Source organism: Homo sapiens, chromosome 5 (genome assembly GCF_000001405.40).
Source record: "Homo sapiens chromosome 5, GRCh38.p14 Primary Assembly".
Classification (NCBI taxonomy): Eukaryota; Metazoa; Chordata; class Mammalia; order Primates; family Hominidae; genus Homo; species Homo sapiens.
In genome coordinates this window covers 56056814-56292966 of record NC_000005.10, presented here as the reverse complement: position 1 = coordinate 56292966, position 236153 = coordinate 56056814, and the positions used below count along the sequence as shown (strand labels likewise).

General features: G+C 42.1%; 1 protein-coding gene, 2 long non-coding RNA genes and 6 pseudogenes across 4 annotated transcripts, besides 16 other annotated features; 4 read left to right on the top strand and 5 right to left on the bottom strand.

Moving 5' to 3' along the window:
• Positions 12890-13493: an enhancer, noted in NCBI's record as "H3K27ac hESC enhancer chr5:55575301-55575904 (GRCh37/hg19 assembly coordinates)". NCBI's record gives its function as "activates a minimal SCP1, AML or CMV promoter by ChIP-STARR-seq in primed H9 embryonic stem cells {active_cell/tissue: H9 hESC(primed)}" and the evidence as "EXISTENCE:reporter gene assay evidence [ECO:0000049][PMID:30033119]".
• PSMC1P4 (proteasome 26S subunit, ATPase 1 pseudogene 4) lies at positions 16341-17892 on the top strand (annotated as a pseudogene).
• Positions 32521-32634, top strand: RNA5SP185 (RNA, 5S ribosomal pseudogene 185; annotated as a pseudogene).
• Positions 34841-35348: an enhancer, noted in NCBI's record as "NANOG hESC enhancer chr5:55553446-55553953 (GRCh37/hg19 assembly coordinates)". NCBI's record gives its function as "activates a minimal SCP1, AML or CMV promoter by ChIP-STARR-seq in primed H9 embryonic stem cells {active_cell/tissue: H9 hESC(primed)}" and the evidence as "EXISTENCE:reporter gene assay evidence [ECO:0000049][PMID:30033119]".
• Positions 51612-52811: an enhancer, noted in NCBI's record as "MED14-independent group 3 enhancer chr5:55535983-55537182 (GRCh37/hg19 assembly coordinates)". NCBI's record gives its function as "activates an origin of replication core promoter dependent on BRD2, BRD4, P300/CBP and CDK7 cofactors, and independent of MED14, by STARR-seq in HCT116 cells {active_cell/tissue: HCT116}" and the evidence as "EXISTENCE:reporter gene assay evidence [ECO:0000049][PMID:35650434]".
• On the top strand, positions 59637-193287 carry ANKRD55 (ankyrin repeat domain 55). Of its 2 annotated transcripts, NM_024669.3 has the most exons (12): positions 59637-59726; positions 60021-60111; positions 109333-109455; positions 116685-116815; positions 122164-122273; positions 133074-133134; positions 149038-149166; positions 165861-166045; positions 176185-176352; positions 181185-181849; positions 190381-190473; positions 192663-193287. In NM_024669.3, exons 2-12 carry the CDS (start codon positions 60054-60056, stop codon positions 192782-192784), a joined length of 1845 nt encoding a protein of 614 aa, NP_078945.2. In that variant the 5' UTR covers positions 59637-59726; positions 60021-60053; the 3' UTR covers positions 192785-193287. The 2 variants fall into 2 exon arrangements, with proteins under 2 accessions (NP_078945.2, XP_047273666.1); XM_047417710.1 differs by lacking the exons at positions 59637-59726; positions 60021-60111; positions 109333-109455; positions 116685-116815; positions 122164-122273 and adding an exon at positions 132037-132179.
• C1GALT1P2 (C1GALT1 pseudogene 2) lies at positions 99132-100599 on the bottom strand (annotated as a pseudogene).
• Positions 113211-113505: a silencer, noted in NCBI's record as "tiled region #5241; HepG2 Repressive non-DNase unmatched - State 24:Quies, and K562 Repressive DNase matched - State 9:DNaseU". NCBI's record gives its function as "represses a minimal TATA promoter and a strong SV40 promoter by Sharpr-MPRA in HepG2 and K562 cells {active_cell/tissue: HepG2 | K562}" and the evidence as "EXISTENCE:reporter gene assay evidence [ECO:0000049][PMID:27701403]".
• Positions 132108-132903: an enhancer, noted in NCBI's record as "H3K27ac-H3K4me1 hESC enhancer chr5:55455891-55456686 (GRCh37/hg19 assembly coordinates)". NCBI's record gives its function as "activates a minimal SCP1, AML or CMV promoter by ChIP-STARR-seq in primed H9 embryonic stem cells {active_cell/tissue: H9 hESC(primed)}" and the evidence as "EXISTENCE:reporter gene assay evidence [ECO:0000049][PMID:30033119]".
• Positions 135294-136089: an enhancer, noted in NCBI's record as "OCT4-NANOG-H3K27ac-H3K4me1 hESC enhancer chr5:55452705-55453500 (GRCh37/hg19 assembly coordinates)". NCBI's record gives its function as "activates a minimal SCP1, AML or CMV promoter by ChIP-STARR-seq in naive H9 embryonic stem cells {active_cell/tissue: H9 hESC(naive)}" and the evidence as "EXISTENCE:reporter gene assay evidence [ECO:0000049][PMID:30033119]".
• Positions 136080-136249: a silencer, noted in NCBI's record as "silent region_16019". NCBI's record gives its function as "represses an Ori minimal core promoter by ATAC-STARR-seq in GM12878 lymphoblastoid cells {active_cell/tissue: GM12878}" and the evidence as "EXISTENCE:reporter gene assay evidence [ECO:0000049][PMID:35858748]".
• Positions 143997-144497: a transcriptional cis regulatory region, noted in NCBI's record as "chr5:55444297-55444797 region (GRCh37/hg19 assembly coordinates) targeted for CRISPR interference". NCBI's record gives its function as "positively regulates IL6ST gene expression in Jurkat T cells {active_cell/tissue: Jurkat}" and the evidence as "EXISTENCE:mutant phenotype evidence [ECO:0000015][PMID:33828297]".
• Positions 146121-146228, top strand: RNA5SP184 (RNA, 5S ribosomal pseudogene 184; annotated as a pseudogene).
• Positions 155398-156008, bottom strand: RPL17P22 (ribosomal protein L17 pseudogene 22; annotated as a pseudogene).
• Positions 161511-168866, bottom strand: LOC101928419 (uncharacterized). The gene is made up of 2 exons (XR_241794.2): positions 168709-168866; positions 161511-166536 (listed from the first exon to the last, which is right to left on the bottom strand). It is a non-coding gene; the product is annotated as an uncharacterized LOC101928419 (long non-coding RNA).
• RNU6-299P (RNA, U6 small nuclear 299, pseudogene) lies at positions 167197-167296 on the bottom strand (annotated as a pseudogene).
• Positions 170523-170695: a silencer, noted in NCBI's record as "fragment chr5:55418099-55418271 (GRCh37/hg19 assembly coordinates)". NCBI's record gives its function as "represses an EF-1alpha promoter that drives an FKBP-Casp9 reporter gene in an ReSE screen in HepG2 liver carcinoma cells {active_cell/tissue: HepG2}" and the evidence as "EXISTENCE:reporter gene assay evidence [ECO:0000049][PMID:32094911]".
• Positions 175791-176085: a silencer, noted in NCBI's record as "tiled region #6268; HepG2 Repressive non-DNase unmatched - State 5:Enh". NCBI's record gives its function as "represses a minimal TATA promoter and a strong SV40 promoter by Sharpr-MPRA in HepG2 cells {active_cell/tissue: HepG2}" and the evidence as "EXISTENCE:reporter gene assay evidence [ECO:0000049][PMID:27701403]".
• Positions 202429-202929: an enhancer, noted in NCBI's record as "H3K27ac hESC enhancer chr5:55385865-55386365 (GRCh37/hg19 assembly coordinates)". NCBI's record gives its function as "activates a minimal SCP1, AML or CMV promoter by ChIP-STARR-seq in primed H9 embryonic stem cells {active_cell/tissue: H9 hESC(primed)}" and the evidence as "EXISTENCE:reporter gene assay evidence [ECO:0000049][PMID:30033119]".
• Positions 203574-203643: an enhancer, noted in NCBI's record as "active region_22563". NCBI's record gives its function as "activates an Ori minimal core promoter by ATAC-STARR-seq in GM12878 lymphoblastoid cells {active_cell/tissue: GM12878}" and the evidence as "EXISTENCE:reporter gene assay evidence [ECO:0000049][PMID:35858748]".
• Positions 209476-210137: an enhancer, noted in NCBI's record as "H3K27ac hESC enhancer chr5:55378657-55379318 (GRCh37/hg19 assembly coordinates)". NCBI's record gives its function as "activates a minimal SCP1, AML or CMV promoter by ChIP-STARR-seq in primed H9 embryonic stem cells {active_cell/tissue: H9 hESC(primed)}" and the evidence as "EXISTENCE:reporter gene assay evidence [ECO:0000049][PMID:30033119]".
• Positions 212601-213365: an enhancer, noted in NCBI's record as "H3K27ac hESC enhancer chr5:55375429-55376193 (GRCh37/hg19 assembly coordinates)". NCBI's record gives its function as "activates a minimal SCP1, AML or CMV promoter by ChIP-STARR-seq in primed H9 embryonic stem cells {active_cell/tissue: H9 hESC(primed)}" and the evidence as "EXISTENCE:reporter gene assay evidence [ECO:0000049][PMID:30033119]".
• Positions 214675-214754: an enhancer, noted in NCBI's record as "active region_22562". NCBI's record gives its function as "activates an Ori minimal core promoter by ATAC-STARR-seq in GM12878 lymphoblastoid cells {active_cell/tissue: GM12878}" and the evidence as "EXISTENCE:reporter gene assay evidence [ECO:0000049][PMID:35858748]".
• Positions 218498-218999: an enhancer, noted in NCBI's record as "H3K4me1 hESC enhancer chr5:55369795-55370296 (GRCh37/hg19 assembly coordinates)". NCBI's record gives its function as "activates a minimal SCP1, AML or CMV promoter by ChIP-STARR-seq in primed H9 embryonic stem cells {active_cell/tissue: H9 hESC(primed)}" and the evidence as "EXISTENCE:reporter gene assay evidence [ECO:0000049][PMID:30033119]".
• On the bottom strand, positions 225595-233947 carry LOC105378976 (uncharacterized). The gene is made up of 2 exons (XR_007058777.1): positions 233871-233947; positions 225595-225952 (listed from the first exon to the last, which is right to left on the bottom strand). It is a non-coding gene; the product is annotated as an uncharacterized LOC105378976 (long non-coding RNA).
• Positions 233948-236153: the final 2206 nt, after the last annotated feature.

Genomic DNA, 236153 nt, shown 5'->3' with positions numbered 1-236153 from the left:
CATGTTCTCACTCATAGGTGGGAATTGAACAATGAGAACACCTGGACACAGGGTGGGGAACATCACACACCGGGGCCTGTCATGGGGTGGGGGGAGGGATAGCATTAGGAGATATACCTAAAGTAAATGACGAGTTAACGGGTGCAGCACACCAACATGGCGCATGTATACATATGTAACAAACCTGCACGTTGTGCACATGTACCCTAGAACTTAAAGTATAATTTTTACAAATTTTAAAAAAGAACTAAAAAAGAAACAGTCAGACAAATCCAACTGAGGATTATTTTGCCCAGTAACTGGCCCAGATGCTTTAAAAATGTTGATTTCATAAAAGATAAAAACAGCTAGGGAGTATTGTAGATTAAAGAAATCTAAAGAGACTTGATAAATACAATATTTGATTCTACATTTGTGCCTAGATTTTTTTTAAAAAGCTATAAAGGACATTTTTGAAAAGCTATGAAAGACAACTGGGAACATTTGAATATAAAATGAATAATAATATCCTTAGTTAAACATAATCCTTAAATTTTCTCAGTGCCATATTTACAATTATTTATAATATGACTTTGTATTTGAATGCCCTTGTTCATAGGGGAAATGCACACGAATGGTTAAGCATAAAATACCACAATGTCTGCAACAAACTTGAAAGCTCTCAAATGGTTCAGCAAAATAATGTTGATGATGACAATAATAAGCTCACCCCCAACACACACGTAGAGAGAGGAACTATAAGAAAATGTGTAAAATGTGAAGGCAAGTGGGAGTTCATTGCATTTGCCTAACAGCTTTTCCAAAAATGTTTGACATGTTTCCAGATAAAATAGGGTAAGAGAGAAAAGGGAATTATTATAGACTAAAAATACTTAACAAACATATCAAACAAATGTAATATGTGGGCCATATGTGAATCCTAATTACAATAAACCAACTATTAAAAACCAATATTTTTGAGGCAATCTGAGAAAACTGAACATGCATTAGGTATTAGATAAATATTAGGAATTAACAAGTTGTTAATTCTGTTGAGTGTGATAATGGTACATTGTGGTTATGGAAAGAAGGCTTTATCTGTTAAAGATGCATACCGAAGTATTGGCAAGTAAAACAATATGTCATCTGGGATTTGCACATGATTCAGAAAAGAAATGTTTTAAAATGAGAGAAATGAAACAGGAATGACAGAATGTTCACTGTTGAAGCTGGGTAACAGATATATTGGAGTTATTTACACTATTAGCATCTCAACTTTGTGTCTGAAAATTCTTCATAATAAAAAATTGTTTTAAAAAACTAAAACTCATGCACTCTGCTAGAGAATAAAAGAATTCTTTCTGAAGGTTAGGGATAAATCATTTATATAGATTTGTAAATTGCAGCCTTTATATCTTACCCTTAGGAGCTTAAGCTTTGGCATGCATGCATGTACACATACGCATGCACAAACATACACTTTTCAAAAAAGTACTCTGAGCCACTGTTGGCCAAGTCCCAGTCCCAGAGGTGATGCTGTGATGAGTAGTTACTTCCCATTTGCCAGCTTATTTAGCAGGTCAATAACCTTCCAACTTCAATATCTTAAAATTCATTTTATGTTAGAATTGCTCTCTCCCTCACCCCATTTCTTCCATCTCACCCAGCATCAATAACAAAGTATGTAAATATCACTGCCCAAAGGGCCACATCAAAGATATTTTTTGCTCCTCATTAGCTAAGGAAGAATTGCAGCATGGGGAGTGAGTTATGGACAAGCTCTCAGTGAGTCTGTGGTTGGGCTAGGACTAGGACCTTGGACCTTAGACCTCTGCTCTAACCATTAGTCAACATGTCCTCTCTTGAACATCCAGAATAAAGGCAGCTCTAGTCTCTATAGTAACCAATCTTCTTAAAATAGGAATTATGTGGAGAACAAAACATTTAAAACCAATTGGATCCATTCATGCCTAAACAATGTCAATTTAAGGGCTGTTACCCAAGTTGTTGGCTTTTTGAATGGTCTCCCACCATGTGCTCAACTAAAGGAAGTGGGGTGGCTGTATCAAATGTTCCATTCCATACAGAATCTTGCATGCTTTTATCCCCTTTCCCTTCTTCAAACATTTCTTTATGTCCCCGAGTCATAGCCCTTAAAATAAACTTTTGGTAAAGGCAGTTTTATGGCCACAAGACTCAGACAAAAGTGGACATCTGAGAAACCCTTACAGGCAAAGAAAGCTTCCCAAGATGAAATGGGACTGAGTCCAAATCCCACACAGAAACCTTGCAACTTCATGCATTATTTTCAGTTTATAAGGTAGACCTTTGAACAACTCTCCTACCCAGTTAGCTTCCCCGTGGGTTTCTGGGGAGGAAGTAGAATATCTCTTGAAACCAAAGCTAACAAGGCTCACAACTGGAAACTGAAATTATCCAGTCTCTGGTGGTGAGTACCTGCCTCGTAGGGCTTTGTAAGGCTCTGATGGGGATGCGCTTAAAATATATTGACACAAGTTCACAATAACTAATATTATTTCATTGTCACTATTTTTATTACTCTATATGTTAGCCATAACTCTTGGGTTCCACAAAAGAAAATATTCATCCACTCTGCCTCTATCATTTTTATCCCTTATTTTTGGAAATGCTTTTGATTTTCAAAATATTGCTAGGGCTGGGCGCTGTGGCTCATGCCCATAATCCTAATGCTTTGGGAGGATGATAAGAATCTCTTGAGGCCAGGAGTTTGAGACCAACTGGGAAACACAGCAAGACCCTGTTTCTACAAAAAAGAAGAAAAAATAGCTGTGCATGGTGGTGTATCCCTGCAGTCCCAGCTACTTGGGAGACTGAGGCAGGAGATCACTTGAGACCAGGAGTTTGAGGCTGCAGTGAGTTATGACTGCACCACTGTACTCCAGTCTGGGTGACAGAGTGAAACCCCATCTCTTAAAAAAAGAAAATGCTGGATATAGGGTGCACTATCACTTGGATCTTTCATGTAGCCTGACATTTTTTTTTTAATTTTTCCAAATGTAAAAAAGACAAGTAGTGACATTTATTTATCTTTTGATCTATCTCTTTTTTTCCATCTTTTTTTCTATTTGAGTAACATGTATCCCATAGGAGCTTGTAGTCTGGTTTCTCACTTGGACACAAGTGCCTTTCAGGAGTTCACAGTGAAGTGTAACAGACACATACACAGTTGAATTACAACACAGCTAGGCTTGCCAGATTTAGCAAATAAAAATTAGAATGCTCAGCTCAATCTGAAGTTTAGATACATAACAAATAATTGTTTCATATATGTTCTAAATATGGCATGAGACCTATGTGTAATACAAATTATTCATTATTTATCTGAAATTCAAAATTAATTGGGCATCCTCCATTGTACCTGACAACCTTAATTTACATGACATAGTAGCTACTATCCATGAATATAAATAGAAAGGGCTGTGGGAACACAAAGACCTGAACAAACAACGACCTGTCCCCTTCTCAGGCGAAGGAAAATAAAGAAGGCCTTCAAATAAGGAGCAATGTTGCCAGGTAATGAAACCAGGAACTGCACCTGCCAGTGATCTGAATAAACCCGATCAGAATATTTGGGAAATTGTGAAATGCTTGTGCAGTCTGGAGCATAAGGTGCCATATTGTAGGTGCCTTGAGATCAGCTAAGGAGGTTTGATACTATTCAGTAGGCCCTGGGAACCCTGAAAAAAATTTATGCAGGGGAGTGACAGGGTCAGACTTGTTTTTAGGGTAAGAACTCTGGAGTAGGGAATGAACTATAGGAAGACAGGAAGGTTAAGATGAGCAGTTAGGAGGCAGTTACAGTAATTCAAGGAAAGTTTCTGATAAGGGCTGAAACTAAGCCAATGGCTCTGGAGATAAGAGGAGAAGCCAAATTTGAGAGATGATGACTGTTAGACATGTCAGAACTGTTGACGGGCAAGGCATTTGGCAGTGACAAGCATGACTTTGAGATGTCTAGCTTGGGAGATTGGGAAAACAGTGATGCTGTATTTGGCTATGAACAGTATGCTGTAGTGTGTATATAAATTAACTCTTAGCAGCAGTTAGCAAACATTTAGCAGTAGTTAGCAAACGTTTATCAGCAGTTAGCAAACATTCAAAGTATCCTAATCAGGAATCTACCCCTACCCCTCAGGGCAGTTAATTAGCTATTAGGAATCCCAATCAGGAATCAATAACCTTCAAAGGTGGTTATTTAGCACTTCAAATAGTTTGTCAAAATCTAACCCAGAGGGTTTCTTACTTGGCATAAGGGATAGGCAGAAGGAGCACAGCTCTACCACCCTGGCCTGCAGAATCTGGCACGCCCAGCAGTTTATTACCATCTTCAGGTCTCACTTCTCGATGGTCCTGCATTTTTAACTGCATGAAGATCTGATCATTTTCCTAGGCTGGTCCATTCTGCCTTCAAAATAGTTTTGCATTTGTTTTCATGTTTATGAATAAATATTAATTTATGTGTCTGCCAAAATTCAATCCAAGCCTTACTTTCATTTTAACATGCCATACTCTCTAGTAGTCAGGTTGGGAATAAGGGGACATGTGGTCCCCCCCACACCTTTCTCTTGCCTCTGGATGCTACTATATTATTAGCAGGTATCAAACAAACATGAAATGTTTGCTGGATTGTTAGCAGTGGAATGTATCTGAGTCACATGGCACCAGGTCTGTTACCATCAGTGAATCCGTACAGGTCTGCAGAAACCTGAGTTCTTGCTTCCTTAGAAGAAAGAATTCAACTGAGGGACATAAGGCAGAAGGAGAGACAGAGGCAAGTATTAGAGCAGGAGTGAAAGTTTATTGAAAAGCTTTAGAGCAGGAAAGAAAGGAAGAAAAGTACACTTGGAAGAGGATCAAGCGGGCGACTTGAGAGATCAAGTGCATGGTTTGACCTTTTGATTTGGGGTTTTATATGTTGCCATGCTTCCAGGGTCTTCCGTTGCTTTTCCCATGACTCTTCTTTGGGGTGGGCCATCTTCATGTGCAGCAGCCTGCTAGTGATTGGGAGGGGAGCATGCACAGTGTTTACTGGAATTACATGCATGCTCACTTGAGGCTTTCTTCCTTGCCAGTAGAATGTTCCCGGAAGGTCATATACCAGTTAAACTCCGCCATTTTACCTCTCAGTCCACATGCTTGAGCCCACTCACCCAACTCCTGAGATCTTATTGAGAAGCTGCTAATCACCAGTTTCAGGGGTTTTTTGGTGTTTGTTTGTTTGTTTGTTTGTTTTGTTTGAGACGGAGTTTCACTCTTGTCACCCAGGCTGGAGTGCAATGGCTTGTTCTCAGCTCACTGCAACCTCCGCCTCCCAGGTTCAAGTGATTCTCCTGCCTCAGCCTCCCAAGTAGCTGAGATTACAAGCACGTGCCACCACACCCAGCTAATTTTTGTATTTTTAGTAGAGACGGGGTTTCACCATGTTGGCCAGGCTGGTCTTGAACTCCTGACCTCAAGTGATCCACCTGCCTCGGCCTCCCAAAGTGCTGGGATTACAAGCATGAGCCACCACGTCTGGCCCGGTTTTTTTAATCTGTTGGGAGACTGCCTTTCCCTGGCGCTGGCTACGACCAATTATTATTTTAGAGAGGCAGTTTAACAACCTCCAACCATCACCTGATGGTCGCCTGACATTCCTAGTGGGAGGCAGGGGGCCCTTTCCTGCCCTGCTCATATCTGACTAGCTACCTACTGTAACAGGATGACCAAACTGTTCAAAACAGAAGCCACTGGAAACTGACTCTAGGTAGAAATAAGGAGTTCCCTTTAAAAGTCATGGCATTCATCTGGGTGCAGTGGTGTGTCACACCTGTAATCCCAGCACTTTGGGAGGATTGTTTGAGGCCAAGAGTTCAAGACCAGCCTAGGCAACATAGTGAGACTCCATCTCTACAAAAAAAGAAAAAAAATAGCCAGGCATGGTGGCACACACCTGTAGTCCTAGTTACTCAGAAGGCTGAGGCAGGAGGATTATTTGAGCCCAGAGGTTGGAGGCTGCAGTGAGTTGTGACACTCCAGCCTGGGTGACAGAGCAAGACTCTAACTCAAAAAGAAACAAAACCTGGAACTCATACCTCTGCCCAATAGACACATCCAGAACATGCTGTTTACTTCATGCCTCCTGGGAGATTCCCCTTCCCCAACCCTCAGTGAGCCAGATTGAATTGACCACATTCAGCTGAAGAAACATGATCACACATGATGACTTTCTCAAAAGTCTGGAAAGACTTAAAAAATAAAGTAAAATAAACCCAAGCCTCCCATCGCAAATGTTGGCTCCAAATAGAAGATTTTATTGTAAACCTTCCAGACATTTAGACTCCACTGTTATTTTTGAAAAGACATTCCAATAACAGATGCCCCTTCAGTTGGGGTATGGTTTGATAGAAAGCAGCAGGCACAATTTAAAAAAATAAAATAGCACTCTTGGGATGTCAAAATAAATTAGCTGTGATGCTGAAATTATTTCCTGTTAGGTTTAATGAAGTTAACAAGATAAGTAAATATGAAAAACAGCATTAGCAACCAGGGGCTAATCTCCTCCCAAACATGGAGCACTTCCAGACATTGATAACAATGTATGTGGAATTTCTTTCATTTATTTTTATATATCACAATGCCTTCATTCCATGTCTATTTTTCAAAATCTTTGAGATTTCTTTTGAGCTGAACTTATTTGTAATTCTCTTTTGAAACATAGTTAGAAATCTGTGACTCAAGCATTTTGCTATTTTTCATGTTCTGTTTCTACATTGTTGTAGTACCTCCAACAAACAGATAAATGATAATTAAAGAAAAGGTTGAAGTTGTTATTTAAAAGGCATTTGGAGACTATATGGACTTTTCATTTAACCAAGTTTTCTTGGTCCCAATTAGCATAAATAATTAAGACTTGACAGCAAGTTAGAGACATGACCCCTTCCCGGAGGAACTTCAGATATAAAAATAAACCCCTCCAAAGATGGTTTTCTTACTGTTTCCAATCATTACTCCCTAGCTTATACATAAATTGCCTTAAAAAATGTAGGTAGGGCTGGGCACGGTGGCTCACGCCTGTAATCCCAGCACTCTGGGAGGCCAAGGCAGGTGGGTAACCTGAGGTCAGGAGTTCAAGACCAGCCTGGCCAACATGGCGAAACCCCATCTCTACTAAAAATAGAAAAATTAGCTGGGCATGGTGGCACATGCCTGTAGACCCAGCTACTTAGGAGACTGAGGTCGCTTGAACCCGGGAGGCAGATGTTGCAATGAGCTGAGATCACGCCACTGCACTCCAGCCTGGGTGACAGAAGGAGACTTCATCTCAAAAAAAAAAAATGTAGGTAGGCACACAGATCTTGAAGTCATCGGACACGTTTCTAGTCCCAACTCTTACCCTGTTATTCACTTATCTCTTCGGTCATCAGTTTCACCATCTGAAAAATGAGTGGGTAGTATCCTTGATAATAAATATTATTCATTGAATATTTAATAAGTTATAGGCCCTTTACTAAGGACTTCACATACATCATCTAATTGATGCTAACAATAACCTTTTAAGGTATTATCTCTATTTTACAAGTGTGAAACTGAGGCACAGAGAAGTTAAGTAACTTTCCAAAGGCCACTCGGCAAGCAAGTAACTAAGCCAGCATTCAAATACAGATTGACTCAAGTCCACAGGCCACACCTGCCTATAGCCACAATGCCTCCCACTGTGAGATACCACCTCTGGGATCCCTTTCAGATGAACTTCTCCAAGGTGTTATGATTCTTTTAGAGTACAGTTATTTGCAAAAAAAAAAAAAAAGAGAGAGAGAAAATACTTTGAGTGACAGGAGAACAATGGTTCCATGGATAGAAATATGAAACAGAGAGGGATAACAGGGAAAAAAAAATGCATTCTGGTTTGCAACTAGTGAATTTCCTAGTGCTGGCAGAGATGTCCAACAGGCACTTGGAAACTTCAACTAGAACAAGGGACAAAAGCCAGAGCTGAAGATAAAGAACTAAATCCCTTGCAAGGAGGTAATGACTGAAATTAAGCAACTGAAAGAGAATGCCAAGGGAGGAGCCCTGGAAAGAGGAAGGGTCCATCCTTGGGATCAACTGTCTGAGGATGCAGGAAACAGAGAAGGACATATAGGTGCTGAGTAGGAGAACCTCAAGGATGGCGCTTCTGAAGCAAAGTTAAGAAGAATCTGGGCCGGGCACGGTGGCTCGCGCCTGTAATCCCAGCACTTTGGGAGGTCGAGGCGGGCGGATCATGAGGTCAGCAGATCGAGACCGTCCTGGTTAACGCGGTGAAACCCTGTCCCTACTAAAAATACAAAAAATTAGCCGGGCGTGGTGGCGGGCGCCTGTAGTCCCAGCTACTCGGGAGGCTGAGGCAGGAGAATGGCGTGAACCCGGGAGGCGGAGCTTGCAGTGAGAGATTGCGCCACTGCACTCCAGCCTGGGAGACAGAGCAAGACTCCGTCTCAAAAAAAAAAAAAAAAGAAGAAGAAGAATCTGCAGAGGCGATGGCCCACAATGCCAAGTGCCACTCTCTCTGAAGTCAAGGAGATCAAGACCAGGTAAGAAGCCACCGGGATGGACCATTTGGAGTCACTAACAGTTCTCAATGGGCAGGTAGGTTGTGCTGGGGATGAAAGCCTGAATACGATGGGTTAAGAAGTCAGACTGGGAAGAACTGTTCTGGAGGCAGTAGGTGTCTGTAAACTGGGGCCCAGAGTGTTAAACCTGCCCAGGATCACAAGGTTAGTTAGTGACAGAGCCAGGACCATTATTTGGATATGTTAATCTTTTTTCCTTCATACCACACTCCTTGTAGATATGCAAAATTTTCTTTCAAGTTTCTTTCAAATAATAGATCCATTTAGCTTTGTGTGATATATAGAGGAAAGGATGGCTGTCTTACATATGTCTGACTTGGTGAAATTAATATTTCCCTTGGACATATGATGCTTAACAATCTCACTGAAACAACCTCAACAGGTTGTTTCACTGTCACCTGCCTCAGGCCTGAAAAACCACAGTAAAAAGCTTATTCAGTGCAAGATCTAATCAATGCAAAAATCAGTCAAGACTAAACCGATGCGAAATCAATGCAAGACTAGCTGGATGACTGGATCCATGCAATCCCTGGATCTCCTGAATACCAGGAACTCTACTGACCTTCAGCTGCCCACCCACAGGCATGGTGACACTCTGGGCTTGATCATCACCTGAAGCTTTCCCTCATGAAACCCTGACCCCCCATCTCATCTCCTCATCCCTCCATATCTGCTCTTCTACCTCAGAGACACCACAAGCCCCTGATCCTCTGTCTTCTCCTAGTCATCAGCCTGCTCCAGCCTGAACTTCATTGTTGATCACAAGTCCTCTTCTCTCACAGATTCTTCAGCTCCCTCACACCACAATCCTCCTACTGCACCTGCCCAGCAAAACATACAGGCTGGGCAGCAGCACCATAACCAGCCTCATCTGCTCCTTTCACCCTGGCTGCGAAGGCCAACACAGCATCCTGGACCTCCAGCATCAATCTATCCAATAATCCTTTGATTCATCCAGCGTGAACTCCCTCACCTTCACCAAGCCTCAGCTCAGTCTTCACAAGACCTCTCTCTCCTTCTCTTACATCACACCTGGCCTCCTAATGCACCAGGAGACACCAAGGTGATCAGGAAGGACCCGTTTCACCTTCCTGCCCCCTTCACTGTAAGTACATTTACATTCACACTCATCCATTTTTCCTTTTCCCTAGCTGCTGCAGCTTAGATCTTCCTCTTCTTGTTCAGAGTTAACCTTTGCCCTGAGCCACATTCCTTTCTTTCCAGGTGCTACACGCCCAGCCTCTTCCTCCCTCTGGGATGCTTGCCCCCAAAGCTTATAATTATGAGAGCACTTCTCCAGGTCTGAAACACCCACCCCTTGATCAGGTGCTCCTCTAGCTTCTATCAAATCCCTTTCCTCCCCTTCTCACCCAAACTTTCAAAAATGTAGCCTACACTCTTTCTTCTTCCTCATTGTCCATTCCTCAGTTGCTACAGCCTGGCTTCTGCCCTCCTTCCTCAGCTGAAACCAGTCTCCCAGGCTCCCATATGCCAGCTAATGGGCACTTCCCCTCCTTCCTCAGCTGAAACCAGTCTCCCAGGCTCCCATATGCCAGCAAATGGGCACTTCCCCTCCTTCCCTCACCAATCCCTCTGCTTTGTCTACGTTGTTAATGACTCGTTAGTACTAAAAACTCTCCTGGCTTCTATGACCCTACACTTTCATGATTCTCCTCCTCTTTCATTCATTCATTCAAACAAAAAATCACTTATTGGCACTTACTATGTGCCAGGGGTTGCAGGGATCTAGGGGTGAGGAAAACAGACATAACGCCTGTCCTTGTACACCACACTGTCTAGTGGGAGAGACAACAGTAAACAAGACAGGAAACAGTCAATTCTTGTTATTCAGCCTAGTTATGGTCTAGTCTATAAAGTCTCTGCAGACAATGAATTAGTGAACACTGAATCACTGCTCCTGGGAAGAGCCAGGCTCCTTCCAGCCTCTGGTCACAACATTTCATAAACCAAACAATACATGACCTTGTTTTATATGTGTGTCTTTTACAGACATCTTATTTAATGTATATTTATGAGTGATTAATTATATGCAGCATGTTTTAATAAAAAAAACACTAGCTGAGAAGAGTTTAACATTTTCCTGATCCTGAGTAACAAGATTTCTTCCAGGTCAGAGTCTCTCTGTTCATTATAATCACTTCCTGAGCTGCTTTCTCATCTTGCCCTAGCATTCAGGACCAGTGGCCTTAGATTGATGCTTTTATTAATTTGCTGGATTTATTCTCTCTCTCTCTCTCTCTCTCACTTTCTCTCTCTCTCTCTCACATACACACACACACATGCCCCAAAACACAAAATACACACACATTTAGCATTTTTCAACTCAAGTCATCGGAGCTTGTGTCTCATCTCATTGTCATCCTACAAATCATCTTGACACATTTATTTCTGCTTCTCCAACTTTAATTTCTAGGATGCTGATATGGTTTGGCTGTGTCCCCACCCAAATCTCAACTTGAATTGTATATCCCAGAATTCCCACATGTTGTGGGAAAGACCCAAGGGGAAGTAATTGAATCATGGGGGCTGATCTTTCCCGTGCTATTCTCCTGATAGTGAATAAGTCTCGTGAGATCTGACGGGTTTATCAGGACCTTCTGCTTTTGCTCCTTTCTCATTTTTCTCTTGCCACCACCATGTAAGAAGTGCCTTCCTCCTCCCGCCATGATCCTGAGGCCTCCCCAGCCATGTGGAACTGTAAGTCCAATTAAACCTCTTTTTGTTCCCAGTTTCTCATATGTCTTTATCAGCAGCATGGAAAGGGATTAATACAGATGCTGTGTTTAAAATTCAACCTGACACATCATATTTTCCTAAGAATCAAGATGGAATTGCATTAGCCAGAGGTGAATGTGAAGATTACTGTGGATTCAGCGAGGGGCGGAAGTGTAGAAATGAGAATGACTCCAGAGTCAGACAGACTGGGAAAAGATGATGACTGCCATTCACTAACTGAGGCCTCAGGTTAGGCACTTACCTTCTCTGAGCATCAATTTGCTCATCCACAAAGCGGTAGTAAAGGATCTCAAAAGAATGCTGTGAAGATTAGATGTATATTGCATGCAAGTTCCCTAGCAAAGAGTTAGGGCTCAATTAATGCCACTTTCTCCCCCTTTAAACTTATTCAGTTCTCAAGATGATCTCTGTGCCCACTTGCCTGGAGGAATTTTTTGGGCCCACTGGAGCAGGAGCTGGTATTAAGAGCATCTTTCGGTACTGCAGAGAAGGAAATTCTCACGGCTTAAACTTGGAGTGAGAGAGCTCGAAGAGGAGGCAGGAATCTTGGGAAAAGAAGAAAGGGGTGGTGAGACAAGAGGCAGTTTCTAGCATCATGGGGAGGGGAAGAGGAGATCATAACAAGGCATTGTGATGGGGAAGAAAGAGCTGGAGGAAAAGAAGGGAGCAGGCAGAGTGAGGCAACCAACCAAAGCAGGGAAAGCAAATGACTGTCACCACGCGGGCCACCATCTCTACACGGTGGGGGAAGCCAAGCACCTCCTCAGACTCAGCTCACAAGAAGGTGACACTGCAGGGGAAGGCTCTGGGCAGCCCTCATCAGGGTCCAGGGCCCCCAGCCAAGAAGAAGGAGCCTCTATGAAGTCCATTCCCATGGCTAGGCTGCTGAACCCCTAGTGTGGAGACATATGGGGCAAAAGAGAGTGTCAAATGAAATAGGGAACCCAACTATCAGGCCTGGCTGTCATGTGGGTCTAAACTCCAACTACTTTTAATATAAGGACACAGATTTAAGTAAAAAATGGACATACCTCCTGCATGATAGTACTTACACTTACAGCCACATGGCACACAAAAACTGCTTAGTGCAAATGGAGATATTTGAGGACTCATTTCCATTATATCACCACTCCGCAGGGATCCACAGCCATGGGATTCAGAGCAACTCCAGGAGGGAGAATGAAAACCCCAAAATTTTTCAAGGGGCTCTCTTTTCCAGGTTTACAAAGGGAGAATTGGGGTCCTTGTGCCAATTCTTCCAAGGGAAAGGACCACCTCCTCCCTTCTCCTTCTGTGCTCCAGAGCAGTAGAATCTGACCCTCCTAATTACATTCTTGCCTCACTTGGATTTATTCCCATTTATTCCCCACCCCCATTCCCCCCTTTGCCAAATTCTTCTTCCTGACGAGTCAGGGATTAAAAATGCTTGGCATCCTTGCTGAATAAATAGTATTTGTCCACAGTGACACTGGTCAGTGGCAAACTGCCTTTGTTCTGTGATGAGAAGCATGAGCACACAACTTGCGAGTTGTCTATCCAGGACTCTGGTCCTATATGGGCATCAAACTCATGCCCTTGGCCTTGTTTATGTCCTGTTCCAGCTAGCTAGGCTGGCTTGCACAGAAGGAAGGAGTGAAGGTAGAGGGAGAAAGGGAGAGAAGGGGTGGGGGGGGGAAACTTGTGCTGGTTTCATACAAATCTTCTCCAGTTTAATCATACCTGTGATGTAGACAGAATTAGTCCCATTTTATAGATCCAGAGAAATTCAGTCAGTTGCCAGATTTGCAGGGGTTAGAAAAGCTAGAATTTGAACTCTCCTATTCTGAGTGGGAGCCTGTCATTCTTTGTGCCACATCAAGCCACTGATGGAAGTGAGCAGGCAGTTGACTGAAATTGATTGCCATTCTGCCAGCCTCCAAGCCTTAGGAAATGGCCTGCCTCAGATAGAATGGAAGTTGCAGTGGGCATCAGACAGCACTTTCCTCTTTCCCCTCGGCCTCTGGCGTCAGGCTGCCCCAGAGGGAGATCTGTTGTGTTTTCAGCAGCTCTGGAAGAGACATTTCTCCTGGAGTGGTGGACACAGCAGTGTCCTGTTATTCCCCTGCAAGTCCCACTGGGGTGTGGCAGCCATAGCAGGAATTGCTTACTTCCCTTAGCAGCCCCGATCATCGCATGTGCTCACATTAGCTCAGGAAACTCTGCCATATGGGCTTCTTACGTCTCCTGCCTTCCACAGCTTCAGGCACCTCTTCAAATGCTTTTTAATTCAGCTGGCGTTGTGGCTCACAACTGTAATCCCAGCACTTTGGGAGGCTGAGGTGGGCAGATTGCTTGAGCCCAGGAATTTGAGACTAGCCTGGGCAACATGGTGAAACCCTGTCTCTAGAAAAAATACAAAAATTAGCTGGGCATGGTGGTGCACGCCTGTGGTCCAAGCTACTCAGGAGGCTGAGGTGGGAGGATCACCTGAGCCCAGGAGGTTGAGCCATGATGGTGCCACTGCACTCCAGCCTGAGCAACAGAGTGAGACCCCATTTCAAAAATAAATAAAGTAAATAAATTCAGACTGTCATGAGCCATTCATTCCCAAAGATTCCATTTGTGCTTAAGCCCAATATTTTACAGACAGGATGAACAAGACTCAGAGAAGCAAAGAGACCTCCTGAAGGTCACATGGCAAGTGAATGACAGAACTAGGGCCAGAATCAAGGTCCCTGACTATTCTTCAGTCACTCAGCAGACATTCATTGAGTGACTAGAATCTGCTAGGCACCACTCCGGGTGTTAGGTGTCCATTGCTGTCCTTAGAAGCAAGCTGCGCTGCTCTGCTGGGGCTTCCCTTCTCCCCTTTCCTGGATGCTTTTCATTCCCAGCCCCAGAGTCTAACCCCGAGACCTCCAGGGCCACTCACCACAGCATTCCTGAAGACTTAGAAGAGGTGCTTTTGTGTGCAGCCCTTTCCTCCAAGACCCTGGAATGCACGTTCGCAGGACTTGCTGATTTATAGCCATGTTGCCTTTCAAAGAATTCCCTGGCCTGCGTTAAGTCAACAGATTTGAGAAAAGGCTGGTTAAAAGTTCTGTCACGGGAGCCAGTTGTTCCTTGTGTTCGCAGGATGCTTTCTTTAACCCTGGGTCCTGCTCAGGCCAGTAACAGCACACCCTGGGCCTACAACTGCTCAGGATCTGTGTGTAAGACATGGAAACTCTGTCATATAAATGTATTTAGTGCTCCTCCCTCGAATAGCCCTAAGCCCTGTCATATAAATGTATTTACTGCCCTTCCCTCGAATAGCCCTAAGCCTCTATTCTCTCATTTATCATTCTTTGTTTTTTACTGCCTTAATGGTTTTTGTGATCATATTAGCCTATTTTCTATTTTTATCCTCTTGTCATTCTGCCCATCAACTGAGAGCAGTGGCCATATCCTGTTTGTACATGCCGACCTTTCTGAAAACAATTCATTCATTCATTCATTCATTCATCCACCCACCCATCCATTCAACAATCCTGGCCCTGTCCTGGGAACTGAGGATGCAGCAATAGAGAAATAAAGATGGCTGCTGCCTGCCAGGTGCACTGCCCAGATCCTTGTTCAGGGTCACTCTGCTCATTCCCCAGCTGCCAGGATTGTTACTGGCTGATGACCCACATTGAGTCCTCCCTATGAATTGCCCTTGGCCAAAGGGAGCTGTGTCCCCTTCCTGGGGACACTCTGCATCCAATGACTGGCTGATTTGGGGCCCGCCCCCTTTGTCTCAATTCAGGACATCCCTGAAGCACTTCCCCAGCTTCAGGGCTCCCCTGGGAATCAGTGGAGACCTCTGTTGCAACTGAATCACAGTTCAAGTCTTCTCTGTGCCCAATCTTGCTTCCTTCACACCCTGTGGCTGCTGTGCCTGAGAGCACCCACCGCCATAACCCTCCTTGCACACAAATCTCCAGCTCAGAGTTTTGTTCCCAGGGAAGTCATCCTATGACACCTGCTATCATGAAGCTTATATACTAGGAGTGATAGAAAATAAACACAAATAGTAACACAGTTATGTGAAAAATTACATTGCTGTGGGAAGAAATAGAGTGGGGTCAGGGGATCAGGAATACAGATTGGGAAGATGATTAATTTTTCATATTCAATAGAATGATTGGACTGGCATCTCTGAGAATGTGACACTTGAGCAAAGACTTGAAATTAGCAAACTGAATGTCCAAAAGCTTCTGAATCCAAAATTGAGCCTGGATCAGTCAGGATTTCCCAGAGAAACAGCACCAATAGGATGTGAATGTGTGTATGTGTGTGTGTGTGTACATATATGTGAATATGTACATGCATACACACTCAGATCTGTTTCAAGGAATTGGCTCATGGGATTGTGGAGCCTGGCAAGTCTGAAGCCTGCAGGGAAGGCCAGCAGCTGGAATAGGTGGGAGTTGATGCTTTAGTCTTAGGGCAGAATTTCTTCTTCTCTGGGAAACCTCAATTTTTGCTCTTAAGGCCTTCAAGGGATGAGGTGAGGCCCAACCACATTATGAAAGATAATCTGCTTTACTTATAGTCTACTATTTGTGAATGTTCATCACATCCCCAAATACCTTCACAGCAGCACCTAGGTTAGTATTTGATTAAGCATTGGGTACTATAGCCTAGCCAAGCTGACACAGGAACCTGACCATCACACCTACTCTGTCCCACAGGTACATATCCCAACACCTTTCCCTGCTTTACTTCTCTCCTTAACACCCATCAAGAGCTGACATTCTGTATATTTTACCCTCCCCAGTGTCTTACACCAAGCCCACTTCATTCATTTATGTAGTACCTGTTTATTCTCTTGAAAACATATAAGTTGGTAGCCTTCCAGTGTGAGTATCCCCAAGAGAAAATACGCATCAAAAATTAGGAACTTAGAAATGATAGTTGAGGTGGAGGAACTTCCAGCAGTGGCAGCTCAAGTGGCCAAGACAAGGTGGGTCAAAGTCAGGGTGATGGTCATGGTCCTAGACGTGGCAAGAAGGATGAAAAGGACAAGAAAAATAAGTACTAACCTCTTGTACCAACTAGAGTGGCGGAAAAAGAAGAAAAAACAAAGGGACAAGATGTTGCCAGTAAACTGCCACTGGTGACACTTCACACTCAGTGTCGGTTAAAATTACTGAAGTTAGAGAGAATTAAAGACTACCTTCTCATGGTGGAAGAATTCATTAGAAATCAGGAACAAATAAAACTATTAGAAGAAAAGCAAGAGGAGGGAAGATCAAAAGTGGATGATCTGAGGGGGACCCCAATGTCAGTAGGAAACTTGGAAGAGATCATCGATGACAATCATGCCATTGTGTCTACATCTGTGGGCTCAGAACACTATGACAGCATTATTTCATTTGTAGAGAAGGATCTGCTGGAACCTGGCTGCTCGATTCTGCTCAGACACAAGGTACATGCGGTGATAGGGGTGCTGATGGATGATACGGGTCCCCTGGTCACAATGATGAAGGTGGAGAAGGCCCCCCAGGAGACCTATGTCAATACTGGGGGGTTGGACAACCAAATTCAGGAAATTAAGGAATCTATGGAGCTTCCTCTCCCCCATCCTGAATATTATGAAGAGATGGGTACAAAGCCTCCTAAAGGGGTCATTCTCTGTGGTCCACCTGGCACAGGTAAAAACCTTGTTAGCCAAAGCAGTAGCAAACCAAACCTCAGCCACTTTCTTGAGAGTGGTTGGCTCTGAACTTATTCAGAAGTACCTAGGTGATGGGCCCAAACTCGTACGGCAAGTATTTCAAGTTGCTGAAGAACATGCACCATCCATCATGTTTACTGATGAAATTGAAGCCATTGGGACAAAAAGATATGACTCCAATTCTGGTGGTGAGAGAGAAATTCAGCAAACAATGTTGGAATTGGAACTGTTGAACCAATTGGGTGGATTTGATTCTAGGGAAGATGTGAAAGTTATCATGGCCACAAAACAAGTAGAAACTTTGGATCCAGTACTTATCAGACCAGGCCGCATTGACAAGAAGATCGAGTTCCACCTGCCTGATGAAAAGACTAAGAAGCACATCTTTCAGATTCACACAAGCAGGATGACACTGGCCAATGATGTAACCCTGGACGACTTGATCATGGCTAAAGATGACTTCTCTGGTGCTGACATCAAGGCAATCTGTACAGAAGCTGGTCTGATGGCCTTAAGAGAACATAGAATGAAAGCAACAAATGAAGACTTCAAAAAATCTATAGAAAGTGTTCTTTATAAGAAACACGAAGGCATCCCTGAGGGGCTTTATCTCTAGTGAACCACCGCTGCCATCAGGAAGATGGTTGGGAGATTTCCCAACCCCTGAAAGGGATGAGGTTGGGGGAGTTGCCCAGAGGAATCCCTGTTCCCATTGATTTTTATTAGCAAAGCATCCTGTGTGTATTTTGGAGTACGATGTGTGAGTGCCCAATGGGTGGCCTTCATCTGTCGGTCACTGTGCAGCACTCTGCTTCCAAATAAAGCATGCTCTTTCACAAAAAAAAAAAAAAAAAAAAAAAAAAAAAAAAAAAAGATGGTTGATGCTGAACAAGAGGTGGTCTCAGGTGGGTAACATGAAAGTGCTGGTTAATGTCCCGAGTTAATGGGTTCAGAGATTTCAAAGGAAGATGAAAATTTGACTTGAGAAGGATTTTTTACCTTTCCAAGGTTTCATCTGACAGAGCAAGCCACTTGGACACAAAATGAGTTTATAAGAGCAGCAAACAGAACCAAACCTGAAAGCATCGCCAGTCTCTGTGTTGGGTCCATTTGAGCACCTTGATGCCAACTCTTTAAGCCTGGGTGGGAGGCAAGACTACCTAGAGTTTCTTTACTTTTTAAGTATGTGCAATCTGATGACCTCTTCTCTCTCATCAGGTTCAGCTTTGTCTGACCAGTACCTAAGGCAAATGTTGGCCTCACAAACTTTTCCAAACACCAAGCATTTAATAAGAGTATCAACTCTGGCTCATGCAAAAGTGAATGACTAGTAGAAATAATGGGGACAGAAACAGAGGTGTTCTTGTCATCCGATCATCCCTTTTCCTGGAAAATTTGAATATTTTCCATAAAATTATTATACAGTTATTCACTTTAAAGCTGTTCTCAAATGTCCATAGAGGCTCAGTCATGAACGGATATTCATTGAGGCTTCACACTGTCTGGGCATGTCAGGAACCATCCATGTAATAAATAGACATGAGCACACATCTATGAAAACTTAGCTGGTTACTCAAGACAGTGTGTCCAAGCATAACCTGGAAATTCGTCCCATGAGGACTCAGAAGCAGGAAAGAAAATGTCACTGTTAACTGATGTGCACAGAAAAGGCTTCATTGATGGAAGAAGAATAGAACTCAGGCAGAGAAGAGGAAAGAAGGGCCTCTGGGTGGGAAGGCACCCAGAGCAAAGGCACCCAGGTGGGAATGCGTATGCATACTAGGATGCAGAATTCTCTCCATTATACCTAAGGGTCAAGGAGGTGGGAGCAATGTAAGAACCGAAAAATGTTTTCAGATGTAGAATTAGCATATATAAAGGAATAAGATTTTTTTCTGATTTATAAAAATATTCCTGAAGTTATTCTAAAATTAAGCAACATTTAGTTTAAGATCTAACGAATCACTCTTTTAGAGAAGAAAATAATTATATGAGAAAAGAATCCTCTCCCCTCATTGTATGAGCTGTTAATTCTCCATTGTTCTCTGCGTGTTGGTTATTTATCTATTGTCTCTTGGATCCAAGCCCACCTTTCTATACTCTGCTCTTGGATATGGTAAGCCATCTGGTTCATTTCCCCTTAGATGCTGCCGGCAGAAGCCTTAGAGTGTGACTGGAGGTTGGGAGGAAGGAAAGGGACCCTCCTTCCTGGTCTTTGCACTTTCTGGGAGTGTCTCTCCAGCAGCAGTATTGCTCCAGCAGCATAGTTGGCTCCAGCTTTCAGTAGCCCCAGAACCAGCCTCCCATTCCCCCTGGCAGGCACTAGCAACAGCCAGGCGATGCCCATCTCCAGGGGGTTGAGCTCAGTCAATGGGTCCGCCTCTGAGCCACTTGGTTCTGCTAACTCTACCTCTTGACTGTTGTTTCCCCAGGCCTAGAGTATGTAACTGATTTGTCAAATTAATTTTATTTTTTTAAAGATAAGTTCATGTAACATAAAATTCACTGTTTGAAAGTGTACAATTCAGTGATTATTAGTAAATTCATAATGTTGTGCAACCATTACCATGATCTAATTCTACTATGTCTTCATCACTCCAAAAAGAAACCCTGTATCTCCCAGTTACCACCAATTACCTTTTTTTACTTTGCAGTCAACAAGTGTTTCCTGGAGAGATACCCCTAGACTGTGTAAACATCCCATTCTTTACTCAACTTTCACCTTCCAGCTTTCAAATCTATTGATGCATTTTGCCTAAAATAATTACTATGGTTCTCAAATTGCTCTAAGTCCTTAATTTTTTCAGCATTCATTAGCTGGCATTCTACTTTAGGAAAGAGCATTCTCTTTCCATTTATGTGTTCATTTGCTTGTTATATCAGGACAGACTCATGGATATCTATTTTAATCAATGGGATATAATCTAATACTGTGGTTACTTGGACACACAAATCATCCCAGATTGGGCCAGCTGGCACCCCTTCCGGCTGTCCCATGTCCTCTATGTTGCCATCATTATTTGATTACTTTCTTACCTTCTGGCACAACAAGATATTTTAAACTTGGCATATTTTTCCTGGTCCACCTGTGAGATCGGCCATTTCTCCAAGGAATTCTGGTCCATATTCATGGAAAAATAGTATAATATTTAGAAACTAAATTCTAGGTAGGATCTTTGTTATTGGATTTCACTACTCCCAAGCTCTCTCTAGTACAAAGCTAGGAAATGTATGTATTTGTGTACATGTGTGAATGTGTATACATACGCACACATGAAGATATAAAGTGTATGCACAGACTCACAGAAATGTATATCAACGTTTTGTTTCTTTATCCAACCCCACATAGTGCAAACTCTAAATTTACACCAAAACTTCTCATCCTAATCCCATAGACCACAGCGTTCATTCTAGCTTTCTTCTTTCCTATGTTTATTACTCTTTTCTTGCAGTGAGAAACCTGGCTCCCACCGCCTCATTATAATGACTTATTTCCTCAGCCCTCCTGCCCACTGCTTTTACTCCATCTCCCAAGCCCAGAGAGCTAGCACCCCCATTTAGCCATCTTCCTTGCATGGCCAGAAACCCCATGGGGCCGATAATCTATCTGAAAACATTTCATTAATGATAAAAATATATATTGTGATCTAATGACTTAAACCTATTTCCTTTGCAGAAAGTGTTGCAAATGTTATAATACAGCAAACTCCTTGAATGTGTGTGTCTTCCAGTAATTTTGATAGACTGGCCAGGGTGAAAGTTAATCCATGAATGTGATAGAGTGTTTTCTCTGAGAAAAGCTAACTTTATGCCTTTAAATCCATGAGTTGTACATGAACATGACATGAGCAAACATGTATTGTTCAATGGTTCCTGGTGGCCACTGTTTTTATTCTGGATTTTTGCTTCATAAAAACGATAAATCTGATGTTACAAGCTTTCTAAGAAAGCTCACATTTTTCCTAAGGCTCAAAATTGAAAGGAAAAAGATGTTGCATGGCTTCATGAGCCACTTAGTACTGCAATTCAACTGTTAAAAATTACAAACAAAAATTTTATTTAATTTCTTGCTTGCCCTTAATAGGAAAGGCATCTTTAAAGGATTGTTGACTATAGTTTCTGGAATGGTTCATACTGGAAGATCCTCTCAGCTAATCAAACACTGCTCCTTTTTCTTTTCACTAGATGCATTGTGGCCTGAACATGAACATACATGAGGCTAAGTAATTTTTTTTTTTTTTTTTGAGACAGGGTCTTGCTCTGTCACTCAGGCTGGAGTGCAGTGGCACAATCATGGCTCACTGCAACCTCAAGGGCTCAAGTGATCTTCCTGCCTCAGCCTCCCTAGTAGCCGGTGTGTGCCACCACACCCAGCCAATTTTTTTGTAGAGATGGGGTCCCACTATGTTGCCCAGACTGGTCTCAAACTCCTGGGCTCAAGTGATCCTCCCACCTCACTCTCCCAAACTGTTGGGATTATAGGCATGAGCCACCAGGCCTGACCAGCAATTTATACCTTCTCTGACTCTTAAACCTGCCCTGGGGCCATTGGTGTACTCATTGTATTTAACAACCAGCTTTCTGGGGTGCTGCAGGGAGAGGGGTAGTCCTGATTTGCAGTAAATGGCCATTTTTGTAGCATAAATACTCCCACCATGGCCAACATCAAGCTACCAACATGACATCACTTAACTAGGGGCAGGGAAGAGATTACACAACTGGCTCTCATGAGCTTGTGTGAGCCACCTCCAGCCCGGATGCCCGTGTGTACCTATAAACCAACCAGAACCACCCACCCACTTAAGCATTGTCTCCAAACTGCCAGTGACTTAAAAAAAGTTCTGTACCCTAGAGAGATAAGGGTTCAGGAAACAGGCTATAGTCCTTGATTTTGGGTGTTCACATGCTTAACTCAGAGAGATGACTGTCCTGTATCCATGATCAACAGAGAGGTTTTTGCTGGGAACAAGAGAAACGGGAAGAGAATAAGTGAAAGAAAAAATAAAATCAGCAAACTGTCTTGAAGTCAAAAGTGCGCTTGTGGTAAAGCATATGAGATCAACCACCTCCTATGTTTTCACAGTTCTGCTCTGCCTGGAGGGAAGTACCAGCTCCAAAGGAGGTCCAGCTGGTCTCCTGTGCGCAGGATTTGCAGGCTGAGGGTTAAAGGCGCTCTAAGCCATGGAGCACCTCTGACCCCCACTGGCTGCTGTCATGCATTGCACCTCAGGGATGGCCAAGGCCCCTCAGTACATTGCCCTTTCCTAAACACAAGTGACCAGTTTCTCCTTTGCTGTATTGTCAGGACTTTCCACCAAGTGCCATCTATTTCTCATCCATCTCCTTTGAAATATTTTCACTCTTTATCTACTTCTCTGGGCTGGTAGATATTTCTAAGTCATTGTATAGTGCATGGATTTTATTTTCATTTTCGTTTGATCAGAAAATGAGTCGAGAAGATATGACATTGTTGCATATGTGGTTGATTTTCATTTCTCTTTTTCTCATCCTTTTGGTGACAAACACCAGGAGCTGCTTCTTTTTGTATAAGAAGTCCTTCAGCACCTATACTGGTCATCATCTGAAGCGCATACTCTCTTGCGGTCCCTTTGATAGAGCAAGAGCACCACCCACAGCAACAAAACATGCCCTGAGTCTCTGGAGGGAGCCTGGACAGTTAATGAAACCCAGGGCCAATGGACCACAAAGCCCAGTCCGTAATCAGAGTGCTGCATCAATTGCGCACACTCAAGTGTCTGATTCCATCGGTTCAGTTTGGTATCTGTATGGCGTCTGTCTATTTGTATGATACCTTGGTAATCTGACTCATGAATTAGACCAGACCAAAGCAACCTGGGGGAAAGGCGGAGTATTTGTGGGTAAGGAACATGCCTTCCAGCCTTGTTCTAAAAACCAAACATTAGTTGTACATTCCAGTTATTCCTCAAAGGAATTATTTTTTTCCAGTACCCTGTATTAAATTAATTTTGATTTTGCACCTAGTCTCACTGCTTTAGATCATAACCTGAGTGTGACTTCCCTTTGCTGAGCAGGAAAAGTCTTGCCTCTCTACATCTCTATGTATCACTTTCAAATACAAAATTCTGGGTTTCTTATTCTAAAGAACTGCTTTCTGCTCTTGTTTCTCATGGCCAGCAGAGGGACTCCAGAGAAACCCTCAGACAGAGCGTGGGATTAGGCCACTTTGTGGTGGTGAAAGTTCCCCCAGCTCTCTAGAGAAGTGACATTTAACCCTAGGGTTTCCCAGCACACATACAAAAGGTTTGAGAAATAGAGCCAGGTCTCTCAGGACCACAGGTAACAATAATCTTTACCTGAGGCTGAGAAGAGCTTTGTAATCACATCCACCCCTGGCAGAGAGAAAGAAAGCAGGTTAGCACTTAAAAAAAAAAAAAAAAAAAAAGAATTGTGAAAACTGAAGGAGAAAACAACCAGAACCGTGGACGCGAGCCATTATTCCTCGTTGACGTCACAGCCCTCCAGAGCTGCAGAGAGGGGATATTTGGGAGACTAGGGACCAACTCAATTTTATTATGTTTTGTTGGCTGATAAACTTCACAAATGTCCTAGTCATCACTGAAATTATTTAGTCACTTGTCACACTTTTCTCCTTTATTTCCCAATGTTATAGACAATGAGCAAATTGTATAGGAAATAAACTGTTTGTTTTGCAACAGATGCTGGAGAGCATGTGGAGAAATAGGAATGCTTTTACACTGTTGGTGGGAGTGTAATTTAGTTCAACCACTGTGGAAGACAGTGTGGTGATTCCTCAAGGATCTAGAACCAGAAATACCATTTGACCCAGTAATCCCGTTACTGGGTATATACCCAAAGGATTATAAATCATTCTACTATGAAGACACATGCATGCGTATGTTTATTGCAGCCCTACTCACAATAGCAAAGTCTTGGAACCAACCCAAATGCCCATCAATGATAGACTGGATAAAGAATGGATAGAATGGACATAGACACCATGGAATACTATGCAGCCATAAAAAAGGATGAGTTCATGTCCTTTGCAGGGACATGGATGAAGCTGGAAACCATCATTCTCAGGAAACTAACACAGGAACAGAAAACCAAACACTTTCATGTTCTCACTCATAAGTGGGAGTTGAACAATGAGAACACATGGACACAGGGAGGGGAACATAACATACTGGAGCCTGTTGCGGGGGGTGGGGGACTAGGGGAGGGATAGCATTAGGACAAATACCTAATGTAGATGACAGGCTGATGGGTGTAGCAAACCACCATGGCACGTGTGTACCTATGTAACAAACCTGCACATTCTACACATGTACCCCAGAACTTACAGTAAAAAAAAATAAACTTTAAAAAGGATATGAACTCTTTGTTTTAATAAAATGTATATTATAATCAGGCACAGTGGCCCACACCTATAACCTTAGCTCTTTGGGAGGCTGAGGCAGGCAAATCACTTGAGCTCAGGAGTTTGAGACCAGCCTGGACAACACGGCAAAACCCCATCTCTAAAAAGAACAATTACACAAATTAGCCAAGTGTGATGGGTGTGGTGGTGCATGCCTGTAGTCCCAGCTACATGGAAGGCTGAGGTGCAAGGGTCATTTGAGCCCAGGAGGTCGAGGCTGCAGTTAGCCGAGATCACACCACTGCACTCCAGCCTGGGCAACAACGAGACCCTGTCTCAAAAAATTAAATAAAATGTATATTACAGTCAGACAGGCTACTCTGTGAATTCTGAATGGGCCACTGTCTCTAATCAGAAAGCTTTGTAGATATTCTTGGCACATGGCAATGGCATCCTCAATCAGTGTCTATGTGGCTTTACTAAAAATTAACCAAAGATCGGTTTTATTTCTTAATACTAGACAAGACTGATCAAGCAATAAGAAGTTGTGGTGTACTTGCCATGTTCAGGGAGTATATAAGGCAATGAATGCAAGGGTTGCAGCAAAGAAACATGGGACACAGTCCCTGAATATAAGAAGCTATCTACCTAGGAAGATGAGGCCCAATCCGATACAAGCAATAAAGAAGTATCAAGTAATCTCTTTACTGATAATACTGATCAGGATAGTAATAGTGGCAGTGTATTGAGTGTTTACTCTGTTCCAACGACTGTGCTAAATGCTTTATATAAATCATGTTGTTGAATCCTCAAAACAACTTTATTAAGTAGGTACTATAATTATTGCCACTTTAGGGGTAAGGAAACCAACCCACATAAAGTTTAAATCATTTGCCAGGATTTTATTCCAGGCTGTCCGACACCAAAGACCATGCCTTTAAATATCCAGCAATCTGTAATGCCTCATAAGAGCAAAGGGAGTTCAAAGTGGGGAGATCAGCATGGGATGGATGAGACCTTCACGGAAGAGGGATCCTGGAGATGTAGATGTGGTTTGGGGTAAAGAGAGGATGGAGAAGACCTTCCAAGGAAGGAGGGAGAAGGAGAGGGAGAGCACACACAGGCTGAGAAGTGAAAATGCACAAAGCTCATTGGGGTCCCAAGAGTTACCCTGCTGCCACTGCACACCCTTTTTGCATGGATGTTAGTGGGTGGATAATGGTGGTCAGGTGACAGAAGCACATGGAAGTTAGGATTATGGAAGGGCCTCCTTGAAAAAAGCCTTCAGAAATGAGAGGGAAATAAAAACAATTGAAACCAAAACAAAGTTGATGAGTGGAACCTAATTAAACTAAAGAGCTTTTACACAGCAAAAGAAACTATCAACAGAGTAAATAGACAATCTAGGGAACGGGAGAAAATATTTGCAAACTATGCATCTGAAAAAAGTCTAATATCCAGACTCTATAAGGAAATTAAACTAATCAACAAGCAAAAACCAAATAACCTCATTAAAAAATGGGCAGAGGACCTAAACAGACACTTCTCAGAAGACATGCAAGTGGCCAACAAACATATGAAGAAATGCTCATCTGGCTGGGTGCGATGGCTCATGCCTGTCATCCCAGCACTTTGAGAGGCCTGGGCAGGAGGATCACTTGAGGTCAGGAGTTAGAGACCAGCCTAGTCAACATGGTGGAACCCCATCTCTACTAAAAATACAAAAAAAAAATTAGCAGGGTGTGGTGGCGCACTTGTAATCCCAGCTACTTGGGCGGCTAAGGTGGGAGAATCATTTGAACCCACCTACCTGGGAGGTGGAGGTTGCAGTGAGCTAAGATCGCGTCACTGCATTCCAGCTTGAGCAACAAAGCGAGACTCCATCTCAAAAAAAAAAAAAAGTTCATCATCACTAATCATCAGAGAAATGGAAATCAAAACCACCATGAGACACTATCTCACGCCATTCAGAATGACCATTACTAAAAAGTAAAAAAAAAAAAAAAAACAGATGCTGGCAAGGCTGCAGAGAAAACGGAATACCTATACACTGTTGGTGGGAATGTAAATTAGATCAGCCACTGTGGAAAGCAGTTTGGCGACTTCTCAGAGAATTTAAAACAGAGCTACCATTCGACCCAGAAATCCCATTATTGGGTATATGCCCAAAGGAAAATAAATTATTATACCAAAAAGACACATGCACTCATATGTTCATTGCCATGCTACTCACAATAGCAAAGCCATGGAATTGACTTAGGTGCCAATAAATGATGGACTGAATAAAGAAAATGTAGAACATATACACCATGGAATATTCCACAGACATAAACAAGAATGAATCATGTCCTTTGCAGCAACATGGATGGAGCTGGAGGCCATAATCCTAAGTGAGTTAATGCAGGAACAGAAAACCAAATGCTGCATGTTCTCACTTAAAAGTGGGAGCTAAATATTGAACATACATAGACATAAACATGGGAACAACAGACACTGCAGACTACTAGATGGGAGAGGGTGGGAGGGAATGAGGTGAAAAACTACCTATTGGGTACTATGCTCATGACCTGGGTGCAGTCCATTTATGTAATAAACCTGCATATGTACCCCTGTATCTAAAATAAAAGTTGAAATTTTTAAAAAATCTTTATAAATCTAGATAAGAAACTGTTAACTTTTCACCATTTAACAAAAGTAAATGTCTTACAAGAAAAATGTTTTAAAGGGATAATCTATTGTCTAGAAGAAAGATGACAAAATTATATTTAAAAAGAGAAAGAAAGGGCCGGGTGTGGTGGCTCACGCCTGTAATCCCAGCACTTTGGGACACAGAGGCAGGAGGATCACTTAAGGCCAGGAGCTCGAGACAAGCCTGGCCAACATGGCTTTCTACTAAAAATACAAAAACTCAACAGGCGTGGCGGTGGCACCTGTGGTCCCAGCTACTAGGGAGGCTGAGGCAGGAGAATCACTTGAACCCAGGAGGCAGAGGTTGCAGTGAGCCGAGATCATGCCACTGCACTCCAGCCTGGGCAACAGAGAGAGATTCTGTCTTGGAAAAAAAAAAAAAAGAATGAATGAATGAATGAATGAATGAAATTGGAGATGAAGAAGGCAACATTGAAGCCAGGACAAACAATAAGTAAATTACTTCAACAATTATCCATGTGAAGTGACAAAGGTATGTACTTTGAGAAGAGGGCAGGAAATTCCAACCAGAGATGAGGTGTCACCAGTGGGATCTGGCTAAATTCTAGCCCCAGACATTTTATATTATAATCCCAACAAGGAGGTATCAAACACTAACATATTTTACAACTTTGGTGTGGTCACCTAAAAATAATAACCATCTCTGACAAGTACTATACCAAGTCCTTTCCATATGCCTTTCATTCCCATAAAAAGTGAGCTTAGGAATTATCATCATGATTGATGTTACAGATGAGGAAACTGAGATTCAGAGAACATCTGACTTACTAAAAGCTTCCCAAATAGGAAATAACCAACTAAAAGCTGAAACCCAGATCATCTTACTCCAAGTTATTCACTAATGCTTTCTACAAACATCAACTGAGAAGTCACAAGCACCAAGCACTATGCTACATAAATAATTCATACCCACCACATTAGGAAGCTTATGGCGATTGTACAGATAAACATAATAGATGTGTTAGCTATAGGTGCCAATACATTCCCTAAGTGCGTCAACATTTGTCATTGGGATAAGTGTGTATTAAATATTTGAGGGCACGTTTCATAAGTAAAATTCCAATTCAAATGCAGTTTATTCCATCTTCTTGCATGAGGGTAGCTGAAAAGAGCCAGCTGCCCATCCTACAGAATGAGTCCAGAAAGTGATGCATCTGATGTCTACAGTTTGCCAACAAAGTCATTCTCCCCACTTTAGTCTCTTGGCAAGGAGAAGGCAAGCACTGACTGGTACAAACCTGCCACCTGCAGGAGCCAAGAGGAACAAACCCAAATTCCAGGGAAGTACGGTGACCAGAGGGGGCCATCTAACAACAGACCATCCTGGGATCTGGCTTCACCCCTCAGTGTGAGCCAACACCCTGTCACTGATCCCGCCCACCTCCATTCTTAATGGTGAAGCCTGGTGAAATTGAACACTGAGGAAGCTCTCAGGAAACGAAGGCATGAAGACTTTGCATGGAGTGAAGTCAGGCTGACCTAAGCACAAATCCCAACGTGGCCACTTACCAGCTATATCACTGTAACCATGTGCGTCAACCTCTGTAAACCTCCATTTTATTGTCTGTAAAATGAGATTACTGGCAATCAAATATATGTTGAATGAATGAGAAGAACGCACCAATACATTTTTGTTGGTAGGATTAGAAAAACATGTATATGTAAAGGACCTACTGTAGTACATGGCACAGTCAAAAAATAAATGAGTATAAAATCATTTATTTAAATAATACGAACTTTCTCTGCATTGAGCACCCTGCAGTCAGCTCAGCTCATATATGTGTAATCTAGAATGTTTTTGTGACAAAAGCAAAACAAAACTTTGTCCCGAATCCCTTTCTCGGACTTATATAAGCCACGACCAATCCAGCTTCAACTCATCCAAGACATGAAGTCAAAAAATAAAAGGTATTATCAATATGTGATCGGAGATATTATCAATAGAGGAGGAGATCTATAGAAGAGAGGCTATTCTACCAATTTGACTGTATAAACTTTGGTGAGATTTGCCATCCATTCCTACATATATGTATGTGGTACTCAAAGATTTCAAAAAGCAAGTTTTGGAGCAATTCTCCTTAATCAACTGCTTCTCATGATACTATCCAGGAGCTTAATAATAATGACAACTGAAATAATAGCTAGCATCATGTGCCTTATAGCAGATACTATTCTTACTCCATGTTGCAGATAAGGAAAATGAGGCTCAGCAAACTTAAGTGTAGCAGACATGAGCGGTTTTCTACCCAATACGCTCCCTCCTCATTGACCAATCTCAAATTTTTTTCAAATGTCCACCCCTCCCCAAGCAGCTCTGGCATGCATACAAATTAGGGAGGCCCATCACAGAAACCCACTTTCAATAGCTGGGGTTTGGCTTAGGTAGGAACAAGTGACCTAGTTTTGTTCAATAATTCATGAGATGAGGTCTGCTAGTGGAAGGGGGGAGGCTTTTGGAAAGGATTACTAGATAATAAAGAGACATATGGGAAGAAAAGTTCCTGTTTCTTCCATCAGATGTTGTGTCCAGACGTGACTCAGGGTACCAAGAAGAGTAGCTAAAGATACTACTGGTATGTTGAAGATGGCAGAGTAGAAAGATGGCAAGAACCTGAGTTCTCCCTTATCGGGCCATTGAATCAACCAACTCTAATGAAATTCTACCTCAGCCTTCATAATATATGAGAAAATACATTGTTCTTCTTGTTTAAGGCTTTCAGGCTGGGTTTTTCTGTTTTGTTTTGTTTGTTTGTTTGTTTGTTTTGGCTACTTCCAATAAAAAGCTTCTTTCTGGATTCACTAAGTAAATCGGTGAAGGTCACACACTCAGCAAACGGCAGATCCAGCTCTTAACCTTCCCACCCTCTCATCCCATCCCCAGCCCCAGCCAAAGTCCCTTGGCTCACGGCAGGCCTGAGATCACAGGAATGAAAAACCTCAGTTAAAGAAAAAATCAGAAATATGAGTTTCTCTGTCACAAAGCAAAGAGCATCTAAGTAGAAGTGTACTTACCAGCAAGATTGAAAGCTGCAGGAAAAAATATGGAAGCAAATATATTTCCCCAGAAATGATTTTCACTAAACTACAAATTTTTTAACCATTAAGACTTTCTCTACTGCCAAATAAGAATCAATAGTTATCTTTTCATGGATATTAAAAACCCCTTGTTTTTAAAAGAACAGTAAATAAATAAGTTTCACCAGAAAATTCTTGACCGGGTATTCTTAAAGTGTGGTTTGGAAACTTTAAGCCTCTTTCAGGTCAAAACTAGTTTTCATGATAACACTGAGGCATCAATCGCCTTTTTCATCTCGTCCTCTCAAGTGTGCATTAGTGCTCTCCAGAGGCTACATGATATGTGATATCAAACAGACTAGTGCAGAAACAGATATGAGAATCCAGCTGTCTTCTGATAGAAAGCATTTCTCAAAGAGAGATTTGCCAGATATCAAAGAGATTGGCAAACATTTTATAGAGACATACATCAGTGTCATTTTGATAATTTTTTGTCTCAGAAAATAAGTCATTTTCATAAATATGTGGTATTTATGTTCATTGGTATTGGGTTTATTATTGGAGTTTTTAAAATTAATAAACTTTTTTAAGTCCTCCGGGTTTTATTTCAAGTATAGTAACTATAGGTTGATATAACTCACATATACCAAAGTTCCTTATGGTCCTCTATCACTTGTAAGAGAGTGAAGGAGTCTTGAGACCCAAACACTTGAGAATCTCTGTTCTAGACCAACATATGATGATGTTTCTTCTTCTCCCACTTAGACGCTACCTCTTGAGTGGCAGGGTTTACATGCTTGAAGCATCTTTCTGCCTCCCTCTGATGAGGGATAGATTTACGGTTTCATCCACAGACTATGGGCCTGGGGCCTGTATTGTCTTCAAACTCTGCCACTTTAAACTTTGGTAGAACTTGGGTTCCCCCAAAGGAGACGTTAAGACAGGCTCTAGCCTTGGGAAATTAGTTCGCCTCCCAGCCATCCCTCCTCTCTTCCCATAGAACCCTAGAGCCAGTTTTCAATGCCAGTCTCTCAGAGACCCTCACCTCATTTTCTCTGCCGACACTTTTGCAGATAAGTCTAGCACTGACTAGAACACAGGTTGTAGAGGGTACAGCATAACGTTTTTGTGTAGAAAGATACCCATAACAGAATATTCGGGCCTTCCGCATGAACACCCAAGAACTCACCCTGGAATGGCACAGGCAGGAACATTCCGGAGCCCTTCACATCCACTTCCCAAAAGATCTCTGTAATCTGCAAAATAGGCACAAACCCTCCAGTTAGGGCAGGCCATCTGCTTTTATGCCTTGCCACCCCAAAACTCGCTCTAACCCACCCAATCCAATTCTCACCTCCGTGGCAGCAACTGTGTGACCTGAAGTTTCATCAGTGCATGCCAGCAGGTGGTCAGTAAGGGGCAATCCTCCTGCGGCTTTCGTGGAGGGACTAGAGTGGGCAGATATGGTCCCAGGTTCCTCTGCAGGCGTTGCCAGTGATAATCTCCAACCAGCAGAAAGATGGTGATGGACCTCGATGGAGAGAGACTGGGCACATTGTGTATTCACACAATAGGGTTCCCCTCACCTGGCACCCAAACAAGGAATACGCCAGCAGGGGCAATTTTCTGAAAGCTCCTTCGGGAGCTCTGTTTGTGTTTACTGGGACATGGGACAGTGTTTGAGTGATAGGCTTCTTGCCTTTATCTCTCTGCTTTGTGAGAATGAGAAGGAAGAAGGAGAGAAGGAAGAAAAGGAGATTTTGTCAGGCTCTTCACAAAATCATTCAGAAAAGAATGGGAAGAGTAAGATCCCTTTCAGCTATATATAACATTGTATAATGTTATAATTTTACTCTTTATGTTACAGGAATCTATTGTTTAAATTTAATTGAGGCCAAACCCTCAACCCAAGAACACATCCCAAACCAACCCTCCACTGAGTAAGTTCACTGATTTGAGGAATGCTGAAAGAACAGCCTTCCCCAAACTATTGCCACTGCTGGCTTCCCATGGGGCTGGAAGCTTTCCCCATGACCATCACACTGTTGGGACAAAGAAAGCATTACCTGGTGTAATCTGAAAGCCATTCACATGAATGATCCACGTACTGCAGGTACTGTCCACAAGTCTAGGAAGATTAAAGTGAAAACATCTCCAGTCTCTGTATTGGACATAAACCTTGCCCTTTTTCAAGATTCCCTCAATTGCTGTCTTCTCTCAGTTGGCGCCTCATTCCCAGTGTCACAGATGAAATGCTACATAGTGGGGCACGGCACCTGAGCAGCTGAGAAGGGGCTAGATGATGCCACCCAGAAGTGTAAGGGGCCTTAACTTTCCATGGAGTAAATCTTGACCATTGGGAAACAGGAAATGAAAGAGAATCAGAGTCTGGCCATACCACCCTGAATGAGCCCAATCTCGCCTGCTCTCGGAAGCTAAGCAGGGTGGGGCCTGGTTAGTACTCAGGTGGAAAAAAGAGAATCAGGCAGACATATGTCCTTCCTTTCATCCATTCATAGTATGGCTTCTCTTTAAAAACTCTCCAAAAAAGGCAGGGCGCGGTGGCTCAAGCCTATATTCCAGCACTTTGGGAGGCCGAGGCTGGCGGATCACCTGAGGTCGGGCACTCCAGACCAGCCTGGCCAACATGGTGAAACCCTGTCTCTACTAAAAATACAAAAATTAGCCAGGTTTGGTGGCACACACCTGTAATCCCAGCTACTTGGGAGGCTGAGGCACGAGAATTGCTTGAACCCAGGAGATGGGAGGTTGCAGTAAGCCGAGATCACACCACTGCACTCCAGCCTGGGTGATAGAGTGAGACTGTTTCAAAAAGAAAAAACACAACACACACACACACACACACACACTCCAAAAAAGTCGCATGTGCCAAATGAAGACAGATGCCCTATATCTCTTTACAGCTCATTGGGAAGTTGAAGCCAGCATCCTACATCACACCCCATAGCTTCACCTCTTTCCTTAATTAACTTCTATTTGTTTTCAACATTTTCACACCCCTGGCTTGCACCTCTTAAACCAACTGTCAGATCTTTCCCTTAGGTTTTGTTCTCTAGGAGATCAAGACTAAGACAGTCCATGTTAAGATCTTTGAGAATATCCCAACAAATAGCACCCCTCTTTTCATCTAGGTTCTAAACAAGTTGAGGAGAAGGGGGAAAAAAACATATATACAGGACAAATAGCAACTTTTTGATAGATAAAAGCAAAGTTCTAAGAGTCTACGTTGAGAATCGTATGTTCTTGCTGAATGAACTCAAGGCTTGAACACCCTGTCCCAGTGTCAGATTCAAGGAGACTTTGCCATGTGGAAGGGGACTACCCAAATTTGTCAGTATTATTACTGACAATAAGTAAATTCGTGTTTTCTGTGGGCAGTATGAGGACAGAGTTGAGCTAAACATACACCACAATTCTTCCCATATTTCTCAAACAAATGAGTCATTCCACCACCCCAGAGACACAGTGAGTAAAGAAACAGAGAGAGACCCAGAGTTGTGATAAATGGGCTCCCTTTAGAGGAAGAAACATATGAGTAGGAAAGAAAAATTCTCACTAAATAGTTCTCATTCCATGTGCACTGGCAATGCACCAGCTCTCAGTAATCTGTGCATTTCTCCCAGGCAGTATTTGCTTTTATTTTCTGCTTTTGCTGCATTTTTGTCCCCTCATATCTCATCTTCTATGACTGGTCTCTTCTGTTCACCCTGTGCCAGCCTAAACATGAAACAGTCATTTTCCTTTTAATTCCCCGAAGAAACTATGAAAAGGAAGCCATTAAGTTTAGAAGACTTACTGAAGATAACAGACAGCTCAAGGCTAGATACTTTAATACTTTAAGGCTAGATACTGAGAAGATTTAGGACTCCAGCTATGATAAAATAGCTTGCATCACCTAGCCCTTTCTTCAAAAGTAACTATAAACGCTCCCTCTCCCCCTCCCCCTCCCCCTCCCTCTCTCCCCTTTGCATGGTCTCCCTCTGATGCCAAGCGGAGGCTGGACTGTACTGCCGCCATCTCAGCTCACTGCAACCTCCCTGCCTGATTCTCCTGCCTCAGCCTGCCGAGTGCCTGGGATTGCAGGCACGCACCGCCACGCCTGACTGGTTTTCGTATTTTTTGGTGGAGACGGGGTTTCGCCGTGTTGGCCGGGCTGGTCTCCAGCTCCTGACCGCGCGTGATCTGCCAGCCTCGGCCTCCCGAGGTGCCAGGATTGCAGACGGAGTCTCGCTCGCTCAGTGCTCAATATTGCCCATGCTGGAGTGCAGTGGCGTGATCTCGGCTCGCTACAACCTCCACCTCCCAGCCGACTGCCTTGGCCTCCCAAAGTGCCGAGATTGCAGCCTCTGCCCGGCCGCCACCCTGTCTAAGAAGTGAGGAGCGTCTCTGCCCGGCTGCCCATCATCTGGGATGTGAGGAGCCCCTCTGCCTGGCCGTCCAGTCTGGGAAGTGAGGAGCACCTTTTCCCGGCCGTCATCCCGTCTAGGAAGTGAGGAGCGTTTCTGCCCGGCCGCCCATCGTCTGGGATGTGGGGAGCACCTCTGCCCGGCCGCCCCGTCTGGGAAGTGAGGAGCCCCTCTGCCCGGCAGCCACCCCGTCTGGGAGGTTTACCCAACAGCACATTGAGAACGGGCCATGATGACGATGGCGGTTTTGTCAAATAGAAAGGGGGGAAGTGTGGGGAAAAGAAAGAGAGATCGGATTGTTACTGTGTCTGCGTGGAAAGAAGTAGACATAGGAGACTCCATTTTGTTCTGTACTAAGAAAAATTCTTCTGCCTTGGGATGCTGTTAATCTATAACCTTACCCCCAACCCCGTGCTCTCTGAAACATGTGCTATGTCCACTAAGGGTTAAATGGATTAAGGTCCGTGCAAGATGTGCTTTGTTAAACAGATGCTTGAAGGCAGCATGCTCGTTAAGAGTCATCACCACTCCCTAATCTCAAGTACCCAGGGACACAAACACTGCGGAAGGCGGCAGGGCCCTCTGCCTAGGAAAACCAGAGACCTTTGTTCACATGTTTATCTGCTGACCTTCCCTCCACTATTGTCCTATGACCCTGCCAAATCCCCCTCTCCGAGAAACACCCAAGAATGATCAATAAATACTAAAAAAATTTAAAAAAAAATTATAAACGTTGCACAAAATACATAAAGCAATTGCCTGAAGGCACTGGAGACACCAAGCACAAGCGAGATTTAAAGAAAACCCTATGGCATGAGGTCCACATACATTCCAGATATTCTCTTGAGGACATGTACACACTGCAGAATAGGGATATACAAATACAACAGTCTTAGTGGGCTGAGAAAGTAGAAGTAAGAATTTGGAGCTGCCAAAGCAGGCAGGACTTAGGAAAGTCCTGAAGAAGGGAAACAACAAAGGTGCCTACAATTCTGCAAACTTATTTCCCTAAAGTTTATGGGTTCCTAAGCTGGCACACAAAATATGAAACAAGAAATAAAGAAATAGAAGGAGAGAAAGACACAAAGAAAGAGAGGGGGGAGGAAGGGAGGGAGGAGGGAGAGAGGAAAAGAAGGAAGGAAAGAAGGGAGGGAGAGAGGGAGGGGAGGAGAGAGAGAAAAGAAAGAAAGGAGAGAAAGAGAAAAGAAAGGAAAGAAAGAAGAAAGAAAGAGAAAGAAAGAAAGAAAGATAAAGAAAGAAAGAGAAAGAAAGAAAGAGAGAAGGAAGGGAAGGAGGGAGACAGGAAGGAAGGAATGAAGGAAGGGAGGCAGGGAGGGAGGGAAGGAGGATAGCTGAAGATCTGATCAGAGATTTCAGTACTAGGGAGGCAAAGGTCATAATTAAAACCTTTCCAAAATAGAAAAACCTTGGCGAATGTTCCAGGCTTTGAACCGTCCAGGCTTTGAACCAAATTATGGAAATCCAAGTAGAAATTTATTTAAAGTAAATAGATTTATAGGTGAATCAGATGTTAACAATAACTGACAGGGAGTTTAAAATAACTGTGATTAATATGGTCAAGAGAATGGAGAAAATGATAGACAAAATGGAAGAAAGGTTGGAGAATTTCATTGGGGAAATGAATCTATTTTTAAAAAGAGACAAACAATTGGTAAAATTTTTAAAGCACCAAAAACATCAATTATGTAGAATAAATCTGATAGAAGTTGTATAAGATCTCTACGATGAAAACTACAGATAGTTGCTGAGAGAAGTAAAAGAAGATCTAAGTAAATGACAGGTAATATCATGAACATGGAATTCAAAGATGCAACAGTCTTAAGATATCAAGTCATTCCAAATGGATATATAAATTCAATGCAATCCCAATAAAAATGCTATCAATTTTTTTGGTAGAAATTGATAAGCTATTTGTAAAATTGATATGGAAATAAAAAGAACTCTGAATAGCTAAGGCAATACTGAAGAAAAAAGACAAAACCTGATATCAAAGCTAGAGAAATTAAAACAGTATGGTACTGGAACAAGAAAAGACAACAGATCATGGAATAAATTAGACTTCAGAAACAGACCCACATCCATAGGATTTATGATAAATCTGATTTATGATAAAGGCATCACAGAAACTCAGTGGAGAAAGAATTATCTTTTCAATAAATGGTGGTGGTTCAAGTGTATATTCATATGGGAAAAAAAGACTCTTGTCCCTTACCTCACATTATACACAAAAATTAATTCAAGGTAGATCATATATCTAAAGACGAAAAGTAAAACAATAAAAATTCTAGAAGAAAACACAGTAAATATGTTCAGGGACCTCAGGTTAGGCCATAGTTTCTTAGACAGAACACATGGAAATACTGATAAATTGGATTTAATTAAAATAAAGAAATTCTGTTCAATGAATGACATGGTTAAGAGAATGGAAAAAGCAAACCTCAGACTGGTATAAAATATTTGTTATTCAGACATTTGCATGCACACACACATATGGCAAAGAATTTATATCTAGACTATATTCTTGTATAAAAGTTCTATAAATTGATAAGAAAAAGATATACAACACAATTTTTAATGTTGAGCCAGAATCCTGAACAAGCACTCCACAAAAGAGGATATGAAAATGATCAATATGCAAATGAGAAAGGTGTTCAGCATCATTATTCATGAGAAACAAAACACATCTTGATACCATGTGCTGCTTTGTAGTCTAGAAATGCCAATATCTCCCCTTGAAAAAGCAATTACAAAGCCACAGCTCTGAATACCAGAAAGTGAATTAGAATAAGTGTCAATTATTATAAACAGCCTTGTTTAATTTGGGGAATGGGGTTTCTGCTAAGGTTTTTCATCTTGCAGTGAACGGATTTTGATTCTCTATTGCAGTTATTTAAGTCACTCTTGCCAGCCTAGTGCAAAAAGTGAAAAGTCATAACAGAAACCTTACTCTTGGAATTAAACAGGGCTGCTCACAATTGTTGAAATCCATCTGAATTCACATTCTCATATTCAAAGCTGTGGTTTTGCAATTGCTTTCTTACAAAGAAACTGGAAAAATAAGGCTGCAGGGGTTGAGAATTGTGACCATTTTTGCAATCTAGCATAATGGCTACAAGCACAGGTTCAGGAGCCAGAAAACCTGGGTTTTAATCACTGTTCTGCCGCAGTAGCTGTGTCTTAGTTTCCTCACCAGATATGGAGGACAATGATGGCACATACCTTGTAAAGTTGTGGTAGCTTACATTCTGTCTCACTTTGGTTTTAGCCTAATTTTCTCATTACATTCTGCCTTTTGTTCTAAGCATGTTTTCTAAAATATCATATATTTGTATTTTGCTTTTTAAAAATCATTCTGGGAGTTTTTATACTTAATAGGGGAATTTAATCCATTTACATTATTTGAGAACACTATTATGTTTATTTTTATTCAGATATTCTGTTTTTGTTTTTATTTGTTTGGTTTATAGTTGTTTCTTTTTGCTGTTTCTTATTTTTCCTGGATTTTTGTTGCTTCTTTCTTTCTTATAATAATTTGGAAAATTGCTTACTATTTCTATCTAACTAGTGAATAGGTTTAATTTTTTGATTATCTGACTTTGGGGATGCAGATATTGAAAATAATGCATTCTTTCATAAAAACTACCAAAAAAATAAAAATAATATAGAAAGGCACGAAATAAAATACAAAGTAAAAGTCTTTCTATTCTCACTCTCAATTCACTTCCTCCATGTTAATATTGTGAATAATTTATCATTTTAGTACTTTTGATGGTTGCCATTATTACTTAGAATAATATATTTATCAATATATTTTTAAATTATTCTTTATACTTTTTCTTTAATGGTAACTGATGGTACTAATTATCAATTTATTGCCTCTCTGCTCCAAATTTACTTTTCAATATATGTTCTGAGATAATAGAATTCCTTTAAGCATTTCTCCTTTAAAGAAGGCACTACAGGGACATTGCAGGAGACAAGAGGCTCTCCTGAGGTTTCCGACTGTAGCATGAGAGCCAGTAGTGTGGGTATGAAGACGTCTGCACCAGTCTTAGGCCCAGAAAACTCAGACAACTCAAGAATCCTTATAGCCTCAGACTGCCAATAACATTTCTGTGACCCTCTTGACATGGAAACGAACATCTCGAAGGCCTTCTGAACATGCTGACACCTGGATACCCTATGCAGGCCCCTGTGCTGCCCCGCTGCAGCCTAAAGCACTTTCCTACCCCTGCATGTTCATACCACTGGTTACTGATGACGTTATCCCACCTGCACTCTGAAAAGTGGCTTCATAGTGACTGCTGACCGGCACCAGTCTGAGCATACCAGCAATGAACTTCTCTGCTATCCAGTGGGTTGAACTAAACTTTCTCCATTGAGGTCTGAACCTCTTTCCGAGTTTGTCTTTCCCTGGGTACTCTCCTCTAGTTCTAGGGCATCACAGAGAGTTTCCTTATCTCTTATAGTTACTCTTTTATGATAGTTAATAGTTATTTATATTAAACTTCCTTATTCAATCTACTGCTTGGTTTCTATCTCCTCATTAGACTCAGACTGATATACTAATATAGGCTAGTTTGAGAGGCAAAATATAATTATTGTTTGAAATTTTAATGTTTTATTGCTACCAATATTGAACCCTTTTTCTTTAGTAATGAATTTCTTCATTTATTCAATAAATACTTATTGAATAGCTACCATGTACTAGACTAAAAAAAATGCATCTTTTCATTTCCTTATTGATGACTTATTTTTCCTTCTCTATAAACTATTCACTTGTACCTATTTTTCTGTTATGTTGATGTTTTTCTTATTGAAACATATTATATTTAAATATGAAAGATATTAATTCTTTGGCATATTTGTGGCAAATAGTTTCCCAAGTGTATAGCTTACTATTTATTTTATCTCACTGTTGGTGTATTTTTTTAATTAGCCATATATATTGAGAATTGGATTTTGAAAAACGAGAAGTATACTATATAGTCAGCTATTCCTGTCAGAGAAAAAGAGATTCTACATGTTTATCTTTGTTCCAGCCAAAAACAATTTTGGCAAAGGTTTGGGGAATTGAGAGTGCATCAGATCTGAGCTGGGCTGCTCATTTATGAAGCATTTTGGAATAACAAATAATGACACTCAGCATCGGGCCAGGCACTTAATGAGTGTTCAATACCTACTTCTTAATCAATGGCTGATGGATGAGTTGTTCTAATACACCATTCTAACTCAGCTGTTGGGTTTTTTACTAAGAGAAAAATAAGAATTCTGATTTGGATTCCTATTTGTGCATGGTAGCCATGAAATTTCATACACAGGAGCCCATTGCATGCAGACAGAACTACACGAACATTTCTTCAAGCATTTAAACAGGCTGATATCCTGGTGTAGACTTTATCACTGACAAAAAGGAATTCAGAGATCACCATAACAACCTTTATTCCCATCAAATATTATTAATAGCCTGATGTTGAAAATCACTTCTGACATATCTTAGTTTATCGAGCAAATAGCCAAAACCTTTCCTAGTATGTTATTTTTATCTTGAATTATAACAGAGAAAATATTATAACAAAAGAACAATTATGTGTGTAGGTATGCCCATAGAATTTTAGTTTGTTTGTTTAACTGGATGAAGGAAAGCATAAACCTGTTTGATTAGAGATGTAGAGATTAATTCAGATTTAGCTCTTCAAACTTGTCTTTTGTCTCCCTAAGCCTAGTCATGCCAAAAATTTCCTGCTGCAAATTGAGATCTCATTTTTTTCTCCATTTTTCAATTTGGATTTTAATAGAATTTCTTTCCCTGAGGGAGAAAGAGGGAAATGTCAGAATATAAACTCCTGGAAGCTTAAATCCTACACATAGCTGAAATATTTCATCTAAACTTGCCTAAAGGCTGCCATATTGCTACACGTATAACTCATACATCAGATCTCTCACAGGCAAATAGGACATATTAGGCCAAAGAAAGATTCAGTCACCATTTCACCAAGAAACATACAGGCTGGGTCTATAACATACCAAAAAATGGTCACTTTTAGGGGCCCAAAGTGACTAAAACCAATTGTTTAGCATAATGTAGACCAAATAATACATACCATGGTTTTGCAAAAATTTTAATTTTCTGCTTCATAAGCTTAATGTAAATCTGCTTGCTCTATTTCCAGCGGGAAGGAAATAGATTTTTTTTTAATTCTGTCTTACAAAAAGATTGTGAAATCAAATAGAAAATGTGCTGGGTGTCACTCAACATTTCAAAACTGTTATCTGAAAGAACCACATGTGAAAACATCCTTTGGGAGAGCGTGTAAAGGAAACCTCCCATCTCTTGATGTCATTAAATTGTTGACACTGCATTCATGCAATGGGAGTGTCGCCTTAACCAGCCAAATGATAATTCAAACCTCCTTAATTTTCTTCTTACAAATAAAAGAAAATTACTTTCTCTGATGATGATTGGGTTAATTAGCAGCTCTCTAGGTCTCTGTGTAAACTGAAGATGATTAAGATAACTTCTTGCTCTAATATAGTTTATGACTCTCTGAATATTGGGACTTTTTCTCAAGACACATAACAAGAGGAATTCAGAGGTTAAAATTATCTTGAAATAAAAAAGAAACTGGAGGCAGAACTAGATAGAGAAAAGCTAGATAGATGATACCAGAGAAATACCAAGCTGGCTTAAAGCAGGAGAGGATTTTGCTTGAGCCCCACTTCTCTGTCTAAAGGGTCAGATCTGGGTCCAGCAGCCAACATCATCAACCCTGCATCTCCCTGTCTCAATCTCCCTTCAGAGAGAAACCCCTTTCCAAGCCCCTGGGCTTACTAACTCCTGCCTGTGGACACCTAGGTTATAGGCCCAGATGCCTAACCTCCATTTAGGCTCTCTCAGTGTTTGACCCAACCTGGATAGCAGATGCATTAGCATAAAACTAAGTAGGCAAGAGTCCTGGGTGGTTTGCTGGGCAAATAATTATTTCAGTTAAACGAGTGTTGATTGAGCATCTAACATGTGCAAAGAAGAATGAGAACTTGAGCCCACTTCTTGTGACACCAAGTTCACGATTCTTCCCACCATTCTATACCACCTGGGCTAAAGTGCCAAGGCCCCATTCCCACCGCCAAAATAACAGTGAATGCTTAGATATTGGGAACCCTGAGATTTGCAGGAAATATTATTTAAGTCTGTATGTTTTTCACAGCAGGTGCTGTCAATCAATTCCTCCAACCATTAAAAACTTCAGTGTGGCCCTAGGTGACCTGGATCCTAACTTCCATCAGAACAGTTGTCCATCAGAGCATCTGCACAGTAGTACTTGCCCTCAGCAGCTAGGGAGCTAAAGCCAGATTACATTGGATCAAGCAGAGATTGGGTGGTCTGGAAAGGAAATAGCAAATGTAGCCTTTTTATTCCCAAAATCATGTCAAGAAACAAAGAATAAATCTGTTTGAAGAAACATCACATCATCACAGTTTTGTTTCATTTTTATTTTTTTAAGGCCTGAAGAAGGATATATGTGTAGGCTAAGGAAAAGTTTCTTGAGGAGGGAAAAAGATGAAGTTGCAAAAGAGATGGAATAACTTGGCCAGGCGCAGTGGCTCATGCCTATAATCCCATCACTTTGGGAGGCCAAGGCGGGTGGATCACCTGAGGTCAGGAGTTCGAGACCAGCCTGACCAATGTGGCATGGTGAAACCCCACCTCTACTAAATACAAAAATTAGCCAGGTGTGGTGGTGAGTGCCTGTAATCCCAGCTACTCAGGAGGCTGAGGCAGGAGAATTGCTTGAATCCGGGAGGCGCACGTTGCAGTGAGCCAAGATCACGCCACTGCACTCCAGCCTGGGCAACAGAACAAGACTTCATCTCAATAAAAACAAACGACAACAACAAAGAGATAGAATAACTGATGGAAATCTTAAAGGTAAATGTCTATCAGAATTACGATGTAAGGCATTGCCCTAAGAACTTGACATATTTAAGTCAATTTACTTCACTCAAAAACTTTATGAAGAAGGCACTAAGATATTCTCATCTTACAGATGAGGGAAATAAGGCGTAACTGAGATAGCATCACGTTATAAAACTGGGATTAGAATTTAGCCAGTCAAGCTCCAACGCCCATGTGCTTAGTGGACTGTAGGTTGTAAATCTACCTCTCTGGGGAAAGTTTTTGTGTCAAAGGAGGCACACTAATTGCAGCCTAGCATTCTCAAAAAAGAAAAGACACTTCTTTCTTTTCACCAGAAGGCATTGAAGAGGAGTCAGGGGAGGAAACAGAGAAATGTAGAGGAATAGAAAAGAACAGTTAAAGAAGAATGAAAGATCTATTGGTGTTGGAATGGCTAGGCTGATTGTTAATGTCCCTTACGTTCAGAATAGTAAACCCATGTTTTCAGCACAAATGCACCAGAGGGAAATTACCCCCCTACTTGCTACGGGAGCTGCCATCTTCCAATTAATCTACCAGCTACGATTATTTAGAAAAATGTATGAAAGCTGTAACTGGGTCACAGGCTCATTTTATATTACCTATATACGTACATTGTGTTCCTCCCCATGCTAATTTTGGCATATTCATTATAGTACAAACTTTGGAGAGACAATAATATCTTGGGATCCATCCTTAAACTGTACAGCTTGGAGTCCTGCTTCTTGTGATGGAGATCAAAACGGATGGAGCAATGAACTCCCAAAACTCTGAAATTACACTCAGTGGTTTCCTTGGCAAGGTGAAAGAGCCAAGCATTGACCAATCATGGGATAATGACAGAATATGGTCATACCTCATGTAGCATCCAGTTTGAGAGACCCCAATTTACCATTTCTTGAGAAAAACCCAATTACAACATTTTTTGATAAGAAAGTTCTCTAGACAGCTCTAGACAGTGCTAGTGAGAGGTAAAGCAGGCTAGGCTTCTGGGTCGGGTGGGGACTTGGAGAATTTTTCTGTCTAGCTAAAGGATTGTAAATGCACCAATCAGCACTCTGTGTCTACCTAAAGGCTTGTAAACGCACCAATCAGCACTCTGTCAAAAGAGACCAATCAGCACTCTGTCAAACGGACCAATCAGCACTCTGTAAAATGGACCAATCAGCTCTCTGTAAAATGGACCAATCAGCAGGATGTGGGTGGGGCCAAATAAGGGAATAAAGCAGGTCACCTGATCCAGCAGCTGCAATGCTGTTGGGTTCGCTTCCAAGGTGTGGCAGTCTTGTTCTTTGTTTCTTCCCAGTAAATCTTGCTGCTGTTCACACTTTGGGTCCACACTGGCTTTTCGGGCTGTAACACTCACCTGGAAGGTCTGCAGCTTCACTCATGAAGCCAGTGAGACCACAAACCCAGCGGGAGGAATGAATCTGTAACACTCACTGCGTAGGTCTGTGGCTTCACTCCTGAAGTCAGCGAGACCACAAAGCCGCCAGAAGGAAGAAACTCTGGACACGTCTGAACATCTGAAGGAACAAACTCTGGACACAACATCTTTAAGACCTTTAACACTCACCATGAGGGTCCGCGGCTTCATTCTTGAAGTCAGCGAGACCAAGAACCCAGAAGGAACCAATTCTGGACCCACTAGCACACCACGGCCTTGTTACCCCAGTTTATCCTCACAACAACCTTTCAGAATGGGTATCATGATTATCTCCAGTATACATACTGGAGAAATACTTAGATATGTTCTGTAATTTTTCTGTGTGTGTAGAACTAGAATGGGGCAGAATTCTGAGGAAGCTCTGACATGTATGGCCCTGATAACATCTAGCCATTAGGTGACTCCATTTTTACCTGAAAATAGACACGGGGATTCAAGGTGGTCAGAGTTGCCAGATATTAACCAGTGTCCACCTCTGGCTAACCTCTGTTAGAGATTGATTTTCTGAGGCTCTTTGGGAGCTTAGTTTATATTTATGAGTTTTTACTGTTCAGTAGTGAACCTCCATGGAGAAGCCCTTAAGTGTATTTTTTTTTTATTTAGTTATTGAGAAATATTCTAGCCCCTTGCTGCACAAAAGATGGACCAACTACCAACATAATCTGGTAACTTGCCAGATATCCAGAATCTCTGCCCCTACCCTGGTCTACTAAATCAGAAAGTTCATCTTCGGTTGATCCCCCAGATCACGTTTGTGCCCATTGAAATTTAAGAAGCATTGCTTTACCCTGCTCGTGATCAAAGTGGGGCTCACATATACCAAGAGTGTCACATTGTAAGTTGCTTTTCTTGCAATTGGGAGGGATTGGCGTTGCTGCAGCAACACAATCCTCCTGGACGTTTTTGGCTGGTAGGGGTACAGTCTGGTCACAAAACAGAACAACTCTACAGAGTGAGACTTTTGCCCCATTAGCAACCATTTTAAGCAAACAGCCACAGACTTCTCTTCCATTAACCTTCTTGGTAACCTCACATTTTGTTTTCCTAACTCTACAAGAAACTTTGGAGAGGCAAGTTCAGTTAGATTCCTTGCAAAGACTTCCTCTCAGAAAAATTAATGCAAAGAATAATGTTATTCTAAACCCTCCAGAGTCTGCCAGGAAGGAGCAGAGGGGAGGAGTGAGATTGCTGGAGCCAGATCTCTATGATGTGCTAACTTAATTCAAACCACAGGACTGCATCTAAACTTGGCCAATAATTCACGAGTTAAAAATAGACGGAAAGGATATGTGGTCCAACTTAGAAGTTTTCAAAAACAATTTTGAGATGCTCAGCAAATTCACCATTCACACAGACATTTAAAAGCATCGTGGGTTGTGTTTTTATCCCATTTTGTTTCTGTAATTTCCCAAATCCATTGGATTGCCGTGGAAGAGGCCACAATCCAGATATGATTGAATACAATTCCCAAGGTTTCCAGTTGAGATGGAAATCTAGTAAAGCAACAAATGCAGTTCAGAGGAAGAAACAAGTTCAAAACTATCTATTTGAGATTTTTAAAAGAAAGGCTAACATTATTCGGATCTGTGGATACCCATTGTAATAGCAATGCCCACTAGCCAGTATGAGCCTAAGTACATCGTAGTGTAACAGGATGAGGAACCTCTTTACATCTTTCATTTAGGCAAGGTAGGCTAAGAAAGTTGCCTGTAAGACAGCAGCAAGAGCAGCATTTGTTAGTGGGCTAGAGGGATGGGAGGAAGAGCCTTCTGTCTGCCCAGTTATGGGGAGGGCTATTATGTTCTTATAAAGGTAATCATTAAGAGATGTTCCCTCAGCATCTAAGGACTATGAGATGCCAAAAGACCATAGCAAGCGCCCACCTAAGTTACCTCTAAAGTAAAAGCTTCTTGTGAATAAGGACCGCACGCCTGTTCTAGTCACCACAATGTCCCTAGCACCAAGGCCGTTGCCTAGTACATAGTTAATTCTCATTAAATATTTATCGTATGATTGAATGAATGACATCATAGTTCTAGATCAACCTAAGCATGCTAGATATACCTGATAAGTATGATAAATACTCAAACAATTTTCTATCATTATATGCATAAAGTTTCATAGAAGCCTAGAAACTAAAAACAAAAGGAAAATATATAACAAAGTCATAAAGGGGAGGGTCTGCACTAACTAGGATGGGATCACACACACTGGGAAGGGGCGGGGAAGAGGAGCACGCACTGTGGAGCTAGCAGGCTTCCATCACCTTCTTCACCATTTTTGCAAAAAAAAAAATATATATATATGTATGTATATATATATATGTATATATATGATTTTTCCATTCAGGCATTTAACATTTAGCATTTAACAAACCACTATCTATTACTGGCTACTGACTCTGTTACTGCTACTTGCATAGCATTGTTTTAGCACTGTGAGAGACAGAAGACCTCTCATTCAGCTCCTGCTTTCTGAGAACTTAGAAGTTCAGAATTCAGTTGTGGATATGAAGACTAACAAGACTAGCTGGGCACGGTGGCTCACACCTGTAATCCCAGCACTTTGGGAGTCCGAAGCGGGTGAATCACCTGAGGTTGGGAGTTTGAGACCAGACTGACCAACATGGAGAAACGTCATCTCTACTAAAAATACAAAATTAGCCGGGCATCGTGGCACATGCCTGTAATCCCAGCTACTCGGGGGGCTGAAGCAGAAGATTCGCTTGAACCCGGGAGGCGGAGGTTGTGGTGGGGTCGAGATCATGCCATTGCACTCCAGCCTGGGCAACAAGAGCAAAACTCTGTCTCAAAAAAAAAAAAAAAAAAGTAGCCGGGAGTGGTGGTATGGGAGAATTGATTGGGCCCAGGAGGTTGATGCTGCAGTGAGCTGTGATCACGCCACCACGCTCCAGCCTGGGTGACAGAGCGAGGCCCTGTCTTAACAACAACAACAACAGAAAGACTAACATTACAAAACAATGAACAATATCAGTAGGAAAGGTGTCTAAATATAATTTTTGATTAAGAGCCAAATAGGGCAACAAATGTTGAAATGGTCAAAAAATCTCTATAAAGGACATATATTTTGAGCTATCAGAGTCTCTAATGCAGAGTAGGTGCCAAATGTTTGTTTGTTGAGTAAATAAGTGAATTAATATTAAAAGGTAGGAATTGTACGACCAAAGCAATATGAAAGTTGTCTTATGGGTATAACAAATATGTACATAAAGCATAAGGCATATTTTATAGGGAAAGAGTTCATAGTGTTGCTTCATGAAATGAGGTATGGGTATAGTATAAATAACAGTTGGAAATTTGAAGCGACAGATGGCATCAATATTCAGTAGTGTTCTTCCAGGATTTTATACAAGAATATGGCTCTTAGTAAAACAGTGGGACTCTTAAGTATATGGGCTATCCTTAGAAAAAGTCCAAATTAGCTCATGAACATTGCTCACAGATTTTTAAAGGAATGACCTTGGAAGTAGTTTAGAAACCCCTTGACTTCAAGGATAACAGCAAGGACTCTTTTGTCATATATCTACAGTTCTGTTTTAAATTGGTAATATTCTTGAGCAGCCACTGCTTTTTCATCCCCAACTGTGATGGTCTCATAAGAAACATCCAATCAAGGATCAGGTAGGGAAGGAGTATCAAGGTGAGAAGTGGTCTGGGATTGGAGGGGTAAGAGGTGAGCAGGAAGGCTAAGAGTGGTGAGGAGAAAAGCATGTGACCAAGAAGCGGCTCAAATTCCACAGGGACACAGACACATAAAGCAACTTATATGTTGATACACAAAGAAGGTGGGTGCTTGAATGTTGGGTGATTGGCTTGAGTTATATAGCAAGGATAACAATAATGAAAATGATGATAATGATGACCTTCCAGTTTCCCTGGGCCCTTCAGTGTTTCTTTCTACATCAACCACTGCTGAGCCACTTCTTCATGGTTCACACTTGATTGAAAGTTTCTTCTTCCTCACAAGTACCAGGAGATGGATGAATGTAGAATAATCCAGAATTTTCTTTAAACTGTGTTCTTCTACACATCATGACCTCATCCAAGCCTGTATATAAGTATGACACATTTGATTTACTAAAGGCTTGAGGCAACTAGATAGATAGATAAGACAAACAGACAAACAGAGAGGGAGAGAGAGAGAGAGACAGCTAGAGTTATTATAAAGAATTGACTTATGAAGTTATGGAGGCTGAGAAGTCCCACAATCTGCTGTCTGCAAGCTAAAGACCCAGAAAAGACAGTGATAGAATCCTGGCACAAGTCCAAAGACCTAAGAATAAAGGGCTGCTGGTATAAGTCCTAGTACAAGAACAGGAGAACACTCATGTCTTAGCTCAAGCAATCAGAGACAGAGAGAGGTTTCAGCTTTCCTCTGCCTTTTTGTTGTATTCAAGCTTTCGAGATTTTGCGTGATTCCCCCCAGCATTGGGGAGGGCAATTTTTTTCACAGTCTACTGATTCAAATGTTAATCTCATCTAGAAATGCACTCACAGACACACCCAGAATAATGTTTGGCCAAATGTGTTGGCATCCCATGGCCCAGTCAAGTTGACAGATAAAATTAATCATCACATTTCCACCCCTCATCAACTTGGCACCTATACACCTCTCCATAAACCATACTTAATCTCCAGATAGGACAATAACCACATCATATATGCACCTAACATGATACAGCCATCCCACATACAACTGAAAACACACTAACTCCTTCCCCGGAAGAACATGTAAAGTCCTTAAGTGATGCTTACTCTTCTCCTTGATGTCCTATAACTTAAATGCTATGTATAAATTAACAATATATAAGTACTATGATATAAAGTCAATACATCTCATGTTGAATAATAAAAGCGGAAAGAAAACAAAAAAATAACAAAAGCTTTGTTTTCTTTAAACACACACACACACACACACACACACACTTTTCTTTCTTCTTTATAATATATATATCACTATGTATGTGTATTAGTCCATTTTCATACTGCTATAAAGAACTGCCCAAGACTGAGTAATTTATAAAGGAAAGGAGTTTAATTGACTCAGTTCAGCATAGCTGGGGAGGCCTCAGGAAACTTACAATCATGGCAGAAGGCAAAGGGGAAGCAAGGCACCTTCTTCTTAAGGCAGCAGGAAGGAGAAGTGCTGAGCAAACAGGAAAGAACCTCTTATAAAACCATCAGGGCTGGGCATAGTGGCTCACGCCTATAATCCCAGCACTTTGGGAGTCCAAGGCAGGTAGATCACGAGGTCAGGAGATTGAGAACAGACTGACCAACGTGCTGAAACCCCATCTCTACTAGAAATACAAAAAAGAAGATTGGCTGGGCATGGTGGCACACACCTGTAATCCCAGCTACTCAGGAGGCCAAGGCAGGAGAATCACTTGAACCTGGGGGGCGGAGGTTGCAGTGAGCAGAGATTGAGCCACCGCCCTCCAGCCTGGGTGACAAAGGGACAATCCGTCTAAAAAAAAAAAAAAAAATCAGATCTTGTGAGAGCTCACTCACTATCATGAGAACAGCATGGGGGAAACTGTGCCCATGATTCAATTACCTTCCTTGACACCTGGGGATTATGGGGATTACAATTCAAGATGAGATTTGGGTGGGGGCACAAAACCTAACCATATCATTCCATCCTTGTCGCCTCCCTAATCTCATATCCCTTTAATGTTTCAAAATCAATCATGCCTTCCCAACGGTCCCCCAAAGTCTTAATCATTCCATCATTAACCCGAAAGTCCAAGTCCAAAGTCTTATCTGAGACAAGGCAAGTCCCTTTTTAGATAAAATGGGGGTTCAGGCATTGGGTAAACACACCCATTCCAAATAGGAGAAATTGGCCAAAACAAAGGGATTACAGGCCCCGTGCAAGTCTGAAATCCAGCAGGGCAGTAATTAAACCTTAAATTTCCAAAATGATCTTTGACTCCATGTCTCACATCCAGGTCATGCTGATGCAAGAGGTGGGCTCCCATGGCCATGGGCAGCTCTACCCCTGTGGCTTTACAGGTTACAGTCCCCCTCCTGCCTGCTTTCATGGACTGGCATTGAGTGTTTGTGGCTTTTCCAGGCACGTGGTGCAAGCTGGCAGTGAATCTATCATTCTGGGGTCTGGAGGATGGTGGCCATCTTCTCTCAGCTCCACTAGGCAGTGCCCCAGTGGGGACTCTGTGTGGGAGCTCTGACCCTACATTTCCCTTCTTCATTGCCCTAGCAGAGGTTCTCCATGAGAGCTCTGTCTCTGCACGCAACTTCTGCCTAGGCATCCAGATATTTCCATACATTCTTTGAAATCTAGGTGGAGGTTCCCAAACCTCAATCCTTGACTTCTGTGCACCTGCAGGTGCAACGCCACTTGGAAGCTGCCAAGGCTTGCACCCTCTGAAGCAATAGCCTGAGCTGTACATTGGCTCCTTTTAGCCATGGCTAGGACACAGGGCACAAAGCCCTGAGACTGCACAAAGCAGCAAGGCCCTGTCCTGGCCCCAAAAACCATTTTTTCCTCCTAGATCTCCAGGCCTGTGATAGGAGGGGCTGCTGTGAAGACCTCTGACATGCCCTGAAGACATTTTCCCCATTGTCTTAGCAATTAACATTTGGTTCCTCATTACTTCTGCAAATTTGGGTTTTTCTTTTTCTTTTTTTTTTTGTTTTGTTTTGTTTTGTTTTTTGTTTTTTGTTTTTGAGACAGACTCTCACTCTGTCCCCCAGGCTGTAGTGCAGTGGCATGATCTCAGCTCACTGCAACCTCTGCCTTCAGGGTTCAAGTGATTCTCCTGCCTCAGCCTCCCAAATAGCTGGCATTACAGGCATGTACCACCACACCTGGCTAATTTTTGTATTTTTAGTAGAGACAGGGTTTCACCATGTTGGTTATGCTGGTCTCGAACTCCAGACTTCAAGTGATCCATCTGCCTCGGTCTTTCAAAGCTCTAGGATTACAACCATGAGCCACCACATCTGGCTGGAAAATGGGTTTTTCTTTTCTAGTGCATCATCAGGCTGCAAATTTTCCTAACTTGTATGCTCTGCTTCCCTTTTAAACATAAGTTCCAATCCAAACCATCTCTTTTTGAATGCATAAAACTGAATGCTTTTAAAAGCACCCACATAATCTCTTGAATGCTTTGCTGCCAAAACATTTCTTCCACCAGATACCCTAAATCATCTCTCTCAAGTTTAAAGTTCCAGAGATCTCTAGGTCAAGGGCAAAATGCCATTAGTCTCTTTGCTAAAGCATAGCAAGAGTCACCTTTATTCCAGTTCCCAACAAGTTCCTCATCTCCACCTAAGATACCTCAGCCTGGACTTCATTGCCCATATCACTATCAGCATTTTGGTCAAAGCTATTCAACAAGTCTCTAGGAAGTTCCAAACTTTCCCACGTTTTCCTGTCTTCTTCTGAGCCCTTCAAACTGTTCCAACCTCCACCTATTATCCAGTTCCAAAGTCACTTCCACATTTTTTGGTATCTTTATAGCAGCTCTCCACTCTCTGCAGTACCAATTTATTGTATTAGTCCATTTTCACACTGCTGTAAAAAACTGCCTGAGACTGGGTAATTTATAAAGGAAAGGAGTTTAATTGACTCGCAGTTCAGCACAGCTGGGGTGGCCTCAGAAAACTTACAATCAAGGTAGAAGGCAAAGGGGAAGCAAGGCACCTTCTTCACAAGGTGGCAGGAAGGAGAAGTGCTGATCAAAGGAGGAAGAGCCCCTTATAAAACCATCCGATCTCGTGAGAACTCACTCTCTATCACAAGAACAGCATGGGGGAAGCCACCTCCATTATCCAATTACCTCCACCTGGTCTCTCCCTTGACCTGTAGGGATTATGAGGATTACAATTCAAGGTGAGATTTGGGTGGGTACACAAAGCCTAACCATATCAGTATGTTATTTGTACATCTACGTATGAGGGGTCTTCAAATAGTTCATAGAAAATATGTTTTATGAAAAAACTATGTATGAATTTCAAGTTTTTTACACCAAAATAAACTCATACTAACATATCTGAAATAGACTCATACTAACATGTCTGAACAAGATCTAGTTGAAAGCACTAAGAAGCTTAAGATTTCAGTTTGAAAAGAGCCTCTATCAGAGCAACATGAATTCTGCTAAAAACAAAAACAAATGTTAAATTTATAGTCAAGCTTGAGTGAAGAATGGTGAAATCATTGATCCTTTATGAAAAGTTTATGAGCTCAATCCTGCTAAAATTGAAACAAGAACAAATATTATATTTATGGGGAAGTTTGAGTGGAAGAATGGTGAAATCGTTGATCTTTTATGAAAAGTTTATGAGCTCAACGCTCCCAAAGAAATCAGTCGTTTATCAATGAATAACTCATTTTAAGAAAGGACGAGATCACTTTGGAAATGAAGCCTGAAACAGTAGATCATCCATTTCAATTTGCAAGGAAAAAATTCAACTTGTTTATACCTTAATTGAAGAGAAATGACGATTAACAGCAGAAACAATAACCAATAACATAGACATCTCAATTGGATCAGCTTACACAAATCTGACTGAAAAATTGAAATTAAGGAAACTTTCCACTTGATGGATGCATCAAATAGTAGTTCTGTTTTAATTTATTTGAGAAATCTCCAAACTACTTTCCACAGTGGCTGCATTAATTTACATTCCCACCAATAGTATATAAGTGTTCTCTTTTCTCCACAACCTCTCCAGCATCTGTTACTTTTTGACTTTTTAGTAATAGCCACTCTGACTGATGGGAGATGGGTCTAATTGTGGTTTTTGATTTGCATTTCTCTAACGATTAGTGATGTTGAGCATTTTTTCATATGCTTATTGGTTACGGGTATGTCTCTTTAAAAGTGTCTATTCATGTCCGAGCACAGTGTCTCACTCCTGTAATCCTAGCACTTTGGGAGGCTGAGGTGGGCAGATTGCTTGAGCTCAGAAGTTCAAGACCGGCCTGGCCAATATGGTGAAACCTCATCTCTACAAAACAGTACAAAAAAGTTAGCCAGACATGATGGCATGCACCCGGAGTCCCAGCTACTTTTGGGGCTGAGGCAGAAGGATTGCTTGAACCTGGGAGGTGGAGGCTATAGTAAGTTTAGATTGCACCATTGTGCTCTAGCCTGGGTGACAAAGTGAGACCTTGTCTTGGAAAAAAAAAAAATGTGTCTGTTCATGTCCTTTGCCCATTTTTTAATGGGATTTTTTCTTGTTTATAAATTTGTTTAAGTTGCTTTTAGATTCTGGATATTAGACCTTTGTCAGATGCATAATTTGCAAACATTTTCTCCCATTCTGTAGGTCGTCTGTTTACTCTGTTGATAGTTTCTTTTGCTATGCAGGAGCTCTTTCATTTAATTAGGTACCATTTGTCAATTGCTTTGGTGTCTTTGTCATGAAAGACAACATAGGCATAGGCATATTTGTCAGGGCCTATGTCCAGAATGTTATTTCCTAGGTTATCTTCCAGGATTTTTTATAGTTTTAAGTTTTACTTTTAAGTCTTTAATCCATCTTGAGTTGATTTTTGTACATGGTGTAAGGAAGGGGTCCAGTTCCAATCTTCTGCACATTGCTAGCCAGTTATCCCACCACCATTTATTGAACAGGGAGTCCTTTCTCCATTCCTTGTTTTTGTCAACTTTGTTGAAGATCAGATGGTTGTAGGTGTGCAGCATTATTTGTGGGCTCTCTATTCTGTTCCATTGGTCTATGTGTCTGTTTTGGTACCAGTACCATGCTGTTTTGGTTACTGTAACCTTGTAGTATAGTTTGAAGTTGGGTAATGTGACGCCTTCAGCTTTGTTGTTTTTGCTTAGGATTGCTTTGGCTATTCAGGCTCTTTTGGTTTCATATAAATTTTAGAATCGTTTTTTTCTAATTCTAAAAATTTTTCTAATTTTTCTCTAATTCTGTGAAAAATGTCATTGATAAGTTGATAGGCATACCATTCAATCTGTAAATTGGTTTGGGCAGTATGGCCATTTTAACAATATTGATTCCTTCTTATCCACAAGCATGGAATGTTTTTTCATTTGTTTGTATCATCTCTGATTTCTTTCAGAAAAGAATAATAAAAGAATCTGTTTGAAAGATAATTCTCATTATAGAGCTCTTTCACCTCCCTGGTTAGCTGTATTCCTAGGTATTGCGTATGTGTGTGTCTGTGTGTGTGTATATGTATGTGTGTGTGTATGTGTATGGCTGTTGTGAATGGGATTGCGTTCTTGTTTTGGCACTCAGCTTGGATGTTGTTGGTATATAGAAATGCTACTAATTTTTGTACATTGATCTTGTATCCTGAAACTTTGCTGAAGTTGTTTACCAGATGTAGGAGCTTTGGGGCAGAGAGAATATGAGGTTTTCTAGGTATAAAATCATATCATCTGCAAACATAGATAGTTTGACTTCCTCTTTTCCTGTTTGGATGCCTTTTATTTCTTTCTCTTGCCTGATTGCTCAGTCTAGGACTTCCAGTACTATGTTGAATAGGAGTGGTGAGAGTAGGAATCTTTGTCTTGTTCCAATTCTCAGAGGGAATGCTTCCAGAATTCAGTACAGTCCTGCCTATACTGGGTTGCCCATTCAGTATGTTTTTGGCTGTGAGTTTGTCATAGATGGCTCTTATTATTTTGAGATATATTCCTTCAATGCCTAGTTTGTTTAGGGTTTTAAACATGAAGGGATGTTGAATATTATTGAAATTCTTTTCTGATCTAGTAAGATGATCATGCGGCTTTTGTTTTTAGGTCTGTGTATGTGATGAATCATATTTATTGATTGGCATATGTTGAATCAACCTTGCATGCTAGGGATAAAACCCACTTGATTATGGTGGATTAACTTTTTAATGTGCTACTAGATTCAGTTTGCTAGTATTTTGTTGAGGATTTTTGGATTTATGTTCATCAAGAATGTTGTCTTGTCACCTGAAATAAACTGTTTCTGGTGGTCTTTACTAATAGGTATTGAGAGGAAAAAGCATTTGCCAGAGCAGTAACTGCATACTATGTACCAGAGAGTGTTTTAATTTGCTCAAGGAATAAAACCATATCTGAACAACAGCTGCAATTGGAGTTGCCACCTGGTTAAGCTTACTATAATCCACTGTTATTCTCGAAGATCCACCTGTCTTCTGCCAAATTGGAAAGCATATTGGAGAGTTGAATGGAGATGTGGTGGGAATCACCACCCCTGCATCCTTCAGGTCCTTTATGACCTCTACAGTTCCCCCAGAAATGTCGTATTGCTTTTGGTTTAGTATTTTCCTAGGTAGACACAGTTCTAGTGGCTTCCACTTGGCCTTTCCCACCATAATAGCCCTTACTCCACGATTCAGGGAACCAATGTAGAGATTCTGTGAGCTGCTAAGTATGTCTATTCTAATTGTGCATCCAGAACTGGGGAAATGACCACAGGATGGCATTGGGGCCCATTAGACCCACTGTGAGATGGATCTGAGCTGAAATCCCATTGACCGCATGACCTTCAAAAGTCCCTCCTCTGACTGGCAGGCCACAGTGATATTTTGAGTCTCCTGAAATTAGTGTCAGCTCAGAGCCAATGTCCAGTAAGCCCTGAGAGGTCTGATTATTTCTCTTTTCTCAATGCACAGTTACCCTAGTAAAAAGGCCATACATCTCTTTTGGGGAAAACTGAGAGAAAGATTAACAGTATAAACATTTAGTAGGGTACCAGGGCCTTTCCTCAAGGGCTCCAGCCTCCCCTTCATTTAAGGGGTTTTAGGTTTGTAAACAGGCTCAATTCTGGGAATTAATTGAGGGATCATGATTCTCTGTTTTTATGATTCGTGTTAGACTTTTGTCACTTAACCTAGAGCTTTTCTGCTTATGCAGATTAAGAATTTCATAGGCTTCCTATCTATTTTACTTTGAGAAACGCCATGATCAACTAGCCAATGCCATAGGTTTCTATGACTCAGACAACTCTGATTGCTGCTTGGACCTCTGCTGTCCATTACAGCATAAACCAAAGAGTGACTGAGGTAGATCTTAATTGACTGCAGGTTTATTTTGCCAAGGTTGAGGATGCAACCAGGAAAAAGAAACACAGGTCACAGTGGGATCTGTGACCTGGGCTTTTTCCAAAGAGAGTTTTAGGAACTTCAGTATTTAAAGAGGACAGAGCAAGCAGAAGAGGAGGGAAATAAAGGAGAGAGGATAGGCAATGAAACAAGTGGTCACCTTTTTGTGAGGCTCTGATTAGCACTCAGTGAGTCTACATATTACATGTGGAAAGAGGGAATAGAGTTGGCCGGGCGTGGTGGCTCATGCCTATAATCCCAGCACTTTGGGAGGCTGAGGTGGGCAGATCACCTGAGGTCAGGAGTTTGAGACCAGCCTGGCCAATACGGTGAAACCCTGTCTCTACTAAAAATACAAAAATTAGCCGGGTGTGGTGGTGGGGGCCTGTAATCCCAGTTACTCGGGAGGCTGAGGCAGGAGAATTGCTTGAACCTGGGAAGCAGAGATTGCAGTGAGCCGAGATCACACCACTGCACTCCAGCCTGGGCAACAGAGCAAGACTCCGTCTCAAAAAAAAAAAAAAAAAAAAAAAAAAAAGAGGGAATAGGGGAAAAAGCAATTACACATTTCTCTCATGCCCAGTAACTCTACATATGATAAAGTCAGCATGTGAAAATACAGCTATCTGTTTGGGAACGAAAGAAGACAGCTTTTTGCATGACTCAGTTCTCAAGCTTAAATTTCCCTGTGGCATAGTGAATTTGGGGTGCCATGATTCTATTTTTTTTCCACAACAGTAACTATGCCCACCTTGTCTTTGGCAGTTGAGTACCACCACTTAGCCCTACCATCCTAGGATCCAATTATTCCCACTGCATTTAGGTTTCCCAATTCAATGACTGCAGTTCTCACTGTCTGCAGAGAAGAGCAATCACAGAACTCTTCAAAGATGCTGGGGTTCCCCTCACAGATTTATTCCTATTCCTCACGGTACTGCTAAAAGTATGTCTTCTAGACCCTCCAGTGTGGGTGAGTAGTTCTTAAATGACAAATCCACTCTGACATTCCAATCTCCCTAAGCCTTTGAATCTCTTCCACATTAAACCAAGGCAAGTCCAGTATTTCCAATTTGCTCACCCTGGGCCACTTTTTGGTCCATGTTTCAACCCACTAACCTGACTGTTAGAACACTTTATAACTGCCTGAGCTGCAACAGTAAATGCAGAATTTCTGCTTAATTAGTTAATATCAATAAATTCAACCTGATCTAACTTTATGTTCCTTTCACCATTATTTCACTCCCTTAGTATCCATTCCCATGTTTCCTGGATTTTTAGGAAGTTCAAGTAATTATTTTGGAATATAATGTACTTCATGGGTCACACTTTGCACCTCACCTTTAGGGGCTGCTGGGACTTGAGTCTAGTTATAGGTCTAGAAGCAGAGGAACAATGGTGGTGGCTCCTGAAGAGAATCAGCATTGTTGTGCACGGCAGCTGCCTCAAGGAAGGCCAATACAGTTTCCTCAGGCAATTCAGAGTCAATCTTCTCAGACTGAGGTGAAAAGGCTGCTACCACTGGAGATGGGGAGGCTGCTTCTACTAGGGATTGGGAGTCCACTTCCACTGGCAAAGAAGACTCCTCAGAGTTTAGATGCTCAGTGTCCCCCAGCTTCATCAGGGTCTTCTCACATGTCTCTATCCAATTTACAGTATCCTCTACTTTCCCAATCAATGTCCTCACTTTAACAGCAGACATCCTGTGAAGCTGGGAGTTTGACTTGCGCTGTAATTCAGGAGTTCAATTTGCATTGTAATTCAGGCAGCTGCAGCATGAGAGCCTGCATTTGATTGCAGCATCCTCAGCCTCATGGCTACAGGAGGTAAGACTCTCCTTCAGGGTACACATACACACCTCCAGGTCATCTATATGGCACCTGAGCTGGGAATTAGAATCCGTGAGCTAATCCTTTTCTTTCATCACTTTGTCCAGTGACATTAGGAGCAACCAGCCATATTCATTAAGTTTCCAAAAATGTTTGAGGGTATCATCTACACAGTCACCCAACTCCTTGCCTGTTGTGTCCAGTGATTAATTAGGAATATTCAGTGCAGCTTTTTGCATATCTCTATTACCACTTCACACCATGGACTATCAATGCTCTCTTTACTCCTAGAAATAAAGCTATTAGAATCCTTAAATTTAATCAGATTTGAGAGCCAATTCCAGAAACCCTAGAACCAATCCTCAAGTACATGGTTTCTTGTTTAGACTAGAAAATTTCAAGGACTACAGAAGTTCTTGTCAGAAAGTTCTTACCCCATGAAGGATGGTTAATTGGGTTCCAATGTTACAATGTCAGTGAGCAGGTTGTCAGCTTGAGCAAGGAAAGTTCTTCAGTGAAGTTTCACTCATGCACTGAAATGTACTGAGCACCTCCTTTGTGCCCCTCTCTGTGCTAGGCTGTAAGGACATGGAGTGGACAAAGCAGACAAAGAAAGAGTAGACAAAGACCCTGCCCTTATGAAATGTACCCTCTTGTGGAGAAATATTTTAATTTGGGTTTCCGTAAAAGCAGACCCTGAGACAATGATTCCAATGCAAGTAACTTATTGAGAAGTGCAGGAAATATCAGTAGGAACGTGGGAAAGTAATACAGGGAGGGAACAGCAGCCCATAAAAAGAACGTTATTAGACCTATTCTCACAGGTGGCAGTGGAGTTTAACCCTGAAGGAGTTTAATCCTGAAAGGGAAATGGCAAACGGAGTAAAACACCATGCCTCAGAATCATCCTATCCAAGGGCAAAGGAAGCTGGTGTTTATTATTAGATTCAACAAGCATCTACTATATGGCTATTTGACTTATCCAAAAATCTGGTTGTGCCTAGAATATAGAACTTTGTTTGAATTTAGTATATCATATTTTTATTACAAATACAAGATAATAGATACTGGTTATTAACAAGCCAAAAATACAGAGATTGATACAGAACAAGTTAGAAATCTCCTACTCTAATCACAGTGGCCTGAGGGAACCAATATTAGCAGTTTAGTACGTATCTTTCTACATCTTTTTCAGTGTTCGTCTGAATATATAAAAATAATGTATACAGTGAGTGGTTTCCGGTTTTATTAAAACACGAACAAATGAAATATATAACTTGTTTATTTCATTTAACAATAGATTAGTGACATGTCACCAGATAAATACACAGATTTATTTATGTCAGATTTTTAAATCTAGAGTACGAATTTACTACCATTTACTTAGCTGCTCCCTGAATGAGGTACATTCGGGTGATTTTTCAGGTTTTACTACATGTAATGCTACAATAAACACCCTTGTGACAGCAGACTGTTTTAATTTTATCACCACAGACACTCGAGCCTTGAAATGTCACCTTTCAAATGACGCCTTTCCCCATCCTCCCTGTCAATTGGAGAACGGAGCTGAAAGGGGAGTGAAGAAGACTGCCAACATGGATAATTACTCCACACAGCACATGGCCAGCAGCCTCCTGCTACAATATTTACATCCTATTCCATTGAGATGGCACTCTCTGCTCACATGACCCAAATGCAGTTCTCACTCCGCCAAAAGCACAGCCGAATGCGAACTGCATTGGCAGCTTTGCACATGCTCTGTCTGGCCCTGTGAATCCTCACTCACCCATTCAGATTTCTGTTGGTGTAAAGCGACATTCCAGCTGCTGAAGCTCCGTGATCTGCTGTGTTTTTCCAGCCCAGATCCAAGGCAGGTGGCCCATACAATTTTACTATCTTTTTGGAGTTTGAGTAATTGTGTTTATTGATTTGGGGGTGGAGGGTGTATTATGCCCATGTACAGCTGATGAATGAGGCCATAGAGTAACTCTTTTCCTAGCAGGTATTTACAGGAATAGCATTTACCTATTTTCATCACCTTGCCTTGACAACAACCTGCAGCTCTGATGCACATTTAATCCTGAAACAGAGGTCTTGGCAAACGATGCTGCCTCTGACTGTCATGTTGACAGTAAGGTTTGAGATGGTGTTTTCTCCTCTCTAGAGACCTGGATGCTTTTTGCCATTCTGATGGTAAATGATGAGACAGGCTACCATGGATTTCAGCACCCCTTCTGTGTTTGATCAGCAAAGAGGTAAAATGCTGCTTTAACACATTCTTTGGTTGTTAGCATCCTTAGTCTCATGGTATGGATTTACAGTTGTAAGGAGAGAAAGAGAAGTGTGTGTGTGTGTGTGTGTGTGTTCATGTGCGTGGGTGTGCATGAGTATTTGCTATGTAGGATGTGGAAAGAGGATTTCACCTAGAAAACAAACCTGTTCAAAATGTTCACTTCTAGTTTGATAAGCATCTGAAACAGAAAAATAAGCTTATGATCTGTTGTATAAGCTTATGATCTTGTTGAAGTATTCCTACCTTCAAATTTTAAAAACTGGATTTCAAGCACACCAACTATTTCAGATAGTGTCATCTTTATTCTGTTTTTTCCAAATCTTTTTTAAAAATTAGGGTAAGCAATGTAAGAACACATCACATTTTTTTTGTCATTCGATTAGCCCAGTATCTCATTGCTGTATCTTCGTAAGCATTTTTTTATTCCTTTCAGGAATAGATGTTGCCTGTATTTATGTCGGGTTGATATGTTATCTCATCCAAGGTTGTGTAATGACATATCCCTATGCTATTATTTGCAATGCCAGGGTATATCTTCCTTACTTATAATTTCTGGAGTGGAGGTAATTTTCCACATCAAAATGTTGCTGTGAGATCAACTTATCCTTATAATATCACATATTTGGCCATGTGGTCTATGTGTATACATTTTGCATATGCAATGTGTTTATATACATCTTCGTGTAATACTTATGTGTAATAGTAAATCTTTTTTTAGTATAAACATGAAATTTCCATTTTATAAACATAATAAATATTTTTTAGAATCTTTTCTTAAATATCTATTATTTAAACCACTTTCTACAGTCTCTGAATATTCTTCAAGATCCTAAGTTCCTTTGGTGATTTTATCTGTTTTGGCTACAACATGAAATGGTGGTTTGAAAAAGCCTCATTAAGAAAATGTACTGCTTCATTCTTTTTTCCCTTTTCCTGCTCTAGGCCATAGCATGTTTATTACCCCTCAAGCTACATCTGGCTTTGTGGGTGAATTATTTTAGCCCAGGGGGTTTCTCCAAAAATAAATTTATATTTAGATTCCTGAGTTAGCTAATGTATATATGTGTATAGTGTGTTCTCCAGGTCTTAGCTCATTTGGAATAGTGTTTGTGTATGTGTATGTGTGTGTGTGTGTGTGTGTGTGTGTGTGTGTGTGTGTGTGTGCGCGCCTTCAGAACGTGCCGGCTCATACCGTGTTTGGATCTGAACAGCATAGAGAAAGGCGTTGTCACAGCTGTGCCCACCACCATCCTCTCCTCCTGGTACATTTTATATCACTGATGGCAGTCAGTAAAAGTGAAAATCTGCTAAGAACCAAAGAGCTCACACTGGCTGAAAAATGATGTTGCTAAGCCACGAAACATACAATGGGTTTATTTTTGAAGACTAATTGGAGGGAGCTGGGACTGACTGAAGAAGAACTAGCTCTTCATAATGAATTTACATGTTCCAGTGCTGTACCTTCTAACAGGATTGAGCCCCAAACATAGTTAAGATACAGAATTACAAGACTGATTTTCTTTTAACACCTTTCATGTGAGCAATTCACAGCAATTCCTCCACCTGGGCCGGATTCTCTCCCATGGAAGTTAACCCTCTCCCTGCCATCTTTATCTCTATTTCTCAATCCTTTCTCTCTTTCTAGAGGTTTTATCATATGATGGAAAGAGCATGGGATTTTAAATCTTATAGACGTAGATCAGAATGGCAGATCATCTACTTCTTAGCTGTGTGACCTTGGCAAGTTACCTAACCTCTCTGGGCCTTAGTTTCCCCAGGAATACAATGAAGGAAATGATGCTTACCTAGCAGGGTTGTTGTGAGGATCTAAAATAATAACATATAAAAAGCACCTGTTAGCAATGCCTGATATTCAATAAGTATTTTCCCATTTTGGCTGCAGCTGTTATTATTATTGCTGTTGTTATTATCACCTTGGACTGGGAGTTTCTGAAGTGCAAAAGACTACTCATCTCTCTACCTTCAGCCTGAATGTAGCAGTCCTCAGATCAAATGAGGGCTTAGTGCTGGATGACTAAATTACATTAATTATTTTTTTCAGAACCCTAGGATACCATTTATAGCAAGACCTAGAATAATAATTAACTAAGCCATTCCTGAATAGTTTTATTACCCATTAATCCTTCCTCTTTCTTAAAAGCATGAAAGACCATGAGGGTTGAGACCATTATACAGATTTTAAATACTATATTGTTGGACAAACCAAAGGGAGGTGACTTTCTCGGGAAAAGTTGAACATGGGGCTTTAGTTGAGGGTTTTTCATGAATCGTTACTGTCTGGATAAGTGAACCCTAGCAGTACTGTCTTTACATGCAGATGGGGACAGAAGACATTGCAGCTGGAAGAATCTTAGCAATCAAGTAACCTGTTGGTTCTCACATTGGCTGTACTTAAGAATCATCTGGGCCGGGCGCAAGGCTCACGCCTGTAATCCCAGTGCTTTGGGAGGCCGAGGTGGGCAGATCCCAAGGTCAAGAGATCGAGACCATCCTGGCCAACAGGGTGAAAGCCTGTCTCTACTGAAAATACAAAAATTAGCTGGGCATGGTGACACACGCCTGTAGTCCCAGCTACTCGGGAGGCTGAGGCAGGAAATCGCTTGAACCTGGGAGGTGGAGGTTGCGGTGAGCTGAGATCAGGCCACTGCACTCCAACCTGGCGACAGAGCAAGACTCTGTCTCAAAAAAAAGAAAAAAGAATCATCTGAAGAAATTCTGAAAATGCTGATGCTTGCATCCCACCCAGGGAGATTCCAGTTTAACTGCAGTGGTTGGCCCAACCAACACTCCTTGGGAAGTTCTCATGGACAGCAAAGATGCAGAACCAGTCATCCAACCTACCCCTCTTCCACATTTCAGATGAGGGAACTAAAGCACAGAGAGGTTCAAAGTTGGGTCCTTCCTAATAATAATAACAACACCCCACTAAATAGCAACAGAGGGGACTGAGGCCCAGGTGTTCTCCATCCATACAACAGGGCAATAGGAAGCTTCCTGCACATGGCCAATCCCTGGCCTAGCACTGACTCTGGCTCATGGCTGCCCAGAGAATGGTGGAAGAATATGATGCAGAAGGACCTTCAGGGCTCCAACGAGGTGGGTTTGGTAAGACTGAACCCCTCCACATGCATTTTCCTATATTTCTCTTTAGCTAGAGGCAACGAGGCATGCCAGGGTCTTGGTGACAGATGGTCATTTGCTCAAGTCCTGTCTCTGCCCTCTTCCTAGTTACATGAACTTGCACAAACTAGTTGATCTCCACTGGCTTCTGTCTCCTTGACTGTAAATGTGGATAATACTATATTACATATTCACAGAGCTGCTGGAAGGCCCAACGATCAGATCATTTGACTGGCCAGGGGCATGGTCTCTGGCTGGCTTTGCAAAACTGTGAGGGAGGAAGCCTGGGTCTTCAGAACTCTCGACTCTCTTTTGTGCCTTCAGCTTTCACCATAGCAACATCTCTTCTGGTCCCACGTGTTCTTTCCAGCTGTGTTCCCTCTCAAAGCCCACACACGCAGGAAGCGACCTGTAGTAAAGCCATTTACTACAGAACACAGAGGTTCCTGCTAAAGTCTACATATTATGTAACTGAAGATACTTGCATTGTAAGCTTTGTCACGACTTGTGGAAAGAAAAGTTTTGCTGCGCCTGAAAGAATCCCAAACCTGAGAGAGAAAACAGGGAAAAAAAAAAAAAAAAACAGGCGAGGGGTCGGCGGGAGGTGGGGGGATGGGTAGCCTCAGGGCCTCACCCACTCTTCTGTATTGTTGGGGGTGAGGAGGGCCTGGCCGTGCCAGGGTCTCTGAGGAAATATGCCTGACGAGGCTGAGCGGTGTGTTTGCACACACCTGTGTGGGCTGTGGTCCACCCTCTTGCACAGGTCGTTTCTCTTGTCGAGTTGCTGGAAAAAGAGAGGAAGGGCTTTGTCTTCTAGCCCAGATTAATAGAGTGTGTGATTGTCTCTGTGCTGCTGTAACCAATTATCACAAGCTGGGTAGCTTAAAACAACAGAAATTTATCCTCTCACAGTTCTGGTGCCCAAAAGTCTGAAATCAAGATGTCAGCAGCAGGCCGGGTGCAGTGGCTCATGCCTGTAATCCCAGCAGCTTGGGAAGCCAAGGTGGGCAGATCACCTAGGATCAACAGTTTGAGACCAGCCTGGCCAACATGGTGAAACCCTGTCTCTAGTAAAAATAAAAAATTAGCTGGATGTGGTGTCATGCGCCTGTAGTCCCAGCTACTTGGGAGGCTGAGGCACAAGAATTGCTTGAACTCAGGAGGCGGAGGTTGCAGTGAGCCAAGATCGCGCCACTGCACTCCAGCCTGGGTGACAGAGTAAGACTCCACCTCAAAAAAAAAAAAAAAAGTCAGCTGGGGGCCTTCTCCTAGAACCTTTAGGAAAGAATCTTCCCTGGTCCTTCCAGCCTTGGCTGCTGTGGCCTCATCACTCTGGTCTCTGCCACCATCTTCACTTGGCCTCGTCTGTGTGCATCGCTCCTCTGTGTACCTGTTTCAAAGTTCCTCTGCCTCTCCTTTAAGGATGCATGTGATTGCATTTAGGGACCACCCAGATAATCCAGGATAAACTCCTCCTCTCAAAGTCCTTGGCTTAGTCACATCCTTTCAGATATAAGGTCATAGTCACTCTCTTGCCATGTAAGGGAATAGCCACAGGTTCCAGGATTAGAGGTTAGAACATGTCTTTAGGGCCACCATTCAACCCATTGCAGGGAGTGAGAAGAGGTCAGATCCCAGAAAGCACGCAACACTGTGACTCGGTTTTTGGTAAAATCCATTCTCATTTAAGCTAGGAGAAAAATTGGCAAGTAAGAGGTGGGGGAAGCGGGGAGCATCTGTTTGGTGCAGACTCTGTGCAGGGCTTTACATGGATACATATTGACAAGAGCGAATGTTTATGGAGCATTTAGCAGATCCAGGCTCTGTCCTAAGGACTGCACACAGACTAGCTCATATAATCCTCATATCAGCTTCACATATGACCCCCTTTTATCGATGAGGAAATTCAAAAAGGTTATGACCTACCCAATGTTGTCACAAAGTAAAACAGCAAAGCTAGGATTCCAAGCTAAATCTGTTTCACTTCAAAACCGGTGTTCTTTCTACTGCAGAATGTCTTTTCCTTGGCCAGCAATAAGGTTTAATAAAAAAAAAAAAAGACATCAATGGAAAATCAAATTAATGAAACATTTATTTTCACAATCAAGCTCTTATTCCATTGTGTTGTGGATTTTTAAAGTTCCCACGCACAGATGTGCAGGGGTTTTTTTGTTTGTTTTTTGTTTTCTTTTATACTTTAAGTTCTAGGGTACATATGCACAGTGTGTAGGTTTGTTACATATGTATACATGTGCCATATTGGTATGCTGCACCCATTAACTCGTCATTTACATTAGGTATATCTCCTAATGCTATCCCTCCCCCCTCCCCCTACCCCACAACAGGCCCGGGTGTGTGGTGTTCCCCACCCTGTGTCCAAGTGTTCTCAATGTTCAGTTCTCACCTATGAGTGAGAACATGTGGTGTTTGGTTTTCTGTCCTTGCGATAGTTTGCTCAGAATGATGGCTTCCAGCTTCATCCATGTCCTTACAAAGGACATGAACTCATCCTTTTTTATGGCTGCATAGTATTCCATGGTGTATACATGCCACATTTTCTTAATCCAGTCTATCATCGATGGACATTTGGGTTGGTTCCAAGTCTTTGCTATTGTGAATAGTGCTGCAATAAACATACATGTGCATGTGTCTTTATATCAGCATGATTTATAATCCTTTGGGTATATACCCAGTAATGGGATGGCTGGGTCAAATGGTATTTCTAGTTCTAGATCCTTGACAAATCACCACACTGTCTTCCACAATGGTTGAACTAGTTTACAGTCCCACCAACAGTGTAAAAGTGTTCCTGTTTCTCCACATCCTCTCCAGCACCTGTTGTTTCCTGACTTGTTAATGATTGCCATTCTAACTGGTGTGAGATGGTATCTCATTGTGGTTTTGATTTGCATTTCTTTGATGGCCAGTGATGATGAGCATTTTTTCATGTGTCTGTTGGCTGCATAAATGTCTTCTTTTGAGAAGTGTCTGTTCACACCCTTCACCCACTTTTTGATGGGGTTGTTTGATTTTTTCTTGTAAATTTGTTTAAGTTCTTTGTAGATTATGGATATTAGCCCTTCGTCAGATGAGTAGATTGCAAAAATTTTCTCCCATTCTGCAGGTTGCCTGTTCACTCTGATGGTAGTTTTTTTTTTGCTGTGCAGAAGAAGCTCTCTAGTTTAATTAGATCCCATTTGTCAATTTTGGCTTTTGTTGCCATTGCTTTTGGTGTTTTAGACGTGAAGTCCTTGCCCATGCCTATGTCCTGAATGGTATTGCCTAGGTTTTCTTCTAGGGTTTTTATGGTTTTAGGTCTGACATTTAAGTATTTAATCCATCTTGAATTAATTTTTGTATAAGGTGTAAGGAAGGGATCCAGTGTCAGCTTTCTACATATGGCTAGCCAGTTTTCCCAGCACCATTTAATAAAGAGGGAATCCTTTCCTCATTTCTTGTTTTTGTCAGATTTCTCAAAGATCAGATGGTTTTAGATGTGTGGTATTATTTCTGAGGGCTCTGTTCTGTTCTATTGGTCTATATCTCTGTTTTGGTACCAGTACCATGCTGTTTTGGTTACCGTAGCCTTGTAGTATAGATTGAAGTCAGGTAGCGTGATGCCTCTAGCTTTGTTCTTTTTGCTTAGGATTGTCTTGGCAATGTGGGCTCTTTTTTGGTTTCATATGAACTTTAAAGTAGTTTTTTCCAATTCTGTGAAGAAAGTCATTGGTAGCTTGACGGGGATGGCATTGAATCTATAAATTACCTTGGGCAGTATGGCCATTTTCATATTTATTCTTCCTATCCATGAGCATGGAATGTTCTTCCATTTGTTTGTGTCCTCTTTTATTTTGTTGAGCAGTGGTTTGTAATTCTCCTTGAAGAGGTCCTTCACATCCCTTGTAAGTTGGTTTCCTATGTATTTTATTCTCTTTGAAGCAATTGTGAATGGGAGTTCACTCATGATTTGGCTCTCTGTTTGTCTGTTGTTGGTGTATAAGAATGCTTGTGATTTTTGCACATTGATTTTGTATCCTGAGACTTTGCTGAAGTTGCTTATCAGCTTAAGGAGATTTGGGGCTGAGACGATGGGGTTTTCTAAATATACAATCATGTCATCTGCAAACAGAGACAATTTGACTTCCTGTTTTCCTAATTGAATACTCTTTATTTATTTCTCCTGCCTGATTGCCTTGGCCGGAACTTCCAACACTATGTTGAATAGGAGTGGTGAGAGAGGGCATCCCTGTCTTGTAACAGTTTTCAAAGGGAATGCTTCCAGTTTTTGTCCATTCAGTATGATATTGGCTGTGGGTTTATCATAAATAGCTCTTATTTTTTTGAGATACGTCCCATCAATACCTAATTTATCGAGAGTTTTTAACATGAAGGGCTGTTGAATTTTGTCGAAAGCCTTTTCTGCATCTATTGAGATAATCACGTGGTTTTTGTCTTTGGTTCTGTTTATATGATGGATTACGTTTATTGATTTGTGTATGTTGAAGCAGCCTTGCATCCCAGGGATGAAGCCAACTTGATCATGGTGGATAAGCTTTTTGATGTGCTGCTGGGTTCGGTTTGCCAGTATTTTATTGAGGATTTTTGCATCAATATTCATCAAGGATATTGGTCTAAAATTCTCTTTTTTTGTTGTGTCTCTGCCAGGCTTTGGTATCAGGTTGATGCTGGCCTCATAAAATGAGTTAGGGAGGATTTCCTCTTTTTCTGTTGATTGAAATGGTTTCAGAAGGAATGGTACCAGCTCCTTTTTGTAGCTCTGGTAGAATTCGGCTGTGAATCTGTCTGGTCCTGGACTTTTTTTGGTTGGTAGGCTGTTAATTATTGCCTCAATTTCAGAGCCTATTATTGTCCTATTCAAGGATTCAACTTCTTCCTGGTTTAGTCTTGGGAGGGTGTATGTGTCCAGGAATTTATCCATTTCTTCTAGATTGTCTAGTTTATTTGCGTAGAGGTGTTTATTGTATTCTCTGATGGTAGTTTGTATCTCTGTGGGATCAGTGGTGATATCCCCTTTATCATTTTTTATTGCATCTGTTTGATTCTTCTCTCTTCTTTATTAGTCTTACTAGTGGTCTATCAATTTTGTTGATCTTTTCAAAAAAGCGGCTCCTGGATTCACTGATTTTTTGAAGGGTTTTTTGTGTCTCTATCTCCTTCAGTTCTGCTCTAATCTTAGGTATTTCTTGCCTTCTGCTAGCTTTTGAATGTGTTTGCTCTTGCTTCTCTAGTTCTTTTAGTTGTGATGTTAGGGTGTCAATTTTAGATCTTTCCTGCTTTCTGTTGTGGGCATTTAGTGCTATAAATTTCCCTCTACACACTGCCTTAAATGTGTCCCAGAGATTCTGGTATGTTGTGTCTTTGTTCTCATCAGTTTCAAAGAACATCTTTATTTCTGCCTTCATTTCATTATGTACCCAGTAGTCATTCAGGAGCAGGTTGTCCAGTTTCCATGTAGTTGAGCAGTTTTGAGTGAGTTTCTTAATCCTGAGTTCTAGTTTGATTGCACTGTGGTCTGAGAGACAGTTTGTTATAATTTCTGTTCTTTTACATTTGTTGAGGAGTGCTTTACTTCCAACTATGTGGTCAATTTTGGAATAAGTGCGGTGTGGTGCTGAGAAGAATGTATATTCTGTTGATTTGGGGTGGAGAGTTCTGTAGATGTCTATTAGGTCCGCTTGGTGCAGAGCTGAGTTCAATTCCTGGATATCCTTGTAAACTTTCTGTCTCATGGATCTGTCTAATGTTGACAGTGGGGTGTTAAAGTCTCCCATTATTATTGTGTGGGAGTCTAAGTCTCTTTGTAGTTCTCTAAGGACTTGCTTTATGAATCTAGGTGCTCCTGTATTGGGTGCATATATATTTAGGATAGCTCTTCTTGTTTAATTGATCCCTTTATCATTATGTAATGGCCTTCTTTGTCTCTTCTGATCTTTGTTGGTTTAAAGTCTGTTTTATCAGAGACTAGGATTGCAACCCCTGCCTTTTTTTGTTTTCCATTTGCTTGGTAGATCTTCTTTTGAGCCTATGTGTGTCTCTGCATGTGAGATGGGTCTCCTGAATACAGCACACTGATGGGTCTTGACTCTTTATCCAATTTGGCAGTCTGTGTATTTTAATTGGAGCATTTAGCCCATTTACATTTAAGGTTAATATTGTTATGTGTGAATTTGATCCTGTCATTATGATGTTAGCTGGTTATTTTGCTTGTTAGTTGATGCAGTTTCTTCCTAGCATCAATGGTCTTTACAATTTGTCATGTTTTTGCAGTGGCTGATACCAGTTGTTCCTTTCCATGTTTAGTGCTTCCTTCAGGAGCTCTTTTAGGGCAGGCCTGGTGGTGACAAAATCTCTCAGCATTTGCTTGTCTGCAAAGGATTTTATTTCTCCTTCACTTATGAAGCTTAGTTTGGCTGGATATGAAATTCTGGGTTGAAAATTCTTTTCTTTAAGAATGTTGAATATTGGCCCTCACTCTCTTCTGGCTTGTAGAGTTTCTGCCAAGAGATCATCTATTGGTTTGATGGGCTTCCCTTTGTGGGTAACCCGACCTTTCTCTCTGGCTGCCCTTAACATTTTTTCCTTCATTTCAACTTTGGTGAATCTGACAATTATGTGTCTTGGAGTTGGTCTTCTTGAGGAGTATCTTTGTGGCATTCTCTGTATTTCCTGAATTTGAATGTTGGCCTGCCTTCCTAGGTTGGGGACGTTCTCCTGGATAATATCCTGAAGAGTGTTTTCCAACTTGGTTCCATTCTCCCCGTCACTTTCAGGTACACCAATCAGACGTAGATTTGGTCTTTTCACATAGTCCCATATTTCTTGGAGGCTTTGTTCATTTCTTTTTACTCTTTTTTCTCTAAACTTCTCTTCTGGCTTCATTTCATTCATTTGATCTTCAATCACTGATACCCTTTCTTCCAGTTGATCGAATCAGCTACTGAAGCTTGTGCATGTGTCACATAGTTCTCGTGCCTTGGTTTTCAGCTCCATCAAGTCATTTAAGGTCTTCTCTACGCTATTTATTCAGTTAGCCATTCGTCCAATCTTTTTTCAAGGTTTTTAGCTTCTTTGTGATGGGTTCGAACATCCTCCTTTAGCTCAGAGAAGTTTGTTATTACTGATCTTCTGAAGCCTTTTTCTCTCAACTCATCAAAGTCATTCTCCGTCCAGCTTTGTTTCATTGCTGGCGAGGAGCTGCATTCCTTTGGTGGAGAAGAGGCCCTCTGATTTTTAGAATTTTCAGCTTTTCTGCTCTGGTTTCTCCCAATCTTTGTGGTTTTATCTACCTTTGGTCTTTGATGATGGTGACATACAGATGGGGTTTTGGTGTGGATGTCCTTTCTGTTTCTTAGTTTTCCTTCTAACAGTCATGACCCTCAGCTGCAGGTCTGTTGGTGTTTGCTGGAGGTCCACTCCAGACTCTGTTTGCCTGGGTATCACCAGCGGAGGCTGCAGAACCACAAATATTGCAGAACGGCGAATGTTGCTTCCTGATCCTTCCTCTGGAAGCTTAGTCTCAGAGAGGCACCTGGCTATATGAGGTGTCAGTCAGCCCCTACTGGGAGGTGCCTCCCAGTTAGGCTACTCGGGGGTCAGGGACCCACTTGAGGAGGCAGTCTATCTGTTCTCAGATCTCAAACTCCGTGCTGGGAGAACCACTACTCTCTTCAAAGCTGCCAGACAAGGACGTTTAAGTCTGCAGAAGTTTCTGCTGCCTTTTGTTCAGCTATGCCCTGCCCCCAGAGGTGGAGTCTACAGAGGCAGGCAGGCCTCCTTGAACTGCGGTGGGCTCCACCCAGTTCGAGCTTCCTGGCTGCTTTGTTTACCTACTCAAGCCTCAGCAATGGCACATGCCCTTCCCCCAGCCTCGCTGCTGCCTTGCAGTTTGATCTCAGACTGCTGTGCTAGCAGTGAGCAAGGCTCCGTGGGCATGGGACCCTCCAAGCTAGGCACGGGATATAATCTCCTGGTGTGCCATTTGCTAAGATGGTTGGAAAAGCACAGTATTAGGGTGTGAGTAACCCAATTTTCCAGGTGCCATCTGTCACTGCTTCCCTTGGCTAGGAAAGGGAATTCCCCCACCCCTTGCGCTTCCCGCGTGAGGTGATGCCTCACCCTGCTTCGGCTCATGCTCGGTGGGCTGCATCCACTGTCCTGCACCCACTGTCTGACAAGCCCCAGTGAGATGAACCTGGTACCTCAGTTGGAAATGCAGAAATCACCTGTCTTTTGCGTCACTCACGCTGGGAGCTGTAGACTGGAGCTGTTCCTATTTGGCCATCTTGGAACCTCCCTCAATGTGCAGGTTTTAAATCCAACTGCTCATCTAAAATGGGAATGCTAGACAAAAAGATCTGTGCTTTGCTGAAAAAGCAAAAGTTAAAAATCTGGCATGACAACCAGATGCCTACAAAGGAAGAATAAGCAAATTTTGAATGGTGTTTCAAACAAAGGAGTCCTCTGAAAGGAGTTTTGAAAGGCAAGCATAGGAGATGGGAAAGGAAAGGGAATGATTTGGGCTCAGTTGCTGAGTTCAGGCTCAGAGATCTTGAATGGGAGCCTGGAGTAAACCCAGGAACATTGAGGAGAATTCTGTGATTGATTTTCAGATTGAAGGTCCAGATAAATAAAGACAAGATGCAAACCAGTACTGGTTTAGAAGCAAATTATATGTTGCCTTTGAGAAAGTGCTTAGCCTTCTCCTTCTCTTGGTCAAGAAAGTGGAGAAGAGAGAAAGAGAGATGGGAGAAGAATCTTTTTTTCCTGTTCTTGACCACTCCTGAACAAGTCTAGGCAAGCATGTTTGTTTCAGTGTTTTTTTGTTTTGTTTTGTTTTGTTTTTTGAGATGGAGTCTCACTCTGTCACCCAGGCTGGAGTGCAATGGCATGGTCTTGGCTCACTGCAACCTCTGCCTCCTGGGTTCAAGCAGTTCTCCTGCCTCAGCCTCCTAAGTAGCTGGGATTACAGACGCCCACCATCATGACCATCTAATTTTCGTATTTTTGTAGAGACAGGGTTTCACCTTTTGGCCAGGCTAGTCTTGAACTCCTGACCTCAGGTGATCTGCCTTCCTCGGCCTCCCAAAGTGCTGGAAGTACAGGCGTGAGCCACTGTGCCCCGCCTCTTTCAGTTTTCTTGATCACTCCTGAATAAGTCTAAGTAAGTGTGTTTGACCCCCACCTTTCTCTGCCCCCTTCTTTGTGATGCTGCCTTCTTCCAACCAACCAACTCCTGAGAAAGTGTGTGACAGACCAATCCATTCTGGAGTGTGCTGTGGCCTCCATTTCTTACCCCCTAGGACAGGTTGTGCCCCCAATAACCTGAGCATCCCTTTCCTTCCACCCTTTATGGCTCTTCTTATGGACTCTACAGAAGGAAGCCCCTGGCTGAGCTTATCCAAATAATTACCCTTCACAGCCATCAGTATTCTTCACCACAGGACCACCCAACTGTCCTGGGGGAGGGGGCCTCTTGCCAGAGTATGCATCCCAAGAGGGAGGACCCTTGAGTGGTATCCGGAGAGAATAGAGACTCACTTGGGCAACCACATCTGAATCAACCCTGATGTTTCCCACAACTCATTGGATCAGCTTCAGGAGGCTCTCCCTCAGCTCAGCCTCCGGTGCAGCAGGCAGCTGGGCCACCATGCTGAGCTCTTCCTGTCATCTCTACTCACTAACCCCACAGTGCCAGAACTAAGTAATTGTGCTGGGTACCTGATATTCATGGATTTTCCCTTTGATACCACTATTTTGATACAAGGATATTTTAACCAAAATGGATATGGAATCTAAAAGAAACTACAATAAGCTTGTAGCTGTTTTTTTATTACAAAACAAGCATGAGACAAACATCTCACTCATCACCAAATGTGGGACAAGGTGAGAAGGTGAGGGTATGGATGCACTGAGGTCAAAGGTTCGTGCAAAAGGTGGCATATGGGTGGGGCTAAGACCACTAACCAGGAGTCACATGATTAATGCACTTGTAAATCTCTGTTGGTCATTTAATGCAGGGTCTGCTGAATTGTGTTTGAGAATTCCCTTATATCATGAATGATCTACATGTCAGATTTTCTGATATATCTTTTAAAGTCATGATGGTTTTACCCTAATATTTACCTTCAATCAGTATGTAGGTTTGTGTGCTTAATAAGGGCTCTTTGTTTTCTCTTTGTGAAACCTAAGAAGGGCACTTGCTCATTAATGAGCCTATTCTTATTTTATCAGGTATATTGAGGGAGGAAGAGAAGGGAAGTCATTCCAGTATACGTGGAAAGTACTTCCATTTCTAAGTGTGCTCTCAGAACTTAAGATACATGCATATAATATTCAATAGTATTCAAATTATTTTAAATTTTTCTTTTTTTTTTTTTTTTTTTGGAGGCAGAGTCTTGCTCTATCCCCCAGGCTGGAGTGCAGTGGCACGATCTCTGCTCACTGCAACCTCCACCTCCGGGGTTTAAGTGATTCTCCTGCCCCAGCCTCCCACATAGCTGGGATTACAGGTGCCTGCCACCATGCCTGGCTAATTTTTGTATTTTTAGTGGAGACAGGTTTTTGCCATGTTGGCCAGGCTGGTCTCGAACTCCTGACCTCAAGTGATCCGCCCGCCTCGGCCTCCCAAAGTGCTGGGATTACAGGTGTGAGTCACTGTGCCTGGCCTAAATTTTTCAAAAATAATTTCAAACTTACAGATATGTTGTAAAAATAAGAATCATATAAAAAAACACTTGTATGCCTTTTACTCAGATTCATCTAACGTTAACATTTTGCCCCGTTTGCTTTATCATTTGCTCTTTCTGTCTCTGTCTCCCTCACTCCTTCCCTCCCTCTCTCTCTCTCTCTGTGTGTGTGTCTCTCTCCCTCAACATGTGTGTGTGCTTTTTGTTAATCTAGCATCTGCATTCTAATTTTGTCTATTGACCTAATACAGGTATACCTTGGGGATACAGTGGGTTTGTTTCCAGACCACTGCAACAAAGTGAATATTGCAAAAAGTGAGTTACACAAAGTTTTGGTTTCCCAATGCATGTAAAAGTTAGGTTTATGCTGTACTGTAATCTATTAAGTATGCAACAGCATTTTGTCTAAAAATGTGCATACCTTATTTTAAAAATACTTTATTGCTAAAGAAAAGCTAACGATCATCTGAGCCTTCAGCCATCTTTTTGCTGGTAGAGGGTCTTGCCTCGATGTTGATGGCTGCCGACTGATCTGGGTGGTGGCTGCTGAAGGTTGGGGTAGCTATGGCAAGTTCTTAAAATAAGACAAAAATAAAGTTTGCTGCATCAATTGACTCCTTCTTTCATAAAAGATGTATCTGTATGTAACATGTGATATGGTTTGATAGCATTTTACCCACCGTAGAAATTCTTTCAAAACTGGAGTCAATTCTCTCCAACCCTACCACTACTTTATCAACTAAATTTATGTAATATTCTAAATCCTTTGTTGTCATTTCAACAATATTCACAGTGTCTTCACCAGGAGTAGATATGATCTCAAGAAATCACTTCCTTTACTCATCCATAAGAAGCAAATCTTCATCCATTCAAGGTTTATCATGAGATTGCAGCAATTTAATCATATCTTCAGGCTTCACTTCTAACTCTAGTTCTCTTGCTATTTCCACTACATCTGCAGTTACTTCCTCTACTGAAGTTCTGAACTCCTCTAAGACTTCTTCAAAACTCCTGTTTGGAGAGTTGAAATTAACTTCTTCCAAACCCGAATCATGAATTTTTTTTTTTTTTTTTTGAGACGGAGTCTCGCTCTGTCACCCAGGCTGGAGTGCAGTGGCACAATCTCGGCTCACTGCAAGTTCTGCCGCCTGGGTTCATGCCATTCTCCTGCCTCAGCCTCCCAAGTAGCTGGGACTACAGGTGCCCCCCACCACGCCCGGCTAATTTTTTTTGTATTTTTAGTAGAGATGGGGTTTCACCATGTTAGCCAGGACGGTCTCAATCTCCTGACTTCATGATACACCCGCCTTGGCCTCCCAAAGTGCTGGGATTACAGGCATGAGCCACGAATCATGAATGTTTTTAAGGGTATCTTGAATAGTTAATTCTTTCCAGAGTTTTTCTTATTTTTTTTTATTTTCTCTGGCAGAAACTAATAGAGCAAAGGTTTTCAATTTACTTTGCCCAGATCCATCAGAGGAATCACTATCTATGGAGGCTATAGCCTTGCAAAATGTATATCATAAATAACAAAATTTGAAAGTCAAAATTACTCCTTGATCCATGGGCTGCAGAATGGATCCTGTGTTACAGGCATGAAAACAACATTAATCTCCTTGTACATCTCTATCAGAGCTCTTGCTTAGAAAAAATGATTCATTTCAAAATATTACTGCTCATTGACAATGTATTGTCAGTATTGTTTTGAAAGGAACTTTTCTTTCTGACCAGTAGGTCTCAATAGTAGGCTTAAAATATTCAGTAAACCATGTTGTAAATAGATTTGCTATCATCCAGGCTTTGTTATTCCATTTACAGAGCAGAGGCAGAGTAGATTTAACATAATTGTTAAGAGACTTCAGGTTTTGGAATGGTAAATGAGCACTGGCTTCAACTCCAAGTCATCAGCTGCATTAGCCCCTAACAAGAGTCCTTTGAAGCATTGAAGCTGGGTAGTGACATCCCTTCTCCAGCTATGAAAGTCCTAGGTGGCATCTTCTCCCAATAGAAGGCTGTTTTATCTACATTGAAAATCTGTTGTTTACTATAGCCACGTTCATCAATGACCTTAGCTAGATCTGCTGGATAACTTGTTGCAGCTTCTCCAACAGCACTTGCTGCTTCACTTCCATTTTTGTGTTATAGAGATGGCTTCTCTCCTTAAACCTCATGAAACAACCTTTGCTAGCTTCAAACTTTTATTTTTCATCTTCCTCATTTCTCTCAGACTTCATGGACTTGGAGAAAGTTAGGGGCTTCCTCTGGATTAGGCTTTGGCTTAAGGAAATGTGGCGGCTAGATTGGTCTTTTATCCAGGCCACTAAAACTTTCTCCATATCTGCAATAAAGCTGTTTCTCTTTCTTACCATTCATGTGTTCACTGGAGTAGCACTTTTAATTTCCTTCAAGAACTTTTCTTTGCATTCACAACTTGACTAACTGACACAAGAGGACTTGTTTCTGGTCTGTTTTAGCTTTCAACATGCCTTCCTCATTGAGCTTAATCATTTCTAGCTTTTGATTTAAAGTGAGAGATTTGTGACTCTTCCTTTCACTTGAATACTCAAAGACCATTGTAGGGTTATTAGTTGGCCTAATTTCAATATTGTTGTGTCTCAAGGAATAAGGAGGCCTGAGGAGAGGGAGAGAGATGGGGGACTGGTTGGTCAGTGGAGCAGTCAGAGAACACATTTATCCATTTAAGTCCACCATCTTCTGTGGATGCGGTCCATGGGACCCAAAACAATTACAATAGTAACATCAAAGATCACTGATGACAGGTGACCATAACAGATATGATAATAATATATATTATATAGAGTATAAAATATTCACATCTATTTCCTTATACTTATTTCCTAATTATGAAATTAATACTACCTTTTTCAAAAAATTCAAGCAATACATAAATGAATACAGCATAGAAAGTGTTACACTCCTTTAACTAGCAAAGAGCTATGTTCTTCAGCATCTCTTAACCCCAGCCTATTCCCAGCTTCTCAGCCACCAAGATGTATTCATGACAATTCACCCTCCATGCCAGGGTTGGGGAATCACCTCCAAAGAGAAACAGGAGATCTGGCCAAGAATACTAGCCAGTACTCCTAATTAAAAAAAGAGCTATCACTCTGGGTTATTAAGCAGTTCCCATGTACCAGGCACTGTGCTATGCTCTTTCTTCCTATTATCTCACTTAATCCGTGCCACAGACTTTGAGACAGATTCCATTTTTAGTCCATCTGAGGTTACATAACTTGCCCAAGGACACACAGGACAAAGGACAAGGCTGTCATGTTAACTCAGGCTTCTGACCCCCAAGCCCTCCCACACTCCTCTTCATACCAAGATATACTTTCTAGATTCTGACAGTCCACCCAATCAACCCCTTTCTGACACCTAGCACGAGAAGGAAAAGGTGATGGTGGCTAGAGTCCTCAGCAGAGTGCCCGACTCCCTCTGTGATTTGCTCAAGGTGAGCTGGCAGGGACAACAGCCATCACTGTGGCTCCACTGGGCTGGGCTTCCCTTTGGAATGAGCTCTGCTAAGAGGCCTCAGCTCAGTGTGACAGCCCCACCTCTTCCAGAGAGGATTCAGTCTCCATGGCAGTCTGCCCTTGGAGCAAAGAATGGCCCCAGCATCCCAGGAGGAGGAGAAAGAGGTTAAAAGGGTGAAATATAACCGGAGGAACTGATGTGATGCGAACTAGATATTGCCAAGGCCAGGGCTTGGCTTTTATCACGGAAGCTTCTGAAGATGGGTTGTTATTTACCTACTCAGCCCATTTGTTCTATGCAGCAACAAGTGGACCTTTCTCCAAGAGAGTTCAGAAATCTCTAACCCTGTAAACAAGGTCACACAAAAACAACAGTTGATTAAAAAAAAAAAGAATTCTTTCAGCCTTGGCATCTTGCTCTTTGGTTGTGGGCCCATCGACTTTACCCTTAGACCACTCCTGGGATCTTCAATTCACCACAGTAAATCAGCACACAGTCTGCTATTTTAAAAAACTGTAAGAGGTGCACCTGAAATTCACCCAGATTGACACTTTTATCCATCTGATCACTTAATATTATTTTTAAAATGGCATCCTAGAGTTCTGGCCACAACTGGGCCGGCCCAGCAGGGACCACTGAATATACAGTGGAGTTGAGATAGGTTGGTTGGTTTCAGGTGGCCACAGCAGGAACCAATTTAAGGATGGATCCTGGAAGTGTTTCATCTTAGAATAGCAGTCCCTTTAGAATTAGAAGGAATCTTAGTGAATATATAACCCAGCACCTTCACTGTTTATATGTGAAGACTGAAACATAAAGGGATTAGCAGTGGTACAGTGGAGTAAATCCCATGGCCACTGGAGCTGATTGGACACTCAGATCCCAGTGCTGCTGCTTACTGTGTGCTCCAGCTGGTGATATATTTATCCCTTGCTTTCCTTACCTTGTAAGTTAAGATGATTATACTACAAAAGATTGTTTGAAACTGTTGGTGTGGGTTATAGGATCGTTGTAAAGATGATTACAACCATCCTCAGAGGACTGTTATAAAGATTTAATGAAGTAATGCATACAAAGTACCTGGCACCACGCCGGGCCCACAGAATCACTTAGTAAGTGCTAGTGATTATTATAAATGACTCACCTAAGGTCACATGGATGACTGGTCTCCCCAGGTCAAGTGAACATCCCACACTCCAAGCCTTCACTTCCTCTCTAATGAATTCGTGGCAGAGCACCCTGATATTGTTTGGCTGTGCCCCCACCCAAATCTCACTTTGAATTGTAATAATCCCCATGTGTCAAGAGCAGGGCCAGGTGGAGATAATTGAATCATGGGGGTGGTTTCCCCCATACTGTTCTTGTGGTAGTGAATAAGACTCACAAGATCTGATGGTCTTATAAATGGGAGTTCCCCTGCACAAGCTCTCTTGCCTGCCACCATGTAAGATGTGCCTCTGCTTCTCCTTTGCCTTTCACCATGATTGTGAGGCCTCCCTAGCCATGTGGATGAGTCCATCAAACATCTTTCCTTTATAAATTATCCAGTCTCAGATATGTCTTTATTAGCAACATGAGAACAGACTAATACATACCTCTTTTTCATTTGGAAGTTGGAAGAGACAGAATTGCCTGAGCAGGTAAACCACATCAGAAGGAAATTAATCCTTCAGGGACACTCATAGGCTTTGCAGTGCTTCTGCTTTCCCTGCCCTCTGGTCCTGGTGTTCTATCTTCCGAGACTACGACGCCTTCTGGATAAAACTCTCCCTTTGCTCGTAAGCCAGCCTATCTGTTTACTTCCATCTGCCATGCTAGTCTCAGGCAAGTTTCTGGACTCTTTGCTGCTCTAGTAATCTATCTAGTTTTGAAGCAGAATCTCACTATTTTAATTATTACAGTTTTATATGTTGTACTATTCGATAGAGGAAATCTCCCTCAATATTGTTTTTTTTTTCAATTTTATTGGATATTCTTACCTACTTTTTGTTTGTTGTTTTCTTTGTTTTTGCTTTTAGAATGGTAATATATTCACACACTTTTAAGGTATTTAAAATGTCCGATGAGTAATCCATCCCCGCTCCTACCTTCAGTGGTCCAATTCCCTTCCCTGGAAGCAAAATAATGTAACCAATGTCTTATGCATCCTTCCAGAGAGATTCAGTGTACTAATAAGCAAATACTTAAATATATTCTTTTGTTTTCTTTAAAACATAATTATCTATTTATTTTTACAAATAAAAGTTAATGTTTTCCTGACACCTCCTCCCAAACAATTGTTGGAACTTTGATTGAAATGAGAGTAAACATATTTTAATCTGGTAATAATTAAAATTGTATATACTCTTTAGTCCTCCTGTCTAGGACTATGGTATGCATTTCCATAAATCCAACTTTTCTGTTATATCCCACAATAAAGTTTTTATCCAGAAGGCATCTTAGTCTCAGAAGGTAGAACACCAGGACCACAATATAGTTTTTCTCATTTAAATTATGATATTTTGGTGAGGTTTATTCCTGGGTATTTTATATTTTCATGTAATGAATTATTTTCCCCCTTATGTTATTTAATATAGAACTATCTCGTTTTATATTTATTTTTAAATCTGACTAACTTAATTGAATCTTATTAATTCTACTTATTCTATGGATAATTCCCATGTGCTGTCTGATAGATAATTAAATCATTCAAACCCTGATGGTCAGTGCCACATAGTGGTTGAGAACCCCGGCTTCAGGCCAGATGGACTGGTTTCAAATCCTGTCATTTAATAGCTGTGCAACTCTGGGAAAGTTGTTGAACCTTTCTGTGCTTCAATTTTCTCATCTTTAAATGGAGCGGAGGGGTTAAATACTACCTACTTCATAAAGTTGCTGAAACAAATAAATGGCCTAATTCCAATAAAATTGTTAGGACAGTGCCTGAAAGAAAATTCGTCTGTAAAAGTTAGCTATTAATAAATTATTATTATTTTGCTCTTCCTTTATAATTATTACATTTCATTTCTTTTTGCTTCATATCTTACTGCATTTGTTAGAATTTGTCTTATTTCTTCCCTTCTCTATTGTTTCACTATTACGTATAATGTTTGCAACTGGTTTGAAATAGATAAGCACTTTTTATCTGTTTATCTTATAGGGGTCAAATTTCATAAATGCCTTTCTGGTGTTTGCTCATACAATCACTTATTTTTCCTTTGTTCTATTGGTATGACATATTTTATTAATAGATATCCTCCAACCAAAGTATCTTTATATTCTAGAATAAACTGTATTTGGCCATGATGCATTATTTTATTTCAATACCCAACTGAAATTGATCCAGTAGAATTTAATTTGAAACTTACAATTTTGTATTCACAAACCGAATTGGTCTATAGGTACGCGTGTGTGTGTGTGTGTGTGTGTGTGTGTGTGTGTGTGTGTCTTTACCAGTTTATGCTAATCTTAGAAAATAAATTTTAAAAATTTTACTTTTTTTCTGTGCTTCAATATGAGAACTATTTGTCCCTTGGCCATTTGATATTTATCTTAATGTTTTAAAAGAACTTGTTCAACCTCACTTTAGAATATTTGTGCTATTACCACTAGCCTTAATTCCCTCCCTGTTGTACAGCCAGCCAATTGTTCACAGGTGTGCTTCCAATTTTGGGTTAATATTTAAAGGTTATTTTTGCTACAGTGAGTATAAACTCTAGCACAATGATGTGTAAGGCAAAACACCATGCCACACAGCTTGTGCAACAGGGTGGAAAGAAGGGTACAAGCTGCCGTGAGTCAGTGAGAATGGAATGTGAAAATGTGGAATGTCCATCCAGCACCAAAAAGAGGTCACAAGTTCACTGGAATATATGAGGGCTTTGTCTCTGAGTGAAAGAGTGCTTCCAGACCACAGTGCACAGGGGTCAGAGGGCGGGATCCAAGGCCTGACAGGCTGCAGCCTTACCTGGGTTTTACCAATTGCCACCTGTGCAAGTTTGGATAAGTCACTTTGTTTCTACTCTGTACCTCAGTTTCCTCATCCATAAAATGGGAATAATTGTAGTACCTACCTCAACCTCATACAGTGAGAATCAAAAGAGTCAATTTCTAGGAAGTGCTTACACAGTGCTGGGCATACAGTGAGATACAGTGAGCTCTATGTTAAGTGCTGGCCATCATTAAGACTGTTACTCAGGCATTGAAACGGTCCTGAAAAGATCACATGAGCAATGCAGTACCAGCGGGTGCTCTTATAGAGACTCGGAGATACTGTTTTTCTGTGGAAGTAATCGTGTAGCAGTCTTCACTAACTTTAGGGTTATTCTGAGTCTTTTAATTCCTTCAGATGTGCTACCAACAATTCTAGAAGCTAAGAACTTTGACTGGGGACCTACCACAAGACTTATGGAGTGTGCCTGAAATGGCCTTTGGCTGTACCCCCAAATTCACGCACACCACTACAGAGAGGGTATATCTGGGGTCCCCGCTCCCCAAGCCACAGTTCCAGTGAACAGGCTACAGGAGGAGCCTCCTCTAAAGTGTCAATAATGATTGAGTATATATAAGGTTGCCATTACAATTAAGCAAGGAAAGGGAGAATTAACTAATAACTGACTATTTTGAAAAAAATTGATTGCAGAATACAAAAAGAAAGTTTACAAATTTATATTAAGTACAATTCAATATCAAATAAATAAGCACAAGGTTTCATAAAGTTATTTCTAATCATAAAAGCAGTGAAATCAATTTAAAAATGCAGTATCCATAGATTTTGACTATATAAATGCTGAAAAGATATTTTTTTACCAACAAAACCAAACTGAGAACTTAATTGGCAAACAGGGAAAGGTAACTGTAGCATTATAACAGATGAAGGGTTAGTGTCTTTACTGTATATAAAGCACTTTCTTTTTTTTTTTTTTTTTTTTTTTTTGAGACGTAGTCTCGCTCTGTCGCCCAGGCTGGAGGCAGTCGCGCGATCTCGGCTCACTGCAAGCTCCGCCTCCCGGGTTCACGCCTTTCTCCTGCCTCAGCCTCCTGAGTAGCTGGGACTACAGGCGCCCGCCACCGCACCCGGCTAATTTTTTGTATTTTTAGTAGAGACGGGGTTTCACCGTGGTCTCAGTCTCCTGACCTCGTGATCCGCCCGCCTCGGCCTCCCAAAGTACTGGGATTACAGGCTTGAGCCACCGCGCCCGGCCTATAAAGCACTTTCAAATAAATTGGGTAGAGACAATAGAAAGGATACCAACAGATAATTCATAAAATGGACATAAACATAAAAATACTTCTCTCTCAGGAATAAAAGAAAAAAATGACCATTTCGGGGGTGGTGGCACACTCCTGTAGTCCCAGCTACTCAGGAGGCTGAGGTGGGAAAATAGCTTGAAATCGGGAGGCGGAGGCTGCAGTGAGCTGAGATTGTGCCACGGCACTCCAGCCTGGGCGACAGAACGAGACTCCATCTCAAATTTTAAAAAAAGAAAAAAATGACCATTGAAAATAATCACTATTCTCCTTTCACATCAGCATTAATTTTTTTTAATTGTAAAGCACACTATCACTGATAATGGGGTGAAGTGTGCTCTCAAGCACTGCTTGGGAGTGTGTATTGGTCCAACCTTTCTAGAGGGCAGTTTCACAAAGAGTCAAATCCATTGACTTCCAAGTTCCTTTCTAGGAATGTGTCCAAAGGAAATAATCACAAATGCACAAAGGGATATACATGTAGCCGGGCGCGGTGGCTCACGCCTGTAATCCCAGCACTTTGGGAGGCCAAGGCGGGTGGATCACGAGGTCAGGAGATCGAGACCATCCTGGCTAACACAGTGAAACTGCGTCTCTACTAAAAATACAAAAATTAGCCAGGCGCGGTGGCGGGCGCCTGTAGTCCCAGCTAGTCGGAAGGCTGAGGCAGGAGAATGGCGTGAACCCAGGAGGCGGAGCTTGCAGTGAGCCGAGATCGCACCACTGCACTCTGGCCTGGGCCAAAGAGTGAGACTCCGTCTCAAAAAAAAAAAAAAAAAAGATATACATGTAAAAATGTTTTGGTATTATTCAGAATAGCAACAGAACTTATAATCACAAAAAGTAAGCTATTGAAATGCCCAGTAATGAGAAAATAATTATATTAGTAATGCTGAGTCCAGTCCATGGGATTTTATGTCACATTTTACAGGCAACATTTTCAAATTTTATCTTATGACATGGGTAAATGTTTATAATCTAATATTAAGTGGTCAGCAGCGATGGCTCATGCCTGTAATCCCAGCTCTTTGGGAGGCCGAGGGGGGTAGATCACTTGAGGCCAAGAGTTTGAAACCAGCCTGCCCAACATGGCATAACCCTGTCTCCACTAAAAATACAAAAATCAGCAAGATTGGTAGTGCATGCCTGTCATCGCAGCTACTCAGGAGGCTAAGGCAGGAGAATCGCTTGAACCCAGGAGGTGGACGCTGCAGTGAGCCAAGATCACACCACTGCATTCCAGCCTGGGTGACAGAGCGAGACTCTGACTCAAAAAAAAAAAGTGAAAAAGAGCAAAAAACAAAACTATACAGTCATGTACCTCATAGTGACATTTCGGTCAACAATGTACTACAAATATGATGGTGGTTCCATAAGATTATGATGGAACTGAACGTTTTCTGTCACCTATTGATATCGTAGCCATCATAATGTCATGGCACAACACATTATCCAGGTGTTTGTGATGATGCTGGTATAAACAGATCTACTGCATTGCCAGTTGTTTAAAAAAAGCACACACAGGACTGGGCGCGGTGGCTCACGCCTGTAATCCAGCACTTTGGGAGGCCAAGGCGAGCAGATCACCTGAGGTCAGGAGTTCAAGACCGGACTGGCCAACATGGCAAAACCCATGCCTTCTAAAAATACAAAAATTAGCTGGGCATGGTGGCGGGCGCCTGTAGTCCCAGCTACTCGGGAGGCTAAGCCAGGAGAATTGCTTGAACCCAGGAGGTGGAGGTTACAGTGAGCCGAGATGGTGCCACTGCACTCCAGCCTGGGTAACAGAGTGAGACTCTGTCAAAAATAAATAAATAAATAAATAAATAAATATTTTTTTTAAAAAAACACATACAATTATGTACAGTACGTTAATACTTTATAGTGATCTATGCTACTAGTTTATTTACTGTACTATAGTTTTATCATTATTTATACTCCTTTTACTTTTTTTTTTAAGCTATTTTTTAAGCGAACAAGAAGGTCCCTCAGGAGGTATTCCAAAAGAAGGCATTGTTCTCATAGGAGATGACAGTTTTTTGCATGTTACTGTCCCTGAAGAGCTTCCAGTGGGACAAGATGTGAAGGTGGAAAATAAGTTATTGAAGATCCTGACCCTGTGTAGGCCTAGGCTAATGTGTGTGTGTTTGTGTCTTAGTTTTTAATGAAAATATTTAGAAAATGAAAATAAATAAATCATTTTAAAAATAGAAAAAAACTTAAAGGATAAGGATATAAAGAAAGAAAATATTTTTGTTCAACTGTACAACGTGTTTGTTTTCAGTGTTATTACAATAGAGCCAAAAAGTTGAAACAAATTTTAAGAGTTAATAGAGTAAAAATGTTATAGTAAGCTAAGATTAATTTATTATAGAAGAAAACATTTGTTTATAAATGTAGTGTAAGCTGAGTGTGCAGTGTTTATAAAGTCTACAGTAGTGCACAGTAATGTCCTAGGCCTTCACATTCAATCACCACTCACTCATTGACTCACCCAGAGCAACATCCCGTCCTGCAAGCTCTATTTATGCTATGTGCCCTACACTAGTGTAGCACATTTTATCGTCTATACCATATTTTTGCTTTACCTTTACTATGTTTAGATACACAAATGCTGTGGTACAATTGCCTACAGTATTCAGTACAGTAACATGCTGTACAGGATGGCAGCCTAGGAGTAATAGTCTGTACCATGTAGTCTGGGTGTGTAGTGGGCTATACCATCTAGGTTTGTGTAGATACACTCTATGATGTTCTCATAACGACAAAATCACCTACTGACAGGTTTCTCAGAACTATCCCTGGCATTAAGTGACTTATGACTATACATAGTGTGATTACATTTTTGTAAATAAAAAATACATGTAACTCCAGCACTGTGCTCAGAACAGTTGGTGGTAGTTAAATGTTAAAATCTTTCTATGCCCTCAGATCAACAAGGATTTCTCCATTCTCACTGCTCTAATCATTCCTCAGGAACACACACATAAGACCAGCAAGTACAAAGTCATCTAACCTGCCTAGATGTTAGGCCTGTTTCCATCCTGTTCCAGGCCCCTGAAAAGGTAGTTGTTACATGCTCATAATATCATCCTTGACCCAGTCCATTCTCATGGAAGGGAACTTCCAAGGGGGGAAGGGGAGGAGAGGATAGAAGGGCGATTCACTTAGTAAGTGAGCAACAAAATGGCCTTAGTGTTAGCCAAACTCACACAGCATCTTCGAGACTTTCAGTCATTTCTTCAGGTTCTATCATTGTATCCCAGCCCATAGGAAGATCACACTGTGGGAGATTTAAGATTTGCACTGCTAGCCGGTCCACCAGCCCTGCCACCCCGGCAGACACTACCTGCCACTGTCCTAATCCCTGAGAGCTGTACCCACCTCAGGCAGTAGCACCTTTCAGAGCTTCGTCCTGTTCTTTGTTTTCTGGCCTTGCAGCTGTGAGGACCTTTCAACCACTTTGCCTTCTCCTCAGGAACTTGCCTTGTCCTTCTTGTGGCCTTTGGGTTAGTCACCACCCATTTTCAGCCATGCTTATTTGGAGTGCAGAATGGGGAACAAGAGACAGTTCAGATTCTGCTGGTGGGGGTTGTGGGAGGGATGGAAAGAGCAGAGGTACACAACTATGCACTATGAAACAACCAGACCCTTCAGGCTTCTGAGCTCACCTACCACTAACACTTCTCCCCACTCCTCCATTGCATGATGCAGGGGCTCCGTAAAGGAGGTGGGGTAGGATGCAAACCCATCCTGCAGCATAAGTCAAGTGTATGCAACATACCAAAATTTCAATGATCACTTTTGAGTTTATATTTTCTTCTTATCTGTGTTTTCATAATTTTTGTAATCCAGTCATTCGGGAACTACTGCCAATCTATGACTGTACGGAAAGCATACTCATACACTTTAAAGGGTCAGTAAAATTTTTAAGGCAATTTTAAGAAGGAATGTGGAAATGCATCATTGAGGCCAGAAGCGGTGGCTCATGCTTGTAATCCCAGCATTTTAGGAGGCTGAGGGAGGAAAATCACTTGAGCCCAGGAGTTTGAGACCAGCCTGGCCAACATGGTGAAGCCCCATGTCTACTAAAAATACAAAAAATTAACCAGTCGTGGTGGTGCACATCTGTAGTCCCAGCTACTCGGGAGGCTGAGGTAGGAGGGTCATCTGAGCCCAGGAAGTTGAGGCTGCGGTGAACTGTGATTGCACCACTAAACTCCAGCCTGGGCGATGGGAGTCAGACTCTGTCTCCAGGAAAAAAAAAAAAAACAAGAAAGAAAGAAAAAAAAATGCATCAGTGATGAAGAAAAAACAGAGTTCAGAAAAGGAAGGCACCCCTGGGAGACCAGCTGACAGAATGCAGCCACTACAGGGTGTCAGGGATAACTCAAAGCTCAGGGACTGCAGGGCAATAGACTTGTTCAGTCTCTGACATTTGAGCCAGCCACCCAAATTACACTTGTTTTCTTAAACTATTTTCAGGAGACCAAGGCACTAGGGGCAGTTTTATAAGTGGGCACAGTAGAGGGCCACAAGGAGGGTGCCTTTTAAAAGATCCAAGGAAGACCCCCTTCTCCAAATCTCCCCCAGCCCAAGATTCACTGTTTGGTTCTCCACAGATGCTAGCTAGACATGCAGAATATCAATCATGAAAGGAAACTTAGAGATCAACCTTCTACTCAATACAGCTGTCTCCTCAAGAACACTGCCAAGATGGGTTTGGTCAGAACCTGCTTAAACACAGATAGTGATAAGGAGCGCACTAGCTTGTGAGGTAATTGCCTCTGTATCTGAACAGCTCTAGTCATTCAAAAGTCTTATTAATTCCAACTTCTACCCACCAGAACTAGTTCTTCCCTGTGGATTTACAGAAAACAAGTCTAGCCCAGGTGCAGTGGCTCACACCTATAATCCTAGCACTTTGGGAGGCTGAGGCAGGTGGATCACTTGAGGTCAAGAGTTCAAGACCAGCCTGACCAATATGGTGAAACCCCATCTCTACTAAAAATACAAAAATTAGCTGGGCATGGTGGCAGGCACCTGTAATCCCAACTACTCAGGAGGCTGAGGCAGGAGAATGGTTCGGACCCAGGAAGCGGAGCTTGCAGTGAGCCAAGATCATGCCAATGCACTCCATCCTGGGCAACAGAGTGAGACTCTGTCTCAAAAGAAAAAAAAAGAAAGAAAAGAAAACAAGTCTAAACTCTCTTCCAGCTTTTTCAAAATTGAAAACAGCTATCATGTTCAACTGAACATGAACATTCTGCTCTGCTCCAGACTAAACAAACCAATTCCTCATTTTCCAGAGTTGGCAGTTAAAATGGCAAATGCCTGACTCCAACACCTGCCATTCCTGGAAAGTGAGAGGTAGGTGGAGTCATGTATTTGATTCAGAAGAAAGTAAGGAAGATTGGAGGAAGGATGGTTTCATAACAACACTTAACTTACTTTTCAATTTCCAAAAGCCAGCAAGGCTAGCATAATCCTTCATAAAATTAAAGATTTCTACCTACCTGTATTAGTCCATTCTCATGCTGCTACAAAAAAACTACCCAAGACTGGGTAATTTATAAAGGAAAGAGGTTTAATTGACTCACAGGTCTGCAGTGTCGGGGAGGCCTCAGGAAACTTACAATCATGGCAGAAGAAGCAGCAAATGCATCCTTCTTCACATGGCAGCAGGAAGGAGAAGTGCCAAGCAAAGGGGGAAAATCCCCTTATAAAACCTTCCTTACACCTTATACAAAAATTAATTCAAGATGGATTAAAGAATTATATGTTAGACTTAAAACTATGAAAACCCTAGAAGAAAACCTAGGCGATACCATTCAGGACATAGGCATGGGCAAGGACTTCATGTCTAAAACACCAAAAGCTATGGCAACAAAAGCCAAAATTGACAAATGGGATCTAATTAAACTAAAGAACTTCTGCACAGCAAAAGAAACTACCATCAGAGTGAACAGGCAACCTACAAAATGGGAGAAAATTTTTGCAATCTACTCATCTGACAAAGGGCTAATATCCAGAATCTACAATGAACTCAAACAAATTTACAAGAAAAAAGCAACCCCACCAAAAAGTGGGCAAAAGATATGAACAGACACTTCTCAAAAGAAGACATTTATGCAGTCAAAAAACATGAAAAAATGCTCATCATCACTGGCCATCAGAGAAATGCAAATCAAAACCACAATGAGATACCATCTCACACCAGTTAGAACAGCAATCATTAAAAAAACACAACAGGTGCTGGAGAGGATGTGGAGAAATAGGAACACTTTTACACTGTTGGTGGGACTGTAAACTAGTTCAACCATTGTGGAAGTCAGTGTGGCGATTCCTCAGGGATCTAGAACTAGAAATACCATTTGACCCAGCCATCCCATTACTGGGTATATACCCAAAGGACTATAAATCATGCTGCTATAAAGACACATGCACACATATGTTCATTGTGACAGTATTCACAATAGCAAAGACTTGGAACCAACCCAAAGGTCCAACAATAATAGACTGGATTAAGAAAATGTGGCACATATACACCATGGAATACTATGCAGCCATAAAAAATGATGAGTTCATGTCCTTTGTAGGGACATGGATGAAGCTGGAAACCATCATTCTCAGCAAACTATCGAAAGGACAAAAAACCAAACACCGCATGTTCTCACTCATAGGTGGGAATTGAACAATGAGAACACATGGACACAGGGGAAGGGGAACATCACACACCGGGGACTGTTGTGGGGAGGGATAGCATTAGGAGATATACCTAATGCTAAATGACAAGTTAATGGGTGCAGCACAACAACATGGCACATGTATACATATGTAACTAACCTGCATGTTGTGCACATGTACCCTAAAACTTAAAGTATAATAATAATAAAATTAAATTAAATTTTAAAAAAACCATCAGATCTCATGAGAACTCACTATTATGAGAACAGCAGCATGGGGGAACCACCCCTATGATCTAATCACCTCCCACGAGGTCCCTCCGCCAACATGTAGGGATTACAATTCGGATTACAATTCAAGATGAGATTTGGGTGGGAACACAGAGCCAGACCATATCACTGCCTAATTACCAAAGTATTTCTTGACATAATATTTTAACATCAGAAAAGTTTCCACAAAACCCCAGTGGGTGAGAAAGCCCATCTGAGCAGAACATGTGTACTAAATTAATCAGTAAATGTGTATATTGCCTCCATCCTAAAGGCCCCATACATAAAGATTAAGATATTTTTAAGAATTAATATTATTAAAATAAAGATGCATTCTATTAAAGTGCATTCTAAGAGGCATCTTTACTGAATTTCAACACAGAAACACTCCTTAAAACAGAAAATTCCATTCCCCAGGTCCTCTTCATGCAGGAGAGATGCTCAACATGAAATGCCATTCACAGCTCAGAAAACCTACCCCCGCAAGAGCACAGAGATGCTAACATTCAAAGAAACACAACATGTGTTGCATCACAAATTTGGTTAGGAAGAAAGATCTGATTGCAGTCAGATATTTACTCTTGAGATAATATTGTTGCAAGACTTCCTCCCCACAGAATGAAATCTCTTCTTTTCCACTCCCACGGTATGAAGGTCACTTTGCATGTTTGTTCCCTCAACTGGTACATGTGGAAAGTTCGGAGCTATTTTTCCCTTTAAAATGTTAGAAAGAAACTCTCTTCTTCTCATATGACTGACACTTTCTAAAACACTCTTATCATCTCAGGAAATACACCCTGAGGGACTGGAGAAGACATGAGAAATGGTAAAAATGTTTCTGCTCACAAAATTACTACAGCCTGCTGCACAAGGCAAAGGGTCTCGTTTAAGAGCAAGGAGACACAAGTGCCTATCAATGTCAAAGTAGTAATTTGGATAATAATAACAACAGGCACACTTTGTTTTTTTTTTTCTTTAACTTTCATTTTAAGTTCAAGGGTACATGTGTAGGATGTGCAGGTTTGTTACATAGGTAAATGTGTGCCATGGTTGTTTGCTGCACAGATAATCCCATCACCTAAATATTAAGCTCGGCATCTATTAGCTCTTCTTCCTGATGCTCCCCCTCTCCCCACACCACCCCCTCTGACAGGCTCCAGTGTGTGTTGTTCCTCTCCATGTGTCCATGTGTTCTCATCATTCAGTTCCCACTTATCAGTGAGAACACGTGGTGTTTGGTTTTCTGTTCCTGCATTAGTTTGCTGAGGATAATGGCTTCCAACTCCATCCATGTCCCTGCAAAGGACATGACCTCGTTCTTTTTTATTGCTGCATAGTATTCCATGGTGCATATGTATCACATTTTCTCTATCCAGTTTATCACTGATGGGCATTTAGGTTGATTCCATGTTTTTGCTAACAGTGAATAGTGCTGCTATTGTGATATGCATGCAAGTATCTTTATAATAGAATGATTTATATTCCTTGGGGTATATACCTAGTAATGGGATTGCTGGGTCAAATGGTATTTCTGCCTCTTGGTCTTTGAGGAATCACCCCACTAATTAACACACTTTGAATATTTACTCTGGGCCAGGCACTGCTTTAAGCACTTCATATGAATTAATTCATTTAGCTCTCAGAACAGCCCTAAGGGGGAGGCACTATTCTTATCCATTTGGCAAGTGAAGAACGGACATAGAGATGTTAAGCAACTTGCCTAAGGTCACATAGCTAGCAGGTAAGTGGCAGTGCCAGAATCAGACTCTAGAGGTGAGGCCCCAGAGCTTGTGCTCTTACCATTTTTCTATATGTATGCTTTGTGTCACCTGATATATTTGAAAAAAGTCACATGAGACTAATTTTGTTTCAATGCCAGCCAGCTGTATCAATGACCTTTAACTTGTTCTTGCATGGCCAAAGAGTTCCAGATTGACTCAGGGCCCAGGTGAAGGTCCACAGAGACTCTTTATTACCAGTGGGTGGCAATGTTGTCCCATGAAGCCATCGTGGTGCAGTGTAAGGCCTGGCATGCTCCTTAAAGGTGGAAAGACGCCACTTTGTGGATAGGTCATTCTGGGTACCCCTAAGAATGCAGTTTCTTCAAAGCATTCAGGATAATCCCGCAGGGGGAGAGAGGGAATTAGAGGAATGCCCAGGAAACTGTTCATTGAAGTGATTCTTCCCGTCCTGCCATAATATCTCCAGTATGTCTCAATCATAAATAAGACATTTGTCTTCCCACTAGGGCATGTCTTTCTTAGGGACAGAAACTCTGTAGCCTTTGTAACTACAATTTTACTAGCATATGGTAGATGAGTAAATGGATGAATGAGTTCTTCAGAGGCAATCAATTCTATTTCAAGGAACAATCTAAGAAAGAGCTTCAGAGTCCTCTGTGGTTGTCCAAAATGAATCCAGACATCATTGGTGACCCTAGGATGTGTTTAGTCACCCAAGAATCCTCAGAATAGAATAAACCAAAGAAAGCCTCCCCAAATTACCCTGGTCTGAGCTCTTGAAATTGCAATACCCAATGTGCCCTTCCACTGACCTGGCCCTTTTGCAAAAGGGTCACAGCTTAGGCAGAACAAATGTCAAGCTAACTTCTGGGTAATTTCAACAAAATGGGCCCAGTAACCGATGCAGTCAAGGGCTTTCCCAAAGAGCTCCATAATAACCCAAGGACAGAGCCACCATATGAAGCTCTAAAAAAGGAACTTTTTGTAAAACTTGAGATACTCTAAGGAAGGTCCTCTAATCTAAAACATTTTTAATAGCCTATTACGTGTCTGACATACCAGTATTAATGCTAAGCCCTTGACATTGGATAATTTATGATACATCCAGAAATCAGTTAGGTTTTTTGACCATGAAAAATGAAGGAAAGAAATGATCTTAAGGCTGTCTATTCTTCCAATTTTTAGGTAAAAATTAATAAAAATTAAAATACATACCTATGTCTTTTTTAAAAAAAAACCTACTAGAGTATTTATAAAGGTCAGAATTAGCAAAATACATACTTTTTTCTTTTTTAGGATGTTATCAAACAGCAAGGACTTGCTTTCTTAGTTATAGATATGCTAGGCTCTGTGTACCCCCTTAGTATTAGTTTATTAAAGCTAGTAAGCCTGAATTTGGTTTATTCTGACAGGTATAAAAGAACATAAATTCATTATAGAGAATTTGAAAAATATAGAAAGTTCTGAAGAATATCCAAGAGATTATCTCTATAGACTTTTTGATGCACGTTCTTCCAGGCTTTTACGGACTTTTACACATTTCATATATATACATATTACAATTAAAACACAATTGTAGAGATGCTGTGTTGCTCAGGCTGGTCTCCAACTACTGGTCTCAAGTGATCCTCTCACCTCGGCCTCTTTTTTTTTTTTTTGAGACAGAGTCTCACTCTGTCACCCAGGCTGGAGTGTAGTGGTGCGATCTCGGCTCACTGCAAGCTCCACCACCCGGGTTCATGCCATTCTCCTGCCTCAGCCTCCCAAGTAGCTGGGACTACAGGCGCCCGCCACCACGCCCAGCTAATTTTTTTGTACTTTTAGTAGAGACAGGGTTTCACCGTGTTAGCCAGGATGGTCTCGATCTCCTGACCTTGTGATCCGCCCACCTCGGCCTCCCAAAGTGCTGGGATTACAGGCGTGAGCCACCAAACCAAGCCACACCCAAGTTTTTTTTTTTTTTTAACTTTGAACATGGTAATTTATCTTATGCATTATTTAAATCAACTGTTTAAAAATGTTCAAAAGCCACTTTAAGAAACATTTAAAAATACATTTTTCTGACTTAATGGTGATCACTTAAAATAAGCAAGTCACCAGACATTTTTAAACCATTCATAACACCATTACCTTAAATAATTGTTAGATTCCAAAACACAAACATTCACTATGTAGTACAACACACTGCTCAGCAGTAAGATTAGTTTCCCTCTGATAAAATACTTCATGTAGGTTATTAATTTGCCGGGCCCTGCAAAGTTATTAAAATTTAACTAATATAAACTGAAAACTAGAGAGGTAAGGGAATTGAAATAGAGCACAATTCAACCCTAAAACTTTAGAGCTGGTTTCTCTAAAGAGAATTTGTAAAATTCCTTATTCCACCCTTTGTTAAAGTTTTTATTTCAACTCTTAGATATAAACACGTGTTTGGGTTTTTTTGGGTTTGTTTGTTTGTTTGTTTGTTTTGAGACAGAGTCTCACTCTGTCGTCCAGGCTGGAGTGCAGTGGCGCGATCTCGGCTCACTGCAAGCTCTGCCACCCGGCTTCACACCATTCTCCTGCCTCAGCCTCCTGAGTAGCTGGGACTACAGGCGCCCGCCACCACGCCCGGCTAAATTTTTTGTATTTTTAGTAGAGACGGGGTTTCACCATGTTAGCCAGGTTGGTCTTGATCTCCTGACCTCGTGATCCGCCTGCCTCGGCCTCCCAAAGTGCTGGGATTACAGGTGTGAGCCACCGCTGCCCAGCCCCTAAACACGTGTTTTTAAATCAACAGAGGTAACATTAACATTTAGCATAGGATCTATCACAGGTTGTCTCCCAGATTGCTTCAGTATGTTTCTGTCAGGCCTACTATAAAGAAGAAAAACAAAGCAAATGGGTTTTGGTTTTTTTTGTTTTTGAGAAAAGGGTGAGTGGAAGAATCCAAATAACTTTACTTCCTTTAATAATTGTAGATGTGGCTAGGCGCGGTGGCTCACGCCTATAATCCCAGCACTTTGGGAGGCTGAGGCAGGCGGATCACCTGAGGTTGGGAGTTCAAGACCAGCCTGACCAACATGGTGAAACCCCGTCTCTACTAAAACTACAAAATGAGCTGGGCGTGGTGGTGCATGCCTGTAACCCCAGCTACTCGGGAGGCTGAGGAAGGAGAATTGCTTGAACCCAGGAGGCAGAGGTTGCGGTGAGCCAAGATCACGCCTGGGTAACAAGAGCGAAACTCCGTCTCAAAAAAAGAAAAAAAAACAGTAATAATAATAATTGTAGATGCAGAATTAATTTAAAATTCTAGATTTTTAAGTAGGGCAACTATCTTGAGAGCCAGCAGGCATTATTCTTAGACTTTTACTTTCAATCTCATAGGGAAACCCAGTTCGTAGGTTTAAAATTTTCAATTAAGTAATAAAAATTTTAGTCACTATTAACAGCCAAATTAACCCTTTGAAGGCAGCATTTAAGAGTAACTAGAAAATGGGAATTAGTAATAAAACAAATAAAGAAGGGCAATAAATACAAAGCAGAAACTGTCAAAGAATAATAGTCTAATGAACTGAAAACAAATGGAGAATAAAATGCTAGATATAATTTAATCAATCAAGGGATTCTTTCAAGTACAAAAGTGCATCAGCCTGCTAATAACTATGGTTTGACAGTCTCAAAGAAGTGAAAAATTAATACTCAAGAAAACAATTGTGAAAATAACCAGTTAGCAAATTTAATGCTCAAATCCAATTCCATATTCAAATAATATTAAAAGCCGATCAGTGGTTTATTTTCGTATCTCATTACAGTAAGAAAAACTCCTCTGAAATTTATGATATTTGAAAACAAACTGCGACAAAAATTGGCTTTATCTATGAACTTTCCACTAGAAAATATAAGCATACCATCATTAGAGAACATAAGACATCAAAAGCCTTATGTTTTAAAACCATACTAAAATAATTTATCTAAATAACGAAGATCTTAATCTAAAAGATAGTGAATACATCATCATCATGAAATCTGGTTTTATGTGCTCTATGAAATACTTGGAGAATTGTTTTTGTTTTTGCTTTATTAGGTCACACAAAACAGAATGAATTGGCAGAAAAGTGCTCTGTATGTTATAAAATAGCATTTACTACTTCAATTTAAATTGTTTTTACTAACAATTGTAGACCTTTTTGATGACACTGATTTTATGTATGCTTTTAATAAATTTTGTACTTATTAGTACTTAATGAACCCTTCCTGCCTCAATATAAAATTACTAAACTTGGAGAATTACAGATTTTATCGTGGACCCTGATATTAGTCACTTTGGAGAAGCTACAAATTTGGCCAAAATGAAGGATCCAATGACCCTTTAAATTATCTTTATTTTATATTTAATATTATGTGATCCTGGACTACACTGATTTAAAACATGCTTTTTGAAAAATGTCTTAATAATGGGGCAGTAATCTTCAGTGTGCTTCAAACACTATTTGCACCAAAATCATGTAGGTATTGGCAGTGGTTCTCAAACTAGGATAACAAAGACACCTGCAGAGTTTGCTTAAACACAACTGCTGGCCCCTGCCCCTGCTCCTAGAGTATCTGATTTAGTAGATCTGAGATGGGGCCCTGAGAGAGGTTGCATTTCCAACAGGTTCCCAGGTGATGTTGATGCTGTTTGTTGGGACCACACTTTTGACAATCACTGTCCTAGGGTATTTGGTAAGAATGCATATACTCTTGGGCCCCATGCTTAAGTTAGAATTTCTGAGACTGGGGTCTGCAGATCAGCATTTTAACAACATCCTAGGCAAGTATGCTAACCACAGTTTAAGAATCACTATGATAACTTGGCTGGGTTAATTTGGGTATTACTGGCCAATGTATCAGATGTCATATATCATATAAATAAAAATGGAAATAATGCTAAATGACTAACTCCAAGCCTGATACAGTTCAAATGAACACACACGGTTTGAATATAAATCCTGCCTCTGTTACTTACTAGCCTTGTGAAAGTGGCAAAGTTACTTTAATTCTCCAGGCCTCAGTTTCCTTATCTATAACATGGGAATAACACCCAAATTTTGAGCATTAACACTATTATACACAGATTATCTAAGCACAATAGTTAGCACACAGTAGGCACTCGATAAATACTAGCTATTACTTATTAAGAAATGTATGAAATATTTCCTTCAGTATCTGGTCAAAGCAAATTTTTTATTCACTTAAATGCAATAGCTACACTCCAAGGTAATAGAATAATAATACAATCTTCTATTTATTGCTCCCTTATTCTGGGACAGACAGTGTTCTAAGAACCTTACATTTATTTAATCCTCACAAAAATCCTGTGAGGTAGGTAGTATTATCATCCCTAATTTACAGATGAGAAAATTGAGACACGGAAATATTAAATAAAATTGCTCAAGGTTACAAAAACAGTAAGTGTTGGAGCAAGAATTTAAACCCAAGCAAGTCTGACTCTAGAGCCCAGGATTCATGACAACATTCATTTCCTATGAGCAAATCTTAAGGTTTTTGGATATTTATAGTAAACCATTTATACTTCTAGTCAAGTAACACATATGAAAATTCATGTCCACACTATGGTAAAGAGTTGTTCAAAGAATAAAATGAATGCCTTGAAATTTTGGCAGATGATACTACCATGATAATAGGTAAAAATTGGTGCATGTTTTCACTATGTGGGCAGAGTAATCCATGGTTAGCCAATGAAATGAACATCCTCTCAAATAAACCATTCAAAGAGTCATGATTTTGACATGTTTTGGCACAATAAATAGAAATTATTTAGCTAGCCAGGCGCTGTGGCTCATACCTGTAATCCCAGCACTTTGGGAGGCGGAGATGGGTAGATCACCTGAGGTCAGGAGTTCAAGACCAGCCTGGCCAACATGGCAAAACCCCATCTCTACTAAAAATACAAAAATTGGCTGGGCATGGTGGCACACGCCTGTAATCCCAGCTACTCGGGAGGCTGAGGCAGGAGAATCGCTTGAACCTGGGAGGCAGAAGTTGCAGTGAGCCGAGATCGCGACACTGCACTCCAGCCTGGGGGACAGAGTGAGACTCTGTCTCCAAAAAAAGAAATTGTTTAGCTAAACAGCAGAGTAAGTGGCATGACAGCCATGTAAAATTGGCATAATGATAAACATAAGGGAAATGTAAATCTTTTGTGCCACTAAAGATAATCTCATAGAAAGTCTGTAAAATATTCTGTTATGACACACTCAGTATTGCTAAAGATAATAAAAATAAAAATGTTCTTTCCTTTCAGAAAGTCTTTAAACAGAGTCACTAAAAATAGAATGAAACATTTGTGAATGTTTTTGATGACAGCCTTGAATAGGTATTCTGCGTTGTTAGAATTATCCATTGGCAAGACAATTATCCCAAAATAGTAAGTCAGCATCAACCTTCAGATTGCTATTTATAAGTTAAGTATCTACTCTTTCAATATATCACATTTAAGCACTCTGCATTTTCTATTGTTTTTAATTAATTCTTGTCAAAATCTTGCATTCAAAATAATCTTGCCAGTGTAACTAATAGCCACCTTAGATCCTAAAAATGAATTCTAAAACTCTGCTTTAAACAAGTTATGAAAGGCACAAACACGTTCTCATCTCTCAACAGGATGAGAATGAAAGAAATCATAACTATGTAGTTAGAAAGAGTTTAAAATAATCAATTTAAAATGTCACTTAGTAATTCCTGAGAGTGGCACTGATACAAGAAAAGCATCCTCAAATAGCATTAAATTTATTATTAGTCACCCATAATTAACAATGGGTAAATTTGGGAACAAATATTATCAAATACATGTTTACAGAATGCTGTGAATACTTTGAGTAAATTAATATTAATAGTGGAGAATGGTATTCAAGGGTGGCTAAACATATTTAGAAAAGAGACAACAGAGATTCAGTAAAGGATTACTAATTAGAATCAAATATATAATATAGTCAAGGCCCATGATAATTTTAAAGTGCGGTTTTATTAAGGAACTTCAGGATAAGTGCCAGTCTTATTTTAGCTTCTTCTGGAAGAAATACTGCCAATTATAAATAATCACAGCAAAATTTCCATTAGACAAAAACTATATGTGTTGGGGGGGTTGGATCATTTATATCATCCTGCAAATATAAACTCAACTCTTGAGCTGTATTAACAACACTGAGCAACAATATTTCTTTATAAAATTTTCTTTTTTTTTTTTTTTTTGAGATGGAGTCTCACTCTGTCACCCAGGCTGGAGTGCAATGGTGCGATCTCGGCTCACTGCAAGCTCCGCCTCCCCAGTTCAAGCAGTTCTCCTGCCTCAGCCTGCCAAGTAGCTGGGACTACAGGTGCGCGCCACCACGCCCAGCTAATTTTTGTATTTTTAGTGGAGATGAGGTTTCACCATGTTGGCCAGGGTGGTCTCAATCTCCTGACCTCGTGATCCACCTGCTTTGGCCTCCCAAAGTGCTGGGATTACAGGAGTGAGCCACTGCACCCAGCCCTAAAATTTTCTTTAAGGCAGATCTGTTTATTACTAATATGGTGCAGTGTAGTTTTAGCAAATTCAATTGTTTTAGTTTCTCAGTGACAATAATACAGATGGTCAAAAATAGACAACAAAATCTCTTTTCTAGTTCCTCTACTTGGCCACCATTTTAAAAACACAAGTTCTTCTTATATATATAGATATATTTTTATATGACTGTATCAAAACACATTTTAACAGACTTCACAGCTCATTTAAAGCTTCAGTTTATAGTCATTCAAGTGAAAGATTTCTATATGGAATGTTCACTTAGAATTCCTCACTGGGATTCCAGTGCTCTATGTCAGAAATGCAGAAGTCCTTCTTCAGGGCAATGCTAGACATTTTACCTTTGTTCATTCATGATTTTCTTTCAAGGGTTTCCTGACTTCACTTTTGTGCCTTCATTTTTGTTTGCTTGACTAATTTCCTTTAGTATATTTTCAGGTAAGGTAGCTTGATATCTGTATAAATAACCATATGGATGAAGATGATAAACGAGGTATTCTAACACATACACAGTTGTAAAATCAACATAGTGAAAAGAAACTGCAAGATCGGAACAGCAACCAGGACCCTCTACAGGAGGATAATAGTTGTAATTCCAGTACCAAAAGGTTCTAGGTAGATAACCTTTATTAAATGGTGTTCTGAAACAAAGGGATGAAAAGTTTCTTTTCCAGTGGGATCTCTGGAATCTCCTGCTTCTACATTTATAATTTCCATGCATCTCCCCAGTGCTAAGTCTTCAGTGGAGGAACTATGTGACACTTGTCTGTTTTAAATGCATCAAGAAATCTTTTCAAGGCTTTCTTTGCTTAGTAAATATCCTGCTCCTCCACTCATACAGCCCTGTTTTACAAAGGGCTTAAATCTTCTCCTAAAATAAATGTGTTCTTTAGAATCATATTTTGAAAGAAGCCATCTCAAATTATCTAGTATGAAATATGTGTCATCATCTGCTTTCAAAAACCAATCAGCATCTTCTAAATGATGTTCATGAACATACTGAAAAGGTTTAATTGTTTTCCAGTATAGCTCATCTCTGCCTGCTTTGGTTTTCAATCCCACAGCACGGAAGTCTTTATTTTCTTCTGAACTCATAAAAAATACTTTTAGACAACGCTGGGCCCATGTAGCTTTGACATGTTTGGCCTTTTTCTGTAGGTTTTGAGAGCCTGTCATAACCCAGCAAAGAATTTTAACTTGCTAATAGAGGTTTTCAGCGATGTCTGTGTTCTCATCTTTACGTTGGCTAGAATCTGCATTGAAGTTCATTTGTCCTCCTAGATGATTCTGTCCATTATCATCTGAATGCCTCGCATGAGGATCATTATGAAGAACATTAGTCTGGGTGTCACCCTCTTCTCCCAACAAAATACTAAGTAGCTGAGAAAATAAAATAAACCCTATTGCCGATCCATAGAGGAAGGTTAAAAAATTCAGCCAGGATTTAGAGGCCATCTCGGAAAGTGTATTTCTGTCATCGGCCGTGGCTCCCTCTTGCCCCTCCTGGGGGGCAGAGAGGGCGACGACATGGGACCGGCGACTTTTGCTTCTCTGGGCACCCGCAGAAGTGGCTCCTGGCCGCTAGCCGAGGCCGCCAACTGCCGCCCAGATCAGTCTCCGGCAGCAGCGGCAGAGTTTTAAATAAAATATAATCTGCGTGTCTTCACATGCTTCTTTCTTCCTATTTCTTCATGTTTCTTCCATTTTCTACCCTCAGAGTCTCTCACCCTGTGTGTATTCTGGAATCTCTCTTTATGCACCCGTACAGAAGTCTATCTGTTTAAAGCAGTGAGAGAGGCAAGACCATTCAAAACATGCTCCTCATGTAAGCAGTGTGGAAAGAAACATAGATGACAAATAGATGAGAAAGAGAGAGAGAGAGAGAGGAGCAATAGGAAGGAGACAAGGAAGGACTGAGGTATTGTTTGTTTATGTAGATCTTTTAGACATCTTAATAAGTGGGTTTCTGATTGTCAGTAGAAAAAAACTTTCCTGCTCTCATTTTAGATTCCATTAGGACCATCAGTCATACTTTTCTTTGTACTTGTTATTTCTACATCATGCTTCCTCATTTCTATAGAAATTCTCTGTACAGTTTCTAAGTTTGTGCCCAATTATTTGCATTGACCGCAACTTAGATTGGCTCTTTCTAAATAACTTCTAGGGAAGCTCCTTCATTTCCTATTTCCTTGTTGTGCTGTGGTTTAGTGTACATCGCAGGGCCAGAAGGAATTCTGAAGTACATGCTATTCTGCTTCACACGTCTTCCTTTTCCCCCTACACTGTGCTTCACTTTATGTCTAAATTCCTTCTAAACAGGTTTGGTGGTCATCTAGCCAAGAGAGGTCATCTTCAGTGACAGGAAGCTCACTACTTCTTGAGGTGACTCGGTCCATTTTTATAAGCTCTAATAATAATTAGAATACCTGTCTCTCTGTCACTCTCACCCACTGCTATTTCTAACTACTGGAGTCTCACACAGCAATTTAACCATAAAATTGTTTGCATAAAAGCCCTTCGAAAAACAACTCTATTTACAATAGTATGAGAAAGAATAAAATACTTAGGAATAACCAAGGAGGTAAAAGACTGGTACACTGAAAACTACAAAGCATTGCTGAAAGAAATTAAAGAAAACACCAGTAAATGGAAAGACATTTTATGTTCCATGAATTAGAAAACTTAATATTATTAAGATGCCAGTACTACACAAAGCAATCTACAGATTCAATATAATCTCTGTCAAAATCCCAATGATGTTTTCTACAGAAATAGAAAAATCATCCTAATATACATATTGAATTTCAGGAGACCCCAAAATAGCCAAAACAATCTTCAAAAAGAACAGTTGGAGGTTTCACACTTCCTGATTTCAAAACTTACTACAAAGCTACAGTAATGAAAACAGTGTGGTACTGGCATACAGACAGACATATAGATCAGTAGAATAGAACTGAAAGTCCAGAAATAATCCCATACATTTATGGTCAACTGATTTTCCACAAGAGTGCCAAGACCATTCAATAGGGAAAGAATAGTTGCTATGACTTGAATGTTCCCACTGAAAGTTGTGTTGAAATTTAACTGTCATTGTACCAGTATTAAGAGGTAGGCTTTTTAGAGGTGATTGGAGCACGAGGGCTCTGCTCTGATGAATTGATTAATACTGTTATATTAGGAGTGAGTTAGATATCTTCTGGCATGGGTGCCTGATAGAAACAATGAGTTTGGCCTGATTTCCTCTTCTGTCTCAGATGCTCGCTTCTGCCTTTCACCCTTCTGCCATGAGATCATCCTCACCACATGTTGGCATCATGCCCTTGGACTTCCTGGCCTCAAGAACCATGAGCCAAATAAGTTTATTTATAAATTACCCAGTCTATAGTATTGTGTTATAGCAGCAGGAAACAGACTAAGACAATAGTATTTTCAATGAATGATGTTGGAAAAACAGGATAGCCATGTGGAAAAAAATGTATTTGGACCCTTACTTTACACCATATATAAAAGTTAACTCAAAATGGATCAAAGACCCAAACATAAGACCTAAAACTGTAAAACTCATAGAAAAAAGCCTAGGGAAAAGCTTCATGACACTGGATTTGGCAATGATTTCTTGGCTATGACATCAAATGCACAGACAACAGAAGAAAAAATCAACAAATTAGACTACATCAAAATTAAAAGCTTTGTCATCAAAGGACACTATCAACAGAATGAAAAGGCAACCCACAGAATGAGAGAAAATATTTGCAAATCATATACCTGATAAAGGTTTAATATTCAGAATATATAAAGAACTCCTACAACCCAGCAACAAAAAGCCAAACAACTCAATTAAAAATGGGCAAAGGATTTGAATAGACATTTCTTGAAAGATATGCCTATAGCCAATAAGCACTTGGAAAAATGCTCACTGTCACTAATATTAGAGAAATGCAAATCAAAACCACAATGAAATACCACTTCACCATCATTAGGATGGCTATTATTTTTTTTAAAACCCAAACAACAAATAATAAGTGTTAGCAAGGATATGGGGAAATTGAAACTCTTGTGCACTTTGGTGGAAATACAAAATGGTGCAGCCGTTTGGAAGACAGTATGGTGGTTCCTTCAAAAATTAAAAATGGAATTATCACATGATCTAGCAATTCCACTTCTGAGTATATACCCAAAAGAATTAAAAGCAGGAATGCAAAAAGATTTGTAGACCCATGTTCACAGCAGCATTATTCACAATAGCCAAAAGATGGGAACAACGCAAGTGTCCACTGACAGGTAATGAATAAACAAAATGTGATGCATACATACAATTAAATATTATTAAATCTTAAAAAGGGAGATAATTCTGACACATTCTACAACATGGATGAACCTTGAGGACATTATGCTAAGTGAAATAAGCCAGTCACGAAAGGACAACGGTTATTGATTCCACATACATGAGGTGCCTTTAGTAGTCAAATTCATAGACAGAAAGCAGAATGGTGGTTTCCAGGGACTGGGGATGGGAAAGAATGGGAAGTTACAGTTTAATGAGTACAGAGATTTGGAAGATGAAAAGATGAGTTTTAGTGATGGTTACACAACAGTGTGAATGGACATAATGCAATTGAACTGTAAGTACACTTAAATGGTTAAAATTTTAAATTTTATGTATCTTTTACCACATTTTTTTTTTTTTTTTTTGAGACAGAGTCTCGCTCTGTTGCCCAGGCTGGAGTGCAGTGGCGCGATGTTGGCTCACTGCAAGCTCCGCCTCCCGGATTCACACCATTCTCCTGCCTCAGCCTCCTGCACAATTTTTTTAATTAAAAAAACTCTTTAACTATCTGAAGGCTACTATCATGACCCCTGGAATAATCTTCAGAGTAGACACATTTATCTCCTTCAACCATTCTTCACGTGACATGATTAAAGTCCATTCATACCTCCAGTCACTCACCTCTGAATGTTCTCCAGCCACTATACCCCTGTTTAATTGAGACCATAGACCTCAATATGACACTGACCAGTTAAGAATGGAAAAGGCCTATCACTGCCCTCAATATGGCTACTAGATTTGGTAATTCAGCCAGACTTCCTACTAATTTATTACAACGCTGTTTATTTCTATAGAGCTAATTTTCCAGCTAAAACTCCAAGTTCTTTTTTAAAACGTTTTATCAGTCAGAACTTTTTCAGTGATTAAAAAGAAAATCCAAACGAATACACAAAATCTATGTAAATTGACTTAAGCTGGAGGCATCACATTACTTGACTTCAAATTATACTACAAGGCTATAGTAACCAAAATAGCATGATACTGGCATAAAAACAGCCACGTAGACCAATGGAACAGAATTGAGATTCCAGAAACAAGTTCACACATTTACAGTCAACTCATTTTTAACAAAGGCACCAAGACATACATTTGGGAAAGGACAGTCTCGTCAATAAAAGGTGCTGGAAGACTGGATATCTATATGCAGAAGAATAAAACTAGACCCCTATCTCTCACCATATACAAAAGTCAAATCAAAATGGATTAAAGATTTAAATGTAAGACATGAAACTACCAGAAAACATTGGGGAAATGCTTCGGGAGATTGACCTAGGCTAAGATTTCTTTTTTCTTTTTCTTTTTTTTTGGTTGTAGGGGGGTGGCGGGGTTGCGGGGGCAGGGCAGAGAAAATATCTCCACCTTTCTCTGGTAAGAGAAAGATGTCACCAGGTGGCTTCCAGGTTCATGGGTGGTAGAATAAAGCAACAGTATTGTTCTCGACAACCCCAGTCAACATATCAAACGTATCATTGCTTTTCGTGGGCTCTAATTGGGTCACATCCCTGAATCCATCTCCATGGCCAGGATAATGCTAGTGCTGAGTGGCTTAGTTCTAAGCCACATGTTCTGCCCCTGACCAGGGATATAGCCAATTCCACTGAATCAGCCTGTGGGCTAGAAGAGGAGAGGAAGTAGTCCCTAGAGAATAATCAGGTTTACCTTATCAACAGGGAGAGGGGAAGTTGAGTGCAAAAACTACATACTTAACCACCCTTCAATCAGTTCAACTGGATATTTTGTGGACCAAGATATTGTTACCGGGGGTCCTTGTTCTTAGAGCTCCGAAGATGGTGGCGGGGGGCTTCCAAGATGGTAGCCAGCCTCGTGTTATCTGACCTGGGGTTCTTGGCCTCACGTATTCCAAGAAATGGAATCTTGGGCCATGCAGTGAGTGTTATAGCTCTATTAGAAGCCGTGGGTCACGGAAGAGAACCTAGAACCCAGTGACTAGCGTTCAGCTCGATTAGGATGAACCCAGGCAGTTAGCCGTGCAGGAACAATGGCAAGCCTTTAGCCCGATTGGGAGCAGCAATGGGTGCCTCGCTGGATCAGGAGCACAGCGGTCACCCTGCTGGATCCAGAGGGATAGAAGTCAGCGGCGGGTCTGCGACAGCAGCAAACAGCAGTGGTGGACAGTGAGCGAAAGCTCAGCTCAAGCCGTAACAAACACGGACCAGAAGAGTGTGCAGTTGCAAGATTTAATAGAGTGAAAACAGAGCTCCCATACAAAGGGAGGTGACCCAGAGAGGGTAGCCGTTGCCAGCTCGAATGCCTGGGTTTAAATCCCGGTCATTGTCCCTCCCGCTGTGCTCTCAGACAATAGATGATTGGCTATTTCTTTACCTCCTGTTTTTGCCTAATGAGCGTTTTAGTGAGCTCTCTTTACTACCTGATTGGTCGGGTGTGAGCTAAGTTGCAAGCCCTGTGTTTAAAGGTGGATGCAGTCACCTTCCCAGCTAGGCTTAGGGATTCTTAGTCAGCCTAGGACATCCAGCTGGTCCTGTCTTTCAATATGTTACTCTACCTTTAGCTCTATTAAATACTATCTAATTAGATTTCTGGCAAGATATTTTGGGGATCATAATTCTATCAGGCAATGCATTCATTGTTTCTCTCAGCTGTATGTGGTCCACAGTGTGATGAATGTGCCTTGCATATTTTATTGCACTCAGTGATGAACGGATTGTGAATACATTTATGTCTGTTATATAGGCACATTATATAACATATGAACAGGCTGTTAAACACAGAGCTCCTCAGCCCACCACCAGGATCTTCCTCCTGAAGTGATACCACCAGCATCTTTGGATGTGGTCACACAACCAGATACCAGCTCCATCTTTGTCCTGTTTCTGGGCCCTATTTCTTGTGCCCAAATATACTGTGAGAAATCTTAACAAAATGTCTAGAGTCCTAGGAAGGTTCCTAATGGGGACTAATGTTCTGTGCAATGTATGGACTTTTTGTCTAATCATCATCAACAAGAGACTATTTTCTCTACATGTCCCAGATTTCTAATGCTTTCTAAACGCACCAAAAAAAAATTTTTTAAGTAGCAGTAGTCACAGCAAATATATACACTATTATATGCCAGGCCTTGTTCTAAAAGCACACAGAATTAAATATTAATTCATTTTTTTCCTCACAACAAACTTATAAGAGAGGTAGGTAGTTATCCTAATTATCATCATTATTACCTTCATTTTAAAGACAAAGAAACTGGCCAGGAACAGTGGCTTACGCCTATAAATCACAGCACTTTGGGAAGCCAACATGGGAGGATCATTAGAGACCAGCCTGGGCAACATGGCAAAACCCCATCTCTACAAAAAATACAAAAATTAGCTGGGCGTGGTGGTGCATGTCTGTAGTCCCAGCTACTCAGGAGGCTGAGATGGGTGGATCACTTGGGCCTGGGAGGTCAAGGCTGCAGTGAGCCAAGATCACGCCACTGCACTCCAGCATGGGTGACCCAACGAGACCCTGTCTCAAATAAACAAACAAACAAACAAAAACAAGGAAACTAAGGCCTGGAGAGGGGACGGTCCAAATCCACACAGCTGGTCAGTGCAAGCTGATACTGAGGTTGTCTGCCTCCATAGTCCTTGCGCTCATCACAGGAGTGGCATTTGACCTGGACACCCCTCCTCTTTCACTTCTGGCCCCCAGGCAAATGTGCAAGTGAGTCTGACTAAAACAAACAAACGAAAACAACAAAATACTACTGTGAGTAAGTTAGGGAACAACTACTCACTTTACAAAACAGTTTGTTGTCATAAGTGAATCATTTCCAATAACAAGTTCCTTTGGGGACAGACAGGTCAACCGGCACTTATGACTTCCCAAAAATACTGGGACAGAGAAACCGAGGCAAAGGGTTAGGACCACTGCCAACGAAAGATCAATTCGAACTGAAAACTAAAAAGTATCTTTGACATAATATCCACATTAGCAGAAAAACACAACTTAAAAAAACCTTTTTCTCTTTTTTTACTTTTTTTTTTTTTGAGATGGAGTTTCACTCTTGTTGCCCAGGCTGGAGTGCAATGGCGCCATCTGGGCTCACCGCAACCTCCACCTCCCGGGTTCAAGCAATTCTCCTGCCCCAGCCTCCCGAGTAGCTGGAATTACAGGCATGCACCACCAGGCCCAGCTAATTTTTTGTATTTTTAGTAGAGACGGAGTTTCTCCATGTTGGTTAGGCTGGTCTCAAACTCCTGACCTCAGGTGATCCACCCACCTCAGCCTCCCAAAGTGCTGCGATTACAGGCGTGAGCCACCACACCTGAACAGTGGCTATGCTTGAGGGGCAGAGGAGGCGTGCATGGGAGGAACGGTGTGAGTTGATCAACACAGCCTCTCCCTGGAGGCCTCCTCTTGAGCAGAACTCACCTCCCAGTCCTCCCCGTTCTCCACTTGACCCACAGTTCTTTTGTTGTTGTTGTTTTGTTTTGAGACAGAGTCTCGCTCTGTCGCCCAGGCTAGAGTGCAGTGGTGCAATCTCGGCTCACTGCACCCTCTGCCTCCCGGGTTCAAGCAATTATCCTGCCTCAGCCTCCCAAGTAGCTGGGATTACAGGCACATGCCACCACACCTGGCTTATTTTTTTGTATTTTTAGTAGAGACTGGGTTTCTCCACATTGGCCAGGCTGGTCTTGAACTCCTGACCTCAAGTGATCCGCCCGCCTCGGCCTCGCACAGTGCTGGGATTACAGGCATGAGCCACTGCACCCAGCCCCACTTGACCCATAGTTCTGTTGTCGCCTTTCTTTTTTTTTTTTTAAGACAAGGTCTCACTCTGTTGTCCAGGCTGGAGTATAGTGGCACAATCATAGCTCACTGCTTGAACTCTGGGGCTCAAGCAATCCTCCTGCCTCGGCCTCCTGAGTACCTGGGACTACAGGTACCCACCACAATGCCCAGCTAATTTTTAAATTTTTTGTAGAGAGAGGGTCTCACTGTGTTGCCCAGGCTGATCTCGAACTCCTGGGCTCAAGCCATCCTCCCACCTCAGCCTCCCAAAGTGCTGAGATTACAGATCTGAGCCATCATGCCTGGCCTGATGTTGCCTTTGACCATGCTATTAGTTGGTTCAGGCATGCACAAGGCATAATGCAGGTGGCTACCAAATTCAAAGGAGTTGCCTACAGTTCTGTTTCTTCTGGGAATGCCCTCTCATGAAATCTCAGGTGGTTGAAATGAAGAGACTTTCATGAAGGGACAGCTTGCAGAGATGACGCAGGGCTGAAAGAATGAACTAGGGATGCTGAAGCTCCACAGACTAACATCAGTGGGAAGCCAATCCCATCCTTACAGCTAAGAAGGATGGGAGGGGACCATTTTATCAGGGAACCCAGAGAGACTGACTCTGCAGAGGAAGAGACTGGCTCTGCCAAGAAAGAGCCTCCTGTTGGGAGAGAAGTGGCTCCTGCCGAACACGGCACTAGGGGAAGGCAGGAAGAAATGTCCCATCTCTCTCTTCTCCCCATCAGGCTCCTGCCCGTGCCTCTCATGGGCAAGCAAAAGGGTGAGGGAGCCTGGGTGGAGCACTCGGCAAGGGTCAGTCCTCAGGGTACAGAATAGGGTGGGAAAGGCTGCCTCACCCTCCACATCTGGAGAACGGAGAATGGAGAGCACAATGTCTCTTTGAAAGGTAGTAAACTGAGTTATTGGGAGGACAAGGAACATGTTCCAGATCAAAAAGGGCAATGCAGAACCAAGATGAGGGCCCCACTTCCCACTTTCCTCTCTGGGCTCCCTGGCTTCGAGAAGCCTGAATGCCTGGAAATAATCAGAAAATCTCAAATGACATCCAATCCCTCAGGTTCCTTTCCAATACACGGCGGTGTTACAAATGGCATGAGTGATCCACCTTTCTTCAGAAGTGGTGAGGGAGTGTGTAGCCAGGATGACCCAGACTTCTGCCTGGATTCACTTGAGAAGTTTTAATGAATCACTTGTGTGGGTGACGACTTGGGTATTGTTATTCTTTCAGTGAACTGGCTCCACACACTAACATTGTGTCTGTTTTATGCATGAAGGTGACTCATCTGAGGAAGTTGACCTGACCATGGTTTATCAAGCAGCCTCTAATGGAGATGTCAATGCTCTGACTGCAGTGATTCGGGAAGACCCTTCTATCCTAGAATGCTGTGACAGTGAAGGTGAGATATGTATGCATTTTGAATCCAGAATGTTCTGCTCTATTTTTTTAGAGATGGCCTTCAGACATGAGCAATGTTAATAAATGTATATCTGACCAGCCATTTTGATACTGTGCCTATGTGCAGGTACCACATCGCCTCTTATAATGAAGTCATCAGTTTGAGTTTGTTTTCAATATCTTTGTATGAATGACCAAAATAGATAGGTCAAGTAGTTAGGAAAAGGTACGGAAAGAGCAGGCTACTTTTGGTAGCAATGGATGTTGAGAAAATGTAACTGTAAAAGGCAAAGAGCAAGGATTTCTGCTTCTGGGAAGATGGAGTAGATGCATTTCTTTGGTATTATTTCTGCTAAATGCAACTAAAAACCCTGGACGTTATATGTAAACATAAAAAGACTCTGGAAGATGAAGATAAAATGACAGATGAGCTGAGATCTTCTGACTCAAGGAATGACATGGTGTAAGTGCCCAGGGTTTTCTTCTTGCCTTGTCTCTCCCAGAGCTGATGCTGAAGAAGCTGGCAACCCAGAAATGTCAACAGGCACAGACCAAACAGCAAGAAAAACAACAAAAGCCTTCTCTCTCTGGCAAAAGGACCAGGAAAGAAACAGCCTAGAAAGACAGAACACTTTTTAGACAATAAGTCCCTACTCCAGCCAAACACCACAAAAAGCCATGGGGCTCCAGCCCCACTCGTTCCAGCAAAGACTGAGTAGGAAACCTGGATTTCTAATGCCACCTTGCAATAATGAGGTGGCACCCCTTTACTTCCCCTTTACAGCAGTGCCCATGGAAGCCAGCTAAAATAAAAGGTTTAAGATCAGGAATCTCATAATATAATACCCCAAAAGTCCAAGTTTCAATCAAAAATCACTCGTCATACCAAGAAACAGGAAGATCCCAAACTGAATGAAAAAATAATCAACAGATGCCAATGAAAGAGATGTTAGAATTATCTCACAAAGATTTTAAAATAACCGTGACAAAAATGCTTCAATGAGCAATTGAAAACATGCTTAAAACTAAAGAAAAAAATAGAAAGTCTCAGCAAAGAAATAAAAGACATAAGGAAAAACCAAATGAGAATTTTTAAAAATCAAAAATACAATCATCACAATGGTAAAACTCAGTGAATAAGCTCAGCAGCAGAATGAGGATGCAAAGGAAAGAAGTAATGAACTTGAAAACAGAACAGTAAGAAATAGCCAATAAGAAATAGGTAATCTGAAGAGCCCTATAATTAGGAAATTGACTTCATAATTTTAAAATCCCCCCCGAAAAAGATATCTCCAGGACTAGATTATTTCACCAGAGATTTGTGATCCTCCCACCTTGGCCTCCCAAAGTGCTAAGATTATAGATATGAGCCACCTCACCTGGCAGATTTCTACAAACTTTTAAAGAATAACCAGCATCGATTCCACATAATCTCTTCCAAAAAGAAGAGATGAGAAAACACGTTTCAGTTATGTTTATGAGCTAGTATTACTTCACTATCAAAACCAAAGACGATGTAAAAAAAAAATAAGCCTATAGACCAGTGGTCTTCATGAATGTAGATTTAAAAATCCTTAACCAAATATTAGCAAATAGAATTCAGTAATATACAGAAATAGGCCGGACACGGTGGCTCACGCCTATAATCCCAACACTTCGGGAGGCCGAGGCAAGCAGATCACTTGAGATCAGGACTTGAGGTCAAGACCGGCCTGGCCAACACGGTGAAACCCCGTCTCTACTAAAAATACAAAAATTAGCTGGGTACGGTGGCATAAGCCTGTAATCCTAGCTACTGGGGAGGCTGAGGCACGAGAATTGCTTGAACCGGGAGGCGGAGGTTGCAGTGAGCCGAGATCGCACTACTGCACTTCAGCCTGGGTGACAGAGCGAGACTCTATCTCAAAACAAAAACAAAAAGAATATCATACACCATGACCAAGTAGGGTTTGTTTTAGGGATGTTAGGGCTGTAAGACTGGTTCAATATTTGAAAGTCAATGTAATCCACCGAATTAACCAACTAAGGCAGAAAAATCACATGTTCATATCAATTAATACAAAAAAAGCTTTAGACAAAATTTAACACATATTAATAATAAAAATCTCAGAAAAATAGGAATAGACGAGAGCTTCTTCAACATAAGGAAGAGTATCAACAACAACAACAACAACTCTAGAGCTAAGGTTTTACTTAACGGTGAAAGTTTGAGTGCTTTGCCCCTAAGACCTGGAACAAGGTGTGAATGTCCACTCTCACCACTCCAATTCAGCATAGTTTAATATGAGTGCAAAAGGGCAAGAAAAGGAAATAAAAAGCATACATCTTTCATTTTTTACCCAGACTGGGGTGCAGTGGTGCAATCTTGGCTCACTGCAACCTCCACCTCCCGGGTTCAAGCAATTCTGCCTCAGACTCCTGAGTAACTGGGATTACAGGTGCTCACCACTGCTCCCAGCTAATTTGTGTATTTTTAGTAGAGACAGGTTTCACCATGTTGCCCAGGCTCTTCTCAAACTTCTGACCTCTCAGGTGATCCTCCCACCTTGGCCTCCCAAAGTGCTGGGATTACAGGTGTGAGCCACTGGCCCGGCCAAAAGCATACATCTTGAAAAGGAAAAAAGAAAACTATTACTTTTTGCACAATTTGATTGTCTTCATAGGAACTCCTAAGGAACCTACCAACATACTCCTACAACTAAGTGAGTTCAGCAAGGTCACAGGGTACAAGACATAGATTTTATTTTTGTATACAAACAATGAACATGCAGACATCAAAATTTTAAACCATAATACCATTTAAAATCACTCAATAAAAAGAAACATTTAGGTGCAAATACAATAAAATATGTACAGAACTTGTATGTTGAAAACTATAAAGTGCTAATTAAATAAATCAAAGATCTTAATAAATGGAAAGGCATACCATGTTTGTGGACTAGAAGGCTCAACATAGTAAACATGCAGTGCTCTTCAAATCTGTGTACAGATTTAGCGCAAATTCTGAAGAGACATCTTGGCATGAGATGGAGACCACAATTTCTACCAAACCCCAGCAAGATTTTTTGTGTATATAGACAAGATTAGCTAAAATGTGTATAGAAATACAAAGGAACTAGGATAGTTAAAACAATTTTGAAAAAGAATAAAGTGGAAGGAATCAGTATACCCAATTTCAACTACATTCAAGCTACATGCTATAGTTCGAATGTGTTCCCTCAAATTTCATGTGTTGGGAACCTGGTCCACAATGCAGTATTGTTGAGAGGTGGAACCTTTGGGAGATTATTGGGATTAATCCACTCATGGGTCATTGTGGGAGTGGGTTAGTAATCATGGGAGTGGGTCTGTTATAAAAGCTAGTTTGGTCATCTCTCATGAGCTCCCTTGCCATGTGATACCCTGTACCACCTCAGGACTCTGCAGAGAGTTCCCACCACCAAAAAGGCCCTCACCCAATATGGCCCCTCAACCTCGGACATCCCAGCCTCCAGAACTGAAAGAAATAAAATTCTTCTCTTTATAAATTACCCAGTCTCGTGTATTCATTTACAGCAACAGAAAACAGACTAAGACAGTATAAAAATCAAAACTAGCTAGGTTAATCCATCTAGAGTATTCAAAGTTATGCCTGATACATAATAAACACTCAATAAATACAAGCTATTATTGTTGCTTTTGGAATTTCATAACCTTACTGTAATTACTTTGCACCACCCAGGACAAGACAATGAGTCTCGAAGTGGCTAAGTTTCTTAGCCAAAGTTTCATAGCTAATAAAATAGTTGGAACTGGAACCCAAATATTCTGTGTCCTTGGTTAGTGCTGTTTCTGCTCCTTATCTTGTAGTGCAGATGTCTTAAAGTTCTTGAACACTTTACCATGTGGCAAAGTGGATCATTTAAGGACGCAAGATGCTGAGGCTACCTTCCTGCACACCTTACCTAACCAAGTTGCTCCACCCTTTATTTTGCAGAATTTAACAATTTTGACAATTTGCAATCTTTTCCTTGGATTTTTTTAAAGGAAAAAAGTTACAGAGCAGTTGAAGGCCCTTTTTATTCTTTTCTGATTCCACCCCTTTTCCCTTCATTCCTCTAAAATAACTAACCGCTATTCTGAAGCTGGTGTATATCTTTCCTTTTTCTGTTTTTGTGCTTGAACTATTTTTCCTGGGTTTATAGCAATCTGTTGTTATTTTGATTTATAAAATTTACATAAATAATAGTGTGTATCTTTGCAATTGGCTTTCTTCACTCAAAATTATGTCTTTAAGATTTATTCAAGTGGATCTGGATTAATTTAACTCAGACATTTTAATTGCTCTATGACACTTCTTTGCATAAATATAATTTATGTATTTCTCTATTAATGTTCATTTATGCCATTTCTTGTTAGTTTAGTTCTTCATTATCATCTTTGATTATATCTCTTTGTTCATCAATGTGAAATTTTCGTTATGAAATAAACTTGGAAGTGGAATTACAGGGTTATAAGGTATAAGCACCTATGATTTTATTAAATGTTGCCACATTTATCCCCAAAAATGGTTGTCCCAACTTATACTTTAACCAACAGTATGTAAGAGTTTCCCAAATCCTTGACAACACCTGGCATTTCAGATGTTTTATAATTGCTAATCCGATATGTATGAAGTGGTTTTCAAGTTTCACAACAGCTTTGTTGAGTTTTTATTAGACTTGCAATGAATGTATAGATTCATTTTCAGGAAATTGATAGCTCTATTATATTGAGTCTTTTCCTTCATAAACATAGTATCTTCCCATGTTTAGTTCTTCTTTTATGTCACCCAGTAAGTTTTATACTTCTTATCCACATAAGTCTTGCTCTTCTTTGGTTAGATTTATTCCTAAGTACCGTATTTTTGTTGTTGTTGCTTTTGTTTTTTGTTACTTTTCCTATTGCTTTTGTTTAAGGAAGACCTTTTCTTTTATATATGAATTTTACATACAGGAACAATGCTGTACTGTCTTACTTGTTTTATTTTGAGGGTTTTTTTTTTTCTATTTTCTACAAGGACAAATGTACCAACTTAAAATAAATTTTGGAACCCCATTTGGAGATAAATCTGTCATTCCTCCCTAAACCTCAGTTAGAGACACCTCAGGAAAATTATTTTAAACTTAAGAAATATTTGGGCCAGATGCAGTGGCTCACGCCGGTAATCCCCGTACGTTGAGACATTGACGTGGAAGGATTGCTTGAGCCTAGAAGGTCAAGGCTGCAGGGAGCCATGATCACACCACTGCACTCCAGCCTGGGCAACAGAGCAAGATGCCGTCTCAAAAAAAAAAAAAAGAAAGAAAAGATTTGTTCAGTAATCATTTGGTTATGCATTTCAGAATTGCTGTTTAATATCTTCCCGGTACCAGGTACAGTGGTTGGTACCGAGGATTCAGTGATGAGCAGGAGAGATGTGGTTCCTTCCACTTCGAATTATAGCTTAGAAGAGACAAATTTTAAACACGTGATTATGCTCAATCAATACATAATTGTAAAATATTAAAAGAATTACTAGAGAAAAATGAAGGATGATGAAAAATTATAACATGGACATCCAGTTCACAATGGAGGGTCAGGAAGGTGTTCCCTGAAGAAATTTATATGTAAGCTAGGCTCTCAAGATAGATGTAAATTAGCCAGACATAGCATGTAATTTTATGAAAACAATATCTAGGGATTCTGTTTTTGTTTCTTTGTGTGTGTGTTTTTTTTTTGAGATGGAGTCTCACTCTGTCACCCAGGCTGGAGTGCAGTGGCACAATCTCGGCTCACTGCAACCTCCACCTCCCGGGTTCAAGCAATTCTCCTGCCTCAGCCTCCTGAGTAGCTGGGATCATAGGTGCGTGCCACCATGCCCGGCTAATTTTTTTTGAATTTTTAGACAGGGTTTCACCATGTTGGCCAGGCTGTTCTCGAACTCCTGGCCTCAAGAGATCTGCCCACCTCTGCCTCCCAAAGTGCTGGGATTACAGGCAGGAGCCACCACACCCGGCCTATCTAGGGATTCTTTAGCTTTACTTACTGAGCATTTCAGATTCACAGATTGCTTCAATAATTGCCTTTTGCAGCATGTCCTTTTTTTCTCTCAATAGTTATAATTACCACTTGTTGACAGGAAGAAAGGAAGGGAGGAAGGGAAAGGAAGGAAATTTTGCAACTATTTTAAGACATAGCACTTCATTGCTGCTTTTTCCCAGTACAGATGACTGAAAGAGTTTCAGAAGGAAAAAAATTGGAGAGAAATTGAGTTGCCGACTGCAACTCAATTTCTGGTGTCCTAGGGACTGCACTGCAAAGCTCATCACTCCCTCCAGGCAATGTTCAAATTCAAATATTAAAGAAAACTTTGGCAAAAGGGACACTTAGAAGTTAAGACTCAGCCACAACTCTGAACTCGGTGTTCTTTCAGTGAAAACAGAAATCTTGGGATTTACCCTTTCTTGGGGATTTCTCAGGGTCATAGCTTGCAGTTCATCTGGAGAAGAATCACAATCTCCAGTCCAAAGACATCTACACAAGTCTCGACTGGGCAAGGAGTGAATCTGAGGTTTGAGTTCTTCACCTGAAGGAATAAGAAGCACCTGGATCCTGCTTCATGAGGCTGGCTTGTTCCAACAGCCCTGCAAAGTTCATCAAAATGTGTAATTTCATCTCTATTTTTATTCAGAAAGAAAACACATAAAAAACTAAATGCCTTGACCTATATTGATTCTGAAAACAGAGAAGCATTTCAGTACAGGTGGCCACTTTTTCAGCAAGAGTTTGTGCAATCCAAGGCTGGGTACTGTTGCTGCCCCTTAACACCTGCCACCCCCTATAAAAGTGTGCTGAACCCATCTGCCTAGATAGAGCGGCTTTCCAAAGGCACTCCTAGATTCTACATGGTTCAAGCCAAGTCAGGATAAATCTGCCTGTTATGTCTTAAATTATGCTGATCCCTGACACAGTCATAAGCAATTTTTATCATCTACCCAAAATGTTTTACTCAGCCAATTATTGCAAAATTGCAGAAGATTGAAAAGAGCCAGTAAAAAAAATACATAGTTTATAGAGATGTAGCAACAATCAGCTTCATCTCCCTTCAGTCCCATACAAACAGCTGGGTTTGTATTGCAAATAGCAAAATAAATGAACAGGCCAATAAAGCCTGCTCATCAGTTTCATGGGTCACACATGTTTAAAGGCTGTTGAAATGTCTCATTCCAGGATGCACGCCCTTGATGCATGCGGTTTCTGGACGTCAAGCGGACACAGTGAAGCTGCTGTTGAAGATGGGAGCCAATATTAACATGCAGGATGCTTATGGCCGCACAAGTTTATGCCTGGCCACCTACCTGGTACTGACTTGTGCCTGTCACAGGGTGGAAGGAGCAGGGTAGGCGAAGGGTGTCATTATGGGGTCCCAGTTGCAAAGGAGCATTCTTGGATCTATGCAGCTGGCTAAAGGAGCTGGAACTTGAAGCTTTACTCCAATCATCTTCAACGTTTATATCCCCACTTAGAGTTGGTTTCATGAATTTGGGCCATTTTGGATCTTCCTAACAATCCTCTAAGATAGAGGTGATATGGCCATTAGGGAAACATTCTTTTCTATCTTAATGGCATCAGAATTTCTCTTGGGATATTTCTGGACACACTTGGTGCTTCTAAAAACAATCTCCCTAAATAACCCCAACAGGGTGGGAATACTGTGAAGATCCAATTAACATCTGTGGGGTAGGATTGGTTGAGTAGAAGCTTGAGGCTAAGGAATGTGGAGAACAACGAGAACTGGGGAAGGTGGTGGGAGGGACTGGAAGATAAAGAACAGGGGAGACAAAGCAGGCTCTTAAAGGGACAACGCCAAGCAGATGACTCAGCCCACAATCAGGGCTCAATTTAACAACTGTGTCATAATACTAGTCCTCACCGGTAGAGATTTCAGTTCAGCATTTCCCAACATTAGAGCAAGCCTGGTTAAGCCTTACTGAAAATCCTCAAGACCCTCTCCTCTCAAACTCTTCCTGCAATCCTTTTGGGAGGTCCTAGGGGTGCCTTGAGTCCATGTCAAACAAGTCCTAACCACCACATGGAGGTCATCCTTTTTCTTCCTCTCCAGAGAGGTACCCAGAAATCTTCACTATGACCACCATTGCTACCAGTGCAGCTTCTTGCATTTGCTATGGCTTGCATTTGCTATTGCTGCCCACTGATGGTGGTGAATTCACTCTGGACCAGCCCCATTGAGGGTGTCCTGCTGAATTAAATCACTTCCCTTTCCCAAACACCACCCCTTTCTGCCATGACCTATCATAGATTGCAATGAAGCATTGCCCAAGTCTCACAGAGATTTCCTTTAGAGCCTACTTTTTCATTTTCTATTTGTGCTCTCTCTCTAGAACTCACATGCAAATCTGGGAAGAAATTTTCAAACTGTGGTCCACAGATCTTTTGTGTCAATATCCCTTGGGGTGCTTGTTTCAAATGCAAATGCCAGGCTGGTCTGATGGTAGAGGGTTATCAGAACTTATTCACATTAGTGTCAAATGCAGGTACCAGGGGTATACCCTAGACCTTCTGAGTCAGATACTCTGGGAGCAGGACTGGGGTAGTTGGTGTTGGGGGAGTCTGCATGTTGAACAAACCTCCTTGGCAATTTTTTTTTTTTTTTTTTTTTTTGAGACAGAGTCTCACTCTGTCACCAGGCTGGAGTGCAGTGGTGCGATCTCAGCTCACTGCAGACTCTGCCTCCCAGGTTCAAGCGATTCTCCTGCCATAGCCTCCCAGGTAGCTGGGACTACAGGCATGCACCACCACACCCAGCTAATTTTTGTATTTTTAGTAGAGACAGGGTTTCACCATGTTGGCCAGGATGGTCTCGATCTCTTGACCTCATGATCTGCCCGCCTCAGCCTCCCAGGCGATTTTTAAAAACTTGCCCATCAAGTTTAAAAGCCACTGGTCTGTGCATATTAGCCGAAGTCCCATATCTCAGACAGACATATGGCTGTCCTCCTAGCCCCCTCCCTTCTAGCACATGCCTTAAGAACTGCTCTTGCTATGGACTTTTCCAGTGTCTGAGCTGAAGAAAAGAGAAAACTGGGATAAGGGGGTAGAGGAAGGGCATAGAAGGGGTTTCTAAAGTTGACTGCCACTAGCAAATAGAATGTAGTGAAAGCAAACTGTCCCCCTTTCAAAGTTCAAAAATTCAAAATTTTACATTTCTTTGACTAGAGAGCTATGCAAGGGACTGGGAAGAAGTACTCCTCTAAATCACGGTGAATAATGATGGACACCCTTGGAGCCTGGAAAGTTGACACCTTTGCAGACAACTCTTTCTAGGAATATATTCTAAGGGCTGCATGAGAAGAGTCTGCCAGCAGGACACCATGTGGTGCCACCTTTTTAACTCTGCCCCCATCTCCCTGTGGCTCCCCAAGGCAGGACCCTCCATTGTTCTGCTGGGGCTCACGGGAAGCAGTTGTCCTGGGGACTGCACTGTGAAGCTTATCCCTCCCTCCTGGCAATGTTCAAATTCAAGAATTAAAGAAAAATGTCGCAAACGGGACACTTAGAAGTTAAGTCTCAGCCACAACTCTGAACTCAGTATACAAAAAAACCTTACCACAGATGTGTCAAACTCAAATAAAATATGTAGAGTTGAGGCCAGGCACGGTGGCTCACGCCTGTAATCCCGCTACTTTGGGAGGCCAAGAGGCTAGAGGATCACCTGAGGTTGGGAGTTTGAGACCAGCCTGACCAACATGGAGAAACCCTGTCTCTACTAAAAATACAAAATTAGTCGGGCGTGGTGGCGCATGCCTGTAATTCCAGGTACTCGGGAGGCTGAGGCAGGAGAATCACCTGAACCCAGGAGGAGGCGGAAGTTGTGGTGAGCCAAGATATATATATATATATATATATATAGAGAGAGAGAGAGAGAGAGAGAGAGAGAGAGAGAGAGAGAGGCGAATCTCTACATTTAACGTATTATTTGATATATAAGAATTGGAGCCGGGCATGGTGGCTCACGCCTGTAATCCCAGCACTTTGGGAGGCCGAGGCAGGTGGATCACCTGAGGTCAGGAGTTCCTGACCAGCCTGGGCAACATGGTGAAACCCCGTCTCTACCAAAAATACAAAATGTAGCCAGGCGTGGTGGCGCATGCATGTAGTCCCAGCTACTTGGGAAGCTGAGGCAGGAGAATCACTTGAACCCAGGAGGTGGAGGCTGCAGTGAGCCGAGATCGTGCCACTGTACTCCAGCCTGGGCGACAGAGTGAGACCCTGTCTCAAAAAACAAGAAAAAAAACAATTGCAATTCAGGGCATACACACAGACCAGGTGGTCCTCGATATGTCCAAAGAATGAAGAGGAAGTTGTAGGTTTTATTAGAAGGAGAAATGTTACATATTGTTTTTCCAGAAAGTTCATTGGCACTAGTCGAGTTTTGGGGAGCTGGCAAGCTCTGACTGGTGAGTGACCATGGTGGGTAAAATTTGTCTTTGAGTTGCAGCAGGTTTTTCAGAAGCCATTAGATAAAACTAGTTACTACAGGCAGTTTCAGCAGCCAGGCTCACAGCTAATTGCATTTTGGGAGCAATGTTATGTGCCCTGCCTGCTTTTTTTCCCTGACTTCTCAACTCTGGTTTAGTAGTTGGATACAACAAGAAGGACCCAATTCAAATGATCAGATTTCACAGGTGTGTGACGTTGGTTAGGCAAATCACTGTATCTCTTTGTGCTTTCTCCTTCATTTGTAACACGTAATAAAAAAAAAATGCCCATCACAGCTGACAATTAACACTTGGGGAATCAGCCAGCACATAGTAGGTATCAAACTCATTTGTTGGTTCTTAATAGTGACTGACCAAGGGTTTCAGATAGTATATTCAATGGTTTTCTTCTTTTTATCTTCAGGAAAAAAAAAATCAGAAAACCATTGACACACACAGAGTTCCAGGAAATGTTGCAATATGATTTTTAAAAGTGTTTCAAACTTTCCCCCACCAAAAGATCTGCTTTTCGAAAACTGTAAATCTTTGGCAACTCTGAAATTTGCCCAGCATGCCTTTCTTTTGGGTCTCTGAGTCTCATTTCTTTTAATCTGAGAACTTGATGATTTAGACATTAACAACTAGAAACAGATTTAATGCATCAGTAAACTATGACTCAAGACTGGAAATGCCAGAAAAATACTTGCTTCTACTTAAGACTTAGATATTAATGGTCAATTCTACAAAATCATATTCAATATTTATACTCTGAATTTTGATGCATTTTTGTTGATTTTCCTTCCAGACTTTTCAAAACCAAAAGGTTCTTTTCTTATCATTATCTTCCTTCTTCTCCATGCATTTATTAACATTTTGATTTTTTTTTTTTTTTCTTGAGACAGAGTCTCGTTCTGTCGCCCAGGTTGGAGTGCAGTGGCGCGATCTCGGCTCACTGCCAGCTCTGCCTCCCGGGTTCACGCCATTCTCCTGCCTCAGCCTCCCGAGTAGCTGGGACTACAGGCACCCGCCACCATTCCCAGCTAATTTTTTGTATTTTTGGTAGAGATGGGGTTTCAACCTTGTTAGCCAGGATGGTCTCGATCTCCTGACCTCGTGATCCACCCACCTCAGCCTCCCAAAGTGCTGGGATTACAGGCGTGAGCCACCCTGCCCAGACAACATTTTGATTTTTATTGCTTTCAGTATAAGGAGGAAAAATCTTCAGTCATCTTTCTCATTTTACTGGATAATTTTGAGGTTTACCTAGACGCGAATGTAGGAAGGTGGGAAGCCTGCTTCTGAACAAAATAGAGGGTTATCCTATTATTCTTCATAATAATAATTTCATCTATTTTTAAGTATACTTATAATTGGGCAAATAACCCAAGCCATTCTGGATGAACGTAGGAGACATCCTCTTTAGCATGCGAGCCAAACTTGGTTATCAATAGGTATGGGTCAGTTAAAGTAGCATGGGAGGGAGGGCTAGCCTGAAGTTATACCTGCCCTTTGAAATGGGAAAGACAATGAGAAGATGACCCAGCAGTAAATGTTGACCGAGGAGGAGACAAGCATGAGATGTGGCCATATCAGGTCTCAATCTAGACAACTGTAGACAGCAGGTTTCAGCAGTTCACGTAAAGTTTCTTGAGGACTTTACAGGTGGATAAAACATAGCAATGGGAAACCTTTGGAAGGTGCTGGTGATGCCTTATATTTAGGAATTCAAGCTTTCAGCATCAGAAAGATCAGTCAACAAGGTGGCAGGGTCCCAGCCATTGCAGTGGAGCTCAGGTTAGACTGCTAGGCACTGGGAGGGGGACTGACCTGAATAAGCAAGGTGCTGTCCTTGTGGTTACTAGAAAAGGAGCTTGCAATAGAAGACCAAGGCCCATTTATCATGTGTCTGAGCTTATACATGTAATACCAGTGAGTGGCCCTAGAAATGGGGAGGGGGAGATGGAGAGATTCTAAGGTCAGTCTGCATCTAAAGGGGAAAGGTCCTCTCATAAACCTGGGAATCTGTACTTCAAGACCTTCGGCCATCTGTTGAGGCATCTAAGATGGAGTTGTGGTTCTTAACCACTTCAAGTCAAATAAAATATGTTTTTAACCAAACCAGAGAAAGGGAAAAAAATCTAGAGAAAGTTTGTTGGACCATGTTACGTGAGCTTCTGTTATATAATGATGTGGTTGCTCTTGTATTTCAGGGCTGGCTTGAAGGCTGTGTGAGTCTACTCAGAAACGGTGCCAAGCACAATATCCCAGATAAAAATGGCCGCCTGCCACTGCATGCTGCCACTGCTGAGCCCGATATGAGGTAAGTGGCCAGGTTTACATGATGCTCAAGTTGGGAGTGACTCAACTTGTATGAGAAGGTCATCTAATCCATCCCTCTGTGGCTGATAAAAAAAGAAAAAGAAAACCATCTTTTTTTTTTTTTGAAGTTGCAGCAGATAGGACCACAACAAAATATTCTAGAATAATTTCAAATTCTCTCCTCCTACTTTGATAAAAGTTTTGTCTCCTAATCTTTAAGAAGACATGCTGTTTGTCATTATCAGAATTCATATATTCATTCATTCCATTAATCAGTCAGTCAATTATGCATTCAACAACTATTTTTCGAGCACATGTTATGGACCAAGGACTGTTCTAGTCCTTTGAAATTCTACAGTAAATAAAACAGAGTCTCTGATGTCACAGAGCTTATATTCTAGTGAAGCTCTTAAGCATACCAGTTAACAAATAAATAAGATCATTTCTAATAGTGATGAGGGCTATGAAGAAAATTAAATAGGGCAAAAGAGCAGTGACTGGGCAGAAAGGTTAATGTCTAAACCCAGGGCCATGCCAGCCTCTAGGAGCTGGGAGGAGGCAAAGGAGTCAGCAGCAGGGAGATCAGGGGGTTAGAAGGAAACCAGAAGTGTGTGCTCCTAGAAGCCCTGTGAAGAAATACACTGAAGTAAATTGGATGATCAAGAAGGCCACCTTTTTGTAAGATAACTGAGCAATGAAGGAAAAGGTTTTGTCCATACCAAGGGTAGCTTCTCCATTCCTCTGTGTCTACATGGCCTCGGTCCCCATTCTTTAGAAAGCCCCTCAGAGCAGTTGCTAACAGCATTTCTACTATGGAATCAGTAACATGGTGGACCCTTTCTGCTGTGCAGAACATGCCTCTGACAGGAATTGAGCATTTCCAAGCCTAGGTCATAGGCCAGCAGCACAAGGAGTATATTCTATATACTTCACCCTCTCAACTCTGTGTCCAGAACTAAAACCTGAAGCCCTGTCTGGGTTGAGGAGCCCAAGGCCATAATCTTCCAGGCTGAGGAATAACAAGATTTCTTTACTTCAATCTCTTTTACAGTAAAATAAAAGGTCCTGGGAAATTCCAGGACTATTCCCAAGGCTTGACTCTTATTATATTGGACTATGTCCAGAAATAACAGAAAACTAGGATTTACCCAAAGCCCAACAAAACAAGGATGTTTAGAAAAGGAACAGCAAACCCAGACAGTTAACAATCAATAGACATCGTGAGGGGATGACTCCCTCTTGATGAATTAGGAAAAAAAAAAAAAAGAATGACCCCACAAAAATGCTTAGTCACAAAATCATACTGTTTTCCCAAGAGTGGTCTTTAGAAAATAACTTTAAAATGTACCTTTTCTGTTTCTTCTGTCTTAATTTACTCTACGTAATTGCTTTTACTTGCCTCACTCAGAGTGGTCATTTCAAAACCTATTAACTGATTCTGGAAGATTAAAAGAGCCCATTTAAGTTATGGTAATTATGGCTGTTGTAACACATAAAATCCAAAGCTTCAGTGTTTTAACACAATAAAAATTATTTCTGGCCAGGTGCCATGGCTCACACCTGTAATCCCAGCACTTTGGGAGGCCGAGGCAGATGGATAACCTGAGGTGAGGAGTTCAAGACCAGCCTGGTCAACATGGCAAAACCCCACCTGTACTAAAAATACAAAAATTAGCCAGATGTGGTGGTGAGTGCCTGTAAGCCCAGCTACTCAGGAGGCTGAAGCAGGAGAATCACTTGAACCCAGGAGGCGGAGGTTGCAGTGAGCTGAGTTTGCACCACTGCACTCCAGGCTGGGCGACAAAGTGAGACTTCGTCTCAAAAAAACAAAAAGTTTATCAGACATGTAACCATCCAATGTAGGGGGGTGGTAGGTGGCTCCCTGCCACATGGCAATTCAGGGACCCAAGCTTCTTCCATTCTGTAGCACCTTCATCCCCTAAGAGCACAGAATGCCCTTCATTCAGCCTGCAGATGGGGAAAGAGGAGAACAGTAGTCTCCCCTCACCCTGGAGGGGATATGTTCCAAGACCCACATCGATGTCTGAAACCTCAGATAGTACCAAAGTCCATATATGCTATGTTTTTTTCCTCTACATACATACCTATAAAATTTAGCGTACAAATTAGGCGCAGTAAGAGATTAACAACAATAATAATAAAATAGAACAATTATAACAATATGCCAGTATCACTACTCTTGCACTTTGGGGCCACTGCTAAGTAAAATAAGAGTAATGTGAACACAGTGCTGCGATACGGGGACAGCTGATTTGTTAACCGAGCTGTCTCCTAAGTGACTAATGAGAGCGGAGTGTAGTTAGCGGCAGATTTCATCATTCTACTCAGAATGCCGCACAATTTAAAACATGAATTGTTTATTTCTGGAATTTTTCATTGAATGTTTTTGAACCACAGTGAACTGTGGGTAACTGAAATAATGGAAAGCGAAACCGCAGATTAAGCAGGGACTACCCTATAGAGAAGCCACACTCAGTTCTTTAAAACCTCAGCCTGCAAATGACACAATTCATTTCTGCTCATATTCCATCAATAAGGACTAGTCATACAACCACATCTGGTTATAAGGTGCTCTGGGGAATATAGTTTCTAGCCAGGAATCTACCTCCCAACAATGCCTCCAATCCAAGAAAGGGGAACATGGATTTTGGTGAAAAGCTCTCTGTCTCTGTTCTTAACCCATTGCACCTAAGGGGTAAACTAAGCCTTGTCAGTCAAAATTACATTCAATGTCAATTGGATCAGTTGATTAGGTTCATTCTCTGAAATCACTGCAATAATAAATTGAAAATCAACCCAAGTGTACTTCCTCTTTGTGGACTTGTGTTTCTATTTCTTATTATGCTTATCAGTACTCCTCGACTCTTGAGGATCTACATTAAGTTGCTATAACTAGGAGAGCAGAGAGTTGTGGCTTCCCCTCTCTTGAAACTGTACCTAACAGCCCAGCCACCACCCTTGGATGAGTTGAAATAAGAAAAATAAACATCCTTCTGTGTGCAGATGACGTAGTTAGTTATATTGTCCAAAAAGCCCTTAACTGATTCTGAAAGATAAAATTCTGCTTTAGTTATGGCAATGCTAGCTGCTTTAACTAATAATCCCAAAAAGTTAAGATTGACTATTCCAAAACCAAAATTGTTATTTCTGGTAAATGCTCTCCAAAGATTAATTGGGTTAAGTCCTAACAACCATACAGCAAATCAAATAGAGTCACACGCTGCATAATGACATTTCAGTTAATGGCAGACTGCATGTGTAATGATGGTCCCATAAGATGATTATATCATATTTTTACTGTACCTTTTCTATGTTTAGATACATAAATACTTACCACTGTGTTACAATTGCCTACAGTGTCTAGTACAGTCACATGCTGTGCATATTTGTAGCCTAGAAGCAATAGGCTCTACCATATAGCATAGGTGTGTAGTACGCTCTACCATCTAGGTTTGTGTAATACACTCTATGATGTCCACACAATGATGAAATCGCCAAACGACACATTTCTCAGAAAGTATTCCCATCATTAAATGATGCATGACTGTAGTTTGGTTACCTACAGAATATTGGAAACTAGTCCACCCTAAAGGATTCCCTATGGAATTACATTGTTAAAATTACATATTTTATAGTTGTTTGAGAAATTTTAGGTCCATGGCAGAGTTTGATACATCTGCATTAAATGTTTAAAGTAGAAACCGAATTTATTTTAATGGCCATATTTTGACATTAAGCCCTTGGTCTCCGTTGAGAAGCCTTATAAGAAACAGTCTTACAAAACTTCCTGGCTCATGATTCATTAGCACCTCCGAAAAATTCTATATGAGAAACCACAAGAAATATTTCTACTGAAGAAGGAATTGCTATGCTGCTCCTGATAAATCATTTTTTTTAATTTTACTATACAGACACTGTGACTTCAGAGCATGTTTCTTTCTTTATATATTTAGAAAATTCAAAACTCAATTTGTGTCCCACCTCTGGCATACATGTAGGACTATAGATCATGTCTTTTTTTTTCCTGCCCGTGTTTTCTCTTTGTCTTGTTTCTTCACTCGTTATCTTATTTCACCATATTTGTCTGAAAACAATCTAAAATCCCTGAAGGGGCCAGGCATTGTGGCTCACACCTGTAATCCTAGTGCTTTGGGAGACAGAGGCAGGAGGATAACTTGAGGCCAGGAGTTCAAGACCAGCTTAGGCAACATAATGAGGCCTCATTTCTAAAAATGATTTTTTTAAAAAAGTAGCCAGGCATAGTGGTGTGCTCCTGTAGTCCTACCTATTCAGGAGGCTGAGACTGGAAGATTGCTTGAGCCCAGGAGTTCGAGGCTGCGGTGAGCTATGATCGTGCCACTGTAATCCAACCTGGGCGACAGCACAAGACCCGAAGGAAGGAAGGAAGGAAGGAAGGAAAGAAAGAGAGAAAGATAGAGAGAAAGAAAGAAAGAAAGAGAGAGAGAGAGAGAGAAGGAAGGAAGGAAGGAAGGAAGGAAGGAAGGAAGGAAGGAAAGAAGAAAGAAAGAAAGAAAGAAAGAAAGAAAGAAAGAAAGAAAGAAAGAAAGAAAGAAAGAAAGAAAGAAAAAGAAAAGAAAGATCCCTGAAGGGTGGCCAGGAGTGCCAGCTCATGAGTATGAGTCAGACTGACTGAGTTTAAATCTGGCTCCAGCTCTTATTCTCTTGGGCAAGTTAACATGTCAAGGCTCAGCTTCCCCTTGAAATAAGTACTATTTTTTTTTTTGAGACAGAGTTTCACTCTTGTTGCCCAGGCTGGAGCGTAAAGGCGTAATCTTGGCTTACCACAAACTGCGCCTCCTGGGTTCAAGCAATTCTCCTGCCTCAGCCTCCCGAGTAGCTGGGATTACAGACACGCACCACCATGCCCGGAAAATTTTGTATTTTTAGTAGAGATGGGGTTTCTCCATGTTGGTCAGGCTGGTCTCGAACTCCCAACCTCAGGTGATCCGCCCACCTCAGCCTCCCAAAGTGCTGGGATTACAAGAGTGAGCCACCACACCTGGCGAAGTAAGTACTATTAAATATATTATTCCTGCTTACTTCACAGGGAAGTAGGCAGAAGTAAAGGAGAAAATGTGTGGAAACGCTGAACTCAGCACCTAGTACATTGTCCGTGTTCAGAAAGTGAACATGGTGATGATGATGGCGTGATGATATGATAATGTTGATGGTCATCAATGATGATGATGATGGAAGATAGAAAGAAACACCATAAACATTATAAGAAGCTAAGGAATGAAACACTACTACTGCCACCCCACTGGTGCTCATCCTGGCCTTCTTCACCTCAGCACACTCAGGTCCACAAAAATGTGTGCACAGACACAGGCCCATGTAAATGCAGTCCTACATCCTACTGCCGGGCACACAGGTTTACTGCAATGGTTGTTGGGGTGTGTTGTTTGTGTGGATCTATGCACACCTTTGTAAACTGGCATATGTCTGCATTTTCCCCTAATCATAAACAGTATGTACAGGCCACATAGTGCCCTTGTGCTCAGGTTTTTATACTGATTTAAAATCTGCTAACACTTAGATTTCCAAACAGCAAGCTCCTTCTATTTGGTGCTCACTGGAGGTTATTCAGAGAGAAGCCTCAAACCGAAGCTGCTTATAAACAAGCTAAGGGACGCTTCAATTAGTCCTTTGCCTCCAGAGGGATTTTAGTGCTCAGATGGAAACAACTCCTGAACAAACCAAACAGTATGAATCTGCATCCTTAACTAAACACCCGCTCAATGGGGATGGAGGCTGATGCAGGGATAAGTGATTTATAATCATGAACGTGAAGGCACACTGGGTTTACAAAAGCAAAGATGCACAGGTTTCCTCTCATGATTCCCCTTCCTACTTTGAACCCTCTGCTTCTCAGCAGGTCCAAGTTTTCCCCCTTTCAGCTCCCCAAGGCTTTTCTTGCTTCCTTGGCTGGGACATTCAGAGGGCGCTGGTGTGAAAGAGGGGGCATGATCATTAAAACAAAGCTCCAAAGAGAACAGAGTTGTGTTTGTACAACGCTGCACATGCTAGTGTTGGAAGGCAAGCAGCAATTTTCTCTGAAAGCAGCCACGGGGCTCTCTGAAGGTCTTTTTCATGGTCTCCATGGCTACTGGCAGACTTTTTTTCCTCCCTGTCAGAGTGCCAGCCACTCTGCCTCTTTTCATCACTCTTGACTGCAGCCCAAGGGAGGAAGAAAATCATTTCCTTGGGGTCCTGTTCTCTAGTTACCAGGTGGTGTGTTCTGACCTGCAGTGTTTGTCTCACTGCAGCACACTCTAATACAGGCAGCTCCAGGGACAGGAAGGGGAGACGGCTGGTTGTGGGACCATTTTTTCCCACCTGTCACTGCGCTGGCCAGCTCCAGGGCTGGGAACATTCAGAGGGGCCAGCGAAACAGGAAAGCTCATAGGGATGAGTTGTCCCCAGGATGCTTCTAGCTGATCCTTCTCTGAGACCCACCATTCACCTAATGATAATCAGTGGAGACCCAGAAAATAGAAGGTAGGAGCTATTAAAAAATTAATCATTTTATAGAATTTTTTGTTTGTTTTTTGTTTGTTTTGAGACAGAGTCTCAAGCTCTGTTGCCCAGGCTAGAGTGCAGTGGCATAATCTCGGCTCACTGCAACCTCCACCTCCCAGATTGAAGCAATTCTCCGACCTCAGCCTCCCTAGTAGCTGGAATTACAGGTGCCCACCATCATGCCTGGCTAATTTTTCTATTTCTATTACAGACGGGGTTTCACCATGTTAGCCAGGCTGGTCTCAAACTCTTGACTTCAGGTGATCTGCCCACCTTGGTCTCCCAAAGTGCTGGGATTACAGGCAGGCGTGAGCCAGCGCACCTGGCCATATAAAACTTTATTATGGCATGTAAGGGCTATTCCAAGTGCTTTGTGTGCATGGAGTCAAAGTCATGACAGATCCTGAGGAAGTAGGTATTATTCTCTGCATTTTATGGATAAGAAAATGTAGGCACTGGGAGCTCGCCCAAGGTCACTGGCTGGTTGGTATGGAGCAGGGATTCTAACAGTGGCAGTCTGGCCCCAGCATCAGTGCTCTTATGACTCAACACACCACCTGTCTGGGACTGCTCTTGCTGGGGTCCAAGCCTGCTGTACTGGCACCTGAGATGAGATGGGTCTTACATCACTTACTCAGAGATCCGAGGACAGGAGGGAGTCTGAACTTGGCTGATGGGGGTGTAGAATGACTCCTGGGCCATGGTAACACAAAATGAGAGCTCGGGGGAAGCACAACAGAGGGCTGCAAATCATCTAGGAATTGACATAGATGCTGGACAAGTATCTCGCAGGTCACCTCCATACCACAGAACAGCAAGGAAGTCCCAGGCTGGCAATGAGACACCTGGTTTCTGGTTCAGGCTGTATCACTGAGCCACTGTATGGTGGTCTTGGCAAGCCAGGAAGGGCCTCAGGTTCTTTGTTCTCACAACATATGAGAGACAGCCAGAGCCAGAGTGAGGGCAAGAATGCAGGAGAGGGCCTTGATCTGTCTATTTGTGTCCAGCTTTGACGATCAATGGATCTCAGAGACTTCACAGTCAAGTGGAGTTGGGCCACATAGATCATCACATATCAGTCACAGCCATGACAGAGAAGACATGGGAATTAAAGGGTGGCAACTGGAGAAAGTCTAGGGAAAGACTATTTAAACTTGACCAACAAGGCTGGATAGGGTGATTCACGCCTGTAATCCCAGCACTTCGGGCGGCTGAGGATCGTTTGAGTTCAGGAGTTCAAGACCAGCCTGGGCAATATAGTGAAACCCCATCTCTACTAAAAACACTAAAAAATTAGTTGGGCGTGATGGTGCACACCTGTAGTGCAAACTACTCTGAAGACTGAGGCAGGAGGATGAATCGCTTCAGCCCAGGAAGTCCAGGTTGCAGTGAACTGTGATTGTGCCACTGCACTCCAGCCTGGGTGACAGAGTGAGAGCTTGTCTCAAAAAAAAAAAAAATTGACCAAAAATTGACCAACAAGAGATGATGGTTGATGTTCTAACCCCCTACCCCACCCCCACTTTCCCCAAAAGAGCAGGAAAATGTTATCACTTTCTAGACCTAAAGGGGCAAGGAAGGGGCTGTTACTGGAAACTTCTGAGAGCTGCAGTGGTAGCTTAGCTGTAGGAGAGGGGCCACCTGGCAAGAACTGAGGCCTTTGGTAGAGAAATACAATTATTGCCAGAAAGGGAGCTGGCTTCTCTCCCTCCTCCTGCCAGTTCCCCCATCGGCAAAACCCGATAGGAAGCCAAGGGCAAGGGAGCCTGGTTGATGCGGTCCCTAGAAGTCAGCCTCAGAGCAGGGCAGTATAAAGAAGAGAATGGCTTTGAAAGCCAAATAGAGAACTATCTAGGCACACGGTTCATCCCACAACCTTGGGAGGCCACCCAGGATATGACAAGAGGTCCTGCTCTCCCTACCCCCATTCTAATCTGGTTAGAGCCCCAGAAGATCCTGTCTGGCTACAGATAATCTCTGTCTGCTCAGGAGTAACCAAGGATAACCACACTGGACCACAGCTGACCTCCTGCCTTGCCCTTCCCTCCTCCCCCAGTCCCTCAGACCAAATGGGCCCTAGAGAGTAAACAATGGCCAATAATGAGCCAGAGAAGACAGAAAGGAAAGAAAGAAAGGAGAAGCACAGTCACAAGGTAAGCCCTGCCCCCACTCACAAAGCAGCCACAGGGAAATATATCCAGTGGTGAAATAATTGCAAAGATAAAAATTGTGTGACCCAAAATGCAATTATTTTTATATGTCTTCCTACCAAAGGCTACATCTAGAATTCAGAGAGCATAAAAGAGATGTACTGTATGCAGTCATAGCCATTGTCCCTTTAGTGTATGTGACCCAGGGTCTTTCTGCCTGTTGGATCACTCAATCCTTTACACCACTGCGTTACTACCCCTCTGATATACATGAAGATACAGAAACTCAGATCGTGCAGTAGTGAGGTCAGAATTAAACCTCAGCATTATCCTGGCTCCCCAAAAGACTATGATACAACAAGATTGAAACCACAGGCTTCCTGGTTATTTCACCTCCACCGCAAATAACCAGAAGTCCATCTCTATTTAAGCTCTCTGTGTATTACATTTACTGCTAAGGCAATATGATTAGTGGATCTTTCTTTTCTTCTATTGCAAGTAACAATTTAATACTTAGGGCTTTAGATGTCTTCCAATCTGAGAGACGATAAAGATTTGATTGGAGAAGAGACTAAACAATTTCATTTTACAAATAATTCTTCCAAAAGCAATTTCTGAATTTCCTCCATTGACTGCCCATACACTATTCTTTATCATCTTGATGAGTATCCATTGATTAATTCTTTCAGCACCTTTCTCAATTGTTTCCAAGCCTGGCTGTTTACCATAATTTCCTGAATAGCTTTTTTTAAACAGTAGAAGCTGGGCTTCTCCAGACCTACTGAGTTAGAAACCCTGAGTACAGAGTCCAGGTATTTGTGGTTTAAAAAAAAAAAAAATCTCTCCAGGCAATTCTGAGATGGAGCCAGGGTCCAAACTTCTGGGGTTAAGCACTCTAGAAATAACAGCATGTTCCAGGCATGCTCTATATGTTGTATGCATATTAACTCATTTAATCCTCACACTGAGCTGTGTGATAGGTAGTTTTTATCACTCCTATCTCACAGATGAGGAAGTTTAGGCAGGAAGAAGGTAAGTAACTTGCCTGAGGTCACAGAGCTCATCAGTGGCAGGGCTGGGATGTAAACCCAAGCCATCTGGCTGCAGAGCCCGGGCCCCTCTCCACTATGCTCGGCTGCCCCCCTCTCCCAGATGGAGCGTTGACTTCAGTCAACTGAGCAGGAGATCCAAGTCAGGTAAGAGCCTGAATCTGAGAATCATTGATAGCTGTTTTACACTGATTACTGTCATCTTGTGCTTAGGCATGTGTGTATTTTACAAAGAATGAGCAAACTTGCAAATACTGACAACCTCCTGGTATAATCTATGCATTAAAAAGGCATGACATATGCAGCTAGGAGTGAAGCAGGTCGAAAGCACTCTGTAAGTTTCTATAAAGTGAATCTTGTGCTTAGGCATGTGTGTATAAAGAATAAAGAATAAGTGGCCGGGCACGGTGGCTCACACTTGTAATCCCAGCACTTTGGGAGGCTTAGGCGGGCGGACCACGAGGTCAGGAGATCCAGACCATCCTGGCTAACACGGTGAAACCCCGTCTCTACTAAAAAATAGAAAAAATTAGCAGGGCGTGGTGCGGGGCGCCTGTAGTCCCAGCTACTCGGGAGGCTGAGGCAGGAGGATGGTGCTAATCCGGGAGGCGGAGCTTGCAGTGAGCCAAGTTCGTGCCACTGCACTCGAGCCTGGGCAACAGAGCGAGACTCCATCTCAAAGAAAAAAATCATAATAATAATTGCTACATGATTTTGGATCTTAAAGGGCATGGCTAGGAGACAGAGGCCTGGTGAACACAATGAGCCTAAAGTTTCTCCATCCCCTTGTGCCCCTCGGGAGTGCTGAGATGAAGAGAGGGTGGGAGAGGCAGACAGTAGCCCTCCACACAGGTGTCTTCTAACCTATCACACTCTTGCTTCTTTTCTGTGGATCTTTTTCCCAGAGAAACGGAAAGGGCCCTCATCTTCATTTGGAGTCTTTCAACTGACGGTTTTTCTAAGGTCATGTTTTTATACCGATTCCAAGAGCACCGTGACTGCCTGTTATTTTGAGCCATTTCTCCTATTTTTTCCTTACAGGCTCCTCACGGTCCTGTTGCAACAGTCGAACATCAGCGAGATTAATCACCAGGACAATGAGGTGAGCCACACTCTCAAGCAACAAGTGGTCATTTTGCATGTGAGGGTGAAAGGAAGGGCGTTTCTGAACCATTGTGCTTCCTCTTAAAAGCTACGGGGAGACATGAGGCATGGTTCTGTGTTCCTACCCTGAAAGGGAGACCTGTTTTCACTATTAATCCTCAGCAGAAACTTATCCCCACCATGGGTGTGTGTAGCTTCTGATAGGGAAGGACTTTATTGCATTAAGTACTTCAGCATTTATCATACGACTGAAATTTTGTAACTTCCCTCTGGACATTGAGAAATAAATATTGCTCTCTCCTGTCTTCTCAAGTCCCAGAAACTTAGTAGCAAGCGGTGGCTCAAGACGTGCTCTCTTTTTTTTTTTTTAAGATGGAGTTTCGCTCTTGTTGCCCAGGCTGGAGTGCAGTGGCACCGTCTTGGCTCACCGCAACCCCCGCCTCCCAGATTCAAGTGATTCTCCTGCCTCAACCTCCCCAGTAGCTGGGATTACAAGCAGGCGCCACCACACCCGGCTAATTTTGTACTTTTAGTAGAGATGGGGTTTCTCCGTGTTGGTCAAGCTGGTCTCAAACTCGCGACCTCAGGTGATCTGCCTGCCTCGGCCTCCCAAAGTGCTGGGATTACAGGCATGAGCCACTGCACTCAGCCTAAGACATGCTCTCTCGTGTAAGATGGCAGAGAGGTGGGTGTAGTGGCGCGTGCCAGTGGTCACAGCTACTCAGGAGGCTGAGGTGGGAGGATCACTTGAGCCCAGAAGTTTGAGAGTCCAGCCTGGCAACAAAGTGAGACCCCCCTCTCTGAAGAAAAAAAAGAAAGAAAAAGGAAAACAATGACAAGACTGGACACTGGCTCATGCCTGTAATCCCAGTGCTCTGGGAGGCCAAGGTGGGAGGCTCACTTGAACCCAGGAGTTTGAGACCAGCCTGGGCAGCAGAGCGAGACTCCATTTCTACAAAAAGTTTAAAAAGTAGCTGGGTGTGGTGGCACATGCCTATAGTCCCAGCTACTCTGGAGGCTGAGGCAGAAGGATCACTTGAGCCCAGAAGTTCAAGGTTACAGTGAGATATGATCACATCACTGCACCCTAGCCTGGGTGACAGAGTGACATCCTGTCCCCCTCCCCTCCAAAAAGAAAAGAAAAAGATGACAGAGAGATAATATTAATAATTCCGGGTTACCTGCTCCAGACATCACATTATTAATCCCAGTGATCGTAACTGCTGTTTAATTCATGTTGCAAGTAGAAGGCTTCCAAAAAGGTCGTTCAACACTCTTCAACAAAGTTCTTGAGGGAAGGTGGCTCAGACACTAAGCAGAGCTGTCCAAGAGTAGCTTAGAGTCTTGTTAGATCTGCTTAACTCTTTTAAAATGCAGTACTAATTTTCCTTAGCCAGGCTGATTTCCTTAACAAGGTTCTTAAAATCAATTTAAATACCTGGTTTTCAATGGAATTTTAAAGTAAATATGTGCTTGGTTTGGTTGCATTTCACTAAGAAAGTCTGATAACATTAAAAATGTACATACACAAAGATGCCGATTACATTATTTTCAAGGAAGCTAGGTGACCATAGGCAAGGGGGCGGGGGTAAGCCTCCTAATCACTTTCTTCTGGGGCAGATGCCCCCGCATCTGCCTTTTTTTTTTAAATAGACAGATTCTTACTCTGTCGCCCAGGCTGGAGTACAGTGGTGCAATCTCAGCTCACTACAGCCTCCGCCTCCCAGATTCAAGAAATTCTCCTACCTCAGCCTCCCAAGTAGCTGGGACTACAGGTGTGCACCACTATGCTCGGCTAATTTTTGTATTTTTAGTAGAGACGGGGTTTCACCATGTTGAGCAGGCTGGTCTCAAACTTGTGAGTGAAGGGGTGGCCTGCCCCTCCATACCTGTGAACGTTTCTCGTCAGGTGGAACGAGAGACTTGAGAAAAGAAAGAGACACAGAGACAAAGTATAGAAGAAGAAAAGTGGGCCCACGGGACTGGCGCTCAGCATAAGGAGGACGCGCGCCGGCTCCGGTCTCTGAGTTCCCTCAGTATTTATTGATCATTATCTCTACCATCTCAGAGAGGGGGATGTGGCAGGACAATAGGGTAATAGTGGGGAGAGGGTCAGCAGGAAAACATGTGAACAAATGTCTCTGTATCATAAACAAGGTTAAGAAAAAAGTGCTGTGCTTTTGATGTGCACATACATAAACATCTCAATGCCTTAAAGAGCAGTATTGCCGCCAGCGTGTCTCATCTCCAGCCCTAAGGCGGTTTTCTCCTATCTCAGTAGATGGAATATACAACTGGGTTTTACACCAAGACATTCCATTGCCCAGGGAGGAGCAGGAGACAGATGCCTTCCTCTTATCTCAACTGCAAAGAGGCCTTCCTGTTTTACTAATCCTCCTCAGCACAGACCCTTTACATGTGTCGGGCTGGTGGACGGTCAGGTCTTTCTCTTGCCATGAGGCCATATTTCAGACTATCACATGGGGAGAAACCTTGGACAATTCCTGGCTTTCCTAGGCAGAGGTCCCTGTGGCCTTCCACAGTGTTTTGTGTCCCTGGGTACTTGAGATTAGGGAGTGGTGATGACTTTTAACAAGCATGCTGCCTTCAAGCATTTGTTTAACAAAGCACATCCTGCATAGCCCTAAATCCATTAAACCTTGAGTCGACACAGCACATGTTTCTGCGAGCACAGGGATGGGGGTAGGGTTACAGATTAACAGCATCTCAAGGCAGAAGAATTTTTCTTAGTACAGAACAAAATGGAGTCTCTTATGTTTACTTCTTTCTACATAGACACAGTAACAGTCTGATTTCTCTTTCTTTTCCCCACAGTGAGTTCAGGTGATCTGCCACCCTGGCCTCCCAAAGTGCTGAGATTACAGGTGTGAACCACTGCGCCCGGTCCACCCATCTGTCTTGAGCCTTCTGATTAAAGGCCTCCCTCTGACTAGCATTAATGACCACATCAGAAAGCCCCTGCTGCTTTCACTCCCCATATCTTCAGTGGTTTAAAGCAAAACCTCAGAGGAAAGAGGGTTGCACTGTTAGAAACTTCTGCTTTAAAGATGAGAACCAGAGATGAGGTAGCACACTCTGGTCACTCTGCCCATGGTGTCGAAGCAGGGAGCTGGAGTGGCGGAGTCCATGTCAGCAGATTGTGAACCTCTAGATTTCAGGGCAAGTTGCCAACTACTTCCTCCACCTCCAACCTCTGGGGTAATCCCTAAACTAGGTCTTATTTAGAAAGATGACAAATTTGCTCATTTATACCCTAAAGCTAAATTCCACTTATAGACCTACAACTCCAGCACCCCTCAGTAGAACTAGCAACCCCCCAGCAAAGACATAGTTCCCTATTTTTCTCCACCCCAGGAGGCACCTGGCGGTGCAGACAATGAAAGCAGACATGGATCTTTCTAAGAGTGGTAATTGTAACACCTTACATAGAATATGTGGTAAATATTGGAAAAGTCCCTGGTTCCTCCTCATGCAAAGGGACTTCTGCAAAAAGATTCCTCCTGCTATTACACCAGCATATGGACCCGTTGGGTTTTAAGCCCAGAAAGCAGACCCAGCAGAGCAAGGGCCTCAACAAGGCACTTCCTACCCATGGTCACAGCTTCCTCTTTGGTCCATTCACAGCCTGCTGTCTGGAATCCATCTGAAACCAACTGCTAATGCTTGCCTGTGTTTTTCATACACATGGACTCCGCCACTCCGGCTGCCTGCTTCCACACCATGGGCAGAGTGACCAGAGTGTGCTACCTCATCTCTGGTTCTCATTTTTAAAGCAGAAGTTTCTAACAGTGCAACCCTCTTTTCCCCTGAGGTTTTGCTTTAAATCACTGAAGATTTAAAACAAAACATAGGGATATATATGTGTATGTATATATTATGTATCCATATATGTATGTGTATGTGTATATATATGTATCTGTATATAGATATATACATGGTTTTGGTTTTTTTTTTTTTTTTGAGGCAGGGTCTCATTCTGTGGCCCAGGCTACAGTGCAGTGGTATGGTGCGATGTCAGTGCACTGTAACCTCCGCATCCTGGGCTCAGGTGATCCTCTCACCTAGCCTCCTGAGTAGCTAGGACTACAGGCAGACACCACCATGCCAGGCTAATTTTTCCATTTTTAGTAGAGATGGCACTCATATAACTCTGAGGCACTCATAATTTTGTTTTTGACTGAGCTCCTGTACTAGGTCAACAGACCAGGCCAAATATCAAAATGGAGTCCCTCATACTTAAATTCCAAGTTACCAAACTGAGACCGAGTTGTTATCTGACCTTCTGAGAAATCAGGAGAGAGATAACACCCAAATTTCCCAAACAGGCTAGTTTTACTTAGCATAATAATGAAATTTCCTCTGCTTTTAATCCTGACAACAAAAAGTAACCTAAAGTAACCTGATGTTAAGCAATCAGTTTTTTCTCTGTTGTTCTGTTTCCCTGTTCTCATCTTTCATCTTTCAAGGAAAGTAACTTTGAAATAACCAATCTGCTTTTTGTTCTTTGCTTCTGCTTTTTTCAGTCCTTCTCTGTCTACAAAACCAACCTCCTCTGCTGGGCTCGTTGGAAAACTTTTTTTTTTTTTTTTAAGACAGTCTCACTCTGTCACTCAGACTGGAGTGCAGTGACACGATCACAGCCCACTGCAGCCTACTGCCTCAGCCTCCAGAGTAGATGGGACCACAGAAACCCTGCACCACAGGCATGCACAACCATACCCAGCTCATTTTTTGTTTTTGGTAGAGACAGGGGTCTTCCTATGTTGCCCAGACTGGTCTAGAACTCCTGGATTCAAGTGATCCTCCCGCCTCAGCCTCCCAAAGTGCTGGGATTATAGGCGTGCACCACCATGCCTGGCCAGAACATTTTGGAATGAAGCCCAGTTCTAGAATTGCAAATGAAGCCAGTTAAGATCTTTGAGGCCCGGCTCCACGGCTCACGCCTGTAATCCCAGCACTTTGGGAGACTGAGGTGGGTGAATCACTTGAGGCCAGGAGTTCAAGACCAGCCTGGCCAACATGGCCAAACCCCGTCTCTACTAAAAATATGAAAATTAGCCGGCTGTAGTGGCTCATGCCTGTAGCCCCAGCTACTCCAGAGGCTGAGGCAGGCGGTGGAATTGCTTGAACTTGGGAGATGGAGGTTGCAGTGATCTGAGATGGCGTGACTGCACTCCAGCCTAGGCAACAGAGCAAGACTCTGTCTCAAAAAAAAAAAAAAAAAACTTTAAAACTAAATCTTCTGCTGTAATTCCGTTTTTGCCAATTATTTATTTTATTTAGTTATTGGTCATTGCTAGTGAGAGCCAATCACGATAAATTTATAACAGCAAAAGCTCTTGCCATTGAGAAATAAATACAATTCTGAAATGGAAAGAACACAGCCCAGGCTTTCTTTTTCATTCATTACTTTGGTGGAGTTCCTGTATTTGGCTGCTCAATGTTTTGAACAAGTAATCTTCTCTCGTCTGTCTTTTTTCAACAAGCTCCAAGCATGATGTAGCCTCCATTGTATGAGGGGTAGCGGGGAGTAACAGTTAAATTCATTGTTTAAAAAAAGGTACCACTCTATGTGTTCTGCAACTTTTTTTTTTTTTTTTTTTTTTTTTGAGACAGAGTCTTACTCTGTTGCCCAGGCTGGAGTGCAGTGGTGCGATCTTGGCTCACTGCAAGCTCCACCTCCTGGGTTCTGCCTCAGCCTCCGAAGTAGCTGGGACTACAGGCACCCGTCACCACGCCCAGCTAATTTTTTTTGTATTTTTAGTAGAGACGGGGTTTCACTGTGTTAGCCAGGGTGGTCTCAATCTCCTGACCTCGTGACCCACCCGCCTCAGCCTCCCAAAGTGCTGGGATTACAGGTGTGAGCCACCACACCCGGCCTAACTTAGTTTTTTCAACTCAAGCATTTGTCTTAGAATTTTTGATACATATAGATCTGGCTCATTCCTTTTTTGTTGTTGTTGTTTTGTTTTTTTCGAGATGGAGTCTTGCCCTGTCCAGGCCGGAGTACAATGGTGCGATCTCGGCTCACTGCAACCTCCACCTCCCGGGTTCACACCATTCTCCTGCCTCAGCCTCCCGAGTAGCTGGGATTACAGGCACCCACCACCACGCCCAGCTAATTTTTGTATATTAGTAGAGACAGGGTTTCACCATGTTGGCCAGGCTGGTCTCGAACTCCTGACCTCGTGATCCACCTGCCTCGGCCTCCCAAAGTGCTGGGATTACAGGCGTGAGCCACGGCACCCAGCCTGTGGCTCATTCCTTTTAATGGCTTCATCATGTTACATAATATCAAAATACCCCCATTTATTTTGCCATTCCCCTATGAATGGATATTTAGGTTGTCTCAATTTTTCACCATCATAAACACCAGTCTAAAGAGTGTTTCTTGTACAAGCCTCTTTGCATACTCTGTGCAAGCATTTCTCTTAAAAGAATAATTGCTGGGTAGTAGAGAGTGTATGTTTTTATTTTTAATACACACTGCCTAATTATTCCCCCAAAATAGCTGCGTGTCGTTGTTGTTGTTGTTGTTGTTGTTGTTTTTAGTGGAAGTACTGGTTTTTTCCCAGTTGTTGCTGGATTTTCTTGTTATTTGCATTTTCCCTGATTAATGAGATGAACATCATTTCATAGACATAATGGTCTTTATTATATCTTCTTTTGTGACTTGCCTGTTTACATTCTTTGTCGATTGATCCATTGGGTTGTCATTTTCTTATTGATCTATAGGAGTTTAGTTTATATGCTGAATATTAATGCTTTGCTGTTGGGTTGTAAATACTTTTTCGTAGGCTGTTGGCTATTTTGAAATAGTTCATAGTACCTTTTCTTATTCAGAAATGTAAAAATCTGATATAATTAAAATGATCATTCTTGTCTGTTTCTGCTTTTTCTTTTGATGTCTTTTTAAAGAAGGCCTTCTCTACCCCAAGAACTGGATTATGTTATGTTAAATTATGTTTTTGTTTGTTACCAGATTTTTTTTAATATATGGTTTCATTTTTGAACTCTTTGTTCTGTTCCAATGATCTGTTTGTTTTTCCTGTTTCATTAACCACACTGCTTAATTATAAACTGACTTATTTAGAAGTTATCCACACTGCGGTTAACACTGAAAAAAGCAAGATAGGTCAGATTGTCCTTTGTGCTTTTGTTCTTCAAAACAGGACCTCAGAAGAATCATTGACATAGAGTGAGGCTTGTCTGTTGCAGCTACCGGGAGTTAAATGGAAACTAACCTCTCCTGCTCTCATTTTAGCCTTGACAGGAAGAGTGTTCTATCAAGAGAGGCTCTGAGCTGTTGGCATCTGGGTTAGAACTTTGAATGCATTTAACCAGAGAAGCACTGTTATGCACAGCATTTAGGATATATATATTGTTTAGGATATATTAAATGCACATTCTTATGTAAGCAGATTTTTGTGAGCAGTCTGACAAACAAAACTTCAATTGTAGAACCACTCTGAGAAAATAAATTTAAGTTGCAAAAACAGATGTGACCTTTTGGACATAATTCTTAGCATCACTTCTACTTACCACATTCCTGAGATAGAACCAAAAGCAGAAGAAACAGTCCCTGACTTGAAATTTTTAACTTTACAGTTAGCAAAAGGTAACATAACAAACAAAAGTTTTTAATGAATCAGAAGTTTTAGCCTAAGACCGAACATCTAAAAAAAAAAAAATGGAGTAGGGTCACCACTACTTAGGAGCCCCCACCTCCCTCTCCCACTCTCCTCCAACCCTATAAACTTCTAGAGGCAGACCATGCCTTTTTTTATCTTTGTATCCCCAGTTTCTAGTTCAGTAGCTTGCACAAAAGCTTTAGTGAGGCACAAAAATTTTTTATATATATATACACACACATATATACATATATACATATATGTGTATATACACACATATACGTGTGTATGTATATGTATATATACACACGTATATATACATATATATACACACACACATATATATATATAGATTTTTTTTTTTCCGAGATGTGGTCTCACTGTGTCACCCAGGCTAGAATGCAGTGGCACTATTTTGGCTCACTGCAACCTCCGCCTCTTGGGTTCAAGTGATTCTCCTGCCTCAGCCTCTTAAGTAGCTGGGATTACAGGTGCCTGCCACCATGCCCGGTTAATTTTTGTATTTTTTGTGGAGATGGGGTTTCACCAGGTTAGCCAGGCTGGTCTCGAACTCCTGTCCTCAAGTGATCCACCTGCCTCGGCCTCCCAAAGTGCTGGGATTATAGGCGTGAGCCACCACGCCCAGCCTAGATATATATTATATCTAGATATGTTATATCTAGGGAGAAAGAAAGAATTAAATTCAAGAAAAAGTCATGTTATTTTATTTTATGGCCCTTTCTTCTTTTGTTTTGTTGACTCAGCTATCCAATTTATTTCCCAGACTTGACTCCAGGTGACTGTTATTTCCAAAACCTACTCTCAAAAAACTAAGATTTTCATGGTATTAGAGGTGTTTATGAGATATAAATAAGTAAATAAAATTTTATACCAATTAGAATTTTTTAAAAATGTCCTGTAGACTTTAGAGCAGGAGTCCTTACCCATATTTATGACATGGACACATCTTCATGTGTTTGTGAAACCTATGGATAACTTCTCAGAAACATACCTGAAATTAGGCTGGGTGCAGTGACTCACACCTGTAATCCCAGCCCTTTGGGAGGCCGAGGCAGGAGGATTGCTTGAGCTCAGGAGTTCAGGATCAGCCTGGGCAACATGGCTAAACCTCATCTCTATTTAAACTTCTTTTTAAAAGGAAAAAAATATCAAAAAGGAAAAATATCTGAAATTACAGAAAATGAAACATATAAGATTGCGAAAGAAATCAAAATATTAAAATACAGCTATCAAAACATTCTTTTATTTATTTATTTATTGAGACGGAGTCTCGCTTTGTCGCCAAGGCTGGAGTGCAGTGGTGCGATCTCAGCTAGCTGCAACCTCCACCTCCAGGGTTCAAGTGATTCTCCTGCCTCAGCCTACCGAGTAGCTGGGATTACAGGCACCCACCGCCACACGTGGCTAATTTTTGTATTTTTTAGTAGAGGCGGGATTTCACCATGTTGGCCAGGCTGGTCTCGAACTCCTGACCTCAAATGATTCATCCACCTTGGCCTCCTAAAGGGCTGGGATTACAGGTGTGAGGCACCACGCCCAGCCTATTTATTTATTTATTGAGACGGGGTCTCACTCTGTGAGGCCAGAGTGCAGTGGTGCAATCTCAGTTCACTGCAACCTCTGCCTCCCAGGCTCAAGTGACTCTCCCACCTCAGCCTCCCAAGTAGCTGGGACTACAGGCGCATACCACCATACCCAACTAATTTTTTTTTTTTCTGTAGAGGCAGAGTTTCACCATGTTGCCAAGGCTAGAAAACATTTTAAAGACCAAATTTATGATAATAACATATAAGGTTGTTTATTAATGCGTTAAATAAGATTTGATGGTAGGAGCACAAACTGCTACAATTGTTGAAGTAGTGAGACATGTAGTGATCTGCAATCACTAATGTAATAGCACTGTACCTATAATTTATAGAGGTGGCAAAGTCACAGGTACTGTTTATACTACTGTGGGTTGTTGCCTATATTCATAATTGAAAAAGATGTTAAATTTCAATTAGAAGTTAGTGAAAATAGGCCGGGCGCAGTGGCTCACGCCTGTAATCCTAGCACTTTGGGAGGCCAAGGCAGGCGGATCATGAGGTCTAGGAGTTCAAGACCAGCCTGGCCAATATGGTGACGCCCATCTCTACTAAAAATACAAAAATTCAACGGGCGTGGTGGCTCGCACCTGTAGTCCCAGCTACTAGAGAGGCTGAGGCAGGAGAATCTCTTGAACCCAGGAGGTGGAGGTTGCAGTAAGCCGAGATGGTGCCACTGCACTCCAGCCTGGGTGACAGAATGAGACTCCGTCTCAAAAAAAAAAAAAAAAGAAGTTAGTGAAAATAAAGATGTAATTATTTCTCTGATGAAACTCACACATCCTTATTTCTATCCATGGATAGAGCTCTTGCTCTAGTGGCAATTTCCAAAAAAAAACCTCCCAAAAGTATTTTGAGCAATGAGTAGAATAATTGTATAGCCTCCCAAGGTGATCTCCTTGGAACAGGAAGATTGTTTTATTTTAATTATTCAACAAATATTTGTTCAGTACCTGCCATGTCTCATGTGGGCTTCATCCCTGCTATGATGGAGTTCACAGTTTAGTGCAGAAGAATGTAGATGTTCTTTTTTTGTTGAAAATTAAATCTATCAACTTAGGCTTCTATTCTGAAGGCTTTGTTTTATAAGTTTGTTCTTGTTAGAATTGGCTCCTAGACTTCTATGGCCTAAGTTCGTTTTATTGTTTTTCTTGTCTGATTTAAATTATGAAAACTCCCATTCTAAAGTCTTTTTTTAAAAATGTCAGACATATTATTCTTATAATTATTACAGGGAGAAAGTGAGAGTTTTTAAAGAGTGTCGTTATTAGCAGCCCTTCCTAGTGCCCTAAAATCCAACCTCAGAGTATTCTTGGCCTTCAGTTACAGTCTTTGGCTATCGTGATGCTCACCGTCTATCTACTCAGTTTAGGAAATTCCAAAACAAAGACAATGAATTAATTTACTAAGCTTTCTGATGTATAAGATTGTTTTTCAAATAAAAATGAAAGAAAATGGCTTTCATTACTGTACTTGTAACACCATCTAGTTTTTAAAACTAGATCTACTTTTAAAGTACATATTAATTCCAATTTTTTATCTAAGGGAGACCCTCTATCACTTTTGTTGGGGGTGATCATATATGATTAGAGGATTAAGTATGTTAATTTTTAAATGTCAACCAGAGCCAAGCTGCTGGAAATTCTAGATCCTTCAAAGCATCTGGAATTGTTTACTGACCTCTCAGCCAGCAGACACCTGCTATAATTCTTAACCCTCCCCCTCCACCACCCCACCCCGAACCGCCAACCAAGACGGGGAACAAACCAAGCACCCAGCCACATCAACATTTCTCTCTGTGTGCCTTTCAGTGTTGTCTAGAGACACTCTAAAAGTACAGTTCTGAAACATGAAACCTGCTAAGCACTAAAGCAGATTTCTGGTTCAGAAAACACAAAAGTGGTTTTGAAAAAAAAAAAATGTTCTGAGAAGCTGATAGGACTTGTAAGCCTTTAACTGAAATTGTGGTGGCACAGGTTCAAGGCGCAGAATTACTCATCAACACAAGACACTGTTCCAAAGCAACCCTACTATGCACCCAACAGTTAGAACATACATTTTGTCTTATCAGCAATCTAAAATCAGATCCCAAGTCAACCAAAACTTAACATTTCCCCTCAAAACATTCTGGAGAGCTTATATTTTTAACTGAATATGTGTTCCTCCTCACTCTTTGAGCCAATCAATACTTTTTGATTTTCAGAAGAGTAGAATTCTCCCGTCACCAGGGCCATCTGGGTGTTTGTTGCAACATGCCTGATAGTGACTGCTAGATTGTCAGCTCCTAGATGCTTCGAAGGCTCAGTTTATCCCTCAGTGAAACTCCAGGAAGTAACTGGTTGGAAAGGTCTCCATAACTTGGACACAGATGGCTGTCTTATCCAACAGACTCTGATTTTATATTCCCTATGAGTCCAAGTGATCTTTGATAAGCTGCAATTCACTAATTAATTCTTCCAGTAAGCATTTCTTGAACACTTACTGTGTGCTCAGTGCAGGGAGCATACCATGCTGAATATGCCACAGCATCTGCCTTTATGTGCATCACAGCTTAATCGTGATTTCTGTCACTGCTTAGTACAGATACCAATTGCTAAGCCTGATGTTTGCCCCTTAACTGGTCACCAGAATTTTAACATAAGACAACTACAATTTCTGCGGGCCCAACAGAAGTTGAAGAAAGAAGAAGAAGAAAGGAGAAGGAAGCAGTTGTAGGAAAATGTTCCTAAATAAAGTGTGCAATACCAACCGCTGCCTTTGAGCTGCTTTTGAAAGCTTTGGTTTTCACATTATTAACTCTAAGAGGATTTATTCTTATTTCTCATCAGCCCAAATGAAAAAAAGAAAAAGAAAAAAAAGCGGCAGGAAATTTCCCTTTACTTGACTGAGTGTTCACAGCCCATTTATATTGCACAAGTATTTAGAAAAGTAATGAAGTAATTTGGGTCTTGATTTGGAGCCATTCAGAGGATCACCAGTTATTTTCAAGATGTTCTCAAGTTTTGTGGTGACGGTGAACTGGGTGGGAGAATATGTATTATGTATGTGTATATATCTTATAAAAATAAATGTTTGCCAACTGCACTTTCAGGAGGACCCTTGAGGCAATGCCAAATGAAACAAAAATATAGGGTACCAATCCTTACACTAGTAAGAACCATCATTTTAGAAAGTAAGACAACCTTGAATCCAGCTACAATTACAAAGAAAGGAATTTTTTAGCATCTGAGCTCATTCCCAAAATGAAATTCTACCACCATGATGTGTGGAAAGAACATTTTTTTCTCCAGAGTCAGAGAAACAAGTATTGAACCCTAGCTCTACCATGGACTCAGTCAATGGCCTTAGGCAAATTACTTAATCTGTATTTCAGTTTCCTTGCCTGTAAAATAGGCTTAAAACTACTAACCCCTTAGGATCATGTAAAGATTCTATGAGATAGAATATACAAAGCTCTTGGCACCAAGTAGGTGTATGAAAAATGATAGCACTCCTCCCACCCCACCCCTTCACCAAACTATGCAAGAGTTGGGTTTTGTGGGGGGGTTTCTTGCGGTTGTTTAAAGAGAATAACTCTTAAAGTCTGAAACTGTATTTAGGAGACAATAATTAACACTGCATTACCATTGTTTAATTCACAACCACATTTTCGCACTGAATTCCCACATCTCTAAATCATACTTCTGCATATACTCATTGCCATCTACCTCACGTTTGACAGTGCAGTGGTCTATGGCCAGAACCACCCTGAACGCACCTGACCTCAGAAGTTAAGCAGGGTTAGGCCTGGTTAGTAATTGGATGTGAGATAGTACAGTAGTACAAAGGACAAGATTGTTTGGAGCACTCATCAAAAATCCTGACAAGTTTCAGCTAATGAGTTGGTAACAATGATCATATCAGACAAGTTCATTGTCTATAAAGGAGAGGTCATGTTCTGCCTTTCTTCTGTGTATGATTTTAAAAAGCAAAGCCAAATTTTTACGAAGAAATTCGGCCGGGTGCAGTGGTTCACTCTTGTAATCCCAGCATTTTGGGAGGCTGAGGTGGGCTGCTAAGGTCAGGAGCTCGAGACCAGCCTGGCCAACATGGTGAAACCTGTCTCTACTAAAAACTACAAAAATTAGGCAGGCGTGGTGGCGGGCACCTGTAATCTCAGCTACTTGGGAGGCTGAGGTAGGAGAATCCCTTGAACCTGGGAGGTGGCAGTTGCAGTGAGCCGAAATTGCGCCATTGCACTCCAGCCTGGGCGACAGAGCGAAACTCCATCTCAAAAAAAAAAAAAAATCAGTGGAGCATAGTAAGTCATTCGTTCCGTTAATAAGTGTTTACTCAGCATCTATAATGTGCCTGGCACCATTCTAGGATCTAGGAATTCAGACTGGCAAACAAAGGCCCTGCTCTCATGCAACTTACGCTCCAGTAACTTGAAAAGTTTTGGCACTTCGTGATGAAGCCAATGACTTCATTTCATCACTTCATTTGCAATGAAGCAAATGGGACTAAGAACTGGGAAACGGGCTATCCATGCATTATTTTTAAAATATAATTTAATTTTAAAATATAATTCCCTTGTGTTAGATTTCTAACCCCAGTGTGCCCAGTTAAAAATGAAGAGGACCAATTAGAATGTACTGAGGTATTCTGATTTCCAAGTAAATATTCAGCTATTGGAATAAGAATAAGAAGTTCCATTGCTTTTATACCAGCATTGTTTTTCATATGGAACCAATTTCTTGAAATATCCTCAAGAGTATCTCTGGAGGTTCACTGTCATATGATACTTGAAACTTGAAAGCAAACCATAATATAGGAATTTAAAATATGGAACTGGTTGAAGGGATTTTCTAATTCTAGTGTCCCACAAACCTTAAACCCTAGATTCAGTTCCATGCTACTCACAAACTCAGGAATTTCTCTAGAGCTCAGCTTCCTCTTCTATTAAATGAGAAGTACAATGGCACCTATCAGAGCTGGCTAACTGCTCTAGCAAACGACTTGAAATCTCAGTAGCCTGACACAATAAAGGCCTATTTCTTGCTCATATCATAATCCAGTGCTGTTTGGCAGGGTGGTCCTATTCTCCCTCATTGATCAGAAACCCAGGCTTTTCAATCACATGATTCCAGCATCTTCCAGAGCCTTGTCCTCCTCTGCATTCTGTTGATATATGAGGAAAAAAAGAAGATGTGGAGGACCACATGGGCTTTTTTTCTAGCCCAGGCCTGGGGAAGGTTTCCATCTCCTCTGTCCACATTCCAATGGCAAGGACTCAGTCATGTGGCTGCACCTATCTGCAAGGAGGCTGGGGAATGTAGTTTGACTGTGTGCCCTAGGGGAAGAGGAAACAGCTTGGTGAACACGTAGGAGACATCACCACAGTACTTACTCCAGAAGTTTGTTTGGAGGATTAAGTGAGACAATAGATAAAAGAACTCATAAAGGTCTCTAGATCAATAAATATTAGCTCTGCGCTATTATTAATGTGCTCCTGTCTAGGCTGAGGCCCATCTTCTCCATGCAGCTCACCCTGGAAGGAACAGAGAAAGCCAAGGTGTTGTCTCCTAGCTTTATGCTATCAGCAGAGATAACTATAGAAAGAGAGTCTTCAAAGCTGCCCATGCCCTTTGCCCCCTTTATCAGGCATCTTCATTTCAATTCATTCTAGATACATTTCATGGAATTGAGATGAGTGAGCAAGGAGAAGAGCCAATCTTTTCATCATATATACGTTCAGATAACGCTGGCTCTTTTTGGCCACCATTTCTCAGCATAAGCTCACTTAATGTTAAATTATACCTAACCCATATGACCCTGAACTCTGAAAGAAGCTGGGATTCACCATTCATTTATCCAGCTCTGTTCTCCAAGCTGCCACAGTGATTTCTTCTAAACAGTGTACATCTGATCATGCCAGTACCTGCTTAAAATCCTTCATTGTCTCTCCACTGAATTAGAATAAATTCCAAATGTGTTATGCAGAGACAGTTATCCCCCATCCCACCCTCCCAGGATCAGCCCCTGCCTCCCTCTCCAACCTCATTTCACATTGCTCTCTTCCCCTCCTACCTCATTCATTCATTCAACAGCTATTTCTCCAGCCTTTAGCCTAGGCATTAGAGATAGAGGAAAACAGACAGCACCCCTGCCCTGGTGGTGGGGGATTGCACTCCAGTCACAGAGGCCTTCCTTTAACTTACTCTCTGCCTCTGTGCTTGGTGTTGGCTGTCCTCTTCCTCCATTTCTTCTTTCAGAGGCCTGTTTAGAACAGTCCCTCCACCCTTGGTTACTCTCTCACCAGCATCCTACGTGCATTCTTCATAGTATTTATCAATCTGGAAGATTGTTTGACATGTTTTTGTGCATTTAATATCTGCCTTCCTTTACCACAGAGCAATTTCCATGAGGGTAAGGATCTCATTTACCTTATTAACTTTTGTATCCTGAACAACTGCTTGCCTGGCACAAAGCAGACAGACAATAAACATCTATGGAATGAATGGATTAATGAATGAATGAATGAACCAGCAGGAAACAACCAACGCATCTGGTGATGGCCCCCAGGCCTGAGGAGAAAGTGTGAGCTCCAGTTTTCTTCCTGGGAGCCTGTGCTCATCTCTGTCCTCTCTGACTGTTGTTTTGCAGGGAATGACACCACTCCACTGGGCGGCTTTCCACAACCAGCCTCAACACACACAAATGCTGCTGAAGAAGGGGGCAGACCCCACCCTTGTGGATAAAGACTTTAAAACCGCTCTCCACTGGGCAGTCCAGGTGAGAAATTGACCTGTGGACTGGTCTCAGGTTTAAATGGTGGAAAGCAGTGTTAACAATTTTCTGAGTAGGTCAAACTTTAAAGATGGAGGTTTCAGCTCTTGATTCAGCTCCACCACTTGTTGAAAAGAAACCCTGCCAAGATGCAAAGGGGAGTAGTTATAAAATATCAAGCAGAGCCTGCCTTGGGTGGCACACACAGACACACACATACCCCTCTCATTCTCTCTGTTTCTCTCTCCATCTCAATGTTTGCTACCGGCTTACTGTGTCCCAGAGTAAACCTTCAAAGAATTGCTGGGAAAATGCCTTCAAAGTCTTTGAACCATGACTCTCTGACTCTCTTCTTGCTTCCAAATCCTCCCCAGCAGAGTCATTTCAGGTGATCCTGAATTCTACACCCGACAGTGAAAGTAGTGGCTCATGACCCTGCATCACTATCACATAAGGGAGTCCACGTCAATACACACAACCAAACAAATCAGAATAGGCTCAAGAAATCTATTGTCCAGAGAGGGCAAAACCAAGAGTAAGGTGAAAGAATAATAATCACTAATGTGTAACCGAGTGCTTTCTATTTTCAAGGGGAATGATTAACTAAAAGTTATCTATTCCTTTTTTCAAGGAGAGCATCCTTTGCATAAACTTGCCAGCCCGTCTCTGTCTTCAGCACAGACACCCCCACAGTTGATTTCTGTTGGCCCAGAAAGGGCACCTGTCTGAGCTACTGCCAGGACCCTGTGAGAATAGTTTCTGCTGCCCTGACTGTGGTTTCAGTCAGCATTTCCATGTGCCAAGTACAGCAGAAGTGGGCACCTGGGACTTTCAGGATTGACATGTGTGCCTGATGTAAGGGGAAAACAGAAGTGATCTGGAAACTGCTCTGTTTTCATCCCTCTAACCTTGGCTTCAGTTTCTCTGCACCAGTTTCTCTGCAAAGCTATGCAGTGAGCAAGGCTTGTTTTGTCATCTCCACCTGCCCATAGCACCCTCCTACATACTTTCAGTATCTAATCACCTGCCCTGCCACCATCGCTGCCAGTCTCTGCCCAGGACTCCATGCCCTGGGGCTGGCCTCTGGCTGGTCAGGGGTCACCACTGTAGCGGTGGCCACAGAGGAACCTGGCTGGGCTCCCAGGAAGCTCCTCATGTGTTGGTTCTCAGCTGAGATGAAAGTGGCACCAGAAGCAGGCACTTTCTACATAGTCACCTCAACACCACTGCACTCTGATTCCCTAGATCCAGGATGCATGTGCATTTTGAAAAACCTCCCCAGGTAATTCTGACTGACATGCGTCCCCCTTCCACCATCCCAGCCCCAGTGTAGAGCTGCTGTCTTAGACCTGGCCTTGCGATGGAATCACCAGCAGTGCTTGTAAAACAACAGATTCCCAGACCCCCGCTGGGCCCTCACAGGGTGGAATCGCTGGGTTTTTGTTGTTGTTGTTTAGTTTTGTTTTGTTTTCTGAAATGGAGTCTCACTCTGTAGCCCAGGCCAGAGTGCAGTGGTGCGATCTCAGCTCACTGCAACCTCCACCTCCCGGGTCCTGGTTCAAGCAATTCTCCTGCCTCAGCCTCCCGAGTAGCTGGGATTATAGGCACACACCACCATGCCCAGCTAATTTTTGTATTCTTAGTAGAGATGGGTTTTCACCATGTTGGCCAGGCTGGTCTTGAACTCCTGACCTCGTGATCTGCCCCGCTCGGCCTCCCAAAGTGTTGAGATTACAGACGTGAGCCACTGCACCCAGCCGGGAATCCCTGTTCTTATCCTTTAAGAGGCACTTTGGCAAAATCATAAGAACAACCTACTCAACTCTGAATATCTGAGTTTGCATTAATACACTTGGGCTTGATCTAAGGCAAGTCAACACTTGCTTGGCTTAACTGATAAAGGTATCTTTGATAAGGGTATGCATGGTCAGAATGAGACCATGCATATGATAGTGATATGTAACGTACTATGTAATTGGACGAAATGGTCATTTTTATTAGGGTTCCTGATTTTCTCCACAGGAAACTTAGTTATTATACCCATGCCTTCATATTCTTTCTCTTTTTTTTATGTTTACCAGTTCGTTATAAATTATATAGCAAAGGATGAAGATGAACAGACAGGTAGGGCAAGGGTATGGGGGAACAGGCATGGAGCTTCCGTGCCCTCTCTGGGTGTGCCACCCTCCAGAAACCTCCACATGTTCAGCTACCTGAAAGCTCCCATACTCTTTGTCTCTACTAAATGTCACAGCTTTTAACCTACTACATTGATTTCAGCCCTGTCTGCACAATGGAATAATCTGAAGAGCTTTTAAACAATACTCACGTCCAGGCCTCACCTCTTAGATTTTCATTCAGTTGTTCTGGGGTGGGGCCCAGCCATCAATATTTTTCAAAACTGGAGCTGGGCATAATGGCATGTGCCTATAATCCCAGCTACTTGGGAGACTGAGGCAGGAGGATCACCTCAGCCCAGGAGTTTGAGACCAAGCTGTGTAATGCAGTGAGACCCTGGGCTCTTAAAAAAAATATTTGTATTGGCTGGGAGCTGTGGCTATAATCTCACCTCTTTGGGAATCCGAGGCAGGAGGATCACTTGAGGCCAGGAGTTCAAGACTAACCTGGGCAATATAGCAAGACTCCATCTCTATATAAAAAAAAAAAAAAAAAAAACTGTGTGTGCATGCATGTACACACATACACACACACACACATATATATATAGATAGATATATTTTTTTGAGATGGAGTCTTACTCTATTGCCCAGGTTGGAGTGCAATGGTGCGATCTTGGCTCACTGCATCATCTGCCTCCCGGGTTCAAGCAATTCTCCTGCCTCAGGCTCCTAAGTAGCTGGAATTACAGGCACACACCACCACGACTGCCTAATTTTTGTATTTTTAGTATAGATGGGGTTTCACCACATGGGTCAGACTGGTCTCGAACTCCTGAACTCAGCTGATTCACCTGCCTCAGCCTCCCAAAGTTCTGGGATTACTGGCATGAACCACTACGCCCAGCCACACATACATTATTTAAAGCTCCCTCCTTTCCATAGAAGACTGTAATATGCAGCTAGGGTTTAGAAGCACTATGATAAATGAATTCATATTAATGGGTGCTAATACTTTACCTACTATTGGAGATGTTTGCATTTTGACCATGATTGTATAAGCATAATGCCTCGTTCATTTATTTACTCAATCACTAAATAAATACTTCTTGAGCATCCACTATGTGTCTTGCATTGGAGGCAAAAAGATTAAAAAGATAGGTCCCTCTAGAACCCCTACAATTGTATGTAATACTGTATATATGGTGTGTGAGCATGTTTGCATTCATTTTTCTGAGGAAGGAGTCCACAACTTTCTTGACCTCCTCAATGAGGAACAGTGACTACCCACAAAAGGCTAAGAACCCCGGCTCTGGAGAAATTGTGCATTCTCCTTCCCTATGGTTAGCAGTAAAATTCAGAAGTGGTGTACTCTGCCATTTATACTGCAAAGACTGAGGGTAATTCCAAATGTCAGCTGAAATCATTATTACACTTGCCTTCTTTAGACTTCTTGTTCATTTATAACACAGGGCTAGCATTGTGCTCATTTTAGAGTTTTTCCATACGAATGAGTCTATTTCCCGTTGTCATTTATTCCTTTTTCTGAATTTCCTGCTTTTCTCTTGGACCATATAATGAGATCACATTTAAAGCTATAGTTCATTGAAATAATAAGGCCTTTGTATTTCACCAAAATAAACAAAGCAGTAAAGATTGGAAACAGTAGGCCTACTAGGTAAACTAAGTTTTACCCTGGGCTCAAGCAATTCTACCACTCGGCCTCCCTAGTAGCTGGGACTACAGGCACACACCACCATGCCTGGCTAATTTTTTTTAAAGTAGAGACAAAGTCTCACCATGTTGCCTATGCTGGTCTTGAACTCCTGGACTCAAGAGATCCTCCCACCCAGGCCTCCCAAGTGTCGGGATTACAGGCATGAGCCACCACACTTGGCCTTCCAATCTATTCTTACAGAGCTCTTCCAACAAATCACAAAGACATGTACTAACATAGCTATTATTATACCAAAACAATTACGGTCACTGTTGGTCCTTGGTTCCCCACCCCTGACCTTTCCTCTCAAGCTCACGTAATCTTGGCTCTAATCACACTGGAATATTAGTAATCCTCACAATACATCATAAAGATTCCTTCTCTCTCCCCTGCTGTCATGCTCTTCCATTTGGGTAAAATGCTTCTTTCTTCTTGCACTCCCTGTATCATTCCTTCTGCCTACAGAATATCTGCTTATTCTTTCTTATTTCTCAAAGCCCAACTAAGTGTCACCTTCTTTGTTGAGCTCCCTTTCCAAATTCTTCCCTCCACGTTACTTCTAGAACTTTGTTAAAATTGGTGAGGTGCCTGTGTCTTCCCTTCTAGACTGTGGACCTAAGGGCAACGTGCCTTATTCATCCAAATGTCTCAACACCCAGAACAGAGCTTTGTGAACCGTAGGTCCCTAAAGAGGTGTTCATTGAATTCACTCCAATAAATTTATTCATCTCAGGCCAATGGGGTTAATGGCTTATTGGGTTCTTTCTCTCTGTGGAAAAAAACATTTCATGTAAAGACTTTAGTTTTCTAGAGCAGTTTTAAGTACCCAATAAAATTGAGAGGAAGATTGCAGAAATATGTCACATATTAATATCTTCTGCCCCCCCGCCCCACTGACAATAAATTGCCTCCCCCGTTACCAACATCTCCCACTACAGTGGTACATTTGTTACAATTGATAGCCTACACTGACAGGTCATCAATGCCCAAAGTCCATAGTTTACCATAAGCTTCACTCTTGATATTGTACATTCTGTGGAATTGGACAAAGGTATAATGACATGTATCCATCATTAAAGTATCATGCGGAATACCTTCATTGCCCTAAAAATCCTCTGAGCTCCCCTTATTCTTTCCACCCTTACCCTAATCCCTAGCAACCACTGATCTTTTTACTGTCTCCATAGCTTTGCCTTTTCCAGAATGTCATATGATTGGAATTGTACTGTATGTAGCTTTTTCAAATTGTCTAGTAATATGCATTTACATTTCCTCCAAGTCTTTTCATGACTTAATAGCTCATTTCTCTTTAGCACTGGTTAATATTCCATTACATGAATATACCAAGGTTTACTTATCCATTCATCTATGCAAGGACATATTGGTTGCTTCCCAGCTTTGCCAATTATGAATAAAACCACTATAAACATCTGTGTGCAGCTTTTTGTGTAAACATAAGTTTTCAGTTCCTTTGGGTAAATATCAAGGAGCACAGTTGCTGGATCTATGATAAGGGTATGTTTAGTTTTGTAAGAAACTACCAAAATGACCAGGCACGTTGGCTCACACCTGTAATCCCAGCACTTTGGGAGGCCAAGGCGGGCGGATCATGAGATCAGGAGTTTGAGACCAGCCTGACCAACATGGTGAATCCCTGTCTCTACTAAAAATACAAAAATTAGCTGGGCATGGTAGTGGGTGCCTGTAATCCCAGCTGCTCGGGAGGCTGAGGCAGGAGAATCGTTTGAACCTGGGAGGCAGAGGTTGCAGTGAGCCAAGATTGCGCCATTGCACTCCAACCTGGGTGACAGGGTAAGACTCTGTCTCAAAAAAAAAAAAAAAAAAGAAAAAGAAACCACCAAACTGTCTTCAAAAGTGGCTGTACCATTTTGCATTTCCACCAGCAGTGAATGAGAGTTCCTGTTGTTCATTATCCTCACCAGCGTTTGGTATTGTCAGTGTTCTGGATTTTAGCCTTCCTAATCAATGCACTGTGGTATCTCATGGTTGTTTTAGTTTGTGTTTTTCTGATGGCGTATGATGTGGTGCATCTTTTCATGGGCTTATTAGTCATCTGCAAATTTTCTTTGTGAGCTATCTATAAAGATCTTCTGCCCATTTAAATATCATTGTTGTTTTCTTACTGTTGAGTTTTAGGAGTTCTTTGCATATTTTGGCAATAGTCTTTTATTAGATACGTCTTTTACAAATATTTTCTTCTAGGTTGGGGCTTATCTTGTTATTCTTTTGGCAGTGTCCTTCACAGAGAAGTTTTTGATTTTAATGAAATCTAGGTTATCAATTTTTTCTTCCATGGATTATTATTTCAGTATCTAAAAGTCATCACCAAACCCAAGGTCATCTCAATTTTGCTCCTGTTATCTCCTGGAATTCTTTTTTTTTTTCTTTTACTTTTAATTGCATTTATTTTAATGCTGAATTTACTCTCGTGCCATAAGTTTTTGTTTCTTCAGTTTCTTCTGGGATATCTTTTTCTTCTGGGCAATCTCCTCTTCTGGTTTAGGAACATTTTGTTCCTTTTCAGTAAGGATCATCTCAGTGTGGCAGGGAGAGCTCATGTATGGGTTAATCCGACCATGAGCTCTGTAGGTCCAGGGGCACATCTTAGGTGCTTTGTTCCCATGGATATGCTCAATGACCAGATAATCTACATCGAAACCCATAAGTTCAGCATTACTCTCTGCATTTTTAAGCATGTGCAGCAAAAATTCAGCACTCTTTTTGGGCCACCGACCTTGTGTCCAGCCCCACTGCTTGGCCTGGGCACACTTGCCAACTCCACCACTGTAACGTCACAATGGTACACACTGTTTCTGTAAAGTGACATCTTTCAGATACTTTGTGGCTTTTCATATATGCCTACCCTGATGGCCTGGGCATTTCACAAGTGTTCGTAAAGTGAACACGAAGACTTGAACCTCTTGATTTGCATGATTTTGTGGGGCTCTCTGGGTCAAGTGAAGAGCGAATCATTTTCACAGATTAGCTGAGGCCACTTAGGGAAAGAGCATCTCCTGGAATTCTTATATAATTTTAGAATTCACTCTGTCTCATCCAGGCTGGAGTGCAGTGACATAATCATGGCTCACTGCAGCCTGGACCTCCTGGTCTCAAGTGATCCTTCCACTTCAGCCTCTTGAGTACCTGGGACTATAGGCACACCCACAATGCCTAGGTAATTTTTTGTATTTTTTTTAGAGATGAGGTTTCATTATGTTGCCTAGGCTGGTCTTGAACTCCGGGACTCAAGTGATCCTCCCACCCTAGCCTCCCAAAGTGCTGGGATTACAGGTACGAGCCGCCTTGCCCGGCCTAATTTTAGGTTTTACATTTAGGTCTGTGATCAGTTTTGAGTCAATTTTGTGAAAGGTATAAGGTCTGTGTCTAGGTTTACTTTTTTGCATGTAGATGTCCAGTTGTTTCAGCACCATTTGGTGAAACAACTACCTCTTCTTTATTGTATTGCTTTTACTCTTTTGTCAAATATCAGTTGATTATGTGGGTCTATTTCTTGGCTGTCCATTCTGTTGCATTGACTTACTTGTCTATTATTTTGCCAGTATCACACTATCTTGATTACTGTAGCTTTATAGTAAGTCTTAAAGTTGAGTAGTGTCAGTCACCCAACTTTGTTCTCCACTATCTTGTTGACTATTCTGTGTCTTTTGCCTCTCCATATAAACTGTGGAATCAGTTTGTTGACATCTACAAGATAAGTTTCTGGTATTTCGATAGGGACTATATTGAATCTATAGATCAAATTTTGAAGAACTGATATCTTAACAATTTTAAGTCTTCTTAACCATGAACATGCAATATCCATTTATTTATTTATTTTTATAATTTTTATTTTGCTCTTACCCTTACCATATGAAGATCTCCATTTATTTAGTTCTTTGATGTTTTTCATCACACTTTTATAGATTTTTTCATATAGCTCTTGTATCACATTTTGTTAGATTTGTACCTAACTATTTAATTTTGGGGGGTGCTAATGTAAATGGTATTGTATTTTTAATTTCAAATTCTATTTGCTCATTGCTAGTATATAGAAAAATGATCAACTTTTGTATATTAGCCTGTATCCTGAAATCTTGCTATAATTGCTTCTTAGTTTCAGAGCTATTTTTGTCTATTCTTTCAGATTTTATACATAGATAGTCATGTGATCTGAAAACAGACGGTTTTATTTCTTCCTTCCCAATCAGCATTCTTTTTATTTCCTGTTCTTGTCTTATTGCATTAACTAGAACTTTGAGTATAATATTGAAAAGAGGTGGTGGAACCGGGTACAGTGGCTCACGCCTGTAATCCTAGCACTTTGGGAGGCCGATGCAGGCAGATTGCTTGAGGCCAGGAGTTCAAGACCAGCCTGGCAAAATGGCAAAAACCTGCCTGTACTAAAAATACAAAAACTAGCAGGGTGTGGTGGCACATGCCTGTAGTCCCAGCTACACGGGAGGCTGAGGCAGGAGAATCGCTTGAACCTGGGAGGCGGAGGTCACAGTGAGCCAAGATCGCACCACTGCACTCCAGCCTGAGCAACAGAGTGAGACCCTGTCAAGAAAGAAAGAAAGAAAGAAGGAAAGAAAGAAAGAAAGAAAGAAAGAAAGAAAGAAAGAAAGAAAGAAAGAAAGAAAGAAAGAAAGAAAGAAAGCAAGCAGGCAGGCAGGGAGGGAGGGAGGGAAAGAAGGAAGGAAGGAAGGAAGGAAGGAAGGAAGGAAGGAAGGAAGGAAGGAAAGTTGTGAGACATTTTTACCTTCTTCCTGATCTTAGTTGGAAAGCTTCTCATTTTTCACCTTGAAGTATGATGTTAGCTATAGGTTTTCTATAGATGCTCTTTACCAAGTTTAGGAAGTTCTTCTCTATTCCTAGTTTACTGAGAGTTTTTATTATGAATAAGTGGTGGATTTTCTCAAATACTTTTTCTGTATCTATTGATACAACCATGTGATTCTTCTTCTTTAGCCTGCTGATGTGGTTGATTACATTAATTGATTTGAAAATGTTGAGCTACACTTGCATACCTTGGATAAATCCTATTTGACCATGATGTATAATTCTTTTTTTACGTTGCTAGATTCTATTCACTAATATGTTGTTGAGGACATTTACATCTATCTTTATGAAAGTTATTGGTCTATAGTTTTCTTATAATATCTTTGTTTTGTTTTGTATTAGGGTGATACTGACTGATAGAATGAGTTAGGAAGTTCCCTAGGCTTCTATCTTCTGAAAGAGATTCTTAAAAAACCGTTATATTTTTCTTGAATGTTTGGTAAAATTTACCAGTGAATACATCTGAGCCTCATATTTCCATTTTAGAAGGTTATTAATTATTTATTCAATTTATATCTTTTTTTTTTTTTTTGAGACAGAGTCTCTCACTCTGTCACCCAGGCTGGAGTGCAATGACACGATCTCGGCTCACTGCAACCTCCAACTCCCGGGTTCAAGCAATTCTCTTGCCCCAGCTTCCCAAGTAGCTGGGATTACAGGCGCCTGCCACCACGCCAGGCTAATTTTTTGTATTTTCAGTAGACACCAGGTTTCGCCATGTTGGCCAGGCTGGTCTCGAACTCCTGACCTCAGGTGATCCACCTGTCTCGGCCTCCCAAAGTGCTGGGATAACAGGCGTAAGCCACCGCACCCAGCCTATTCAGTTTCTTTAATAGACATAAACGTATTCAGATTATCTATTTCTCCTTGTGGGTGTTTTGGTAGATTGTGTCTTTTAAGGAATTGGTCCATTTCAAATATGTTATCAAGTTGTGAAAATAGAGTTGTTTAAAGTATTTCTTCATCATTCTTTTAATGTCCATGGGATCTGTAGTGAAGTACCTTTTTTCATTTCTGATATTAAGTAATTTGTTTCCCTCTGTTTTTTTCTAGCCTGGCTAGAGGCTTATCACTTTTATTAATCTTTTCTAAGAACCAGCTTTTGGTTTCATTGATTTTCTCTATTGATTTTCTGTTTTCTACTTCATTGATTTCTTCTCTAATTTTTATTTTTTCTTTTCTTCTGCTTATTTTGGATTTAATTTGCTCTTCTTTTTCTAGCTTCCTAAGATGTAAGCTTATATAATTGATTCTAGATCTTTCTTCTTTTTTAATATATACATTCAAAGCTGTAAATTTTCTTCTGAGAAATTGTTTTTGCTACATCCCACAAATTTTGATGTTATCTTCCTTTTGTTCAAAGTATTTTTTTAATTTATCTTGCAATTTCTTCTTTTGAACCATGTGTTACTTATATTGTTTAATCTCCACATGTTCAGAAATTTTCCAGTTGTCTGTTGTTGATTTGTAGTTTAATGCTACCATGGTCTGAAAGCCTGCATTGTATGATTTCTATTCTTTCACTTTTGTTAAGGTTTGTTTTATGGCCCAGACTGTAGTCTATCTCGGTGAAGGTCCCATGTGAGCTTGTTAAAAATGTGTATTTTGCTGTTAGATGAAGTAGTCAGTAGACATCAATTGTATCCAATTAATTAATTGTTTTTTTTTTTTTTTGAGACGGAGTCTTCCTCTGTCACCCAGGCTGGAGTGCAGTGGCACAATCTCGGCTCACTACAACCTCCGCCTCCTAGGTTCAAGCCATTCTCCTACCTCAGTCTCCCCAGTAGCTGGGATTACAGGCATGCACCACCATGCCCAGCTAGTTTTTGTATTTTTAGTAGAGATGGGGTTTCACCATGTTGGCTAGGCTGGTCTCGAACTCCCGACCTTGTGATCTGCCCACCTCAGCCTCCCAAAGTGCTGGGATTACAGGCATGAGCCATCGTGCCCGGCCAATTAATTGTATTTTTAAGTTCAACTATATTCCTACTGATTTTCTGCTTTCTGGATCTGTCCATTTCTGATAGAGGGATGTTGAAGTCTTCAACTATAAAGCGGACTCATCTGTTTCTTCTTGCAGCTTTATCAGGTTTTGCCTCGCATATTTTGAGGCTGTGTTGTTCGGTACATAAGGATCGTTATGTCTTCTTGGAGAACTGACCTCTTTATCATTATGTAATACCCTTCTTTATCCCTAACAACTTTCTTTGTTTTGTAGTCTGCACTGTCTAGAATTATAATATATAGCTACTCCTGCTTTCTTTTGGTTAGTGTTTTCATGGTAAATCTTTCACCACTCATTCACTTTTAATCTATATGTGTCATTATATTTAAAGTGGGTTTCTTATAGACAACATATAGTTGGGTCTTATTTTTCTATCCACCCTGACAATCTCTGTCTTTTGATTGGTACATTTAGACCATTGATGTTCAGAGTGATTATTCATATAGTTAGAGTAACATCGATCATATTTGTTACTGTTTTCTATTTGCTGCCCTTATTCTTTTTTTTTTTTTTTTTTTAGATAGAGTCTCATTCTGTCACCCAGGCAGGAGTGCAGTGGCGCGATCTCTGCTCACTGCAAGCTCCGCCTCTCAGGTTCACGCCATTCTCCTGCCTCAGCCTCCTGAGTAGTTGGGACTACAGGCGCCCGCCACCACACCCAGCTAATTTTTTTTTTTTTTTTTGTATTTTAAGTAGAGACAGGGTTTCACCGTGTTAGCCAGGATGGTCTCGATCTCCTGACCTTGTGATCCGCCCATGCCCTTATTCTTTGTTCCTATTTTTGTCTTCTACTCTTCTTCCACCTTTTGTGGTTTTAATTAGCATTTTGTATTATTCTATTTTCTCTCTTTTCTTAGCATATTAGTTATACTTCCTTTTTTACTTTTTTAGTGATTGCCCTAGAGTATACCAAGTATGTTTACAACTAATCGAAATCCACTTCAAAATAACACTATACCACTTCATGGGTAGTGCGAATACTTTATAATAACTAAATGATTCTAATTCCTTCCACCTGTCCCTAGTATGATTGCTGTCATTCATTTTACTTATATATAAGCATACATAAGCTTATATATATGTATATAGATATAAAGATAGATGCATTAGCATACATTGTAGCTGTTAGTAATTTGAACAAACTATTATCTCCTAGGTTAATTAACAATAAAAAATAAAAGTTTTTATTTTACCTTCACTTATTCCTTCTTCAGCGTTCTTCTTTTCTTTACGTAAATCAGAGTTTCTGGCCTATATCATTTTTCTTCTCTTCTAAGAAACTACTTTTTTTTTTTTTTTTTTTTTTTTTTTTGAGACGGAGTCTTGCTCTGTTGCCCAGGCTGGAGTGCAATGGCGCGATCTCGGCTCACTGCAACCTCTGCCTCCCGGGTTCAAGCGATTCTCCTGTCTCAGCCTTCCGAGTAGCTGGGATCACAGGCACGCACCACCACACCCGGCTAATTTTTGTATTTTTAGCAGAGACGGGGTTTCTCCATATTGATCAGGCTGGTCTCGAACTCCTGATCTCAGGTGATCCACCTGCCTCAGCCTCCCAAAATGCTGGGATTACAGGCATGAGCCACCGCACCCGTCAAGAAACTACTTTTAACATCTAGTACAATGCAGGTCTACCAGTAACAAATTCCCTCAATTTTTGTTTATCTAAGAAAGTATTTATTGCTCCTTCACTTTTGAAGGACAGTTTCATAAGGTACAGAATTCTTGTTGATGGGAGGCTTTTCTCAACTCTTTAAGTATTTCACTCCAGTCTCTTCTTGCTTGTATGGTTTCTGAGAAATCAGAGGTAATCCTTCTCTTTGCTCCTCTATAGGTAAGGTGTTCTTTTCCTCTGGCTTCCTTCTGGACTTTTTCTTTATCTTTGGTTTTCTGTAATTGGAAAATAATATGCCTAGGCATAGGGTTTTTTGTTTGTTTTGTTGTTTTTTTTTGTTGTTTTTGGCATTTATCGTGCTTGGTGTTCTCTGAGCTTTTGTGTCTAACAATTTTTTTGGTAAAATTCTCAGTTGTTATTATTGTTTCAAATATTTATCCTGTTCCTTTTTCTCTTCTCCTTCTGGTATTCCTATTGCCTGTATGTTACACCTTTTGTAGTTCTCTCACAGTCTGTGAATATTCTGTTCTGTTTTTTTCAGTCTTTGTTCTTTTTGTTTTCCAGTTTTGGAGGTTTACATTGAGATCTTCTCAAGCGCAGAGACTCTTCCCTCAGCTGTGTCCAATCTACTGATAAGCTCATCAAAGGCATTCTTCATTTCCATTACAGTGTTTTTTATCTCCAGCATTTATTATTTGTTCTCTCTTAGGATCTCCATCTTCCTGCTTACATCGCCCATCTGTTCTGACATGTTGTCCACTTTATCCATTTACAGCCCTTAGCACATTAATCATAGTTGCTTTAAATTATTTATCTGATAATTCCCATATCCCTGCCATGTCTGGAACTGATGCTTGCTCTGTAGATATTGTGTTATTCACCTTTTGGCATGCTTTATAATTTTTTCTCGATAGCCAGACATGATGTAGTGGGTAAGAGGAACTCCTGTAAATAGCGCTTTAGTAATGTAATGGTGAAGTATGGGGGGAAGAGAAATGTACTATATCGTCCTATGATTTGGTCCCTGTCTTTTAGTGAACCTATGCCTCTGGAATGTGAATATTCCAAGTGATTCTCAGGATGTTTTTTCCCCTTCTTAGGTGGGACAGGATAGCTAGAGTGGGCTGGAGTTGGGTATTGTTCTGCTCCCATGTGGAAAGCTAGAGCTAGATGGAGTTGAACACTTTTCTTCCCTAAGGTCAATTAGGCTCTGATAAAACCTCAGTAGATTAGGCTCTGGTTAACTAGTTTCTCCGGAGGACAGACTTTATTAAGAAGAACAGAGTGCTCTGGTATATTAAAAAAAGGTACCTTTTCCCCCTCCCACTATTTCTATCTTCTGCTCTCTCTCCAGAAGAGGCAGCCCCAGGCTTTTGGGCTTGGCAGCCTCTGGAGTCCAGGCCAACTAAAAGCTTGGTCCAAAGGGGCTAACCATGAAGGCAGTCCAGATTCTAAGCCAGGGATATTAGGCACGTTTCTTTCTCTAGTTAGCCCCAGACCCTCAACCCTCAAACATTCACATGGAATAGACTCTAGATGTTCCTTTTGTCTCCATTCTAGTCTAACATGTCTGGCTCCAACCGATGAGCCAGGATCATCTTCTCACATCACAAAACCTCCCAGCTTTTTAGGAGGGATAAGCGGCTGCAACACAGAGGCTAAAGCACTGGCCTCTGCTTTATATGGTCACCATCACAAGACAAGCAATGCAAACACATCCCAGTGTTCAAGAGAAGGAAGGAGATTGGAGTTCCTGCCAAGAAGAAACCACCATAGAACATATTCCTTAGACATATGTTAGCAAATAAGCAACTAGTCTTAAATCGCCCACTAGACTCCTTTGAAGGTCACCTAGAATGTCTACAGTTAGGATATTGAGATCTTATTGTTGTTGTTGTTGTTTTATCAATCTGCCCGTAGCAAAATTATTACACATTAACTCGACTTTCTTCTTGGCAAGTCTTCTTATGAGTCAGGCTTCCCCAACTCTCCCCACTCATGACAGGTAAAGAGAAAACGACTAGGACTCAGTTCCCAATCATTTTCAGAATACATGAAGGCAATGTTATGGATTACTCATGAACAAAAACAAATAAATACAACAAAAACAAACTCACAATCATCATCTGGCAGCTCAGTGTAGAATTCTAGAGCTCCTTAAGAATAGGATATGTACAATACTGTTTCTTTCCCTATTTAATAACATTTCTACCCAATGTAAACCTACTCTCGATTCTTCCTAAGGACCCACCTGGACCACAGTCCCATTTCTTCTTGTCTAGTGTCTCCTGGTCTCTGTGACTTTCCCTACCTCCCAGGCCTAAGCATATTTTTGGCTGACACACAGTCTAGATTGTTAAGAAGGGAATTCTGTCACCAGGAGGCAAGTGATCCAGGGCCTTGACTTACAAACTAGTGTTTTCTAAGGCTCCCTGAAATTCTCCTGAGGGTGCACCATGGAAACCTTACTAGGAGAAACTCTTAAAGTACCCAAAGATTAACTGTAAAGGAGGTCTCAGTTGGTGAGGCACACGTCACTGGTACTGATGTAGGTCTAAACAGTTTTCACTTTAGTTCCTCCAGTATGAACATGCAGGATCAAATTAATAGACCATTCTTTTTAATCACAGACAGAATAGTATAGTGGTGAAGTCCAATGCCTCCACAGTCAATCCTGGATCTGCTCATTCTCAGCCGTGACAGAGGGCAAATTTCTTAATCCCTTATGCCTTCATTGTCTCCTGTACAATATGAGGACAATAATAGTACCAACCTTGTGGGATTGTTGTTCATGAGTTAGTACATGAAATGGCTTAGAAAGGTGCCAGGCCCAGACGATCACACAGTAAATACAGTTGTCACCATTCTTCCTGGGAGGATCTTCTTACAAAGAAAAGTAAAATACAAACAATGGTGCTATAAGTGAGATTCAGGTATAGAGACAAAGGAATTGTTTGGAGAATTTAGGACAAAAGGAAAAGAGTAAAGGTATGGAGTCTGTCTTTACTTATCCAGAGAGGCTGTCAACAGTACCCCAGCTACCAAGAGACCTGCTGCCTGGGACTGGCTGGCAGGATCCCAGAAGCAGCAGCCTCTATTTCAGTTTACCACTTCCAGAATGACTCCACCCCAGGGGCGAGGGAGGCGAAAGGAAGAGAGTACGAGTGTGGGGTTTTGTTTTCTCCATCTGCACTTAATGCTTCTTCTTCTACCAAGAGGGGAAACTATGAACAGGGTGTTTTGGCCTTTGAACCACCTTGACAGCTTGAATTCCTTTACTCTTCCAGGAAATTGTAAACAAAAAAGAATTGTTGTGCTGACACTCTTTTTGCTTCTATTTTCCTTATTGAATGGCTACTGCTTTTAAAGAAAAGTGTCTCTTGACTATCTAAAATGTATTTCAGACTCCTTCGATGTATGTCTAACTAGCATGAAGTGAAACAAACATAGAAAAGTTGATAAAGGCATGAAAGCTTAGGTGTGCTCACCTAAACTTTAGGTGACTTCTAAGTCACCTAAGTAAGCTTTAGCTGACTTCTAAGGACAGGCATGCCATAGAATATAAACAATGGGTCAAAGTTATTTAAAATCATTGTTAGACAAAGGAAAGATGGATGGAGGAAGAAGACGCAAAAGGGAAGATGATAGGAAGAGAAAGAAAAAGTTTGTAGCCAGAGATTGCTTTATGGATATGTAACCAGTGCAGCCACAGAGGGTCTGGTACTCAGATGGGACCCTGTGCTTAAGGCATAATGTTCTGTAGTCCCCATCTGGAAATTCTCACTTTATCTTTTAATTGTTTTTGTAAACGAAGTCTGATACAAGACTGTAGCCTCTGCTCAGACAGTTCTGCTTCCCAGGCTCCCTGGGACAAATTCTCAGCCCCCTGCTCCTTGGCCCTACCCCGAAACAAGCTTTTTAAGTGCATCACTGCGCCACCAATCAGTACTCATCATAGTCACTTCTTTAACATTAAGATGAACTCTGTCAGTTTCTTGGTGGTCAGCCTCTACAGCAAATGGGGACACAAATGATCAGACCTAATGAGCAAGTTGTTGTCTAGGTGGCCCACCGATCACTCTAGCTCTGACGTCAGTCCATTGCACCTGTATTTAATTTCAATCCATCCTTCGTTCACTAGTTATGGAAGACAATTTAGCTCCTGTGGGAGACAAAAATCTCTGCAGTGACTTGAGACAAGTGGACACTTGTTGGAGAGCTTAGATAGAGTGTATTTTTATTCTTTTTTTTCCATTTCCTTTTCTCTTTTCATCTTTTTTCTTTCTTTCTTTCTTTCCTTTTTTTCCTTTGTATTTTTATCTTAACATGCCTAGACAGAGAAGAACACTGGATTGTACATAATGGGCTTTCTTTGACTCTCTTTTCCAGAGTGGAAATAGGATTCTGTGCTCCATCATTCTGAGCCATCACCAGGGGCCGTCCATAATCAACTATGATGATGAGAGTGGGAAGACATGTGTACATATCGCAGCGGCAGCGGGCTTCAGCGATATTATTCATGAGCTGGCAAGAGTCCCTGAGTGTAACCTGCAGGCTCTGGATGTGGATGACAGGTATCCATGGTAACCAGAAAGTGCTGGGAAACTAGTCATTTCCCCCTAACTGAATCTTAAAATAAAGGAGATGTTTAAGGAGGTGTCCTATACAGCTATATCCCTATTGCCAGTAATACACATGGGCTTGTGACAATAAAAATTGCTCTATTTTAGTGAGAGGAGAAAAAATTATTGTTATGGAGAGGAAGACTGCGACTGTACAGTGTTGTCAGATTTTCCACTTTTTGCTAAATGTTCTCTGTGTTCTCAGAAGACGTTCTGTATTTCAGCTTCCTGCTATGTGCCCTCTTTGTTCCTAAAGGTAGGTTTTGGTTGTTTTTTTTTTCTTCATTCTTGGATTATGTTATAAAGTCCACAAGTTCTTTTATCCAGAGAAGAACATAATAGAGACTTTGTATTCTGGACTATTGGGCTTTTAGAACTGCAAGGAACTGTATCAGGTTGTTGTTGTTTTCGATCATCAAAGATGTATTGTCTGAAAAAGGAAGCTAGGTCCAAAAAGGTAAAAAGACTTCTGTCAGAGCTAGTTAGATACTAAATGAAGATTTGTACACCTGTCTTTCAAACTTGTAGCTTTTCATCTATAATGCCCTGCTTATCTAAACTGTTTTGGTTAGGCACTGAGTCAATGGAAATGTAAGAAAAATATAACAACAAACAAGACTATCAAAAATAAGTATAGACTTGAGCACTCTGGTTTCTTTATCCTCTTGTATTGAAGTGCAAAATTAGCCCCTTACTTGTAATTATTTTATTTTATTTTATTTTATTTTATCTATTTTTTTGAGATGGAGTCTCGCTTTGATGCCCAGGCTGGAGTGCAGTGGTGCAACCTCAGCCCACTGCAACCTCCACCTCCCAGGTCCAAGCGATTCCCTTGCCTCAACCTCCCAAGTAGCTGGAACTACAGGCTCCTGCCACCATGCCCAGCTTACTTTTGTATTTTTATTAGAGACAGGGTTTCACCATGTTGGCCAGGCTGGTCTTGAACTCCTGGCCTCAGGTGACCCGCCCGCCTCGGCCTCTCAAAGTGCTGGGATTACGTGCGTGAGCCACCGTGCCCAGCCTACTTATCATAATTTTAGATGCCCCAAGAAAGCACCTCCTACTCCCAGATACCTGAAATTCTTTTTTTAAAAATTATTTTATAAAATATGGAATACTTCACAAATTTGTGTGTCATCCCTGCGCAGGGGCCACGCTAATCTTCTCTATTAATACCTGAAATTCTTTTAACTCAGGGAAAAAATGGGGAGTTCTACATAGGTCTCAGAAGTTGGAGATGGTTAAATGACTTTAAGTAAAATTAAAGTATAAATCATTGAAAGTAGACATTTTCCAGCCAGTGTGGTGGCTCACACTTATAATCCCAGCACTTTGAGAGGCCGAGATGGGTGGATCACTTGAGGTCAGGAGTTTGAGACCAGCCTGGCCAACATGGCGAAACCCATCTTTACTGAAAATACAAAAATTAGCCAGGTGTGGTGGCGGACACCTATAATCCCAGCTACTCAGGAGGCTGAGGCAGGAGAATCGCTTGAACCCAAGAGGCAGAGGTTGCAGTGAGCCAAGATCGCGCCATTGCACTCCAGCCTGGGTTACTAAGCAAGCAAGACTCTGTCTGAAAAAAAAAAAGAAAAAAGAAAAAAGTAAGTGTTTTCCTAAGAGCAGATGTTGATCCTAAGCAAGTAAGAAAGTAGAAGAACATAAGCTACATTAGGAAAAAAGTGAATTAACCATTTTTTAAAAAAAGAACAAATTTCAGAAAGGCAGGCTGAGGGAAAGTTCATCTACTTCAAAACACTCCTAGAACCAGCTTTGAACAGAATAGTTCCCATTTTGCAATACCACCCACTTAGCAAAGAAAATCCAATTCTCTAGGCCTCATGGTGGAAAGTAAAACTAAGGGGAAAAAAGAAAGTACAAAGATAAGGAGAGTTCAAAAGGAAGTAAAATATCCAGAAGAGTCCTTTCCAATCCAGTACTCAATTCAGAGGCCTCATGTACTGATCAAATCCTAGCCTCCATTTTTTTCCACGTTTTCTGCAGCAAAACATGAAATTCTGCCTTCATGCTGAAGCTATAAGCTTCTGTTAATAGTTGAATTTTTCAGGGCCAGGCACAGTGGCTCACATCTATAATCCCAGCACTTTGGGAGGCTGAGGCAGGTAGATCACAAGGTCAGGAGTTCAAGACCAACCTGGCCAACATGGTGAAACCCTGTCTCTACTAAAAATACAAAAATTAGCCGGGCGTGGTGGCGCACGCCTGTAATCCTAGCTACTCCGGAGGCTGAGGCAGGAGAATTGCTTGAACCTGAGAGGCAGAGGTTGCAGTGAGCTGAGATTGTGCCACTGCACTCCAGCCTGGATGACAGAGCGAGACTCCGTCTCAAAAAAAAATTAAAAAAAACAAAAATAAATAGTTTAATTTTTCAAAGTTTGCACAGGTTTATGTGCTTTAAGTATTTACAATAATTGTGATTTCCCTTTCCTTCTTCTCTTTTTTAGTGAAAGTTTTTCCTATTGAAAGTTTTTGTGAAAAGGAAAGAAAAGTAAAGTAGTAATAAAAAGAGGTAGAAGGAAAATATGAAGAACTAGGCCTCCCAGATAGTAAAACACATCATAAGTCTATGGTACTTAAAACATTGTAGTACTTACCTAAGATATGACACAGAACACATAACCCAGAAGCAGCATATGTAGCTTAAGTGTTTCAAATTTCATCAGTCTATGAGGTCACAGTCCGCTTTAATATGCAGTTTACTTGTCTTCAGAGAGGAAAGTCTGTTACCAAGTCCTGCTCTCTGTGTATTTCTGGGAATTCTCTGGGGAATGTTTACATGTTTCATTAATCATTCCTCAGTCACTGATAGCTCAACCAACGCTGCATCCTTGGACCCATTATCTCCTGCCATTCAGCGGCCACCACATCCGCCCACTCTTGTCTCTGCTGAATTCCTTCTGAATCATGGGCCCTGCCCTTTAGCCCCCTGCTGTGACAGCTGAGGCAGATTGGCTGTGTTTGCAGGACATCCTGAAGCTTAGAGATAAGAAGGAGCTAAAGTTTAGACAACTTGAAATTAGGTACCACAGACTGGCCCCAAGGACATGAGTATATTAGAGATTATCTATATGCTCCCCTCGTTACTCAGCAAAACCCTGTTCTTCTGGATCGCTTCCATGTTGATGGTCAGAGGAATTTAAACAGTCGGTCTTAGTAATTGTCATGAAGGAGTATTTCACAAAGCTTCTGAGTGAATCATCACATGTTGGTAAGCCTGACTAGATCAACATCCAGCCCTCCATCTGCTGAATTTATTGGCAATACACTGTCTAAATGGGAGGACATAATCTGCTGGGGACCCGTCCTGTTTCAGAATAAATGTCTCCTGGAGACCTCTCTCACATAGAATGGAACTAATCACATCTGCCACATTCAAATATGCAGTGTGATTGATCACTGTGTTGAAAAATACATGGCCCTATTACGTGTTATAAAATTGCTGCTTCTAGCATAACAGGAAAAAGGTGTTTAATTGACAGAAGATACAATCTGTACCTGGTAATTCTGGGGCCACACAATATACATACATATATGCTCTCCAAATACTCATGTCCAACCCCGTTCACAGATATACCCAACCCAGCCCTTCTCTGTCCAGCTGCCAGGCTGCCTCCAGGCCTGAGAGACCACCTGGCCCTCTCAGAAGTGCCCTTCTGCCCAAGGTTCAGGCCCTGCACAAGGCTGAGGAGAGGTCTTCCATGACCTCCTTTCCTGCCCCAGGACTGCCCATTTCCCGAGTGACTTACCAGAGGGATAGTCATTCTTTGCACAGAAGACCCCATTCATAGGAATGTGGGCCAGGCTCACACCTGTAATCCCAGCACTTTGGGAGGCTGAGGCAGATGAATCCCTTGAGCCCAGGAGTTCGAGAGCAGCCTTGGCAACATGGCGAAACCCCATCTCTACAAAAAATACAAACATTAGCCGGACATAGTGGTACATGCCTGTAGTCCCAGCTACTCAGGGGGCTGACATGTGAGGATTGCTTGAGCCCAGGAGGTGAAGGTTGCAGTGAACTGTGATTGTACCACTGCACTCCAGCCTGGGTGACAGAGTGAGACCGTATCTCAAAAAAGGAATGTCAACTTGCCCTTTGCCCTTTGCCTCTCCCTACACCCCCAGAAAAAAATCAGAACATAGTTTTGTGACATCAGTACTTAATCCAAAATATAGTTATTCAATCTTTTATTTTTGGAGACAGAGTCTCACCCTGTCACCCAGGCTGGAGTGCAGTGGCACGATCTCAGCTCACTGCAACCTCCACCTCCCTGGTTCAAGCGATTCTCCTGTCTCAGCCTCCCGAGTAGCTGGGACTACAGGTGTGCGCCACCATGCCTGGCTAATTTTGGGTTTGTTTTTTTTTTAGTAGATTAGGGGTTTCACCATGTTGGCCAGACTGGTCTTGAACTCCTGACCTCAAGTGATCCACCCACCTCAGCCTCCCGAAGTGCTGGGATTCTAGATGTTAGCCACCGTGCCTGGCCTAGTTTATTCAATCTTGAATACAACTATGTGTAGAATCAAACGTCCAGTACCTTTTCACAGTATTTTCCAGGATGACCTGATGGCCAGGGCTAATCGTCTTTAGGCCACCTCCAAGCTCTCAAACTCTGATCTCCTGCTGGCAACTGCCTAAGCTACTACAAGTCCACAGCTTCCAAAAATAATAATGCATAGGCACAGAGCAGCTATAAATCTACACTTAAGAAACATTTTTTTAGAGTAAACATAATCTTCAGAGATGCAACTCTATCTCCCAGCAAGTTGACTTTTTATATGCTTCAGCTAAGCTTCAGCTTCTCAAACTTCTGTTTTAGATCGAAGTATTTGCTGTACATTAGGCACACTTAAAAACCCACTGGGACAGGTTACCAAAACACAGGCAGAGTCCTTCATCCAAGACAAAGCCAAGCCTTGACCTCCTAGAAAACAGTAGGTGCTCTTTAAATGAATAGTGGAAATTCTTATTTCTACTCACAGAGTTAAAAAAATTCAGGGTCTAATTCTACCCAGAATTATTTTGTCTTTGGTACAATAAAGAAAGCAGTATCACAAAAGTACCAATTTATTCGACCTTCTTGTTGGGAGCCTCTATATGTGCCAGAACCACACAGTGAGTGAAAGGCTCCCATTCCCCTCCCACGTGGAGCATACAATCTTTTTTAAAAAGTGGTGGAACACTGGCCGGGTGTGGTGGCTCACTCCTGTAATCCCAGCACTTTGGGAGGCCCAGGCGGGTGGATCACGAGGTCAGGAGATCGAGACCAGCCTGGCCAACATGGTGAAACCTCATCTCTACTAAAAATACAAAAATTAGCTGGGTGTGGTGGCGGGCGCCTGTAGTCCCAGCTACTCGGGAGGCTGAGGCAGGAGAATCGCTTGAACCCCAGGGGCGGAGGTTGCAGTGAGCCGAGATTGTGCCACTGCACCCCAACCTAGTGACAGAGTGAGACTCCATCTCAAAAAAAAAAAAAAAAAGTGGTGGAACACTTACTATATCAAGTATTTATGTTATTTTACAGCCCAGAGTTTTAAAAGTTATAATGATTTTTATCTATAATTTAACCTAATTTCTATTTTTGAGTTATCTCACTAGATTAGTAGGAAACCTAAACTCGTCTTTTAAAGCCCCCCACCCCACTTGCCTTATTGTGTGTGCCTTGGTTCTGGAATTTTATACAATGGGTGTATAGGAATAGAGATGGAGGATGGCCCCTCGTCTTCTGTCCTTATCCCTTCAGGTCAGATGATGTTCAGCTGTGTCAGTGCTGTGCTTGGGCACGGGCGCCATCTTGGCCTGCCTGTGGTCCCATTGCCTAGACAAACCACAGACATTCCCCATCCCTCGCTCCTAGTATCTCTGCTAGTGAAGCAAGGTTCTTGACCCCTTTGCTCCTGAGTCCAGTGGTCCTTTATGCTCTTGTCACACCATCTTTTTTTTTTTTTTTTTTTTGAGACGGAGTCTCCCTCTGTCGCCCAGGCTAGAGTAGCAGTGGCGCGATCTTGGCTCACTGCAACCTCTGCCTCCCAGGTTCAAGCAATTCTCCTGCCTCAGCCTCCCGAGTAGCTGGGATTACAGGCATGTGCCACTACGCCCAGCTAATGTTTTGTATTTTTAGTAGAGACAGGGTTTCACCGTGTTAGCCAGGATGGTCTCGATCTCCTGACCTCGTGATCCGCCTGCCTTGGCCTCCCAAAGTGGTGGGATTACAGGTGTGAGCCACCATGCCCAGCTGTCCCACCTCGTCCATTGAAGGGGGACCACCTTTCCAGTGCTGGGGGAGCCATTTCCATTCAGATGTTTAGTTAAGTATTTTCCCTTTGCTCTGAAGTTGCTCTCAGTCCCAAGCTTGGCTTTTGAAAGCAAAAATACTTTTCCCTTCCTGACTTTGCAATATTCCTCCCCTGAGGTTGAGCACAAAGTCAACCATCCCCTTAAATAGGGGAAAGAGGCGAGGTAGAAAATATGTATAGAGATCAGGATCTTAAAATATAATCCCACCACATGAAGAAATGGTGTTAAGAGGGCTTGGTGCGGTGGCTCACGCCTGTAATTCCAACACTTTGGGAGGCCGAGGACGGCGGATCAGGAGATCGAAACCATCCTGGCCAACATGATGAAACCCTGTCTCTACTAAAAATACAAAAATTAGCTGGGTGTGGTGGCCCGTGCCTGTAATCCCAGCTACTCGGGAGGCTGAGGCAGGAGAATAGCTTGAACCAGGGAGTCGGAGGTTTCAGTGAGCTGAGATTGCACCACTGCACTCCAGCCTGGCAACAGAGCAAGACTATGTCTCAAAAAAAAAAAAAATGGTGTTGAGAAAAGTTGGCTATGTAATTACAAAAACAGTCAAATTGGCTCTGACCTCACTGCACATACCAAAATACGCATATAGACACACACACAGGTTTTGTTTGTTTAGTTTTTGTTTTTTGAGACAGGGTCTCGCTCCATTGCCCAGGCTGGAGTGTGGTGGCAGGATCTCGGCTCACTGAAGCCTCAACCTCTCTAGGCTCAATCAATCCTCCCACCTCAACCTCCTGAGAAGCGAGGACTACAGGCACGTACCCATCACATCCAACTAATTTTTATATTTTTTTTGTAGAGACTGGGTTTTGCCATGTTGCCCAGGCTGGTGTCGAACTCCTGAGCTCAAGCAATCTCCCACCTCTGCCTCCCGAAGTGCTGGGATTTCAGGCATGAGCCACAGTGCTCAGCCATGGTTTTTTATTTTTAAACCAAATAAATCTAGAATACTGGTGTTCTTTTTATTTACGTTCAGTAAAATTTACTTTTATGGTGTACAGTTCTATGTGTTTTAACATGCATGAATTCATGTTACCACCACAAACAGAATTCAGAACAATTCCATCAACTCCAACATCAACTCATGTCCTTCCATATAGTCAAGCCCTCTCCCATCCCTAAGCCCTGGCAACCACTCAATAGTTATCTGTCTGTATAGTTTTGCCTTTTCCAGAAGGTCATGTAAGCGGAAATATACAGTAGGTCATCCTTTGAGACTGATTTATTTGATTTATTTCACTTAGCAGAATGCATTTGTCACTCATCTATGTTGTTGCATGTATCAGCAGTCTGTTCTTTTTCACTACTGAGTAGTATTCCAGTACTACTGGAATAGGATGAACCACAGTTTGTTTGTCCATTCACCCACTGAAGGACATTGAGTTGTTTCCAGTTTTTGACAATTATGATAATGCTTCTACAAACATTTGTGTACCATTATTTCTGTGAATGTAAGTTTTTATTTCTCCAGCAAAATACTTAAAAGTGGGATTTGTAGGTTATAAGTATGTGTTTAACTTCGGAAGGAACTGCTAAATTATTTTCCAGAGCAGCTCTTACCACTTTACATTCCCACCAGGAATGTATGAAAGTTCCAGTTGCTCCATATCTTCACCAGCACCTGGTATTGCCAAGCTTTGTTCTCTTTGGGTTTTTTGGTTTGTTTGTTTGTTTTTCTTATTTTAGCCATCTTCATAGGTGTGTATTGGTATTTCATTGTGGTTTTAATTTGCATTTCTCTAATGACAGATGTTATTGAGTACCTCTTCATGTGCTTATTTACCATCCATATATCTTCTTTGACGAAATGTCTATTCTGATCTTTTGCTAATTTTTAAAATTGGTTTATTTTCTTATTGTTCCGTTCTGAAAGATTTTATTATTTTATTTTATTTTATTTTATTTTATTTTATTTATTTTTTGAGATGGAGTCTCGCTCTGTTGCCCAGGCTGGAGTGCAGTGGCATGATCTCGGCTCACTGCAAGCTCTGCCTCCCCGGTTCACACCATTCTCCTGCCTCAGCCTCCCAAGTAGCTGAGACTACAGGGCCCGCCAGCATGCCTGGTTAATTTTTTGTATTATTAGTAGACACGGGGTTTCATCATGTTAGCCAGGATGGTCTCGATCTCCTGACCTTGTGATCCACCTGCCTTGGCCTCCCAAAGCGCTGGGATTACAGGTGTGAGCCACCGCACCCAGCCAGTTCTGAAAGATTTTATATACTAATTACCAGTATTAGTAATACTTTGTTGACTATGTGATTTGCAAATATTTTCTCCCAGCCTATGGCTTGTCTTTTTATTCTCTTAAGAAAACACTGGTTATACAGTTTAATAAAGGTTTAAATACTGGTGAATATTTTTATACCTTTTGGCCAATGAAGGACTTTTTTCTTTTTTTTTGAGACAGAGTCTTGCTCTGTCGCCCATGATGGAGTGCAGTGGTATGATCTCGGCTCACTGCAACCTCTGCCTCTGGGGTTTAAGCAATTCTCATGCCTCAGCCTCCTGAGTAGCTGGGACTACAGGCACATGCCACCATGACTGGCTAATTTTTGTATTTTTAATGGAGACAGTGTTTTGCCTTGTTGGCCAGGCTGCTCTTGAACTCCTGACCTCAGATGATCCATCTGCCTCAACCTCCCAAAGTGCCAGAATTACAGGCGTGAGCCACTGTGCCTAGCCATGAAGGACTTTTTAAACATAACATCATGAAAGAAAGAAAAAATGAATAAGGAATTAAATGTGATTTTTTTTTAAGTTTTATAGAAAAATCACTTAAAAATTGAAAGTCAGCCAGGCATGGTGGCTCACGCCTATAATCCCAGCACTCTGGGAGGCCAAGGCGGGTGGATCATGAGTTCAGGAGTTCAGAACCAGCCTGGCCAACATAGTGAAACCCCGTCTCTACTAAAAATACAAAAATTAGCCGGGTGTGGTAACATGTGCCTGTCATCTCAGCTACTCAGGAGGCTGAGGTGGGAGAATCGCTTGAACCTGGGAGGCGAAGGTTGCAGTGAGCCAAGACCACACCATTGCACTCCAGCCTGGATGACAGAGTGAGACTCTGTCTCAAAAAATAAAATAAAAATAAAAATAAATTAAAAGTCAAGTAACAAATTACAGAAAATGTTTTCATAAACATAACCTATAAAAGACCAATGCCTTTAATATAAAGAGCACATACAAATTAGTAAGAAAAACACTTATACTTTAATAGAAAAATGACAAAAGGCATTAGTCATTTCAATGAAGAAACTCAAATGGCAAACAAACTTATATTTCAAAAGTTCAAACCTTACTATAAATTAAATAAAAAGGAAAATGACAGTGAAGCATATTTTGCCTACCAAAATGGACAAAGATTTTTAAAGTTAGTGACAATACTCAGTATTACAGAAGGAGGAGAAACATAGCTAGTAGGAGGACAAATTGACTCAATCTTCCGGAAGGCAGTTTGGCACTATGTATAAAGAACCTCAAAACTGTTCATACCCTTTGACCCACTACTTCCTCTTCTAGGAAATTGTTAGAAAGGCCAGAGAGTGTAGATGGCAGGGAATACTTAGAGCTAGAGGAGAGGCCCCTACACATGTCCACCATCATCCTTCGGGCTCATTTAACACTTACTATTTCTATACTGTAAATGGCAACAAGATTTTCCCTACCTCAACCTGACTTTGAGCAGGAGCTGTTGCTGGCTAAGCAGCCTGAACAATTCACATGCTCAGACGCTTGTGCTTTTTTCACATGGCCCCTCCAGGACACCTCTGCACTGGGCTGCAGCTGCAGGGAAGGCCGAATGTGTCCAGTCACTGCTGGAGTTGGGAATGGACAGCAACCTGCGGGACATCAATGAGAGCACGCCCTTGGCCTATGCCCTGTACTGCGGTCACACGGCGTGTGTCAAACTCCTCTCCCAAGAGAGCAGGTGAGTACAACAGGAGCCAGTTATTTTTCTATTCTTCTCAACTATTTATAAATTTGGATGAAATGTTTTAAATTGCCAAGGTGCAAACCAATAATAATATTATTATACTTTTATAATATAATTAATGTTACATAGTATTAAAGACATTAAATGATTCTATAATTAACGTTTGCCATTATCTAACACAGAATAAAGTGCTCTTGGAGCAAAATGATAGTAGTGAATCCAAATCCATCAGCCTAATATTCACTGAACTTGAATCTCTTCTTTCCTTTTCTCTCTTTCCTCTTCCCTTTTTGGCAAATCCTCTGAATCCCTCTTTTGCCTAATTTGATGAGTCTCAAACTTTCGTTCTCGGGACCCTTTTACACTCTCAAAAATTATTAAGGGCCCCCAGATAACTTTAGTTTATGAGAGTCAAACCCGTCAATATTTATGGCATTAGAAATTAAAACCGAGCGGCCAGGTGCGGTGGCTCATGCCTGTAATCCCAGCACTTTGGGAGGCTGAGGCAGGTGGATCACCTGAGGTCAGGAGTTCGAGACCAGCCTGGCCAACATGGTGAAATCCCACCTCTACTAAAAATACAAAAATTAGCCAGGCATGGTGGTGGGTGCCTGTAATCTCAGCTACTTGGGAGGCTGAGGCAAGAGAATAGCTTGAACCTGGGCGATGGAGTTTGCAGTGACCCGAGATCACTCCATTGCACTCCAGCCTGGGTGACAGAGTGAGACTCCGTCTCAAAAAAAAATTAATTAATTAATTAAAATGAGAAATTTTTAATAAAATATGCATTGTTATCCATTTAAATTAATAATAAACATTACATTTACATGAGAACATAAATAGCATATTTTAATTAAAAATAAAATGTTTTATTTAATATTTCTATTTCCCAAAACAAAAATATTGTCATGAGAAGAGCAGCATTGTTTTATATTTTTGGCAACTCTCTTTGGTAGCTTAATACAAGCTTAATAGAATACAGCTGCGGGCTGGGCATGGTGGCTCACACCTGTAATCCTAGCACTTTGGGAAGTTGAGGCGGGTAGATCACCTGAGGTCAGAAGTTCAGCTAGACCAGCCTGGCCAACATGGTAAAACCCCATCTCTACCAAAAACAGAAAAACTAGCCAGATGTGGTGGTGCGTGCCTGTAACCCCAGCTACTGGGGAAGCTGAGGCAGGAGAATCGCTTGAGCCTGGGAGGTGGAGGTTGCAGTAAGCCGAGACAGTGCCACTGCACTCCAGCCTGGATGACAGAGCAAGACCGTCTCAAAAAAAAAAAAAAATAGAATAAAGTGGGTTCCACATCTACTCTTTGCATTCTCTCTGTTGCGATGTAATGTGTTTTGTTTTTTGGTTTGGGGGTTTGCTTATTTATTTATTTATTTATTTATTATTATTATTATTTTTAGAACCAGAGTCTCACTTGTCATCCAGGCTGGTGTGCAGTGGCATAATCATGGCTTACTGCAACCTTGAACTCTTGGGCTCAAACGATCCCCTCACCTCAACCTCCTGAGTAGCTGGGACTTTAGGCATGTGCCACCATGCCCAGCTGGGTTTTCTTGTTTTTTGGTTTTTTATTTTTTTGTAGAGATGGCCTCACTATGCTACCCAGGCTGGTCTCAAACTCCTGGCCTCAAGCAGTCCTCCCACCTTAGCCTCCTGAAGTGCTGGGATTAGAAGTGTGAGCCATCATACCCAGCCACAGTATCATGTTTTGATTGATGTATATAAAAACGATCCAGCCTTATATAAATACGTAGTTGGAAAAGGCAGGTGTATCTCAATAGGCTTTTCAGATAATTGTGTGTATTTTTCTTTGATACGATACCAAAACTTAACAAGCAGCAGTTTCTTAAAGGTTAATTGCAATGTGGATTCTCACCATATCAATGAATTTTTTGTACTCTGTCACATTAGAATACATTACTATACCTTATACTTTAAATGGGTCTTATACACATGCGTGATTTTATTAACACCTTGCATTGGTCATTTGGAAAATATTGGTTCACTTAATTATAAAGATCTTCCAGATGACACATTTCATTATACAATATCAAAAAGTCACATTTGTTAACATCACCACCAATCTATTGGACAAGCTTTATATACTGAGATGGTGTCAAGCTTACAATGTGAATATAAGTTTTCCAAAATTCTAGTTTTTGCTTGAAAGCTAGACTTTTGTCATTGGCTACAATAACTGTCAGTTATTTATCTTGAAATGAAATATTCACTGTATTCGTTTTATTTTATTTATTTGTTTATTTATTTTGAGATGGAGTTTCGCTCTTGTTGCCCAGGCTGGAGTACAATGGCACGATCTCGGCTCACCGAAACCTCTGCCTCCCAGGTTCAAGTGATTCTCCTGTCTCGGCCTCCAGAGTGGCTGGGATTACAGGCATGTGCTACTACCCCTGGCTAATTTTGTATTTTTAGTAGAGACAGGTTTTCTCCATGTTGGTCAGGCTAGTCTCTAATTCCCAACCTCAGGTAATCCACCCGCCTCGGCCTCCCAAAGTGCTGGGATTACAGGCGTGAGCCACCACGCCTGGCCCACTTTATTCATTTTAATATATTTTTATTGTATATATATATATATATATATATATATATAGTATACATATTTTGATATAAATATACCTAGTCAGATGGGTCGAGCGCAGTGACTCACGCCTGTAACCTCCACACTTTGGGAAGCCAAGGTGGGTGGATCACTTGAGCCCAGGAGTTCAAGACTAGCCTAGCCAAGATGGCAAAACCCCATCTCTACTGAAAATACCAAAATTAGCTGGGCGTGGTGGCATGCACCTGTAATCCCAGACACTTGGGAGGCTGAAGCACGAGAAATACTTGAACTCAACTGCAACTTTGTACCCTTCGACCTACACCTCCCATTCCCCCACCTCACCCTCACTTCTGGTAATCACTGTTTTACTCTCTGTTTCTGTGTATTTCACTTTATTTATTTTGCAGAAATTTCTGCAAATACTTAGCTCTACATAACCACAGTTTGTCTGCAAGGCATAAAAATGGTGTTCCGTGAAAAAAGTGTCCGGTTCAGCCCGCGACTCAAACAATTGCACAGCTGCTTTACCCCAAGACAATCATCACACCTCCGTATATAGTAGAATTGCTTACGAGTGCTTCTTATTTTGTCAAACAAGTGTACTCAAGTTAATATTTAATCAAATTAATAACTTGTACTCCCTAAACAAGGACATTATTAAGTTAAAGGACTTTTTTTTTCTGCAAGTACATTGATGCCACTATTGTCCTGATTTGTACTGAGGCAGCCACCATTTTACCCACCACCTCTATTGCACCATCGATGCAAGGCAGCACAGTGAAAAAGACAAATAACGTTGTGATGTTATTATGAATAGAGTTTAATGCCATAAACCCCTTAAAAAGTCGGGGATCCCTCTCCAAGGGTTCAGTGGACCCCATTTTGAGACCCAGAGGCCTAAAGCACAAGCTGTAACAGGAGGAGGAGATGGCTTACACAAGATGCTGCAATAGCATCAATTCACACAGACATATTCTTTATAGGGAAACTTGAGCGTCGGAAGTGCCCTGGGGCTCTCTCTCTGGTGGTATTAGGAGTCTAGAATTCAGTATTTCAAAAAGCCCATTGGAAGGTGAAAGAATAAAGATAAGACTACATCATGGAATAAAAATTCAAAGGATGCACTGTGTGACCTGTAGAGAAAACATTCATTATATGCATCCAAAATAAGTGGTGATGTTTTTCAAATTGCAGATTGCGATATCTCACTCCAGAAAGTAGTGTTGCAATCTGACTCAGGGGCACACACACGGGTCAGGTTTCATCGTTAATTCATACCGCAGAAAGCATTAAGTCAATTGGAGCCTCAAAAGAGAATCACACAGAATTTTCTAAGGAACACAAACAGAATCTTGCCTCAGGGAACCTCTCGACAACTGCTGGCCTTTTTCCTTTATAATTTGCCTGCGCATTGGGCATTGCTCACTTTCTTCTGCAGCCACGCCCGACCTTGGTCATGCACTCCTCCTCTTCCCTCGCTGGAGCCCAGACTAAAGCTTCTTTCCTTGGTTGTTTTTTTTTTTTTTTTTTGCTAGAGATGAGATCCTGCCATGTTGCCCAGGCTGGTCTCAAACTCTTGACATCAAGTGATCCTCCTGCCTCAGCCTCCCAAAGTTCTGGAATTATAGGCATTAGCCACCGTACCTGTTCTTCAGCATACTTTTTTTAAAAGTACTTTTCGATAGGAAAGTTTTAGTTTAAAATGGGGAGGGGTCTCTGAGGGGGATAATGTCAGTCGGTCAGCACTCGGTCCAGGTTTTCTAGGATCTCTGTCAGAGAAAGCCTAAAACCACATTCCCCCCACCTCAGCAACCTCCTCCATCCTTCTGCTCATTGAAGCCTGAACTCAAACCCTTAGGCTTCATCTCTGACTTCAACTTGCGTGCCTACTGACTGTCCTTGAGATGTGAGAACAACACTTTCAGCTAATTTTCAGTTTAGTTAACCTCTTGTTGAAAACAGATGATCTAGGTGTAAATTTTGAAAGGATATCCCCTGAAGGAGCAAGAAAAATCTAAGAAACGTCCTCCTTGGGCAAAGACTGCCCATGGTAAAGAGCCTCTTCTGGGCGGGATTGCCAGGGGTACTGTGAGTTCTTCACACTGCCTTTAACTTGAGAAGGCTTTGGAGGTATCTAGGAAGGATCTCAGAAAACCTGATGAAGCATGTGGAATAGGGGGTCGGTATTTCGGTGAGTGATGTCTCTACTTCCCATACTCACATATCATCCCTGCTCTTTTATATTCGCATAGAACAGAGCCTACTCGACCCCCTCCCTCCCAGAGCAGTCGGCCCCAGAAGAAGGAGAGACGGTTCAACGTGCTCAACCAAATATTCTGCAAAAACAAGAAAGAAGAGCAGAGAGCCCATCAGAAGGATCCCAGCAGGGACCGATACAGAGAGGAGGACACCTCAGAAGTCAATGACATCATCACCACCTTTGATAGCATCGTGGGTACCAACTGCCAAGAACAGCCTGGTGATCAGGTGGCTATGGTTGAATTTAAGAAGAAAACCTCAGACAATTCAAAATATCTCTTACCAGAAAAGAAACCGCTGGCCCGTAAGGGGCTTCCACCAATCAGAACGCAGAGTCTCCCACCCATCACCCTGGGCAATAACTTCCTAACAGCCTCCCATAGGGCCACTTCCCATGCAGGCCTGAGCTCTGCTCCTCATCATATGGCCCAGCGATCTCAGAAAAGTCGAAGTGAGCAGGATTTATTAAATAACAGAACTGGCTGCCAGATGTTACTAGATAACCCCTGGAAGAGTGATTCTAATCAGGTATTTTCCTACAAAGTTTGGACTGTGTCTTCTTCTGATAAGCTGCTGGACAGATTGCTCAGTGTCCGGCCTGGTCACCAAGAGGTCTCCGTGCCACCACACCTTCGCCATCTACATAATCCATCATCAGGTAATGTCCTTGATTTCATGTTCATTCTCAGCAGGCTCTATACTGGAAATGTCCCGTACAGTTTTAAGCTAGGAACTGGAGTGACAATAGCCTAGAAGGCAGGGTGAGAATAAAATGAGTGATTAGAGCCACCTTTTCTCCCAAAGTGCACTGGATTTGAGATTTCTGAGCTGTGAAAACATTCTGCTTCTCCCCTCTTCAAGTAATCATCAAGTACAAATATGTGCCTTCTCATCTCCCCAGCAAATATGTGTGGTATGTACCAGATTGGAGCAAGAATATTACTATTTCCACTAGCAAGGATTCTTAACTAGTGTGTGGCAAATACCTGTGAGGAGTTTGTTTGTGTGATTGTTTTTAAATCAGGCATTCAATCTCCACCCCAGACCTACTGAACCAAAATCTTGGTGAGGGAACAGGGAAAATGGCCATGCCTTGTGTGGACACATGTAGAAAGGTAACACATTTGCACATTTGTGAGTTAGATCTCAACACATACCAAAGGGTTGTAAAGCAATTCTCCCTCTTGCGTCTTCCCCAGCTATCCAGTGCCCCTCATCCAAAGCTAAATGTCAAAAAAAAAAAAAATGCATTTTTTGTTTATCCTTCCAGAGATATTTTACCCACATATATGTCTCCATTTTTAGATATGAAATATGTACATATCCCACCTTTTAAATAAATGTATCACACTAAAGAATGTATTTATTTATTTATTTGAGACAAGGTCACACTCTGTCACCCAGGCTAGAGTGCAGTGGCACAATCATGGCTCACTGCAGCCTCTGTCTCCTGGGTTCAAGCGATCCCCCTGCCTCAGCATCCTGAGTAGCTGGGACTACAGTTGCGCACTGCTACATCTGGCTATTTTTTTTTTTTTTTTTGTAGAGATGGAGTTTCACTGTGTTTCCCAGGCTGGTGGTGAACTCATGGCCTCAAGCAATCCTCCCTTCTCGGTCTCTCAAAGTGCTGAGATTATAGGCATGAGCCACCACACCAAGCCTAAGAATTTATATAGACAGATAGATAGATGATAGATAGATATAGATAAAGATTTTTTTTTTTTTGAGACGGAGTCTCGCTCTGTCGCCCAGGCTAGAGTGCAGTGGTGCAATCTCAGCTCACTGCAACCTCCACAGTGACACGATCTCTGCTCACTACAACCTCCGCTTCCCGGGTTCAAGCGATTCTCCTGCCTCAGCCTCCCAAGTAGCTGAGACTACAGGCATATGCCACCACACCCAGCTAATTCTTTGTATTTTTAGTAGAGATGGGGTTTCACCATGTTAGCCAGGATGGTCTCGATCTGACCTCGTGATCCACCCGTCCCAGCCTCCCATAGTGCTGGGATTACAGGCGTGAGCCACCGCGCCTGGCATAGAATTTATATTTTTATACAAATGTATATGTATCTATTCCCCACCTTATAAATAAATTTATCGCACTAAAGAATTTATTTTTATTTTTTAAATGATCCATAGGCTGGGTACAGTGACTCACACTTGTAATCTCAGAACTTTGAAGGGTTGAGGCAGGGGGTCAATGTAGCAGGATCCCCATCTCTACAGAAAAAAAAAAAAAGATCCACAGGTGATTCTTTGAACCATTGTTCAAAAGCAGAGGCTGCAAAACAGCTTCCGAAACCTGTTCGGTGCCACAGTACCTTGGCTTGTTTTTAAGTAAATTGTCAATATTTTTAAATTATGAAATTTTATATAAAAATCTAGAATTCTAGCTTCTCTCGAAAAACTAGAAAATCTGGCAACACTAAACCCAAATTCCCAAATGGCAATAATTGGCTGGATCTGAGTAACCACTGTCCACTTAGACACCACTGTCCCCAGTTCAGTTCAGTCCAGTCCACACCACTCCACCGTCTCTCCATGGAGTGTCAGACAGGCTTTATAAACATCTTTCAGTTGTTTTTCTTACAGTAGGATTAAGAGAAAAAATAATTTATTTCTTGAAGCCATTTTTCTCTAAGAGTAGAAAAATGAAAGACCAAGACAGCAATGGGGGTTTTTGTTGGGCGGTGGGGTGTGTGTGTGTGTGTGTGTGTGTGTGTGTGTGTGTGTGTGTTTTGAGACAGAGTCTCACTTGTCACCCAGGCTGGAGTGTAGTGGCATGATCTCGGCTCACTGCAACATCCGCCTCCTGGGTTCAAGCAATTCTCCTGCCTCAGCCTCCCAGGTAGCTGGGATTACAGGCATGTGCCACCACGCCTGACTAATTTTTGGATTTTTAGTGGAGACGGGGTTTCACTATGTTGGCCAGGCTGGTCTCGAACTCCTGACCTCGTGATCCGTCCGCCTCGGCCTCCCAAAATGCTGGGATTACAGGCGTGAGCCACTGTGCCCAGCTGCAATATGTTTTTTTAAAAAGTAGAAAAGGGCCATATATTTTTTCAGAATGAGCAAAATTCCTTTGCGTTTAATATGCAGTTGATTTTGACTCTCTTCACCCTTTGACATGTGCCCAGTGCCTGAAGCCTTTGAAGTAGAATATGGCTCCCTCACTCATATTTGTATACATATTTAGGCACAGGATAAATATGGATAAGCACATTAAGGCTGTTTCCTGATGTCTGAGAAAAACTCCAGTCAAGATTTTGCTTCCTCCACAAAGCACTGAAGCACTTGGCTGGTGGCATGGGTAGTGTTTGCATTTTTTTCTGCAGAAGGATCAGGAAGGGAACACAGTGGTCTGCCACCTTTTGACACTTCAGGGCCTCAACCCATCCTGTTTTCCAGAGTTAGGCCTGTCCCGGCCAAACGAATACCTTCTGTTATGAAAATCATGTGAAAATCTGAAAATCTTGTTCTTTTTCCGTTCCAAAGACAGCCTTGGCCTGTCTCTTTTACATCAGTTAGGATGGGGTTCAGCTTCCTGTAAAAGAAACCCAAAGTCACAGGGGCTTGAACAACATAGAAGTTTATTGCTATCACGGCCAGGTGCAGTGGCTCAGGCTTGTAATCCCAGCACTTTGAGAGGCCAAGGGAGGTGGATTGCTTGAGCTCAGGAGTTCAAGACCAGCCTGGGCAACGTGGTTAAGCTTCGTCTCTACAAAAAATACAAAAAAAATTAGCCAGGAGTAGTGGTACTTGCCTGTGGTCTCAGCTACTTGGGGGGCTGAGACGGGAGGATCACTTGAGCCTGGGAGGCAGAGGTTGCAGTGAGCCAAGATCGCACCACTGCACCCCAGACTTGGTGACAAAGTGAGGCCCTGTCTCAAAAAAAAAAAAAAAGTTTATTGCTATCACATGAAAGAAGTCTGAAGTAGGCAGTTCCCAGACATTTGGTGGCTCCACAATCATAAGCAACATAGGCTCTTTCCATCTATGTGCCCCGTCACCTAATGTATGGCTTCTCTCCTCGAGGGGCTGATGGAGCAGGAGGAAGGAAGTAGAGAGGGGGAAAAATGCGTGTCCCCATGTGAATCAGCTCCCATTAAGAACTCATCTGGCTTAAGTGCCACACTTCCGCTTGCATCTCATTGGCCTCTAAACTTTGGTCATATATTCACAGCTATCAACAAGGAGTCTTTTAGCTGGCCACGTTGCTATCCCTCCAAAATTGGATTTCTGTTTCTAAGTGAGGGAGGAGATATTAGATGGAGAGTTAGTACATTCTGACACATGTGCCACCCAAAAATTTCCATCTTATTTGAAATAAAAAGAAATTCAATAAACGTGGTTTGGGGATTTGCTCACTTACACAATGAAATAACTAGAAAAATCCTGGGACAGCAGAATAGCAGAAAGGGGAAGGTGAATTTCTCCAATGGAATCTGCCTATATCAAATATTTTTTTCAACCAATTTTTCTGAGTGCTGATTATAACTAGGAGCCATTCTAGGCAACTGAGTCATGATAAGATAAATTTCCCAAGTGTTTTCAGCCTATAAATCAGCTTTAAGGGGTATAGATTTACTAAAATGCTTCTGCAACTGACTTTAAATTGACTTTCTTCTCATGTTTAGATACAGTCATAGGGTTTCAAAAATGGAAAGGAGCTTAGTCATTTGATCAAACATTAAATGATTGCTGAGTGTTTATCACAGTTGATTTATCAAAAGAGAGTGAGGGATTTTTTTTTTTTTTTTTTTTTAGAGAGAGATAGGATCTGTCACCCAGGCTGGAGTACTGTGGCTTGATCATAGCTCACTTCAGCCTCAAACTCCTGGGCTTAAGCAATCCTCCCATCTCAACCTCCCATGTAACTGGAACTACAGACACATCTCCTCCTCTGGCTAATTTTTTTGTCATCATTTTTTTGTAGAGACAAGGGTCTCACTTTGTTACCCAGACTAGTCTAGAACCCCTGGCCTCAAGCAATCCTCCCATCTTGGCCTCCCAAAATGCTGGCATTATAGATATGAGCCACTAAGGCTGGGTGTGGTGGCTCATGCCTGTAATCCCAGCACTTTGGGAGGCCAAGGTAGGCGGATCACCTGAGGTCAGGAGTTCGAGACCAGCCTGGCCAACATAGTGAAACCCCATCTCTACTAAAAATACAAAAATACAAAAATTAGCCAGGTGTGGTGGCGGGCGCCTGTAGTCCCAGCTACTGTGGAGGCTGAGGTGGGAGAATCGCTTGAACTCAGGAGGCAGAGGTTGCAGTGAGCCGAGATCGCACCTGCACTCCAGCCTGGGCGACAGAGCAAGACTATGTCTCAAAAAAAAAAAAAAAAAAAAAAAGCTTTCCTAGCCTTACGGATTTTATTTTTGTGATCATTTTTAACAATAATTGTTTTGAGATCACTGAGGCTTCTGCACTACACTGAAGTGGGTGTTGTCGTTGTTGTTAGTCTAGGAGAGTTGAAACTTTATGTGAAAGTTTAATGTGGTAAAGCAGTTGGATAAATCATCCCACTATAGCACTGACTTGAACTTGGATTGTCCCTTTATCTTTGGATTTCCTCCTTTCCTGCCCTGGGTTTGGTAGAAATAATATGAGTTAGTAGTGCTGCTGTTAAAATTCCAGGCAGCCACTATCCAATGCTTACATCAGCAGCCCTGAACATTTAGCTGTAATGATTATTGCTTAACATTTATTGAGACCTGTCAGAGGTTGGATGCAGCAAGATGGGGGATGAAGCACTTATCCTAGAGACTTGGAATTTGGAGCACGTCAGCTTAATTCATTGCAGGCAGCTTTCAGAGAAAATGGAACAGAAAGCTCTGTGGTATTGTCTGCTAGCCTGGTTATTTATAAGCCGTCACAAGAAAAGTAAAAAAGTGTGCATTTCCTTTCTCCTGCAAAAGAGAGCTTCCTTCTCTAGAATTTTCTAGACTATCTCAGCCAACAATGCACTCTTCTGGCTGGTTAGGTCTGATCCTGTGATCCTTCTGTCTAAACCCATCAAACGTTTTGCATCTTTTCAGGACAAAGGCCAGGGTTCTAAACTGGGCAAACAAAGCCCTCACGGCATGGTCAGACCTCACGGCATGGTCATGCTCAGCTTCTGCACCGCCCATCTCAAATCCCCACCCCTACCTCTTCAGAAGTTCCTTGAATATGTCTCAGTTTCTTGACAATTTCATACCTTTCCATTCTATGACATCTTGGCCCTTGTTATTATTTTGGGTTCTCTCCACTGTGTGCTTGACCGATTCCTACAATCTTTTAAGAACCAGCTCAAAACTCACCTTCTATAATATGTGAAGGTCACCCTGATCTCTGTAGGAAATATGGCTCTTTCTTAGGACTGCTAATAAGAACAGCTCCACCTGGCCGGGCACGGTGGCTCACGCCTGTAATCCCAACACTTTGGGAGGCTGAGACGGGTGGATCACCTGAGGTCAGGAGTTCAAGATCAGCCTGGCCAACATGGTGAAACCCCATCTCTACTAAAAATACAAAAATTAGCCTGGTGTGGTGGCGCACGCCTGTAGTTCCAGCTACTCAGGAGGCTGAGGCAGGAGAATTGCTGGAACCCGGGAGGCAGAGGTTGCCGTGAGCCACGATGGCACTACTGCATTCCATCCTGAGAAACAGAGTGAGACACTGTCTCCAAAAAAAAAAAAAAAAAAGAATAGCTCCACCTTGCTGACCTACACACCTACACACTTCACTTTCCACAACATTGCAGGAGAGATTTTATCCTCTTTATAACTGAAGAAATTGAGACAGAGAGGTTAGCTCATCTGCCTAAGGTCACAGAGCTAGCTAGGAAGTGGCAGAGGAGATACTGGAACAAGGTCTATGGGATCCCAGAAAACCTCAACTTCTCTGGACCATTCCTTCCTCTGCAATGCCCTCACAAACTCTATCACAGCACTACTCATGGAGCTTCAAAACCATATGTTTACCTGTCTTTCCTCCCACATCAATTGCAATCCCCTCCTGAACGCCTTGCTTTCTCCTCTTTGTACTCTAGGGTCTGGAATATGATGAGTGCTCAATGGATGATTGCTGAATTATCTATTTATTATTGTTATTATCATTATTATTATTATTAATCCTGCAGTCACCTCGGGTTCCATCATGTAACTGTGAAAACATTTCCTATCCTTTTTTTCTAGGACAGTGGTCCTTGACCCTGTCCCCAAAGCTGAACACTCCCTGGAGTTGCCTGCAGCACCAGACAGCTTTGGGCTATGCACGGCTCCACCCTGTCCCTGAAAACTGAGCAAAATGCCAACATGGAATAAAGTTTAACTCCCCTTCATCTCCGAGTCACTGCTGTAGCCCTTCTTTGCCCACTGCTCCCATCTGCTTAGAGGAGGCAGAATAATAGAAGTTACAGGGTCAGCCCTATAGGGTTGAAGTCTAGGCTGTGTCCCTTCCTAGCGTGTGACTTGAGCACTTTTAGAACTCCTCCAAGTCACAAGGTCCTCATTTGTAAAATGAGGATGATAATAGAATGTATCTCACAAGAAAAAGTGATTGTCAGAGTTAAATAAGATTATGCCTACAGCATTTATCCCTATTCCTGACAAAAGTAAGTGTTCCATAAACATAACTCAAAATTATTATCTCGTTGGTTTTACAAATTTCTGCTCAAGTGTTCATGGATAAATAGTTGTTCGCTAATATAAATTTTCATGTTAATTCTACACAGGAATATTTTCTCTGTAAATAATGGCTCCTGAAGTTATTTGATGTTCAGTGTTCAAAAGGATAAAATATAATGGCAAAATATCCACCAGGGAGACTGGAGATTTAATCTCCATCAACTAACATTGCTGAGGTGGCCGCTTCTGCACAGACCATCCACCATGAGATTCACTTAAACAGATGCAAGTTGTTCTTGGCTAATCCTTTTGTTTTTTCTTTTTTTCTTATGCTATTTTGCTCCAACAGAAGACCCTTAAAGTCTAGGAGCATTGCTATAGCAATTCTGGTTCTTTCTTACTAGACTGATAGGCAAAAGATCAAATAATCTTTTTTTGTTAAGGTCTTTTGAGTACTTTACCCTATAAGCTAAATGCTTTACCCTTGTTCTCCAGTTTAATCCTCATGACAAGTGGAAAAGATATACAATTATTTTCACCATTTTGTATATGAAAAAATTGAGGTGTTGAGAGGTAATATCATTTGCCCAATGTCATATAACTGAAAAGTGGGGAAGCAGGGAATCAAGCCTAATTCTGTTTGACCCCAGAGCCCAACCAAGCTCCTATTCATGACACCATCCAGTCAATTTTAAAATGGATTTAAATCACATTTGTGTGTTCCCTTCTATTTTCAGGTATCGAACATCCGTATCTTAAAGTCAGTAGTACATTGATGAATGTTTAACAGCTAGCTTTCCAGGAGAAAAATCTGTGCTTGCTGATTTTTCACGGTGTAAATACACCCACCATGGCTGATTTCAAGACACTAGTGTGATGTCAAACAGTTCACAAAATTTCTGAAAATGTAACCATCAGCTCTCAAGAGCTGGCTCACATGGTCCATGCACACACCACTGCTTTCTGTCCAAGTTAAAGAATAGGTTTCCTGAGTGCATCTACCCCATTCCGTCTTCCAGGTCAATGATTCTCCATCCTGGCTGCACTTGAATCAGCTGGGAGCTGATAAACAGCTGACACCATGCCCCACCTCCAGAGATTCTGATCTAATAACCTGGGATGTGGCCAGGAAAGCAGTATGTTTTCTAGCTTCTTAGATAATTCCTATGTGCAGCCAGGACTGAGAAACTCTGCTTTAGAAGAAAATACTCTACTCATCACCCACTCATTTCATCAAAGATTTGATGAATATATAAGAGATGCCATATCTATATTATTTCCTTTTTTTTCAACTTTAACTTTTATGGGGTGAGTAACCCAGTGTGTTTCTTTATAAAATTTTATTTAAACTAGTACTCTCAAGAAATGATTTCTAGTACCTTTTTCTATCATTTAAACAGTGACTGGTATATAACAGAAATGCAATAAAGTGTAGCTATCATTGTTTTCATTGTTATTGTTACCACCTTAAATTTAGTGATCTGTAACAACTTTGATGATTCTCTTATCCATTGCATTCTGTAATTTGCACTTGGTTGAGTCTCAAGTAATTGATGCAAATATGTTTATCTTCAGGACAAAATTTTCAGCATCTTTCCCCAAACAGACACAAAATCAGGGATCTTCCTTTCACTCGGAACAACCTAGCTCCCCTACCAGATCAAAAATGTAAGTATTATGAATCTTCCGCAGCTTCCTTTGCAAGTGTTAACATATCTAGACACAACTAAATGTTATTTCCGTTTACTTTCATTTTTCTTTTTTTTTTTTTGAGATGGAGTCTTGCGCTGTCGCCCCGGCTAGAGTGCAATGAACATGATCTCAGCTCACTGCAACCTCCACCTCCCAGGTTCAAGCGATTCCCCTGCCTCAGCCTCCCAAGTAGCTGGGATTACAGGCGCCTGCCACCACGCCTGGCTAATTTTTGTATTTTTTTTAGTAGAGATGGGGTTTTGCCATGTTGGCCAGGCTGGTTTCCAACTCCTGACCTCAAGTGATCCACCCACCTCGGCCTCCCAAAGTGCTAGGATTACAGGCGTGAGCCACCACGCCCAGCCCTACTTTCATTTTTCAAGGGAACATCAGGTGCCAACACTTATAAATTACAGGAAAACAGAGACCATCTTTAAAGCTTTTTTTTAAATGCTTATTTTTTTTAAAAAAATAACACTCCCTCCCTTTAGGAATTTTTGTGTTTGAACTATTGAAACAATAACAAGTTTATTTTTACATGTATTATTTAATGTCTTTAGGAAGGTGCTTTAAAAATTCTCTTTTAAGACTGGCCTCCTGATATCAGTTTCCTTACTATACTGGACAGATAGAAATGTACATCGCCTCTGTACTCACAGTCCATGCATTCCTAAGCAGAAAAAAAAATGCAGTTCATCAGGATTACTTTTGGTATTATTGATTTATTTTATATGAAAAAAATTCTCCTAATATAAAATATTAATATACTCCATTGGGCCAGTGATCTTCAAACTTTAGTGTGCCTAAGTATTACCTGGGGTGTTTGTTGTGAAGTAGATTCCTGGGTCCCCCACCCAGAGATTCTGAGTTTGAATATTCTCATATCTATACTCTGAAGCATAATAATAATAAAGCAAGTTTTATTATTATTCCCATTGTAGAGCCAGGAACAAAACTACAGGACACTGAGTCTACTGCCTCATGAAATAAGCAATACTTACTGGATTCTATTTTCTTTTTTTCTTCCAATTGCACCCCACTGCATTTATCACAGACAAACACACACACACACAGCCCCTCCACATCCTCCTAAGTGCAGGTTAGACGATTTAGGAGCTGTCCTATTTCAGATAAGTTTCTCAACCTTTCTGTACTTTAGTTTCCTCACCGTCCATAACAATAGTGCTATTCTAATAAGATTTATCGGAGTACTAAATGAGATAACATATGTAAAACACTTGGCACACTGTTTGCATAGAGTATATATCCAGTATGTCTTTCTCCCCTAGGCTAGGGTTTGAAGGAGACAAACCAAGAGCTCTAGAACTCTTTAGGTAAAAACAATGAAAAATAGGGTCTTAGTACAACTCTGTCTTTTGGCAGATAAGGAAACTAAGAGGTAGAGGGATATGTCCAAGGTCACACAGAGAGTTAGTAGCAGAAACCAAGACCTCTTCCTTGACAGATCAGTTCCTCTGCCCTTTACAGATGTGTGTAAAGTGAACGTTTTGGATGGTGTCAATTCTATCATTGAATGAAATTCAAGCCCGAACCTGTCTTTAAGCAGAACTGTAGCCACAAAAACATCTAGTTAAGGAAAGAGCCACTCAGTCTTGAATGCTGTTGGAGCTTGGAGAAGCCGAAGAGAGGTTTTCTTTGGCAGGGCCCAAGAGCTTTGCTTTTCACAGTTAAGTTTCAGGAGAGAAGGAAAGATAAAGATCTTTGATCAACTTAGCTCTACAAAAAAGAAATGAAAGGGCCCACAGTGCTTTTCTTAAAAGAAGCCTGAGAGCCTTTTGAGGTTTGCATAAAAGCACAGTACAAATGTCTTGGGCCTTCTTTAGAACCTTGTGAGCAGTTTTTGAACATCAACAGCTACTCCACTCCAAGGAAGAGCTCTGCCAGGCACACACAGCCCAATCATGTTTGATCACACTTGGTACAGTCTTCTATGTGTGCATATTTGAAATCCCAGACTTCATGCAGCAAGCCTGAACAGATATATATACAAGATATACATACACAGCTTCTCTCTGCAGTCTAGCTCTCACCAAGACACACTTCTTAGAAATGCCTCGACTCCTAAAACACAATACAATTCTCCTGCCGCCTTCCTGTTAGAGAAGCAAATCTTGAAAGTCTCTTGTTCTATTCTTTCTTCCCAGTTCTATCTGGAGAACCTCTGCGGACAAACCGAGTGCTTCCTGCAATTCCAAGTCAACGAAGACACAGCACAGCAGCAGAAGAGAGTGAACATTCTGCCAACCCCACCAGTGATGAAAATTAACTGTGGGCCACTCGCTGCAGAAATGTAGATGAATATGTATTTTCAACTCTCAAAGGACAAGATTACTCCAGTTTGTAAGAACGAAGACCAATTTAGTAAGCTGCATTCTATAAGCCATCAGTTTTATAACTCGAAATTCTTTATTCCAAATAAAGATACTCCCTAAATAAGCACTTAGAATATTTGGGTGTGCATATTAAGTCTGTGAATTTCTGTGACTTCCACATGCCAAAATTAAAAGACAAAATATGTTATCAGTAGGAAAACTGAGCTATGTTTGGTTTGCTTTGTGGCATGTGCACTGTTTTTTTGTTATTGTTCTTTGGTTGTTTTTTTGCTGAATGATTTTATGTTTTGGGAAAAAAAGTACGCTTTGCTGAATAAAAGCAAAAAACAAAACAAAAAAAAAACCACATCCCAGACAAACATGTCTTCACATTTATTGTCATTCTAACTTGAACTAATGAAACCTATTTAAAAATAAATTCCTATGATCAGTCACAGTTTACGGCTTTTAAATGTACAATCTTCTGCAAAATATTTTTTAACATTGTCAGTTCCTGGCTACAGCCCAAGTCACTTGACAATGTTTATCTCTCTTCTTTGTTATTTAATTATTTCCATATGTCATCATTTTCAGATATGATTGATTGTGCCAACAGGGAGAAGTCATGTGATTTGGAAAGATCTACATCCTGGCCCAACAGAGTTGAATAGGCAGTTCTCACACATTTCTCAAATACTCTACATATTTAACTATTTTTCTGTTTCAAAATAATGGTCTCTTGCCTACTCAAGACTTTCGCAAACTTAAGACTTAGCAAAGTTTTGAATGACTACAACTAACTGCGGATCTTACTAAGATAATTATGTGTTGTTTGGATTGATTTGTGCTAGGGGTCTGCATAAAGTTCAAGGCTTAGCCACATAAGATGATGGCCACTCTATGTTATTTGGGAGCCTAGATATTATTTTGTGAATATCTCAAGTACCTGTATAACATTCACCACTTTATATTAGTAGTATTTGTTTGGAAAGGTTAGACTATACCATTAACTAGATAGACACTCCTCTGGGGCCAAATCACAATCCTTTGGCTTTGCACTTCTAGAAATTTATACAATGCCTGGCACAAAGTAGGCACTTGATCATTTCATTTTTTTTCAGGAAGGAAGGAAGTAGAGAGGCAAAGAGGGAGTTGGCAAGGAAGGGGGATGTAGAAAGCAATCATAAAAGATGTCATTAGTCCACAATCTCTTTTTTTTCTTTTTTAAGATGGAGTCTCCCTCTGTCGCCCAGGCTGGAGTGCAGTGGCGCAATCTCAGCTCACTGCCACCTCTGCCTGCTGGGTTCAAGGGATTCTCCTGTCTCAGCCTCCCGAGTAGCTGGGATTACAGGCACACGCTACCATGCCCGGCTAATTTTTTTGTATTTTTAATAGAGACAGGTTTTGCCATGTTGGCCAGGCTGGTCTCGAACTCTTGACCTCAGGTGATCCACCCACCTTGGCCTCCCAAAGTGCTGGGATTACAGGCCTGAGCCACCACACCCAGCCTAGTCCACAATCTCTTTTTGACGATGATAGTTGCATGAATCAGAGATTGTAAAGGAGAAAGTGTACGGATCAGCCTTCCAAGCTGGGCAGTAGCTAGAGGGAAAGAAAGTCCTGTTACAAACAGAAGGACTTCAGGACATAGCTTCTGAAGAATTTTCCTTTTGTGTTGTTTTGTTTTGTTTGTGGGCTGTTCTCATCTTTGAAGAGTCATTCTTTAAGCATCAACCTGTTAGGTTGTTTGGCATCAGACTGTTAAGTTGTTCAGCTGTGTCACAGGCTACTTCTGAATCCATGTCCATCCACAAGTAGATTACCTAGCCCTACACTGCCTGCATCAGTCAGGGTAGGCTAGCTTCCACTTTAACAATAAACAACCTCCAAATCTCACTGGCTGACACGGTTTGTTTCTTATTCACAATACATGTCTCATACCAGCCGGCAGAGTTGGCTGATGTAGATTCCATTTCAATATGTTCTTCTTTGGTGACCAAACCAGAGGAAATGAGAGGTGAATCTCATTATTTACTCTCACATTTCATTTGCCAAGTCAAACTGTGTGGACATGCCTAACTTCAAAAGAAGTAAAGAAATGTATTCTGACCGTGCACGGTGGCTCACGGCTGTAATCTCAGCACTTTAGGAGGCCGAGGTGGGCGGATCACGAGGTCAAGAGATCGAGACCATCCTGGCTAACACGGCGAAACCCCGTCTTTACTAAATACACAAAAAATTAGCCGGGCGTAGTGGCGGGCGCCTGTATTCCCAGCTACTCAGGAGGCTGAGGCAGAAGAATGGCGTGAACCCAGGGGGCGGAGCTTGCAGTGAGCCAAGATCGCACCACTGCACTCCAGCCTGGGCGACAGAGTCTCAAAAAAAAAAAAAAAGTTAGCTGGGCGTGGTGGCGCTCGGGAGGCTGAGGCAGGAGAATCGCTTGAACCCGGGAGATTGCGCCACTGCACTCCAGCCTGGTGACAGACCGAGACTCCGTCTCAAAAAGAAAGAAAAGTGAGGTCTCTCTAGTCCCATAATTCACATATATAATCCCCAAACCATCATTTTCCTGTTCCAGAAAATTCATTCAAATTTCATAGTGTGGTATACCCTGGGCAAAGCCTTCTTCCTGAATTTGTTTATTGGGTTTGTACATCTACACAGGCAATTTGTGGAAAGTGCCCACCAACTCAGTACTTTGTGCTAAACCAGTTAGAGTTGTTGGAAGTTAGGGTTGCTGATTTTTTTTCATTTTTCTTAGTTCCCTTTGGTAATCACCTGGTTTAACATAGGTGTTATTTCTTCCAGTAAACACTGAATTCCAATGTTCTCATCTTGCTGGAAGTAAACCAATATAAATAGATTGCTGTGGCTCCAGCTTATTATCCGTTTCAGCTCTACCACAGCACAACTTGGCACTCAGTCTCATTTTAGAAAACCCCACCATGATGAGAAATATGCACATGCTCCTCATGTTATGATGGAATTATGTCCCAACAAACCCATTGTAAGGTGAAAATAGCGTTGTCGATTTTTTTTTTTTTTAATTTTTTGAGACAGGTCTCACTCTGTCACCCAGGCTGGAGTGCAGTGGTGTGATCATGGCTCATTACAGCCTCAACTTCCCAGGCTCAGGTGATTCCCCAAACTCAGCCTCCCAAGTAGCTGGGACTACAAGGTGTACACCACCACATCTAGCTACTTTTTTATATTTTTAGTAGAGATGAAGTTTTGCCATGTTGCCCAGGCTGGTCTCAAACTCCTGGGCTCAAGCAATCCTCCCTCCTCGGCCTCCCAAAGTGCTGGGATTACAGGCATAAGCCACCACGCCCAGCCCAAAAATACATTTAACGCACTTAACCTACCAAACATCATAGCTTATCCTAGCCTACCTTTAATGTGCTCAGAACACTCATAATAGCCTACAGCAGAACAAAATTATCTAACACAAAGCCTACGTTATAACAGTGTTGACTATCTCATGTAATTTATTAAATACTATACTGAAAGTGAAAAACAGAATGATTGTATAGGTGCTTGAAGTAAAGTCAAAAAATCATAAGTTGAATGATCATAAGTCAAGGACCATCTGTAATGCCTTCCAGAAAGACAATCATAAGCATTAATTTTACTTTTGCCTCTACCTTTTTTTTTTTTTTTTTTTTTTGAAATTTACAAATGCATGTCTCTAAGCATGTGCATCCTGGCATTTTAAAGGTAATCTTTTGAAAACAACCTTTTGGAATCCACTCTAGGTTTAAATGGGGTAACTAAGAAGGAACATATTTTACCTTAGCATAAAATATAATGCCCAAATCAAAAACTAAATTAATAAAGAAACATGATGGCACCTCTCACATGTAGTAGTGAGACTCTCTGATGGTCTTCAAGGGAAAAATGATATTTTGAAATCAGAGAATTCTGTTAGAATCACATATTTCCTAGACATTGACAAAGAAATGTAAGTACTAGTGGATGAAGACTGTCAACAAACTGTATGTTCCAATAGAAACTATAGTCTTTCAAAGCAAATGCCTTTGTATTCTGACCCCATTCCAGTCTAACCCTGGTTTTTTTGGACAGCTGAATGAGTTTTTGAAAGCTGAACAGTTTCCATTCAGTATGTCACACCAGCACAATTGTCACTAGAGAGACAAAGGTAGTTTTCACATTGATGTGTGAAAAACAGGAAATAACATGTTGATTATTAAACCCCTAGTAAAATGTTTATTAATGGTGAATGGTAAACCACCTTGCCACTGCTAGTGGTCTACAAACTGGGGAAAATGAGAGCAAAAGAAAGATTCCCAGTTCCCTTCAAAGGATGAGGTACAATCTAACTGGCTGACATGAAAGATAGGGAACTGAAATTTCTGTAGACTGTGAGATTGGAAGGTGGGAGGAGGACGGAGGAGACTGCAAATGACCCCGCATGAGCAGTGAAACCAAGAACTGAACCCAGTTACAAACAGATGACCATGAGCAATGTCTCCAGTGTGCTGAAAGTGAACCTGGGCCAAAGACATAACAGTGAACGAAGGTGAAGGAAGGAAATTATCTCCATTGCTTCTATTCATGTGACATAAAAGTACTTCCAAAAGGCTTTTAAGAGAAGCCAATGACACTTACTGACTACTTAGACACTGATAATAAAAAACGACAGGTTATGAGGAAGCAAAGCCACATTTTAGAGCCCAGAGAATTGTCCTCTGCAATGGGCAAGCCAAGGCCTGGCCTCACCCTCAGAAGGATGAGCTCCATTTCCCTTGACTAACACTTCAGACATTGCTCACAGATCTCCTAGGACAGGGGTCCCCAACCCACAGGCCACAGACCAGTACCAGTCCATCACCTGTTAGGAAGCAGGCTACACAGCAGGAGATGAGCAGTAGGTGAGTGAACGAAGTTTCATCTGTATTTACAGCTGCTCCCCATCACTCGCATTACTGCCTGAGCTCCACCTCCTGTCAGATCAGTGGCAGCATTAGATTCTCACTGGAGCACAAACCCTATTGTGAGCTGTGCATGAGAAGGATCTAGGTTGTGCACTCCTTATGAGAATCTAACGCCCAGTGATCTGCCACTGTTTCCCATCACCCTGAGATGGGACTGTCTAGTCGTAGGAAAACAAGCTCAGGGCTCCCACTGATTCTACATTATGAAGTGTATGTAATAACAATAGAAATAAAGTACATAATAAATGTAATGTGCTTGAATCATCCTGAAACCATCGCCCCCCCACCCCGCACCCCGTCCGTGGAAAAACTGTCTTCCACGAAACCAGTCCCTGGTGCCAGGAAGGTTGGGGACTGCTGTAATACATGTATGCATGATTCAGCTACACCCAGAAATGGATTTCCCCTCAGAGCTCATCATGAGCTTGGACGATCACTGCTTCTCCCTGTTACCTTGTGAGCCTATTAACAGCTCACCACTCAGTTTAGACAGTTTTTCTATTCAAGGTAGGTAGCCTGGTCTTAATGCAGGCAGAACTGACTATGGCTTCATGCCTGCTCTTGTTATCACTCCCTGCACCCTATGAACACTCAGGAAATACATGCGTGCCCCCTTCAACCCCCTTTGTAACTAAGAAATAAACACCAACACCTAGAAATGGGGTCCAAGTCAGGAAGGAAGTAGACATGACAGTGTCTTCCCTTCCACCAGCTCTTCCAGAATTAAGGGGATGGACAAGGGTTCTACAACCAGGCGAAGTACAGATCTTTTGTGCAGAAAATAGACATATATGGGTCTGAATTACTTGGCTATTTATATAATCAATCCCTGTTTGTTGGTAAGGAGTAAGGTTAGTTTAAAACATACGGCCTAAGACCTTAGACATCACTCAGATAGGCAGGAAGGCCTCTTAGGGGTTCAGTCCTAATGTCAAGAGGAAATTATCTCCTTTTCTGGCACCTATTCTCAGGCCTCAGCTTATCTTGTTCTGGACCAGCAATAGCTGATTATAATGCATTCATTCATTCATTCATTTATTCATTCTTTCTTTCAACAAATATTTATTGACTGCTTGCCCTGAAGCTTAGAGCCAAACAGTCTTTTCGTAGTTTGTACAATTTCAGAGTATGAGAAAATCTGGACTTTTTGTTGCTGTTGTTTGGTTGTTTGTTTTGCTCATTTGTTTTTGGAGACAAGGTCTCACTCTGTTGCCCCAGGCTAGAGTGCACTGGAGTGATCATAGCTCACTGCAGCCTCGAACTTCTGGGCTCAAGCAATCCTCCTCCTTGAGCCTCCCAAGTAGATGGGACTACAGGCATGTGCCACCACACCCAGGTAATTTATTTTTATTTTTATTTTTAGTGGAGATGACGTTTCACTATGTTGTCCAAGCTTGTCTTGAATTCCTGAACTCAAGCAATCCTACCACCTTGGCCTCCCAAAGAGCTGGAATTACTGGCATGAGCCACTGCACCCAACTTGGACTGGTTCTTACAAATCAGTAACCTTCTTGGTTAGGCAAAAAAGAAATCTTAATATATCTGGCAAAGCTGCCCCAGTCTCATAAGTGTTGGTATCACTGTCTATTTCTTTATCATAATGATACTTCATGTTAATTTGGCCTCACTTCTTCATCAGTAGGTCTATTCAGGAAAGATCTGACTTGTGAGACTGTAGGAAGTGGGGAAGAGAATGGGGGATGCTGATTCTTCTCAACAAAGCCCAGAACAGCAAGTAGTTTCTCAATTGTGTTTCATCTTCAACATTTAATTTGTTCTTTTTCATTTTCTTCTTTCTTTTTTTTTTTTTTGAGACAAGGTCTCACTCCATTGTCCTGGTTGGAGTGCAACAGTCACGGCTCACTGTAGCCCCTGCTTCCCAGGCTCAGGTGATCCTCCCACCTCAGTCTCCCGAGTAACTAGGACTACAGGCATGCACCACGACACCCCGCTAGCTTTTGTATTTTTTCTAGAGACAGGGTTTTGTCATGTTGTCCAGGCTGATCTCGAACTGAGCTCAAGTGATCCACGTGCCTTGGCCTCCCAAAGTGCTGGGATTACAGGTGTGAGCCACCACGCCCAGCCATTTTCAACATTTAAAAGTTAACTTTACAAACTATTTTAAAATCAGAAATCAGAATGAATACAATATAATGCTTTGTTCTGATTTTTTGTTACTTCAGAATTTAACTAACATAAACATATGAGTAATTGCCTTTTTTCAATTAAACTCGATCTGGAGAATGTGTCTTCTCAACAATTTTCTTTCTCTTTTATTTATATATTTATTTATGTATTTATTTATTTATTTTTGAGACGGAGTCTCTCACTCTGTTGCCCAGGCTGGAGTGTGATGGCATGATCTCGGCTCACTGCAACCTCTGCCTCCCGAGTTCAAATGATTCTCCTGCCTCAGCCCCCCAAGTAACTGGGATTACAGGTATGTGCCACCACACCCAGCTAATTTTGTATTTTTAGTAGAGATGGGGTTTCACCACGTTGGCCAGGCTGGTCTCAAACTCCTGACTTCAGGTAATCTGCCCGCCTCAGCCTCCCAAAGTGCTGGGATTACAGGCGTGAGCCACTGCACCTGACCTCAACAATTTTCAAGAGAAAAATTAATAATCTGGTGAATCAGAATGACCATTGAGATCCTGAAGGCATACATTTTCATGAAATATGCTAGCTCTTCCAACATTGCTAGTGTCCTTTCTTTTCTTTTTTTTTACAGCAAGATTTCATCTAGAACTAATGTACTTTCTTTTGTTTTTCTTTGTTTTCTTTTTAATTTTTTTAGAGACAAGTTGTCACTCTGTCACCCAGGCTGGAGTGCAGTGGCAAAATAGCTCACCACAGCCTCGACATCCTGCGCTCAATTGATCCTCCCACCTCGGCCCCTGGGACTACAGGCACACGCCACCAAGCCCCACTAATTTTTTTTTTTTTAAATAGAGACGGAGTCTTTCTATACTGTCTTATCTAATGCAAAGAAAAATATTTGTTAATGATAACTTTAATCCTTTAATTAAAAATACCATAAAAAGTAGTGGTGGAGAATATCAGAAGAAACTAGTTGAGTAGGCTTTAATGAGTCTATTCCCTTGTCCTCATTTCTCCTTCTGCTAACTCTCCTTTCTTCAAGTAAACACTGATTTTTTTTTTAAGCAAGCCAGTTGTGAACACCTATTATGTGTACAGTTCCAGGGAGCTACAGTTATGAATAACAAAATGCCTACTCTCATAAAGCTCTCTATGAGGATGTGCCAACCAAAATTCTCCAGATTGCACAGATAAAACAATTACAGAAACTTATCTCAGGTTCTGTTTTCTGACTTTGTCCCATCAGTGTGCCAGAGACTCCATAAACCTGATTACTGGGATTGCTGCTGCTAATAGCCCTGATTTTCCTGGGTTTTATTCCCTGTGAAAATTGATACAATGTAAGGGAAAAAATAGAAAATCAGAGGGGAACACTCCACTTCATTTAGAGAGATTCTTTAAATGTGCAATAAAAACAAGGTTTCATTAACAGGAAATTGTCAGGAGGTATTTGATAGAGGAGAGAGAACTGGAGGCCACAGGGTGGGGCATAAGCCAGGAAGACTTTGACAGCCAGAGGTTGTATGATGGAGGAGAGAGAAACAAAATCAGGAATGGAACCAGACACTTAAACTTGCAGCAAAGAAGAGAACAGGAAAGCAAAGAAGCAGATGGAGGACCTTGAACATCAGAAAACAAGGTTTTTAGGCCAGGTGCGGTGGTTCACGCTTGTAATTCCTGCACTTTGAGAGGCTGGGGCGGACAGATCAATTGAGCCCAGGACTTTGAGACCTACCTGGGCAACATGGTGAATCCCTGTCTCTACAAAAATACAAAAAACCTTCTGCGTATGGTGGCGCACACCTGTGGTCCCAGCTACTTAAGAGGCTGAGGTGGGAGGATCACTTGAGACCAGGAGGTAGGGGCTGCAGTGGGTCATGATGGCACCACTGCACTCCAGCCTAAGCAACAGAGTGAGACCCTATCTCAGAAAAAAAAAAAAAAAAAGTTTTCTTTGAAGTCATAAATAAGGGAAAGGAGGAACAATAACAGCTGAGGTTCTGTGCTGCCAGGCTTGGTCTAAAGGCTTCACATTCATTGCAAATAGCTAGTGTTTCTCAAGTGTTTACTATGTGCAGCCACTGCGCTAAGTTCAGGACTTACAGGAGTCATCTTGTTTAACCCTTACAGCAACACTTCGGGTAAGTAACATTATTGTGCCCAGTTTACAAAGGAGTAGGCCACATGATGAGGAAGTGTCTGGGTCAGGATTCCAGACCAAGCAGTCCAGCTCTAGACCCTGGCCTCCTCATCCCTGTATATACTGCTTCCCCCAGAGAGGTGGGCTGCCACCAAGACAGCACTCACCAAAACCACGGGCTCCTCTTCTTCCTGAGCAACACATGGCAGAACTACATCTCCCAGCCCCTTGCAGTGAGGTGAGGCATGGGCTGATTCTTTTTTTGTTTGTTTTTCGTTTTTGTTTTGTTTTGTTTTTTTTGAGACAGAGTCTCACTCTGTTGCCCAGGCTGTTGCAGTGGCGTGATTTGGGCTCACTGCAATCTCCATTTCCCGGGCTTAAGGGATTGTCCCATTTCAGTCTCCCAAGTAGCTGGGAGACACCAATGCCTGGCTAATTTTTGTATTTTTTGTAGAGATGAGGTTTTGCCATGTTGCCCAGGCTGGTCTCCAACTCCTGAGCTCAAAGCAGTCTGGCTTGGGCTGATTCTGAATGTGAGTTGCTGCGATGTGCCTGGCTTCCCTAAAACCTCTGACAGCATAGTTCACAAGCTCTTTCTTGGGAAGTCAGATGCAGAGGACCCAGTAGAAGACTCTGAGGCCCCCAAAGATGGTGGAAGCACTAGGCATAAGCCATCTGAGTCCAGTTGCCAAGCATCCAATTGGACTTTAACATTTTCAAGAAATAACCTGTCTAGTATTAAACCAGTAAGATTTAAAAGATATTACAGGCCAGGTGTGGTGGCTGATGCCTGAAATCCCAGCACTTTGAGAGGTGGAAGTGGGCAGATCACGTAAGGTCAGGAGTTCGAGACCAGCCTGGCTAACATGGTGAAACTCTGTCTCTACTAAAAAAAAATACAAAGATTAGCCAGGTGTAGTGGTGAACACCTGTAATCCCAGCTACTTAGGAGGCTGAGCCAGGAGAATTGTTTGAACCCAGGAGGTGGAGGTTGCAGTGAACCAAGATCACACCACTGCACTTCAGCCTGGGAGACAAGAGTGAGACTCCGTCTCAAAAAATAAAATAAAATAAAAGCTATTACAGTAGTTATTACTTCTGATTAATACAATGGCTGAGGTCAATAATGATTGTATTAAAAGGTGATTTTTATCAGTATGCTTTAGAGCAAGAAGTTAGGACTGGAATTACGATGGGAGATAACTAGAACGCCATGAGAATAAACATGTGGGCATTGTTCAATTGATTCAGTCATTGCATCACCTCACATTCTAAGGGAAGAAAGTTTTTATCACCACCTCTTTTTTTCTAGAAAAGCTCCTTATCATCTGTAAGTGTAAAGGAGAATCTCAGCAAAACAGAGTGGTTATTGGCTTTGTTGTAGAGCTGACACACCTCTTTGGAATTCTTAGAGACAAGCAACCTGGGCTAGTGAGGGAGGAATCTGCACTCTTGGAGGCTGAGGAGGCATGTTAGCCCAGAGCTGGTCTACAGTGTGTCTCTTAGTGGAGTCAACCCGAAACTGTCAGTGGGGATCCCCAGGACTGAAGCAGAGATCTCTGTGTTGCAGCCATCTTCTCCTTCAGTCTCTTAGTTGCAGAGAGGTCAGTGACAGGCTGAACTGTGGGTTCTATCCATGCATATCACCCAGGGGATTTCTCCAGGCCAAGTTCCACACACTCCTCACTGCTCTCAGTGTTTGCCTAAATATCCACTTTCAACTCCAGACAATTGCCTCTTTACTTTGATGTTTGAACCACTGAGTCACTGCTGTTACTGGGAGCTGTGACCACTGGGAACACAGGAGGAGAAAGGGTGTGGAAAGGGGACCTATAAGGATCTTTGGTGCTCTGTCAACCGCAGAATGCTTGCCAGGCTGTACTGGAAGATGTCTCTCTCTTCCCACATCCTGCCGATCATTATAATAATACACATGGAAATGGTTTATGAACAGTAGGGGAAAGGCAATTTGATGCTATTAAATGGAGAACTCAGAAGAAAAGGAGATGATGAATGCGGCGTGGCTATTGCCTTCTCTGTTTTCCTCCCTAAAGGTGCTTGAAAGATCCTTCTGGATTCTCCCCTGCCATGGGGGTGGGAGAAAAACCAAGGTATGCAGAGCCACGGCTCCATGAAAAGACTGGCATCTGAGAAGCCTGCAAGCCTAAATCCCTGGACAGGGTAGGACCTAAATGTTCTCTGAAGGCGAATAGAAATCATCTTGTCTAAAACAAGGGCAATCTTTGAACTCTGTCTTTGGCCTTCTAGGCTTGGCTCTTGGTCAAGCACTGCAGTTATTTAGGCTGGCAGGTACCCCAGTCTAATTTTTTTTAAAAAGCAATCATTCTTGTATGTCCTGCAGAAGCAATGAGCCAACTAGTATCCTTAGTGCCTTCCCTGAGCCAGAGGGTTCTTGATTCTTGACTGTTTTTTTTGTTTTGTTTTTTAAGAGACAGTAACTCTCTCTGTCCCCCAGGCTGGGGTGCCTCACTGCAGCCTCAAACTCCTGGGCTCAAGCGAACCTCCTGCCTCAGTTTCCAGAGTAGCTGGAATTACAGGTGCATGCCACCACACCTGGCTTAGTTGTTTTTTTTTTTTTTTTTTTTTTTGTTTTTTTTTTGAGACGGAGTCTCGCTCTGTCGCCCAGGCTGGAGTGCAGTGGCGGGATCTCGGCTCACTGCAAGCTCCGCCTCCCGGGTTCACGCCATTCTCCTGCCTCAGCCTCCCAAGTAGCTGGGACTACAGGCGCCCGCCACTACGCCCGGCTAATTTTTTGTATTTTTAGTAGAGACGGGGTTTCACCGTTTTAGCCGGGATGGTCTCGATCTCCTGACCTCGTGATCCACCCGCCTCGGCCTCCCAAAGTGCTGGGATTACAGGCGTGAGCCACCGCGCCCGGCCTATTCTCTTATCTTATTCTCTTAACTTCTAGCTCAGGTTTGCTTCAGGCTTGGAGCCCTGCAGTGGAGGACTAGGTATCATTGGCTTCTTCTCTCCCCATCCACCTCCTCTCCAACTCGCAAGCAAATGTTTTAGACCCTCAGGGTCAGACCCAAGGAGCAAGGGGAAGAGGGAGAAGGGTGTAGTCTCGCAAGGCCAGTAGAGTTGCGCTCTGGCCTCAGTGCCCTGCAGGTGCCAGGCACAGCAATGCTGCCTCTTTCTCCAATGGGACTTTTTTTTTTGAGATGGAGTCTCACTCTGTCACCCAGGCTGCAGTGCAGTGGCGCAGTCTTGGCTCACCGCAACCTCTGCCTCCCAGGTTCAAGCGATTCTCCTGCCTGAGCCTCCCTAGTAGCTGGGATTACAGTGTGGCCACCACACCCGGCTAATTTTTTTTGTATTTTTAGTAGAGATAGGGTTTCACCATATTGGCCAGGCTGGTCTTGAACTGTTGACCTCAAATGATCCACCCGCCTCGGCCTCTCAAAATGCTGGGATTACAGGCGTGAGCCACCATGCCTGGCCTCCAATGGGACTTCTTAAAAAGCATCTTGGCTGGGCGTGGTAGCTCACTCCTGTAATCCCAGCAACTTGGGAGGCCAAGGCAGGCAGATCACCTGAGGTCAGCAGTTAGAGACCAGCCTGGCCAACACAGTGAAACCCTGTCTCTACTAAAATTACAAAAATTAGCCGGGCATGGTGGCACATGCCTGTAATCCCAGCTACTAGGGAGGCTGAGGCAGGAGAATCGCTTGAACCTGGGAGGCGGAGGTTGCAGTGAGCCAAGATCGCGCCATTGCACTCCAGCCTGGGCGAAGAAGTGAGACTTTGTCTCAAAAAAAAAAAAAAAAAAAAAAAAAAAAGATCATCTCACTTGGCCGGGTTCGGTGGCTCATGCCTGTAATCCCAACACTTTGGGAGGCCGAGGCTAGCGGATCACCCGAGGTCAGGAGTTTGAGACCAGCCTGGCCAACATGGCAAAGCCCTGTTTCTACTAAAAGTACAAAAATTAGCCAGGTGTGGTGGTGTGCACCTGTAATCCCAGCTACTTGGGAGGTTGAGGCAGAAGAATCGCTTGAACTCAGGAGGCAGAGGCTGCAGTGAGCTGAGATCACAACCATTGCACTCCAGCCTGAGTGACAGAATAAGAGACTCCGTCTCAAAAAAAAAAAAAAAAAATCATCTCACTCAATCACCCATGCTGGGAACAATTCCTCTCTGGCTGGCAGCTTACGTCTCCCACTAGTCCCTAGATTCTGACTATTCGTGCTTCTGTTGGGGCCCTTTCTCTGTTCTGAAAGTTTTCTTGGGCAAGATTCATTTTAAGATGATATTGGTTCCTATTTGGTGTTCAGGAGATAGATATGCACTATTGCAGCTTGCTCCTGAGACACCTTCTTTACTCCCAGGTGAGTCTCTCCTGATGGTCATCTCTTAGAAACCCCTCTCCGGCTGAGGTTGGTGGTAGGCGGGAAGTGGGGGCGGGGGAGGACTTGAAACTTCTCTGGAGAATGAGGGGGAAAGGCCCCAGGAGTCCAACTTAACCCAGGGCTTTCCCTCCATCAACTTTTCAACTTCCCAACCTCACAACTAGTTCATTTGAAGCCTAGAGGGGATAATGGGCTAATTGGTTCATACCTCCTAGCACCTACTCTTTCATTCTTTTTTTTTTTTTTTTTTGAGACGGGGTCTCTGTCGCCCAGGCTGGAGTGCAGTGGCGCCATCTCGGCTCACTGCAAGCTCCGCCTCCCGAGTTCACGCCATTCTCCTGCCTCAGCCTCCCGAGTAGCTGGGACTACAGGCGCCCGCCAGCACGCCTGGCTAATTTTGGGGGGTTTTTTTGTATTTTTAGTAGAGACGGGGTTTCACCATGTTAGCCAGGATGGTCCTGACCTCATGATCTGCCTGACCTCGTGATCTGCCCACCTCGGCCTCCCAAAGTGCTGGGATTACAAGTGAGCCACCGCGCCTAGCCCTACTCTTTCATTCTTGATGATACTCACAAACAGGTAAGCAGCTGAACCCCAGAGAAATGTAAATTTCCAAAGGGACATTTGTCTTCAGTTATAACCAAGATTTCACATAAAACAACTCTACAAGCTCTATTTAAGAAACATTTGAATACTTTGATTTTATTCCAATTCAAACATTTCTAGGGGAAAAAAAATGTTTGACGACCCAATTTTGAGTTTATATGATTCCACTGAATGCGTTTTTAGTTTAAGAATAAAAAGTAACTAAGATCTAGTAAAATAAAACAAAATAAAAATAATGTTTTGATTTGGCTCAGGATATTAATTTTGTTTATTCAGCTTTCAGTTCAGATCCTGACTATAGCATTGACCTTATTGACACCTTTCTCCTTGGTCTGAATGGTGGTTTAAGTAAGAAGCTTTGCATCGTACAATTTCCTCTCTATGAAGATAGAAGTGGAGTAGCTTAATCCAGGGAGCCTGGCTGTTCCTGTTAGGTCTCTGCATATTGTTCTATGGTAAGTGTGGGAAAGGGCCCCGTAGATGTCAACCACAAAAGTCAGATGTGTAAGATACAATATTATTTACAGCCTCTGTCAGATATGCTCAAAATATCAGACATATAAACATCTATTTGCTCCAGGAAACCATTGAAAATTCCACTAACTCATAAATAATGACTTCACTGTGCCCTACAATGACCTCCTTTTACCCAGTACTAGCAATTGCATTCCCGCAAGCAAACCAAAAGACAGCTTAGAGATAAGAAACAAGTAGACCAGCTCAAAAATTTTAAAAACAACCCCTAAACAAGTACCGTTGTTAAGTGATGCTAATTTTGCATTAACATTTCCAGGCATCTAGTGAATGGTTAGATGCATATTGTCAACATATATCAAGGATAACCGGGAAACCTATCGCCCTGAGGTCAGTGTTGCTTAGTATCAGTGATTAGTCCTTGGGGCTTTTATGTACCAATCCCTGGAAAAGTGATTTCAGTTTTAATCACCACTGGAATAAAAGGAGGAAACAAATGAAAGTGACCTTATTTCAATATCATTTCAATGGAAGAAACAAGGAAGTGGTTTGTTTGGCTTCTATCCCTATCCCTGGAAAATGGAATGGCCCCCAGTAAAGTGCTGTGTGAATATTATTCTTTATGATGAAAAGAACATGAGGGATCCGGGAGCGCAGGCTCACACCTAAAATCCCAGCACTTTTGGAGGCCAAGGTGGGCGGATCACTTGAGGTCAGGAGTTCGAGACCAACTTGGCCAACATGGTGAAACCTGGTCTATACTAAAAATACAAAAATTAGCCAGGCATGGTGGCCTGTGCCTGTAGTAGTCCCAGCTACTCAGGAGGCTGAGGCAAGAGAATCGCTTGAACCCGGTAGGCGGAGGTTGCAGTGAGCCAAGACTGCACTACTACACTCCAGCCTAAGCAACAGAGTGAAACCTGATCTCAAAAAAAAAAAGAAGAACGTGAGGATAAAAAATTTAATGTTTCAGGACAGACCATGTCATTGAACCACTTTTTCCCCACAAGCAGTGGTTGGAATCACAATCATATATTCAGTAACTATTTGTCTATTTGTGCTGCACACTGTGCAAGGTGTGGGAAATGATCCCATCAACCAGACATATTCCTTTCCTTGGGGGCTTAGAATCATTAGCAGGCAGGCATTGACAATAAAGCATAAGACTTTTGGTAGGGGCCCTGGGAGCACCTAAAATTTAGGAAAGGCTTTAAGAGAGGTCCATATCTCTAACCTGAAATCCAACAAATGAGTTTCAGTTAGCCAGGAAGGGGAAAAGAAAAATTTCAAGAACTACACATAAAAAATAGGGAGATGAGGCTGGGCGCGGTGGCTCACGCCTGTAATCCCAGCACTTCGGGAGGTCGAGGCGGGCGGATCATGAGGTCAGGAGATCGAGACCACCCGGGCTAACACGGTTAAACCCCGTCTCTACTAAAAATACAAAAACAAAATTAGCTGGGCTTGGTGGCGGGCGCCTGTGATCCCAGCTACTTGTTGGGGGTGCTGAGGCAGGAGAATGGCGTGAACCCGGGAGGCGGAGCTTGCAGTGAGCCCAGATCGCGCCACTGCACTCCAGCCTGGGCAACAGAGCGAGACTCCGTCTCAAAAAAAAAAAAAAACTGGGAGATGAGAAGGGGCACTTAGAATAGTACAATTAGTTCAGTATGGCTGAAAGGGGTGGGGATAGGTGTGATGGAAAAAAGACCGAAGAGGCAAGCAAAGAACACAAAATGCAGATCCTTGAAGGTCACATTGAGAAATGTAGACTTTGTCCTGAGGATTACCCTCTATCAAAGAGTTTATGTAATAGAGGGGTGGCGGGGTGACGCGCTCAGATGTGACTGTTTACAGAGGAGGCTGGCTGTAGTAGGAAGAATGGAAAGGAATGGGGCAAAAAATGGAGTCAGGAAGACTAGTTAGGAGGTTGTCAAATTGAGTTGGCGAGAAAGAGAGGAACTCAAACTAACACGGAAGCAGTAAGAACAGACGCGGTGGCAGCCGGGCGCGGTGGCTCCGCCTGTAATCCTAGCACTTTGAGAGGCCGAGGCGGGCGGATTGCTTGAGCTCAGGAGTTCGAAACCAGCCTAGGCAACACAGTGAAACCCCGATTCTACTAAAAATACAAAAAAATTAGCCGAGCATGGCGGCGTGTGCCTGTAGTCCCAGCTACCAGGGAGGCTGAGGGAGGTGAATGGCTTGAACCCGGGAGGCGGAGGTTGCCGTGAGCCGAGATCACCGCTGCAATCCACACTCCAGCCTGGGCGACAGATTTAGACTCCGTCTCCAAAAAAAAAAAAAAAAAAAAAAAAAAAAAAAAAAAAAAGAACAGACTCAGTGGCTCACGCCTGTAATCCCAACACTTTGGGAGGCCAAGGCGGGCGGATTACCTGAGGTCAGGAGTTCGAGACCAGCCCGGCCAACATGGTGAAACCCCATCTCTACTAAAAAATACAAAAATTAGCTAGGCATGGTGGCGCACGCCTATAGTCCCAGCTACTCGGGAGGCTGAGACAGGAGAATTGCTTGAACCTGGGAGGTGGAGGTTGCAGTGAGCCAAGATAGTGCCACTGCACTCCAGCCTGGAAGATAGAGACCTTGTCTCAAAAAAAAAAAAAAAAAAGAAAGTACAGTCTCAAAAAAAAAAAAAAAAAATAGAAAGTACAGTTGTCCTTCCATACTTTCCATATACGCGGGGGATTGGTTCCAGAACTCCACAATTCCATACCAAAATCTGTGCATACTCAAGTCCTGCAGAACCTGCATATATGCCCTCTATGTGAGTGGGTTTCACATCCTGCAAATAATGTATTTTCATTCTGCGTTTGGTTGAAAAATATCCACGTAAAAGTGATCCCCACAGTTCAAACCTGTGTTGTTCGAGGGTCAATTATAAATGGATTTGGAAATAGTCAAGAGATAAAATTGATGGGTCTTGATGATTGATTGGGCATGAGAAATATGGGAGAGGGAAGAGTCCAAGATAACATCAGGACTCTGGCTTGAGCAACAGGAGAAAGGATGGAGCCATCCACTGAGAAAGAGACTATAGTTGGGGAGCAGGCTTGGGAATGGAAATGATGAGCTCTATTTAGGATGTCCGCATTCTAAAATGCTGCTAAGACTTCCATGTGGGGGCCAGCATGGCGGCTCATGCCTGTAATCCCAGCACTTTGGGAGGCCAAGGTAGGCAGATCGCTTCAGCTTAGAAGTTCAAGACCAGCCTGGGCAACATGGGGAAACACTGTCTCTACAAAAAAAAAAAAGAAAGAAAGAAAGAAAAAGAAAAATTAGCCTGCATGGTGGCTCATGTCTGTAGTCCCAGCTACTCTGGAAGCTGAGGTGGGAGGATCACCTGGACCTGGGAGGTTGAGGCTACAGTGAGCCATGATCATGCCACTGCATTCCAGTCTGGGTGACAGAGTGAGACCCTGCCTCAAAAAAAGAAAAAAAAAAGAAAGAAAGACTTCCATGTGGAGATAACAAGTAGACTATTTTTTTTAATTTCCCAAAGATTCTACAATGAACATATTAACAGAAAAATAGCCCACAAAGGATTCTAAGAAGTGTGGTGAAAAGATAGATGTCACCAAACCAAGGAAGACAGTTTCTTTTTTTTTTTTTTTTATTGACAGGGCCTCACTCTGTCACCCAGGCTGGAGTGCAGTGGCACAATCACGGCTCACTGCAGCCTCGGCCTCCCAGGCTCAGGTGATCCTCCCACCTCAGCCTTCTGAGTAGCTGGGACTATAGGCGCATGCCACCATGTCTGGCTAATTTTTTTCAGTTTGTTTTTTAGTAGAGATGGGGTTTTGCCATGTTGCCCAAGCTGGTCTTGAACTCCTGAACTCAAGCAATCCACCCACCTCAACCTCCCCAAGTGTTGGGATTGCAGGCATGAGCCACTCACCCAGCTAGAAGACACTTTCAAGAAGGCCATGGTCACTGGTATCAGCTACTTAGAGCTCAAGTCAGATAATGCTGGGAAAACAGCCTAAAATTGAGCAACAAGGTTGTTAGTGATCTTGGCTGGACCAGTGTCAGAGGAACATTGGGGCAGCAGCCAGATTTCAAGGAGAGTTTCAGGGTGGAGGGTAAGGAAGTGGTGGTGAGTGTGGACACCTGTTTCAATAAACTTAACTGTAACCAAAACAAGTCAGATAAAGAAGTGAATTAAAGGGGTGGGGAAGCTAGGAAGGGTAAGATTTTAAGGATAGAAGACACTTGGGCTTGTTTAAATGCTGATGGCAATGAATCAGCAGCAAGTGAAGCATCAAGAGAGAAAAGGAACTTGCAATGCAGCAATGTCAATGAGGCTGCAAGAGAGATTTAGAGCCTCAGAATTGGCTTTGTCAATGAGATGTCTCTTTCACTATGATGGAGGAGAAGGAGGAAATGATGAATTCCTCTGCAGGTAAGTTTGTGGCAAGAATTTGAGTGAGTTCCTGTCTAGTGGCTTCTAATTTTCTCTTATAAAGTAAAAGAAAAATTCCCCTGATTTAAAAAAAAAAGATATATGTGCCAACTTTACAATCACAAATTATCCCTGATTGTGGTTTCACTTAGGAGTAAAAACAAAACTTGTCATTTAATTGTTCTCTTTCCGTTCTTCAATAGGTAGGTGTTAACACCCAGCCATCAGCTGTGGTCCCAGGTGGTGTCTTAGCCAAGGTCCAGTGAGCAGTGTGGGAACCACACTGCTACTGCTGAATTCCTAGTGCCACCTGGATCACAGGTTTGATTGCTGTATGCTCAGTGAGCCTTCATTCATTGAAACATTGGGGAAGGACAGTGAGAGGAGGGTTTTCTGAAGCTCAAGGAGATCTGGTGGCCCTGGGACAGGATTATTGAAGTGAGTGCTGACCTCAGAGAAGCAGAGGCAAAGGAAAAGGGGAAAAGAACCTAAAGGTCGAAGTCCAGAGAGGGCCAGTGCAGTCTACTCTCAGATTCCCTTAGTCAATTTCCTGAAGCCTACACTGCAGGTTATCCAGAACCTGAAGATGCTAACTAGTTGCCTTGCTCTTTTCACTTAAAAAAAAAAAAAAAAAAGTGTAAGTTCTGTCTTTCATTGTCATTCTCAGCAATCTGCTTTCAAAACTAACCATATAATAAAGTGGTGGCCAAGCTATTTGCCAAAATGCCCCAACCACCAGATCTTTTTTTTTTTTTTTTTTTGAGGCGGAGTTTCGCTCTTGTTGCCTTGGCTGGAGTGCAATGGCGAAGTCTCAGCTCACTGCAACCTCAGCCTTCAGGGGTTCAAGTGATTCTCCTGCCTCAGCCTCCTGAGTAGCTGGGATTACAGGCGCCCGCCACCACGCCCAGATAAGTTTGTAATTTTAGTAGAGACAGGGTATCACCATGTTAGGCTGGTCTCAAACTCCTGCCCTCAGGTGATCCACCCGCCTCCGCCTCCCAAAGTGCTGGGATTACAGGCACGAGCCACCACGCACAGCCCCCAACCACCAGATCTTAAGGAGTAAACAGAGAAACTTCTCCTACTCCTGGCCTTCTGCCCCTACTCTGGGGATCAGGTTTTTGTGTCTCGCAAGGAGGGGGTGCCTTGGGTTCCCTCACCCCCTCCTATACTCACACACATATGGACACACACCCTCCCTAAGCTGCTGCAAAAAGGACAGGCTCAGACCCACCTTACTCAACGTTCTAGAGAAAAAGATTGCCTAAGCTTCCATAGTGACTCTTTCAAAATCAAATATAACGCTCTGATTTTGCCAGCCACTGAAATAAAAGTAGGAAAATAAAGTGGAGTGTGGGGGACAAAAAGGGGAGCCTTGCAGGGAGAGAAAGGAAAAACAAGAAACAGAATTAAGAGGAAGAGCCAGAAAATGAAAAGGTTTAACTGATCCATAAATTGAGAATTTAGTTAAAAGTATAAAGTTCTCTCTTCTCCACTCTTAATTGCCTGTGAAACATTTTACCACGTTCAGGAAGAATAAAATGTGATCTACTCCACCTATAGAAACATAGCTGTTGGAGAGTTTTTCCTTGTAAAAATAAATACACACAAATAGAAATCCAGGCCAAGCGCAGTGGTGCATGCCTGTAATCCCAGCACTTGGAAGGGTGAGGTGGGCGGATCACTTGAGGCCAGGAGATCGAGACCAGCCTGGCCAACATGGTGAAATCCCATCTCCACTAAAAATACAAAAATTAGCTGCACGTGGTGGTGCACACCTGTGATCCCAGCTACTAGGGAGGCTGAGGTAAGGGAATCGCTTGAACCTGGGAGGTGGAGGTTGCAGTGAGCCAAGATTGAGCCACTACACTTTAGCCTGGGAGACAGAGCAAGACTCTGTCTCAAAAAAAGTGAAATCCAGTGAGCCAAAGTAAACAGCTAGACACTCATGTCAAGCTGGAGGCAACTGTCCTTTTAGGGTTTCCAGCCCACACCCCTGATGGCGTAACTCCACTCCTCTTTGTGTTGGAATATTCATGTTTTCTTGCTGACTTTAGCCCAAGTCCTCTGATCTAAACACACAGCTATCTGAACCTTCCCCTTCTCCATTCTCTCCCTGCCCCAGCCTCCCACCCCCTCCCTAACCTATGAAATGAAAAGTAGATCCCTGCTTTTCCTGGCTGATTTCCTGGGGCACCTCAGGCAAGACAATTCTCTATTGACCTTGCGGCAGGGACTACAGCCCCAAACTTACATTTCTCAAGCAAATCAATGGAAACTTCTTTTTTTTTTTTTTTTTACTGGCAGGAGCAGCCACTGGTGCGAAGCATCTGCCTGGAGATCATCAGTCCCAGGGGCAATAGGGTAGGGGTGGTGCTGCTGAATCTAACGTCACTTGGAAAACAGGTTATTTTTCTGGGATGAATTTAAGAGATGTATTGAGTTAGAAGGGGAGGATTTTAACTTCATTTTGAAAAATGGTGGCTCCTGTTTGCTGCTACCCATAATGAAGCCCCGGAGCCCCAAGTTCAAAGGCTTTGACAGCAACTTAAGTGAAGGACCCTGGGGCTTCCTGAGGTTGTTGCTGGCAGCTGTAGGGAGAGCTGTCCAGGCCCTGCTTTATTGGAAAGCTCACACCAGCTGACTGCAAAGCCAGGAAATGGACCTCCAAGCAAAAGATGAGAGAGCATGGGATAGAGGAGCCTTTAGCCTTGGGTTTCAATGCCCTGGGGATTTGCTCCTGGATGATGGGAGCAAAGAGGAGGATAGAAATGGAGGGTTCTTAAGCACTCGGGAGACTGAGGCAGGAGAATTGCTTGAACTCAGGAGGCGAAGGTTGTGGTGAGCCGAGATCGCACCATTGCACTCCAGCCTGGGCAACAAGAGCGAAACTCCATCTCAAAAAAGAAAAAGAAAGAAAGAAAGAAATGGAGGGTTCCTAGAGTGGAGGAGACTCCCACGGTGGTGGCTATGATGTTTCCTTAAGTCAGCTCTACCTTAGGAGTCTGGTGAAGTTTAAATAGCACCATGAAAATGGGACTTTCAAAAGTACTGGCCTGATTTCTTCAATGAGTCAATAACATAGCATGGAGGAAAAGGGGAAGAAAAACTAGAGTCAAAACAATTAAATGCAATGTGTTGCCCCTGAGAAGATTCTGGTTTGAATAAACCAGTTATAAAAGACTTTCTGAGGGCAGTTGATATTTAGGAACTTTTTTTTTTTTTTTTTTTTTTGAGACAGGGTCTCGCTCTGTCGCTCAAGCTGGAGTGCAGTGGCACGATCATGGCTCACTGCAACTTCTGCCTCCCAGGTTCAAGTGATTCTCCTGCCTCAGCCACCAGAGTAGCTGGGACTACAGGCACGCGCCACAATGCCAGGCTAATTTTTGTATTTTTAAAGACAGGGTTTCACTGTTGTCCAGGTTAGTCTCGAACTCCTGAGCTCAAGTGATCCGCCTGCATTGGCCTCCCAAAGTGCTGGGATTACAGGCATGAGCCACTGCACCCAGCCAGGAACTATTACATTAATTAATTTACTTACTTATTTTCCTTTATGGGAACGAGGTCTCGCTCTGTCCCCCAGGCTGGAGTGCAGTGGTGTGATCATGGGTCACTGCAGCCTTGCAGTGAACTCCCAGGTTCAAGTGATCCTCCTGCTTCAGCCCCACAGGTAGCTGGGACTATAGGCGCTCACCACCACACCCAGCTAATTTTTTATTTTTTGTAGAGACAGGGTTTCGTCATGTTGCCCAGGCTAGGAACTATTATTTATTTTATTAGGTGTAATAATGTGTGATAATAATATAGAATACAGTATTATGGTTCTGTGGGGAGACATCCTTATTTTAGAGATGCATACATGAGTATTTAGGGGTAAAACATCATTATATCTGAAATCTACTTTTAAATATTTGGGCAAAAAGAACAGATGAAGTAAATATGGCAAGTGTTGCAATCAAGGGAAATCTGGATAAAGGGGTATTCATTATACTATTCTGTATACTTTCTGTTTATTTGAAAATGTGCAATCTTAAAAGTTACAAATAAACAAAAAAGTCAAGGACAATATAGGAAGATGGGGAAAGTTCCCATACAGGTCCCCGGGCAGATCCCCAACACCAATTTACAGGACTATGGGCCAGGCTCAGAGCCAAGAATGGAGGGATGAATAAAATCCAAGTTGTTTTGTTTTGTTTTTTGGAGACATGGTCTCACTGTCACCCATTGGATTGCAGTGGCATGATCATGGCTCACTGCAGCCTCAACCTCCTGGGCTCAAGCAATCCTCCTACCTCAGCCTCCCAAGTAGCTGGGACTAAAGGTGCACACCAGCATGCCCCACTGATTTTTTAACTTTTTTTTTGTAGAGATAAGGTCTCACTTTATTGCCCAGGCTGGTTTTGAATTCCTCGCCTCAAGCAATCCTCCTTCAGCATCCCAAAGTGCTGGTATTACAGGCATGAGCCACCTCCCCTGGCAAAATCCAGTTTTTTTTTCTTCAGGAGATAACAGTTTATTGTGAAGGGCAAGCAGAACACGTGGAAAAGGGGATACGGGAAAGAGAGTCATCAGAGGAGGTGGCAACCTAGCTTAATACACCCCTGGAGTGGCGTAAAATCTGAGAGGGGGAGAACAAGTTTTCTGAGGGTCTCTGTATAGGGGTCACTGGCCAACAAAACCTTTTCTTTTCTTTTCTTTTTTTTTTGAGATGGAGTCTCCCTCTGTTGCCCAGGCTGGAGTGCAGTGGTGCAATCTCAGCTCACTGCAAGCTGTGCCTCCCGGGTTCACGCCATTCTCCTGCCTCAGCCTCCCAAGTAGCTGGGACTACAGGCACCCACCACCTCGCCCGACTAATTTTTTGTATTTTTAGTAGAGACGGGGTTTCACAGTGTTAGCCAGGACAGTCTCGATCTCCTGACTTCATGGATCCACCCGCCTCGGCCTCCCAAAGTGCTGGGATTACAGGCGTGAGCCACCGCGCCTGGCCTCAACAAAGCCTTTTCTCAGAAAAGACAAAACTGGGTCACCACAAGGTGAAGATGGCCTTAACAGTGACAGAGAGACTGCTGGGCAGGCCCAAAGTTTAAGGCAGGGGCTGGTAGCCCTCCCCAGCCAATCTCTTCACCCATCCTGGTGCCCCACTTTCCTAACCCAAAGGCCCTGGCCTTGAGTTCCAGATCCCTGTTCTGCTTTCAGGAAAGAGCTCCACAGTAAATCTCTACCCCTGCTTGGGGCCCCAGGGTCCAGATATTTTTTCAAACAACACTTAATTCTCCTTAAATGCAACTAATCCACTTCCTATGAGTGCCTTGACCTAACAAGAGGCAGGCAAGACCAGTGAGGAACTAGAGACATTCAAGATCAGCAGGTTAAATATGTCCTCACAGTTCCCAGGCAGCGTTCCCCACAGCCCAGCTCATGATCCAGGACCCTACTGCTTCCAAAAGGAATAACAGAGACATCTGGAGATCATCTAATGCGCTTGGTTAAAGGAAAAAAGAGGCCATAAATTACTCAGAAGACCTTTCACAATGGCCTTAGAACAGTTGGAATACTGCCACAGAGAGGTTTGAAAGGAAACTTGGAGAACTTCTGGTCCAACCTTCCACCCAGCATGGAATCCCTTTTACTTCACAGTTTATGCCAAATTGATCCATCAGAGAGTGTGTTACTGTTTCTCCTAAGGAGAGGCCACACATGTGATTACAGTTAGTCTGCAAACTGAGACATTGGCACTGGAGACTGATGATCAAGAAAAAAGCAAAACAAAACAAAATGAACTTTGTTTCACACCCAGATCTTTCTTTGCTAAGGAAAATACTTTTCAAGTTTATTTTCCCAATGTTGGAATGTGAACTAAAGGGATCTGAAGCTTTTCTGGCTAGGGACAATCCTTCAACTTTAGGTAAAATGCAGCCACCTTAGATTGGGTTAGGTCCTAAAGGTAAAAAATGTGTATGCTCAATTTTAAGATCCCTTTAATTTCCCTAAAAGTAAGATATAGAGTCAGAGTTTCTTCCAGTATTTGAACCTAGTTCCATGTCCTGCTTGCCCTGTGTTGTTGTTGTTGTTGTTGTTGTTGTTGTTGTTGTTGTTGTTTTAGAGACAGAGTCTCACTCTGTCTCCCAGGCTGGAGTGCAGTGGCATGATCATAACTCACTACAGCCTCAAACTCCTGGACTCAAGCAACCCTCCTCCCTCAGCCTCCTAAGTAAGCTGGGACAACCAGCATGCACTACCATGCCCAGCTAATTTTTTAAAAAATTTTTTGTAGAAACTGGGTCTCACTATATTGCCCAGGCTGGTCTAGCACTCCTAGGCTCAAGTGATCCTCCCACCTCGGCTTCCCAAAGTGTTGGAATTACAGGCATGAGCCACCTTGCAGCCAATGTTGTATTTTTTAAAAAGAAGCAGGGCGTGGTGGCTCACACCTGTAATCTTGGCACTTTGGGAGGCTGAGTCAGGAAGATCGCATGAAACCAGGAATTCCAGACCAGCCTGAGCAACATAGCAAGACCTCCATCTCTACAAAACATAAAAAATAACCAGGCATGGTGGCATGCCCCTGTGGTCCCAGCAGCTCAGGAGGCTGAGGTGGAAGGATCACTTGAGCCCAGGAGGTTGAGGCTGCAGTAAGCCATGATTGTACCTTGCACTCCAGACTGGGCAAGAGAGTGAGACAAGAAAGAAAGAGAGAGGCTGGGTGCGGTGGCTTACCCCCTGTAATCCCACCACTTTGGGAGGCCGAGGCAGGCAGATCACCTGAGGTCAGGAGTTCGAGACCAGCCTGACCAACATGGAGAAACCCTGTCTCTACTAAAAACACAAAATTAGCCGGGTGTGGTGGTGGACGCCTGTAATCCTAGCTACTCGGGAGGCTGAGGCAGGAGAATCGCTTGAACCTAGGAGGTGGAGGTTGCAAGATTGTGGAGCCGAGATTGTGCCATTGCACTCCAGCCTGGGTAACGAGCAAAACTCTGTCTCAAAAAAAAAAAAAAAAAAAAAAGAAAGGAAGGAAGGAAGGGAGAGAAAGAGAGAGAGAGAGAGAAATTCATCTTGAAGCAATAGAGTCACACTCAGAGACAGGTACTTAGGTACTCTGAACCCATGGAATGGAGAGCCCATCCAGCAAAGGCAGGTGCCAGCCTCCTGGTGCATACCCTGGGGCATGAGCCTTGGAGAGCAATGGCAGACAGTACCACCTCACCAAGTTGCCTTTTTCCTCTCTCACTTATTCTAGTGCACATATATTTGGTTTTTCAAAAGCTAAATATGCCAATGATGTAATTCCAGACTGAAGTTTAAAGAGTTCCATTTTCATTAGTCCATTTTCTTGTTCTATTTTGTAAGGTCTCAGTAGGATTTGTACAATTGCATTATGATTGAGCATTACAAATAGAGTCTGCTTTCTAGGAGTGGACAGCAAGGTTGAAAGAGAAGAATCTAGGAGGTTAAACTGCCAAAGAACAATACAGAAAAATTTGCAAGCAAATACCATCGTGGTTTGTGATAAGAAGTGCTAAGGCTATTCCTAGAAGTGAAATCACTGCAAACTGGGGAGAACCTTGTGAGTGAATGGGCGGGAGGTGGGAGGTTAGGGCCTCAGATCAGACCAGCATGGCAGTGTTACGCTGCCACTTACTAGCTATGTGGCTTTCTAAGTCTCAGCTTCACTTCTCTTAAATGGAGATAATAATACTTACTTACCTCCTAAGGCTATTATGAAGGTTAAATAAGATAGTGTATGTAAGTGCCTGGCACATAGTGAGCACTCAGTAAATGCTGTCATTATTCTAAACAAGGCCTTAAAGCATGAGTCAAATTTAAACAAGCAGAGGGGTGGGGACAAGAAAGTAGAGACCAGGCTTTGTGGCCATCTGGAGTGAAGATAATGCGGAGGATGTAAAGCAGTGATGCACTGGCACGGGTTCTGATCCTGGTTCTCTTATTTCCTTGTGATCTGGGGCAAGTATGCTCTGTGCTTCAGTTACCTCATCTATTAAATGAAGATGACAATATGTAGTCAATTACCACATGGGATTAAATGAGATATTATATCTTAAATGTTCAGCACAATATCTTAAAACGCACACATAAGAAACTGGTGAGCCATGGGGGACTCTGGGGAAAAAGGTTAGGGAACAAGAATGGAAAGGAGACTTATTTTATGTACATCTCACTTCATGCCCTTTAATTTCTTTTAAATGTTTTACTGGGTTTCTTCAATTTCTTTCAAATGTTTTACCAATTCAAAAAAAATTTTTAATCTCAAAAAACATATGCCAAAAAAAAAAACACAAATAGAAATCCAAGCTGGACGCGGTGGCTCATGCCTGTAATCCCAGCACTTTGGGAGGCTGAGGCGGGTGGATCGCTCAAGGTCAGGAGTTTGAGACCAGCCTGGCCAACATGGTGAAACCCTGTCTCTACTAAAAATACAAAAAAATTAGCCAGGCATGGTGGTGGGGGCGCTGTAATCCCAGCTACTTGAGAGGCTGAGGCAGAAGAATTGCTTGAAACAGGGAGGCAGAGGTTGCAGTGAGCCGAGATGGCGCCACTGCACTCCAGCCTGAGAGACTGAGGGAGACTCCATCTCAAAAAAAAAAAAAAAAAAAAAGAGAGACATCAGTACAGAGCCTAGTACATATATGGCTACAGTATACTAATCTATCCCACATGGAATAAGACCACATTCTTTCTCACCCTGCTAAAAGAGTACAGAATAATTTATAATTTCAGTAGAAAGCCAAAATCTGCCAAAGCAATATTTTGAAAAATAAGATTTGCAAAGCAAATGCTGAAATCATGTTTAGCTTCTTAAGGAAACGAAGTTTTCAAATACTTAAAGTAGTTTTAGCAGCACCTATTTAGATAAGAACAATTAATTGTCCTCATTACAATTTTTTTCCTTAAGGCATTTGAGCAATCCCAGGAGGATTTCTACTTGTTTTCTCAGCTATTTAAGTATTAAGGAGTATGCTTTAAAATAATAAATTTATATTTACCTTTAAAATTATTGTCTAGTTTACATTTTAATTCAGATCAGATCTCTTTGAGACTATTCTGACTTACTGAGAGTTCATTGTAGTTGTATGCCTCAAAACAATTAACAAGTGTTTCTTCTCCCTACGTTGGACCTGAGCTTAGTTTGCTTTCCCTTCCTTCTTTCTTTTCTTCTTGTATATTCCTCCCCATTTCTTTCCCACACAAAATTTCCTATAAAAACACATTTGTGGATAAGCTTGCTATGTTCTTATCGGCAGCTCTGTGGTCTCCAAGCAAAGATGTCAATTCTAAAATGTTTCCCCAGAGACCCATGGATCAGAAGGTTGTTAAATCAGCCCTGAGGATCCCAGGCGCTGCCTTCCAGCCCTGGATCAGAGCCCTGTCCCTACTGGGTATTCACACTTACCTGGTTCCCCAGCACATACAACCTTTTGGAGGTCTGGGAGGGAATCACTGCCAGGAAGCAGCTGCAAGGACTCAGTTACTACAAGGCACCATAGCATATTGGGGAATCTTCCTACGTTCAACTGATATTTTACTTTTAAAAAATCTGATCATTTTACATTCTGTGTTAAATGATCATCAGCGGGCCTTGCCTTTTTTCATATAAACTCAACCTATGACTCTTTCCTCCTACTACAGGAAACCTATTGTGTGGCAAATATGCCAACACTGCTTCAATCTCAGAGTAAAATTACAAGAAAAAAAGAGGAAACACCCTAAGCCTAAACCACATGCTTGAGGTTTCATTTTAAAATAGGCAGATCCTATTCTAATTTTTCTCCAAGTCACGTGCAATATTTTTCTAGAAGTACATTTTGCTTTTTACTTTTCAGGTTGGAGATTGTTTTTCCATCTGGCTTTTCTGCTTTCAACTCAGTTACAAAACTGTAGTCAACATTTTCACAGGTTGTCAATGGAAACCTGATTATGGCTCCTCATCCAAGAAGAAAAAATAAAATTGAGTTGAATAGAGGACAAGATAGTACAGAAAATGCATTCAGATTTATCAGACTTTCCCAACTTCCTGCTGTTTGCTTTACAAAACAGAGCAAATCTCACATTCCTCCCGTTTAGTCCCAAAACACTTCTAGGGAAATTCTGTCACATGACAGCCAAGGATACCCAAATTTAGAGCCCTGCATGCTGAATGGGGACACATGATCACTTTAAAAAGAATGAGACTGGGAGCTATTATTTCTTCCAGATGGATATGAAGTCATTTTCAAAGAAATAAAGGCATTGATTTATTTGGGATCTTATCAACAGCAGTTCAAAGTGTGCAGTATCAAGGAGAAGGAAGAGGCTTAGTCTTCTAGGAAATGATGATGGACTCGGTATGGGAATTGAGACGATTTTCTACATAGCCGTGAATTAATGAAACTTAAGCTTAGGTGGGGGGCCTCACTTGCACAGGCCCCCGCTAGTGCTGGGGGTTAGTTGCTGGTAGGAAAGGGATAGCAGGTTACAATCAGGAACTGTTTCTCTGTAAGCATTTCTGGTAAAGTACTTAATCTCAGAAGAAAAGGATGTAGATCTCTGTGGCTCCAGTCATTTGTTGTGATTTATTTCCTCTTTCCATATATTTATTTTCATACCATCTTTTATGTTCAGAACTGTATGTTCTTTTCCTTAAAGAGAGCGCCTAAAATTGTATAAGCTTCAGGCCTCACATAAAATCTGGCTCCACCATTATTTAAGAATGAATAATTTTAATTTCAATTTATTGCCTACTCTCAGGTCCTCATTTCCTTAATTGGTGGCTCCCATATTACATTAAAACATTTCCTTCATTCAGCCAAGCTATGGATTGAACATTTAGAGGTGTGTGTGTGTGTGTATGTGTGTGTGTGTGTTGGCAGGGAATCAGTGATATTAGGGCTTTGAAGGGAGGGCTTTCTCTTTCTACTAGAAAATAGACTGTTATATTTTTTCCTTACTAAAACATTGACATGTCCTAAACTGGCAGTATGTTTGTGGTTCTTCAAAGTTATGGACACAGACCGATACTTCAAAGAAACCACCACCTCTACCCACCCTGTCCCAGGAATTTGCCAGACCAAGAGATGCTGTTAGAAAGAGCTTGTCACTGAATCTCCTCTAAGGATATAGTTGAGCACGTTACTCAACATTTCACCCTGTCTTTTTCCCAGGGGCTCTCCAAAGAATTTTTCTAGTCTTCGTTCCAGGAATGATTGTACTTCTTTTGGGCCACTGGCCTTTTAATCTTATCAACTATGTGAATTGTATAACCAGCCACAGTTCTCACTTTGAATTGTTTGTTAGTAAGCCCAAAGTTAAATCTGCAGCCAGGTCATGCCTAGTAATTATGGTGTGTTTTTGTAGTCACATTCCTGACTCCATTTTATTCCTTTATTTCTAATTATTATTCTTGATATGTTGTTACATTTTATATATCCTTTCCTGAGAGAGTAGGGATATGATTTAATAAACCATTCATAAAGGCTTTCTGGTTATAGTTTTATCATGGGTATCTGGATTTGTAGCAAAAAATCTTTGCATACCACACCAAAAAAAAAAAAAAGATTTTGAAAGAAGGTGACTGCCTGAGGTCAGGAGTTCGAGACCAGCTTGGCCAACATGGTGAAATCCCATCTCTACCAAAAATACAAACATTAGCCAGGCGTCGTGGCAGGTGCCTGTAAACCCAGCTACTCAGGAGCCTGAAAGCAGGAGAATCACTTGAACCTGGGAGGCAGAGGTTGCAGTGAGCTAAGATTGTGCCACTGCACTCCAGCCTGGGTGACAAAGTAAGACTTCGTCTCAGAAAAAAAAAATAAAGAAAGAAAGAAGGTGACTGTGACCTGATGTTATCTGCCTGTTCCTTCCCACTTGCCTTGTTCACACTCATACTTCTGCCTGCTCACTGGGAGTGTCAAGTGTGCCAGCATTTTGTCACTAACCTCAGAGAATATTAATGATGACAACTGCTTCTAACCCATCTTTGCCACACTCAGAATCTACGCTCCCTGTATCTCTCCCCACCCTCATTTCTAATAAAGCCCTGATGCTCTAAGGGCACCTGCAGGATCCCAGTTGCACGTAGGATATCAATCCCGTGTACCCAGGTTCAAGTGGATACAAATGAAGTTTCAGGGAAGGTTCTCAAGTCTGGAAGAGTGTGAAGGCACTCTGGCCCTACAAGTGGCATCTCAAGTAATTCAGACAGGAAAGAGATTCTGACCGTGGGAGGGGGAGGCTCAAACCCCCTGGATGTGCTTCAAGACTTGAGCTATGTTTGTGGGCACAGAAGACCTCCTGGAAGAAGCAGGCAAGGACAGACGTTAGGGTGGGGAAAGCAGTGGCCTAGCAGAGGAATGAGTCACTGGGTTAACCTGGGTCAAGCCAGTCTTCCTCTGGAGGGTCCAACCTCACTAGCCCCCATCTCAAACTTCTCCCTTAGTCAAGATTTCAGATTCAAGTCAGAGTGAGAACAGTCTCACCATGACCCCTGAATTTCTCGTTCTAATGTCCTTTTGCCCTGTGCCCCTATCACATAAGTGTTCAGCCCCCAAACGCCTTTCAGAGCATCCTGTACTCACTCCAGCTGCACTCTCCTAGAAGCCTTCTCATTGATACCGCTGATCCACTTTGTTTATTTCTTTTATTTATTTATTTATTTTGAGACGGAGTCTGGCTCTGTCGCCCAGGTTGGAGTGCAGTGGCGCGATCTCGGCTCACTGCAAGCTTCACCTCCCAGGTTCACGCCATTCTCCTGCCTCAGCCTCCCGAGTAGCTGGGACGACAGGCGTCCGCCACCATGCCTGGCTAATTTTTTGTATTTTTAGTAGAGATGGGGTTTCACCGTGTTAGCCAGGATGGTCTGGATCTCCTGACCTCGTGATCCACCCGCCTCAGCCTCCCAAAGTGCTGGGATTACAGGCGTGAGCCACCGCGCCCGGCCCTCTTTGTTTATTTCAATCAGCGTTCCCTTTCTCGGATTTTTTTCTCCTGTTTTCCAAAAGAGGAGGCAGGTTGGCTGTGGGTAAATTTGAGATTCTGCATAAACCAGAATGATCTAAGTGTTTTATTTCCACCCACAAATTGAGATTACTACTACTACATTATATCACCTAAGAAAGAAAAGTCAACATCCAAAAAAGTACTTTAAGGCTGGGCACAGTGGCTCATGCCTGTAATCTCAGCACTTTGGGAGGCTGAGGTAAGCGGATCACTGGAGGTCAGGAGTTTGAAACCAGCCTGGCCAACATGGTGAAACCCCGTCTGTGCTAAAAATACAAAAATTAGCTGGGCATGGTGGCGGGTGCTTGTAATCCCAGCTACTCGGGAGGCTGAGGCATGAGAATTGCTTGAACCTGAGAGGCGGAGAGGTTGCAGTGAGCTGAGATTGCACCACTGCACTCTAGCCTGGGCAATAGAGGGAGACTCAGTCTCAAAGAAAAAAAAAATACTTTTAAGACTCAGATGGAAGGAGATAGTGAACTGGCACATTAGAGATTAATACACTGAATCTGCCTGGTAGAATGTAAGCTCCATAGGGGTTGGGGGGTTTTCTATTTTATTAACTGCTATGTCCCCAAAAGCTGGCCCATCATAGGTGTTCAGTAAAGGTTTGTTGCTGTGTTAATTTTTGGTACAAATGGGTCTGTATTCATGATTTAAACTGAACGTCTTTGTCCTTTCAAGCTGCTATAACAAAATACTATAGATGGAGTCATTTATAAAAAACAGAAATTTATTTATCACAGTTCTGAAGGCTGTAGAGTCCAAAATCAAGGCACCAGCAGATTCAGTGTTTGGATGAGGGCGCCCTCTCATTCCGTCCTCACATGGAGAAAGGGTAAGGCAGTTAGCTCTCTGGTGCCCCTTTTATGAGGGCACTAATCCCATAAGGGCAGAGCCTTCATGACCTAATCACCTTCCAATCATCTTGTAGTACCATCTTCTTGGGAGTTAGGATTTCAGCATAGGAATTTGGCAGAAACACATTCAGATCATAGCACTGAACAAAGTCTCATGGTAGCTGAGGCTTTCTTTCTCCATCTCTCATGCCCCTAGAAGACACATCATGTTGGCTTGCAGTTTTTAGAGGAAGAGAAGGAGGAGGAAAAAAGAAAGGAAGTCTAGTCATTTAGATTTCCTCATTTATATATGCACATCACAGGCCGGGGGAGGTGGCTCACGCCTGTAATCCCAGCACTTTGGGAGGCCGAGGTGGGTGGATCACGAGGTCAGGAGACTGAGACCATCCTGGCTAACACAGTGAAACCCCATCTCTACTAAAAATACAAAAAATTAGCCAGGTGTGGTGGCGGGTGCCTGTAGTCCCAGCTACTCGGGAGGCTGAGGCAGGAGAATTGCTTGAACCCAGGAGGCGGAGGTTGCAGTGAGCCGAGATGGCACTACTACACTCCAGCCTGGGCAACAGAGCGAGACTCCATCTCAAAAATAAAATAAAATAATAATATATGCACATCATTTTTACACACCTGTGCTTAGTGAAAATGGTGAACGCCACAACTGAGGTTGCAGACATCAAGTTATGGCTATGGCAGACACCATTTTTTACCTCCCACATTCATTCATTCTCCCACATTTTTTTTTTTTTTTGAGATGGAGTCTTGCTCTGTTGCCCAGGCTGGAGTGCAGTGCAGGAGCTCAGCTCACTCCAACCTCCGCCTCCCGGGTTGAAGCGGTTCTCCTGCCTCAGCCTCCTGAGTAGCTGGGACTACAGGAACATGCTGCACACCCAGCTAATTTTTGTATTTTTCATAGAGACAGGGTTTCACCATATTGGCCAGGCTGGTCTCAAACTCCTGACCTCAGGTGATCCACCTGCCTCAGCCTCCCAAAGTGCATTACAAGTGTGAGCCACCACATCCATCCCCCCACATTTTTCTTTGCTAGCAAAATCCCAGTTTCGTTCAAGAATTAGATAACTCTGTGTGTTTCTGAAATATTGGGCCCTTTACCTTTTTTTTTTTTTTTTTGAAATGGAATCTCACTCTGTTGTCCAGGCTGGAGTGCAATGCCACGATGTTGGCTCACTGCAACCCCCACCTCCCAGGCTCAAGCAATTCTCCTGCCTCAGCCTACCAAGTAGCTGGGATTACAGGCACGTGCCTCCATGCCCAGCTAATTTTTGTATTTTTAGTAGACACGGGGTTTCACCATGTTGGCCAGGCTGGTCTTGAACTCCTGATCTCAGGTGATCTACCTGCCTTGGCCTCCCAAAGTGCTGGGATTACAGGCGTGAGCCACTGGGCCTGGCCCCCTTTTCTATCTAGGGATGAATTCTGATTAGTCTAGGCCTTATCATGGTATTCTAGTCCCCTTACTAAGGCTAGAAGAGGTATGGGAACTAACTCAGAAAGGAGGTCTGTAGGGAACTTCTGGAATAATTTTCATCACATCACGTTACAATGGAACACGAAGAAAAGGACAGGCCTCTTCCCCTCTTCCACTCTTAGGTCATGATGAACTACCACAGCCACACTGAGGACATGGGATGTGAACCTAAGAACAAGCTGCAAATGGCAGAGCGGAAGAGTGGAGAGAACCTGTGTCCTTGATCTCATCTTTGAGCTGTTGAATTAAGCAGCTCCAGAATCCCCTCTCTTCTAAAATTGTAATGAGGGGTATTATAAATTTTTAAATTTAAACTACATTTAGTCATGTTTTCTTTTACTTGCATCAAAGCATATCCATTGGTACAAAGGCATGGGAACCAAAAAGCACAATACTCAATACTCGCCCTGGTGAGAAGAGCTAAGCAAATGCATCTTGGGAACAATCAAAGTTCCCAGCAAGGCCAAGTAGCACCAACCTAAGTTTCATAAATACCACTCTTGACAATTTACCATTTTCATTATGATTCATTTGCCCAAATTTAAACACGTTATCCAGTCATTTCCCTTAAGTAATTTTATACTCACAACCTTTTTTTTTTCTTTTTGGCAGCTGATTGTACTCTAGAACAGAGGTCAACAAACTGTTTCTATAAAGGACAGATAATAAATATTTCAAGCTTTATAGGTTTCTGTCCCAACTACTTAACTCTGTCACTACAACACAAAAGTAACCATAGAAAATACATAAATGGGCTGGGCACGGTGGCTCATGCCTGTAGTCCCAGCACTTTGGGAGGCTGAGGCAGGTGGATCACCTGAGGTTAGGAGTTCGAGACCAGCCTGGTCAACATGACGAAACCCCGTCTCTACTAAAAATATGAAAATTAGCCGGGTGTGGTGGCATGTGTTTATAATCCCAGCTACTCAGGAGACTGAGGCAGGAGAATCACTTGAATCCAGGAGGCAGAGGTGCAGAGATTGTGCCACTGCACTCCAGCCTGGGTGACAGAGTGAGATTCTGTCTCAAAAAAAAAAAAAAAAAAAAAGAAAAAATACATAAATGAAGGAATGTGGTTATGCTCCAATCAAATTTTATTTATAAATACTGAAATTTGAATTTCATATCAATTTTATGTGTCACAAAATATTACTTTTTATCATTTTCAATAATTTTAAAATAAACACAAATGAGTACCTGTAAAATTGAGGCTGTCTGAATAAGATTTGGGTTTATATAACTGTCAATTTCCTGGATTACAGGCAGGTGCCACAACGCCTGTCTAATTTTTGTATTTTTAGTAGAGACGGGGTTTCCCCATGTTAGGCAGGCTGGTCTCAAACTCCTGACTTCAGGTGATCTGCCCACCTCGGCCTCCCAAAGTGCTGGGATTACAGGTGTGAGCCACTGCGCCTGGCAGGTTGTGTATTATATTGTATAATTTTATAAGATGTTACCGTTGGGGAAAACTGAGTAAAGAGCACATGGGATCTCTCTGTATTACTTCTTTTTTATTGTGGTAAAATATACGTAACATAAAATTTATCATTTTAACATTTTTTTAAATTTATAATCCACTGGCAGTAAATACATTCACATTATTATGCAACCATCACCACCATCCATTTTCAGAACTTTTACATCACCTCAAAATAAAACTCTGTATCCATTAAATAATATCTCCTCAATTTTCCCTCCCACAGCCCCTTTTCAGTCTCTGTGAATTTGACTACTCTAGGCACGTCCTATAAGTAGAATCACACAATATTTGTCCTTTTGTATCAGGTTTATTTCACTTAGCTTAATGTATTCAAGATTCATCCATGCTGTAATATGTATCAGAATTTCATTCTCTTTAAGGCTGAATAATATCCCATTGTATGTATATACCACATTTTGTTTTTCCATTTATCCATTGATGGACATTTAAACTGTTTCCACTTTTTGGCTATTGTGAATAATGCTGTCATAAACATTGCTGTATAAATATCTGTTCAAGTCCCTGCTTTCCTTTTTTTTTTTGAGATGGAGTCTTGCTTTGTCACCCAGACTGGAGTGCAGTGGCGCGATCTTAACTCACTACAACCTCCTCCTCCCAGAATCAAGGGATTCTCCTGCTCCCGAGTAGCTGGGATTACAGGTGCCTGCCACCACGCCCAGCTAATTTTTGTATTTTTAGTAGAGATTGGGGTTTCATCATGTCGGCCAGGCTGGTCTCGAACTCCTGACCTCAGGTGATCTGCCCGCCTCGACCTCCCAAAGTGCTGGGATTACAGGTGTGAGCCACCACGCCCGGCTCAAGTCCCTACTTTCAATTCTTTTGGATAGAAGTGGAATTGCTGGATCATATGGCAATTCTGTGTTTAATTTTTGGAGGAAATGTGATACTGTTTTCCAGAGCAGCTGCACCATTTTACATACTCCAGCAGGGCACAAGCGTTCCCACTTCTTCACATCCTCATCAACATTTGTTATTTTTGGTGACAGCCACCCTAATGGATGTGAAGTGGTTTTGATTTGCATTTCTCTAATGATTATTTGTCTTTATCATCTCTTCATTTGTTTATTGGCCATTAATGTATCTTCTTTGGAGAACTGTCTATTCAAGTCCTTTAACCATATTTTAATAGGGTTGTTTGACTTTCGTTTTTGATTTATAAGTATTCTTCATATATTCTGGATATTAACTCCTTATTGGATTACCATTTGCAAATATTTTCTCCCATTCTGTGAATTGCCTTTTCACTCTGTTGATAGTGTCCTTTGATGCACAAAAATTTTTAATTTTGATGAAGTATATTTTATCTGTTTTTTTTCTGTAATGTATCTTCTATAAGTTCAAGTGAATTTAGAATTACCTCAAATTTAAAAGGTTTTTTTTTTTTTTTTTTTTTTTTGAGACAGAGTTTCGCTTTTGTTGCCCAGGCTGGAGTGCAATGGCTCAATCTTGGCTCACTGCAACCTCCGCCTCCTGGGTTCAAGCGATTCTCCTGCCTCAGCCTCCCGAGTAGCTGGGATTACAAGCATGGGCCACCATGCCTGGCTAATTTTTTTGTATTTTTAGTAGAGATGGGGTTTCTCCATGTTGGTCAGGCTGGTCTCGAACTCCCGACCTCAGGTGATCCACCCACCTCAGCCTCCCAAAGTGCTGGGATTACAGGTGTGAGCCACCACGCCTGGCCTCAAATTTAAAAGTTTAATCAAACAAAATGTAAGCAACATTCTTAGTTCATGGGTCATACAAAACAAGTGCCATTTGGCCCACAAGTCATAGTCTGTGAGCTGCTTCTGTGGAATAGAAAAAGGAATCGTTGCAACCATCTCCTTATCCAATCTCTCACTCTGCTCTTAACCCAATACCTCTGGGACTCAAGAAATTAAAATACCTCCACCACATTTATTGCTATATAAGTGAGTATATGTATGCACATGGTTCCATCTTACATGTTCCAAAAATCAAAGGACTCACCAAAAACAGGAGCTACAATTCCACATTTGATTTTAAGAAACCAACACCCCAGGTTTTCAAATGCCCCTTAAGAGCTTTGCTTGTAACAAATATTTTTGCTTTTTGTTGCATTGTGGCAGAGGATTTTAGGATCAGCACCTTTGCAGTCAACTACCCAACCTCTCTCCTCTCCTGGGAATCCTTCTTCCACACCCTTACACAAATTGTCAACAGCATGGCCTCCCGTCACCTCCCAAGCCAGCCTCTTCCAATGCTTACAAGCTGTAACTATTAGAAAGTCCTGATACCGGGACGTGTGTGGTGGCTCACACCTGTAATCCCAGCACTTTGGGAGGCCAAGGCTGGTTGGTCACTTGACGTCAGGAGTTCAAGACCAGTTTGGCCAACATGGTGAAACCCCATCTCTAGGAAAAATAAAAAAATCAGCCAGGTGTGGTGGCATGCCTTTTGTCTGTAATCCCAGCTACTCGGGGGGCTGAGGCAGGAGAATCACTTGAACCTGGGAGGCGCATGTTGCAGTGAGCCGAGATTGTGCCACTGCACTTTAGTCTGGGCAACAGAGCAAGACCCCAAGGGAATGGAAGGGGAGGGGAGGGGAGAAAGGAAGAAAGGAAAGAAAGTCCTGATTTTTTTTATGGTATTTAATTTCCTTTAATATCACATAAATTCTTTTTTATATATGGAGTATTTTATAATCTGTATTTGAAAAGAAGTGATTCATTATTCTTGATTCTACTAGAAATATTATTATATAAAAGACATCAGTGAGGCCGGGCATGGTGGCTCACTCCTGTAATCCCAGCACTTTGGGAGGCTGAGGTGGGCAGATCACAAGGTCAGGAGATCGAGACCATCCTGGCTAACACGGTGAAACCCCGTCTCTACTAAAAATACAAAAAATTAGCCAGGCGTGGTGGTGGGCGCCTGTAGTCCCAGCTACTCGGGAGGCTGAGGCAGGAGAATGGCATGAACCCAGGAGGTGGAGCTTGCAGTGAGCCGAGATGGCGCCACTGCACTCCAGCCTGGGCGACAGAGAGATACTCCATCTCAAAAAAAAAAAAGCCATCAGTGCAAACCTTCCTAGGGGTATTTGGGGCATTAAAAGAGAGCATCTCTAAGGTTACAGCCCTATCCCAAGCCCCATCAGGAATTCTCCCAGACAACTCAATGACCTCCCTGGGCATACTTGCCTCCCTCCAGTCCACTCTCCACACTGCAACCAGGTTGATCATTTAAAAAGGTACATCTGATTATGTCACCCTCTTGCCTAAATCATTTTAATGGTTTCTCATCATTCTCAGAATAGAAACCAAAATCCCTACCACAGCCCACAAAGCCCAGCCTGCAGCCTCATCTCGTTGCCTCCCCATAAGCTTCCATCTACGACAATGCCTTGTCTCCTCACCTCCTCAGAGTTGTCACTCTCCTGCAGGTGGTCCTCTCTGCCTGAATGCTCTGTACCTACCTCATACCGTTCCCTGCTCACTTCTCTTGAGTAAATACCTAGGAGTGAGATTGTTATGTTACATGCTTTGTGTATGCTTAACTTTGTAAGAAACTGCTGTCAATCAAGAAAAATGACGAGACAAGTCTCAATCATTTTAGGAGGTTTATTTTGCCAAAGTTAAGGCTGCACACCTGGGAGACAGGTCTATGCCTTTCTCTGAAGATGATTTTGAGGGCTCCAAATTTAAAGGGGAAAGGGCAGGATATTGAGATGTATACAATTTTCATGTAAGAGCAGGGTAAGGAAAAATAGCCATTCATGCCTTTGTCTGGCTCAGTGAATCTGCGGTTTTTACATAAGATGACATAGACAAATGGGGCAGAGGAAAAAATGCAGGGAATCTGCTTTTTTTTTTTTTTTAGACAGAGTCTCGCACTGTCGCTCAGGCTGGAGTGCAATGGCACGATCTCGGCTCACTGCAACCTCTGCCTCCCAGGTTCAAGCAGTTCTCCTGCCTCAACCTCCCAAATAGCTGGGATTAGAGGCGCCTGCCACCACGCCCAGCTAACTTTTTGTATTTTTAGTAAAGGCGCGATTTCACTATGTTGGCCAAGCTGGTCTCAAACTCCTGACCTCGTGATCCGCCAGCCTCCGCCTTCCAAAGTGATGGGATTACAGGTGTGAGCCATCACGCCCGGCTGGGAATCTGCATTTTCCATAAGATAACATAGACGAAAATGGGCCAGGAGAACAATCTGATATGCATTTGTGTCTGGTGGGCCAGGGGTGACAGCATCCATAAAGATAAGGATCAGTTTACATTGCCATGGTGAAATTTTAACAGAAACACCTTAGAAGATCTTGCAGCTCACAAGGAATTTCCTTGTGGGCAAAATATGGGGGAAGCTTGTAGCTTTTCATCTTGTAGCCATCTTATTTAGGAACCAAAAATGGGGAAGCAGGTTTGTGTGACCCAGTTCCCAGCTTGACTTTTCCCTTTGGCTTAATGAGTTTGGGATCCCAAGATTTAATTTCCTTTCACACTGCCAAATTGTTTTCCAGAGTGGCTGTACTATTTTGCATTCCCGTCAGCAATGTAAGAAAATTCTTAAAAATATCAAGTGCTCCAAATCCTTGCTAGCACTTGATATTGGTAGTTTCATTGTATGCTACATTTTTTTTTTTAGACGGAGTTTTGCTCTTGTTGTCCAGGCTGGAGTGCAATGGTGTGATCTTGGCTCACCGCAACCTCCGCCTCCCAGGTTCAAGCGATTCTCCTGCCTCAGCCTCCAGAGTAGCTGAGATTACAGGCATGTGCCGTCACGCCTGGCTAATTTTGTATTTTTAGTAGAGACGGGGTTTCTCCATGTTGGTCAGGCTTGTCTTGAACTCCTGACCTCAGATGATCTGCCCACCTCGGCCTCCCAAAGTGCTGGGATTACAAGCGTGAGCCACTGTGCCCAGCCTGTATGCTATATTTTTAACAAAGCACAGAGTAAGTGCTATCCGATTATGAGGTTCCGCTAAAGGGAATAGAAGATGAGTAACTCCTTTGAACCCATTTCAGTGAGAGCTCTCTGGTCGAAGTTATCTCCCACTCTCCCTCCAGCCTTCATAGTAATAACCTTTAGCCAAGCTGCTATGAAAGCACAAGAGATTTAATGGGCTTAACCACAGAGACTGTTTTTCAGACTGAATTGATAAAAGTACAGCAGCTTCAAAGTCTTACCTTACTATCTCTACCCAGCTCAGTCTTACTCCTGACCACGACTTCGACTTCGCTGTTGGAATCAAAGTGGTGAGTGTGAAGGTCACATGTGTAAAAATGTTACAAAGGGCATAGTCACAGAGGGCTTGAAGACTTCCGGGAGCGAAAATACTTTTGAAGGTTGGTTAACATATTTTCCAGATCAACTGAGAGTTTAACTCTTCAGAAGACTACAAGTGGATTCTTTTTTCTTTCCCTTAACACAGAACCTACATGTTGGTAAGCACTTGTAGACATGGGTACCTTTGACAACTGTAGCTTCCAATAAAGCGTGCAAGGGTGCTAATATCACACCAATTAAAAGGCTGACATGCAAATTGCTAGAAGTGTTTTACAGTTTGTTTTTCATTGTATCAGAATACCCCAGTGAGAATGTTTTTGACTAATACAGTAATAAAAGGCTGGCTCTGGAGCTACCCTTTGCTAAGGTAACATATTAATGAGTCACCAGAAGCTATAAATAGAACTCAACATGAACTTCTGTCCACAATTACACCACTATTCCCACAAAGAGAGATGTTACTAATGATGGAACACGGCCTGCTAGCCACTATTACAACCAAGGCGGGTGAGGACACGGGGAACCACAGCCTTGTGGGAAATGTGCACTGTGCTACGAGTTGCTGAGATGTCATTACAGTGTGTGCTTTCCCTTACGGCCTGTGAGGCAGTTTTATTGTTTTCCTTAAGGATCATCAATGTGTATGCCAGCCAAGTTTGTCAAATTCTCTCTCTCTCTCTCTCTCTCTCTCTCTCTCGTTAAATTCCAGACAATAATTGCCTTGAGTCAGTAATTTATAGGAGAGCTCCATAACCATTTACTGGATGGATATAACACTCTGGAATTTTTTTTTTTTTTTTTTTGAGACGGAGTCTAGCTCTGTCACCCAGGCTGGAGTGCAGTGACACGCTCTCTGCTCACTGCAAGCTCCGCCTCCCGGGTTCACACCATTCTCCTGCCTCAGCCTCCTGGGTAGCTAGGATTACAGGCACCCACCACCAGGCCCGGCTAGTTTTTTTTATTTTTAGTAGAGACGGGGTTTCATTGTGTTAGCCAGGATGGTCTCAATCTCCTGACCTCGTGATCCGTCCGCCTCGGCCTCCCAAAGTGCTGGGATTATAGGCGTGAGCCACCGCGCCTGGCCAATTTTTTTTAAGACTCAGGGTCTCACTCTGTGGCCTAGCCTGGGGTAGAATGGTGCAATCATGGCTCACCACAGCCTCAAACACCTGGGCTCAAATGATCCTACCACTTCAGCCTCCTAAGTAGCTGGGACTACAGGTGCACAACCCACATGCAATAATTTTTATTTAGTTAGTTAGTTATTTGAGACAGAGTCTTGTTCTGTCGCCAGGCTGGAGTGCAGTGGCGCGATCTCGGCTCCCTGCAACCTCTGCCTCCTGGGTTCAAGCGATTCTCCTCCCTCAGCCTCCGGAGTAGCTGGGATTACAGGCACCCGCACCATGCCCGGCTAATTTTTTGTATTTTAGTAGAGATGGGGTTTCACCTTGTTGGCCAGGATGGTCTTGATCTCCTGACCTTGTGATCCGCCCGCCTTGGCATCCCAAAGTGCTGGGATTACAGGCGTGAGCCACTGCGCCCAACCTATTTTTTAGCTTTTTAGAGACAAGTTCTCACTATGTTGCCCAGGCTGGTCTCAAACTCCTGGCCGCAAGCCATCCTCCTTCTTTGGCCTCCCAAAGTGCTGGGATTATAGGCACAGGCTACCACACCTGGCAATACTCCAGAATTTTGATCAGTTATATACACAGGTCAATATATTCAAGCCAATTTCCTTCAAAATATCCATTTAAATGTTCCCCCTATCAAAAGATATCTCTGCCAACAGCCCTACTATGTTTCCTCACACCTTGCTGAGCTCATTTCTTCAGGCAATAATGAGGAGAGAATAAAATGTCACCTGGAAACTGAGAAAGGGCAAACATGTCAAGACCCTGCTATTCACCACACCTTAGGTCTAGTTTCACACCAACTCTAGAGGGAGGATAGGAGACAGAAAAAGTAATGTTGAGAAAACAGAAGTGGTCAGAAATGGTCCAGTACACAAAGTCCTACTAGAGTAGAGAGCCAGAGCTCTCTACTGTGGAAATCTGTAGACTCCAGGTTCTCGGGGGAGACGTTGAGAAAGAGAAATAAAGAGACAGTAAACAAATCATCTTCCCTGCGAGTTTGCCTGGTGGTCTCTCATTTCCCATGGCCAAGTCCTCAGTAAATGCTTCCAG

What these genes read in the sequence shown, in the direction of transcription:
- ANKRD55 (NM_024669.3), top strand. Translation starts at nt 60,054, where the DNA reads ATGATGAGACAGGCTACCATGGATTTCAGCACCCCTTCTGTGTTTGAT. An exon ending in TCTACATAATCCATCATCAG is followed by an intron (nt 181,850 to 190,380) that starts GTAATGTCCTTG and finishes GTTTATCTTCAG; the next exon opens with GACAAAATTTTCAGCATCTT. An exon ending in TCCCCTACCAGATCAAAAAT is followed by an intron (nt 190,474 to 192,662) that starts GTAAGTATTATG and finishes CTTTCTTCCCAG; the next exon opens with TTCTATCTGGAGAACCTCTG.